At 36.2% G+C, this 288,358-nt stretch overlaps 7 protein-coding genes and 1 non-coding gene across 24 annotated transcripts; 3 read left to right on the forward strand and 5 right to left on the reverse strand.

Annotated features, from left to right (window-relative positions):
- Positions 1-8,292: 8,292 nt before the first annotated feature.
- Trnae-uuc (transfer RNA glutamic acid (anticodon UUC)) lies at positions 8,293-8,364 on the reverse strand. Its single transcript has one exon. It is a non-coding gene; the product is annotated as a tRNA-Glu (tRNA).
- Positions 8,365-21,344: 12,980 nt separating this feature from the next.
- LOC112057549 (uncharacterized) lies at positions 21,345-24,244 on the reverse strand. Of its 12 annotated transcripts, none has more exons than XR_008251213.1 (5): positions 24,031-24,244; positions 22,894-23,687; positions 22,306-22,441; positions 21,962-22,162; positions 21,345-21,882 (listed from the first exon to the last, which is right to left on the reverse strand). XR_008251213.1 is itself a non-coding variant. In XM_052884134.1 (3 exons), the coding sequence occupies exons 2-3, from the start codon at positions 22,039-22,041 to the stop codon at positions 21,633-21,635; spliced, it is 330 nt and encodes a 109-aa protein (XP_052740094.1). In that variant the 5' UTR covers positions 22,042-22,162; positions 22,894-24,014; the 3' UTR covers positions 21,345-21,632. The 12 variants fall into 12 exon arrangements, 1 of the variants encoding a protein (XP_052740094.1); XR_008251217.1 differs by having other exon boundaries at positions 22,894-23,066; positions 24,031-24,239; XR_008251216.1 differs by lacking the exon at positions 24,031-24,244 and adding an exon at positions 23,866-24,014 and having other exon boundaries at positions 22,894-23,066.
- An 8,405-nt stretch (positions 24,245-32,649) lies between these two features.
- Positions 32,650-35,333, forward strand: LOC112049058 (protein yellow-like). Its single transcript, XM_024086810.2, has one exon. It carries the CDS (start codon positions 32,723-32,725, stop codon positions 34,055-34,057), a length of 1,335 nt encoding a protein of 444 aa, XP_023942578.2. The 5' UTR covers positions 32,650-32,722; the 3' UTR covers positions 34,058-35,333.
- A 37,014-nt stretch (positions 35,334-72,347) lies between these two features.
- LOC112049067 (cytohesin-1) lies at positions 72,348-154,863 on the reverse strand. Of its 5 annotated transcripts, none has more exons than XM_052884345.1 (9): positions 154,697-154,863; positions 154,519-154,592; positions 102,487-102,619; positions 92,384-92,582; positions 90,158-90,419; positions 82,063-82,181; positions 81,757-81,868; positions 80,104-80,234; positions 72,348-79,242 (listed from the first exon to the last, which is right to left on the reverse strand). In XM_052884345.1, the coding sequence occupies exons 1-9, from the start codon at positions 154,773-154,775 to the stop codon at positions 79,107-79,109; spliced, it is 1,245 nt and encodes a 414-aa protein (XP_052740305.1). In that variant the 5' UTR covers positions 154,776-154,863; the 3' UTR covers positions 72,348-79,106. The 5 variants fall into 5 exon arrangements, with proteins under 5 accessions (XP_052740305.1, XP_052740302.1, XP_052740304.1 ...); XM_052884342.1 differs by lacking the exons at positions 154,519-154,592; positions 154,697-154,863 and adding exons at positions 147,921-148,195; positions 150,239-150,377; XM_052884344.1 differs by lacking the exons at positions 154,519-154,592; positions 154,697-154,863 and adding exons at positions 147,921-148,205; positions 150,239-150,347.
- LOC128198508 (uncharacterized) lies at positions 102,634-128,428 on the reverse strand. The gene is made up of 2 exons (XM_052884341.1): positions 127,955-128,428; positions 102,634-123,964 (listed from the first exon to the last, which is right to left on the reverse strand). The coding sequence occupies exons 1-2, from the start codon at positions 127,969-127,971 to the stop codon at positions 122,191-122,193; spliced, it is 1,791 nt and encodes a 596-aa protein (XP_052740301.1). The 5' UTR covers positions 127,972-128,428; the 3' UTR covers positions 102,634-122,190.
- Positions 154,864-156,694: 1,831 nt separating the features above from the next.
- Positions 156,695-179,222, forward strand: LOC112049061 (ubiquitin carboxyl-terminal hydrolase nonstop). Its single transcript, XM_024086814.2, has 9 exons — positions 156,695-156,765; positions 156,978-157,154; positions 158,276-158,511; positions 159,474-159,639; positions 166,337-166,447; positions 168,909-169,048; positions 171,128-171,314; positions 172,080-172,525; positions 173,683-179,222. Exons 2-9 carry the CDS (start codon positions 157,035-157,037, stop codon positions 173,735-173,737), a joined length of 1,461 nt encoding a protein of 486 aa, XP_023942582.1. The 5' UTR covers positions 156,695-156,765; positions 156,978-157,034; the 3' UTR covers positions 173,738-179,222.
- Positions 179,223-180,351: 1,129 nt separating this feature from the next.
- Positions 180,352-198,093, reverse strand: LOC112049057 (spermatogenesis-associated protein 20). Of its 2 annotated transcripts, none has more exons than XM_024086806.2 (6): positions 197,820-198,093; positions 194,134-195,750; positions 193,455-193,663; positions 192,727-192,947; positions 192,172-192,307; positions 180,352-191,101 (listed from the first exon to the last, which is right to left on the reverse strand). In XM_024086806.2, exons 1-6 carry the CDS (start codon positions 197,972-197,974, stop codon positions 190,959-190,961), a joined length of 2,481 nt encoding a protein of 826 aa, XP_023942574.2. In that variant the 5' UTR covers positions 197,975-198,093; the 3' UTR covers positions 180,352-190,958. The 2 variants fall into 2 exon arrangements, with proteins under 2 accessions (XP_023942574.2, XP_023942576.2); XM_024086808.2 differs by having other exon boundaries at positions 192,187-192,307; positions 197,820-198,092.
- Positions 198,094-199,139: 1,046 nt separating this feature from the next.
- Positions 199,140-205,301, forward strand: LOC112049068 (uncharacterized). Its single transcript, XM_052884441.1, has 6 exons — positions 199,140-199,470; positions 201,211-201,842; positions 202,094-202,117; positions 204,704-204,802; positions 204,882-204,947; positions 205,296-205,301. The coding sequence occupies exons 2-6, from the start codon at positions 201,594-201,596 to the stop codon at positions 205,299-205,301; spliced, it is 444 nt and encodes a 147-aa protein (XP_052740401.1). The 5' UTR covers positions 199,140-199,470; positions 201,211-201,593.
- The last annotated feature ends 83,057 nt before the right edge of the window (positions 205,302-288,358 follow it).

Consider the following 288,358-nt stretch of genomic DNA (forward strand, 5'->3'; position numbering starts at 1 on the left):
AAGCAAAAAATAACATCCTACCTATGTGCTACCTTCTGATCAGTTTGAAGGCGGTGCCAAGCCAGTGTCGTGTTTTAATTAAAGCTGTTTCTGGAATAACCACAGAAATTTTGTAGTTCAAACGTATTTAATTAAAAGATCACTGGCTTGGCACCGCCTTCAAACTGATCAGAAGGTAGCACATAGGTAGGATGTTATTTTTTGCTTTTTAGTTAAAGTTATTTTTTGAGTTGGAAGTCGGTTGAATTTTTTTTATTATCTCAAGATGTTTTCCTTTCCGAACAATGCGTGGAGAATTGTAATCAGCTAAGCTACGCATATAACTCAGTATGTGTCGTTCAGGTACTGAATACTTGAGAGGTAGGTTTACTTTAACCGCTAGGCTAAATAGCCGTTAACTGTATGTGCAACAATTTCATTTCATTTGACCTGCCCATGACCTAATTATTTAATTTATAATACGTTTTAACGTAAAATGAGCAATTGATGAACCCGCAACACAGAAGTACAGAACAATTTAATTAGTGCTCGAGTTTCCTCTCAGAATTAAGGGGTTAGGCCAATAGTCCACCACGCTGGCCCAATGCGGATTGGCAGACTTCACACACGCAGAAAATTAAGAAAATTCTCCAATGCAGGTCTCCACACGATCGTTTCCTTCACCGTTTGAGACACGTGGTACCTATTCAATTTCTTACAATGCACACAAGTGAAAAGTTGGAGTTGCATGCCCCAGACCGGATTCGAACCCACACCCTTCGGAATCCACCTTCGTAGTGTGGCTCTCCTAGCACATTCGTGGAGCGAACCATGGAGAGCGGTTGTCACTTAGTCATTCCAGCGGGAATGAGTCAAGCTTCGCTTTGACCCTGCCCCTACCCTACCCCTACCTTACCCTATACCCCTACACTAACGTCAATCAATTGTTTTGCTTTTCTAGAACTTTTCTACTACGTATTATTACGAATCCTTTGTATGGGAGTGTAGAAAAATATGTTAGGGTTGACAACTCTTATCACTTAGGGCTATAAAAAATTTCATAAGAATCGGTCAAGCCGTTTCGGAGGAGTATGGGAACGAACATTGTGATATGAGAATTTTATATAATATACTTACTATACAAATATATGTAAAAAAAATTGCTGGAATCTTATAATAACCCCTTTCCTCGCCAAATGAGTGCGCGTGAACCTGTAAAATTTGTGGAAATGGATACAGAAATAGCACAACGGGATGGAAATCAAAGCAATGAACTTTTCGCTTGGATTTATTTGATGATGCAAACAACACGTGGGTAACCTCTAAAAAGTTTCAACTCAGTATCAAAACAATTAATTCTTGACAATATTATTACCTTTTTTAGCTTCTCATAAAAGTCTATATTTGACGCCCCGATGTAAAAAGGAGGGGTATTATGATTGGACGTCGATGCGTCTGTCAATGGCATCGTAGAACTCAAACGGATGGGCCGATTTCGACGCGGTTTTTTTTAAATTGAAAGGCAATTTTCTGGCGGTGATTCTTATCTATGCTTTGTTAATATCGGTTCAGCAGTGTAATAGTATCTGGGCTCTATACCCAATCCACTTGGTAAAGTTACAAGAAAATCCGTTTCGGAAGTTATGGCAAGAACACCAAAAGTAATGTTTTGTAATGTTAAACTTTTTTTGAACCTTCGTGGTTTGTAAGCGACGAAACGTATCGAATGAATCTTAAACGGATTAATAATAAAAAAAGGTGATAAATCATTGTCTAATTATACCACCACCCAAATAATTAAGCAGTTCTAAGAAAAATGATTGTTCACACGAACTCTTTTAAAGGAAATAATATTTTATATTCTTTTCAACTTTCGGAAATTTGGAATAAAGGACATACTCGCAATACCACCAATAGCGTCTATATTTTTTACTTATTATAATAAAGGTACAGTGACCCTTAATTATTAACAATTTTACTAAAAATTACTAGTTTACACCCAGAAATTCTCACTCCAAATTGTAAAAGTAGTATTTTTTGTGAAGTGTCTTTCACAAAAAGAGGTTTAACACGAAAATTGTTGAAGAATTTTCATATTGCTTTTGCTGATTATCACAATGAAAATGATGATTGTTTCGGAAGACAGTCATCATGTTAACTGCCGTCTGCTGTCAATGTCAGGCGATAACGACCTAGCCATGTGGCACATTAATTCTCTTTCTAAAAATATCAAAAACAAAAAAAAATGTATGGGAATAAATTCAATAGATAACTTGGTCACGTGACCTGTCGATAACAAATATCATTCCCATAGGCAAGTGTTAGGTACGTATTTTTAAATAGGCGTGTGTTACGTGGATAGTCGGAATTATTTGAATTACTTTGTACGAAAACATAAAAAAAAAATATTTTTTATTAAAAAAATATTAGTTATGCAGTGCGACTCCTTTATGTGAACTCGTCAACACCTTGAAGTTATGGGAAATACTCCCGAGCACTCTGTATAGTTATGTTAGTAGTTATAAAATTTTAAAACACACTCATCATAACCAATATCGGTAAATTTTCAAAGTCCATTATTGGGCCAGGCCTTCTACCGCAGGCCAGACGTTATGGAACTTGGACTTGCCGCCCTTAGAGAAACGTTCCGCCCATCTCTTCTCGCTCACCCAAAACTCCCGGTGACGCGGCTGAGGTACCATAAGAGCCTACAGCACTTACACAATCCGAAAAAAGAAAAATACACTGCTTCAATGTGGGTCACTTGGTTATTACCAATACTTCAACTGCTTTACTTGCGCTCCGTGGCACGGGATCGTTTTAACGAAAACTACAGGCTACGAATTTTTACAGAGAATTTCTTGGAAAGAAGAAAAGCTCATTACTTCGCAGCCCGATCCAGGATTCGGCCCCAAGTTTGTAACCCGAACTACTAGACCAAAAAGGCTTAATGTCTTTAATAAAAGAAATTTGATCATCAAAATCCTTATTAAAATAGATTATCCATTTTCCTTATTCCATAATATTTCATTTTATCCAGGTTTGAACCTGTAGTTTATTGTGTTAGTAGAAAATTTATTGTACTTACCTATTGCTACGCCGGAATGAGTTGCTAGTTGGAAATAATTCTCCATCTTCACATAAAACTCATTCGAGAGTAGTGTAATTAATTTGTTATTCATTTAATAGGTAAAGGTACTCGTACCAGCCTGATGCAAGACGCCATTATAAACTAGGTCGTGATACTGCAATTTATATTTAATGCACTCGTGTTGGCTCCACGTGAATGCAATTTTCCGGGCTTGATATCAATAATAATCATTATTATTACCGATTCCATACGGATGACATATTAATGGATCGCTTGAAAGCGTTTACCTGTAAAAGATCGCCTTATTTAAAGAAATACAGTCTTGTAACAATATTAGCTAAGTAGTCGATCGGTCAGTGCGTCGTGCAATAATTATTGATATCACTGTTCCACATGACGATAATCTGGTTAAAGCCGAAAAGGAAAAAGTATCAAATTACTTGGACCTTGCTCACGAGATTACCGCCATGTTGTGGAGTCAACTATTATTGTTTCAGTCAATGGTTTTATAGCGAAAAGCTTCGACCAACACCTTAAGAAGCTTTCGCTTAACTGTTGGTCGGATACAAAAGGCAGTGATTCTTGAGACGGCGCGTATTGTGAGGAGGTTCCTCACTCTGGAGTCCTGACCACCGGTTGCTTGGGCACTCAAATGTCCCGCAGCGGAAGGGTTGATTTTTTTTATAAATACTTAATAGTGTTTTGTATTTTATATTTATATTTACATTGTTAAAATTTAAAAAAAAAGAACTAATAAATAAATGAGAGAATTAAGATAGCCAAGCAGTATTATAACGCGACATAGCAGCGACTATATACCATCACTTTGTGGTAGAGGAAACATCTCGAGCAGGTCCCAGGACTTGTGACTTGGGTGTAGGTTTAAAGGCACTTTTCAGAATGTATTAACACTCACCTACTGCCCTACCACAAAACATTAATTATCGCACGATTTCACTAACACGACAAATTCTCAGTTATATGCAGATTTCCTCAACATGTTTTCCCTTCACTGTTTGTGACACGTGATAGATTTCTTAAAATGCACATTACTGACAAGTTGGAGGTGCATGCCCCGGACCGAATTCGAATGTCCACTGACTGATAAATAAATAAATAATAAAAATAAAAAAATAAAAATAAAAAAGCCTTTTATTTCTTCTTATTTACAATTGATTAGGTAATAAGTATTTGAATTTTTTAATTGATAAAATTAAGTAATTTTACAATTTTAAAATGTTTATTTATTATATCTTCCCTTTTATTTAAAAGAAGAACCCTTGACGGTGAAGGCCTCCTCCAGGTGCTGCCATTTTGATCGGTCTTTTGCCTTCAGTAGCCAGTTTTTGCCGGTAAAATTCACGATGTCGTCGACCCACCGATAACGTGGTCTGCCTCTGCCTCGTGATCCTTTAGGTCCCGGCCATTTCGTTATTCTGACAGTCCAACGGTCATCTGTGAGTCGAGCGACATGTCCGGCCCATTTCCATTTGGCTTTAAGTGCGAAGGTTAGGGCGTCGATTATTTTTGTTTTCTGCCTGATGATGGAGTGACGGATTTTGTGAATTTTTTTGATATTAGTTATGCTTCGTTCCATAGCTCTTTGGCAAGTCCTAATCATTGTTTTAGCCTTCTTGGTAAATTTCCAAGTCTGGCAGCCGTAAGTTAAAGTAGGTAGGATGCAGGTGTTCATTATTTTACTTTTCAGCTTCAAAGGCATTTGGCTTTTCAATACGTCTTTCATACTCCAAAATTTGTTCCACGCAAATTTAATTCTCCTTTCTATTTCTTCTTCGTTCCTATCATTTTGAAAGGATATTTGTTTGCCTAAATATATATATTTATTTATGAATTCCAGTTGCGTGTTTTCTACTGTTATTGGAGTTTCTATATGGTTAGTCATTATTTTTGATTTACTAAAATTTATTTCTAATCCTGCTTTTTTGCTTGCTTCGTTCAGTGAATTCACCATGAGGTTCATTTGCGCACTACTTTCTGAGAAAATGGCTATATCGTCGGCAAATCTCAGATGGCTCAAGTACTTTCCTCGAATGTATATTCCAAGACTTTTCCATTGTAGAGTGCTTAGGGCTGACTCGAGCACGGCTATGAAAATTTTCGGAGATAGGGGGTCACCTTGTTTTACACCGCGTTTAATAGCAAATGGTGGACCTGTTGATTCTAGTTGGATCTTACTTGTGCTATTTTCGTAAAGATGTTTGAGTATTTTTATGTATTCTTGGTTTATATTTAAGTTTAGCAATGTTTTCCATATAGCCTGGTAAGTCAAGCTGTCGAACGCTTTTTTGTAATCAATAAAGCCTATGTAGAGCGGCTTCCGGTATTCTTGGAATTTTTCTATCAATATTTCGATTGCGTGTATGTTGTCTATTGTAAAAAATCCAGATCTAAAGCCTGCTTGCTCTATTGGCTGACTCGACTCTATTGTTCCTTTTATTCTTTTCTCTATGAGAGAGGCGAAGAGCTTATAAAGACATGGTAGTATGCTTATTGGACGGTAGTTGGAAATGTTGTGTGGGTTTCCCTTTTTGTATAGCAGTATTATTGTAGATTCTGTCCACTGTCTGGGGGCGACACCTTTCACTATAATTTCATTAAATAATTTTGTCAGGGGGCATGCTAGACATAAGCCCGCAGTTTTTATTGCTTCGTTTGATACTTTGTCAGAACCAGGACTTTTATCATTTTTCAGCTTTTTTATTTCGCTTAAAATTTCAGTTATATCGAAGGGAATATATTCAGTATGCGATGGCTCTTCATTATAGGCTATATCGTTCGTGTGCGTAACGTTTTCTACACGACTCTCGCTGTATAGTTTTTTATAGAAAGCTGTCGCTATTTTAAGTATATCTCTTCGATTATGGACCATATTAGTAGAGTCGTGTAAGCTCGTAATCCATGATTTGTGAGTTCTGAGTTCCTTGTAGGCCTTTTTTATGCTGCTATTACTTATTAGGTGTTTTTCTATTATATTTTTTCTATGTTCTTCATAGTCTGCTTTGAGATATTTGCTAGTAAGTTTGTAAAGAGCGCTTAACTCATTTTTCATACTTCTAGTTTTAGGTTTGATCTTCTGTAGTTCATACTTTCTTTTTAATAAATTCATAGTTCGGTCATTTATAATTTTGTTTTTTGATTGGTTCGCTGGATTATATGCCAGTTGTTGACTCGTGGTAATAGCGTGGATTAGTTACTGACTGATAGTCATCACAAATCCCACGGGAACCATGTATGTCATTATACACCTTTCTCTTCAATCACTCTATCTATTTAAAAAAACCGCAAAAATCAAAATCTGTTGCGTAGTTTTAAAGATTTAAGCATACATAGGGACAGAGAAAGAGACTTTGTTTTACACTATGTAGTGATTACTTACCTAACTAGGTACCAATGTTTGTATTTTTTTTTTTATTATAGTAGGAGGAAATCCTCATGAATGATATCCAGGTATCCAGGCGCCAAATCCTAGAGAGCGCCTAAATGATAATCCTCCTCAACCGTAAACGGTACTGCGCCTGATTTTCAATTGGTCATTCCAGAGTATGGTCGAGATCTCCGCGTTCCATTCTTACTTTACACTCATAATTTGGTATAGGTATCTCCATATTATTAGGAACAAACAGGAGAGGCGCCATAATTGAGTCTCGCTTCATTTTAAAATTTACCGGCACCGGCGCTGGTGCGTCCTTAAGGACTAAAACCTCCTACAATCGCCGATGCAAACATTACTTCGGGAAACTAATGTGTGTACTGCTGCAACAGAAATAACACAAGTCAAATATTTGTTATTAAAATTAAAACAAATGTTTCGTGTAAAAATAACACAGTCATAATTCATAACATTTGTTTAATAAATATAATAAAATACGTTTAAACTACAAAAATTCTGTGGTTATTCCAGCATTAAAGCTGTTTTAATTAAAACACGACACTGGCTTGGCACCGCCTTCAAACTGATCAGAAGGTAGCACATAGGTAGGATGTTATTTTTTGCTTTTTAGTTAAAGTTATTTTTTAAGTTGGAAGTCGGTTGAATTTTTTTTATTAAAATTTTTATTTTTTTATTTTTAGTGTTAGCATACCCACTGCGTGTGTACAGTCACAACCTATCTAAGTGGAAAGTTCTTATCAATACAAAATTATCAAGTCCAAACACAAGGTAGCTACTGTGAGCCGTCGAGGAGTTCTCTTCACTGTGCTTCGTCTTCATCACCAGACCCTTAATACAGTCGCAATCCATCTAGGTGGAAAGTTCTCATCAATACAAATTTATCAAGTCCAAACACAAGGTAGCTACTGTGAACCGTCGAGGAGTTCTCTTCACTGTCCCTCGTCTTCATCACCAGACCCTTAATACAGTCACAATCCTTCTAGGTGGAAAGTTCTCATCAATACAAATTTATCAAGTCCAAACACACGGTAGCTACTGTGAACCGTCGAGGAGTTCTTTTCACTGTCCCTCGTCTTCATCATCAGACCCTTAATACAGTCACAATCCATCTAGGTGGAAAGTACTCATCAATACAAATTAATCAAGCTCAAACAAAAGGTGACTGCTGTAAATCCTTGACGAGTTCCATCGTCTGTGTTTCGGCTCCATCATCAGACCAACTCCAAACCTTCATAAAGTTGTAGTGGTTTAAAATACCTTATGGAAACACTAACAAACGTACTAGCTGTCTCTACAACTTTCGAAAGTTCCCTTCAATTTCTCCAGGATGCCATCATCAGATCCTGACATGAAAAAAATGGGACCACCCTGGAAGTAAACCCTACAAAACAAAAAAAGAATTTTCAAAATCGGTCCATTATTGACGGAATTATCGCTGGACATACATAAAGAAGTCGGTTAAAAAAAAAAAAAAAAAAAAACATACATACAGCCGAACGTAGAACCTCCTCCTTTTTGGAAGTCGGTTAAAAATATAACGTGCTTACAACTGAACTCATTGTATTTTGAGAAATGTTGTATGATGGCTTTTCAAAATAACTTCAGATTAGAGCAGTATTTTATAACTAAGCTATTTTTTTACTATTTAGATTAGACGATTAATTAAATAGGTAACAACGATATTTTATTTGGGTTACAAAAATAGTTTCATATTATTGAAGCGCGTAAATAATTTAAAAATGTTATCAGTGTTGAATGATGAATTTTCTGGCAACAAAATTGACTGAAAGTTAAAATGAATAAAAAGAGTTTCCCGTACCGGGAATCGAACCCGAGCCTCCTGGGTGAAAGCCAGGTATCCTAGCCACTAGACCATACGGGAGATGGCAAAAGTGGTTAATTTATTAAATTTATCAATAGGTATATTACAATTCTAAAATTACGACCTGTAATAAATGAGAAACTAATAAAGGTTTTAGGAAAATGTATGAAAAAGAACACTCTGGAAAAAGTATTAGAACTTTTCCTTTTTTTGTCTCATAGACTATTACGAGTTTTACGTTCTGAAAAAAATGAATTACTGGTCGCAAAAAATATGTGAACTGAATGTGTACTATTAGATAAATATTCCCTACGCCCTAGCAACATGAATCTATTTCTGTAAATAATAACAATTGAAAAATATTTTATAATTTACAGCGCTGTCTAGTGAACAAGAAACACAGCACTAAGTATTTGTGCGCCTACGTAGTTTAGCTACTAACCAATAGATGGCAGTAGCAATTATTTAAAAGATTTTAAAATTTTAAAATACTCTTTTAACCATTATGATGTAATAAGAAGTATGAATTAATTTAAATAAATGTTTTTATAATTGTCATCATTTTGCAATACAAGTAGTAAAATTACTTTAATGGTATTTTGTCTAATCCCAACTCTATTTCTGTTTGGTAGCGTCTTGAAATGAACCTAACAGCACAAACGGCTAAAAAGATACCTAACAGTTTAAGCAGTTAAGTACAGATGGCGTACGCTGTTAAATTTTATCAAAAACGCACATGCCTTGACCGTGACCGGCAGACGTATTTGTGCCGCGTAAAATTCAAAGACGTAGTTATTTCCCGAGTAAAACTTTACTTATAACATACCTACTAATAATATTAAATAACAAGCAAGTCACTAGACCTACTGTCACTCCTAAATAAAGTTTAAGTCGGATGCAATCTTTACGACGTAGCTATAATATTTAACCTTTAGAGGAGCGTTAACTTACGTATAATATAATACCTGCGCGGTTTTTAATTTTTACACGCGCTCTACACACGCATCGCTAACACCGTGAACTGTGAATTCAAAGGCGTTTGCCGGTTTTACGGCTTTTCTTCCAAATCTTTGATAAATTCGTCAACGGCGTCGATTAATAAACGTCATTATCGTGAGAGAGTGGGAACCAAATTGTAAAATTTTGCGACTGTGGAGGAAAACGTTTTCGTGTAGAGACACCGCGCTCGCGCCTTGAATTTTCGCCGCAAGTATAAAGCGCGCCTTAGAATTTTAGGACCACACCACACCACCACGGCCCAGATGTGCGAGATTCTCCTTTACAGACAGTCTTAATATAATCGAATTGTGACGTATTTATAATTATTATAATATTAAATAATCTAACACTAGGTACTTAGTTACTTACCCATGTACATAGGTAACTTTGGTACTTATCTATTTACCTAACGACTTCCCGTATTGCGTGCTGAACTGCTGAAGTAAGGAAAGAAATCGCTTCCGAGTCAATATGTTCGGCTCATAATACCACGCATGGTTAAATCTGTTTTGTGTAACTATAGAGTTAGTATATCTACGAGTAACAATAGAATTTATTGTGGCGAAGGACATAGGTACTTAATAGCTTCTTTTATTGTACCAAAGCAGGACCTCCCTGCGTATAAATTAAAACTGTGTCGGGCGATCCACTTCGCACAGTATTGGATTCCGTAGATCATCTTATTCATCTCCTTTCCCTTACCCCACTTAAGAGTGTGCAATATGTAATTTGGTGGTTACAAATGGTTCTGGATCTCAGATTCTGGAAAAATTAGGAGCCGGATATTTGGGTAAATGATATTTCAAAGTGTTAGCTTCGTTATGACTATACAAAATACACAATTTGTAAAACTTTTCTCGATGGTTTATTTTTTTGAAAAATACATATTTTGCTCACATTTTGCTTTCAATCTCAGAAAAAACAAACTTATTTTCTTAAATTTTTGTTTTGTATAGAAAATTAGGTATATATATCTTGAACATGGCCATTTTGTTTTTCGTTATGTTGTTTAATTTACTTGCAATTAGGTAAAAATGGCTTTGGTGCTCACGTCATAAAATTTGCGTCGCGCGTCAATCGCTCCGTGCTTTTCACTCACGTGAAAGTCATAATTCGGCGTCTCGCTTGCGCTTCGAATTTTATCCATGTCGTACCGACGTGCTGCGCGCTCTTAATCCGAATAATATGTCATTCTTTTCCATTCGTCTTTATTACTCGTCATCTCATCCTCCACTCCCTTTACACACATGTCCTTTTTCACACAATTCAACCATCTCCTCTTTGGCCTTCCTCTCCGCTTATGTCCTTCCACTTGCACATTCAACGTTTTTCTAGTAGTATGACTTTCCTCCCTACGCATTACATTACATGTCCATACCAAGCTAGCATTTAAGCTAAAAAAATTCTAATATGTTTTATATCAAATCGAAGAAATCTTTTTTTTTATCCCTTAACTTTTTCTACTAGTATATGTATAAAACATCTTTTTATTACTTAAAATTCTATTAAAAGTATAAAATAAAATAATTGTTTACAAGTTTTTAATTCTGTCAAAAAGAACTAGAAAAAATCTTAACAGGGGCGCCCATTGAACTCTGCCGCCCCGGGCCCCCGAAGCCCGAAGTGCTTAGTCCGCCACTGCTTAGACTAGGTACACCTAATTATTGCATACATGTTGGCGGGCTTTAGGGTGACAATATTTGACTATGTCACGATTACTATTAGACGCTGACATGATAATGACTAACCGAGGCACGCCGCCAACTACACACAGGACTGCCAATGAGAATTTCTCGGAAGAAAGAAAAACTCAATATTTTATAACTCAACGCAATGATTATTTTATACTATTTTTACTGAAATATGGACCGCTAATTTTGATGATGGGTTCACAGATTAATCAATATTAGGCAGATAGAGCGTACGGCACACGAAGGTGTCGTAGCCGCTCCAAATACAAAATTCAAAAACTAATACATTCTCGTGTCAGTACGACACGAAGCGTCGCATATTTTCAATAAGAAAAAAGGCGTCGTTTTTAAATATTTTAAAAACTTTTCACAAAAACTAAAGAATCAATCAGATGAAGTATTTAGTTTTAGAATGGGAATTACACGGGTGAAATAGTGAGGTTCTGCTAGTTGACAATAAAGAAACTGATAGAAACGTATCAGTTTCAGTTAGGAGAACTGAACAAAGTCACTCGCTTAGCTAGACTCGAAGCTGAAGTGCCAATAGGTTCGAAGAACCGAAGGACGTTGGGGTCCCAAGGTGCTGGAATGTCGACCTCGCACCGGAAAGCGCAGTTTTGGTCGACCCTCCACTATATGATGATGATGATGAGGTAGGTAACCTGCCTAATCTAAATTGGAATTGGAAATAATATAATAAGAGATTTTGGTCTTTGTTACAAAAGACAATGAATACCTATTTAGAGGTGAGTAAGTAGATAGTTAGATGCATTTAATATTATCCAACAATCTCATTAATATTGAATCAGTAAAATCCAATCATAATAATCAACGTTATAAGGATAATGCAAAGTTAATAGTTAACACAAAGTGGTTATAAAAGCTAATGACAAACGGATCGCGTTTACGGAAGATCCTTTGGCGTCAGACATGGCGCGAATTGAATTTGAAATTACTGTTTTTACATTGAACATTCTTATCACAAGGCTTTAGAGGTCATTTTGCGGTGCAGCCGGTTTTATTTATGGTGAGGTGCAGCTTAATATATTGAGGTCGCATGCCTGCGTCTTACAACGTGAACAGCCTTCGAACAATACGAGACATTTTTAGCAGTTCGATTTGATGCGTGTTTATTTAGATAATTTTATTCCATGGAGTATAGTCACAGATTAAAGAATAATAGGCAGATAGAGCGTACGGAGCACGACGGTGTCATAGCCTTTACAAATACATTCTAGAGTCAGTACGACACGAAACGTATAAATAAGCGCATCAGTAATTTTCAATATTATTCGAGAAAAATGGCGTTTTATGTTTTTAAATATTTTAAAAACTGTTCAATAAGATGGAGTATTTTTTGTTATTGGTAATTATTGATTATTATATTAATTTACGTAATTGTTGTTAGTTAATTGGCCTAATATTGAATTTTTTTCAAGATTCAAAAAATTTTTTTCTTATGATTACACTGAAATTTTTACGACTTCGAAAGACGACTCGAATTAAAACTTACTAGACCCAAACCCATGAAACCACATGAATTAAAGTCACATAGGCTAACCATCAAAGGAATCCATTATGGACAACCAGCAAATCAGTTAAGTACCACTAAGTTGGTAGGTATCTATACAAGTACATAATACTCATAAATAAGTAGGTAAAGTTATTATGAACTAGGCAAGTAGGTAAAGAAGATATTAAAGCATATAATACATCTTTACTCTGACATAATTCTTTACTTTAGGTACTTATGTATGTCTTCTGATTTGTTATGGGAAGTACCGACCTCAAGGCGAACAATAAAGTCAGGTATAAATATGTAAAATGAAATACTTTAGTAAGAGAAGCAAAAAAATGGCTACAATCAACGACATTATATTGTACCTCTATTTACGTCGTTGGCTACAATAGGTAGATAGACTAAGAGCTTGCAATAGTCAGACATACCTCATTTTATGAATGTTGAAAGTTTTTCGGCTTATACTCCTAGAAAAGATAAGTATGTAGCCAATTGTGGACTTTGTAAGGTAGTAGCAGAGTAAAAAGAAAATTTAATACTATGGTAGTCAATGAGAATTTTATACTATAGATCGGTTACGTCCCTACAAAATCACCGCAAATAGTGATCCGAATAATAGGCTACAAAACTGAGCGCACACTCGCACAATTTTGTCTTTAATTCCATTATTATTTATGTATATGTATATCTTACACTTCTTGAACACACAACTCGACATTGTAGACGATATTTAGGTATTATTTGTTTAAATAACGTTCGTTGTTGACCACAACTAACATTGAGATGTGGAAATTTCCTCTTTTGAGCGCCTCATTTTTCATGATCTAGTAACACATCTAACAGTATTTAACATCATTGGTGGTAGTAGGTTTTAACCGTCCATGTATAAAGCGTACCTACCGATACTACAGTACTCAATGTGTACTGTTTACCAACAAACAAATTAAGAATGAGGGTATAAATCGCTAGTCATTAATACTAATTATAATTAACCTAACAAATAAATGAAAATAAATTCTATTAATGAACTTTTAGTTAATTTGAATAACATTTTATAAACAAACAATACATAATTTGAAACAAATAAATTATGAAATGGCATGCGTTTTCTACCTTCAATTCTAATTTGTTTGTTGGTACCTACACATCAAGTAGGGATATAGTATATTTTGTTTTTAATTTTCCTCGACTTGATAAATTTGACCTATCACAGTTTTAATTATATATGTATAAATGGTGGGAGAATAAATAAACAGAAAAACTTCATAAAATGAAGTGTGTCTGGCTACCACAGGCTCCAGCTCTAATATAATTACCTTCATTATATTGTCCGAAAAATGAATTATTTCCCACAATTATGCTGAACATTTATTATTATAAAATATTAGTTTTGCGTTTATTCCTTATTATAGGATTGTTTTTGTAGTCTAGTTTGTTAAGTATTTGATGTAGTTTCCATGTGATTGTGTAATCGACAACGTCAGTTTCAAAAATTTCTTTGTCGCGGCATAAGTGAGGGTTAGCGAAGGATTTGATATAAGGGTGAGTTCCCATTATGTCGGGACAGTAAAATTTACTTTATTTATTCGGAGCTTTATTCGGAGCCGTTTCATATATTGGGCTATTGTGGGGAGATCTAGGTCTCTATGTAATTCATTATTGCGCTTAAACCACGGAGCGTCCGTGGCCTGACGCATGAAAAGGTTCTGAAGGTCCTGAAGGGGTTTTAGAATCGCCTTTGCGATGGGCAAACACTACACTAGCGTAGGTCATTATTGGACGGATGCAGGCTTGTAGAGAGTGACCTTGGAGTGGAGGGATAATTTGCTTTTAGCACATATCATAGGGTAGAGACGACCCACCACATAAGCAGCACTTTTTCTAGCTTTCTGTATGTGAGTCGCGAAGCTCATACGGGTACCAAAGGTCACACCTAAGTATTTGGCAGTGCGTTGCCACGGAAAGGGTGCTCCGTGTAAGGAGACCTCTTTTAAATCGAAGGGTTTCGGTTTAAACTGTGTCGATTTACCATCTCTATTTAAAGTGACGATCTTTTACCGTTTTACGACTGTCGTGCTAGCCGTTCACATTACCACGATAATCTGTCTTCACAGTAAAAAAGGTATAGTGAACAACAGTTGGTCGCGCCGTCCTATATGTGAATACTTGACACCTCTATACAGGGTGCTCGGAAGTATTTCCCGTAACTCTATGGTTATATTCTTTATGGAAAATTAATAAAAATGTCTAAAGAACATGTGTTCTAAAATGTTATCGAAGTAAAAAAAAATCTTTTGTAAATAGATCTTAAATTGTGTCCCTTATATCGCATTCTTATTTTATGACCTAGCCAAACTTATTCATTGATAGATATCATGAAGTAGCTTACTAGTGAAGTGTGGAGTGCCAGTTTCAATATCTGGACGACATCGACAGTCTTACCACTACGATTACGTATTTTAAAATGCAAGGATAGCATCCGTGTGTTACATGAATAGTCGGAGTTATTTGAATTACTTTGTATGAAAACATAAAAAGTTTTTTTTTTAGTTAAAAAGTTATTTATGCAGTTCGGCTCCTTTAAGTGGACGTCTTGTCAACACCTTGAAGTTATGGAAAATACTCCGCAACTAACTAAATGTGAACGCAGCCTAAACTCTGAACTCTTATGAGTTTGAAAGACGTCCTCACCGAATAGTTAGTACGTTACAAGATGCGAATATAAACTATCCACTTTTCCAAATAAGGAGCACAGCTGTTATGAAAATAAGGTTTATTGCAGGAAAACTTTTCGCGTCCTACGTAATTTTAGAGATAACGAGATCTTATGTAAACTCATATGGGTGAAGAATAATAATAATTGAAGAAATATTATATGCAATAATAAAAAATCATTTTTAACCCCCTTTTTCGAATATAACAGGCTTATTAATGATATTAAAGACTGTAAAAGCCAAAAGGCAATGATAATTTTATACTATAGATCGGTTACGTCCCTACAAAATCACCGCAAAAAGTGATCCTAATAATAGGCTACAACACTGAACGCACACATGCACAATTTTGTGTTGAATTCTACAGTGGATGATTGTTAAAGTTTTCAAAAATTTTCAAAATTCATTGATTTCAATTAAGGATTATGACATAATTTACTTTAATCTAATGGCGGTAATAATAGTCGAAAACTTAAAATTAAAGTTACGAGGGTTCCAAACGCGCCTTGGTCCGAGAAGAGCTAAACCACAGAAAACATATGTACAAGGACAATGTACATAATTATGTTTTCTGTGGCCAAACCAAAGAGATGTTCCGTAAGCGTTAGCTTTTAGCGATGTTTGTTCTGTGTTTCGTACAGACACAGAAAAGATATTACAACCAGTAGTTGGACTTCATACTAGAGGTCGAAACGCGAGCTATACCTACGCTCCTTGAACATGGGGTGATCGTAGGGTGAAGACAGTCGCGACTGTGCCGCGGTGACGAACGAACGCACGGTGTATTAACAGAGTAAAGTGTATTAATAGTATTAGATTTTTTTAATTATGACCAGTAGGAAATACTGTGCCGTTTTTGGATGCATGAATTCAAAATTATCCCATCCAGAGATAACTTTTTTTAAGTTACCTGGAAACTCTGAAAGGTTAACTTTAAAATAAATTTACTTATTAGTAGATAGGTACATAATCTTGTATTTTTTAATGGATAAGGTATTTCCTTTTATCTCCAGAATAAAGGTAGGTATCTGGATTAGTAAATAAAGTGAATAGAGTAAAGGAAAGTGATTGACACGATTGAAATATGTAGCTATACGCGGTTCATGAATCACGATACAGTAGGTACGATAAGCTTGTATTAAAACCTCGACTGCTTGTACAATGTATTGTGTGACTGTGCTCGGATCATTTGTGTTTTGTTACCCGACTGCGGCGAAGCCCAAAGGAGGAGTATGTGTTTGAATGTTATGACTTGTTGTTGTATGCGGGCGACGAGAGGAAAGGACTGCGCGGGTGTGAAGTCGTACGCGCTGGGCATCGTTACCCCCCTCCTGGACCGCGCCGACCTTCGGGAGTGTTACGAACAAATTTGCCAAGCACACATACTGATAAATGATATGTCATTAGACTCGTCTAGATAGGCCGAGTGTCACTGGGTAACTTAGTTTTTAAAAAATCAAAATGGCGGATTTTATGCACTTTAATGTGCAAGCTCATAAAACTTTTGCTCAGCTTGGCATTGGTGACAAGAATTTTAACCGACTTCCAAAAAGAATCGTATCGTATTTACAGCGATATTTCCGTCATTTGTAAACCGTTTCTTTTTTGTTTGGATGAATATTCTTTCAGGTTAGTCCCATTTTTTTCATGTCAGGATCTGATAATGGCATCCTAGAGAAATCTAGGGGAACTATCGTATCGTAGGGACAATTAGTGCGTTTGTTCATTGTTTCATTATCTATTTTAAATCGCTACAATTTCATGAAGGTATTTATCTTTTTTTTTATTTGTTCACGTAGTGTGGAGGTAATACCTAGATGGCATCACCGAAATAAATATGTTTAAGAATACGACCAATCCTTCAAGATCATTGACGTAGTATCAGCCTTAATTAAATCAACCAATCAAAAAACACGCATTTTTATTTATCATTTCCCATTTTACTACAATTTACAAAGTATTTTATTTGTTTATATAAAAAAAGTTTATTTACAATCACAAAACTAGGTGGAAACACAAAGTTAGCAAATGTAATTAAATTGCTGCATGCGGGCAGCCCTATGACATGTTTACGTACCGCGCGGCTGTAGGTATTTATTTCAAAAATACGGCCGAGTTATTATACTGCTTGTAATATCTTTACTGTGGTACAGATGAGTCACCACTTGGAACTAGTATTTTCTCTGACTCATCACAACAATAGAACCATCATTGTATAGGTATTACTAATAAAAACACTTACAATACATTTTCGTGTAGCTCAAGTAGATTTAATTTGATACTAAATTAAAATTGAGTTTTCCTTTACAAAATAAATTAAGCGTGAAAATAAAGGTACTTATTTTGTATGTTAAAACATGAACGCGCGTAGTAATGGACTTTTTTATCGGAACATGCATGTCTTTATTTCAGTATGTGTGACAATAGCGCCTAACTACTGAGCCGATTTTGATAAATGATCAATCGATTCATATAAATTATCATTAATTGTTTTGTTGGCAAAGTTATCAGAATTGTACAAAATGAAACGTGATAAGCCACAACACACACTACTCAATGTTAGTTGTGGTCAACAACAACCGTTATTTAAACAAATAATACCTAAATATCGTCTACAATGTCGAGTTGTGTGTTCAAGAAGTGTAAAATCTATATATCTATACTTATAATAAATCTGTAGAGGTCAATTCTGTACATGAAATATATTTCCAAAATAACTATCAGGGGGTGATTAGTGGTCGATACTGATGCCAAAAATGCAATCAGTAAAATTTTTGTCTGTCTGTCTTTCTGTATGTTCTTTATAGAAACAAAAACTACTCGACGGATTTTAACGAAACTTGGTACAATTATTCTTCCTGGGCAGATTATAGTATACTTTTCATCACGCTACAATCAATAGGAGCAGAGCAGTGAAGGGAAATGTTGAGAAAACAGGAGAAATTACTCTATTTTTTAAGCTTCTGTCGCCGTCGCGTGGTAGGGTAAGTGTAGAGTAAGGGTAGGGTAGGGTTAGTGTTGGGGTAAGGGTAAAAGTAGGGTTTCACGCGCACGAAGTCGCGGGCGTCCGCTAGTACATAAATATACTTATAATGGCATTTAAGACAAAATTGTGCATGTGTGCGCTCAGTGTTGTAGCCCATTATTCGGATCACTTTTTGCGATGATCTTGTAGGGACGTAACCGATCTATAGTATAGAATTATCATTAATACTACATGATATCAATATGTCACACCTCGCGCCCGTCACCGGGACGAAAAGTATGCCCCATCAACCGATGTGTCAGCTTTTAAATCACTGTTATATTTCTATACTATAATATGTCATGTGTTTTGTATACATATAAACCTTCCTCTAGATCATCATCATCACACTAACTATTGCTGAAAATTTCATTAAAATTCGTTGAATAAGTAGTTTTTTTTTATTCTTTACAAGTTAGACCTTGACTACAATCTCACCTGCAGGCTGATTATGTATCTCGACGTATCACTTCTAACTGTGTAACGCAAAGCTAAATTGAACACTAGAGTGTTTTTGCAATTCCGATTATGTAAGACAAAAGACAGCCACAATGCCTAGTGATATCGTTCTAGGCGCAAAATTTTATCGACATTATGCGACTAAATAAAATACACCCTTTCCCGGTACTACTTACTACGGGTGCGGCATACTTTTGCACATATACGCATTATACTTGATTTTGCTGTTTGTCTGTGGTGAAGTGAAGTGCCATAGTTTCTTTGTTGGTAAACAAAGCCGTATTAAAATATTAATAAAAAAATTGGTTTCGTTGGATCAAAGTACTTGCTACTGCTAGTTTTTTGTTTTCAATAGAAGTAATTAATTAATCATTTTATCGTATACATTTTTATTAGTGTTAATAGTTAATTTATCAAAGTAAACGGCCACTTTTACATAAAACATTATCTACACGAAAGTTCTTCAAAGTTTTATCGTCTGCCTATGATTAATTTAATGGTCGTTGTGATAATATGTAAAGCATATTGTATAGTGTTTTGTTTATTAAAGTTCATCGCTTGCAACTAAAGATGTCCGGGAAACTCAATGATCGCCTTGGCTTGGATCAAACTTGGCGATGGGTTGTTTTGGAGGGCCTTTGGAAAGTCAGGCTACTAAATAAACCTTCCGTGTTCGCGTCTGCCAGTGGCGTTGTGTAAGTTATCACATATTTATATTCTATATTATTATTTTAAAGAGGATGAGAGGAAATTTTTGATATTGTAGGGGGTAATCTCTGGATCTACTAAACCGATTTCGAAAATTCTTTCACCAATAGAAACTCACATAACTTGCGAGTGTAATAGGCTATATTTTATCCCTGTAGTCCCAAGAGAGTGAGAACTATGCAGGTGGAACTGTCGAGCATCAGATAGTAATTATATTCAATTGAAATTCATGATTTTCTATTATAAGTTTAACATAATACTTGGTTTTGTGACTAGCATATTGCATTAACAAGCCTTTTTAAACCACAACTATACCTGCACCATGTAACCTTTAAGTTCTAAGCATTAAGTACAAGACAAATAATCAAAATCAAACTTTGTCTCATTATGCAGATGTATTAGAATTGTTTGTATTTGTAGGTGTTTGTTTTAGTTACATTAAGGCTAAATATAAAATCCTACCTTGATTAGTAATTTTTTTATGATGATTGAGGCTAGCCACTTAAAATAATTAGTTCAAATTTCAATTACAATATATAGTTAAGTTAAATCCTACAAGTATATGTATCTCCTACAAAACTGGATAAAATATAAGGCAAATCAAAAAACAAAAGAGCTCAGTTTAATCCCATAAAAGCCCAGTTGCTGCAGAGTATAGACTAGAGGGTTTGCCAGGGATATAGGTCCATAAGCACAGCAATAGCCCAGTGGATGTAACCTCTGCCTCAGATTCCAGAGGGTGTGGGTTTGTATCCAGTCCGGGGCATGCAGCTCCAACTTTTCAGTTGTGTACATTTTAAGATATTAAATATCACATGTATCAAATGGTGAAGGAAAACATCGTGAGGAAACCTACATACCAGATAATTCTCTTAATTCTCTGCTTATCTGAAGTCTGCTAATCCGCTTTGGGTCAGAGTGGTGGACTATTGGTCTAATCATGAATGAATGAATAGTATTACCTAATCCAGTGTATGTAATTCTTAATGATAATAATTGCTAATTCAAATAATAATTTGTACTTTATATTTTCTTTTATTATGTACATGTTCAGCTTAATAAATATTGCACATTTTGATTTGTTAAATATCATCATTTTGATTTGTTAAATATCACATATAATGAATATTGTTATCATTTACAATAATGTATTGTTTATGATAACAATATTCATTAACCTGAAACTAAAGGATCACATTCTTCGTCTGAAAAGAAGCTCAACATAAATACAACAAAGTATTATTTTTGTTATCACCATCTCACAGAAATATATTGTAGAACCAAGTAATATACCTGAGGTATAAATATATCAATTAACCCCCCCCTAGATTTGTCATTTATATAAACTCTTAATCAAGATGTAATACATAGGCCATTTCTTATCTCAATATTCCCACAGGAATGAGATCTACTTAAAGAAACCGGGGGCATATGTAGTTCATGTAATAAAAAAATATTTTCTACATTTCAGATCAACATGAAGATGTGGGCTCTAAACTTTGAGTGCCAGGGACTGACTATGGAAGTCTCCATGTTGCTGGTCACCATTGAGGTGCAAAACACCTTGAAAAAATTGGTGATTCTGAATCCTTCATCTCTATGAACGATTCATGAAGAAAGAATTAAACAAACATTTAATGAACAGATTTTTTATAAGATTATTATCAATAATGACATTGCATATGAGAGAAAATTGTCAAATATAATTTCATTTTAATTTAATATAGTTAATTATGACATCACTGTATATAAAGAATATGATTATAATCATTTGGTTAATTTCAGTATTATGTATATATTTAATCAAGAAACGACCCTACTTACACATATAGGTACCCCCTCTAACAAAAATAGACTGAAGTATAGGTAAATATTTAACAAAAATGTAAATTAAAAATTAATTATAGATTAATTAAAAACATGACTACAATTTGAATTATCAACTTTAATAATTTGCTTCAAAATAAAAACACATACGCGTGGCGCAGTAAGTAGTGCTCCTGCATCCACGGTCATGGGTTCGATTCCCACACCTGGAAAATATTTGTGTGAAGAGCATGGGTTTTTTCCAGTGTGTGTGTATTTATACATTATATAAGTATTTATAGGTAGTATATAAATGTAAATGAATATTATAATATCAACTATTTTAGTACCCACAACACAAGCTACTCTGTATGCCTACTTTGGGGCTAGATAGTGCTTTGTATGGTTTAAGTATAAATAATTATACAGAAGGCTTGGTCACGAAAAAATATATCCAGTCCTTTGTCTGCATAGCTTGAGGGTTCTAGCAACTTGTTATCATGGTTTTGAGTGAGGAATCCTTGGACAATACTGCCATCACAAGGATTACTGTTTTCTGTATCCAGCCCTTGATCTAACAGCCAAGTGAAAGCTTCTTTAGGTGTTGGTTGAAACATTGTTAAGCTCTTCACTTCTTCAAAATTATTAGTGATTCTCCTAGAAAAATAAATCATAATGTAGGTATACATGGTACTGCCCAACAAGTTCTTATAAAGTAGGTATATAATATACTGACCTGTGATAAGTCTCCTCCTTCGGCTGCATAGCTTGAGGGTTTAGGAAACCAGAGTTCATGGTTTTGGAGTGAGGAAACATTTTACAATATGCACCCAACTACAAGGCTCCACCGTATTTCTGACACAGCAATGTTGTGCATATCTTCATGGGATCTAGGAGCAGCTCCCAAGATGGGGGTCATCATGCAAACATTGGTCACCTGAAAGAATTGAAGTGTGTATTGCAATGTATTATGTATTTTGCCTACATAAAAGTAACAGTTATATATAATTTATAGTATATAATTTATATTTGGATCCTGTAGTTTCATTAACTGACAGTTATACCTAAGCAACAGCTTACCTAACAACCAACAGCGGTCCCTATTGGGCAGGTTTTCCTCAAGTGGTCTTATTGCACTGGTTCCATATGTACAAGTCATAAGATGCACCACCAAATTGAGCATCCACTATGTTATTATTAGATTGGCATCACATATCTGAAATATTAATTGACAATATATAAATAAGTTAATGTTTAAATAAAAGGAGGTACCATGCTTTTATTCAATTCTAATTGTTAGCCTCCTAGTAGCTCTTGGCTTGTAGGCCGAACTATTGTCACATGGGTGCAATCAATGCACCCTAATACCCGGGCAATCCAAATTTTTTCATAAATCTGTAAGTAGATGTTAATCTAGATTAAGCACCTGGGTATATGTCTATTTACAGTAACATCCTGTGATATGAATAAGCACTCTGTGTATTATTTATTAATCTCAATCAATAATCAATCTCATTTTGCAAATAAGTTTTTATGCAAAATCAACCTATGAAAGATTCAGTGTGGTAGTGAACACAAATTAGTTGAGTCTTAGAAAAAAAAAACTAAAAATATAATGAATAGGTTATGTTAGTTTCATACTGTGCTATAAGTTAGTTTCATACTTACTTATTTATAATGATTTTGTGTTTAATGCAAAGGGAACTTAACACATTTTTTTTAAACAGCTGGGGTATTCAGGAGCGTCAGCGACTTCATGTAGGCATTTGCTAAAAGATGCCTTAGCCATCACAAAGCCATTTGTATGATCCATTGGCATAAAAGTTTAAAGCTGCCAAGACCTGTAAATAATATTCAATGGTTTAATTTAGGTTCTTAGGATGACAGTGACCGATCTTTAGATAATATTATTTGTTTCTTACAATCTAACACAAATACTACTGGACTGATTATAAAAAATCTTTCACCATTGGTAAGCTACAGCACAGAGTAATATAGGCTATATAAAATATAGCCCGTATTACTCTGTGCTACCCCATATTCCCACAGGAACGGGAACTACACCGGTCAAACTATGGTGTGTCTGCTAGTACTGAATAAGCCTACTCCAAATCTTAAACCAACTTATCCTATGATGGAAGCTCACCATATAAAAATACCATATTCGGCTCACTGCTGAGCTCGAGTCTCCTCTCAGAATGAGAGGGGTTAGGCCCATAGTCCACGTCACTTGCTCAACGCAGAGAATGAAGAAAATTCCTTCATTCATTCATATAACTTACTTATCTCTAATTCATTGCGAACAGCAGTTGTTCGAAGACTTTGTATTTCTTCTAAAACCTGCTGGTATCGCGACACGAAAGTTTTGCAATGAACTCGACAAAGACATCTTTTTCGTTCCGTTTCCGCGTACAATACAAATGCTACATGCATTGTATTGTACATGGCAATGTCGGTAAACACTACAAAAATAACACAATTAATTAAATTCACTTCAACTAACTCTAAAACTGTAATTCTGCTTTATGAAATAAGTATGTAGGTAGGTACCTACTATATATTCTCAACTTTCGTCATATTTTACATGAAAAACTTTTCTAATTCTGATTTTATTGACTTACAAACTAATACCTTACTTACAAGGTATAGTACAAAATTCAAAAAAATCCTAAAAGTACTTTTATTTGTAATTATTGAATCACAGGCGTCAAGTAAACTTTATTAAAACACTGCTCGGTATTAGTTTCTATAGCGATTGACTTTGACAACTTCTGTGTCACCCAGTTGTATGATCATTATGCTTACATAATCGCTTAAACTGACTATCGATACGTAAAAACTGCGTTATAACTTGGATAAATCCCTACAAGTGACCGTGACAGAGAACGATCCAAGATGACGTCATTTCGGTGGGAGATGTGTGTTACATGATCGCAAAAACGAAAAATCGCTGTCATTTGTTGTCGTGACTGTGATTTTAAAGCGTTCACCGAGTTACATAATGACCCTGCTGATGGTAAGTGATGATGCAGTCTAAGATGGAAACGGGCTAACTTGTTAGGAAGACGATGAAAATCCACACTCCTTTCGGTTTCTATACGGCATCGTACCGGAACGCTAAATCGCTTGGCGGTACGTCTTTGCCGGTAGGGTGGTAACTAGCCACGGCCGAAGCCAGCCAAAAACATCTATGCGAACATACATCGGAAGCGACTTAATTTTACAAACTTGCTTTTATTATACTAGGTAGGTATGTAATGATAATATTGATCTTTGTGTCTGTTCACATCACGTTAAAAGCCTGCCTACAAAATAGTCAGTTTAACTATAGTAGATTGTTATACAAGGGGCTAAAAGGACCCATTATATACGAGGTATTTTTAGGGCCCGAGACGAAGGCGAGGGCCGCCTAAATAGAAACCGAGTTTATAATGGGTTTAGCCCCACGTGTTACACTCTGCTTTTCACTACGATTGCGAGAAAATAAAATAGTTTAGTACGATATTCAATGAGTTATTTTAATTGAAAATTAAATGTACAAAGTCTACAATTTTGGATATTAAGGGAGATGCTTTTACTCAGTAACATAATTTCCGACTATTGTGAAGATGAATAATGACTATGTAAGGTAAACGTGGGAGATAATAGTTTAAAAAACTCCTTTCGTAAGTGAATCCATTCGTTGTTGTTTTCTCCATTAATTAAATTTTTCGTAGGTAAGTATTTAAGTAAATGCGTCTCGACTTTGATGGTAACAGATTGAAAATTTCATCCATCTCCAAATTAGGATCACCATTCTCACTAGATGAAGACAACAATTACAATTATTGTTGAAAAATATGTAAGGTACGGTCACAAAGGGGAATGTCCATTCCCGGCCCAGACCTTTCGTCCCCGCCCCCCACTTTACATAAAACTAAAAAATACTTGATAATTTTTGTTTAATAATGAATAAATTACTTTATCCATAGCGGTTTGCTATAACTTTCCCCAAAAAATAAGTTTCACAACGATATTTGACAATATTATAGTTGTTGTATGACATTTTTGAAGACACGAACATGAACAGTGTTACCAGCTAAGTGATTTATTTGGTTTAATCAATATTTTAACCGAATAATAATAATCGATCTTTTTCTACAACAAAATCACCTGGAAAAGCAAAAGTTGTAATAGATTATAATGTTTTTGATTATAATATCTGCCTCACTCTTTAAAAACCATTGCATAGTCGACATTATAAAACGTTTCTTGATATCAAAGTACCTATTATATTTTCCGCAATAACCAACCACTAAGAACTCAACTGATTTTTTTAGTTTAATCGATATTTAAATGGATAATAATAATAATCGAGCATAACATTAAGAACATAGGATCACTGCGTCGAAACATTACAAACTACGCCATTTAAATACTATCTATACTAATATTATAAAGCTGGAGAGTTTGTTTGTTTGTTTTTGATTGAACGCGCTAATCTCAGGCACTACTGGTCCGATTTGAAAAATTCTTTCAGTGTTAGATAACCCATTTATCGAGGAAGGCTATAAGCTATATATTATCTCCGCATTCCTACGGGAACGGGAACCACGCGGATAAACCGCGCGGCGTCAGCTAGTATAATATATAATATAAGTAGTAGCGCAAGCCCGTAACTTCGGCGCGTGCAATGCGGTTTTTTTATACAATTTTTCCATACTCTATATAAGCTAGCTACACGATCGGCCAACGCGCAAGCTACAGCTATACTAAGCTGATATAAATAAGTGGTCAAAGTGGTCTTAATAGTTGATATTCAATCCCTTTCTTCCGACAACTTTTTCCTTTCATCCGATCTAACTAAATCAAATTCTATATATTTCTATGTATGTATAAATAGTATACATATTGTAGATAATATATTATGTTTACATAATACATTGACATAAAATTGCAGGCGTCCGCAATTTTGTCCGGGTGAAAACGCAATATTATGACAAACTACTTGTATAAACCTTCTTCTTGAATCACTTTATTTATTATTGAAAACCAATAAAAACCATTGCGTCGTGTAAAAGATGGTGAAAACAATGACGTGTTATTCTAGTAATAAAATTATTCAATTAGAAATCGATACGAAGTTATTCGATTTTTCGTGTTTCGTATGGCAACATCGATTTGACTTTTGGACAGATAATCTGTTGATGTCAATAATTGTCAATGTCATTCTCATTTTATTAATTAGATAATGTCATTGAATTAATTTACTGATTTTGTCTGTTTTCTGTTTACCTTCAGTATTTTTTGAACCGAATTATAATTTTTCAAACCACAGCTATAATATAAATAAAACTTGCACGAAGTTAAATGCGAAATTCGAATAATGTTGACCCTGAACCGGAAAAATTGCAAGTTTATTTCAGCTCTCAGATGTAAATACAAGAGGACATTTACGCTGCATTAATCAATGTTAATATCAATATTAAAATTATTATAGTTGGCATCAATTGTCAATAAAATGTCACGAAAATACGAATACATTCTGTTTGAAACATGCTCGTAAACAAGTACAAAGCAGGTGCAGGCAGCATAAATAATGTTTGATCCATTTTTAATGTGAAAAACGATTATTATTCATAAGAAATAATATGTATAACTTTAATAATTTTTGTCATGTTATTGTGTCAAGTCACAACAGAGTGTAGTTTCCCATATAAGTGTTGAAGTGTCGCTCAGTGTATTTTTATGACTAACCAATATTGCTGTATTAAAAAGTACATTTACTGTGTAATTACTGGCGTAGAAGGCATAACATGTAGTGAGATGTAGGACAGCACATAGGTTTTCTTGCATTGTTGATGGTTTGTTCAAGCAATATTTAGTGCATAGAAGTATTATAGTATATTTATCCTACTTTCCTGATTAATATTAAATGTGAACTGTGAGTTTGTATGTCAGTTTGCTACATTTTCACACCCTAAACCAATTTTAAAACAGTAATAATATGTGCATACTAGAGAATTATCTTAATTCTCTGCGTGTGTGAAGTCTGCCAATCCGCATTGGGCCAGTGTGGTGGACTATTGGCCTAACCCCTATCATTCTGAGAGGAGACTCGAGCTCAGTAGTGAGCCGAATATGGGTATGGATGACGACGAATAAATTGTGGAATAACATAACATTAAATCCACTAAGTAAACCAATTTTAAAACTCTGATTAAATTATTTGCTGGATTTTCATATTTTATTACTATTTCAGTTATCCAGAGTCATCCCAAGTTTGTCAAAATTGCTGGAAAACGACTGATAAAGCAGCATCTTGCTCAACTGAAGAACGGAAAATAATTATGTAATAGCGACAAACACTCCAAATCAATGTTGTTTTCCTCGCTGTAATACATTTGTAAATTCATTTATTTACAGTGCTTGTAAACTAAGCCTTGGTTTTGCAAACAAGCACTTTTGAAATAATAAGGTTGACTATTTGTCCATCTCCAGATAGACAGACAGACCTCATCACCAGATAGGAAGACAAGTTGTGCTGAGGAGAGTCAGCAAGAAACTCAACAGTCACTCTTTTTTAGAAAAGTAATACAATATTATAATTTACAATTGTTAACATCATTACAATAATTTCTTCTAGTAGAAGCTGATCCAATGGCCTCCAAGTAGTGGTGGGTGTGCACTTCATACATGCATTAAAGTACTGCATATCCTAAGAGTTGTCTTCATTAGTAAATACAGATTTTTCCACTTTGCTTAATTTTATTACTAGTGCATACCCTGATCGACAACCATATGCACGCCACTGCCTGGTTGGTTGGTTGTTTCATTTATTGATTTATTTGTTAAGCTTGTTGGTTACATAAAACAATAAATCTATTCATGTACAGCTTTAATGTTACTTCATCTCCGGTGTACTTTTGAGCAGTGAGAGTGATAAAATAAAATATTTTTTTTCTATATCTAGCAAACTTTTATTAAAAAAATTATTTAACCAAATCCTTATTTATACATCATATTATCATCTCCATATACTTTTATGGGGGGGCGTAACTGGGTTTCTTGGGCCAACGTTGTATGGGCTGGTGGACATTCCCCTTTACAATGAATTTCTGAAAAAAATCAAGTGTGTATTATTCACGCCAATTGGTTTTTAAATTCTCGTTTTTTAATTTTATTTTTTTCACGTGAGAAAAAGGCAATTACACCGTAAAGGATTTCCCATGTCTTCAAATCTCGCTCTATTTGTAACTCAATAAAAATTAAATAAAAAAATGAACGCATTCCACAGACAAGAACGCTGTATTTCATTCCAATTAAAGTTTTTTATTTATTTTTCAAAACAATCAGGGCCTTACCTATAATGATTCTATTTTCGAATAAAACCTCCTCCGTTTTATAGTAGACTAGTACTTAGCTAGTACTCGTAACAGACAAGAATTAAAAAACAAAATTACTTTAACCCCTAGAGGCTAAAATGCTTGTTTAGCCCCGCTGTGGAGTGGTAATATGACAGTGTTTTTGTGCAATAGTAGTGAAAATACAATTATAGCCTGGTTAAGATGTGCTATGTAGGGGAGAGCGGGGCTGAACGTGCCGATTTTGACAAATCCTCATATAATTCGAATACTACAAGTACTATGACTAAAAGTAGTGGTTCATCCTAAGCCAAATTTAGTCTCGAATACGAATTTACCGTCAGATATTCCACATTTTTAATATTTTTTGAAAAAAAGTGATTTTTGTATGCTGCGGCGGAAAGGCACTACCAACCCCACGTTGGGGCAAGTTGTGCCGTAGCCGAGGTCAGTTGTGCCGTTGATATGCTAGGTGTTTTACATGAATGAAAATTGATATAGAATTTAAAAGACATACATTTTTAATAATAGCATGTTTATTTGTTATACTTTATTCTATAAATCAACAGTCTTTAGGCTTAATTAAGCTTTTAACAAAATGAAACAAAATAGATCAAAGCTAGTTTTTCACTAGATCAGAATTATCAGAATAGTAATTAGGACATACAAATGGTAGGCTATCTTCATTTTCAGTGCATTGTAAATGGGCCCAATTCTTACATTCTTTGCATTCAATCCATTTTTCTCCAGAGGCAGAGTTAGAATAGGCATCACAACATATGATACTGTACCATTTTTTATTGTTATCAGAACTGTCGTCATCTTGCTCTTCTCTTAGCGGGGTTCTTAGTCGGTTTTTTTGTTCGTTTACCTTTTCTCTTTCCTTTACCGTTAACCTTCTTTGCAGTTCCACTTTCTCAATTCTTTTTTAGTCTGTTCTAAGGCCAAAGCATTTTTCTCTGGAGTGTCCGTAAGAACAGCTGTCTTTCTTTTACGTCCTTTGTTATGTCCATTTAATCGGGCAGGTGCTTTAGGCAGTGGTCTTATTAGCTCTGGTGAGAAAGTTGCCGTTTTTTTATCTCGTGTATTGTTATAAGCTGATTAAGGAAGCTGGAAGCTACAGCAAGGGATTTTTGATTTACTGATGTTTCACTTGTAATGTCAACGACTGCATCGCTTAGTCCAGGAACATGCTGTAGTATTGATGGACCAGTCTCAACATCAACATTGCTGCCCACATAATTTGACTCCGAAGTTTGATCAGGATATTCAGGAGTCCTTTCTCGATTTTTTGTAGCAACAGGCAAGTTATCTGTACCTTGTGTAGGTCGATTATCTGGCTCCGAGCGATCAGTGACCAAAGACGGGGCAAAATTTTCGTCCGTAAATATGTTTGAATCATACCAAATGCCAGTCTTTTTAAATGCGTTGTTTATATTGATAGGTTGCTGCCTACGTTGGTATTTCATAAATGCTCTTAGTCTTCCCGGGATTAGTTCTTAGCCAGTTATTTTGTGCTTTAGAGCAGTATGTTTTAAAAGGGCCATTGACACCAACATCCAGAGGTTGGAGACGATGGGTGCAGTGTGGTGGGAATGTTAATAATATAACAGAATTTCTATTGGCCTTTTCAATTACATCAATATTAATGTGAGATGAATGATTGTCGAGGAGTAAAAGCACTGGCATTTCAGGACTAGGCTTAGTGTGTTTTATAAAATGATCCATATAGACTGAGAACTCTGTGCTTGTCATCCAACCAGATTGATTGCCAGCTCCAATACTTTCAGGAGGACCATCGCGAATAAACATACATACACATTATATTTCAAACGTGGAAATACGAACATCGGTGGAATTGAGTTTCCTAGAGCACTTACCGCAAGCTCCACGGTGACTAGAGTTCCACGCTCTGCTGAAACAATAGCTCCTACTTGCTTTGTTCTTTTTTCAGCCAAAATGTTCTTCGGTTTCAGTACAGTTTGGACATAATGAAACAATAAAGGTAGCTTAGGGGTTGGTTGTGCCGCGGCACAAGCAGCCCCACAAATACGGAACATTTTACCCCATTTATGAGAGTGTGATATTTTGTCTCACATAGGAAAATCAATCTGCTAAAATCATAAACTAGAATAAATAACAAACATTTTACTAAAACTCTCATTTTAAAAGCACAAGAAATGCTAGCTTGTGACCAAAAAGTATCGAGACGAAAATATTTACTTACGTAGCGCTGGAGGACACTCACATGCACAGCCACTCACTCCGCGTCGCTGACGCAACTAAAATGGTAGCCGCATGTGCGCGGCTGTTAGCGATTACGCGACACAATACGATCGTATATCTATCTCTTTCTGTTTTCGAGATATTCGCGTCGGCACTATTTACCCCCGGCACTTTCAGCCCCGCTCTCCCCTAGTACAATTTTTTTTCCGTCTCTTATAAAAATGGTTGAGGTAATTCGATTCGGAATTAAATCAATACTTAGTGCTCGAAACTTTTTTTTTTTTTAGTTAATTATTTATAACTTTTGCAATTACTGCGAGCGGGCCTTCAATTTTTTCAAAAATTATCTACATTCAATTCCAAATCGAATGACACCTTAACCATTTTTATAGGAGACGGAGAAAAAAAATGTACTACAGAGCACATGTTAACCAGGCTTTTAGTATATTTCTTTTGTAGGTATATTGATGGTATAATCAAGATTATAGCTATATATAATATGAAGACGTGGATTTTTGAAGGAAGTAAAAAAGATGAGGCAGTCAGACCACCATTGTGTCAGATATTACTAATTTAATTACTTAATCATGTCAGAAATGTGGTTAATAAACTTTACTCACACGTAGGAAAATAACAAAACCCTTTTCCAACACTGACGTGTACACCAGTAGGTACATCAACGTTTTCCATTGATTTATAGATTTATGTGTGTACTAGCAAACGCCCGCGATTTCGTCCGCCCTTAGACCTCTTTAATCCAGCCCTTACAGTAGTATCGCTGTAAAAATGGACTAACTTCTCCCGTTTTCCCAACATTTCCCTTCACTGATCTGCTCCTATTGATCGTAGCGTGACGAAAGTATACTATAACCTGCCTAGGAGTATGAAGAATAATTGTACCAAGTTATGTTAAAATCCGTCGAGTACTTTTTGTTTCTATAACGAACATACAGACAGACAGACAGACAAAAATTTTACTGATTGCATTTTTGGCATCACTATAGATCACTAATCACCCCCTGATAGTTATTTTGGAAATATATTTCAAGTACAGATGATTCTCTACAGATTTATTATACCTACCTAAGTAGTTAGTAAGTAGCTAAATAAATGAAGTTTTAAAAGTATTTTCCTCTGATTTCGTATATAGGAATTTAGTTAATATTTCAATTTTATTTAAAATAAAGATGCCTACCTTTAAAAGTACCAGACGGAACTATTCTAAGAAAAAAATAAATCACTTGCAATCAGTCCAATAGATCAAGTAATTAAACAGTTAATTTAAATTTTCACGCTTCAGTAGCCAGCACATTAACACATTGAAGACTACAGTTTATTATTGCTTTAATTTTATACAACGATTTGCTTGCATCAGTGTACAAGCAATGCGTCGTTACATCATAACTCTAGAAATATTTTCCATAACCGCTAAATGAATATTAAACATAAATAAACTGCGCGTTAAAAGCTACGGATTAAAGCGAGGAACTTGTGACCCCAAGTTTTATTACACTGTAGGGTGTTTAAATCCAGCGTAACAAGAAATACTTATTATACCTTTGCATGTTTTGAAAAGCCAGGCTCAACGACCACTTCAATCGATTCCCCGTACGATTTATACATAAACGGCGAGACTGTCGGACCCTCCGTCTAGCTGGGGTGGCCCGCGTGACCTTCGCGCACCCTTTCCGGTATGTATCTATTCATTTGCACAAATTGCATCGCCGTCCATATCGAGCTGAGATAATTCTCGATTCAAGGTGAAAGAATCAATTAATGAATCGCCAATAACAATTACGTAGTGTGGTGACACGCGAGTGCAGGTAACTGAGGAGTACGCGACGCACGGCGAGCCGGCCGCGCCAGTCAGTCAGTCACACAGCCCGCGCCAGCCGCGCAACACGCAACCGAGACACTCCGAGCTAACTATGAAACTATTCGTGTTCATCGCGATCGTCGCAGTCGCGGCGGCCCAGGACAAGCAGCCGCGACCGCCGCAGCACCGCGAACAGTTCCGAGTTGTATACGAATGGCGGACTGTGGACTTCGAGTGGGAGTCGCCGGGAGATCGCGAGACCTCCCTAAACTCCAGCCGCTACATCCCCCAAAATGTGTTAATATCCGGCATCAACTTTTACAAAGACAATATATATTTGACGCTACCCCGGATGCTGGATGGCGTGCCGGCCACGCTCGCTTACATCCCGGCTAATCAAAACGACACCGCTCCGAAACTGAAGCCGTTCCCCAGCTGGAAGGATAACACTCTAGGCGATTGTTACGCTCTACAGTTCGTGCAGAACATCGAAATCGATCGCAATGGAATTATGTGGATCCTGGATAACGGTCGAGTCGGCACTTTGACTCAAAACCCGGACGCTAAGTGCCCGCCTTCCATAGTGTTAATTGATTTGAAAACTGGTGAGAACAAATTGGAACGTTACCCGCTGCCCGCAGACGTTGTAAACCCGAGCACGACGTACTTAAACGATCTGGTGGTTGACAATCGTGATGGTGATTTCGCGTACATTACCGATAATAGCGCGGTAGATCCCGGCATTATCGTGTTCCGATTAAGTGATAAAAAGTCGTGGAAGTTGCGTGACACGAAGTCAATGTCGTCGGTTCCGGAAGCTGCTTTGTTCCGTATAAACGGCACTACGGTGAACCTCCCCGTCAACGTCGACGGCATCGCTATGGGACCACAGTTCTTGACCGAAGATGAGACTGTAGACCGTACGGTTTACTACTGCCCACTGTCGAGCTATCATATTTACGCGATCAACGCATCGGTTCTACGAAATGAATCTCTTGGTCTCAAAGGCGAAGGCGCTATACGCCCTTACGTTGTCGATCTCGGCACCAAAGCTTCACAAACCGACGGCATGAAAATGGACTCAACGGGCACTCTCTTTTTCGGTTTGATCGGTAACTCCACGATAGCGGAGTGGAACACCACTGTCGATTTCCGCACGGGTCAACGTACGATCGCCCGCGATCCGAATTACATCCAGTGGGTGGACCGTTTCACTTTCGACGATCGCGGCAACTTGTACGTCGTCGTGAACAGATTGTTTAACTTCGTGAAGAACCAAGTGTCTGTCGAGGAAGTTAACTACAGGATTCTGAGGTCGTACACTGGTTTGAAGAGTTACGTTTTCGGCGAGGATTTGATGCCGACGAAGCCTCCGCACGCCGCTGCGACGGCTCCCACGCTCGCCGCGTCCTTGCTAGTGTTCGCTCTGGCACATCTGCTCGTCTAGGACGGTAGTCCTACACCTTGGAGTCAATATGCGTCCGGACTGATGCGTGTAACATTACCAAATATTAAAGTTACCTTGACCTCGTGGTCTTTTCAGTGATAATCGCGGTGTAGATAGCTTTGTATATTATTACTATAAGTGTATTATTACGGTGATACTGCGTACGACCTTTGTGATCGGAGTCGTGATGAAGACGCTCCGTGCATGTGGTACAAAAGGTCGGGGACGTGTTGTCAAATGCCGCGTTTCACCACTCAACATTCCATCTGTAACTTTAAATAAACAAAGGTGTATCTGAGGTGTATCTTTGTCACCGTTTGTACTTAGTTCGTACTTGGTTTGTTTATTTATTGTAATACTTGGAATGTTGGATTATACCTACGCATTTTTGTACTGAAAATGTTATCTATTATTCTAAGAAAATTTTCAGTGCAAGAGTTCGGTTTGTACTGTGGCATGTCCGCATATAAGTATCTATTCATTTCTTAATCACTAATATTAAGTCGATGGCCAATGAATTATTAATAGAGTTGTGGAGGTAATCTGCTCAGGTACATTAAGTTGGAAAGCTTATTTATTTTTATCATATCATTATAATAGTTATTTATGATACAAGTGTGTGAAGAATTTCAATCCCGAATTCCCGAACCATAGGCAGGAAGGTCGTTCACCTTTCGAATTTTACACACATGTATCACATTGTGTTTTTTAATACATTTGCAAGTAAAAACCATCTAAAATTGCAATACTATCAGTATACGACAGAATTTTTTTTTTATTTTAATTTTTTATTTATTTACAAGTTAATGGGCATCAGTAACTAAACGCATAAATTAAGGTTTTTTTAGATACCTAATGGTTTTTCCTCAAAGAACTTTGCCAAGTCATGTATATTTCTGCAAACTTAAATGTCTAAAGTCATCATGAAAATCTGATGCATTGCTTCGAATTAGACTGAGAGACAAATTAATAATTTCGAGTTTTGTACCTTTTGACTTTTTGTCAGTTTTGTTAAATTATAAGTACAGAAACCCGATTGGTTTTCTACTATTTTATGCATTTTATCCCACATTATTATTAATATTATTTAATTCAGTCAATAAATAGTCGTTTTACGAGCTAGTGTATTGAAAAGCGAGTGTATAGTGATAAGGGGTAATATAAAATGAATGTATGATAGACCTCATAAAATAAAATAACTGGATAATACGTGTTTTCTAACATACGGTTGTGAGGTTGCGTGTGACTTGAAATAAACGTGTTTATCATATTATAATGTTTGCAGTTTTTATTTGCTTTTGTTAGTGGCTCACCATAAAGTGCTAATGCCTTCAGTACTTATACTGCTCACTTAATTTTTTAACAAGGACGAGCTTGTACAATTCACTGGAGTATATCCAATGTAGAGTCGTGATAGCCCAGTGGATTGACCTCTGCCTTCGATTCAGAGGGTGTAGGTTCGATTTCAGTCAGTTGAACACTTTTCAAGTGCATCACTTGTCTCGAACGGTGAAGGAAAAACATCACAAGGAAACCTACATACCTGAGAATTTTCTTAATTCTCTACGTGTGTGAATTCTGCCAATACGCATTGGGTCAGCGTGGTGGACTATGAACCTAAGCCCTTTCATTCTGAGAGCAGACTCATGCTCAACAGCATTGGCGTATCTAGGATTATTTCCTAGGGTGGGCCTGACACCCGACATCAAGTCTATTATTAGTATCATAATAGAATTCCATATCGGTAGCCCAGAATCCTAGAGCACAGGTCTATTTCTAGGGTGGGTAGCAACCCCCCTCTATATACACCTATGTTCAACAGTGAGCCGAATATGAATTATTAATGATGATGATCCAATAACGTTGGATAACTTTAAATTTTAAAGTTATTACTTTATTCCAGGCCGTGGTGTTTAGAAGTCCATACAGACGCCTATGTCTAGCAGTGGACGTCTATCGGCTGATAATAAAAAGCCTTACTTTGTTATCAACTTAAACAATATTTAACAATTTATGTATACAGTATTTTTAACAACAATTGGGGCGTGACTTACGCTTGCAAAGCAAGTACAATGTGCAATTTGAAATATGATATTGCATTTTGGACTAAACTTGATAATATAAATGTGAAAGTGAACGTTTGGCTTTCCGTTAGATACACCATGAAAAACTGCTACACGGTTTCGTGGGAAATTTGGGAAAAGCTAGTAGCACGCGTTAGCACGCATAGTATTTATAGCAAAATTTTATATGACCTCAAAAACCCGGGTCCTAAAGCAGTTACTAGAGCGCCATGGAACCGATTACATTCGGTAGATTAAATGATAGGAAGAATAAAAGGTTATTTACTTTTTTTGCTTTTAGCTGTGGATAAAAAAATACAGATTTAAAAAGCATATTTTAATATTTAGGCTTATTGGAATTATCAGAAAATTTTAACGTTTAATGATGAGATTATTTCCTTCAAAATTCTCTTCTCCCATTTTCCCAACATTTCCCTTCACTGCTCTGCTCCTATTGATCGTAGCGTGATGAAAAGTATGTAACCGTACTATAACTTGCCCAGGAGTATGAAGAATAACTAAGTTAAGTTAACGTTGATAAGTTTTTGTTTCTTTAACGAACGAACATACAGACAGACAGACAAAAATTTTACTGATTGTGTAATTGGCATCAGTATCGATCACTAATCACCCTTGATAGTATTTTGGAAATATATTTCATGTACAGAATTTACCTTTCTGCAGATTTATTATAAGTATAGATAGTAGGTACACGATGTTATCAAAAACTGTTGGTCCGATTTGGATAGGGTTTTGTAGTTATATAGATAGGATCAAGCAAAGCTTGGAAATAAAACCGTTGGTGGTTTCAATTTTTAAATTAAAAGTCTGTCCGTGAACTTTTAAATTGTGTAAATGTAACATTTTAGTATGTCTAAAATTAAATATGGTTTCGTCAGTATTTCTAATACAAACCATTTTGAATGTTATCTCATTTATTTACTTATTTATTTAGTAATCAAATCTTAAGCTTTAAAAATAATTAGGTATAGAAGTAGGTAGAAAATGGTCCTCAGCTGTGAGTTACCTCATTAATTCACAAGTTTTTTAAGGATTTCCTTTGCAGAACTTTAAAATAAATGTTTTTTAACCCTTATTCAAAACGTAAGCTTTGAAAATAATTAGATATAGAAGTAGGTAGAAAATGGTCCTCAGTTAAACCTCATTAATCAAAAAGTTACCTCATTCATTCACAAGCTTTTTATGGATTTCCTTTGCAGAACTATAAAATGAATGATTTTTAACCCCGATGCAAAAAGAGGTATGTCATAAGTTTGACGTGTCTGTCTCTCTGTCTGGCTGTCAGTCTGTCTGTGGCACCATAGGTCCGGAACATCAAACATGTCATTCTTAGACATGTTTGATGAAAATCGGTTGAGACGTTTTAAAGTTGTGGGATGTGAAAGTGGGAAAGAATAACCGAATGCCTGCAAATATACTCGAGTGCGGTCTCAAATGAAAGTTAAGGAAACTTCAATTGGGGATCAAACTCAGGACCTCCGTCTTGTAAATCCACCGCGTACACCACTGCGTCATAGAGGTTGTCAAAACGAAACGAGGTATATCTGACTCTCGCAGGCTCTTATTTCAAACACAATTACAGCGATAATAACAAGCTCTATGTCGCAGTTCCGAGATGTTCAATGTCGTTCTGACACACTCAAACTTGTTATTAATCCTCAACTAGTTTTTGCACACCGATAATGTGACTGTTCTCGGTAACATTTTTTGTGAAGCCTCAAAATAGAACGTACTTAGAAAGTGGTCCTGACCGGCATCCGGTAACGAAAGTAACAACAATCCGCAAGTATTTTTTGCGCACATATCTATTTACTGGCTTAATTAGATTTATCGTTAGTAACAAATCATAACATACATATTAGGAATAGATAATTTCTCACTCAGATAAATATAACCAGTCGAAAAATTCATACAGTTCATCGGCTTTTGATAGTCCAAAAACTAGTTCCTTCTGACTGTTTTACTATAAAAGCATTTATTTTACAAGAATATTACGGTACATTCATTATGAGCATCAACATTAACAGCCGATGGACGTTCATTGTTGGTATGTCCAGCCTCTTGCACGGAATTCTAAACACCACGGTCTCAAGCCGCAACATCTAGCAACTCCCTGCAACTCGCTTGATGTCCTCGGTCCACCTAGTGGGGATCGACCAACACTGCACTTTCCGGTGCGGAGTCGCCATTCCAGCACCTTGGGACCCCCAACGTTCATCGGCCGGTTGCCTCTACAGTTTCACGACTCGCTGAGCTATGTCAGTAACTGTTTCTTCTGCGTAGGTATCTCCCCATTTCTGATTCAATCACGCAAAGAAAATTGGGTACATTAGGTACCAAATAGGTAGGCTGTGTGGAATACTGTCTATATTCTGTGGTATACAAAGTTATGTTCAAAAATGAATAATATGATTAACAGTAATTTCATGTTATTAACGCGCAACGCTCTCTTGCAACGATTTGCTTTCATTGTTAATCTTGACTAGGGAGTCTTGGAAGCCTTGGGTGAAAGGTATTTATTTTAGATATAATATTTCATCTGCTTTTTTCGAGAGGAGGCCAGTTGTTTTGCACTTCACCCATCTAATGTCCCTCTCAGCCGAAGTCAGAGGGTCACAACTTGTTACGTGTCTCTGACTTCTGACGATCGAGACGATCTTGGAGAGTCTGCCATGTCTTTAGCCTTTGGGTTTTCTTAAAGAGCAATGTCAGCCCAACACCTCAATGACACATCTTCGTTTTCCTTAGGACCATATAACAAACAACCAGAAAAGCGAAACTCAGTTCTGACGCTAGGGATCTGTTAACAGAAATTTATCATCACAGTCAGCAACGCTGTGTTGTGGTCACAGAACATTAAGGATCTGTTTTTTGTGACTGGACTACCTAACAATTACACAGACCTCTGCGTTGTGCGTTGTTTCTCATGGCCCAAGATGCGACGTTTAGTATGTTTGCATACTTACGTCATACTCGTACCATACATATTTTAAGATCTCAATAAATAATGTATCTCACGAACTATATCATTACAATTGTCCGTGAATAACACGTGATCTAATCATGGGAGCTATAACCGTTCATTAGTAAAGAATAATCTGGACGACTGTTTTTTAAATCGCAATTCTTATTCATATTTCGTTTTTAATAACAAGAAATACTACGAGTCATTTCTATTGCATTTCTATTCCAGGTTTGCGTTGTTCATTGTACATTTTATTGTATCACATGATACTATCATTACATTTGAGAAGACCAAGCTTGTAAGCTTGCTAGTTATAGACAAATGTACCTAGGTTGTAGGTAATCAACGGTTACATTGGTAAGTAAAGGTTGCATTGTCATGAAAGCACTTGTTCGTAACAACACGCGAGTTACCTGTAACAAAGAAATATATTATTCTATTCTTAGAACACCACGATACCAGAGACGATACCAGAGACGATACACTTTATAAACGTGGGTAATTCCTTATCGTTCCCATGCAATTCCATGCGACTATTTTAGTTAACCTTCATTTATTGCATGTTAAAAGTTCCTATTTTAAGGTCACCTTTTGGACACTAAACCTATATGTATATAATTATTGTATAAATGTATATGTATATATATTAGTCAGTCCATATTCTCGACACCATAGGGGGTAGGGTACTACAAAAGAATGGACCAGGGGACATCCTGGCAACATGCGAATCGTAATCTGCATGCTTTTCTGATTCCAAAACTGTAAACAGAGTACAGTCCTTGAATTTCGCATACTCACATCCTCACAGCGCCTTGTCTAAATATCAAAAATTAAAACTAAAATGAAGTTCTTATAAACAGGTAACGTGTCTCTCTTATCTGTTACTAAAACAGAGTCACAAATTCACCATAGATTGTATCAGAAAGATAACATTTATGCAAAGTTCCAAACGCACAATTGGCTTGTAAAGATGATTGCGGATACAACAGTGAAATCGACGTAGCCTTGAAAGCGTAAAGTTGTTTACAAACAAGAATTCGCTATTCTCAAACCTAGTGATGTCTCTCGAAGGTCGATTAACTCGTTGCGTTCTTTTATTAATGGTATTTCAGTTCATTTGACACACTTTCAACAACCGCCTTCTCTTCCACCCACATATGGGTGCCTTTAAAGCTTAAGATTGCTTCACCATTAAGAGATGATTCATAACTTTGTACATTTTTTGTGTGCTTTTTTATAATCAGTGTCGACTGATCTCTGCTATGTTTGAATTGGTATGTTAACCAATTAACACATATAATAGGTATTAGTTTGCAAGTATATTCTTTGTTGATGTAATAATCTCGGACGTGTATTCCAACTATGGTAGCCTCAGTGAGATTACTAGAGACAACAGTCTCGATCAGTCTCTATAAGCCAAAGTATCCTAATATCGCAGAAGTTACCATTATAGAGTAGTTTCCATACTACTATGTTCTTCTAGCATTCGTTGATTTAAGCAGAAGTTATGATAGAACTTCTGCACTCGCAAAATCTTTCCGGTGCAGAGTCAACAAGAAATACACTAAAAGAAAACTGTTACCAACCGGTGAGCAAGTTTTTAACGATCTTTCTGGCCTAGTTACTCGTAGTAATGCCAAAGTATTAAGAAAAGGAGAATCCTGGAAGCCCAGTGGACATGACCTCTTCCTCCGATTCCCGAGCTTGTAGGTTCGAATCCAAGCATGCACCTTTAATTTCTTAAAACTGCACATAACTTAAAAATTGGTTTTAAGTTATGTGCAGTTTTAAGAAATTAAATATCACGTGTCTCAAACGGTGAAGGAAGAACATCTTGAGGAAACCTGATGTATACCTGAAGTCTGCTAATACGCATTGGGCCAGCATGGTGGACTATTGGCCTAACCCCTGTCATTGACTGAGAGCAGACTTGTGCTCAGTATTGAGCCGAATATGGGTTGATAATGATGATGATGAATAAATAGAATGATAACCTGTAGTAATGCCTTGGAAATATTGAAATAAAAGATTATAAGGAAATAATAAAATATTGAATACCTATAGGTTAGTAATAAGTATTGAAATATTTTGTTTATTCTAAATTTTTGTCTCTGATCTGGTCTGGTTTTAGCTCATTACCATTTTCCAAGAATGATGTATGCCGCTCAACGATTTAGTTTTCCTGTACAATGTAGTGTCCAATTCAAAGCGTTACATTCATCGTTCCCTGGAGGCTAGTTAGGATTTATATTTATGCGTTCATGACACACATAACTTACACATAACTAATAAATTCCTACTAATATTTTAAACGCGAAAGTATGTATGTATAAGTATCCATACAACTTATACATATGTATGTATGTATAAGTTGTATGGATGATTGTTTGTTTGGATGTTTGTTACACTTTAACGCCGTTACTACTGAACCGATTTGGCTGAAATTTGGAATGGAAATAGATTTTACTCTGGGTGAACACATATGCTACTTTTTATCCCAAAAAACCATGCTTCCCGAGATTTGCGAAAGCCTGATGATTTTGATGGTATGAATGTTTGTTTCTGTTTCAGGCATTGGCTACTAAACCGAATTACCTGAAATTAAAAGTAGGGATAGATTATAGTCTGGATTAACACATAGGCTTTCCCAAGAGATTTGTGAAAGCCTGATGATCTTGATGGTATGAATGTTTGTTTCTCTTTCACGCATTGGCTACTAAACCGAATTACCTGAAATTCAAAGAAGGGATAGATTATAGTCTGGATTAACACATAGGCTTTCCCAAGAGATTTGTGAAAATCTAAATTCCACGCGGACGAAGTCGTGGGCGTCCGCTAGTTAATAATATTAACTTCTAATTAGAAAAAGTCTTATGTATAATTAGATTGCCTTAAGCAAATTCAGTCTATCTATTTACATACTAATTACGAGTACGAAGCGTAGGTGCATGCAAAGTAGACATTTCGTTGTTATTACATTGGCACATATCTTATTCGTAAGTGTTCTGTAAAACGTTTAGAAGAAATTATTCAAAATTATTCCACGGTAAATAACCAAATAATAAAAGTGATAGCCCAGTGGATCCGTGACAGCTCAGGGTATGATCTCTGCCTCCGATTCTGGAGGGTGTGGGTCGAATCCGATCCGGGGCATGCACCTCTAACTTTTCAGTTGTGTGCATTTTAAGAAATTAAATATTACGTGTCTCTAACGTTGAAGGAAAAGATCGTGAGGAAACCTGCATACCAGAGAATTTTCTTAATTCTCAGCGCGTGTGTAGTCTGCCAATCCGCATTGGGCCAGCGTGGTGGACTATTGGCCCCTCTTATTCTGAGAGGAGACTCGAGCTTAGCAGTGAGCCGTATATGGGTTGATAACGAAATAACCTAATCAACGTTATTCTAGCTGAAACATGTACTTACAAACATATTTATAAGAGGACTGAGAGGTAGAAGTAGAAAATTATATTCAACTACAAACCAACTTACCAAACATTTTTAAATGAGTGCTGTGTATGAAGTACTATGGGCCTCATAAGAAGGCTCAGAGTCACACAGCGGGCGATGGAACGAGCTGTGTTAGGAGTATCTCTGCGTGATCGAATCAGAAATGAGAAGATCCGCAGAAGAACCAAAGTCACCGACATAGCTCAACGAGTTGCGAAGCTGAAGTGGCAATGGGCGGGGCACATAGTTCGAAGAGCCGATGGACGTTGGGGTCCCAAAGTGCTGGAATGGCAACCCCGCACTAGTAAGCGCAGTGTTGGCCGACCCCCAACCAAGTGGACTGACATCAAGCGAGTCGCAGGGATTCGCTGGATGCAGGTGGCTCAGTATCGTGATGTTTGGAAGTCCCTACAAAAGGCCTATGTCCTGCAGTGGACGTTCATCGGCTGATATGATGATGATGATGATGAGGGGTAGAAGTAGAAAATGTTCAACTACAAACCAACTAACCAAACATTTCTAATAGAGTGCTGTGTATGAAGGAGCGCAAGGTTGCACTTTTCAGTGTGACGTCACATCGCCGTATTACTACAATATTAAAATCATCATCTTACGAGTACCTACTTATTATAAATCACGTCATAGAGTGGTTGTGCGAGCATAAATTCCTTTCCTTTTTTTATTTTTTACAAGTTAGCCCTTGACTACAATGTCACCTGATGGTAAGTGATGATGCAATCTTAGATGGAAGCGGGTAAAGGTTGTTGTAGGGGGTAATCTCTAGATCTACTGAACCGATTTTTAAAAATTCTTTTACCACTAGAAAACTCCGTTATTTGAGAGTGTTATAAGCTATTCTTTATCTCCGCATTCTACGCGTCGGCTAATTATTAATATCTAGACAAACATTTACACTCCCGCCAAACAACATTGAAGCAGTGTGATGGGTCTAAGCTCTAAATTATCACTCCTACGAGTACAAGCAGAGAGACCTGGCCCTGTCAGGCACTGGTACATTATAGTCTATAGACGTAATCTGATGATATTACTTATTGCATTTGCGACTTACATTATACGTAGGAATGTCGATATGTTAACAAGATGACCGTGATTATGTATGGATTAAAAAAATGTAAACTTCGCGGTTACAACACCATATACAACATAACCAGTTTAAGGCTTGAAGATCATAAGTACTTACATACTAGTAGCTTACATGTTAAGTACGTATCCACGTACTTAACTAATAAATAATACATATTGTGACGACCTCTTTGGCGCAATATGGAAGCTGAGAATTGAACGCAAAGCTTACGTGGTAGGGAAAACGAATCATCATCATTATCATTAACAAACTATATTCGGCTCACTGTTGTGCACGAGTCTCCTTTCAGAATGAGAGGGGTTTTTCCTTAGTCCAACACGCTGGCCTAATGGGCCACTTTAAAAAAACTTTAAATTGGAATGAAATGCAGCGTTCTTGTCTGTGGAATGCGTTTATTTTTTATTTAATTTTTATTGAGTTGCGAATAGAGCGAGATTTGAAGACATGGGACATCCTTTACGGTGTAATACCTTTGCTTTTTTCTCATGTGAAAAAAATAAAATTAAAAATCGAGAATTTAAAAAACAATTGGCGTGAATAGTACACACTTGATTTTGTGCACGAGTCTCCTTTCAGAATGAGAGGGGTTAGGCCTTAGTCCAACACGCTGGTCCAATGGGGATTAGCAGACTTCACACACGTAGAGAATTAAGAAAATTCTCAGGTATGCAGGTTTCCTCACGATGATTTTCCTTCACCGTTTGCGACTCGTGATATTTAATTTCTTAAAAAGCACATAACTGTAAAGTTGGAGGTGCATGACCTGGACCAGATTCGAACCTACGTCCTCCGAATCGAAGGCAGAGGACATATCCACTGGGTTATCACGTCTCATGCTGGAAGGGAATCCCATAATTTCGCGTCGCAGAACTAGGAACCGAAACGTTTTGTACGCATTAAAGTGATTTTAACTACGCAAGAAGCAAGGACTCATAATTCTGAAATACCTGGCGGTTCTATGGACGAAAAGGTTCTGGAACTGGAGGAACCACGGATATAAAAAGTAATAAATAAACGCTAATAGGCACTTTATCTAGTTGTTCTGTGGGAGGAGCTATATTGAAAATTGGACGGGTAGGAAAATTCTACCTTGTCAAGGACTACCTAAATGATGTAAGCGCGTTCAGCGAAGGCTGAAAAAATATAGACTGTATCTTCGCTTACTATCAGGTGTGGTTGCAACCAAGCCTATAGTATCTTGATAGTAATATTATTGACTAGCGGACGCCCGCGACTTCGTCTACGCGAAACCCTACTACTACTATCTACCACCATCCTACCCCTACCCTAACCCTACCCTACCCTTACCCTACCCCTACCCTAAAATGCGACGGCGACGGAAGCTTAAAACTTCTCCCGTTTTCCCAGCATTCTCGTTCACTGTTCTGCTCCTAATGATTGTAGCGCAGGAGTATGAAGTATAATTGTACCAATTTTCGTTAAAATCCGTCGAGTATTTTTTGTTTTTATAACGAACATACAGACAGACAGACAAAAATTTTACTGATTACAGAATTGACCTCTCTACAGACTTATTATAAGTAAAGATATCTGCAAAATGTTGGGGACATTACATAGGTATAGTATTTAATTCTGTTTAAGTATATACAATACTGATAACATTGTTTTCGAACTTTTATGTATTTACAGAACTGGAAATTCATATGAGAACCACAATAACTGAGATTAGGGCTAAATATATTGTAGAATGTGGTTTTGTAGACCAAAACATGTCGAACAATGCCCTTGATAAAACATGGCACCAATATGTAATGAGAGAAAATTCTGTTGATGTGTAGTGTCGTGACTAAAACATGGCAAAAAGAACAATAGGTGTACTAGGTTTAACTGGAATACTGACTAACAGTATGTGACTCAACAAATGCATTTAGGAAAATTACCCATTTGGAAAAGGGGAAACATTAGACTATGTATTGCACATTTGTTGCTCTTAGGTTTTTCCGAAGGGGTAGTTCTATAAAAGTACCTATTAATTGGATTAATCGGGCCTGTGGTTCATACATACTGTATGTTTGATGGTATGGTTATATTGAATGCGTGCTTCAAAAATTCCACCAACCTACATTTGAAAAAGTGAAGTCTATCGAAGACAATACGGGATTAGTGACAGACAAAGCGAGGAAACTCCATTTTCCAAACTCCTTGTGTGACGGAAGGCTTCGCTCAACAAAAGGCAAAGCTCTTATCTTTCTAGGACAGTTGTACATAATCATATAAGTGACGTTGAAAAATATAAATATTTTTATTATTTTTTTTTTATTCTTTACAAGTTAGCCCTTGATTACAATCTCACCTGATGGTTAGTGATGATGCAATCTAAGATGGAAGTGGGCTAACTTGTTAGGAGGAGGATGAAAATTCACACCTCTTTCGGTTTCTATACGACATCATACCGGAACGCTAAATCGCTTGGCGACTTTGTCGGTAGGGTGGTAACTAGCCATGGCCAAAGCCTCCCACCAGCCGTTAGATATATATAGCCATACTATTAGATATATTAGAATTGAAAAGTACATGAGAATTTCCAAAAAACAATACACGCTATCTAATAGATACTAACTGTTCAACTAATCGCGGAGTACTGGAAGGCAAGGCTTTTCTTAGGGCCAAATAAGCGCCAGCTCGTGTCATTCTGACCCATTGATATATGATATGAAAATACCTACTCGTTCACTTAGGGCATATTCTCTGAAAATTAATATCGCAAAAGAGCAATTTACTAGTAAAAATTGGTTGTCTGTAAAGTCGGTTTACAGAGGTTAGTTGAACGCGACCACGTCGAAATACTGATGGAATGGTCGCATTTTTTAAAAGAAAATGTTAAGAGCGCGCAGCGTTTCGGTACGATATGGATAAAATTCGAAGCGCAAACGAGACGCAGAATTATGACTTTCACGTGAGTGAAAAGCACGGAACGATTGACGCGCGACGCAAATTTTATGACGTGAGCGCCAAAACCATTTTTACCTAATTGCAAGTAAATTAAACAACATAACAAATAACAAAATGGCCATGTTCAAGATATATACCTAATTTCCTATACTAAACAAAAATTTAAGAAAAGCAGTTTGCTTTTCCTGAGATTGAAAGCAAAATGTGAGCAAAACATGTATTTTTAAAAAAAATAAACTATTGAGAAAAGTTTTACAAATTGTGTATTTTGTCATAACGAAGCTAACATTTTGACTCCTAACTTTGGCTCCTAACTTTTCCAGAATCTAAGATCCAGAACCATTTGTAACCACCAAATTACATATTACAAAACAATAAATAAAAAAACTTGAGAGGTGTCAAGGGACACCCGGATGGAACGAAGTTCCTTTCGATTAATTAGTAATGGAATTGTAATTTTTTTTTCAAGTGATAATGATTTTTTTGGCCGATTTGGAACAGGAGGATCCTGGCTTACAACTAATTATAGAAAAAGTGTCGTTACAACTTTTTGGCCTTAATTTTTTGCGTCTAGCTTCCTTTCGTATCAAGCGATAAGGAACTTTCGTCACAATAAAATACTCTTCATTTTCGTTTTCGTTCGAATATATTTTATTTCTTGTAAAAAAAGTTGGCAACCCTAGAGCGAGGTAACGTCGCCTGACGTCATCTTTTTTCGAGTTTGCATCTGGCTTCATCGAATTATAGACGTTGTCACGTCAACATAGTATCAATCAATCGGTTTGTGTCTGTATCAATTGGTCAGAATTTCTGTTCATCGGAAAAACGTATAATTACAAGGATATTTATCACGGAGAATTTATTACGGCAAGCGTAATATTAAAAAGTTGTTTGTATATTGAACCCGTTGTAATTGCTTCGTGATAAATAATTGTTTATAGTTGATCTATCTGTTTGTTTGTTGATGATCCGTAGCCGTACAATGCTCTCTCGTTAGCATGTTAATTGTTTTCATTACAATGTTTCTTTTTATTATGTCTGTTGTATAAAAATATTGAAAGTAGCAGCTATATATTTGTTGACTAGGATGTCCACGACTTCATCGTGGTTTTTTGGATAAATTGTTCCTTTTGTGATTTAGTGGAATCAATTGAAATCAAAAGTTACGTGTTTTTTGTATTCTTACGACAGTTAATTAGTTACATGAAAGGTGAAACAAATTACAACTATACCTTTAATTTCTTTATGACACCTTTTGCTAATCTAGGTATACTTATATAATAAAGAGGTAAAGTTTGTAAGTTTGTGAGGTTGTAGATGGTGATATGTGTGGATCTACAGAACCAATTTTGGCCATTTTCTTTTACCAACAGAAATCTACATTTTTAGCGATTAACACAGGCTATATTATATCCGTGTATAATGTATTCCATAGCTAAAGGACAGGAACTATGCGGATAAATGCGTCTGTCAGTTACATATAAATAGAAAGCACAGATAATGAAAATAAAATTATTATATTTCTGAAGGGTATGGCGTTTAGGCTTATCTTACAATTATCTAAAAATTGCCTAGAATTATCGAGCGCAAGGAATTGTATACCTACTATGCGTTGACAACTATTACTAACTTAACATAAAATTGAAAATTTTGAAATACCCCAGATGATCATGAAATTATTAATTACACTCACGATCAAGTCATCAATATTCTCTGTCAGTGCGCTTTCATTTAAGACCCTACTCGACTATATTTGCAGACATTGGATTATTCTTCCCCACTGGGAACTGGGGCTGAAACCCCTACAACTTTTAAACGGCTCAACCGATTTTCATCAAACATATCTAAAAGAACACTCGCACATAAGTCACCTTTATTACAAAAAAAAACTAAATTGAAATCGCTTTATCCGTTCAGGAGCTATGGTGCCAAAGACAGGCTGACAGACAGACAGACAGATACTTGAAATATATAACACCCCTTTGTTGTGTGACGGGATTTAAAAAAATAATGTTCGTCAGCTTTTGTAATCAAGTTCCTATGATCAGTTTTTCCCATATTCGGCTCACAGCTGAGCTCGATTCTCCTCTCAGAATGAGAGGGGCTAGTCCACCACGCTGGCCCAATGCGGATCGGCAGACTTTACACACGCAGAGAATTAAGAAAATTGTCTGGTATGCAGGTTTACTCACGATGCTATTCGGCTCACAGCTGAGCTCGATTCTCCTCTCAGAATGAGGGAGGCTAGTCCACCACGCTGGCCCAATGCGGATCGGCAGACTTTACACACGCAGAGAATTAAGAAAATTGTCTGGTATGCAGGTTTACTCACGATGCTATTCCTTCACCGTTTGAGACACCTGAAATATCACGTGTCCCAAACGGATTTAATTTCCTAAAATGCACACAACTAAAAAGTTGGAGGTGCATGCCCCGGACCGGATTTGAACCCACAGAATGGGAGGCAGAGGTCATATCCACTGCGCTATCACTATAAGCAATTCTTAAGTTAATTTAAATTACTGTAACTTGAACATCAAAACGTGAAGCACAAAATCAACACTCCGGCGTGCCACGTCACGCTAACTATCTCACGCATTCTGTGCTCTAGTTTCATGCAAAATGCAAGTTTACACGCAGTGGCGTGTACTTAATGGATGCACGTCTACCTTCTAGCCTCATTACGAAGTCGAGTAAGGAAGTTTCCGTTTTGAATAATGTGTGACTAACGCTTGCTCTAGTAAAAACCTTCTAAAATTTTATAAAATAGCATATGGCTTCTTAGATGTTATTTTTTTGACTAAGTCATGCAATCTAAGATGGAAGCGAGCTAACTTGTTAGGAGCAGGATGAAAATCCACACCCCTTTCGGTTTCTAAACGGTATGCTAAATCGCATGGCAGTACGTCTTTGCCGGTAGGGTAACTAGTCATGGCCGAAGCCTTCCACCAGCCGGAGCTGGACCAATTAAGAAAACCTCAATCAGCCCAGCCCAGGATCGATTCCAGGACCTCCGTCTTGTAAATCCACCGCACATACCACTGCGCCACGGAGGCCGTCAAAATTATATAGAAATGTTTTAAAAGGTGTTTTTTTTAATTGTTTACAAGATAGCCCTTGACTACAATATCACCTGATAGTAAGTGATGATGTAATCTAAGATGGTAGCAGGCTAACTTGTTAGGAGAGGGATGAAAATCCACATCCCTTTTCGGTTACTACACGACATCGTACCGGAACGCTAAATCGCTTGGCGGTACGTCATTGCCGGTAGGTTACTAGCCACGCCACAGCCGAAGTCTTCCACCAGCCAAAATTGTTTGTATGTCCACGATATTTTCAAAAACTACTCAGAATAGAATAGATAGAAAAGATTGTTAGGAGTGGATACATCATTAGTCTAATGGGAAGGGATCGAACCACGACCTCTCAGTAATACATATGGGTCGATAACGAAATCTCATTTTTAAAATATAATAAGTAAATAAAGTAAATAAAATAAAGTAAGTAATGCTTAGTTATCTAAATTCTAAATAAATAGTTATTTCTAAAGAAAATGGCTATTTATTTAGATAACTAAGCATTACTTACTTGCTTCTGATACATTGTAGAATTCATAGTACTTACACATACTCTTGTGTGTCAAAGTTAGGTTGTTAGGTTGTCTATTTTACTTACAACCCATTGTGTTATAGGTAAAGCTTATTACGTAAACAGGAAAACTTTCTTTAAAGTCCTTCGTGGGCCCTGCTTGCAATCTACTTGTAACCACGGTATGCATCTCAAATAAAAACTTTGACAAAGCCCTTCAAAGAAAAGCAATCTTAACTTTTCTCATCCTCTTCACATTTGATATACATACTTGTAACATACAAAGTATTCGAACTAAAAAGTAAACACATATTGCATACATAAATAACAGCATCATAAATGCATTTAAAATATTTATGATTTTGTCTCATCACGAAGTCATAATAACATGATCGAATAGATCTTCGTCTCGAATAGTCACTTCTAAGGTGCCCGTTAATTTGGCAACCTGAATTTTAGATCATCGTCATCATCATTAACCAACCCATATTTCGGCTCACTGATGAACACGAGTCTCCTCTCAGATTGAGAAAATTCTCTGGTATGTAGGTAGACCATTTGGAACATGTGATATTTAATTTCTTAAAATGCACATAACTGAAAAGTTGGAGGTGCTACGCCCTCCGAATCAAAGCCCAAAGGCTCATATGGGCTCATATAATCATATGGGCTGGGCTACCACTACAGTTTTCTATTATGGATGGCAAAAACTAGAAATTTTGCGTTGCAAGCGCGGTTAATGTGCGTGAAGTGACATTTTTGTTATCATCATAAGGTCCTTTACCTTTTTGCTACGTCATTGTTTGTTATACAGGTAGGTAAAGATTTTATTCTGAGATATGTAAAACGGTTGCGTGTCCCAAGGACTTTAGTGTAAGAAGCAAGTATATTTTAGTAGAAATGTCCGTTATGCTAACGCCTGAACATAGTTTTAAGGTAAAAGGTCAAATAAAAAGTAGTATGGTTGTGTGATTGTTCTAATAAATCATAATATTTTACACTGCGTGTTACATAATGATTGAAGCAATTAATATTTTAATTAACACGTAATAGCTCTAATAAAGCTTTATAGGATTTTTATTTTGTGATAGAAGAGACCGCTACTCAATGGTATTATAACAATACGTACTTGGTTACGTAATGAAAAACCTTCGTTAACAAATCAGTTTTATTATTGTCCATCACTTAAGTACCTATTTTGTTTGTCACAAAAAATAATCATAGTTATTGAATTATGAAAAAGAAACAGACGTCGAACAAAATTCTTACAAAAAATATCGTTTATTTCACCAACTATCATGTCTATCAACTATAAAATCAATGTCGCGAATGTTAGGTATAGAAGGCATTTTCTTTTTGTTTATTACTTTATAAGTTAAGGTCAATTTTCATTTAACAATATATCTACCTAATATCTTGGCTCGGAAAAATCATCAAAGTCTTTGTAGTGGCTTACATTAGATACTTATTAAATTATTTTTAACTTTTTAGTTATGTGCACTTTAAGAAATTAAGTATCACGCGTGTGAAGTCTGCCAATCCGTATTGGGCCAGCGTAGTAAACTATTAGCCTAACCTCCGTCAATCTGAAAAGAGACTTGTGCTCAGCAGTGAGCCGAATATAGGTTGATAATGATGACGATGACATTATTAACAATCCATATTCGGCTCACTGTTAAACTCGAGTCTCCTTTTGAATGAGAGGGGTTAGGCCTTACCACGCTGGCCAAAGGCGGATTGACAGAATTCACACACGTAGAGAATCAAGAAAATTCCCAGGTAATGCAGGTCTCCTCCTCACGATATACCAACTTAAGTAAAGTATAAACCAAACAAAAATAACAGAAAGCACTCTAATGATAACTTCTAAAAGTTAAAAACATTGCGGAAAATATTCAGTACATACGAATCGCAAATTTTTGGTACCGTTTGCGATCCTCGAAAAATGAGATTCTCACCACGCTGGCTGAGTGTCTGGACTGCTCAATCTATAAACATTGGCTTTCAGTGCACCAAGAGCCTAATAGAAAGTAGCAGAACATACGAATATGTATAGATAATACCTATACTAGTTAGACAATTAAATTAGTGTAATGTCAATTTTAATTACTATTTTTACTATTTTTGTATTGTTATTATTATTATGTTTGTTTTACACCGGGTTTTTACCTTTAAATAAACTATTATTATTATTATATAATCCGATATTACAACAATGACACGGTACCATACTGAACAGCGAGCTCATAAACTTAAGCAACTAACCGTATACGACTCGAAGTCGCACGGTCTACATTTTTGTGACAATAAAATTGCGATTTACAGCGAAACCTCGCAGTTTTAACCCTTGTTATTATTCGAGGTTAGAATAAAAAACCTTGTTGGTTGTTGTTTTGGCTGTGAAGTTAATAAAATCAAAGTTTCCTGCTGATGAAATGTATGGCCGTCGAACCGTAACCGACTACTTACGAGTGCTTATCCACAGATCAAAGAATAATAGGCAAATAGAACGGCCAGAACACGACGGTGTCGTAGCCGTTCCAAATATAGAATACAAAAGCTAATACATTCTCGAGTCCGTAATTTTCAATATTATTTAAGAAAAATGGCGTCTTATGTTTTTAATTAAATATTTTAAAAACTGTTCAAAAATACTTAATGTATTTTTTTATTGGTAATTACTGAGTTTAATATTAATTTACGTAATTCTTGGTACTGTTTAATTTTGAAATACAAATTATGGATTGTATTGACGGATGTCAAGGAGAGGCATGACGTTTGGTTTTTATGGGTTTACCGGTTTCACCACGCTGCTTGTAAATACTCATTCTGGACATTCTATATTCTGTGTACTTATCGTGTTCATTTTCAACTACCGACAGACTATACATTTAGTAATGCAGTTATCCTTAGATATTTATTGTTATTATTTTTATTAATAAAAAGGTTGACATAAATAGTTAGGGTCCCAAGGTGCTGGAATGGCGACCACGCACCGGAAACGCAGTGTTGATCGACCCCCAAATAGTTGGACTGAGGACATCAAGGAGGTTGCAGGGAGCCGCTGGATGCTATGGCGGCTCAAGACCGTGTTGTTTGGAAGTCCATGCAAGAGGCCTATGTCCAGCGGTGGACGTCCATCGGCTGTTAATGATGATAAAATAGTTAGGACGGAGATGGGTGAAGATACACAGTCCCTCATATGCTCGGGGTCCGCACTGTTACTATTGTTAGTAGCTATACACATGAGCCGTGAATCGTGATAGCCCAGTGGTTATGACCTCTGTCTTGTACATGTTTTCTGTGCCTTAGATTCGGAGGGCGTAGGTTCGAATCCGGTCCGAGGCATAAGCCTCTAACTTTTCAGTTACGTGCATTTTAAGAAATTAAATATCACTTGTCTCAAACGGTGAAGGAAAAACATCGTAAGGAAACCTGCACATCTAAGAATTTTCTGAGTGTGTTTTTATGCCACTGAACTATACAAACCGGCATTTTATGGAGCTCTATGACGAAAATGATTACAACAATGACACAGTTTTTATATACGCGTTAGATCGTTGATTACTTTACGTTACTTTGACAGAGGGGTAACGACTAGTGAGGGACGTCCATCTTAATATTACATTTACTATTTTTAACCCCCGACGCAAAAAGAGGGGTATTATAAGTTTGATCTGACTGTCTGTCTGTGGCACCATAGCTCCCAAACCTTTTACTCTTTTGTAAAAGGTGACATATGGGCGAGTGTTCTTGAATTGGTTGAGCCTTTTAAAAGTTCTGGGGGTTGAAAGTAGGAAAGAATAACCGAATATCTGCAAATATACTAGAGTGGGGTCTCAAATGAAAGCGCACTGAAAGAGAATATTGATGACTTGCTCGAGAGTGTAATTAATAATTTCACGACCTTAGGGGGTTATTCAAAATTTTCAATTTTAAGTAACTATAATAATCACTAAACATTATGATAATACAAAATAACGCCTGTTTCTATTCAACAGTAGCTACGTCATCAACCCATATTCGGCTCACTGCTGAGCTCGAGTCTCCTCTCAGAATGAGAGGGGTAAGGCCATTAGTCCACCACGCAGGCCCAATGCGGATTGGCAGACTTTACACACGCAGAGAATTAAGATAATTGTCTGATATGATAATCGCGAGGAAACCTTTCCTCGCGATGTTTTCCTTCACCGATTGAGACACGTGATATTTAATTTCTTAAAATGCACACAACTGAAAAGTTGGAGGTGCATGCCCCGGACCGGATTGGAACCCACACCCTACGGAATCGGTGGCAGAGATCATATCCACTGGGCTATCACGGCTCTCACAGTACTTACACGGTTAGGTATTCCGACACTGAGTTCACATAGCGTTGCGTGACTCTAAAATCGACTCGCAACATGAATACCCGCTTGTTAACAATTTACAACATTTTCTTCGTAAACAATTTGTTTAATTGGCAACTTCTTCTAGATATTTTATACGGATGTAACTGATACTGACGTAAATGCTATGTCAGTTATTGCCATTCTCAATAACCTATCTGAGACAAATGATGATCTGAGATATCAGTCAGTAAATTGTTTAATATCGCATTATTTTTTTAGTAGGTACCTTCTACTTTATACCTATGGCCAATGATTACTATAGATACGTTACGTGTCGACAAAATCACCGGAAAAAGTGATCTGAATTTAGCGACTTCACTGAGCGCACACATACACAATTTTTCGTGTTTACTTACATTAAATATGTTTGTATGAGTATATATAGTTTTTACACTTCCTAAACACACAACTCGACATTGTAGACAATATTTAGGTGTTATTCGTATGTGGGTGTAATTCCCTTATATTGAACCTGATATGCGTGTAGCGGAAGCTACGCTTTGCTACGAAATTACTTATGTGTAATTAGGGTGGGTACGATCAAAACCTACGAAATGAACTGCCTAGGATGAAAACTGAGCACCATCGCTAAGGCTCTTTGGAGACATTGACTAGTAATCTATGGACGTAATATATTGTATTCTGTGACGTAACCACAGAATTAAAAAGCGGTGCTTTGTGTGAACTTTCCCTAATGTAATATCGTAGCAAAGGTTGTGACGTCACAAAATACTTTTCATAATTGGATTTTCAATGACAGAAATTCTGGCTTTGGGTAATTTTAACCTTGTTTCACACCTTGAGGCTATATTAGTACGAATATAATATCTAGCGTAGGTAAGTATTATCAGGGATTCGTTATTTATAATAGTCTTAAAATACCAACTATTGTAGTAAAAATATATAATAACTATCGTACAGGTACAAGTAATTTAATTATACTATTTTTTATTGAATGTGCAAAGAAAGAATTTTTTAAACTAGGTTTAGGGCACGCTATTCAATTCATTCAAATTACGTGAAGTATGAAAAAATATGCGAAATCAATCAACTTTTTTAGTTTATTTTGCTATTACCAATTCTTATTATCGATTAAAGATTGATATTGGGAAAAAATCCATTTAAAATTACCTAAAAGTTATTTCGTAATTGATGGATACAATTGCAACAAAATATGAAAGTTAGCTAAAGAAGTACTTGCAGAAGTTAAAGTACTATTGCGTATTAAATGCATTATGATACCCTTTCACAAGCAGAAAAGCTAGCAATCAGGTTAAAAAAATCTAAATCAATAATTCCACTTCGTTTACAAATCTATACTAATATTATAAAGAGATAGAGTTTCTTTGCATGTGTGTTTATTCGTGAATCATATAACTAATCTCTGGAACTAGTAGTTTTATGAGGAGTGGCTTAATTACGTTTTATTTTAAAGGGAAAGGGAAATATGTGTAGGAGTATAAGGAGTTTCACATCAGAAGCGGTTGTCTGCAAAACACAATTATTGAATGAAAGTCTGTTAGGTCTAACAATTCCCACTAAGAATATTACCAATAAACCCCGAGTGGCAGAGAATGACCTTGAGTGGAGTCACGCACTTGTGAACGATGTGTGTAGGGTTAAAGGCGCCTTTGACAGATATCAAACACTCCCCTTTTCCACTCAAGTCACTCTCCCCGCCTATCCCAAATAACCCATAAAGAATTACACAACAAGAGATGTGGACGGCTCGAACACGAGGATACCACGAGCATACTGAAGCCGTCCGTATCGCAAGTCGTTGCAACGAGGCGATAACATTTGTGAGGAAACTTTATGACATTTTCCATTCGGACAAAGTCACGGGCATCTGTTTCTAATTATTAAATTAAAATCATTATTTTACTGGAACTTCTTTGCATGTTCTCATGGACGATGAAAGGTCGTATTCCAAATTAAAACAGCGATGCAATTGCAATTGTTTTTGCATTTGTTTACAAGCGTGCGAAGGTTAAAAGTTATGAGCTAACTAAATAACCTAAATGTATTTTGAAAGTCTGCAACTGAATTCCTTAATTACTTTAATAATACTAATATGCTAATTTAGTTATTTCGCGTTCTTTCTTTCTTGACCTACACCAAGTATTTATAATAAATACACCTTGGTTTATTCTAAACTGACTTTACCTATAGTTAAATACCATATAAAGTCGTTTTTGTATTGCCATAATATGTAAATGCAGTCCTTAAATAGCACTAACGCTGCCAAAATTTCATAGCGTTTATGTTAGATATATGTAATCGCTGTAGTAACCGACATGCATGAACAAAAAACATAGGGTATAATCAATTCCATGTGTTCTTTTCTATTCGTCGTTATCAACCCATATTCGGTTCACTGCTGAACTCGAGTCTCCTCTCACAATGAGAGGGGTTAGGCCAATAGTCCACCACGCTGCCCCAATGCGGATAGGCTGACTTTACACACGCAAAGAATTAAGATAATTCTCTGGTATGCAGGTTTCCTCACGATGTTTTCCTTCACCGTTTGAGACACGTGATATTTAATTTCTTAAAATGCACACAACTGAAAAGTTGGAGGTGCATGCCCCGGACCGGATTCGAACCCACACCCTCCGGAATCGGAGGCAGAGGTCATATCCACTGGGCTATCACGGCTAGATATGAGATAGATAGATATAGATATAGAGGCGGCGTTTATGTTAGAGATATGTAATCGCTGTAGTAATAGTAACCGACATGCATGAACAAAAAAACATAGGGTATAATCACTTCAATGTGTTCTTTTCTATTACGAATGTATTACGTAGGTCTTGACAAAGAACTGCTAAATGGAAACGAGGCACGCTCGGTCGATTTTGGTTATTGAATCACGGTGTTGCAGTGTTGAGTAATGGATAGATGACTTTGAAATTTAGGTATATTAACTGAAATTTTCTATTATAATATAATAATACCTAGTTGAAAGAACATGTGAACGAACAGAACTTAATGATGGCGCAACTCACAGAACAGAAAACGCTAAGAGCGAGCGCTTTTATGGAAAACCAAAGCAACATGTGCCTGTAATTACGCTAGGTTCAAAAGAAGAAGCCTATTTTTTTTTATTCTTTACAAGTTAGCCCTTGACTACAATCTCACCTGACGGTAAGTGATGATGCAGTCTAAGATAGAAGCAGGCTAACTTGTTAGGAGGAGGAGGAAAATCCACACCCCTTTCGGTTTCTACACGGCATCGTACCGGAACGCTAAATCGCTTTTCGGTACGTCTTTGCCGGTAAGGTGGTAACTAGCCACGGCCGAAGCCTCCCACCAGCCAGACCTGGACCGATTAAGAAAATCTCAATCTGCCCAGCCGGGGATCGAACCCAGTACCTCAGTTTTGTAAAGCCTATTCTAAGATCTAAACACATCAATACCTCTTGGCGCCAGAAATAATCATGGCTATACTTATTAAGTAGGTACTTGGTTTGCGTAAGTGCCATACTCAGCGGTATCACCGGGGGGATTGTTCCCGGAAGAGTTCACTCACACTCACAAGAGAAGATATGTTACATCAAAGAGCTATACTTGTATTTATGTTTGTAGTTCGACGACGTTCCGTGGTTTGACTCGCGTAGTTCCCGTTTTCGTGGGAATATGGAGATAAAATATAGCTATGACACTCGCAAAATACGTGGCTTTCTAAAAAAAATTCAGAATCACTTCAATAGATCTGGAGATTACCCGCTTACAACGTCACAAACTTCAACTCTTTAAAATATTTAGGCACCTATACTGAATATTTTAAAGAGTTAAATGAAAGATGAATTTAAAAAGTCGAATATGCCATATTTCTTGGTAGCTTTTCTTGGTGGTTTCGTTATTTATATTTCCCAGCGGTTCTAAATTTACACCTCTACAAACCCTTAAAAAAATATCAAACCTCATACACAGTTAGACACTGTATGAGGTTAGACATTTATTTATTAAAGAACTTGTAGAATAGTACTTACCTTGGTACTTGCTAGCTATTTATTAAAGGTTGAGTCGTCTTATTCGACGTTGGAATGTTAACACGATATGATGAGATCAAAAGGGCCAGGTTAATTGATCAAAGACACCACATCATTGACCTCTATGACGAGGACCGTAAGAAGTATTCGGTATTTTTTATATAAAGGAATATACTTAAATCGTTGTGGACTTCCATTGCTGGACTGGATTGCCTTCAAACTTAAAAACACCAGTGTCTTGCAATGCTTCTATCCAGTGGCTGACTGGTCACTGCAAGTCGTTTGTTGCCATCGTTTCATCTAATGTGGGTCGACCTACGTATTAGAAATGCTTAGTTGTAATAACCTAATTAAATGAAAATTCATGTGGTTGCTTTGAATTAAACGAACAACCTTTATTTTTTTAATAATTGATTAGCTGACGCCGCGCGGTTTTACCTGCGTGTTTCCCGTTCCCGTAGGAATACGGAGATAATATATAGCCTATAGCCTTCCTTGATAAATGGGCTATCTAACACTAAAAGATTTTTTCAAATCGGACCAGTACTTCCTGAGATTAGCGCGTTCAATCAAACAAACAAACAAACAAACTCTTCAGCTTTATAATATTAGTATAGATTGGAGGAACAAGCAAATGGCCTATCAAGTGGAAATGTAAGTAAGGTAATCTATCACCTATAAACAGAGCAACATCAAGTCAGCTAGAAGTAAAGTTATTTTTTCATGGATTGACTTAATACTCGTATTACTTCGTCACACAGCAACCTATGGAACGATATATGCTCGGAATATCTGTGCGTGATCGAATCAGAAAGGAGGACATCCCCAAAAGAACCAAAGTCCCCGAGACCCTGACATAGCTCAACGAGTCGCGAATCTGAAGTGTCATAGTGGGCTTATAGTTCGAAGAGTCGATGGACGTTGGAGTCTTAGCAAAACGCAGTGTTGGTTGACCCCACAAGGTGGACTGACGACATCAAGCGAGTCGCAGGGATTCGCTTGATGCAGGCGACTCAGGATCGTGATGTTTGGAAGTCCCTACAAAAGTCTATGTCCTGCAATTGACTGATATGACTGGCGTGGATACATAAGGAATATCTACGAAGAATGGTAATATATTTAACATAACATTATATGGTTAATTATTTTTAAATTGTTTTTATATTCAAATATTCGTCAGTGGCATAACTAATACGATGTTTTCAGATGCAAATAAGTTCGGTTAGTTATTGCCACAGATGTTACGTAGCCATTGTTTGTTGACGAGCACTGTGACAAGAGACAAACATATGGCCATTGATCGTCATTGCCATCTCATCAAGTTTATTTTGGTAACTTGTATTCATTAAATCTAGCCTCCATTAAATATAAACTCAATAGCTCTGTGATGAAGGAGCCGAACTCATCACTGAGGAGTGGTTCCCCGCCCCGCTGGACTATTGTAGTCCCCACGCCTAACACAGTCTTTTCCGACTAGTTGGAGGGAAACGGAAATATTGTTCATATTTAAAAGATATATCTAATATTATTTACAAAAAAAATGAAGCTATACATTTTCAAATAAAAATTCTTTAAGCGCTAATGAAATATCCATAATCATTTTATAAATGCGAGTCTGTCTGTTACCTTACTATGGCTAAATCGCTGAGCCGATTTCGATGAAATTTGGTATAGAAGTTCCTAATGAAATCGTAATGAAAAATGAACAGTGCAGTCAGTGTGTTTGCTTCTATGGAGTGCTCGCCACTGTACATAAGTTATGTTATACAAACTAGCGGACACCAGCGACTTCGTCCGCCTTTTGACCTCCTCAATCCAGCCCTATCGCAAAATTCGTTCTTGGCGGACGCCTACTAACTATAAGCTACCTCCCTGCCTAATTCCGTCTTTATACGTCAAGCGGTTTTCGAGATTTCGTAATGATTGACCATGATGCATGGAAAGTAGAATGAAAGTAGGCGTCAAGAGTCAAAGCCCTTTTGGTTAACAATATTTTTTGCTCATCAATCTGCTTAGATTAAAGATGAACGCACACTTATCCAAACCGAACGGGTCCAACAAAACGAATTTTAGAATTTCGTCGTTCATTTGGGTTAGCTAAGTGTGCGTCCAGCTTTAAAGAAGTTTAAAGATTTTTCCATACAATATAGTCATAGATTTATTTTAATCAGATTTTCCTTAACTATATTTTCCATCACCGTGGAAATTAATATATGTTGGTAATTGTTTTATTGCCCAAGGAATAGGTATCAACATTACCGTGTTAAGTTTCCGTTCCAATTAGATAATAAAAATTAAAGTCAATAAGTAACTAATTGTACTTGACTCAAAGTAAACTAAATGAAAATAATGTTTATATTAACTTGATAACTAAAGACTTGTAACTTCCGTTGGATCCATTTATTTTTAACCGACTAAAAGGAGGTTCTAAATTCGACGCGTATGCTTGTTTTTTATTTTTTAATGTTTGTGACGTCTCATAATTTCGTCATTAATTAATCAATTTTGAAAAATATTTATTTCTTTGAAAGAGTATACTTTCAGATTGGTCCCATTTAATTTTCATGAAAATCAGTGTAGTAATTCTGTGTAAAAATCAAAATAACTTAAATACGTTTTTGAAGTCGGTTCCATTTTTAGGGTTCCGTAGTCCACAAGGAAGAAAGGAGGAACTGCATCCAGCGAAATTCTGCGACTTGCTTGATGTCGTCAGTCCACCTGTTGGGAGGTCGACCCAGTGAAGACTGCGCTTTTTAGCCTGGGGTCCAACGTCCATCGGCTCTTCGAACCATGTGCCCCGCCCATTGCCACTTAAGCTTCGCGACTCGTTGAGTCGTTGACACATATTATTATTACGTTAAAATTCATTAATTGATTTTTTTTTCTTTTTTATTCTTTTTACAAGTTAGCCCTCGACTACAATCTCACCTGATGGTAAGTGATGATGCAGCCTAAGATGGAAGCGGGCTAACTTGTTAAGAGGAGGATGAAAATCCACACTCCTTTCGGTTTCTACACGGCATCGTACTGGAACACTAAATCACTTGGCGGTACGTCTTTGCCGGTAGGGTGGTAACTAGCCACGGCCGAAGCCTCCCACCAGCCAAATCACCAGATTATGAAACACGGCTAAAACTCACGTGATATACGAAGTATGCCCGACTAATGTCGAACCCATACGGGGCCCTTAGTCATGAGCTGGTTCTTGCAACGTGGCCCGATCCAAACTCAATTTTTAATTCTAAAAAAATTCATTAATTTCGAATTTTCTGAAATTTCATAACAATTCCATAAACATATTCAAAGAATTGTGACCTCTCCATCTAGCAGATTCACGCAATAAAACCGGCTTGTGAAACCTTACATGTCAATTGAAAACTTAATGATCAGACATACTTGCATACCTACTAGAATGGAAACAACTAGATATAAATTATTTTCTTTACGTCATCGATAATAAACACTTGTATCGTCACAGTATAGACAACGGCAACTGGTTATTAACCGACTTCGAAAAAAAAGTTATCAATTCAACACGTACCTATATTTTTGTTTGTTACCTCATATCCTGTGTCATAACTTAGTCAATGATGAATACTTTGAATCAATCAAAAACAAGTAAAACTTAATACGCGCCTATTTGGATTGGCACATATCTATAAACCAGTCTATAAATAGGACATAAAACGGTAGATACAAACCGTATTTTTTAAAGTTTCATAATATCTATTTAATATCTCTTGTGAAAACCAGCATCTCCCTGATTAGTTAGATAACATAGGCCTCTTGCATGGACCTCCAAGCACAACGGCCTTGAGCCGCCAGAATCTAGCGGCTCCCTGCAACCCGCTTGATATCATCGGTCCACCTAGTGGGGGGTCGACCAACATCCTCCTCCTTTTTTTGAATTCGGTTAAAAAATAATAAATTAGTCGATCCGTTTCAGGGATCGGCGTCCACAAATATTGCCAACGAAATTTTTATATCGAGTGTCGACACCCCAGGCCCATCCCAGGAAATAATCCTAGATACGCCAATCATAGCTACTCATCACTCAGACCAATTATAGAAGGACCTGTATCGCACTCATAGTCTAGAACAAAATTTTCTGTCATTTTCTGAAGAAAACGAACTTAGATTTGGTATACCTATATCTTATACTAAACAAGAAGTTTTTGCCCGGTTTTTACACAATTCAATTACACAAAAAGGTATTTTTACGGAGCTCTTTAACCGACGAACACGATTACACATATTTAACATCGATAGTATAGAGACAGTTTTTATAATCGTATTAGATCGTTGATCATATACTTTGACAGAAAAGTAACGTCTAGCGAGGCAGGTCCTATACAATAATTGGTCTGAGACTCATCATATAATAGTTTCTTACTGAAAATATTATAACTATAATAGAAAACAGTTGCATTGCAAAACGATATCAATGTCAATAGAGCATTGATCCGTGGTCCAAGACTCGATATCGCTAATGGCCTTTTACTTTTTAATGCACTGGCTAGGTTTGTTGAACTTCGTTTGTAGATAAACTAGTTTCTCCCATGGTCACCTTTACTTTACTGTATGTATATATGGCGTGCACAAGACCTTTAACTAGGGTAGGCATTACATGTATAAGTTATGGACTTAATTTTCATGCGTTAGTAATAGTATTTAATTCATTGGCAGTGGCATTTACAAATATGCCGCCACTAGGCTATTGAATTTTTGCAGCCCATGAATTCATAAATTCGAACCTTAAATTGTGTCAATAATATTTTAGTAGGACTGTACAGGACGTACGGGACTAAAATATTAAAATTATCATTTTCTTTATTTCTGTAGATTAGAAAGCTTTTTGGGTCAGATTTGCCGCCCCCTAAAATCTGCCTCCTACTTAGGCTACTGGTAAATCCACCACTGTTCATTGGCTAAGACATAGGATTCCGGATTGAACTAAAAACACAGAATAGAGAATCAACCTATTATCCATTAATCTGTTGGTAACAGTATTTAATTCAAATGTTAATAATAATGTCCGAGACCGGTTTATCGTGCTCCCCAAAGCACGGAGGTGTAATACTACCAACTTGCTAACTCCTGACTTGGTAATTGAAAATTTCAAGCTCCATTATAGCTCGACCCAAGACTGGAACCTAGGAATATGCCACATAGGCTTACCACTGGACCTACGAAGAAGTTACTATTTAACTGGATTTAGATAAGTTACTACCAGAAGCGATCGTTATTTATAGGCTTACAGTAATCCTATATAATATGGTATTATTTGGTGTCTAGCAGTGTAGGTGAGTATAAAGGTTCTATTTTATGATGACTATTGACTGTATAACTTTTGTTGTAGCTGTAAAGTAAAGTGTCCAACTTGGAAACAATTGTTGTGGCATTGTCTATGGCAAACGGCCACGAGGTAGATCTCCAATCGGTCGGATCTTCTCAAGGGAACAGATACCCAGGACCTTTTACAGTGCCGTGCAAATGTCCAGCGAGCGTACTCGATGAAAGAGCATTGTCTATCGATAGATGACACGACACTCAGTCATAAGGAACTGACTGAAGAGAGAGAATAGAGAGAAAAGTTTTTACGAAAACTAACAGAAAGTAAACTGTACAGCACTGGAAAGGTTTTTTATTCAGTCATAGATAAATAAGCAGATGATAATCTTAATTTGAATAAAGGAAAAGGAAATGGAAATGTATCAAAATACTTGGACCTTACTCACGAGATTAACGCCGTGTGGAATGTTGAGTCAACTATTCTTGTTTCGATAGAGTCATTTTATTGTATGGTCTTATAGCCAAAAGCTTCGAGCTTTCGCACAACTGCTGGATCAAGGGTCGGATACATAACGCGGCGTGTAGTGTGATGAGGTTCCTCCTGTCCCGCAGCGGGAGGGTTCCTTTTTTTTTAATTTTTAATGGTGTTTTGTTTTTTATTAATATTGTCAAAAATTTTAAAAAGGTCTTATTATAAATAAATGAAGTAAAAAAATCAACAATATTTTTATACAATTGTCATTGAGTTATAACATGAATTTTAATTATAGGTAATTTAAAGAGGAGGTTAAAGTAAACTTTATAAGTTACTAAAACAAATTACAGTTGGTAAGTACATGTACTAGGTAGGTAAGGTAGTAATGTACCTATTTATTTCAGTTTTGTTGTTAATTCGGCCTATTTCTTCTGTTAGGCGCTCGGTATAGGATAAGCTTATGCATTCGAAATATCTATGTACTGAGGACTTCGTTTCTAGAATCCGGGATTCAGGACCAAATTGCTGCAATCCGCCATCCAATTATTGTCAAGTACCAGCCCAGTGCTACCTAGTTACACTGTGCACAGGGAATCTGGCATCAGTGGCACAAGCCTCGATAAAGTACCTGAGAAGTAATACGTAAGTATAATAAATTATTATGTACGACCGGACCTGCCTAGAACGTTGATATACCATCATTATGCAATAATAAAGTTCTCAAGATATCATCACCCAAGTCAAGAAAATGTATGAGGAATTAGGAGTAGTATATTCGAGAGTGAGGGAAGAGAGAGTGCACCTGTGCTTGCGCATACACTTGTGCACTATAATATCTCCTGCGTACATGGTTAATCTCACCATGAGATTAGCCGCCGTGACCGAAAGGTCGGTCGGGAGCATATTATTATCATTTATACGGGGTTAGCTACGCCCCTGTACTAGCAGAAGTTAATAATTATGACTGGCACAGCCCACGTATAACGTGCTCTCCGAGTCACGTAGATTTAACATCAGCAACTTCAACCAATTCAACGGAACTGCTATTTAAAGCTTCTTGAAAGAAACAAAAACTACGTATTAGTCCAACCTACAGCTTGGCAACTTCGTTCGTAACACTCCCGATGTCGCCAGGAGGCTGGTAGCGATGAATGAAAAATCCACGACTGATGCACGTCACTTACCCGCACGCACGATTTCACACCCGTGCAATCTTTCCTCCTAGCGCCCGCATATCATGAGAGTATTATCAACGAACTTACCAGACTAAAGAACTTGAACTAGAAGTATATAATAACCTGCTTAGACTTGCCACTAGACTAACTATAAGGTTTCCTATTTACTATCACGTAGTAGGTAGCTGACTATTTTCATTAATATAACATACTAGCGGACGCCCGCGACTTCGTCCGCGTAAATTTCGATCTCAACTTTACTACTACCCTACGCCTACCCTACCACTACCCCAACCCTACCCAACCCCTACATCTACCCTACCCCCACCCTACCCCTACCCTACCCCAATCCTACTCCTACCCTACCCCTACCTTACCTAAACCCTACCCCCATCCTACCCCTACCCCATCCTACCCCTACCCTCCCCGAACCCTATCCCTTTCCTACCCCTATCCCACCCGTACCCCTATCTCACGCCTATCCTACCCCTACCCTACCACTTCCCTATCCTACCCGTACCTCTACCCTACCACTACCCTACCTCTACCCCTACCCTACCACTACCCTAAACCCGGCCCTAAGCCTACCCTACCCCTACACTACCCCTACGCTTCCCTACCCGTACCCTACCTTACCCTGTAACTTCTCTATCTTACTCCTACCCTTAGCAAAATCGGTCCAGTCCTTCGAGAGTAGTGGTATGACCAAGAGAAATAGAGACTTCTATGCTAATAATATAAAGAGGTAAAGTTCGTGTGGTTGTAGGAGGTAATCTCTGGATCTACTGGACCGATTTGGAAAATTGTTTTACCAATAGAAAGCTACGTTATTTGCGAGTGTCATAGGCTATGTTTGATCCCCATATTCACACGGGAATGGGAACTACGTAAATGAAAGCGCCGGGCGTCATATAGCGGAATTTCTGCGTCTTTTAGAAATTTTGTATTATCTCCGGAACTATTTAACTAATTAACATACTATAAAGGGCAAATCTTATCTCCATTATATCCTAGTGATTATTAAATAATTTATTTTAATAAGGATTAAAGTTTAGTTGTATAAATAATGACGTAAACCTAAGTATATAAAATTAATAATTTTTAAAACACAAAAGGTACTATATCTGATAATATATAGAAGATATATATATGGTGTCGCGGACTTTTTTGTAGAACTTTTAAAGATACATAAAGTCTTCATACATTAATTTCAATTTTACACAATAGTTAAGGCAGCGCATGCGAATAAGTCTGTTTAAGAGGATTTTCAGTCCGACCTGTATGACAAAAACTGTGATAACTCGGCTAATATATATGATACCAATATAAAATATAGCCTATAGCACTCCCCGATAATGTAACATTCTACTGGTGAAAGAATTTTTAAAATCGGACCAGTAGTTCCGAAGATTACCCCATTTAAAAAATGTGACAAACTTACAAACTTACAAACTTTACCTCTTTATAATATTAGTATAGATATAGATTAACTTACAATAGGTAAACCAGTGTTAATTAATTATAGTAAAGTAAACGGAAATGGAAACATTGCAAAACAACAATAAGTTATGTTTTCAATATGTAGGTAAATGAACGGCTGATCAATAGATCAATGTAATTACTTACTACGAGCAATTAATTTATATTATTAGGGGTATTTTTCATCCAATTTATGACCATTACTTATATTAAAGTAGATTGATTATTTTTTCATTACTTGCAATTAACAACAATGTAACAGAAAAAAAAATACCAAAGGGCAAAGGACACGGGACATTAAGAAACAAAGAATAACAAAATAGGAAAGATGTCTTACAATAATGGTCCCCATAGATTCTTTGCATATGAAGAGCATATAGCAGTAAGCAGGGTATTTAATATTCTTAAATAGTTGTGATGTGTGTTTATAAGTTTGTAAGTATGTTTGTTCCTCTTTTACGCTGCGGCTACTGAAGCGATTTAACTGAAATTTGGAATGGAAATAGATTTTACTTTTCATCCTGGAAATATCCACAGTTCCCGCGGGATTTGTGGAAACTGTATTCCACGCGGACGAAGTCGCGGGCGTTCGCTGGTGCAATAAAGATATTTTCTTTTATTCTTTCTTCTTTCAATAACTTTCCTGTATGTTCTGTTAGTTCGTCAAACCAGTGGGCTCTGGATATTGCAACGCTCCGAACTGCATCGCTAATACAGCTCGTGTGGATTAACTTGACACCGGGCTCGAATGATGTTTGTACTGTGTTTGTTTGGTTTTATTTGGTTGCCAGGAGTCAAGTTAATGCGCACGAGTTATAGCAATAATGTCATGAAAAGCGATAAAAACATCCTGTACCTTTCTAAGTATCTATACAATTACCAACCCCAATTATCTTTTTCCGCTCTATACCTATTCAGAGTTAACACAGTGGAATTTTCCTTTCCATAATTTATTACCGACCTTTTTAATATAATATCTACTGAACGCAGTGTTGGTCGACTTTTAGCAGACTCAGAAGTGTACTTCAATGTACAGAATGTACAAAATGTACAGAATTCGTATTATAAGTATAGATGGCGCTGGCGTCCGTTATGCCACGGTAACGTTTGGTGTTACAAATGGTATAAATAAAATCTCAAATTGCGAATAAATGTAAAGAAGCACCAGTTTTATAATAAGTATAGATTACAAAAAGTTTAAGGATCCAATGCTAGTTTGTTTCCATAAAAGACGACCATTAACATATTCAGACAACAATGGCGACTCATACTTTGAATTTAAGTAGTTGCATTAATATTATGCTCTAAAAGTAGGTAAGCGTGGCTTAAGATATTATGGGCGCTAAAGTTAGGTACTGGTGAATATTCGTAAATTATAATATAGAGGGTGTTCCGTAATTAATAGATAAAACGCAAATGGTAGATTACCTAAATACTTACCTGAAAGTAATTTGAATAGTTTCAAACACCTCGGGACATCCTGTATACAGATATAAACGCCCAGACTCTGGAAAAGCTCATGGCATCACACAAATAACATCCAATTTTGGAAATGTAGCCCAGAAACCGCGGGGCGTCGGCTCTACAGCCTTTCTTGATGAGTACTGTTTAGTGTTTACTACCAACAAACAAATTAAAAATGAGGATATAAATCACTAGTCATTTTGATTAATAAGCTTAGTACTATTAAATATGATTAATATATTATTTTATATACCATTTTATAAAGGAAACTTGCTTTTAAAATAAATAAGTTATGAAATGACGTGTTTTCTACTCATTTTTTAATTTCTAATTTCTTTGTTGGTAAATAATACTCATCAAGAAAGACTGTAATATAGGCATACAATTAATGTGATAACCAATCGCAATGACGACGTAACCGAGCTTTCTGAAGCACGAAAGTGTAGTTATCACTAACCAACTGCTGAGCTTAGAAGAGGAAATGGAGTTTACACGAACTACGTTGCTCCATCAGGTAAATACCTACCTACTTACGAGTCTAGACTAGTCTATGCTGATTTTAGAATCAAACTAACAATAATAAACTATTCCCGTTGGTTTTAAAGTCCGAAAGAAACTGAGTGTCCAAAAAACCCACCATGATAGCTCAGTCTGTTAACCAATAGACCAGGAATGCTCTCTGAAGCACCAGAAATACTCTACTTTGGACTGTTACTCAGAATTTATAGACGGAGAAACTCAATTAAACAACGCTGGTATTCTGTCAGACCTTTATGAGGGATGATCATAACACATACAATTAGTCAAACAAAAATAAATATATTACTAAAAAATAAATAAAATACAGTTATGTAGTGTAATCTCAGAAGGAAGAAAAAGCAAGTTAAGTCAGAAGGACAGTCACAAAAGAAAAAAATAATAATAAATAAATAAATAAAATAAAATCAATTGTTTATTATTAATTAATTATGGTATTGCCACACAGTCTGCTTTTTGGCAATGTAATAAATACAAGCGATACCATATTTTTTTAAAAGTACATTTAGATTTTACCTCCCGAATAGGTGGAGGAATGTTGTTCCAAAACTTTGTGGTAAGACATTTAGGTAAGTACCTACCTAATTTTATTGGCCCACCGGGTTTCATACCGCATCTCCATAGTCAGCCATTACCTAACAATGTATGTATAACTTTTTCAAATATTAGCAATTCTTTACGCAACGGCGTTTCACCTGCGCCGGAAAAGGAAGCCAAGTCGAACATCGCGGTCGAGTAGTTTTGTTAAAGTGTGTTTAGGGCATTGTGTTAATATGAATTCCATACTCATAACTTGATGGCTGGTTTATTAACCAACTAGCTGACGCCGCGCGGTTTCAGCCGCGTTGTTCCAGTTCCCGTAGGAATACGGGGATAATGTATAGCCTATAGCCTTCTTTTTTTTTGAATTTTTCAAATCGGACCAGTGGTTTTTGAGATTAGCGCGTTCAAGCAAGCAAACAATCAAACTCTTCAGTTTTATAATATATCTATAGAGTAAGCAGATCATTACTTACATGCACATTTATATTATAGAACTACAAAATAGTAGTACCTAGATTTTTTTATTACTATTCGATTTTACTTACGTGCACTTAGGTACCTACCCTACCCACCTACCTACCCTTTTTCCATATTTTCTCAACGTTCAAACCTTCCCTGGACCACGACAAATATTCCAAAGCCAAAATTAGGTTTAAAGGTGGGATAGATGCTTGCTCTGTCAAACAGACAGACCAAAAAAAGTTTATTTGCATTATACCTACATAAGTGTGTTTAGGGCATTGTGTTAATATGAATTCCATACTCATAACTTGATGGCTGGTTTATTAACCAACTAGCTGACGCCGCGCGGTTTCAGCCGCGTTGTTCCAGTTCCCGTAGGAATACGGGGATAATGTATAGCCTATAGCCTTCTTTTTTTTTGAATTTTTCAAATCGGACCAGTGGTTTTTGAGATTAGCGCGTTCAAGCAAGCAAACAATCAAACTCTTCAGTTTTATAATATATCTATAGAGTAAGCAGATCATTACTTACATGCACATTTATATTATAGAACTACAAAATAGTAGTACCTAGATTTTTTTATTACTATTCGATTTTACTTACGTGCACTTAGGTACCTACCCTACCCACCTACCTACCCTTTTTCCATATTTTCTCAACGTTCAAACCTTCCCTGGACCACGACAAATATTCCAAAGCCAAAATTAGGTTTAAAGGTGGGATAGATGCTTGCTCTGTCAAACAGACAGACCAAAAAAAGTTTATTTGCATTATACCTACATATAAACACTTGAGAAAACAATTATTATATAATACACAGACAGATACTTCAATTTCAATTATATGTTTTGATAATATGATACAGTAAAAATGTAGATACCTAAACAAGGACCATTTAAAGTTAAAATGTAATCATAAACATTAAGGTAGATAGCAATACCTACTGTTTGTGGTTATGAGGTAAATACAGTGGACACGAACACTATGTGCAATATGGAAATTTAGCACTATGAATAGGTACCTAACAAGTAGGTAAGGCTAAGGTATAAAGTTTTCTTGTTTATTACGAGTATATCTTCAATGATTGACTATTGTTTTCGTTATTGTATGGATAATGTGCTATAAAGAAAGAAATTAAGTATTAGATATATCTTTTTAAGTAGCAAAACGTGTAAAATATAAATATTATAGTCTAAGAGCCTGACATAGCCAGACCTTTTGACGGCCGCCGTGGCTTTATGGATTTACAAAACGGAGGTCCTAGGTTCGATCCACGACTGGGCCGATTGAGATTTTCTTAATTAGTCCAGGTCTGGCTGGTGGGAGGTAACGGCCGTGGCTAGTTACCACCCTACCGACAAAGACGTACCGCAATGCGATTTAGCGTTCCGGTGCGATGTCATGTAGAAACCGAAAGGTGTGTGGATTTTCATCCTCCTCCTAACGAGTTAGCTCGCTTCCATTTTAGATTGAATCGTCACTTACCACCAGGTGAGATTGTAGATAGGGCGAATTTGTAAAAAAATAAAAAAAAACCAGTGTCATAATCTATAACTATAGGTAAGTATGGTAGACACGTAGTAATTTGATCCATGGTCAATTTAGTCCTCCTTCAGTCGTGTCCCTTATATATTTTTTGACGGCCTCCGTGGCGCAGTGGATTTTCAGGACAGAGGTCCTCGGTTCGATACCCGGCTGGGTCGATTGAAGCTTTCTTAATTGGTCCAGGCCTGTCTGGTAGGAGGCTCTGTAACTACTGAGGGTAGGAAAGAATGCACATAAGTCAAAGTGAAGCTTGACCGAGTCCGCTAGTTCATTTATTAATATGTATACCTACGCTTTTATCTCTAAATTAAAAAACCTATAAAATATTGTGTAGATTTGTTTTATTTTATTTGGTTTTAAATATGGCAACGCAAAGAAACGTCAGATTTACAGCGTATTATACAACAGAAATTAGGAGATCCGCAGAAGAACTAAAGTCACCGACATAGCTCAACGAGTTGCGAAGCTGAAGTGGCAATGGGCGGGGCACATAGTTTGAAGAGCCGATGGACGTTGGGGTCCCAAAGTGCTGGAATGGCGACCTCGCACTGTTAAGCGCAGTGTTCGACGACCCCCCACCAGGTGGACTGACGACATCAAGCGAGTTGCAGGGATTCTCTGGATGCAAGTGGCTCAGTATCGTGATGTTTGGAAGTCCCTACAAAAGGCCTATGTCCTGCAGTGGATGTCCATCGGCTGATATTATGATGATGATGATATATCAGAATAATTCAATTGTATTGAGAAAAATACTTAAGCAAATACCTATGAGGTAACTTTTCTGAAAGGAGACTTAAAAATATATGATAAAAATAAAACAAAACGAATAAATAATGATAATAATGTAATTTTCTTTCATACAAAATTATTTACAACATCATTATTATGCACATATCCGTTGTCATATATAAATCATTACAATTGAGATAAATTAAACTCCCTACGCGAATTTACACAGCATCCCCAATTACATGTTAATTAATCTTACTTAACTTACTAGTTACAGATCATTAGGCACCTTTCCCTAATTATGTGTACAGTGCACGCCACGAAAACGTCTAAAACGAATTTAATGTGATGATCGATCAACCACTGCATTCACTAACTCGGTTGCTATCGGAAAATGAAAGCCACCGGTATCTTTGAATTACGTCAATATTTGACATTAGTATAGTGCGTCAAACATATCTGGCCCGGAGAAGGTGTCGCTATCGTCGCACTTTTAGTATAATGTTTTGCATAAAATAATGTTAACAAAAAATTGAACCGACTTCAATGATGCATTACTATGCCAAATAGACTCTAAAAGTTCATTTTGTTTTTTGACACCGCCACTGAGAACCTCTCTTTTTATGAAGTCGGTTAAAAATGACGATCGCCGTTCGTTCGTTCCAGCGATAGTTCCAGTTTTAACCACCGGGCCAGTAAAATTTGTGGCACTACACTTTATACATTGCAACTTCATTGAATGGGTCAAAAAAATATTTTTCAAAATTACGAGAAACAAATGAAATGTCAAACTCAGTGACTTTCATTTCCTGAAAGCGACCGAGTTAGCGAATGCAAGTGCTGCTCACTTGCGCAGTGACGTTGTTAATTTGCATTCTGCTTTCGTGGGACGTAAACTGTCGTAACCTAATAGACAACGATGACCGACACGACCGATTGATTGATGAGGTACTCAAATTATAAAGCAAGCAACTCATGGTGTGGAACATTCAAGGTTCTACATAACTTAAACGATGACGTCATCACATGACATCATCTCCGAGTTAACTAATTGTTCGCCTTTGAAATTGTATGTATAGTATGAGCCAAACTTCTAATCCGTACTGTACCGCTTAGATGTGTTATTGTACACTGTGCAGTCATACACATCGTGTTCAGAGCGGACTCTAAGTTTGGTGCACACTATACTATGAGAAGTAATAGTAATGTGTGAATTCACAGTTGCACTTTCTTGGTATTTGATTTGTTGTAATACTTTTTATTCAAGAAATGTTTCATGTTAATACGAACGAGTTATTAACATTAATTTATACAAAACTCAAATCAATCGATCGTAGAATCAGTCGTACGTTTATTGTATCCTTTAGGATCAAAGTCCCTTTTGGCAGACTTGTATGAACTAAATCGTAGTCAGAAAGAATCATTGAAATTGTCATGTAATTAACATAGAAACTCGCATCAGAGCGGTATGGTGGGCCTAAGCTCCATATCTTCTTCTTTCTAAAAGAGAAGTTTGTAGTGGGGGGACATTAAAATATGCTAATAATGATAAAATTGAAACGTCGGATCTGCCAAAAAGAACTTCGTTCAGACGGCCTAGTGGCAGTTTGGTACTGTTACTGTCGCGTTAACGTAAACGCGAATTTCTAAGGAATTGAAACGACACCATCAATTGGCACTACTACACAATTGTTTCAATTCCATATAAATTCGCGTTTACGTCAACGCGATAGTAACAGTATGAAAATATTGAAAACTCCCACTAGGCACACAGATTGTTTTGACGATGACATTCGTAGTCGCTTAACTCCTATCTGAATAACGATACAAAGTGACTCATTTACTTTTAAAATATTACTAACTATATACACATTCGCACTAAAAATTATAATGTTATGCAATAACGCGACTTCTAACATGTATTTAAATAAACAAATATATTAGAAACTCGAGTAGCTCCGATTTTAATGAAATATATATTTTTTGTGTTTTGCCGCTTAAATCCACTCCTGATGGTATAATTCAATAGTTGACAACTTTAGTAATAAAAATAATATAATCCAATGTACATCACTGACTGAGTCATTTAGTTATTGAATGGGTATCACAATCTATACTTATAATAAATCTGTACAGAGGTTAATTCTGTACATGAAATATATTTCCAAAATAACTAATATGCGGTGATTCGTGATACTGATGCCAAAAATCAGTAAAATTTTCGTCTGTCTGTATGTTCGTTATAGAAACAAAAACTACTCGACGGATTTTAACGAAACATGGTACAATTATTCCTCATACTCCTGGACAGGTTATAGTATACATTTCATCACGCTACGATCAATAGGAGTAGAGCAAAGAAAACGAAAGAAAACGGTATAAGTTACTCCATTTTTACAGCGATACTACTGTAAGGGCTGGATTAAAGAGGTCTAAGGGTGGACGAAGTCGCGGGCGTCCGCTAGTAATAAAATAGAAAACGTCAATAACTTCATTGAAAACTAAACTATCAAAACAGGAAATCCCATATTGATATTGCTCATGATTCGTCATTATTGCATACTTATAATTTTTTTATTCGATCAATTATTATACTCAATACAAGTCACATAAAATAACTGAACTGAACTTTGACTTTAGCAAAGCTTCTATTAAGTCATCGCTTAGCATACATTCCATACTATAGCTTGGCAATTCGTAACACTCCCGATGGTCCGCACTGGCCGGGGCGTGTAGCGATAAATGAAAAACCCACGACTGATGCCTCTAACTTATTTCACACCCGCGCAGTCTTTCCCCCCGTCGCCCGCATATCATGGGAATGTCATCAACGAACTTGCCAAGCTATACATACATAATACATGGTTGTAACACCCCTCATTTGTGCAACTATTGAATTATTGAATTATATTGAATTGAACTAATGAATCAAGATTCCAGCCCCCCTAGCCAAGTGGCACGTCGATTCTCTTTCTACGATCGCTAACGCTTCGAAAATTAGAAAGATGTATGGAAATGACATTTGATATCGACAGGTCACGTGATCAAAATCTGTCAGTCCCATACAATTTTTTAGTTTTCGAAGCGTTAGCGATCGTAGAAAGAGAATCGAAGTGCCACTTGGGTAGGGGGGCAGGGTCATCTCAGACATAAAACTACGACTATTCACTGATGAACAAAGTAAGCGCAATTTTGAACAATTTTGTTCATCAAATGATAAGTGTCATCTGGCGGCCTTGGAAACTTGCTCTATCTTTGTGTGACGTTTTAAAATGGTAGCAAACGAATACATTGACCCTTTAAAATTAAAAATATGACTACCAATTAAAAAAAAACCATTCATAAGATCTTAAAAAAAACATATAAAATCATAAGAATTCCCATCAAACGGTCCACTATTTCATAAATATATAAGAAAATTTGCAATACCATAACATTGAACATAAATAACACACCTATATCAAAATATTCATCTAACTACATCTAACCTCAAGCCATATATGTACATCTAACATGTTTACTATGTTACAAAATAATAAATCTAATTTCTATACTAAATATTTTTACATTACATAATACTTTCAATGAATACAAAATTCCGACTAAATGGATATAATATATTGTAAAATTGTTATATTCCTATGGTTAGACCGTTCGGTAAACCAATAACAAATTATTGTCAAAGCAACAAGAAGCAATCAATAAAATTTGTAAAACCCTACCTATAAATTTACCAAAAAAATTACTATTAAAACTTTTTTTTTTTCAAATAACAAAGTGCAAATTATTTCGAAACTAGGGCGGTAATTCATATCGTCCTTTATCGATAATATTATAAAATTATTAAAACTAAAATCAAGTATTTTGCATAAAATAAGAATTCATCAAGATGACTTTAAAAAATACATAGTGAGTTAAATTTATCGAAAAAAATATAGGTATATTCGTTAGGTTATTTTTTTTAATAAATTGGCTCGCGCCTGATCACTATATCTTCTGATAGTAAGTGTAGATGTAACCAAAGCTGAAATGCGTTTGCCTATTCACTACAATATGCAATGGCGTAGCTTGCATTGGAGAGGCCCAAAGTTAGTTGGATGGCCCAATAGGCAAGCAGCATATCCCAAAAAATTGTTTTTTTTTCTCAAGGAAGCACCAGACTAAATTTGACAAATTTTGATTTTGGAGCCTAAAAAAATACCTATGGGGCCCTTGTAGTCCGGGGGCCCCGTATCATTGATATGACTCCCCTATTTACGGCGGTAGCTACGCCCCTGGCTATATGCTATATAGACAAGTGTAAAACAAGAATAACTTTACAAAATCATCGATGACCGGACGACCATTACACACAATATGATTCAGTCTTGCTTCGTTATTTACATGGACAACAATGCTAACACCGACCGTCGACTATTATGTTCACGATGAATTAACGTATTGTATCGATACTAACGTTTCAATCACTATTTAGTATCATGGCTGTAAATATCACAATTTTCATGTAACGTGATGTTTGCCACAAATCAAATTCGTTGTTAAATTCACCTATTGTTTAACAAGCAAAAACAATTATTGTTTAATCTTGTTTTGTCTTTTCAGTCAATAACTTGGAAGACTACATGGATTTTACTAATTACACATGAAATTGAGTTTTTTCTGATGAACCCATCAATATCCGTACAGTTCGATGCAAACTTTATATTTTAAATATTATATAACTATACTTTAGCTTAAATTGTTGAACAAAGAATGCAAATGTTGATTTTCGCAAAGAACTTTGCGACAGATAGTTCTATGAGTATGTTGGGAACATCTTCAATTTTACAACGGATTTGATTTGTAACAAATAAACGATATACTACACAAATGGACGTCTACACCTTGAATAATTCGATGCCTGTAAGTTTTATACTTATCACCCACACCAAATAAATCAGTTATTCCATTATGCAATGAACAATCGGGTGAAAACATACAGTAAGTATGTATTTTTGAGTTCCCCATATATGCCGATTTAAAATTACGCAAAAGCTACATAATGACATTTTACAGTTGTATACACAAGTTCATGAATGAGTATAACAATTTGTATGGATTTTGTGAAGTAAAGCATAGCTCATTAAAGCCACATGGCAATGCCTCGCCTCATGTATGGCTTATTAATTGCGTCACCGGATCGCCTCGCTCAGTGGCGTAGCTAAGCGTGGTCGAAACGGGAGGCCGTTCACGACCTCGCGCTAAATGGGGCCTCGCGAGGTGATTTTGACTTATCTACCTTCAAGAAACGCTAACGTCTAGTTGATGTGATCAGTCATGAAAATTACGCAAATTAATTTTCTTGGTGACCAACAATTTCAGCGGAATTTTCATGAATGGGTTCAAAAACGGAAAAGAGGTTTATCATTATGTCAAAAACATTAGGGTGACTGTACCCTATTGTAACGATACTGGAAAAAGGATTACATCGCAAATGCGACTTCGCCCACGTCTAAATTAGTCCATGCTACGCCAGTGGCCTGCAAGCTGCCTGACGCTATAATGAGTTATGACCTTCATTCACCTTAACATGATTTTATAACAATATTCCCAAAACCTATAATCGCCATATTTACAGTTGTAGTTTGTCCGTTTTTGCCTGTTTTCACTTTCAATTAGAGAACAAACTTAGTCAGACCTAGAATTCTCCAAGCAATCAAATATTTCTTAACTATAACGATTCATTCATTAATATTGGTGTTTTGAATCTTAAAGCTTACTTATTTTTACATCTGTTTGATATATTAGGCTGTATAATAAGTTTTTAATAAATATTTACGACACTTTCAAATAGTACTAACACAGATTTAGTTAAAAAGATAGACAGGTATATTTTAATAAAATAATAATTGTATGCCTGATCACTAATTAATATGATGTATAAACACGTCATTTCAATTATTCCTTCCTCTATCGTCTATCCTAGTACCAGTTATTATAGCTTTCGAAAAGATAACTATGTAAAGCATGTTTCACGAACTTAGCTTACAAAAATCAGTAATACATAATGTACTCGTATTACTAAAATATGTTTTTAGTTTACTATTGGCTGTGATTGAGTATTCGATATCTATATTCAATTGACGTGAAAGTTTTCGTGAGCTAAAATGATTCGTACTAGGTGTACCTTTGCACGCAATATTTCTATATTTGAGCGAAAAGGAACATGTTTTATATTGTCAACTGTCACTGTGAAGAATACATAAAAGGTCTCCTGTAAGTTTGACAGATTCATCTTGTGGTTTTCGTCATATTAATTCCTGATTGAACATGATTTCTTAAAAAAAGTATACATGTATAATGTATGTCAATATTAAAAAATACTAAAGTTCCGTCTATCTTTTTACATACATCTGTGATAGTGGATCGATCCTACACTCGTCGTACGTAAACGTAAAAACTGGTTGACTATGTTTTACGTTTATGTATAGGATTGCATTCTTCCTGTGTTAGATAAGTGTTTTATGCGACTGTACCTTGTCACATGTGGCTGAGTATACCTCATACGAAGATTTACAGATTTGTTACTAATTGTACCTGTGTTAACAAGTATGTTTATTATTCCACATAGTATACGAATAAAGGTGTTATGGTCAACTGTACTTTACGAAAGTTTACAGATTTGTTGCCAAGTGTACTCGTGATAACATTTATGTATGGTAGCCCATTGTACATAGGCTTATACGTGTTATGTGGTCGACTGTACCTCATACAAAGATTTACAGATTTGTTGCTAAGAGTATTTATATAAACGTGTTATGGCTGACTGTACCTCACACGAACGTTCGCAGAAATGTAGCCGAGTGTACCCGCTTGTGTTAGTGCGCGGAGCTGTGATTGTGTTGCGCTTTCTTCTTGCGTTGTGCGAGCATGTCGTAGAACGGGTTGTGGCTGGTGGAGCGACGGAGGCATTCGATCCATTCGTCGCGCTCCTCCGCCGTAGATGCCGACATTCTGCAAGATGACAATTTTTTGTCAACATATTTACATTGTAAACAGGTGTCGCAGGGAGCCACTGGTTGTAGCGAATTGTCACGGAAACCCAGTTAAACTAGCTTAACATATATAAATACTGTGGAATGGAAAACTAGCGGTAACGGTAAAAAATCTTTTTTTTTTTCAATTAAAAAAAAATAGAATTAAGACAAATCAGGAGAACTCATGAAGCCAATTTTCAAATAAATCTATACTTGCCTAATCAGTTAAATTACTTGTTTCACGTTGCAATAAGAAAACATTGCATTATCAGTGCCAAACTGACATGCGGCAGTTTTAATAAGGATTTGACACATCAATCAATCAAATTAAGTTAATTATAAATATCTGACAATGAGATCTCATTCATTAATTGACTTTGACTTTGACAGCGCGCGTTTGCAAAGACAACTGACAATCAGTGAAAAACGCATCAAAGATGATACATAAATTACTACATCGGTGTGAAAATTATGTCATCAGATTATTTTCCCTGTTGGCGAATATTATTTCGGCTAAGATTCTAATGGAATCTATCTAATCTAGTAAAATAAAATATACAATATTTTTAGTACATTTTTTATTTCTTTACAATTCTGAAAAGTAGCCCTATAGCTTGGCAAGTTTGTTGATGACACTCCCATGATATGCGGGCGACGGGGGAAGGTAGTGCGCGGGTGTGAAGTCGTATACGCGTGCTTGGAGCTCCATGCAAGAGGCCTATGTCCAGCAGTGGACGTCTATCGGATGATAAGGTAAGGTAATATAAAAGTTCTACCAATGGCTGTGCAACCGGAAATAAGCCGCATATAATAAAGATAATATTAAAATCAAAGGTACCTGTATACGGTGTGCTTGCCCTCCACGACCTTCCCCTCCGAGTCGGTCTTGCACGCCTTGATGAGGTCCGCGCCGCCGCTCGCGTACAGCTCCAGGCAGTGTGGCCGCTGCCGGTCGCTCGCTGCGCGGACCTGCGACACATTCATCAATCGAATTTAATACTTATGTTATAGATATAAGGTACAAATCGCGTTAAACGTCGACTAAGCTCTGAACACGACTCCTTAGGTTATGGCTCATTGCAGAAAGGTCGAATTCGCCGCGATTCTTGCGTTGACTAGGTGCGTACCAACGCGCGAGCATTTTGGGAGGAATTCAGTACGAAACATGGAGTTCAACGCGCACTCGCTCTAGAGTTCGCGCGTTAACTGGACGCAACAAAGCGTCCCTAGTATCTCGTCTTACGCGCGTATATACGCGCGAATCAAGCGCATGTCGAGAGACTGGCGTAGTGCACGCGATTTACGCGCGTATTTTGAATTTGCACGATGCTTGTGAACGCGAAGTATTGATGTCTAGTACTTCGACAACGCGCGTATGAATTCGCGCGATACGATTCGCGACGAATTCGCCCCTCCTGGACAAGGACTAAGGGGTTATTAACCCCCGACGTAAAAAGAGGGATGTTATAAGTTTGACGTGTCTGTCTGTGTCACCATAACTTCGGATGAAGCGATTTCTATTTAGTTTTTTCTATTAAAGGTGACTTATGTGCGAGGTGTTCTTAGACATGTTTGATGTAGAGCCGTTTAAAAGTTGAGGGGGTGAAAGTGGGGAAGAATAACCGAATGTCTGTAAATATACTTGAGTGGAGTCTGAAATGAAAGCGCACGTAAAGAATATATTGATACCTTTTTTTTATTCTTTACAAGTTAGCCCTTGACGACAATCTCACCTGATGATAAGTGATGATGTAATCTAAGATGGAAGCAGACTAACTTGTTAGGAGGAGGATAAAAATCCACACTCCTTTCGGTTTCTACACGACAACGTACCGGAACGTTAAATCGCTTGGCGATACGTCTTTGTCGGTAGGGTAACTAGCCACGGCCGAAGCCACCCACCAGCTAGACCTGGACCAATTAAGAAAACCTCAATCGGCCCAGCCGGGGATCGAACCCAGGACCTCCGTCATTAAATCCACCGCGCATACCACTGTGCCACGGCGGTCGTCGAAATGGCCTTGATTGAGAGTGTAATTAATAAATTCATGACATTCGGTGGTTTTTCAAAATGTTCAAGTACAATTTGTACGTACAGTGCCTACCGTAGTTAATAATACAATATTCTGTTAATAATGTTACTTACTAAATGAGTGCTGGATAACTAAATGAGTGCGTGATAGCCCAGTGGATATGACCTCTGCCCCCGATTCCGGAGGGTGTGGGTTCTAATCCGGTCCGGGGCATGCACATCCAACTTTTCAGTTGTGTGCATTTTAAGAAATTAAATATCACGTGTCTCAATCGGTGAAGGAAAACACCGTGAAGAAACCTGCATACCAGAGAATTATCTTAATTATCTGCGTGTGTGAAGTCTGCCAATCCGCATTGGGCCAGCGTGGTGGACTAATAGCCTTACCCCTCTCATTCTGAGAGGAGACTCGAGCTCAGCAGTGAGCCAAATATGGGTTGATGACGTAATGTTACTTACGGAAATATTTTCTAATGGAATGATGCCCCGCGGCTCCTTGTCCGTCGTGTACTCGAAGTAGTAGAGGCAGTTGTCGTTCAGTATGAACCATCTTCTCTTCCACGACTTGTATCTGGAAACACATATTAATCAATTTAATGTCAGCCATACAATCTATACTAATATTATAAAGAGGTAAATGTAGTATTGTTGAAGTCGGGTCATTTTAACGAAAAAACAATAATCACACAAAGCATTATTATCGAATCTAAGAAATATACAAAATATTGTATATTTCTTAGATTGGATAATAGTTTAATATCTCACCTGCCGCCCTGTTTCCAAAGCCATCCCTCTTTGTCGGGGTTGAAGAAGGTATGCATGAGATCATTACCGTCGTCCTCGGGGATTTTGAACGGCTCCGTCTTTATCGACTCGTATAAAGACTGTAAAGGCGAAAAATATTACATTAGACACAATTAATATTAGAAATAAATATAAACTTCTTGCAATTTCTTAAGACTAAGTTAAAAAAAATAATCATTCTTTTAATTGAATACGTTTTTTTATAATAAACTGCCCCATTAAACCACAGGCATGGGTCTCAAGTTTTTATTAAATGCAAGCTTATAGAAAAGTCTTATTATATTGTATACTAGCAGACGCTGCGCGGTTTTACCCGCGTGGTACCCGTTCCCGTAGAAATAAGGGGATGAAAGGAGTGCCTATATTTTCTATGATTCATTCTCGGGGATTTTATATGATTTTTTACATCGGTACAACTATTCAATCCAAACAAACAATCAAACCTTTCATCTTTATAATATTAGTATAGATAAAAGATGAAAAAATCTTGGGAAAAAATGCACTAGATACATTAATGGGTACTTAGTTCTGGACAATATCGTAAAACGGTTTGGCGCGTTTGGAACCCTTATTTAACTTTAATTTCAAGTTTTCAAATTTACTTGCCACCTTAATAATATGACCTAATTTTTCAAAAGTGCTTGAAAATTAGCATACTTTAAATAAAATGATAGTTGCGCGCAGAGAGAAAGTGAACGTCTTTCAATAATCACAGAAAGTATTCCATTAAGTTAATAAAGTTCCATTCTCAAATCTCTTTAGGCAGTTTCTCTAAATTAAAAAAATATCTAGAGCTATTTCTATGTTAACACAACGCTCGACTCCCTTTGATGACGAATTCCAAATACAATACACCACAAAATTATATTAAAAATATAAAGTGTAATTTTATGAAATCCTATCGACACACTTTCTTATAACATTATGATTATTATTAAACAAAATCAAAAACTATACAGAGACATTTCTTGGAGACCACAATGTACGTCGCCCTTTGGGAAAACATAACAACAAAAACTTACAACAACCAAAACGAACAACCACTTCACAGAACAGAAGAACAACAAACAAAACAACACGTTATCAACCACTTGTGTCAAATGCCGTGCGACGACTAACTTAACTTGTCCAATTGAATGTCGTTATCAATGCGGTCTACTTACATATAAAATAATAATATAGAAAGTAGAACGTTTGTACATTATTGAAGAAAACAATATTATCAACTATAATATTTGCATGTTCTATATATTAACAAATTTTTGTTTGATGTATAAGTAAATACATATTTTATTGTAAAACAAAAAGTTGTTTAAGTGACCTTCTAATCTTACATTTTCCTTCCACACAACCCGACGGGAAATACAAGCGATGAATGACTAAAAATACGTAGCACCTATTTCCTTATAATTTGCTATACCAATCAGTGGCGAAGGATGGAACTTTGACGAAGGTAAGGGTTCATTTGCTGCCGACGACTGCAGTCGGCGAGGTCTTGGAGGCAGTCGTCGGTAACAGTTGCTGCTCGTGTAAAGGAACCCTTAGCCTTCCCAAAGAAAAGGAAATTCATACCGCTTGATACAAACTCCGGTTTCTCATACATCCATACATATAAATTCATTACAATAAAGAGAAGAATAACACAATTAAAATAAAGAAACGAATATGTATGCAAGGATTTTTAAAAGGTAACCCGGCGGGAATCGGCCTGTATTGACTCTTCGCCGCTGATACCCACGCTTATATTAATTTACCGACACGTGTGTGACAAAAATGCTATAAATTCGACCTAATTAAGCGCTGTAGTAAACAAACCACCGCATGAAAAATGCATTGCACAATCGTCCAATTCTAATGAAACTTTTGAATCTCATCCAAGAAATATGTGGAATGTCTTTACTTAACAAGTACCTACAATCTACATGCCATATTAACCGACTTCAAAAAAAGAAAGACGTTCTCAATTCGAGGCGTATATCTTTTTTTCTGTAACTATTTCTAATTAAGTTAAGGACTATTTTCGTCAAAAAACAAAGTAATTAAAAAGAATTATATTAACAAAGTATTTTAAAGTTTGAGACGTATTTCATTACTCAAAAAAGGTGGGTGTTTTTAAGGAGATGATGAGGACAATTTGTACCTATGGTGCATACCCTACTTAAAAAGATTTTTAAGTAGGGTATGCACCATAGGTACAAATTGTCCTCATCATCTCCTTTCCCTTATCCCAAAAATATGTCAATCTTTTGGTGGGGTCGCAAAAATATGCCAATATTTTGTTTTGACATATTTTTAATGGTTTTGGCTAATGATTTTATAGGCCACCAGCCTGTCAACCCTCCTTGGGAATTCTCACTTAGGTGGGTTTTTTTAACCGCAACCTTTCGGTTCAATGGTCACCTCAATGGCAGTGGGCTCTTTGTCGGATTGTGGGTAACTATTTCAGTGTAATGTGTTATATTGTTTTAAAAAATTGCAATTAGGTATGTTATATCGGCATATTTTTCTAGACGAGCTCTAAATCTAATCTCTTAGCACGCCTTATCATTCGCCATCGTTCGCGATCAACTCAAGCCCTATCGATAACAGATAGCGACTTCATACTATAATTTGCAGACGATACTGCGGGAAAATGTATAGCTTAGGCGCGATAAGAAGGTCGTTATGTTGACATAATACAATCTGTGGGTATATCGGCATGCGTCATTGGGGTTATTTGGCTTATCAAACAAACAAGGTAGAGGCGGAGCAATTAGTTTATTCTAAACTAGCGAACGAACGCGACTTCGTCCGCCCTTAGACCTCTTTAATCCGGCCGTCAAAATCCGTTCTTAGCAGACACCTACTAATTATAAACTACCTTCCTGCCAAATTTTATCTTTGTACGTTAAATGGTTTTAGAGATTTCGTGATGAATGACCTTTCGCATTTATATATTAAGATTGACTCCGCGGGATTTGTAAAAAACGCGAACGAAGTCGCTGGCGTCCGCTAGTGTAATCTAAATTATACGTTAATTATTTGTGTATATTTAATAAAATTGAGGAGATCCTAGAGAAGATATCCTCAAGTTAAGCCACTGGAGGCAGTTAAGGAATTTATATTTTTCAAATTGGCTCAGGTCTAGTCTGGTAAGTTTCAACCGTGGCTATATACCACCCTAACGATAAAAATCTACCTGTAATGGGTTGAATAAAATGGGTTACGTAATATCATCTCAGACTGCATCGCAAGCTACCGCAATGCCAAACACAATCGATTTTTAGAGTTGAAAGTGCAAATGACGTCATCAATCTGATTCAAATGAGAATTAAAACTACTCCTGTGAATTAGTATGGAAAGAGAAAACACTAATGGTTTTTTTTAAAGCGTCATATATATAACCACAAATCTAAATCAATAAACAAAATTTTAATAAAAAAATACAACCGACTTCAAAATCACAAAAATGTTTTTAAACTAAAAAGCGAAAAATAACATCGTACTATGTGCTACCTTCTGATCAGCTTGAAGGCGGCACCAAGTTAGTGTTGTGTAATTAAAGCCATATTTGAAAGAAATGTCCGAAAATCCAGTTAAAATCTTTATGATATAAACGGCTTGATATACACTCACAAATAACATGGCCTTCTAGAGGTAAAAGAATTTTCAAAATTAGTTCAGTATATCCAGAGATTACCCCGTACAATACCACAGACTTTACCCCTTTATAATATTAGTACAGATTAGTAGATATAGATAGTTTATACAGGAAGCGCCAGGGTACCACACAAATAGTTTCAGATAACAAAACCGGGAACAAAGTTTCGCTCTCCCCGGAGAGGAAACCGGACTTGAGTATAAAAGTTAGTTTCCCAAGCTCAAAAGTACAGGAACTAAAATCAGTCTCAGTTGTTTACAAAAGCGAGAATTTGCAACTCGGCGTTTACATTCTCATTTGTTGACTCGTTTTGTTCGAATTCGTTTATTTCAAGTATGCTTAATTTACTCGAACTATTGAAACGTCAAGTCTCTAGCGCTATTTTACAACGACGATTTTATAACTCGATTAACTCGACAGTGTGAGTTTTGAAGTCGTGTTTATAACTCTCTATCAATTTTTTTCTTTTTTTTTGTATTTTTTTTTTTTAATTTATTAGTTCTTTTTATTTAGTTTTATTCTGTAGTGTGGTGTCGAAAAAAGATAATTATTATACCAATTCGAGGCTCACAATGACCAGTTATAAAAACATCTTTACATCTGTTATATAGGACGCGATATGCATGACATCATGCCGATCGCGACCAACACACGATCAGTTTAATCGACTGTCAAGCCGTTAGCGCTGCAGGCATGTGAGCTTACTTGATCGTCAGTGGCTGACATAAGTCTTAAAGTACCGATATTTATTTAAAATATTTTAAATACTGCATTTATACAAGAATTCCTTCGTTCATAAGAATATTCTTACTCCTGTACCGTAGACTTAGTTCTACTATCAAATTAAAAATTTACAGTGTGCTTATCAGGCCTACGATAACATATGCGTGTCCTATTTGGAGTAGTACATGTCGCACAAATTATAAATTATTACAAATTATTCAAAACAAAGCCTTAAAAATAGCCTACAATACAAAATTTAAAACTAACTTAAAACATTTGCACAACGACATAAATTTTCCGTTCTTATTTGACTTTATAATAAAACTTACTAATAAATTTAACTTAATGAATAAAACTCATAAAAATCCATTAATAAATACACTAAACACATTATCATATCATAAACATTGTCAAAGTGCCATTTATAGATAGATACGGAATGCATTGCCGGTCACATCACTATTGCTCCGTCGCCGACGACTCGCGTATTTTCGTGCCTATTCGCTAGCGCTGTGAGGTTCGACGCTTTCGCCCGGCTTGATACATAAGCATCGTATGTTTCAATAATTATTGCTGTATACCTTCTTTTTTTCTATAATTTTTCTAGTAAAAAGCGGATATATCTCCAAATATACCGCAATAATGTTATTTCATTACGTATTAATTTTTATTACGTTTGTTAAATGTTAAAATTTAAATAGTTATAAGTACATAGACGTTAGCTAAAATAGGTGTAAGTTAGCCTTAGTTAGTACCTAATTCTAGTGTTATGTTAACTGTATGTTATTTGTATATAACATGCTTGTGAATAATATTTCTATATAATAAAGAATTTTGAAAAACAAAAACAAACAAAAAACAAACTCCTGTACCGTAACGGTATATCCAGTTTACATTTAATGAAATTACCGTAAAATTGTAACATTTTATGAATTGAAAATATGTTCATGAACATCAAATCCAGATAATAATAAGCATTAAGGGTATTTTGTTACACACTTAAAACGTAAACTGATAATAGAATGGACCCTATTTTGTGAATGTTTATTTTTATTATCGGTTGTGTGGTAAAGATAGTATAGTATTAAGGTTAGTATTTAAGTTGCTTTTCGTTTGCTGTTAATCTGTTGTATATTTTTATGTTATACTTTACGTGAACGACGTTCGCAACTTCGTCCTTGTGAAATTTAGTTTTTCACAAATCCCTGAAAAAATTTCGGAAAATCCATGCTTCGGTGTTAATCCACACTAAAATTTAGTTTCATTCCAAATTTCAGCCAAATCGGTTCAGTAGTTGCGGCGTTAAAGACAAACTTTTGCGTTTATAATATTAGTAGGAAAATAAATATTTCATTTATTTATTACCAGATTGTCTCGACCACTTAGCTAACACTTTTTTTTGTCAGTAGGAAAATCAGGGTGTCTTGTATTTAATGGATAAAACTCAAATGATAAATACAAAACCTAATTATCTATAACTAATTTGAATAGTTTTTTCACAAAGCGTCACAGTACCTACGGGCAATCTTGTTATTTTCATTTTAACACAAAATTAATGAACCGATTTTTTTCATGAAAATTAAATGAGATCTGGAAGTATATTCTTTCAAACAAAAAAAGAATTTTCAAAATTGGTTAAGAAATGACAAAGTTATGAGGTAACAAAAAAAAAAGAAAAATATACGGTTAATAAGCTTAATGTAACAATGCTAATTTCTCATACTTTTACTGAATTACTTTAATAAAACGTTGTCAGGATTTACTTAATCGTAAAGATTACGTAATCTGACAAAATGTAAATCTTCGTGTTTGTGTAGATTAATATTATTTATTATTAAAACCTTGAGTGCTTAGCCCTGGCCTTGTTAAATTACGTGTAAGATATATAATTACAATTGTGATCACGAACATATTATCGATTGCAACATTCAGCACAATATACTTAAAAGGTTATTTATTAATTCAAAGAGAAAAATCTCAAGATGGTTTATAAAATAAGCAGCAATAACTCTAACTTTTAAGTAGAATCTTAAAAAAAATAGAAAAATTATATATCGCAACACCACATAGCCGCATAGAAACTGTCTGGGATATAGAATAATTCTGTACCTTTCCCAAGATAGCCTGCTACCATCTTGACTGCATCGTCACTTACCATCAAGCGAGACTAACTTATTAGTCAAAGGCTAACTTATTAGTTATTTAGTTTAAGAAATTAAATATCACGTGTCTCTAACGGTGAAGGAAAACATCGTGAGGAAACCTGCATACCAGAGAATTTTCTTAATTCTCTGCGTGTGTGCAGTCTGCCAATCCGCATTGGGCCAGCGTGGTGGACTATTGACCTAACCGGTAACCCCTCTCATTCTCAGAGGAGACTAGAGCTCAGTAGTGAGCCGAATATGAGTTGATTAGTTATTACTAATTAAATAAAAAACAGTATAAAAACTATATACCGATTACGAAAAAAAAGAACGAAACAAGAAAATATTTAAGATCGAATTAGAGAAATGCATAGACTACAAAAATGGTCACGCTAGAGCCGTGGTCATCTGGTGGGATAGCAGTCAATTTGTCCATCCGCCGTAACGTCCACAAGATAATTACATGTTTAGACGCAATAAATATAAATTAGTTGACGCCATTAGAAGATAAATCCACCACACAATACAGAAAGCACGCTAATCTGTCAGATTTGTCGGCCAATTAGTTCTTAAATAAGAGGAATGTACATCGTACTGCATCGTCACATAAAGGTCCGTTTATATCTACAGACATATAGCGTAACAGACACGAATCGGCCTCGCACACGATAGGTTCCGCACCGTTCTTCAGATTCTCCATTTATTTCGATCAAAAAAGTCCTTAAGAATTATGTCTGTTTTAAGGGGGCTTTTAATCTGTATTTAAGTATTTGTTGGTATTAGTGACATCAGAAATGCATCATCTATGAAAATTTCAACTGTTTGATTATAACTTTTCATAGGATACAGTTTCGCAATTTGTTTTTTTTCAAAGATGAACAGGAAATTATTATGTTGAGGGTCTTTATTACTAGTTTCATCCCTTATCCTACTTCCTACTAATATTATAAACGCGAAAGTTTGTATGGATGTTTGGATGTATGTTTGGATGTTGGGATGTTTGTTACTCTTACTCTTTAACACCGCTACTACTAAAGCGATTTGGCTAAAATTTGTAAAATACTCTGGATTAACACATAGGCTACTTTTTATCCCGAAAAAATCTATGGTTTCCCGAGATTTGTGAAAACTGATGATTTTAATGATATGAATGTTTGTTACTCTTTCACGCCTCGACTACTTAACCGAATTAGTTAAAATTTGGTATTGAGATATATTATAGCATGGATTAACACATAGGCTACTTTTTATCCCGAAAAATCCATGGTTCGAGGGATTTGTGAAAAACTAAATTCACTATATTTTTTGTTTCTTTGCGACACAGGCTACAGCCTGGTGACAGACGCAGTCTTAATAATACGGACCCGTTTCACCTCTCAGGCACGGAACCCCAAAAACAACTCACCAACAGCAACTCCTGCGGTAGGTCGCCGCCATTGTTGCTCCGGCGAGGGCTTGTCCTTCACGCTGGGGTTGTGCAGCGACGTGTTGAGCATGATAATCGCGAAGCTGAGCACGTAGCACGTATCCGCGTTCGTGAATAACTCACCAAGAGCAACTCCTGCGGTAGGTCGCCGCCATTGTTGATGCCGCGGTTCATGGCGACGAACTGCTCCGGCGTGGGCTTGTCCTTCACGCTGGGGTTGTGCAGCGACGTATTGAGCATGATGATCGCGAAGCTGAGCACGTAGCACGTGTCCGCGTTCGTGAAGATGTCGGGGTTCAGCTGGCAGTAGCGCTGCGCGAAGCTCTCCATCATGCGGTCGATCTTCTGCGCCTCGCCGGGCAAGCGAAAGCTCCATAGGAATTGCCTGCAATTTTGTAAAAGTTTTATTTAAATTTCAGTGTTTAAATTTTGAAGTTCAATAGTTTAGACACGTTTGGATACTTTTATGAAGGGGAAAGATAAAAATAAAAATCCTTAAGACTATACCACAGCCTTTCTTGATGAATACTGTTTACCAACAAAGAAATTGAAAATGAAGGTAAAAAACGTATGTCATTTCATAACTTATTTATTTTAAATTATATATGGTTTGTTTATAAAATGTTATTCATAATTTATCAACCATAACTAACTGTTCTAAGCTTATTAATCAAGTTTATTTTCATTCATTTTAGAACAAATTTTTTAAAATTATTATTAGGTGTGAAATGACTAGTGATTTGTACCCTCATTTTTAATTTGTTTGTTGGTAAACAGTATTCATCAAGAACGGCTGTAGTATAGTTGGACAAATTTAGGACGGAGAAAGGTGACACTAAAACATCTTAAAATTCGTAAAACTTCTTTAGACACGTTGGGCAGATTAAAGATAAAGAAAGATTAATGTAAAAGTTCTTTAGACACGTTGTGCACTCTTAAGATGGGCAAACACAAAATAGAAACTTCTTTAGATACGTTGGACAGATTTAGGATGGGGAAATATGATTGTAAAACTTCTTTAGTCACTTTTAAGATGCGGAAAGATGTAGTTAAAAATTCTTTTAAAACGTGCAGTCCAGCGACTGGCATTTTTTAAGTAATATTAACAAAATAAACAGACGATCCACCTAGTTTCAAAACCATCTGCTATAACAGCAAAACTTCGCATGCAAGGAACGCGTCTATCAATAATAATGCCAATCAACAAGCAATACATAGAAGCATACATAGAGATCGACATCAAATTTTAATGAGGCTTAAATTTCATGAATACATTTGAAAAAAAATCAAGGAAAGAAATTCACAGAATAAATATTCTATTGAAATCTCGTACCTATATTGAAGAAAGTAAAATGTATAAAAGACAAGGTTAGACGTGTTTTCTTTAGGTCACTTTGATATGTGCAAAGTTATGAAGGCTATGGCGAAGGTTTTTGGATGTTAAAAAATTCATTGCGTCTTTTAATGTCTCCAAGGTGTTCACATATCATGTTCTACTTGTATTTGATATCTCTAAAAGGTTTGTTTCTATTTAAGTTTAAAAGCTGGTGGAACAATACATAATGTGCCGATTTATTTCACTGGGAAAACATAACAAATATCTGTAGGAAACGACACAAAACTTTTACAAATTACTCGGATACTTAGGTATGTGCAAAAAATACTGACATGTCACTGTTAAGTATATTTGTTAAGCCTCTTTAGCCTGTAATTACATGGGCAAACATACCCTTGAGATCGTTAAAACCATGCTGTTTGAAGACAAAATTAACTAAATCTTAGTAATCATCAGCGTAATATCTATCTACCATTACGTTATGATTCATGATAATCATTAACAGCCGATGGACGTCCACTGCTGGACATAGGCCTCTTGCATGGACAAACAATACGGTCTCGAGCCGTTAGCTACCAGCGGCTCCCTGCAACCCGCTTGATGTCCTCAGTCCACCTTGTGGGGGGTCAACCAAAATTGCGCTTTCCAGTTCGGAGCCTGAACATCCATCGGCTCTTCGAACGGTATGATTACTAAGATTTCAATTTACCTATATCACGTTTTGTATAGATACTTCTTTTTTTTATTATTTCAATTATTACTTCATTTAAAATATTTTATAATTTTTTTTAATTTTCATCGTAAAACGTATTGAAAGTCTAGGTAAAATACGACTGCTGCGCGCATTCTTAAGAAAAATTACCAACTATAGATATATGCACATCTATGAGAAGAAATGACCAACACTATTACGGTACGAAGTTCACCAGGTCAGCCAAGCAATAAAAGCGCAGTAAAGCCACAGCCCTAGAAGCTGACACGGTGACACAGTACACTATACACGACATGCTCACCTTAATGCCTGCACAAGTATCAAATCAGTGAAGTCGTGCAGTTCCACAAAGGCCCTAAGCACCGCCTCGTTGAACTCCGACCGCTCGCCGAGGTAATCCCCTATCGCCGTTTTACTCAACCCTTCGCCCTTGTGTAAAAACTGGGCCACGTCCTCGGGCGTCCTTTGTAATAGGCCGTTTTCATACAGGTATTCTATGCCTGGAACAAGATTAATTGTGATAATTTCTGTACAGTGTACTTATATTCTAAGACTACCACACGTAAGGGTTATACATATAATAACTTAGCTGAAGCTTACTTTGGCCAAAGCTTGGCTTACAAATTATTCTCTGGATCTACCGAACCGATTTTCAAAATTCTTTTACCACTAGAAAGCTTACGTTATTTGTGAGTGCCATATGTATATTTTATCCCTTATATCCCTTATATTCTTACGGAAACGGGAACTACGCGGGTGAAACCGCACTAAAAAAAGCCATATTTACCTAATAAGTACTTAACCAATACTAAATAAATATTTTTACAGTCAATTCAATTCAGTTTAGAGAGAGATTTGCGTGCAGACAGTACACTACTATGAAACAAAAAGCCCCATCAAAACCCCGTCTGTAATTACGAGTAAATTCATGTCTGCCAATCTGCGTCCGACCTACCAAAATACTTCTTTAAATCGAGCCTTATAATTGGTCGATTATGATTGGTCGGTCGACATAATGCGCAAACTTGTACGTCAGAGCGCAGGCTAGCTTGTGTGTTCATTGCTTTACAATTCTTGCCTTAGCATTTCACCAATAACTACGTCGGAAACCTGAGTATCATTAGCAGTGAAGCATTTCCTACTATCGAGAGGAATTCGATGGAGGACAAATTCCACTTGAGAAAGGCACGCCGAAAATATTGCCGCTGCTTTCGTGGTTGCTCTACTTGTTACGATAACAAAGGAAGTAGGTTATTAACAATATCGATATAATATTTCATTGCGGCAACAATATGAAAGCCTTTATTAATTACCAACAAAGCCTACATTGCTTAAAAGCTCTGTGTAAAGAGAACAGCCGGTGTGCCAAATATTGGACTACCCTGCGATACTGTGGAACATTTGTTATGCCTTGAGTTTTTTTTTTTATTCTTTCCAAGTTAGCCCTTTACTACAATTTCGATGGTAAGTGATGATGAAATCTAAGATGGTAGGGTGGTAACTAGCAACGACCGGAGCCTTCCACCAGCCAAAATAGCACCCCAGGATATATAAAAACCCTGATGGTTTTGCCTATAAAAATTCAATACCACTATTTATTTTGCATAAATACGAATATTTTGTCAATATTTTATATACCGCCATTTTATTGATATAAATAATAACTGGTAAAATGGCATCAATTTATGACACCAAAACCTTAAAATTTTAAAATTAATTGGAAAATGTATGAATTGAACAATCAACCTAATGTTCAATGTTTATTCTATAGTAACATTATGATGAATGAAAAAATATAACTAACTAGCGAACGCCCGCGACTTCGTTCGCCCTTAGACCTCTTTAATCCAGCCCTTAAAGTAGAATCGCTGTTAAAATGGAGTGTAACTTCTCCCATTTTCCTAACATTTCCCTTCACTGCTCTGCTCCTATTGATCGTAGCGCGATGAAAAGTATACTACAACCTGCCCAGGAGTATGAAAAATAATTGTAACAAGTTTCGTTAAAATCCGTCGAGTAGTTTTTGTTTCCATAACGACAGACAGACAGACAAAAATTTTACTAATTGCATTATTGGGAGTCAGGGAGTGATTAGTGATAGTTATTTTGGAAATATATTTCATGTACAGAATTGACCTCTCTACAGATTTATTATAAGTAAAGATGAGAAATGAACATCGATTGACCGATGAGTATCAAGAAACATGGTAAAAAACAATAAATACACAACAGGCATCTTTATCGTGAACAAGCGCTCTACCTAAGTTTGTGTGTAATATTCCACGCCTAAAATAGATTAAACGTTTGTAGCGATTAAGCCACAACCTTTATCTCTATGACGTCACGGGCCTCATAAATTAAACTCCTCTCTGACGCCACACGTCCCACTCAACTTCTCAACAGGGGATGGAAAGCGTGGGCCGTGCTATTTATGTGCTAACCCAAATCTGTTTTAACCATGTACGAGTATGTTAAGGATAACATAAGGATCCGCTTACTGTATGGCCTTACTAGAAATAATAAACAAGAAATACTATTTATATATTTTTTTAATCACAGCCCTTGACTGCATTCTCAGATGTTCAGTGACGATGCAGTTTAATATACAACTTGAAAGAGATATACTTAATACGAGGGCGGTATTGAATACTTCGGGAATCAAGGAAGTGACACAACATTACTATTTAAAAATGTATTTATTGCTTTCCGAAGTATTCTCCGCGAAATTTGACACATTTTTACATACGATAGAACCAATCATTGAAGCAACCATTCCATTCGGAAGTTGGGGTCTCCAAAATGGCCGTTTTGTAGGTGCCGTAGGTCTTCAGGTGATGAAAATCTCTGACCACGCAATTTATTTTTTATTTTAGGGGAAGTATAGAAATCATTAGGGCTTAGATCGGGGCTGTACGGCGGATTTTCCTTAACAACTGACATTGAATGTAACAGAGTAAAACGTTATGAGTCTAAGCCCGTCCCGTTGGAGTAGTTAAGTTTTTCAAAGCTCCAAAGCAGTCCAAAGTATCTTTCCAGCAAGAATGGAGATCTAGCCCCCTAATGCACAATTCAAAGACTGATAATGATTGAGTCAACAAAACCCACGACTCGACAATATGAAGAAGTCGGTTAAAAAGTGTAGATACACTTGAAATAAGTTTGTTTTATTATAAAAACAAACGAATAAAGCACGTATATCAGGAATAGTTTCGTAACCTTTGCGCAACAGTAAAAAGTCATTAATCTTACACGTTATGACACTAAAAAGTAATGCTTATACCCATTACGAGATAGTGTAATATTTACAATCTTAAAGCATGCAGAATTGGAGATGACAATGACAAATTATAAAGGATGATGGATAGATAAAAAAGACGTTCACTGCGGGACGCGTTTCAAATGTCGCTCATATAACCTAGTGCCATAAATAAACATCTTCTTATACAACTAAAGTGTCTCAAAGTACTATAGTGTCGCCGCACACGGGCCACACGAGACAGCCACAAACGCCGCTACAATAAGCAAGAAGGGGCCACAAAAGTAGCTGAAGCGCGCGACAGCCACTTGTGGCCGATGGTAGACACTTGTGGTAGATAGCAGCTTTTTTTAACCCATACATGCAGTATCATAATCACGCGAGTGGCGTGTTGCGGCGTTTTGTGTCTGCGTTTAGTGGCCGGTGCGGGCCACAAGAAGCGAGAAGTGGCCATATAAAATGTATGAAAACTACAGGAGATATGCCGTTAGCGGCTTTTTGCGGTTGTGGCCGGTGGCCCGTGTGTGAGAGCCCTTACATCGTCAATGCACAACACATTAAGGCCTTACGTTCTGTGGGTCAGTGTTATTTGCAGTTCTAACTTGCAAATCGCAGATTGTGAGATAACGATAATTACTTAGTGGATTTGATCTCCAACTAGATGTAACGTAAAATTTGCTACCAATAAAACACTCTATTACACTGAGCGTAGGTACACAGTCCAGGAATTACAAACTTTAGTACACTTACTAGTAGCGCTTACTGAACTTCTCCAGGGAAACAAAATTGCTTCTTTCCGTTTTGAAAGGTATTCTTGTCGGGTGAAATTACTGACACATGAGACTTATCACGTATGCATTCTTTAAAGTTACAGCGCTGTGACATCGTTGATTTCTATGGAAACCTCGTTGTTTGATGATATTTTATTTTGGCATCCGATTGATATAAAGTTCAAAATGTAATAAAACTTCTTAGACGAATATTTCATCGACGAGTATAAAATAGCGGAATCGCACCCCAGGTTGGCAAGACAACGTTTTATAGGACGTCTTCCGACTTCCTTGCATACCCTATATATTGCTTTATGTTTTTTTGATATAGGTGAACTATTGTAGAACTATAAAAATGTTTGTTATTAAAAACAATTAATTATTAGCATCTACCCAAATGGTATTGAACATTAAACTGTATAAAACGTAAACAACAATCTTGTTTGCAAAATGAACGTTTCTCTTCGTAAATTGAAACAACTCGGGTTACGAATCCTGCGCAGAGATTTTATTAACCTTCAGTTGTAATAATGATGATGATGATAAATGAATCAGTGGCAATATAGTACAATGTCCCGATTTTATTTATTAGCTTTATTATTGCTTATTGCCGTTTTATCTTTACAATGTTTTCAATTATTTGATTATGTGATGTTGAATTGGTATACCGTTTTGCTGGAATGAATGATGGAATCTGTGCCTCGACCTAATAATGCCACGTAGGCCCGCTGTTATTGAAAACGTGAAATTCCAGATTTAATATCTGAGTCAGGCAAAAAAATATTATGCACACAAATAAGGTATTAGGGAGTGATGCTTGTATTCACACTTGTGCATATTCTAGTACGGTACGGTCAAAATTTCATCGTTATCGACCCATATTCGGCTCACTGCTGAGCTCAAGTCTCCCCTCAGAATAAGACGGGTTAGGCCATTAGTCAACCTCGCTGGCCCAATGCGGATTGGCAGACATCACATACGCAGAGAATTAAGAAAATTCTCTGGTATGTAGTATTTCCTCACGATGTTTTTCCTTCACCGTTTGAGACACGTGATATTTAATTTTCCTAAAATGCACACAACTGAAAAGTTGGGGATGCATGACCCGGATCAGATTCGAACCTACACCCTCCAGAATCGGAGGCAGAGGTCCGGTCAAAATTTAGTTATTAATATTTATCAGTAGAGTTGGAAATCTTAAAACGGTTTTAATTTTTGGACCAGAAACACAGGCGGACGTTGAACAATTAACAAAAATGACTTTACATTCGAATAAACAGTTAGAAAACCAACAAAAATCATTAAATTTTACTTACATTAACAGAGATTGCAGAATTTAAAAATATTGAAATGAAATTTATAAGTATTATTTAGGAGTATTGACAAAAAAAAAGGAAGTGGTTCAGTATTTTTCATGAATTTATTAGTAAAAGGATAAAATGTGAAAAGAAAGCTTTACGCTTTCGCATATATGAGTACACGTAAAGGTATAGACTTTAATTGGATCTAAATGGCATACATCTGTCCTCAATTTCACTGCGAATAGCTCATTCATAGCATTGTAAAGTAAGAGTGCTAGCAGTCGAAGCATTTAGCAAGCTCAAGCGGGCTCGCAATGAATCCCAAGAGAAGCATTCACCAAAGCTTTTATACCTTTCGTAAGCCGCAAATGATGAAGTTGTTCAACCTTTTGCAACTATAAAGCCGAGAACAGAGCACTGTATATTCTTTGTATTAAAGGACTTATAAATGTAGATCAAGTATTGTGATAGTCAATGTGTAAGAATTCAAAGAGTTCTTTTTTTGTTTTTTTCCTAAAAGTATGAAACTATTTTAAATACACATATTTTAACGATATATTATTTAATTCCTAAATCTAGTTTTATTAATAATCGTACTTGTAAAATATGTTTATCAATTGAAACTGCTTCAATATAAAAATTTTCTTTATTTTCACAGAGCACTTCGGTACGATTTATTTGATTTGATAAAAGAATATTTTGCATAAAAATACAGATATTTTGTTATATCACCAGCCAAAATGTTCTTACAGATTTCTCAAAGCCTCAAATAATTTTGTTATAACTGCGAATAATCTTCGACACTATTAATTTCCTTACAAAGCTCTCTTGACACCAACGTCCTCACCCTTCTATCAAAAACCACTTATAGACAACGAGCGGAGATGACCCTCTAAGGGCCGAAGACGACGCTACTCACGGGACGGCACAAGATAGTTCTGACGTAACTCATTATACTTATACCATGTACAATATACATAGTAACTCAATGTTACTTTGCTATATTGTACATAGTATAGATTAGTATATGTTATTATCAACCTATTAAAATAAACATCAAATAAATTGACAAGATGTCATTTATCTACTGTGTGATATCCACCAGTAAGCACCGAATGACATTTTTAATTTTCGTAAATGTATTTCGTAATTTCGTATATGTATCGCCGATGGTGATTTGTCTGTTGATATAGCAATAAGGCGATGTACTAAACTGATATGTATATGTATTTCTTCACTGCTTTGATTATAATTGTATAAGGATATAAAATAGGTGTTGCGGATAAAATGGAATGATGGGCTCACAAATAAACCTAATATGAAACTGATATGAAATGTGAAAATGTAGATGGATCAGACCTTAAGTGGGCGAACGAAAGAGTTTGTCAAATATGTCAACTAGCACACGTCAAAGATAATGAATAAGCCTGTAGTATTATAAATGCGAAAATGATTACGTCGCCATTTCTAACCGTTATAAAGATGTTTACATTCCTCAGAAATAGTTCACAAAAACTTATTGTATAAACAAAGAACAATACAGTTGACATAGATTATCACGATTACGCAATAACGAAACCCTTCTCATTGCCTTTATATTAGAAATACCTACTCTCCATTTTAGAGACAATCGTATTTCAAAAGCCATGACATCAGACATGGAATGTCTGAACAAAGAGCATATTGCAGGTGTAAAAATGCTGGCACAGGTCGATTGACCGCTTATGTCAACAATGCAGACTATCCCATACACGTAGGGGTGCCAAAAGTCTCGCGAAACAAGATCTAAATTCATTCATCCACATTATATTGAAAAAAAAAAGGTGCTAATAACACAATACTTAACAGTACAAGTACCTATACAGCGGTAGAAATATTTTTAACAGTGAAAGAAAAAAAAAATTATTCTTGTTAATACTATCGTTGTTATTATTATTCTCAATTGTTATATCTTATGAAGAATTGCGATAAAATGTTATGTAAGATTCAAAATAAGATAATAATAAATAAAACTTCGACACTAAACCCCATTTTTCACAAATATTGAATTTTAGCTTTCTGCACGCCTTCTTTCTTAAACTTTAACTACGTTTTTCAGTCTTCCGTGCGTGAAATATTGTTAAAAAGTTATCCGATGTTTTCGCATCACTTATCGTTAGTTGTTATAAATAACAACTAAAAGCGTGACTTTTTTAATTTGATACACAGGTACACAGAACATAGACAACTTCAAAGCTTACGTTTTACATCAGTACTCAGTTACTACATTGATCCCAAGAAACCTAAGAAAAGATAAAACAACCAGATGGCCTTCGTGATCAGAATAAAAACATTACCTATAAATTAAGCAGCACCTTGCAGAGCTGCATCTATAATATGCAGTAGATCCATCCCGCAAAACAAAATAGAGGACACGGAATATATTAGAAATCTAAATATGCGCACGAATATAGTCAACAAGATAAAAGCCAATAAATACTTTTCAGACGCATTTTGTTTAGCTACTGTTTTATATCTAGAAAGTGTAAGTTAAGTTAAATAATACGATATAGTTTGTCTACTTACTAGGAATCCTATTTGGCTATGGACGTAACGGTGTGTCTATTATCTCTTAACAGTCAGTAGACAGTTGACAGAGAGAGCGTTGGTGTATAAAACTGAAGGTGTAGACAGAGCCTATACGCCTTATTAGCATCCGTTGGATTCTTTCCAAAAAAAAGAGAACAACTTATGCATGGACTCTGTACTGAAACGAGATAAAGCGATTAGATATTCGGTACTCTGACGCGTGGTATGTTGTGATTCGAAAATCACGTCAAATTCGAATATCTTTTGATGGTTAACGACACGCTAATAATAAGTGCTCCATTTCATGCTCCGTCAACAACTGAAGGAGCGTTCTTTAAATCGGGCTACAGAGCTTCAGTTTTAACTGCGCAGTTTTACCTAATTGAAATCTCAATTAAAATCATTAGAAAATACTGTACAGTTAAAACTGACGTCCACACGGCCGATTTAAATGAACTGTTCGTCTGTATACAGTTAAAACTGCAGGTCTGTAAGCCACATAACGAATCGAAACTTCAGTTTACGTACACGAACGCGGTAAGTTTTACAACATTTAAAACCAAACACACTATACAGTCAATCTAATCCCGGATAATATTGACTGTATAGTCTATCTAATTAATTATTTAAGTGTCTCGCATCTTATCGAATTTCTAGATACTAACTGACAACCCTAAACAACCTGATCCAACGTGGGAATGGCACACCTGCATGATGTAAACGCTATTGCAGTAAAACTTCTGTTACACATTATAGCCGTGTGATTATTTTATAGGTTGCAAACGTCATCTTTGCCTTCGCCCACAATGGAAAATCTTTGCCACGGCAATCGAATAACAATGACTTTAATGGCATGGAAATTAAGCAAAAATAACTGCAAGTTATTGCGTTATCTTTATATTCTCTTAACAATAACAAATATAAAAATAAATTTTCGATATAATAATTAGTAATTACAAACTATGATAATATTTACTAACTCGACATGATTTATTTTTAAGAGTCCGATTTTCCCGAAAATTTAACTCCTAAAAACAATCACATAATAAACAGAATGGGGATGATGACTAGGTTTGAATATATTGATTTTTATGATACATTCGGGTAAATAGGGTCAATGTTAACTAATTTATACATAAAAAGCAAAGATTGTCTGGATATTTGCAAAATAAATGAGATTATAAAATTTCAAAAACTACTAAAATTTTTTTATCGTAATTAGATGAAAATTCATACAGTTTTAGCTTCCTTACATTAAGTGTGACATTTTTTAATATATGAACTATAAAGATAAACGCACAAATAACAAAGATATTAGTAATTTTGTTTGAACGCGCATACAAATCTAACGATCATTACATTGCCTATGACGTCATTTTTTCGAGCCATTTTGTATGGGGCGTTTTTCAGGGATCCGCGGCAGCGCCGCAAATCTGACTCTTTAAATCCCTGTAGCTCCGAAAGTAATGATCGCAGATACCCTGTTCCTTTTACAAAATTGCTTTACTCTTAATTTATATACAATTTAAAAAACTGTCATCATCCCTATTGTTATATAAAACATATGCATAAACTTGCCACTCGTTACGACCGAGGTTACTTTTTACACTTTTTAAGAGTACCTAATAAAATATACTAATGCTAACAACGTCAAACATACTTAGGCTTTCCGCATAAGAAAAAACAAGATCCTGTCTTCCTTCCTTCACAGTTCCAGGATCTAGTCATATCAGTACGGGACGGAGATTCAACGGACAACGTCCGCTCTGCCATTATTCGTAATTCGTCGAGGGACTTTTTGTACGCGGTACTTCTAGCGTGCACTAGCATTACATGCAGTTTGTAGCGAGGCCACACCAATGCAATGCTTCATCCTACCATTTACAGGACACGCGGGTCATGGGGAAAATTTCATGATTTATGATCAACTTTGTTTGATTTATGACCACCTTTTGAGTGAATTTTATGATTACCCAACTTTATGATCATTTTTATCCTACATAGAATTGCAATCAACCATAATAATGTCTGCAGAAAAGCAAAATTAAGGTGGTTCGCACTTACCTATAAGATGCATATTTATTTTTGCTTTACAAGAGATATAGAAATTTACGGATGTCGCAAATATTTTGTGCGGTTAGACCGAATGTCAACAACGTTTACACTAATGGTTGGCCTAGTTCTTCTGTGGTTCTCTGTACCACAGAAGAACTACTAGATTGTAGACCTTTTCAGCAAATTATTAAAACTATCGCGATTATATAATGATAAATTTATTTTGCTATCATCCGCGAAAATTCGGCGAACCCATGCGACAACGTCACCCAGGTCCGACAAAATACTCTCTACGTACGTTTCACCCCGAAACCGGAGCATCCTCAGGAGATGTTGACTCTACAACGTGCAATTGCAAAGTATCCAATCTATCCAATATTTAAAACTATCGCATCTAAGAGTATGATATCAACATACGATTCTAGTTGTAAAAGTAAAACCCTACTACCCCTACCTTTCTTAGGGTCCATATTAAATTTCTTTCTTCCTATGCTCATCTGTTTGGCTTTGCTGTTCTGCTTGCATTCCTCCTGGCCGTCGAGGGCCTCCAGCTCGGCCACCACCTCACCGAGTTCATCTTTGAGTTGCTGCAAATAAAGAAAATCGAGTTCAATAAAATTCAATTCAATTCATTTATTTTGCTGAGAACACATACAATCTAATGTATTCAGCCATTTCTGGCATACAACAATTTATATTACAAATACTATTGACAAAATATAAAAAAATTAATTCAATAGCAGATGATTAATCAAAAAATAAAATTAGAAAAAGTTAAAAATTACAATCTGTGCAGGTACGAGTACTTATGTCAAATAATAATATTTAATAATATAATAATAATCTTTACAATGTCATAGGATAAACATAATTAATAAATATAAAATGTTAGTGAATGGCTCTTTGAGAATCGTTATTGCGTTTTACTGGACACAGACATGCAGATTCAAATGTTGAATTATGAGTTCACTTAATTAAATAAATAAACATCGTAATAGGTATAATTGTTTTGTGTTCAGCGCATCAACGACCTATTCTGTCGAATTGTAGCCAGTTTGATCATTTGTATGCAATGTGCTCAATATACTATGTTGCCTTTCTTGTTAATAGGTTATTATTAGGTAAATAATAATTTATGAATAGTGACGTACCAATACATAAATCGCAATAAGGTAAACCACAAATTGACTGCGAATGCCGTAAAAGGATAGCCAACAAAACTATCGATGAATCGCATTAGCGTAATCGAGGCTTAGTAACCGGGAAACGGTGCATACTACATACGCATTAATTAACTTAAAATACTATTTTTAAATTTACATCTAGTTTTTGAAGTTGTTTGTAATATCTGAATATACTGAACCGATTTCGATAACTCAAAATAACAATAACAACAAAAAACTACAATATCTTGAACTCAAATAGAAACAGAACATTAACTTCGCTAATGTTTGTATCACTGTCAACAGTGAATAACTTAACTTATATTAAAGCTTTTCATGGCTTATTTCTGAAAACTATACCGGCAATATACGCTAGTAAGTGTCATTATATCGTATTGGTAATGTTTTTCACATAGCTTAATCTGTGTGGTGTCGCGTCGTGGCATATTGCCAATGTAATCCCGATTTAAAACAATATTTTTTTTACCTATATAAAAACAGCGAATATATCAGATGCGCAAAAGACACATCGAATCACATTAACCCAGATAGATCAATGTGATTGTACAGTAATAACATTGTAACTGAAAATGTCTAACTGTCTGGATAATTAACAACACAGCGTTGTTATCGCAAGCTCCTCGATTTGAAATAGGATTGGGCAAAATTAAATTACACGCGAAATGTACTGGAATAATGACCGGTGATACACGTATTATCATGTCAAGTTTTGTAAATAACGTTGCATCTCTGTTTGCTACAATTATTATGATGAAATGATATATGATACACGGGTCATGTTAAACAATCCATTCTAATGATTTTTTTCTTTTGTTCATCGTAACCTCTTGCATTGTATTTTTCTCATTTCTCGTTTCCACTTTGTCCATGATAGCTGTTTTCTCATTTCCTTTTCTATTCTCTCACACGGCCTGTGTACGTTTTAATCAAGGATCAATTTGGATACAAACATTACAAATGGCTAGACAGTTTTTTCAACCGGTATTAAGTCTAAAAAAAATAATAAGCGTATTTTTATGCGTGTTTTTAAATAACAAACTCAAGTATAATTGACGAATATTGATCTCATTCTGATAAACTAACTTCAGTTAAAGAATCGATCAATTATGTTTATTATAATGCATTCAATCATTAATTCAGGTTCAAACAATTAATGAAAAAAATAATAATTTAAATGACATAAATGATCTATAATGGATATGGATTTAAAATTACATTTTACATATAAAAACATAGGTATATAGGTAGCGTACAATCAGCTTTTCATTCGAACGTCAGCCACAATGGAATATACAAAGGAAATCTACATTCAGTACCTAAAGCTACTACAAAAAGTAAGTTGCTGAAAATAATGGCGAGCACTGCCCGAGAAAAGCGAACCGGCGTGAACGAATAATTCATCCTTTGAAATTCCTGCCTTACGAAACCCCATTCATGAGAAACCACAAAAGGATAAAACCTTTTTGCATGTACTAGCATAAGAGGATAGATACGATTTAAATTTTCAAGATTCACCATTCCTGATTTTTCTTTAGTAGTTACGAGTATTATAAAGTAACATGGTATGTCAGATGCATACAATTCAACTAATACAATTCTAGCTTCCGCTTCATAAATGGAACAATTGTTTACACCGATTCCCTAAAATAACCTCTTGCTTGAGTCAACATTTATGTCATCAAGGTCACAATGGACATTCAGTAACCTTGAAAGTAAGTTGAGTAATTGAAAATCTCGATAGGATTATCCTCTGGTAATCTCCCGGAACACACGAATACTACACAACTGGAGCTCCTATGGTTTCCTATGAAATGGTGATGGCGAATTCAATTACACAACACATTTATGCCAAGAATTCCAATACGTGTACCAAGAATCCGCTCGTGCATTTCACTTAGCCAAGTGAAGTGCGCACCCATTTTAATGCTCATTTTTCATCACCCTGCGAGCTTTTAAATTACTTCGTGCATTTTAATTGTACATTTCCTTTGATTAAGGCGAGAGCGGGGGAGGTAGAGTGAAGATATTTATATAATTATCGCCGTCTATAATTACTGAACTCCAATGAGAAATGACAACCAATGATATAAATCGAAGGCAATTATATGTATTGGTCTCGTAGCGCATTTGAAAGTGGAGCACAGGCAAATAATAACGATAGAGACGAACTAAATCAAAAGGCACTCACCACTATGCATAATATTACTAACGAGAACTTCCTAGTATATTAGTCAATCAAAACTAGCGCTAAGGGCCGGTTTTACCAACTTTTGATAAGTGTTCGATAGCTTATTCACATGTTTTGTTGATGTCATTACATTCGATTCAAGTAAAAAAGTTACAAAACTCACATTTAAACTATCTGACACTTATTAGAAGGTGGTGAAATCGACCCTGAATGTATTTAAATAATTATCCCTTTATCTACTGATACAAATCAAAGCTATTTATAAGAAGACCCTACTCTACATTAGATTGAAATAACATCTAACAACTCCGACCCCAATGTTAGAAGTTAACTTTTGACCTCTACGGTCTAATAACTAAAAGTGGAATGGTCATTACTCCAAATAACTTCATCGACCTAGCAATAGTAGCATTTGTATCAATAAAATAAATAGAGTAACTAGGTAAAAGATATAGTACCTACCAATATAATATAGGTATGACAAAGTAAACAATTAGTACGATGACGAGATAGAAGAATGTAACACACAATGCACCGTACGTTACGGTCTAGCGACGTCTAACATAATTTGCGGTCGGCAACCCATTCCCCCAAGGGACACGATACCGGTCTTCCTCGTCTAGACTATGTAGATATTTATGACAAATGTATAATGTATTAATAGAGCAGGGTGTAGAATTTCGTAGAATTATGACAACAATTTGAGGGTATGAACCCCATTATGATTATACAAGTATTAAACGACCAAGAAATACATAATGTTTATCATTATTAAATGATTTTAAAATCTTTAGGATCCATTTTCTGTTTACTTGATACAACTGTTACTCATGACTCAGTTTCTTCAACAGCAAAAACTCGACTGTGTTAAATACTTGTATGTCTACTTGTAAAGGTAAACGATGAGAAACATTGAATACCTCAAATGAAAGTCTTTCATTAGTTTCTAGTTCTCAATGACATAAAGGTCGTTTCACCTTGACTTTCAGTGTCTTATTTTATAAACATTAATTATTTTTGCGGAATATCAAACAATTGACAAAATGAATAAAATCTTTGATGAACAAGATGAAGAAGAAAATTTTATGTTTAGGTCTATAGATTCAGAAAGTGATTTAAATTATAATTTACAACACCAGTAATAGCCATAGTTTGTGCTTAGAACATTTGATATATTCTAAGAATCTATTGAATGCCGCCATCAAAATTTGAAAGATCTAAAAAAGTTTGATTACGGAATATGGTCCAAGGAGCCCGACTTATAACAGCTACAAGCCTACAAATGAATTATAACAGCTTCATAATGGTAAACCGTTTCTATAGACGAAATTGTAAGCAATTATTAAATATAATTGATGCCATTGTACAATACGAAGTAGGTGGGGGTTGCCAACAATTACCAGATGCTGTGCGTCAGGTGCGGTACAGTACTGTGCCTACGGAGTGTTATATGTTTATTATGCCAGTCTAGACGAGTTTTTGCTGCGAGCAGGTGCCTGTATAAATGGATTCCTATACGAACTTGAAAATATGTCGCTTAGAAATCTCAATACTTGAAATGGAAGTCACAACACAACATAACTAGATACATAATTTTAACCTATTGAGGAGAAAATTTTTATAATTGTACAGATGTTTTAGAATGATTAATCACAATGTAGGTTTATAAAATCAATGTTGGTAAACTGTACGATGTTAATTTTAGAAACGAGTAACTACTTAATTTGGTTATGTATATCACAGCATACATGAACTAGTTCAACATTTAAATAACAAGAAAAATATTGTTAAATCAGACTCTTAATAGGTAATAAATGTATTAAGTAAGTTTAATAACTTCACATAACTCTTTTGAAAGTACAATCGCTTACATGTTCCGTCAAAAGACATAATCGGAAATGTGAACCTTTCACTAATATGAATATGTTGATGTAAAGAATCATACCTTCTAAAAAAATATTTTATTTCCATCCAATGTTCAATACGTCTTATCAATAAATATTGTACACAATTGAGCCATAACATAATTCTTTTTTAAATGTTGGTTACTATCAGATATACTCGGGACATCTTAAATATAAAATACTACTACGGACCCAGTCAAGCTTCGCTTTGACTTACGTGCACTTCTTCCCTATCCCTACTCTATATTACCCTACCCTTACCCCTACCCTACTCCTACCCCTACTTAAAACTCAAACGTTTATATGGGAAATAGAAAAGGGTTGATTTTATGGTTTTCCCAGCTATTATTCTAATTTTTCTCACCTTTTAAACCTTCCCTATACCTCCACGAACATTTCAAGACCAAGATGAGATAAATCCGTTCAGCCGTTCTCGAGGTTTAGCGAGACTAACGAACAGCAATTCATTTTTATATATATAGATATACTGACTGGCGTTCGGTCTAATTTGGTAGATACGCTGTCGCGTATCTCGATCCTGTTTAGTAAAATGCGTTCCATAATCAAAAGCTCTACGTGGATAAACTACGTGCCACGACTTGGGACGGACTTATTATTCAATCTCATATCTGTTACGCACATTGCGAAGCGATGTGGAGAAATTCTAGTTATAAACTTATTGACAAGTGTAGAAATGGGATAGCGCTTCGTACATCGATACCGTCGCGGATATTAATTTACAGACAGTCGTGCAATCAGAAGACCTAGACGTATTGAGTGTAGCGGATTTTCCGGCATCATTATTAGCAGAGTTTTTTTTTGTGATTGTTATTTTTTTCTTTATTGCATCTAACATACTACTTGCTACTTTTAATTGATAGCTTGACGTACAAATATGAAATTTGGCAGGAAGGTAGTTTATAGTTAGAAGACGTCCGCTAAGAATAGATATTGCTTAAGGGCCGAATTAAGGGTGTAAAAGCGGACGAAGTCACGGGAGTCTGCTAGTATGTCATAGGAGTTAAAGTCAACGTCGTTAAAACTTTTTATTTTTGTATAGTAGACCACACAACCGTTAACGTTTGTTACCGCAGACGTTTAGGAGACGTGAGCTCGAATCTGTGACTATTGCTTGCACTATAAATAGTCCAGAACGATGTGACAGATTATTATTTTACAATGTTATTTAAAAATGTCTCGTCCTCAAAGAAATCGTTGATAATAATAACTTATCACTCAGTAATGACATACGCCTTAAAAAAAGTGTTTAAATAGATTTGAGCATTTCAGCGGATTCATACTTGGTTATTAACGAACGAAAAAATGTCGATGTATACCAAAGTATGGATAAAAATTAATACTACGCTTTTGATAAATTTGTAGTCTCTGAAATAAAGTATCAACGTGTATAATAAATTGTGCCTAAAAAAGTAATACTCGTAAAGGATAAACCCCGAAGCGTAACATTGAAAACGATTTTTTTACTCTAGAGGATCGTAAACTTCTATCTTTAATAAAATATTATCTACATTGCCTAAAGACCCAAAGTCATATAATACCTATCGGTCAACAAACCCATGTCCAATGATACTGAAAAATACAATATACATACAACAATTCGGAAAAAATATCGGAGGTTTTTCTTTTAAAACAATTTAATCCATATTTTTATTAATCGCTGAACGGGCGGGGATCAAACCCATGATCTCGGTGTTGAGTCCGACCATTAACCGTAGAGCTATGAAGGCAATATGTATATTGTATACTCAAATCTAACGAAGAGCATAGTTATAACAAAAGCCAAAAGTTTAGCACTAAAATAATAAACAAACATACAAAAACAAGTACCTAAGAATATTGATGAATAATACAAAAGAATTTAACCACTAACATTCTACATAATTCCTAAAAATCGCCGTATAAAATTCAATCTAGCAACTTTAGATTTCACCTTAGACATTGAAGCCATAATCGTATATTTTTACTGCCTCATACAGCATTAACCCGTGAAAATTACATCACAGTCTTTCACAGTCACACTTTCATCAGTTTCAAAGCCGTTATCTGATGAACCATATCATTAACACGAGATTATTGCGTAAACGTTGCTTATGATGAAATACTCGTAACACACGCATATAACAAAATTAGTATAATTATTGTCTACAAGACAATTGAATTTCTCTAATGTAATAAAACGTTTCTACATTCTCCTAGTGTGAAAGCAATAATTGCCAACCACTTCCATTAGTGCACTTAACATTAAACATAAGCATTATCAGATCATTGAAAATGCACTGTCAGACTACAGAACGTAAAAATACGACATCATTTTAATTCACTATGAAGTAAAATGATGTCGCATTTTTGCGCATCTTACCAAACTTATTATATTAGACTTATTTAAAGAAAATGATGATAGTTCTGTTTTACCTCATTCGATGATTTTAAGCACGTAGAAAATATTATTTACAATGAGTTTGTGTATATTGGCCCTATACGTAAAACATTTAGAAAGTAAATGTCTAAATGTAAAAGAAAGTATTAAGACTTCCATCGCCATTTTCAAATTTGAAGTTATTTTCTCTTTGTCGACATTAGAGATTATCATTAAAATTTTTTTAACCGTACATACACACCCAGTAAATGATGATCATTCACCGGGTATAAAAGGTGAATTCTCGGGAAATCCTCTACGGTACACTAAACACATCCCAGCAACAAACTTGTATAAATATACAAACCCTCCGTTTCGACGTAACGGATCATAAATCTATATTAAGAGCAATCATGCAATGACAACGTCCAAGCATAGGACTATTTGCGAATTGATCTTCGAATTGGATCGTTTGTGCATTTATTGGTTAACAGCATTAGAGGTTGTTATTTAATTCAGGTCATGTTTTAGTACAATAAAAATAGCATCACCATCACTTATACTTTCTATAACTACTTCTCCTGGAACCTGGAAGTTGAGATGGAATGAGAAAATCTAAAATTGATACCAAATAACAGTTTTTATCAACTCTTAATGACGATGGCGATGACCAACTGATTTAAAACCAAATCACAGCCTAAAGTGGTCAAGTTTGCGAATCCTTCAAGACTTTCCCCTATTAATTCACTTTCCCTACTTTTGTAATAGTATAACGCCGGATGTGTGTGGGGTTGTCTTGTGATTTCAAAATCGATAATAGCTGACTGGAAACCATAATTTGCAACTGAACTGAACTTCTCTTTTTACTTCTAGTATAGCTTTATTATTTTGTCTAAAGCCTGTAAGTGTTTCATGCAACATGAAATTTAATTATGGTCCAAAATTTTATAAAATCTGTTTTTCATTCGTTCATTCAGGTTTCCAATATTCTTTATCTAAAGTAATTTCAGAAACATTAATAAGGTTAATGATATCGACCCTCTACACAAAATAACTTCATGTAAGATATTTTATTAACCTTTCCCGTGTAATACCCGGGGCTTGCTGTACATTAATCATGTAGATCTAAACACGAAAAAAAAACTATATTTAACCCAACTAAACTAACTATTTTTAGTTATTTTCTTAGGTCGAATTACAGAGACTCGTGTTTATAATATGAAGGTGTTTTGATGTAAAGATAACGATCTATTCTTACATACATCGTGGTTGAAAGAAACAGATTTACTTGGCAAATCTAATATAAAGTTCACCACTTTTTTCAATACCTGGGTCATTTGAATGTAAGCTTAATATTCTCAATGGTAATATTTATACCAAGATCTCAATGGTAATATTTATACTAAGATCTCAATGGTAATATTTATACCAAGATCTCTACGGTAATATTTGTATCAATTTGGAAAACAGACGAAACTCCTGACTAGAAGATATTAAGTCGTTAATTGATGCACCGCCTCTATTCGATATTATAACAAGCGGTATTCACGTGTACAAACATAACGCGGTCTGTGAGCACCAAGACGGATGTATACGTCTGCATAACATTAATACGGCGTCCTGGAAATAATGCCACTTTTTCCTTTACGATCGTAATAAAAATCTCATTATTATTTTCACGTATCAATTACGGACGAACGTGTTGCGTTATATCATTATCTTCATCCTATGCTAAAACGACTAAACCAAACAAAGTGGTAGAAGACGTAGTTCAAACAGCTCCAAATGCATATTGAGCTAAATTAAAAACAGTCAATGTGATAATAATTACTGTAGGTTTTCGTAAAAACGGATTATTTCTTGGTGACGGTTTTTCGGTTGGAGAAAGTCGTTGTATTTCAAATTAGCTGTCACTGAGTGACGTAGACGTTTTGTCATCACATACGTTCCGTATAGCCCTTCATTTAAACTCAGGTACATAATTGAACTTTATGAGTAACAAATTAATAATATTAATACGCATCGTTGACAATCACAATTATTCTAAATATTCTGAAACTTGTTCCCTATTCAATTTTAGCAACTATAAATTCCACTAATAACAATCACAAATTTGGTGGCGTGCGAATCAAGTCAGTCGGTGATTTGATTTAACAGTTGATTCAACATGTGTCACGTGGCTTAATATTAGGTGACATTAAATTAGCCGTGACGAAATTTTAAAGGGCTGCCGTGCCGCAAGATACTTAACACTTTCTTAAGTAAAACGAAGTTGTAGTAGTTCAGTTAAAGTACTCAGTTAAGTAAAAACGAAACACTGAAGAAGATTACCAATTTAAATTGGTGTACTTTTAACACGCCCAAAACTTTTTCTACGGTGATCGTCTACCTGCGACAAGTGGTCTGCATCTTCGACGGACAAAAAATGTAACAAAAACTTGACAAAGGCTAGTCTTACAGTAAAAACGAGCGTAGTTCACTTGTTATTGATAAGAATATAAGCTATGCAAACGTTGACTACTTGCAAAGATAAAAAGATAGTTTACGTAATCACACTGTTATTGTCAGTACAGTACATACAAACTTAGATTCATCGATATTATTGTTTACAAAAACTGTGTCAATTTATGAACGTATCAAATATCAGTAAATATAGTGATCGACCTAAACACAGCGAGTAGTACAAGCTGCTTTCTTCTCAAATAAAATTTGTAAATATAAAAACATTACGTGGTCGATGTGGTGTTAGTTTAAAGCCTCCGTTTTCGGGTATTTGTAAGCGGATCATAATAATTAATCTCGTCAAAATTATCATTAGGGTCGTGTTCCTCCTTTCATGTGCAGGATTCGATACAGCAATTCTTCTTAGATTCGAAACTAAAATTTTAATTCTGATCTTACAGTCTTTAGTTTGTCCTACTGATATTTGCAAATGGTCCAACGGTATTCTGCCCAACTGCCAAATCTTATTTTGGCCGACCATTTCTAGATGAACTATGATATTTACCAACAAATTCAAGACTTCCCAAATGTTTATCGATATGCATGGTCCAGAACAAAAGTAATAGAAATAAAACTTTTCATATCAAAAGAAATATAGCTAAGAAATTAGAGTATACCTTAATAGTTTATATTTAACAGAACGGATTACTCAATAGTTAGGCGAAAGTGATATCAATACAGCATATTATTATCTTCCATTCTTTGTTGATCATTCATATTCTTTGATGCAAATGTATTAAAAGTGTCTAACATTGAGGCCAAGAACAAGCACAATCGTTATGCAAGTTTGCACAGTGAAAGGAGATAAGCAAAAATTTCAAGTTTTAAAATCTCAAGCCTCTGAAATAACGGACAATGCATCTGAAATACGAGACAATGAAGCAAGTTGAATATACGATAATGAACTTTCTGTTGCAATCTAATCTACGGAAATTGCATCAATTTGGCAACAATACGGAGTTGGAAACAAAAACAGCGAAATTAACATCAAGCGATTGTTAAAATTATGCAATACACAAATATTAGTATATCATTATAAAAAATATCTTTAATATCATTATAGTAAATGTAAATAGTAAATGTGGGAGGATAAAAAAGTGATTCAATAAAACTCTGCATAGTATTCAAATAACAATTGGCATAAAATCTTTAGATTTAATGAACATTAAGATAAAATAAATTGATAAATAGACAGATGTCGCGTTAAAAAAAAATTAAGCTGGAGCAATGTTCAAACATGATGCGAGTTGTAAGAGTTCCTTATCCGATACGAAACCGTATAATTTCGGCAATTTACATTCAAGTCATTATAATTCAATGTAGAATTGGATACTTTAAAGTAACAGAGCTTTTAAAGTAAAATAAAAAAAGAAGAAAATAATATTCTCGCAGGAATACGGGGATAAAATATAGCCTTCCTCGATAAATGGGCTATCTAACACTGAGAGAAAGTAGTTCCTGAGATTAGCGCTTTCAACCAAACAAACAAACTCTTCAGCTGTATAATATTAGTGTAGATTCATTAAATGTTCGATAACAGAGGGTATAAACTCTATCCAGATTCGTAACTTCATAACATTAGCGCATAACAGAAAATAAACGAAATAATATTGTATTTTGAGTGCATAATTACACAATAGTGATAAATATTCAAAGCCTTCTCCTTCTTACGTGTGAAAATACAATGACGGACACGTTACAAGCACCTAACTACCGTACCTGCTACCTGTATAACCTGTCTAATAACATTGCCGACAAGGGTATGGATAAAAATATTTTTCACTAGAACTGTTTATTATTCCAAGCCACATTAGAGCGGGTTCAAGTATTTACAAAGACTACTGTCATTACAGCTCCAGTATGCCTAACATGAGACCCACGACATTATCTCGTGAAGACAAATCAACAAATAGCGCAGAACTGCTAGCCCGTCTGTTTACTAACTTTACTCTATTAACCTAATAATAATGGCGGCTCGAGACCGTTGTGCTTGGAGGTTCATACAAGAGGCCTATGTTCAGCCTATCGACTGATCATTTAAGGTAAAGTCTAATCTTTATTTTTTTTGATAAGAAGTATAGCATGGGTCAGATTTTGGACCTACATACTTTCAACACAATCAACTTGCAGATTTAAAAATATAATACAATATTGTAATGAAGAATACTTTTTTATTCGTAAATAACCCTGACAATAAAACAGAAACGTCTTTCGCTTACTGAGAAGACTTTTTTGATAACAATCAAACAAATTACGAAAACTCAAGATTATCAAAAGTTATTACGTTTTTACCGCCGAAAGTAATTATGTTTTAATTATAAATATCCAATTGTATCTACCGACATGAAAATCCGAGACATTGTTACCAGTAGTGGACGACAATTTTATCAGCTTAATCAAGAACTTCGCAAGAAGTTTCTCAATATTACAAGTACATCTGTAATAACTAATACAAACTTACTCTAACAAGTACACTTTACTCAAACAAGAATGACACATCCGGATATTCTAGGTAATGATGCTCTTAGATAATCAAAGAAATAATATAAGAAAAAAATTGCCGTTATGAAAATCCATTTGGACTGTAAATCCGTGACATTTAAATGTCGTCATCATCATTATCATAAACATCTAGTCAGTCATGTCTCGACCATTGAACTAGGTCCAGTTTCCTGTCACTTTTTTGTATAGTTGACTCTCTAGTACTAAAACAAGATACACAACTTGACTATTACAGTCTGCTAACTTAATCTAGACTAGGCCTATCAATACTGCACTTTTTGGGTAGCGTCAATTGAGTGTCATGATGTTTCAAAGTCGGTGGATATGTCAATTTTAGCTTCGCAATTCAATTATATATAAGTCGAAATTTCCAGTTCATCTAAAAACTAATGCAAGATGCAAGGCACAGATAGTTACTGTGAGTAATCAATTAATTTTCGACCTTACTTGAACGTCAGCAATGTGACCAAAAAAATTACAATCAGAAACGAGTTCACGTCTTATCGGACATTCGCCGGCGCCAAGAAATTCTGATTCGATCAGCTTAAATTATTCTAAACTCTCTTAGCTAACTACTGCCTAATTTAATCTTTTCTCAAGATCACATTTCGGACGAACAATAATATTCTCCTAATATAATAAAGAGTTGCAAACTATTAAAGTTTATAACACGAGGCATCACTAACATCTAAAGAAGTAATAAAAATATTTCCAAACAAATACGTGCCAATTCTTAAACAGCATAGTTAACAGATATTGATATTCTATATGATGAAGTAATGAAGCAAGAATTTGCTCATTCATATTAACTCGTCTTATGACAAACAATAATATGACCTTCGCGTGTAATTCCGAGAAAAACTACTCATTCAATAATAACAACGTCAGCAGTAAATTAGTTCTTCAACACCGAGAACGGAATGAATTTGGTTGATGTTTTTGAATCTATAGTAATTTATACAATTTTAAATAAATCAAAAGCCTATTTGAACGTGCTAGTAAAATTGGACCGGAATAGGTAGTCAGGACTTAATTTTCATTTTGCACTGTTATTGCAAAACGTATTAAACTATTTATGTATTATTTGAAAGGCACATTATGTTCATAGTTAAAAATAAAAACAATACAAAAAACACAACTCCTAAAGAACGCCTACATCTATTTTTAATATAAAAGGAATACTTGAATCTGGCATACATAAGAGCATCGGAACCAGTAGTTGGGATAAACGTCCAGCAACTTAAGGTATCGTTAGTTGTTTTTGTCCAGGCCGTTTCCTGCATGTTCTAAATAAGAAGATGATTCACTGACGAGTGATAGGGTCTTGGTAAAAAAGTTGATGGGACTAGAAATAAGCTATGTAGATATACATTAAACAGTAATCAAAGATTACAAAGCTAACTGGGAGATAATTTCACAATGCTTAAGTAAGAATATCACATTATTAAGTACATTAGCTTTGCAAATATATACAAACGAGATAATAAAGTCATCACATATCAACTTGTGTACTACATTAGGTTTTTTTAACAGTAATTATAGAATTTAAAGCTAACTGACAGAAATTTTTACAGTGATTAGGTAAGAATATAACATAATTACATTAGCTGTTTTACAAATATAAACAAAAAAGATAAGACAGTCACATCACCTATCAAGTTGTAGACTACATTAGCTAATGAATATGCACACATTTAAAACCATTTCTGTTAAAAATGATAACGCAAAGTGCAAAATGAAATAAAATATAACAATCAGATATGTAGATACGGAAAATTATAACGTGCGCACTTCTATTTTCAGGGGTGGTCCGTTAAAAATAAACCACTAATTGCATCTGAGAAAATATTGTTTATCTTATATCTGCAGATGTTGTTTGTAAAATGAATATTATTTTTTCTAAAACATCATGTAGAGAATATAAGGTGACCTAGAAAAGTAGAAAGCATCACACTGCTACAATAAATAGTAAATTGTATAATAAAATCATAAAAGATTTGCACTTTTATTATCTCAACGCACTATATGTTCTAGTATAATCATAAAAGCTTCCAAGCTTACAAGCAGAAATAAGCATAATTTAAACACTAATAAAATACGAAATTATAATTGTATTCTTGGAAGAAAAATATAATTGTTTTATTATGTAAGATTTGTTTACAATTATATTTAAATGAAAACTACTACATTTAAACTAATATCTCTACAAACAAAATGTCTATGGACACAATTATAAATATAGATAAAATGAATCTCTTGTACAAATTGACACAGAGATGCCTAGTTGTTTGCTAACAGCATTCCTATTCTCAGTATATTCTTTGCATTATAAATAATAATCTATTTAAACACTTCCTTGTCCTGAAATTACTGACATATATTTAATATTATTTAGAAATATTCTTAAGATAAACATCCTATTAAACTTAGTTTCACAGCTGTCTTAGTTTCAACAAACCATTTATATTTTAGAGTTCATAATAAAAGTTTTCGGATATTAATAGTTCTATGGAAATCCTTCCAACATCATGTGAAAGTCACGTTTAGTTGTTACTCGCTCCAACCACTTTGTCCCCGAAAGCTTTTAAAAGAAACCTATTTGTCATTGTAGTCAGAAATCCTCGCTTCTATATCACATTTAGTACCAAGCTCTCTCTTGCAATATGACGCAAGTCTGGCAGACTGTATTCTTTCGATATCTGTATTCCGTCACCGCATTTTACGCTTTCAGAATATTGTGGAGAATTATTGTACCATCAAATCAAATGCCGAAGAGATATTCCGCTGTACATTTCCTGTAGCAATTAAAACTTATGATCGATGGATTAGAACTGCTACACGACGACTAGCTATAGTTTATGCCGCATTGCAGATCTAGGGATCTGAAGGTACATTATCACTCTCGAAGATACAACGATATGACACCATAATTATATGGCATTAAAACTAAACCAACCTCAATTTAAATGGTTGAACAGTTTACTCCTTACAAAACAAACAATGGATAATAATTTTTGGGCGTAAAAAAGTTTCGTTTACAATTTCTGAAGTTAGATTTCTACTAAAAGCGTTCATCACTTAAAATGAAATAAAATAATTATTTTTTAAAAATACATTTATAAAACTATAAACACTCACACAAGTGCTGTTCTGACATATATTGCATCTATTGTGTTAATTAAACAGACGATTGAATCTGGCAATCGGTTCCTATCACCGCATTCTTGACCCCCGGCATTCTCATGGCACGCGATATTGTCACACATGTTATTGCAAGCTAAACATAACGTTATTTCTCAGCGTCATATATCCAATACTGCGAATCGAATAGGAATTCAAAGGCAAAAACCACTGTTCCCATTTATAAACTCTACCTTATTGTTGTCATGTTGCATACATACAATATTTCTAATTTGTTCTTTTACTATTGCAAAGTACAGGCCACTTGTTAAGGTAAAAGCCACTCTTTAAAGGATTAAAAATAAATTCTTATGCAAATACATTCGAGCAGTACAATGAGGGCGCCGAGTCGTTCTTAGAATTAGTGCATGGAAAATAAAGATATGTGCATATGAAATGACAGCAAATGCAACACGTTGAACGACAAAAACACCAACAACCAACAATGGGTGCACACTTCCGGTCCGCGGTCAATGAGCGAGGGCTGAGATATTTTCTCATCATACAACGGCTAAGTGTAAGTAAGTTCATATTGTAGAACTGGCTATCAGCCAACAGGAAGAACGTAACAGACCGCACTTAGTGTTTGATAATAATGAAGCAAATAGACTGACAGCGCTAATGTTTTGCGTACATCTTCAACACATCGGAATATACAATGACCTCAAACGAAGTTATTCTAAAATAACCTATATTTACATTGATCTAAAATCGAGGTAACCCAAATTTACTGTGGTATTACTATTACGACTCAGCCTGATAAATCCAGTTCAAGTTCATGACCAGGATATACGAAGTTAGCACGAATGTGCATACTGACATCGATAGTAATTAAAAATTTCTCCCACAAAAAACATCTTAATGAGCACCGGCGTCGTACTTTGAATTGGGTCATAGGAGAGCTCATTAAGAGTTATTTATGGACTTTGTGGAGTATTAAACATACAACGGGCAATTAACTAAAATAAATACCGTATTCCAACAATGGAGAAAAAGAACGTGGAAATAATATTGACAATGCTCATTATTAGATGTGACTATAGAATAATAATGATTTAAATTAATGACTCATACAACTACAAACTTCATTAATGCATAATGCAATAATGTAAATGGATAATATTGCAATCAAATATTTGCTTAGTAGACAATCTTCTGATAAATGGTCATGTTACAATGATACTAGTGGTAAGTTTACAGTCAATAAAAAGTAAGGACAACACAATTGTTCCGTACATAAAGTCCCGACGAGGGCTAAGCACTAAGCAGACGCAACAAGAGTAAAAATATTTGCGGAGGGAGCTAATGAGACAGTTGGTATGGGAGCGGTGGCGCGTGGTACACATGCACAGGCCTCGGCCATCGCCCCCACAAATTCAAACAACGCCATTGACTTTCAGCCGGTAATGTAATCCGCTGCTAATATTGTATACCGACGTGCTTTCGATGTATATGAACGTATTTCGATAAGTACCAACTCCATATTCCATTTCAAGTTCATAATGGAACGCAATATGGAAATGCCTCATGTCGTTTGATAGGTATGTAGAATTAAATTTTTAAGCATCAATCCACTTACTTACTGTAGGCATTTTGCTAAATTATTGTATGTATTATTCTATTTATCAAAATGTCATATTCTTTGTGGTTATATTCAAAATTATCATAAAGGTGCGACTGACCATGTTGATAAAAATTACAAGCCAGTTAATTTAAAAGATAGACTACCATTAGTGGCAGGTGTATCTAGTCATTAACTACATACTGAGAAACATAGAAAAGTAGACACAGTTCCGAATGCCAAACGACAGGTGAAAATTAAACAAGCTTCAAGTATACATAATCTAACCATTACCATAATCATTCAGTGGTGATATTAATTTGTATATTAATTGTGAATCATTAATAGGTTTTCAATTAAAAACTCGTTCTCCATGAAGAGTTAAACATAAACTTAATGAACTTAGTCTTTGTGTTTTATAATACAGAGACCTTTATGTAAAACTATGCACATCACATTGTTAATATTAATGAAAACTAAGCAAAAGAGAAAGAGATTATAAAAGATTTCAGTATTTTAAACGCAGACATAGTCGACGGTGTCTGTTGGAACTATGATAAAACTAAATTAACATTCTGTTTTAACTTTACGAAGCAAGAACCCGTTTATTTTATCGTGATATTTGTATAATTTCAAGTGGCTCTAGAGAGGCCATGTGGACCATGTGGTAAGGCAGATTTAAGTGCCGCTATCATTGACTTACGGCCGTGACCTTGAATTATCCCAGAATGTATCTGAAGAATGGACTACTGATTAGCAAAACTATAAGTAACTGTCCAGTTGGTCTAGTGGTTAGCTTATGTAGCTTTGAATGAGGACCTGTTTTCGAGTCCTTCGAAATCGCCAGGGCAGAAATATTGAGCTATTTATTCTGCCAAGATATTAGTTAAAATCTCAACCCGGATTTGGAAGTCGATGGTGTGTCAGTACGGTGTAAGAGTATTTTACAGTCGGCCCGGTCATTGATGATGATATTATTAAAATCTGGTAGTGATCGCTACAGAATCAAGCATACGCCAATCTGTGTTGGAGTAAGGGCGAAGGGCTCAGTGGGCCATTAAAATAGACTGATAATGGTGATGATCAGGATAATTAGAAATAATTAATGTATTACGCAAATGCCGTCAAAAATTAATAACTGGTGTCTTGATGAACTTGATGTCATTTAAATGGAATGTCGGTTCGTTTTCCGAGATCCTATTGATTAATACAAATAATAAAACGTCGCGACGATGACCCATTTGTGGCGGACATGTGTGCTCATTGCTGTCGTTGTCGAGGGCAGTTTTACTCTCACGACTTAATATCGTTCAATTATTTGGTAACAAAGTTCAATGGCGACGGACGGAAGCGGCTATTCACGTTATTAAATACATATTGTTAGCTTTTTTGTGAAGTGAACTTTTTCGTGAGAAGAGATGCCTGTAAAGGTCAAAATAAGTCACTAGATGAGTGGATCTGGATATGAAGAAACTTTTTAACATTTAAATACCGCGTGGGAGATTTAATTTGAGTTTAAGATTTCTCTGTCCTATACAATATTATCTTAATATAATTTCCCATTGCAAACAATTTAACTGATTAAAATTATTAGCATTACCAAGCGATAACAACACGAGAAGTGAGTCGGGTATGTTCGATTCGATATATTCAAATTTTAATTTATTAGAATTGTTAAATTTTGATTCATTTAAATTATTTAATTTTAATTTGTTTGAATTTGAATTGGCTATTTTTAATTTAATTTGCTTGTTTAATATTCGTTTTGTAATTTAAAATTTATTGTTGTAATTAATTATTTATTTGCTCCGTAAACGAATTGGGAAACTGTAATGTGTCTCTGGGTATATTTCATATAAATAAATAAATAAATAGTTTTTGGCCATCTGAACATAGCCTGATTATTACACTAAATAATTTGACAGAATAAATACTACCGTTACACTTAATCTTACTGATTCTTACATTTACGTCATTGGCATTGGCTTTATATGAGCGTTTATAATTATTGAAATCTTCAGAAGTCACGATTCAATTGCCTGAAGTAACTCGTGACTTATAGGTATAATGTAAAGAAAACACTTAAGCACTCAAAGTAACCCTATCCTTGTGCGTGCATTAGATGTACCAACAATGCTTATCTTCATGAATGTCCGCGAAAACAAAAGATAACCTAATATTCTTAACAAAACAATACAAAAATCTGCGTCTCTTTCACTAGAAATAACAAAGAGTTTGCAACAAAGCGCTGTGATGATCAAGGGATTAAACCACAATGAATACCTATCTTTTATCAAGATGATAGCTGGTAGGATGTTTTGAGTGATCTATACAATGTTTGTGGAACATAAGCCTTGCGATAACTAGATAAACCTCATTTCAGAATGAAAATTTAACTAAAAAAGTTCAATATTTAAAAAAAAAATATTTAGAGCAATTTAAATACTGGATAGGTAAACAAAATGATGAGAATGAATGAAAATGATGATCCCACGAAAGTTATAAACTATGTTGTAGTGGCCAAAACTCTCTCGGATGGAAACTCTTTTGTTTTTCTTTACGAGTTAGTCAAATTTGGAGGAGCGTGATGTTAATTAAAGAGCTTTCTTCTATAGAGGCTTTAATAAAAAATAGTGCTTCCACAATTGAAGCTTAATATTAACTTAGTACTAGACTTATTACTAGCGAGTCGATGTGTGGACTGGCCGCTCGGCTTGCGTTCCCACGCACGGTATGTGCAGGTGGCCTGTTCTGGGAACTCTACGCAGACTCAGCGATTCTGCATCCGTGAGTGAAGCTCACGGGTGCCAGACCTACTGCATGGGCAGGCGCCAGACCTGCCTGTTGTCCAGACATAACTCCTCCCTCCTTTAGTTCAAATTCAGCGGAATGCGGAATTTGACGAAAAAGACGTAAAGGGGGGAACTTATAAAGTAACATGATACATAAGCATATTGCTAAAATAACATACAAAAGGAGTGTTCCGACACTAATACTTTTTACGTTTATACCGCTATATGACGTTTCACTTTGGGCAAACACTTCACTGTCACTTTGTTCTAGACGGTAAGCTAATTGCTGGAGATGTTGAAGATTAACGCCATCCAGATTCATAAGTTTCCTTTTGGGTAGTTCATCTGCTTTAAGTATTGTAGGAAAGTGCATAGTTGGGATTCTTGAATAGTTCACCGGTCTGCCTACTGTTTCATGTCTTTTCAGTGTCAATCCATTTATTTTAAAACTGCAGTTTTCATCTATGGTAAGTATGTAGGTCCCTTTTATGCGTTCACGGGTTTCTTCCGTACTACAGATTTTCAGGAGAAGTGTTTCGAATTTGCTATATATAATCCATTGGTTATATTGAATTGATTCTACTTTTACTCCAGATGTCTCCACCAGGACTGGATCACACGAGCTGGTATTTTGTGAAAGTAACATCAGCTCTTCTAGGCAGGTATCTTTTATTACAGATTCCGTGTCTATATCGTGGCATAAGAATGCGAATTTCTCAATTTCTTTGCAGGGTTTGCTGAGCGGTACGGTTTTCGAACCTTTCACTAATAGGTAAGGAGCTTTGGGTATTATAAGAGAGGTTTGGTTAAATGGATTGGTGACAGGTAGAGGTATCATTCGAAAATAGTTAAATAAGTATTTTTTTACAAGAGGAATATCTAAAATAAACGTTACCTGATTGTTCTTTGAATATGCTTTTAGTTCAATAGATTGCTCAATTTTTAAGAGGTTCTCTAAATTTACAGGATATACAAGCTGGTCAGTTTTTGCAATATCAGATAACAAATTATATAATTCGTCTGTATTGATTACTGACTGGTGTAAGGTTTTCAACTTACTAAATGCTATAGCCGTTTCAATTTCGTCTATTTTAATATAGATCGTTTGAAAGTTATGCAAGAATAAGTGAAAAGTATGAATTAATCTAGTACTGCTTAAAACTCGTTTTGTATTATCAATCCATAGTTTAATGTCAGAAATTTCTTTATCTAGCTGAATTAAATTATTCTTTGAAATTCCCGTCATATTTACGAAGGACTCTACCATCTCAGAAACTATAGTCATTTTTCTTGATAACCTTTCCTGTCGCGTTTTAAAAGTAGTTATTAACTCATCATACCTCATAGCATCGCTATTATCTAAATTCCCAGTAATAATTTTGATTAGTGAACCTAATGGATTTAGAATGCCGCGTTTAGTTCTACTTATTGGAATTAGCTGTCTACATTTTTCTACAGTAATATTCAAAAAATGATCAGTTTGCGTTTTAACATTACTTATATCACTAAAGTGTGTTTCATTACCAAAGTATTTTAATAAATTTATATTCAAGTGCTCATACATCCTAACATTATAATCTAAATCTTCCTTCAGTAAACCTAAATCTAAAATCTTAATATATGTCCAATTGTCATATGTAATATACGCTTGACCTTCTTTTACAGGTAGAATACCGGGGTTATGCTCGATCCTCTGGATTAGGCCCTGGATCGTGATGGCTTGAATGAGCAGAAGGGCGAACCTGTGGAGGACGTTTTATGTCTTTAATTGGTACTTTAGAGTCACGATTTTTAATTCTAACGGGTACAGTGTTCCTAAAAATATCTCCGGTTACTTTTGCTTTCTGATACCGGGGTTTATCCTTACTACGTCGGACATTGACACCTTTTATGAATATTTCCTCGCCCTCATTCACATCAAATGATGACTCGCCACCGCGTTTTTCCCTAATCTCAGCTTTCTTTTTTATCATTCTATCCGTAAGGTGCTCGTAAAGGAAAGCTGTTCGCTTAACATGGTCTCTAACTAATTTTTGCATATATCGTTGGTTAAACTCTACGTTGAAAGGGCTGGACGAATCTGTATGTCCAAAAACTATTTCAAAGGGTGTAAGACCAGTAGTTGAATGTATTGTTTGATTGTATGACATTACCGCATAAGTCATAACAGAGGATGCGTCAGTTAGTTTGTGCTCGTACTTAGCCAAACGATATATTTCTAAAATAGTAGAGTGAAATCGCTCTATCAAACCCATGGAATTAGGGTTGTGCGGGGTACCTATGTGCAGTTCGATTTTATAAAAGCTTAACGTTTCCTTGAGTAGTGCATTGTTAAATTCTGTTCCGGGATCGCAATTTATTTTTTGTGGAATACCATAAAACGAGAAATACTTTATAAGAGCTCTAACGACTTCAGGAGTGGATCTGTTACTAAGTTCAAAAGCTTGTCCTATTTTGCTGAACGCATCAATCAGAGTCAAGAAGTATTTTCCTTCTATAGAGAATAAATCCATGAAAATTTCTTCGAATGGTTTGGTTTGTGTTTGAGTGAGCTGAAGCTTAGGCTTTATGGGATTACGATCGTACTTCATTTTTTTACAAGTTTCGCAGGCATTAATTACGGATGAAACCGTTTGGTCCATATTGTTCCAGTAATAGGTGCGTTTTATTTTCATAAGGGTTTCTTTAATTCCCCTATGGCAAGAAGGACCTTGATGGTATTTTATCACAATATATCTTTGCTCATTTTCGTCTAAAACGTAAGATACTCTTTTAGTACATTCGTAAATTTTGACAGAATCCTTTCTAAACAATTCTGTTACACATTTTATGAAATCTTTACGGAGAGTTTCGGTTTCAAAATAGATAAAGTGCCTAATTTTAGGGTTTATATACTGTTTCAGGAAATCTTTGATTAATTCTATATTTCCTTCAGGCATGTGTGCTTCGAAAACCTTTTGCTTATCGCGACTATAATCTTGAACTATTGTATGGTCCCTATTCCATACAAATATAAGAAATTGGTATGGTTTTGTATCGATAGCTTCGTCAAGTATGGGAATAACTTCACCGTCCATGTCTAATGCAGAAAGTGCAGTGTCAGTTCGTGAGCTACAGGTTATCGTACTTTCAGACGGAGAACGAATCGGGTATGCCATGTTAGAACCGTTAGATCCAGGAGTACGCTTTTTATCATCGTTGTCATTTCTATCTTCGGTACTGCTTGAGGATATTGTGTCGACATTTACTTGAAGAGAACTATCGTCTTCTAAAGCGTTTAATTTTATTCGCGAAAGTGCCTCGCAATTTTCACGAATAGTGTTAACTACACATGCATTATTTTCATATTTCGTCACACGGAATGGCCGACTAAAAATTAAAGTCATTATTTTATCTGAAACGTTCTGAATAACAGTTGTCGCGAATGAATTTACACAATTGACTAAAGCACTAGGCATACGCACACCTTGACCAAAGTCTACAAAATCTAGTATAGCTTCACCGTTATCTAAGCTAGTAGGTATTTTTACTCGAGTTTCAGTTCGCGGCTGTAGAGTTAATTCAACTGGGGGGTTATATACTATTGGTATATCTGTATCGCAAGTACGTAAAATTAGTTTTTTCATATCAACGGTAGCATCCAGCTGTTTTAATAGATCCGAACCTATTAATCCGTCATAACGTTTATCCACGTCATAGATGTAAAATTTATGACTTGTCATGCTTTTAAAGGTTTTAACTAAAGGTATGTGTATCACCTCCCCATGCTTGCTGCTAGCATGCGTACTTATAACTTCGAATGGTTCCGTATATTTGTACATGGAAAAGTATTGGTTTGCCTTTTCAGGACTTATGAAAGAGCGCGTGCTACCAGTATCAATCATGAACTTGGCCTGAATTTCAGGGAGTTCTATGTGTGGTAGTTTAAGTATACTATCACAGTTGAGGTGTATTATCTCTGGTCTGTTTTCCGAGGCTATCATGTGAAAATTTACATCGGCATCTATTTGTTGGGGATCACACAAGGTTTCAGATTCGTAGCCAGAATTTTGTACAGGGTAAGACTCCTGTGGGATTTGGTTATTTTCGTCGTAGTTATTTTCTGGATACGTTTCATAAAAGTCACCGCAATCATTATTTTCGCCTATTTCAAGATCGTTGTTATAAAATACATTTTCTTGAACCTCTGCCATATTTTGCCTTATCTGAGGGGCGGTACGCATGGATACATCAGTTGGCATATTATAATTATTGGTTTGCCTTGGGATACCAAATTTAAAGTTATTTTGATTTCCAAAGTTACCACTGAAATTACGATTATTATTATTATTGGACTGTGGAATTCGACCTGACTGGGGAATACCGAATTTAAAATTTTGTTGTTGGTTCGGTATACCAAATTTAAAATTATGTTGTTGAGTCGGGATTCCGTATCTAAAATTATTATTTTGTGAAGGAATCCCAAATTTTAAATTACTATTTTGTGAAGGAATCCCAAATTTAAAATTATTATTATTGGGTCTCCATTGCTGTTGGAAATTATTTTGAGGGTAAAAACCTCGATTAAACTGGTTTGGAATGAACTGATTTCGCTGCGGTTGCGTTACGCCATATATCGGACTTGCTGTTTGCGAATTATTTTTGTGAGGCATAGGAATAAATGGATTCTGATGAAACTTTTGTTGATTCTTATTTTTTGCTTTATACTGGAATTGAAAGTTTACTTCTTCCGTGACAATTTCTAAAGCGGTCTCTAAAGTCTTGGGGTCTTTTAATCGTACTATACGAATTAAATCCTCGGGTAAATTATATAAAAAGACGTTAAGTGATAAATTATTGTATATAATAATTTTGGAGCTTTTAAGGGGCGCATCCTGCCTATTTATTTTTGATAATAAAATGTTACGGACATTCTGAATTCTTTTACAAAAGTCGGAATATGATTCACCCATCTTGATTTTTAGCGACTCTAACTCTATAGCTACGCATTCTTCCGATCTAGCGTCACCGAAATGTTGGATAAATGCTGTTCTCAAATCCTGCCAAGTTACAATGTCTTCCCTTTCACTGATAAGAGAAGCAGCCCTACCAACGAGCCTACTCGTTATCACGTGAAAAAGGTATAAATCCTGAGAGATAGTGTCACTTTTCCTATAATTTAAAATGATGTATTCACATTTCCGGAGGAACAGGTTCAGAAGACTTGACTCTCCGTCAAATTTCGGTATTAATTCAACTAATTCTCGGGGCACGATTTCAACTTTTTCCATTTTTTTTTTTTTTTTTGAGATAGAGAAAAATAAAATAAAATAACACAAACCGATTTAAGCAGTAACACTCGTTTAGTAGTAGCAGTAACACTTAGCCTTAACTTTAACTTAACGTTACTAAACTAACTTAATAAAGAATCTCTTATTTTTTTTTATTTAATTTTAAAATATTTATCTTATTTATCAGTTAATCGATTTAACTTGATATAATAAGTAATTTTTAATTATTACAATAATTAAACTTTAATTAATAAAATTAATAATTAATTAGTTAATTTTTTAACTTGATTTTATTTAACTTGATTTCATTAATTGATCATTCATTAATCATTACAGTTTATATTTAATCTTTCAATTTAATCATAAAAAAATCTTTATCTTAATCTCTAACTTACTAAAATCCTAAAAACTCTACACAGGTAAGGGATGGGACACACACAGGAAGTGAAAAGTTCTACTCACCCCTTATACGCCGTCATCCTCCCCGTTAAGCAGGTTTCTAGTCTTCTCTCTTCTTTGACGTATTTTTTTTGGTTCGTCAGACTTTCGCCGGCCTCGCGCAAGCGTCGATTTTGGGACACTGCACGGCGTTTACGAAAATCTGCACCGGCTGCGCCAGTCAAATTTGGAGGAGCGTGATGTTAATTAAAGAGCTTTCTTCTATAGAGGCTTTAATAAAAAATAGTGCTTCCACAATTGAAGCTTAATATTAACTTAGTACTAGACTTATTACTAGCGAGTCGATGTGTGGACTGGCCGCTCGGCTTGCGTTCCCACGCACGGTATGTGCAGGTGGCCTGTTCTGGGAACTCTACGCAGACTCAGCGATTCTGCATCCGTGAGTGAAGCTCACGGGTGCCAGACCTACTGCATGGGCAGGCGCCAGACCTGCCTGTTGTCCAGACATAACTAGTTAGTTCTTGACTACAACCTCATCTGATGGTAAGTGACATTGAATTACATGTACATAGTAATTCAATGGTAAGTGATGATGCAATCTAAGATAGAAGCAGGTTAACTTGTTAGGAGGAGGATGAAAATCCACACCGCTTTCGGTTTCTACACGACATCGTACCGGATCGCTAAATCACTTGGCACGTCTTTCCCGGTAGGGTGGTAACTAGCCACGGCCGAAGCCTCCCACCACCCAAAGAGTCCAGATCCTGAATTGTAAAGTATGCTTGACTATAGTTGTACATTGTTCAGCCTTCAAATGAGGTATGTCTGGATAACACAGACTCTTGATACATTATGTAACATTATTCCAAATATGATACGATTTCGCCAACAAAGCAAAACTTCCCGAGCAAAGCAATTAATTACAACTACTTTGGAATATGTCTGAAACGAGAACTCGCAGTGAACCAATTTGGTAGTTACAGCACAAACAAAAAAGAAGCCTTTGCACGGCCAAAGATTGTTTGTACAAAAACAAGGCGAGGCAAAAACAAGTCTATTGACATAAAGCATATGCGAGAACACTTGTGTCACGGTTGGATATTCTACTTTCCACATACCAGAGTGTGTTTTGTGTTAAAAAGGACTGTTGAGTATAAAAATAATTTAAATAATGACAAAATGATATATGGGTGGGACACCGCTGCATCTTACGACGCTCGTGTAAAGAAAATGATGGGTAATTACGAGGTCTGACATATTCTCGTTCACGAATGTAGACATGTAGTACTCGTAACAAGACATAATTTAATATTTTGAAATACCCCCATTGTGTCATGAATATAGTTAGAAATAATGTACCAATTACACAAGGAGGGTAATGTTTTTCGAGCGTATGTTTGTGTGTATGTGGGTATGTGTGTATGTATGTCCATTTTTTTGGCACGCCCTACAGCCCAAACGGCTGGACGGATTTTGACTTATAATGTGTCATTGAGTTCGTCAGAATTGTGATAGGGCTATATAAATTTTCAAAATGGCACCCGTAAATAAAAAAAGGTGGGGGGTGGGTAAGTTTTTTACCTTATCCTAACACTAGCTGACGCCGCGCGGTTTCACCCGCGTGGTTCCCGTTCCCGTAGGAATATAGGAATAATATATACCCTATAGCCTTCCTCGATAAATGGGCTATCTAACACTGAAAGAATTTTTCAAATCGGACCAGTGGTTCCTGAGATTAGCGCGTTCAATCAAACAAACAAACAAACAAACTCTTCAGCTTTATAATATTAGTATAGATATTGTTAGCAACTCAGAGTCAGAACTTTATAGAGATATTGTGATACTTGTTTTTCTCTTTTCAATTCATTACGCCCGACTGCTTAAGTCGGGTTTTTTGTTTTTATAATAATATTTTTTTTGATAAATAATGTGACCGAATTTTATGTATTTTACAGTTTTATAATGTAAACATTTGTTGATGTGCAATTTTTAATTCTCTCAATGTCACCCCCTATGACATGATGCTCCGGTTTCGTAATGAAACGTACGTAGAGTATTTTGTCGGACCTGGGTGATGTTGTCGCATGGGTTCGTCGACTTTTCGCGGATGATAGCAAAATAAATAAATCATTATATAGTATCCAAATCGTTTAATACATTTTAAGTGTTACGATGCCACAAACAAAACGCAAAGACACACAGCGGTCGAACTTATAACACCACATTTTCGCGTCGAGGGTTAAAGAGGGTACTATAATGGCCTCAAAACAAACGCCTAGGGATGGATCGCATGAGGCAAACGATGTTACGTCTCTGGCTTTTAAAGTACCTATAACGAAGCCTTTGGGAGAACCGCAAAGGTCCACTTCACGCCGCTTGATCACCCATTTGAAATAAGCTGTGACATTTACTAAATTGCTCACTTAAAAATGTCAAACGGAACGTTTAAAATACTGCTTGCTTTCTTAGAAATCGGTAGTAAATTTTTCCGCATGGCAATCTTTTTACGTTCGAAAACAACATAGTGGAGTTTATTTATTGATCTTTGTAAAGGTAAACTATAGGAAGTTTTTCAATTATTTTCCATATTAAATCTCTTTCGATTACAAACCTATTGCATCAATACATATAAATAACATTGAAGAGACAATGTGATTTAAAATAACTGTGCTGTATGAATGCTTATAATTAATTATTTACACCGGGCCGGGCTAATCTTTGGAACTGTTAAACGGATTTAAATAGGACTTTCACTGGAAGATAGAGGAGACTGATGAGCGACGTACAGGTTTTTTATCCCGGATAACGTCACAGGCGTCCGCCAGTACAATATAAAATATTATAGTTTACTGTATGTAATATAGGTTAAGAGAACACCAGAGATTCTAATATTGTTCCCAAGATTTGATCCTCACAAACCAACAGGTCAAATATTAAATGAAGGTACCCCCGATGTCACCGCTGAGATCCCAGAGCCTAAAGATTCTAATAATGGCGGTGAATGACGTTCATATTAAAGTAAACAAAGGAGATCATTCATTTTGGGCCCTTTTTGAAAGTGCCGGCCAACGAAAAAAAACAGCACGAATCGTTAGAACTAGTCATTTGGAGTAATAGTTAATATGGCATGAAAGTTGTAGGAGGGCTCTGAACCAAGTTATACAGGTTCGACGATTCGTTATTTCCATACATTTTCTCAATTTTCAAAAGTGCCCGCCAAGAAAAAAAACTGGTACGTATCGTTAGAACTGTCCATTTGGAGCAATAGTTACTACGGCTCAAATGTTGTAGGACTGCACTGAACCAAGTTATACAGGTTCGATGACTCGTCACTTCTATACATTTTACTGAGTTTTTTAAGTGCCCGCAAACAAAATAAATCATACATATCGTTATAACTAGCCATTTGCAGCAATCTTTACTATGGCATAAACATTGTAGTATAGCTTTGTGTCGAGTTATACAGTTTCGACGATTCGTCCAATCCATTTATTTTATTGATTTTTTAAAGTACCGTTTAACAAAAATATGGTACTTATGGTTAAAACTGCCCATTTGGAGTAATAGTTAGTATGGCACAAATGTTGCAAGATTGTTCTGAACCAAGTTATACAGGTTCGATGTCTCGTCACTTCAATGTATTTGATGGAGTTTTGTAAGTTACAAAGTAAATGCTATTTATCGTTATAACTAGCCATTTTCAGTGATAGTTACTATGGCATAAACGTTGTAGTATAGAACCGAATCAAGTTGTACTGTTTAGATGATTCGTCAGATCCATATATTTTACTGATTTTTTAAAGTACCGTTCACCTAAAATATGTCATTATTAAATAGTCATTAAATAGTCATTAGGAGCAATAGTTATTAACACGTTGCACACGCTTCAAAAAAAATTCTAGTACTGAAACAAGTTATATAATTTTCATTCATTGATTTCAAGCAATAATATAAAACATAGAAATAGGTAATGATTCTAAGCATTTGCACAAATTCAACATTATGGTGCAAATGTAACTAAAAATTGTGTTATTGTGCATTGAGAGAAATAAAAAAGTTCTTCAAGTAATGGTAATTTCGGTTTAAAAGCTTGAATAACATAACAAATACACGCACAACGGCGAATCTATTATTTATCATTATTACCTATTTATTGTTCCCCATTATATTCAGATATCAACAAAAACATAAGTGACGAATCATCGAACGCAAATAACTTGGATCAGAGCAATCATACAATGTTTCTGTCATACCTACCAACTAACTGTATTGCTTAAATCGATAAAATGCATAGAAATTAAGAATCATTGAACTTGTATAACATGGCTCAGAGCAGGCCTACAACGGTTGTTGTACTATACTAACTATTACTCCCCATTCCTATTACAGCCAGTTCTAATGATACGTACCATTTTAATGGTTGGCACTTAAAAATGAAGAAAATGTATGGATATTACAAATAGTCACACCTGTATAACTTAGATCAGAGCATTTATACAACGTGTCTGCCATAGTAACTGTCAAAGTATGTCTAAATGATCAGTTAAAATGATACCTGTAAGAATTTTATTGGCAGGCACATTAAACCTGTATAACTTGGTTTAGAGCAACCCTACAACATTGGTGTTATACTAACTATTGCCACAAATGACCAGTTAAAACGATACCTATCATTAATATTGTCGGTGGGCACTTACAAAACTCAATAAAATGCATATAAGTGACGAGATATCGAACCTTTATAACTTGGTTCAGACCAAACCTACAGCATTCGTGACATACTAAATATTACTCCAAATGGGCAGTTCTAACGATAAGTGCAGTGATAAGTGCATATTTTTGTAAAACGGCACTTTGAAAATCAATAAAACATATGGATTTGACGAATCATCGAAACTGCATAACTGGACACAGAGCTATACTAAAATGTTTATGCCATAATAACTATTGCTGTAAATGCTAGTTACAACGATAAGTATTATTTATATTGTAGGTGGTCACTTACAAAACTCAAAAAATATGTATAGAAGTGACGAGTCATTGAACCTGTATAACTTGATTCAGAGCAATCTTACAACATCTGTGCCATACTAACTATTGTTCCAAATGGGCAGTTCTAACGATACGTATCAGTTTTTTTTCTTAGCGGGCACTTTTGAAAATTAACAAAATGTATGGAAATAACGAATCGTCGAACCTGTATAACTTGGTTCAGAACCACCTGACAACTTTTATGCCATATTAACTATTGCTCCAAATAGCTAATTCTAACGAGTCGTGCCATTTTGTTTTGTTGGCCGGCACTTTCAAAAAGAGCCCAAAAATGTATGGAGCGTGAATGATCTCCTTTAATAAAGCCTCTAAGGCACGGCTCACTGAAATGCAATGCAATCTAACTCGTTTGACGAGTCGCTGACCGTGCTCTACGTTCGCAAACCCCCTTTCCCCGACAAGGTCAAAGCACCCCTCAGACTCCGATATACACACTATACAGCCGGGTCCGGTATAAGCACTTGGCTAAGGCATCGGACACACTCGTCACGTTAACGCACGCGTTAGATCGTGCGTCCAACATGAAATCATTTTATATCTGGGAACCTCGAACAATTCACGTCTAGCATTCATCCTGAAATAACACACAGGCAGGTACAATCTGTTAGAGTTTAGACAGTTGAATTTGGTTTACATTGTATAAAGTGTACAGAAAATAAAGGAGTATCAATGCAGAAACATCAAACATCACACTTATATTATATAGGCGAAAGTTTGTGTGTATATATGATACGCCGCCGCTGCTGAATGTACTGCTGATGTGATGTGTGTAGGCTGTGGAATGGAGATAGAATATACCCTGGATTAAATACATAAGCGGAACATTACATTCCAGAAAAAACATGGCTTCTGCGGGATTTGTGAAAAACAGAATTTCACGACTCGCGGGCTTATTATATTATCATCTGTGAGAATTGTTGCTAAGAAAATTAAGTGTCTGTATTGCAAAGGAGGACGCAAACTAAAACGCAACCGTTAGCGCATTGATGTGTCCGAAGCTTTAAAATCGACGTAGACGAAGGAAAGCCGCAGACTTATATATACCTAGGTATCAAACCGTATATACACCGACGAAAAGTCCCCCAGTCATAACAAATTACTAAGGTTTCTGCTCAGTTATTTGTAAGTATCAACAGCTACCAACAAACTACGCGGAACTTTATACTGTACATATTTTAATATTGCATACCCGATAAGATATTTAAAACGGAACAGTTATCACAGCTTTGAATGACTCAGCATAGTGGGTAATTTCCGAGTATTTTAAATAGTTGTTTTTTTAACTTTTCACTGTTTCTGAGGACCGATATGCGGGTTTTTTCGACGAGCAATTTTATCGAACAATAACAAGTATTATATTATATTATATCATATTCCTAACTACTTACAAAATATACTCGTAAAAACAAAAACATATTTTATTTCCCTGTAGATAACCTACTAAATGAATTACTATTATAGATAGAATATTGTATATACTAAATGAATTATAATGTTTGGCTGCTTTAAGAAAAATACCTACCTAAAAACGTAAATATGTAGTCTTTTAGGCGACAGATTGTATGACCGTGACGTTGTCGTTGGCAACAATTTAGATCATAAAAATAAATCGCTTTTCGCATTGTATGAAACTGAGAGTTATGCTTCGAAAAAAAAGAGAAATGTTAACTCGATATACGGGCAAATGAACCTTGGCCATAAGCCCAAACGCACTCCATAAAAAGACTTGGCAAAGTTTCTTAAATATTATTGGCAAAAGTCCTAAACATACAAACGCAAAACTTTATGATAAATACAGGTACAGATGAAATTACCCTACAAATTGTTTATTATTAACTTTCGACCGCGTGGTATGAGCTCACTCGTCTGATAGGCGAAGTAAAGTCGTCTAGCTAACGATATCCACTGGACAGATTTTTAGAGATTTTCCTGGAGCTAGGAGATATGTTTACGAACCGATTATATACTACTACATAAAATTTACTAGCATATTCACTGTACTCGGGTAACGTCCACGAAGTGAAAGACAATAAATTAAATCTCGCGTGCATTCTGGACAAAACACAAAAACAATATGTAAATGTACCAAATAAAAATAATTTGCGCCTTTTAATCGCACAAGCAGAATTTAAATTTAGAGCATACAACAAAGTAGGAGAGGTATGTGTAAGTTAGAACTTCCTTCATTTAATTCCCAAAGCCACCACGGCCCGAACCCATCTTCCTACCGTGTGTTTAGGGTGACAAACTTTCAGCCAATAAATTGAGGAAGATCTGGTCATCACAGGCGCTTAGTCCACAAGCTCACAAACATGTTCACTTCCAATCGTTATCAGTTCTGACATCCGCGTGGCGCGACTGTTTCATACAACGTTCATAAACACTGTAAAACTTTTGTTTATAACGCCCGTCAAAACGCGCGACAAATCATTCGTCTCTCTTACGAATAGTTTGACAACAAATAACTTGACAATCTGCATCACTGGTTTTGTAGCCTTCCTTACAATAATATATTTGTTTTAGAAAGACAGAGGTGCAGAGAGAATTCGCCTAGACCTTGAGCTTCAATACGTCTCTTGGTTTTCGGATTGAAAATGATATATCAGTTTGAATTTTTAAGCCCGCGCAGATATTTTTCGAAAATAAGTACCTAAATAATATTTTTTTATAATACATTCTGTATTGAATTTTTAAATTGTAATTATGAGCACTATTTATATTTTAATTTTAATCGTAGTACCTAGTGTTTTATAGAAATAACAATGACTAAAATTCACATTCGTTTTAAACAATTATAAAATCCCACACACAATTTAAAAACAAAAGTGAACCAAAAAAATGTATGAATAACACAGCTTTAGGTACGCTTTTTTCGCTAGTCGCTTTCAGTTTTTCTCCTATTTCAAAACTCATGCAAAATTCCCACAGTTATAAAAGGCAAGGTAAATTAAAAAAGCGAAAACTTGTTAGCTTATTGGTTGTTGTTGGCATTTGGGGAAATTGAAATGCGTTGGTTTAACGTTAATTGAAACTTCATTTTTCATAAGCACTCTATTTCGTAGTATGTACTCGACGAATATTTTAATTTCGTCTAATAAAGCGCCCTACAAACGATCGAATATGTATGACAAATAAGCTTGTCAGACTTGACTTTTTCATGAAGGAATGTTTGATAAGCGCTTAAAGAAAGCCGCACATTATCAATGTTTGACAAACACGTTTGATATGACAAAATGTTTGAACGTTTCCAAGAAGTTTAAATCTCAATTGAAGCAGGCTTAAGGCTTACTTGGAAGTACTACATGACCTCAGACGGTTTTTACGCGGCATCGTATCGGAACGCAAAAGCGCTTGGCTATACGTCTTTGCCAGTAGGATAGTAACTCTCCCTATAACTTGCTTAAAGACCTTGGCCTCTCTAGAAGTGCAGCTAGTTCTATATTAGAACGAGTATCCAAAGCTGCTCTAATAGGATCTTACCAAATTTGGATAGGCAGGCAGAACAACACGAGCAGAGAAGGGGAGTGTTTATCGATCGTCAAAGAATTCCTTAACCCTACATCCAGTAGTCACAAGTCCTGGACATTGCTCGGTGTTTTTCTCTCTACCACGCGATGGACCCGGCAGCTGCACGGTGAATCCATGGAATGCTAAGATATTCGTCTCTCTAGCCACGGCCGATGCCGAACACCAGATCAGACATGAGTCAATTTAGAAAATATAAAATCCTAACTGACCCAAACTGGTAATCGAACCCAAGATCTGTGTTGAGAACCACAAACACTACCAGCTGCGTCAATAAACAAATAGTCACAAACTAAAGAAAATAAAACAGTTCGCAACATGACAAGTCTAAGTATTTGCTAAAATACTCTCTTGGTTGATGGCACATTAAGCTCAATATATTCCAGTGGTGTCTTCTTCAGTAAAGAGTTAAAAGATATAAAATCCTAACTGACCCAAACTGGGAATCGTACCCAAGATCTGTGTTGAGAACAACAAACACTACCAGCTGCGTCAGTAAGAACCGTACCATGAAAAAGGCTAGGCTAAAACGACAGTCACGTCTACAAATTAGCACGAACACCAATTAGGATACAACCTAAATAAATAGCAAAGGTAGTATTTGCACGGCGGTGATAAACACGCGTCAACCTTGCCTGCAAACATGCTAGCTACTATGTTGATTATTTGTATTAGAATTCACGTATTACGAGTACAAGTACGAGTAGGTACACTCGTGATACTCGTGCTGTATTAGAATTATTCAATACTAGCGGATGCCCGCGACTTCGTCTTCGTGAAACCCTACCCCTATACTTCCACCCAACACCTACCCTAGCATACGCCTACCATACTCCTATCCTACCTCTAACCTACTGCTATCCTATCCCTATCCTTCTCCTTACCTCTACACTACCCCTACCCGTATCGTACCGTCTCCTAGTTCTAATCTTCGGCAGAATGACTATTAAGAGAAGAAAGAATAGAGCAGAAGTTTGGCGCATATTTTATTATACAAATATTATTCGTCGAAATAACTACGAGTAATATGAGCCACTGAACACAAGATTTTCTCCAAGGTTACAAGGTTACAGGGCAGGTCGACTTGTCAGTAGGTAATCACCGCACTAAGGTATAACTACTATTCTGTGATGATGTTCATATTTTGAATTCACCTCTATCTCTCTCTATTTAAGGCGTTACTATAGATAGAGACGAATTCGAAGATTATACTGTCGAGTAATACTAGCCACCCACCATCCGATAAACTTGATAACGGCTTGACATCCGATAAAACTGATCGTATATTGGTCGCCATCAATTTTATCGGGAGTCAAGTAGTTACAGGCATGTAGGCTTATTGGATGGTAGGTGGCCAGCACAATAAAACATCGTTACAGAATAGTGCTACAGTACTTGCATCTGCAGTGCGTAAAGAATTCACAAACGTATACGCTAAAGAGACGTTATTAAAATGGTTAACTTTGAATTCTAAACGCCACATGTCCACACACATTTCCAAGTTAAGCTATATTTGTACAAAGAATTACTGGTAAATAAACATAACAAGTAGTCACAAACTAAAGAAAATAAAACAGTTCGCAACATGACAAGTCTAAGCCTTTTGTGTTTGCTAAAATACTCTCTTAGTTGATGGCACATTAAGCTCAGTATATTCCAGTGGTGTCTTATTCAGTAAAGAGTTTATTCTGAAAAACAGAATATAAAATGCGCCTTAAATGTTTATTATCCAACGTTTTAGCCAATGTGCCTTCAGTGCTAAGTGAATGAACCGCCCGTAAGGTTGAAACTTTGGCACCGTTACACAACACTTTCTATCAATAGCCTGAAAATTTTTCCCTTGCCAATCGCAATGCGGATACCGTAATTCTTTTTCTCGTTACAACAAGGCCGGCAGCTATGCTAATTCTGCGTAACTGTCGTATTAGGTTTTATGTTCAACGTGACAATAAAATGCAAATTAGCACAATACAGATAAATTGTGTAGTCTCTGAACCTTTTGTCTGCTTTGCCTTGATCCAGTGATTAGCCTTTGCGGCTACGGATCACAAAGTCACCAGGTTCAAGTTGTAGAAGCTTGGAGTTCGGAAGTTGATAGTGCTGCACCCAGTCATCGATCGATCGATCCCAGTCAATAGCATTAATAATAATTATTATATTTTGATAAAATATAATAATTATTATATTTTATCAAAATATAATAATTATTCTGGAAGAGATCGCTACTAAGCGATAAGGCCGCCTTTTGTATTCTACTTTTTCTTGTGTTTCTGTTTTGCTTGTTTTCTTTTATTTTTGTGGTGTACAAATAAAGTGTATTAAATAAATATTAAATAAAATAAATGTCGTTCGAACAGAAACCCTAACTAAGCACGCCAACCCGTATTATAGACTGGTGAGTATAAGCTCCAGGATCCCTCTCCTATAGAAAGAGCTATATTTTCGTCCTGCAGTGGGCTAATAAAAATTGGATCGATATCAAACATGATGTCTACCAAAATATGACGCATACTAGCAACATATTAAAAGCTGTTCACATTTATCTCAGAAAGTATTTCTCACTACAATCCGTGTACCTAATGGAAAATAAACGTATCTGCAAAATAATAATTTTATACGTATTGCATTTACAGTATGGAAGTAAAAATATAAACCATCTATGTGAATTACCAAAAAAAGTATAAGCGCGTCCATATCTATACTAAAGATAGAATTCAACCCCAAAAACAATTAAAAAACTGTAGACGGGAAAGAAACTATGTAATTTATTTCGAAATCAATCAGTCCAACATTGCCGCGAGACACAAATTACGTAAAAACACTGATACTATTCCATCTATTTTAGTAGTAAATTGAGTTTTACCAAAAAAACGAAACTCGACATTGACTACTAATATAACGTAAGCTCTACCAAAAATAAAATGCATCCAAAATTACACAACGAAACAGAACAAAAACTGCAGCACTGTAGGAATTCATTTAAACAGATCCTTGTGAACTCATCGAAAAGAGAGATTCGTTTTTCCCGTGCATAAAAAAGGCTGTTTGAACTGGAAGTTTTGCATCTCATTTCCAAATGAAAAAAGTCCATTTTGACTAGGGCTGGCATTTACAGAATTTAAATGACAGGTGTGATTTTTTTAATGGGGATGATGACTAGGTTTGAATATATTGATTGTTTATGATACATTCGGGTAAATAAGGTCAATGTTAACTAATTTATACATAAAAAGCAAAGTTTGACTGGATATTTATATGCAAAATAAGATTATAAAATTTCAAAATCTACTAAAAATATTTTTAATCGTAATTAGATGAAAATTCATACAGTTTTAGCTTCCTTACATTAAATGTGACATTTTTTAATATATGAACTATAAACATAAACGCAGAAATAACAAAGATATTATCAAATCTAAATCTAAGTTTGTACCATTTGGTATGGGGCGTTTTACAGGGATCCGCGGCAGCGCCGCAAATCTGGCCAAATATTAAATCAAATATTAAATCCCTGTACCTCCGAAAGTTATGATCGCAGATACCCTGTTACTTTTACAAAATTGCTTTACTATTAGCGTACTCTTAATTTGTATACAATTTACAAAACTGTTATCATCCCTATTTCTAGATATTGTTAATGTATTTTATAATGTATTTCCAATATCAACCAATGTACGAGATAATACATTAGATTTATGACTATGGTTTGAATTAATTGCAAATTTTTAAAAATACGAAAATATGCCCTAAATTATACGATACGTTAGTAATATTGATGGAATACATATAATACTAATACTGAAGTAAATATGCCCTAAATTACAACATAATATTATTTTTTTTTTTCAATCCATCAATTGATTGAAAAGTATCCACATTTTTAAATTGTAATTTAATTAATTTGCAGATCTACTGGTGGTCAAGCTGTTAGATACGTGCTACCAATCAACCATACTATAATAGATACAATAATATAATTCTTTGACCCTTGACGCAAAAAGAGGGGTGTTATAAGTTTGACGTGTCTGTCTGTCAGTCTGTCTGTTTCACTATAGCTGGTGAAGCAATATTTCAATTTAGTTTTTTTTTATTTTTATTAAAGGTGACTTATGTGCGAGTGTTCTTAGACATGTTTGATGAATATCGGTTGAGCCGTTTAATAAATGTGGGGGCTGAAAGTGAGGTAGAATAACCAAATGTCTGCAAATATATAATGTACGACAACTGACAACCCTATATATTTGTCACAACATACATGCTATATATCGGTCGGCAACACAAAGTAGACCACGTTTGAATTTTTGAAGCAAATTCAAAGCAAACTGCTACAAAGGGAAGTGACGTATAGCTAGGTCATGCATGAACGACTTGTTTATATGAAAGAGCGTTTTTCATTATAAATCGATATACAGTGTACCAAGCTTTTATGTATTGCATTGGGTGGACTTACATGCGTACTTGATTATATTTCTAACACAATAAAATGAAAAAGGATAAGTAAATATATCCACATTTTATTATGCATGTACATATAGCATAATGGCCACGGTATGTTTCTCTTGCATTACTTAGTTTAGAATAAATTAATTTTATAAGTAACTAGCTGACGTCCCGCGGTTTCACAAGCGTAGTTCCAGTTCCTGAAATACGGGGATAAGATCACAGAGACATTCACAAATAACGTGGCTTTTCTAGTGGGAAGAAAATTAAAAAAAAAAGTTTAATTATTGTTAGATCCAGAGATCTCTACAACACCACAAACTTCAGCTCTTTATGACGATAAAAACATGATAATAAAATTAATTTCAAATTTTGTTTATTTCCCTCATAATGAAAATTAGAAATTATTATCACAATAACAAAAAACCCCGATATCTTTGGTTTGACCTATCAGATTATCGGATAGTCAAAAAAAGAAGCTCACACACGTAAAATTTTTGTGTCGGGAGGTAAAAATGTTGTTCTGTATTTAACTTAAAAGCGGTTCGTTTTTATAGTAAACTTGTTGTACCTAACTAGATACCTACTAACTAAATTTCAACAGTGAGACCACTAAGGGTTCATTTACACGAGCAGCAACTGCTAGTCGACTGCCGTTGACTGCAGTCGAGACGTCGCCGACTGCAGTCATTGGTGGTTTTTGACGACTTCTGTGGCGCAGAGGTATGCGCGGTGGATTTACAAGACGGAGGTCCTGGGTTCGATTCCCGGCTGGGCCGATTGAGATTTTCTTAATTGGTCCAAGTCTGGATGGTGGGATGCTTCAGCCGTGGCTAGTTACCACCCTACCGGCAAAGACGTACCGCCAAGCTATTTAGCGTTCCGGTACGATGTCGTGTAGAAACCAATAAGGGGTGTGGATTATCATCCTCCTCCTAACAAGTTAGCCCGCTTCCATCTTAGACTGCATCATCACTTACCACCAGGTGAGATTGTAGTCAAGGGCTAACTTGTAAAGAATAAAAAAAAAATTGGTAGCAGTTGCTGCTCGTGTAAATGAACACTAATATGTCATTGACTAGAACAACGCAATAGGGAGTTTTTTAAATTGTATATAAATTAAGAGTATGCTAATAGTAAAGCAATTTTGTAAAAGGAACAGGAATCTGCGATCATTACTTTGGAAGCTACAGGGATTTAAAGGGTCAGATTTGCGGCGCTGCCGCGGATCCCTGAAAAACGCCCCATACAAAATGGCACGAACTAATGACGTCGTAGACAATGTAATGATCGTTAGATTTGTATGTGCGTTCAAACAAAATTAATAATATCTTTGTTATTTGTGCCTCCTGTATTAAAAAATGACACATTTAATGTAAGGAAGATAAAAAACTTAATAGATAAAAGACTTAATAGATTTTGAAATTTTATAATCTCATTTATTTTGCAAATATCCAGACAATCTTTGCTTTTTATGTATAAATTAGTTAACATTGACCTTATGTACCCGAATGTATTATAAAAATCAATATATTCAAACCTAGTCATCATACCCATTTGTGCCTCTTTCCAACGAACAAATAAATGTTACGAGTACGAGTATGTACCTAGGCATAATATTTCTTCACTAGAAATAAGTGTGAATAAAATTTTAAGGAGGTACGCTATGTAGGGAAAACCCGTTCGTTTCGATTTTCCCCTCCATCTACTAATGGTTTCTAAGTAAAATAAATAGTGCATTCAATATTATCAGGAGCTTTGACAATTAACTCATCTATAAATAAAATAATAAAGTGCTTAAAAAAGAAGTTTTTAATAGTGTTTTCTATATCTTAGTGTTTTGTATATTTTGTATGTAACATTGTTAAAATTTAAAAAAGGAGAAATAAATAAATAAGAGAAATAAAAAGTGCTGTTAAAAATATATAGTATGTATTTTAAAAGCCATAAACCACATAATTATACCACAGTTATTATAGGAACTACGGAGCCCCTTCCATTAATGAATAGTTTGAAAAATCTTTACAATTAAACTGTAAATTCCAACATTTTTTTTTAATTTAAAAAGCGTTCCATTTGAAAATAAATAATAAACACACACTACCTATACACACATTCATTAAATTGTTCATTTACAAAAGACGCGCGCTCATAATATTTTTACGGCCAACAAGGTAGCATAAAAACCCATGTAATAAAACCAACATTCCCCTAATTAAGGCACATAACAGACCAATAAACAAAATTTTCGTTTTTCGTGCGCGTATGTTTTAGGTACACAGAACATACAAAAAACCCTTACTCGTATCCTTGTTTCCCGTTATCTTTAATTTTGATCCTCATTAAACGATTAGAAATAATATGAGCCATAGATAAGTTTAATGTTATTAATTAAAATTCAAGTCCCCTTTTGTTTAATAAAAGAATATGGAAAAGGAAGTTAAAGTTATGCATCGTAGACGCCCTGCCCTGTCTTATCAATTAAAGGTTAAATTAAGGTTTAAAAAACTATATGTATACATATAGCAAAGTCAGCCGTATCAATGATACGAGGCCCCTGGACTATAGGGAAATACGTGGGAAAGCAAAAAATTTGTAAAATGTTGGTAATCCATAATTTCTCGTTTTTTCCCTGGTTTTCCCTAGTTAAGCGTGCGCCTATAAGTAAGAAATATCCTACATAGGTTAAGTCATTATTATATATATTTTAAGCGGGCATTTTTGTTTAATTTGTGAGAAATCTTTACCCTTCATTCGGGCCCCCAACATTTTTTTATAAAGGCCCTGCAAGGTAAGCTACGCATCTACAAAGTTATATTGTTATCATCAAAAACATTAGATAACCACAGATATTTATAGATTAGTTACCGCATGTAATTAATACAAAACAATTACGTTTAAACCATTAACGAAGTACGTTGTAAAACCGAATGACGCGTGAGTCACAATAACGTACTGTGACCGCGGTCATTGCTAATGCCTGATACTTTTTTTTTTTTATTCTTTACAAGTTAGCCCTTGAGACTACAATCTCACCTGATGGTAAGTGATGATGCAGTCTAAGATGGAAGCGGACTAACTTGTTAGGAGGAGGTTGAAAATCCACACCCCTTTTGGTTTCTACACGGCATCGTACCGGAACGCTAAATCGCCTGGCGGTACGTCTTTGCCGGTAGGGTGGTAACTAGCCACGGCCGAAGCCGTGCTTAATCTGCCCAGCCGGGGATCGAACCCAGGACCTCCGTTTTGTAAATCCACCGCGCATACCACTGCGCCACGGAGGCCGTCAAAAACTTTCCATGCCGAAGGTATGCAAGCGCCATCCGAACGGCAAACCGAAACAATACGTACCTGGTACATACCTAACGTTCCATTGTAACGTCTGTGTGCCATGCTACTGAAATACGTGACTCGCTCAAATAATGTGGCGAACTTGTTTTTACAATACTACCTTCGCATGACTAAACTTATATGCAGGGTTATGATAAAATCTGACTTTAAATCCACCACTTTCTATCATTCAGAACTTTAGACAAGTTATTGAATTGATGTGTTGGTCTATATTGATCCAATCAAACAAACAAGTCTAAGGCTCTCGTTTTTGAATAAAATAAGGAAATGTTTCAGCTTACGTATAAAATATTGCATATAACAGTGCGAAATTTTTTGCAAATAAATTGCTTTTTTTATTCTTCAAGAATTTACTAAAAAGCAGAATATTAAAGTACTTAATCAATAAATCAAGTTAATCTATAATCAAATGATTAAGGTGTCCATTACATTCGCACCTTCCCTTGGATGAAAACAATTGCCTATGAGAGGGTGACATCTGTCACAATTAGTCTTATTTACTCTTAAAGAATTTATTTAAGAAACAGCCAAGTAATCAACATAAAGTATAAAATACATTAAGCGCAAGATCGGACAAGACAACGATATCAGCAGTCATGTAAATAAATGTTATGGACCTCGTTTTAATGTTTGCTTTTAATCCTGAGACTGTTAATAATATCCAAACTGGTCTCTTAGCTTCCTTAAACTCAATTGCCAGTCATTCACACGAGGGTTTGATGTTCTATCCCTAACACGCCCGCTGCCAAAAGATTTTGATATCTATCATTAAGAAATTAAAACTCATTTTAATTATATGTTCTCCGTCGCATTGTTAGAACTCATCGTACATATGGATACAGAGGCGCGACGTATATTGTTTAAAGTTCCACCATGCGCACATTATTTAGGACAAGCTTACATTCTTCGAATAAACATTTCATATGTATAGAGCATAGGCTCTCAACATGTGCGATAACGACCCCTTGTGGGCGATTGAGATTTTCAGGAGGCAATAGACTCAGTAGGCCTAAGATGTGATATTTTGATAAAAGAGAAGGATACACATCGACTAATAGCAGCGTAATATAATAGATAAATAAATATCGCTTTCTCTTTTATTGCGTTTGCACGAACGATGGAGCGATATTTCACTTCGCCGATATTTGTCGACAAAGTCTTTCCCTCTTCACGATGTTTGTCGTTGACGAATGTTAGGTCTACAGGACAAAGTCGAGGGCACTAAGATGATACAGAAGAGAAATAGGCAGAATAGAATGTTATAGTCCAAAAAGAAAACTCCCAAAATATTTCTATTATGTGTGAAAATTCATTCATGACAAATTACACTAAATCTATATCTACATTAAATTGATGTGTTGGTCTATATTGATCCAATCAAACAAACAAGTCTAAGGCTCTCGTTTTTGAATAAAATAAGGAAATGTTTCAGCTTACGTATAAAATATTGCATATAACAGTGCGAAATTTTTTGCAAATAAATTGCTTTTTTTATTCTTCAAGAATTTACTAAAAAGCAGAATATTAAAGTACTTAATCAATAAATCAAGTTAATCTATAATCAAATGATTAAGGTGTCCATTACATTCGCACCTTCCCTTGGATGAAAACAATTGCCTATGAGAGGGTGACATCTGTCACAATTAGTCTTATTTACTCTTAAAGAATTTATTTAAGAAACAGCCAAGTAATCAACATAAAGTATAAAATACATTAAGCGCAAGATCGGACAAGACAACGATATCAGCAGTCATGTAAATAAATGTTATGGACCTCGTTTTAATGTTTGCTTTTAATCCTGAGACTGTTAATAATATCCAAACTGGTCTCTTAGCTTCCTTAAACTCAATTGCCAGTCATTCACACGAGGGTTTGATGTTCTATCCCTAACACGCCCGCTGCCAAAAGATTTTGATATCTATCATTAAGAAATTAAAACTCATTTTAATTATATGTTCTCCGTCGCATTGTTAGAACTCATCGTACATATGGATACAGAGGCGCGACGTATATTGTTTAAAGTTCCACCATGCGCACATTATTTAGGACAAGCTTACATTCTTCGAATAAACATTTCATATGTATAGAGCATAGGCTCTCAACATGTGCGATAACGACCCCTTGTGGGCGATTGAGATTTTCAGGAGGCAATAGACTCAGTAGGCCTAAGATGTGATATTTTGATAAAAGAGAAGGATACACATCGACTAATAGCAGCGTAATATAATAGATAAATAAATATCGCTTTCTCTTTTATTGCGTTTGCACGAACGATGGAGCGATATTTCACTTCGCCGATATTTGTCGACAAAGTCTTTCCCTCTTCACGATGTTTGTCGTTGACGAATGTTAGGTCTACAGGACAAAGTCGAGGGCACTAAGATGATACAGAAGAGAAATAGGCAGAATAGAATGTTATAGTCCAAAAAGAAAACTCCCAAAATATTTCTATTATGTGTGAAAATTCATTCATGACAAATTACACTAAATCTATATCTACATTAAATTGGATTATATTTATAAAAATTTAAATTTTTTAACAACATTTTTAATACCAAAGATAATGGGAGCTCAGAAGATGCAGAAACAATCTCGAAGGGTTGGACAAAAGAAAGTTGAGAACCTATGGTATAGATAGACTATAGATTATAGAATATAATGATGTCACACTTCGCCATGTTTTATAATATGTCTTTGTTCTAACATTCCATTATACACATAATCTCACAATAAAACAAACTCGGTACGACAATGACCGTGATTTGCATACAAACACAGGGCATTCTGATCTCACCTATGCTGTATAAATAAGTCCTGACGCACTCAAGTTCAACGTAAAACCCGATTCGTTTGACCTTGAAAATGAAAATAAGCAGTATAGAATAAAATCCTTTGGAATGTGAGTGAAAAGTGTTTAAAACAGAATTTGCGAATATAAAATTTGAGACAAATCATTTTGTATTATATTATTTTCCTGGAAATAGACGTTTCGAGATGTTTTGCAAAGTCACCTAGATGTATGGAAAGAATTATATCATTGTGATTTACTATCATGTTCTTATTTTAGAAAACATAGCAAGGTTTAAAGTATTTATTAGACACTATCAGATTGTATCGATGTTATCATATAGATAGCAGGTGTATAGTTGATGACTAATCTAGAAATAGATTCTAAATATAAAAGATAATATAGGTAACAAAAACATTCCTATCGCCCAATATTTTGTAAATTGACACAGTCATTAAGTAATTTGTTGAGATACACTAGATAGTACAAATATAAATTATACGAAGGTGTTAATTAAATAAGACCCTCCTATGGAGAGGAGCGTGTTATTACTAAACTTTATTTAAACAGAGTACCCTCATATAAATTTCACACAGCCCGCATGTTGTGAATGTAAATACGAAACAATCATATTGGCCGTGGACATTCAATAAGTTTCAATCAAAGCTAATTTATGACGTGACACTGTAATAAAGGTAAAGCTAAAAGTCGTCGAATCCTGTGTTTGTGTATAATAGCTACAGTTTCATACGCAGACTCAAAAAGCGTGATCGATCCAGCGCATTTGGACAACTGCCAAAAAAGTGTAGTCTCCAGTGGATTATGCATTCCCAAATGCCTTTCACTGGTAGATAGTGAGATTGTAATACAGACCAGTCTGGTGACGGTGGTGAGATCCCAGGCCGATCTGGTCTTGCCGCGCGACTGGGCGCCGTCCTTCCGTCTGCCCAACGAGCCGTAACCCGCCGGTACGGTGGCGGGCTCCTCGCGCTTACGCCGGCCGCCCCGTCTCAGAGACGAGAACCAATTAGACACGGAACCGCGGCGCTCCTCCTCGCTGGCCACAGGCACGGCCTTGATGAACATAACTACTAATACCGTCGCACCACGCACATCACAAACTCACACAATTCTCACCGAAAACACACCTGTAAGCCGCTAATATTGAGTAAGGCAATGCAAAACAAGTGAAAACTGAATGACTACTCGACAACAATTGATCAGTGATTGCAGACGCCTACGTCATACGTGGCCAAAATATAGGTGAAGCTATACTGGTTGGGCTGTGCAGAAAAAGCGGTCGGTAGCGGATGACACACCTGGTCGTAATCGTCGTCATAGGCGGCGCGGGCGCAGCGCATCAGCACCGGCCAGCACAGCGCGCCGCACAACAGCCGCACGTGCAAACACATCGCGCGCCATACACTTCCCACTAAGGAACGCACTCGACTGAAACTCGAAAGTGAAGAGGCGCGAACGCCACCGTTTGGCACCGCGTCAACTGTACGCTTATCTGTCTACGCGCTCGCGTTTGCGACAATCACCTCTTCCTACTTACTCGAGCTATTATCGCTGCCTGCTGTCAATTCGATTTTAGTAAAGTTTGTTTACATCGATAAAATTGTATCCGAAAATCGCGTAATAGATTCACGATGATATTTCACGGATTCTTATTGATATAAATAATGTAAGAAAATGTATTTATTCTATTTCAAACACGATTAAATTTTATCGTTTTTCAATAATAAGCGATTTATCACAAAAAAGTACTTTCAAAGTAGATTTAATTTTATTTGTAGTACAGAGGGTCTAAACTTCAAATTAGTATATTCTTATGAAAACAACCTTATTTAAAATATTTTAACGTTTAAAGGATTTATAGGATTTTACCCCTTATTAAACAACCAAACTTCATTAAACATTATAATTCAAGTCCTATGCGTCAATACAAGTATTCGTTAATGAATTTTACATCATCAATACATTTCGATCTACCTACAGTAATACATAAAATAATGTGAAGTTTCATTTTTATAAATCATCGTTTTGCATGGAAATTGGACATTGGCACTTGTTATCAAAACTGTGAGCAACGGTCCGGAAGTCACAGAGGATGTATGGTTGATAACGCCGACGTTTTGCGACCATTGTCCATTTAGTGCAACTCCACAGAATAACAATAAATCTGGGAAATCCACAAGTAAAATCAGGCACAAAATAAAAATAACATCCCATGAAAACCAAGCGTATGGAGATAAACGAAGTGACTCACATAAAGACATAAAGAGCTAATAATAAAATTATTATGAAATATTTAATATGTATAATGAATATTAAACATAATTTGAAGTCCACTAGTTAGATAAAGGGTATTGTCATAATGTCAACAATATCACAATTAAGTAAACAACGCTAATGAGTCATGGTAGTTTATTAGTAAAGCTATTAGCAAACCTAAAATGTCGCAATTCTTAAGTTCAAATTAATAATGATACGCGAACAGCGTATAATTGTCACGTATTATCACGCTTAATTAAAGACAAAACCCACTTCAGTTTAAAAATCCAGGAAAATGACAAAATTATACCTTGACTAATCAATTAAGTTTAATGAAGTAATTATGTAATTACTAACAACAATGAAATTGACAAAATATTGGTAGCAATTAGTTGTTGATGATAAATTAAAATTGTAGTAATCGAATTCTTAGAAATTCGAAACGGAAGAAAAGACCTCGTGCAATAAATCCCAAAGGCTAAAAGACTTGGCTACATCATAAGTAAACAACATTGCAGCCAAAGAACCTATTCCTAGATCAAACAATGTTTGTTACGCTGAAAGTGTACTACGTAGGCACGGCTATTCACGAAGGTTAACCGGTATCGAAAGCTACACAATTTATTTCAATTCCAATGAAACAACAAACGTTTTCAGTTAACTCAATAACATATACATGCGAAATGAGTCATGCAATGACAGAAGACATGAATAAGAATCGACGTGAACCACAAATTGAATTCTCAAACCTATAGCTCCACCTAAATTTAGCTTAAATCTTGGTACAAATTGAACTAAACGCAAATGACGAGATAGTCATAGCAATTCCCACTTATCGCGTCTTATCACTTGGCAAACTTTAAACAGATCGATCACAGAAAAACACAATTCTTAATTAATTAATTAAGCCTTACATTAAATTAAACACTTCACGTCGCAATTATATTTTCGTTTCGTTTAAATGCCGCGAGTTTTAGCTGATCGAATCCGACGAGGGACAAACACGACTCTCTCGTTCCGCGGTCAGACAGTTACTGGCTTGGCCTGAACCACATACCTCTCTTTCTATCGTAGTAAGCTAAAAGCATTGACGGCTTACGTCAGTGTGCACCGCAATCTTTGAATGAAAGGGCCCAAAGGATCTGCTGATTTACGACAATCCATAAAGGACTTTTCGTCCCTTTCAAGGGCGCTCGAGGTTATTGACTAGAATAACATACTTGTAAAGGGAAAATGTGGTTTACCGTGTTCTTAGAAACCGTTTCGAATCTAACTTTGTAAGTTATATTTTTTATATTCGCATTAGTATTAATATATACAACCCGTTATGTATTAACACCTCTGCGGATGATGTTTGATTTCTAATTTGATTGGCACGCTCAGTTTCCAATTTTCATTATTTAATTATGATTTTTTTAATAAGTTTGATGTGAAACCTGAAACCTGTTCCACTGTAGGCAATTTTAATTTAATAGTTTGTTGAATCTCTATTACTTAAAGATTAAACATTTTATTAAGATTAGATCTCTAAAATAATTGTTTTTTTCTATGGAATGAGTCAATTTATTACTATGGATGCCTTGCAAATCACCCGGTACCTAAATATTTCCCATAAGGCACACTCTGTGATTAGTAAAATGTTCATATGAATGCTACAGTAGAAGAAGAAAGATACTTAGATTCATCTTTTTTATTTAGATCCCGATACCGTAATAATATAGAGACAAATTATTGTTACTCCCTAAAACTGGCAACTATCTGCCAGTAAAAGTTCCATCAAAATTAGTCCTGTAATCAATGTTATTTCATTGATAAGACGGTTAAAATTAATGTAGGTAATAATCAATGTTATTTCATTGATTAGACGGTTAAAATTTAAAAACATTTAAATATATTTTGAAATAAGTGCGACAAGTGAGCTGTGATAGCTCTTTGGATATGACCTCTGCCTTTGATACCGGCGGGTGTAGGTTCGAATCCTATCAGGGGCATGCACCAACTTTTTAGTTGTGTGCATTTTAGGAAATTAAATATCACGCGTCTCAAACGGCAAAGAATAATATCGTGAGGAAACCGGCATAACAGATAATTTTCTTAATTCTCTGCGTGTGTGAAGTCGGCCAATCCGTATTGGGCCAGCGTGGTGGTATTGGCACATTCTGAGAAGGAGACTCGAGATCAGCAGTGAGCCGAATAAGGGTTGATAATGACTGACTGAATACTTTTTTACATGCATTCAGTAAAAAACAGTTTATTTAAAATTACAAACATGAAGGAATAAAAAGAGTATTAATATTATGGCTAGGCACACTAAAGCTAAAAAAAGGTCTTATAGCTTTGAGCAAACATACCTACAATCTTTGTACTACAATGCACTTGTTGGTGAGTCAGTGACATAATTAGAACCACATTTGAACATTAATTGCATTCATGTATGACCTTAAAGATACTGATTGATCACATTAAAAGAATGTTATGTCAACATCAGTGAAAAGTATGATCATAGATACAATATCTGCAGATTGAGTGTAAACGAATGGTTGGATTGTAATGAGAATTTATTTCTGAGAATTTTATTTACCTCAGATTCATCATCACAAATTAAGGCTTCTGTGACATACAAAGGAGATTACGGATGATGACAGTTTTTGCAATTCTATATATAAATTAGGAGTATGCTAATAGTAAAGCAATTTTGTAAAAGTAGCAGGATATCTTATTGTTATCGATCGTTACTTTTGGAGCTACAGGGATTTAAAGGGTGAGATTTGTGGCACTGCCACAGATCCCTGAAAAACGCCCCATACAAAATGATGACGTCGTGACAACAAACTTACAAATATCTTTGTTATTTGTGCATTTATGTTTATAAATCATAATATTATATAATTGGAAAATGACATGTAAGGAAACTAAAACTGTATGAATTTTCATCTGACTACGATAAAAAATTTAAATAGATTTTAAAATTTTATAACCTTGTTTATTTTGCAAACATCCAGACAATCTTTGCTTTTTACGTATAAATTACTTAACATTAGTTAGTTAAAATTAGTTAAAAAAAATTAATACATTCAAACCTAGTCATCATCCCCATTGAGATGGCCTTGGGTAAGTACCACTACATGTCTTAACTATACTCACAACAGCCAATCACAAGGCCAAGTGCAGAAACAGCCCAGAAGGAAGAAGAAGAATATGTTTTAACTATATGCATAAGACTTAGAGAGACAACATTTCACACAAGACAAAGATAATCACCATTAACTCATGGGGACACTCGTTTTTTTACATTTCATTTATAGAGGATTTTAAAAAATGCCCATAATAAAATGTGAAAATAATCCCATCAACTGCATTTCAGACTAACACAATCATCTATTCTTCTACCAAGTTCATAATCAAAAATAATGGTAATTCTACAATGCTCACAAGGAAAGCCGGGCAACATAACACAAGTTCAGGATTTGTAAGTAACAGAAAAAACAAGTGGATCAGGTCTTATTGGGTCTTAGTGAGTATTAGCTTCAAGCTTCAATCACTACTATAACTATACATGTACTTATTTCACAACTGTTGGTTCTACTGTAAGGTTGCTAATTGTAGGTGGTAATTGATGCATGGTATATCTCTGTAGGGTATAGTTATTTATTGGTTTTATTTTTAATAGCAATATGTCCAACACCATCAGTAGTGCTAACATGCCACGTGGAGAAATAGACGAAGTTGTCCCAACATAATGAAGAGAGCTCTTTCATACCGATACTGCTATCAGTATTGGTATGGTTGTCTCATCATTGGTTAAAATTTTCTCTGTATTTCTCATCTCAGGATCATCCTGTTGGTCACATGTTACCACTACTGAGGATGGTTTGTGCAGACTCTGTCTAGAGGCAGAGGAAACACCTATGCACATCTTTTGCAATTGCCCAGCTCTAATACATAAACACAACCTCCACTTAGGGCATTACACAGTACACAAGCTTGTTGACCTTTAACTATCCATTTTTAACACCAGACACAAAAACAAGGGGTGTTATAAGTTACACATCACCCTAACCCCACCTACCCACATTGGAGCAGTGTGGTGGGTCTACGCTCCATAACATCTCTCATATAAGACATGAACCTGTTTGTCTAATTCTGTATTGTTGTAGCATTTGAACAGCTGAACTGATTTTCATTTAGTTGCTTTACATTATGTTCTGCTGGTGGGCAAAGTCTCAACAGATTATCAGGATAATTTTTGCGGAAATCTCTTATTTAAGTTTATTGAGTTTTGATCATAATCTGTATGCCTAGCTTGCAACCAAACATATTTATAGTGAAGATGTGAAAATAGATAAAAAGTCAACCAATGGCAGCAGAGTAGTCCCATTCCATCTCTTTCAACCCAATGCAATGAAAGATATATATTTTTGGTTGTACTGCTATTGGTTGACTTTTGTCCATTTCTCTTAACTTATTATTGTTATCTACACGAAATATGTTGTTGTATGTTAGGTGTATAAATGTATGTTAGGTGCGTAAACATACGACTATTTAGAGCTCTTAGTTGGCCAAAGTACTCAGCAACATGCAGGGCGTCCTGCCCTAAGTTAATTTGCTGAGATCTTGTAAATCATAAAATCTGCTATTCGGCTCCCCTATTAAGAAAAACATCAAATGTATTTTAATATAATATTGTGGCATTTAATACACATTCACAGCTTTTGCAGTTGGTGAGTTCTACTGATATAATTTCATACAGACAGAGTTGGACTCAATCAGAGTTATTATAATGCAGACACGGTAATTTAATTAAATCATTAAAGATTGCTGGATGCAGGCAGCTCCGGAGAGAAAATTGTGTTGAGATTATTATATTCACTGGTTAAATATCAAGTAAAAAGTTCATATGCTTTCATGTACTGGTATCCTAAGTCGAATAACAACCCAGCCTCGAAACTGTCCCAAACTTATCACCTACAAGGTATTTACGCACCTAACAGTGTCTTAGTATCGTATACAGCTAATAAAATGAATAATTAATAACAAACTTAGCTAATTCATTACTCATCGAATCGAACGGATGGCTATTGCTAACGTTAGCATATCTTTTGAGTGACACACCTCTGATTTGCTGCTTGAAACTTCAAACTTGTTCTTGGCTTCACTCGAAAATCTCAAACTTACGTGTTTACGTTATACTAACCTGTATTTCTAGCAGTAGCTCTGTTTTCCTGCGTCGTATATCAATAAGAGTCTTTTGCTGCTCCGGTGTCAGCTCTGAAAACAACAGCACCGTGATAATACGGCCAAACACACTCCTTTGGCAACAGATTCATTGAGGTCAACAATGCCTTATTATAAACAAGAATTACTTAATTTACCCGTATGTGTGAATGGATCTCCATGATTACTCGCTGCATTATTTCCTCCAAGAGACAAATTTTCAAATTCACTTATCATTTCTTATAATTAATAAAAACTACATAAACAAAAGTTTACATCGTTAAAATTGACTATCGGCCATATTTATTTACTAAACTCAACTCAACTCAGTGTTACCAACTCTCGAAAATATTTATCCCTAAAGTTTGTTTCAAAAACCCCTAAAATCGCCTTAATTATTGAGTCGTCCCCCTAAAAATATAAATTCATAATAATTTAGAAATAATATGCTGTAATGTTTCAAAAGTCTATATTTAATACAGACCAAATATTACGTCTTTATCTGAAAATTCAGATTTTTTGAAATCATAGGTACATGTTGACAGTGAATAAATTTAACATTTTTTTTTATTCGATGAAAATTGCCGCCAGTTGCCTCAGAGTGGTTGTAGAATAACGTATTATATATCGTTATAAGTCGCTAGGTCAAGAAAGAAATATTAAAATTATCATCAATTTAAGAATATTAAAGAGTCAAAAAATCCCTGAAAATACCCCTAAAAATTTCAGACCCCTAAAAAAATCCCATTTCACTTATTTGCCCCCTAAATCTGGGGGTAAAACCCCTAAGTTGGGAACCCTGACTCAACTCAACTCTCAAACCCAATACCAAAAGTCAAGTTTGTTCCGTAATCCATTGTCTATGGCGGTCTTCTCTATCAAGCATACATAGAGGAATTAGATATGGATATAAATCGCCTCAAATTCTGTAACAAAATGGAGAATGTTACTAGGTATGCAACAGTATTAATTAGTTTATTTTTACATAAAACTCTTTACAGCAAACAGTAGTTCTATTTTAAAATTTATTCCGGCCATTAGATGGGAAGTACTTTTGTAAGAGTTTTTCTCTCAATACGGAGGGAAGCAGCATTTTCCACCCAATAATCAGATCAAAACAAGACCTACTTTCCGAATATGAGACACAAAAATTCACTTGAAACTTTGTTACATTAGAGCTTTTGTACATACAGACACACTAATTTTTGTTACATTTAAAAATGCCAAATAGTTGATGCAATGATTTTACATGCATTCAAACTTCAAATAAATATTGTATCCCGCTAACAGTCGCGATATTGTACGTGACGTCATCGTAAGACCTATTATTTTGCTCGGCTCGAAGATTTCGTACTTCTGTCTTACCTACTGGCAAACTAATGGTTAGAATTGAAAAAAATATTTTTGTATTGAAAATCCCATTTATAGAGGCAGGCTAAAAGCTATATAACATCACGACCAATAGGAGCCAAGCACCGATCAAAAATGTAGCGAAAACGGGGAAAAAATGTTTGGTCGTCGAGTCTGTACAGAAACTGTTTTTATAAACGCGTTAGATCACAGATCATTCTTGATCTTTGACAGAAGATATCTAATCTAGTGAGTCAGGTCCTTTTGTAATTGTTCTTAGCATATCTATGCCATCAACGGTCTATGATTTGTTAAAGTTCCTTAGAACAACTTTTACTTCTTACTTCTACCTTATGTATTCTATGCTTCTACTAAACTTTGACTATTTAGTTTTATTATTGGTCTCAAGCTCGAAACATTTAAAAATTGTCTATAAAGCTATTTCTTTTAAATTTCCCACTATAAAACGCATTAGACCAAAGTAAAGGTACCAGCGCTAATGGCGCCATCTGCAATTAGCTTCTACCGGCTAACCCTAGAAATTAAAACTCAGAGGAATTCTAGGTTTAAAATCACCAAATGTCATGTGTTTCCGTGCCCAAATGGGGGGTGCCATTATCTATGTATCTAAGGGGGTGCCCTTTTGATTTTAATACTCTTCTATTTATTCGTCCGTCCGTGATAGTTATTTAGACAGTTTGACAGTTGAAATTTTCACAGATGATGTATTTCTGAATAAATCCTTAATCTGAAATCTGTCAAATCAAATGTCAATGTCTCAAATATGTCAAATCTGTCATTATTAATCGGCGATCACAGCGTATAGTCGCGTCGTAGTGGTAGCAGCTGAGTCGCAACGTTTTGAGTGAGGGACGAGGTGAGAATGCCCGTCTCGTCTTTGTACTAAATTAATTTGCTGCGTTTTGATTTGTATGTGATAATATAACTCAACAATTCAACATGAGAAAGCGTATTACTAGTGGTTTGCTCATTTAGTGTTGTTTATGTGTTAATAATAATGAATAGGACGCTTTTGTTATTTGTAGTTCAAATCACTTTGTGTTGTAAAAATAATGTTTTGCATTTAAGATCGGGATTTATAAGGCGAAGTTTGCGTGGCCGGCGTCTGAACTCACAATTGAAATAATGAACGACGCTGGATGCCTACATTTGAGTAATTTTAAGGCTGCGAAAGGATCGAGTCCTTACAAAATAGTCCACGGATTTTTCGTAGCATCAACATCGTACGAAGCAAGGAGATACAAGGTAAATGAACTACTGTGTAGATGAGTTAACTATAATAGTAACCAGTTATCGATCTTGGTGGTGTTTATAGTTTCATTCATCTTCGCGTGAGGTATTTTATAGATTCAGTCTTGTCAGTAGCTAGCGTGAATAATCACCTGATTAGTTATCTTTGACCTCTCAACAGCTGATTTTGTTTGTATGTTTGATTGCGAAATTACCAGTAACAGTGACTTGTTTGACACTTTTTGTTGTGAATGTGCATTTTGTAATTAATTAAGGTACTTAGTGTGTTTATATATGAAATACTTCTTTATATTACTCTATTAAACTTCAGGAAATACCTATTTTTTATTTAATTTTTTAGTAGGCCTATTATAATTCTGTTTGTAGAATGAACAGAGTACCTGTAGTGCATTATATTTCCCTCAGTCCACTATCAAAAGAGAGTTGTATGCTTAAAAGCCATAACTTTTTGTATAAATCTCTTAACAGTTTAGTTTTATGTAAGGTTATAATTCTCTTCTTTTGTTGTAATATAAACTGAGTGCACTATATCCCAATGTGCACTATTTAAGTGTAGAAGTGCTCTTAGTCAAAGATTTGACTTAAAAGTTTAACATTTTAGCGGTAGGAACACCTAGCACAACCTTTTCAACAAACCTGCATGGTGATTATTAGGGATAATATGTATGTCAATCTAGAAATCGGAACACTGAAACTTAAAATACATGAACTGGATAAATCAAATAGTCCATGTTTTGGTATATCAAAATAATAATTACTATGTATGATTAAGGAATAATATTAATGATGATCAAAGATAACTAGCTAATATTGTGTAATACACAATATATGGTACAATTTCAAGAAAGAGTTGAACCACCAAATCCTACTTAGCTGGGCAGCATTCAGTAAACTTCACAATATCTTTGTTTAAAACTGGTCAGTGCCTGAAGACAAAAGTCTTTGAACAGCGTTTGTTGCCAGTGATGACCTATTTCTGAGACTTGGTTGCTAGCTATGGGCCTTATAAGTAGGCTCAACATCGCACAGTTTAGAGGCAGGATTAGTATGTGTGTGTGTGTGTTATAGTTTTAGTTAAAATGGGTAACATAGCTCACAATGATTGTGATTTCTAGGCGACATCATGCCTATGCTTTTCCTGTGGGCAGCCCGGCCCGAGGCTGCACTCCTGCCTGCATTGCATATATTTTGCATGCTACGGTGGCCACATTCAAGAGCACTCCAAGAATAAGAAACATTTCCTATATGTTGACCTGAGTTATGGTAATGTGTTTTGTGCACAATGCCAAGATTACATCTACGACAGAGAACTGACAGAAATATCCCAATCTAATCGGCTCCTTGAGGCTAAGTAAGTGTACCTTATGTTAATTTAAATTTACATGTATGTGGGTCAACGCTGTATGAATAACAGAAAAAGCTTTGAATAATGTATCTTTGAAACCCAGTTTGTTTTCAGTAGCATCTCATAATATGCTGTTTAATAAAAGTGGTTTTTCAGAACCTAGAGGAAGGAAAACAAATAATTGAAATCTTCAATAATATAAAAAAATAATATATAATTTATGTAATATAGTTGCTAAGTCAGTAAATACTTAATTGCTGAAAGTTTTATATTTTAGATATGAAAATTAATTTCTTTTCAATAGTCACAGTTACATTTTGAACAAACAATCATATTTACAACTTGTCTGAGTGGTATTGGTTGCAATTTAACTTTTGATTTTTATTTTCCAAGTTAATGAATTATCTATTTTACATCAATACAAACTTCAAATTTTCGGGATAAAAAGTAGCCTATGTGTTAATCCAGAGTAAAATCTATTTCCATTACAAATTTCAGCCAAATTGGTTCAGTAGTTGCGGCGTTAAAGAGTAAGAAACATCCGAACATATATCCAAACATCCAAACAAACTTTCGCGTTTATAAATTAATAGTATTTTATTTTGTTATTTTATGCAAAACATAATGAATTTAAGCAGCAATGTTACCTAAATCTGACATAACTTAACGTACTTTGCACTATAAGTTGAAAGTAGCATCTTTGTGGGATAAAGCCTCAATAGCTCAGTGGCAGGCGCCGGGCTCATTGCCGAGAGGTAGTGGATTGATCCCGGCCCGTAGGTATATTGTCTAACCCAGTCCTAAAAACTGTCTTTTCCCACCATTTGAAGAGAAATGGGAATGTTAGTCATATTTAAAAAATACATTGCAAATACTCTTGGAACAAAATTTTTGACAGCAATTGGACATATTTTTATTTGTTTTTCAATAGCAAAATAAATTTATTATTCAATGTATTTTCAATTTAGGTCATTAGGAATCAGCTTACCATTTACACCATGGTTGCCCAACAGCAATGAAGTGTTAGCACTGAAAAGGCTGAGGAAACGACGGCTCATCAGCCCACACACCACCATTGGACTACGGGGGCTACAGAACCTTGGCTCAACTTGCTTCATGAACTGCATTGTTCAGGTAAGGTCATTTTTCAATATGAGGTTTTAGATTTATTAAGCTTTGCAGCGTGCTAGGAAAATATTTCCCATAACTCTGGAATTACAATGTTCGAGGAACATGTGTTCTAAAATTAAAATTTTCGGGGTAAAATAAAATTTCTTTTGTAATTAGATCTTTTTGCTATATTTCTTTTTCCATACCTACAATATATTGAAATAAAAGTCTGTCTTTCTACCTGTAAAAAGCTTCGTAATAATAAAAAATGCTAATGACTAGCGAACCCGGTCAAACTTCGCTTTGACTTTTGTGCACTTCTTCACTACCTCTATCCTATTTCCACCCTACAGCTACCCTACCTCTACCCTACCTCTTCCCTACCCTATCCTAAAAAAACTGAAAACTTTCCGTAAGAACTATCCTCGTTCTTCAAGGAGTATTCTAAAAAAAAAATTAGCGACATCGGCTGAGCCGTTTTCGAGATTTAAAATCACTTAGGAAGATTTAAGATTAATTTTTATATTATAGACTAGCGAACGCCCGCGACTTCGTCCGCGTGAAACTCGATGTAAACTTTTAACTAAACTCTACCTGACCCTACCCTACCCCTACCCTACCCTGCCCTACCCTACCCTACCCGACCCTACCCTACCCTACCCTACCCTGCCCTACCCTACCCTACCCTACCCTACCCTACCCTTACTTTAAAAAATGGAGTAACTTCTCCCGTTTTCCCAACATTTCCCTTCATTGCTCTGCTCCTATTGATCGTAGCGTGATGAAAAGTATACTACAACCTGCCCCGGAGTATGAAGAATTATTGTACGAAGTTTCGTTAAAATCCGTCGTGTGGTTTTTGTTTCTATAACGAACATACAGACAGACGAAAATTTAACTGATTGCATTTTTGGCATCAGTATCGATCACTAATCGGCCCCTGATAGTTATTTTGGATATATATTTCATGTACAGAATTGACCTCTACAGATTTATTATAAGTATAGATTAGTACCTTTAAATTGGTGATATTGGTAGCATGCATTGTGGTGATAGATGTAGATATTCATCCAAGATATTACCTACTTAAACAGTGGGAGATACCAGATGCGTTGCTAACCTTAATTGGTGAAAGGCATAATGATCTCTGTCCAAATAAAGTCACACCAATACAATACTATGCTCTAAGCGTCTTACTTACCTACTACCTACCTACCTACCTACCTAAGGCAACCGTTTAAGCAAGTCTTTTAATTTGGTAAGGAAGAAAATTCTCGTTTTGCCTATTAATAAGTAAAGTTAAGCCGAAGCGCCGCGATATTACCTGTGTAGTTTTCGTCCCCGTAAGAATACGGGGATAAGTTAAAGCCCATGACTCTCACAAATAAAGTGGCTTTCTATTGGTAAAAGGGTTTTCTAAATCGGTTTAGTAGATCCAGAGAGTACCTTGAAACCTTAAAAAGTCTCACACTACCTCTTTTTGATGATAGGGTAAGGTATATTACAAAAGTATGAGAATCGGAAACTCCTACTATAGCTTGGCACGTTCGTTGATGACACTCCCATGATATGCGGGCGACGGGGAGAAAGACCGCGCGGGTGTGAAATCGTGCGTGCGGGGAAGTGAGACGCGTTTTTCATTCATCGCTACACGCCCCCTGGCCCGCGCGGTCCATTGGCAGTTGCAAACGAACTTGTCAAGCTGTAGAACATTCGTTTTACGAGTATTTTTGTACCGTCTTTAAATTGCATTACATTGTAATTTTGAACGTGGCTTAATGGCTCTAGAAACTGTATGGTTGTTATTATAACTGCTAAACTGTTGTGTAAACGTCATTGTTTCTGGAATGAATTTATTGCTGATTAGTAAATTCTTGGAAGGGCCGGTCTTATAAAAACATCTATTTAGAAATATCATAACGCAAACATTGATGGTTCGGGTACGCAGTAGAGCAATCTACATTGTATTCATCATCATCTTTAACAACCCATATTCGGCTCACTGTTGAGCAAGAGTCTCCTTACACAATGAGAGGGGTTAGGCTACATTGGCTTATGTTACTGGCCTACCTCCTTACTTGAAAAGGTATTATGGAACTTAGATCCAACACGCCGCTACAATGCGGGTTGGCGGGCTTAGGATGATAATGTTAAATTCTTTAAAGACTACAGTTACAAGTAGATGTTAATAATAGTAACTGGGGGTGTAACACCACCAATTTCCCAACACTGTACTAAAAAAAGCTCAGTATTACACAGCCTAACCCAAGATCCGAACCTGGGACCTCGTGATTCTTAGCCTCATATTGTGCTAACCGCTGGACCAATAAGTAGGCATTCAATCATAGGTTGTTTATGACTAGCTAAATTAGGATACCTGCAACTACGTTCGTGAAAATCTATGTAAAAGTTTCAACACCTATTTCACCCCCTTGAATTAATATTTTCGCATGATTTATATTAAAAAAAATTTTAATAAAAAAAAATACAACCGACTTCAAAACCTAAAAACGTACCCACTAAACTAAAAAGCGAAAAATAACATCATAATATGTTCTATCTGCTGATCAGTATGAAGGCGGTGCTAAGCCGGTGATGTATTAATTCAAGCCATGTGAGCATATCTTATAGATTTAGATTTTGCAGACAGTGTTGTTTCATGTGTTCCTGTCAGAAATGGCTTAAATTAAGACAACACCGGCTAAGCACCGACTTCATACTGATCAGCAGATAGAACATATTATGATGTTATTTTTCGCTTTTTAGTTTAGTGGGTACGTTTTTAGGTTTTGAAGTCGGTTGTATTTTTTTTTATTAAAATTTTTATTATTTTTCAATTTTTAGTGTAAAATTTCATCTCAAACGAATACATCAGACCCCTAATGACAGTCACAACCCATCTTGGTACAAAATTCTCAGCAATACAAATTAATCAAGCCCAAGCACAAGGTAGCTACCGTAAACCGTCAAGGGGTTCCCTTCATTGACCTTGGTCTTCATCATCAGACCCATAATAACAGACACAACTCATCTAGGTAGAAAGTTCTCAGCAATACGAATTAATCAAGGCCAAACACAAGGTAATTACTGTAAACTGTTAAGGAGTTCCCTTAATTGTCCTTGGTCTTCATCACCAAACCCCTAAATGACAGTCACAACCTATCTATGTGGAAAGTTCTCATTAATACAAATTAATCAAGCCCAAACACAAGGTAACTGCTGTAAATCGCCAAGGAGTTCCCTCGTCTGTTTTATGACTCCATCATCAGATTGATTTCAAACCTTCATAATTTTGTATTTATTAAAGGTACTATTAAAGGTAATGGAAAAGTTTACGAACACACTAGACACCCATATAATTTTCGAAAGTTCCCCTCAATTTCTCCAGGATTCCATCATCAGATCTTGACATGATGGCAATGGGACCAAATGGGGACTATACCGTTTCAAACAAAAAAAGAATTTTTGAAATCGGTCCAGGCGTCTTTGAGTAATCGGTGTACATACATAAAAAAAAAAAAAAAAAAAAAAATACCGACCGAATTGAGAACCTCCTCCTTTTTGAAGTCGGTTAAAAAATACTTTAGGGATACTTTTAGAAAAATCTTGAACTACATTATGTTTAGTATTTTTCTGGTAGTAGGTACACCTACCAATTGAGACAAATGTAAATTGAAACTTTCCATACAAACTTTCACTCCCTTCTGATTTTGTTTTCGCGACAAAAAGTATCCTATTACCTTCTTTGTACTATGGTCTTAAATTGTGCTAAGTTTCATTTGAATTCATTCAGTAGTTTCAGCGTGATACCCAGTCAACAACAAGCACGGACTTACAGATTGAAAAACAGACAAAATATATATTTTTGGGTTCAGTATATTATAATGTATAATGCCCTCCGAACACAATTTTTCAAAGTATATTCAATGACCAGAATTGGACCTAGTACAGTTTTACTAAAAGTGTAGATTTATTTTTCTGTTGAGCAAAAACTGTATCTATAAAGTACATAATTATTCCCAGAATTATTAAATCTAGTGTCTAAGTAGCCTGCCTTAAATTTTGCTAGAAAATGGATGATATAGAAAACAGACAGAAATGCATGATTAAAAGGTAATAAAGTAGGTAGGTAAAGGAGTCATTTAAAAGAAGACATTATTAATTTATACGCAACTCGGCTCCATCAAGGCTCTATACGAACTCCCACCTTTAAATGTCCCGACTTATTGATTGAATTGTTAACAAAGGAACGAGCTATCTATAACCGCTTACCTTGTTTACCTCCGTTCTCAATTTCCGATGTTTATTTGATACTTGTTTTTGAAATCCGCCTCTCCTTAGGGAACATCGGGTCATATTATTTCCACTCAATGTTATTTTATTGCTTGCGCTAGGACTTTTTTTTTTGATTAGGTTTTGACCTTTATTTGTTGTTCTACGCAATTCAATTATAGTTATTTTTTTTAGTCTTCTATAATTGGTTCATTGTTCTTGATTGATATTGCAAAGATAGAATGCCCATTTTCCCTATTTTATCCCATTACCAATTTATTTTACCTTAATTCCAAATGCGTTCCACCATAGACTGCATTATGCTAACCACTGATCATCCAATAAGCTCATGGGCTTGCAGCGCAAACAGCAGGACATCCGATAAAACTGATTGTGTGTTAGTCGCGATGATCATGCAGATTGCGACCAACACATGCTCAGTTTGATCGGATGTCCTGCTGTTAGCGCTGCAGGCTGGTCTATTGGATGGTGAGTGGCTAGCATTATCGCTTACCATCACGCGTTATTGCAGCCAAACACATGTAGCATATAGCGCGGCAAAAACCTGTATTTCACCTTTTAGGGTACCAAACGTATTTTTTATATAGCTGAAGCGATTTTGATAAATTATCATATACCTAGAGATAAATAATTGCACCTTGTAGTACAACGTTCGCGTTTGCGAAATTCGGTTTTTCTCCAAATTCCGTGGAAAGATTTTCACGGAATGAAAAGTATCCTAAACTGGACTATAATGATAATCTATCTATCATTGTGCAAATTTTCATCCAGTTCCGTTTAGGCGTGGCGCACCATTTTCTTAATTTATCGTTCCGTAAGAACTTTCTACAAAATATTAGAAAATATTATAAATAAAAAGTAATGAAGTATTAAAAAAGTAAGAATTATAAATAAAAGTAAAAAGTAATGAAGGGTTATAGAATACATCAAGTCGGAAAGGGGAACCGTATCGCCTTTTATTCGTGAGCTTGTCCCGAGGCAAGGCGGTTCGTTACGATCCCGATTAGTGTGCGTTACAGTAAGGAGTTTCGTAAAAAAAATTCTTTCTTTTTTATTCTTTAAAAGTTAGCCCTTGACTACAATCTAATGCATGTGATGATGCACTCTGAGATGGAAGCGGGCTAACTTGTTAGGAGGAGGATGAAAATTCACACCCCTTTCGGTTTCTACACGGCATCGTACCGGAACGCTAAATCGCTAGGCGGTACGTCTTTGCCGGTAGGGTGGTAACTAGCCACGGCCGAAGCCTCCCAGCAGCCAAATAATTATAAGATACAGTGACGATCCCTTTTTAAGTAGACATGTGTGCTATGACCCTAAGTCGTTCTCATGTTATGGCGTGACCGAGGAAAACAGGATTTTTTTTATACTATACGAGTATACGAGGAGTAATTCCGTATTGAGTTTGTTTATCTTGAAACTAGCTTAGCGAAATTTGATACAGGATATGGTATAGGTATATTGCACATACAAATATATCTGCTTGCGCTGACGAAACACTTTTTATATACCTACTTATTGTATGATGAACATGACTGTGTGCATATTATAAAACTACTAGCGGACTCGCTCAAGCTTCGCTTTGACTTATTATTTTATTTATTTGCACTTCTTCCCTATCCCTACCTTACACTACCATCCTCCTACCCCTACCCCTACCCCACCCCTACCCTACCTCTACTCTACCCCTACCCTACCCCTACCCTACCCCTACCCTACCCCTACCCTACCCCTACCCTACCCCTACCCTACCCTACCCCTACCCTACCCCTACCCTACCGCTACCCTACCCCTACCCTATCCCTATACCATACCCCTACCCTACCCTATCCTAGGATTTAGGGGTTTGAAAAATAGATGTTGGCCGATTCTCAGACCTACTGAATATGCACAAAAAATTTCATCAAAATCGGTCGAGCCGTTTCGGAGGAGTTCAAGTTCGAACACCGCGACACGAGAATTTTATATATTAGATGTAATACTTAAAAATCATGAACACGCTGATAATATTTAACCGAAACATTTTTCTCACTAAGTTCGTTGTGTTTTAGAGGGATCTACTGAATCGATTTTCAGAATTCTTTCATCACTATAAAGCCACATTATTTGTGTTTTAATGGGAACGGGAACTACTTGTGTATGTATAAATATACTGAACATATTTGTAAGCAGTTTAATTAGTTTTTCTCTCTTTACTTTGTATGATGTGTATTCTGAATAAACTTTTCTTTCTTTCATTTAAGGCTATCATTGGTGTAGCTAGGATTATTTCCTAGAGGGGCAAAGGCAAATAGCAAAGGATAGGAGGCCTCATATCGGTAGCCCAGAATCCTAGGGTGGTCCATTGTAGGTTGGACCCCCCCTCCCCATATGCGCCTATTCATCGCACATTTGTATTTTAAAAGTCATTAATTTTCATTTGTTACAGGCATTAATTCACACGCCCCTGTTAAGGGACTATTTCCTCGGCGAGAGGCACAAATGCAAAACGCAAGGATCGGGGAAATGCCTCGTGTGCGAAGTTTCCAAGCTGTTCCAGGTACTTGCGCTATTTATAGCTTGCACCTACGCGAATTATTGATTTTGCCTGGGCACTACAGAGCCTTGGGGCTGTGTACTGAAGTTGCAGTGATATACAACGTTTGTGCAGCGATATTGATTTCATATTGCGTTGTGTATTCCAGACTGACGTTCGCTACACGTGGGGTGTCCATGCGTCTCGATTAAGCCGGACACTTGTTAGTTGGGTTTGTAAATAGCGTGTCCGGTCTAAATAAACGGTGTCCGATTTGATCGGCTTTATACATTTCTAGAATTTCTCATTTACATCATCATCATTAACAGCCACGTTAGCTTTGCGACTTGCAATTTCTCAATTGAACGGTAAATGAGCCGTCCTCACCGACAGGTGGTGGTTCGATTCCCGCCCGCTGTACTATTGTTGTACCCAATCCTAACACAATTTTTTCAGTCTAGTTGGAGTGGAATGCGAATATTTAAACACATTAAAAAAAACATGGCAAATATTCTTTAAAATAAAATATTTTGCTGATGCCAATAATAAAGTAGACTGATTCGATTAGTCATTCGATTTCATTTATTTTTCATTAGAATTTAACAAGATTAATGGTAATAATCCAAAAGATTGAATTTACATACAAAAAATACTTTTAGCACCAATTGAGGATTTTGTGTCTCAATTGTAATAAGACATAAAATTCTCAATTAGAGTGTTCGGTTTTTATACTCAAACTAGCGGTCGCCCGCGACTTTGTCCGCGTGGAATTCAGTTTTTCACAAATCCCGCTGGAACCATGGCCATTTCTGGGATGAAAAGCCTATCCTATAGGCCTATCCTATAGAGTAGCCTATTGTTAATCCAGAGTAAAATCTATTTCCATTCCAAATTTCACTCAAATCGCTTCAGTAGTCGCTGCGTAAAGGAGGAAAAAACATACAAACAGACTTACACACAAACCGTCGCCTTTATAATATTATGGTCTGGTCTGGTCTGGCCTTTATAATACTGGTCTGTCCGGCTATATGGTTTGGCGACGTGGTAACCCTAACTACAAATTTAACTAACCACCCCATCTGGGCTAGGAGGCTGCGCGTTGTTCCTCGCGGCTTTACATATCTATAAAATATGTACTTATGTTTGTGACTTGTATTGGTTTATGTTTGTTTATGTCTCTTAATATAGTTGTTTGGAAAATATGGAGATTAATTTAGTTTGATAATATGAATCTAGAACATTCGTTTGAATTAATAATGAAAATGTCTAATATAATTTTATTCTTCACGCCCGCGACTTTGTCCGCCCTTAGAGCTCCTTTATTCGACACTGTCGCAAAATCCGTCCTTAGCGGATATCTACTAAGTATAAACTACTTCCAACAAGCGATTTTCGATATATCATTTTATTATACGATGTTCGATGAGTGACTTTTCGCTTTAAATCATCATTAACAACCTGTTTTCGCCTCACTGTTGAGCATGAGTCTCCTCTCAGAATGAGGGGGGTTAGGCCTTAGTCCACGTCGCTGGCTAAATGCGGACTGGCAGACTTCACACACGCAAATAATTAAGAAAATTCTCAGGAAAATGCTGGTTTCCTCACGATTATTATTGAGCACAATATATTGCTTATTATTAATTTATTGAATATGGTTATATATTTTGTTTATGTTACTGTCGCTTTTGCGCTGTATGCATATTTTCCTGGTAGGATATAGATATGTATATTTTGAAACGTGTAATTAGTTAAGATTTTGCAAAGCTGTCATGACAAAGCCAGTATTTATTACATCACGTGGATAGTATTTATTATACATTTAATTTTTAATATAATTAGTAATTAATATCTGGGGACAAACGTTTGTTTCGACTGTTACTGATTGACATTACTGGTAGGGGGTTTTATGACTTTACCTTTAAGATTTTCGGGAAAATTACTAGTCACGCTAATTTCGTACCGGGAACTGCATCGCTGTATTTAGATACATAACAGGCAATTGAGGATTAACATAATACATGCCTCATCATTTTTGACGTTGCACTGTTTGTTGTGGGATGTGTTCCTATGATCACGATTTAATTTACCTGAAATAGGTTTCCATGAGATGTAAGTGTATTTTCTTTTAACTGAAAAAATACAAACTTTACTATGGAAAGAATATTGCCCAGCAGTAGAATGATATAATTATTTATTTAATATCAAAATCATCATCATTCGATGGACGTCCACTGCTGGACATAGGCCTCTTGCATGGACTTCCAAACAAAACGGTATCGAGCAGCCAGCGTCCAGCGGCTCCCTGCAACCCGCTTGATGTAATCGGTCCACCTAGTGGGGGGTACACCAACACTGCGCGTTCCGGTGCGGGGTCGCCATTTGTGGTGCTGGACATAATAATTATTGATTACTATTAATTAGTTCGATGATATAAAGTTATGATGAACTACTACGTTTACATGGAACAATTGGTTTTCGCTTGCAGGAGTTCTATTCAGGTGCTAAAACACCTCTGACCCTGCACCGGCTGCTGCATCTGATCTGGACGCACGCGCGACACCTGGCCGGGTACGAGCAACAGGACGCGCACGAGTTCTTCATCGCCACCTTGGATGTACTGCATCGGTGTGTACTCTTACACTAACCACCTCTGACACTGCACCGGCTGCTGCATCTGATCTGGACGCACGCGCGACACCTGGCCGGGTACGAGCAACAGGACGCGCACGAGTTCTTCATCGCCACCTTGGATGTACTGCATCGGTGTGTACTCTTACACTAACCACCTCTGACACTGCACCGGCTGCTGCATCTGATCTGGACGCACGCGCGACACCTGGCCGGGTACGAGCAACAGGACGCGCACGAGTTCTTCATCGCCACCTTGGATGTACTGCATCGGTGTGTACTCTTACACTAACCACCTCTGACACTGCACCGGCTGCTGCATCTGATCTGGACGCACGCGCGACACCTGGCCGGGTACGAGCAACAGGACGCGCACGAGTTCTTCATCGCCACCTTGGATGTACTGCATCGGTGTGTACTCTTACACTAACCACCTCTGACACTGCACCGGCTGCTGCATCTGATCTGGACGCACGCGCGACACCTGGCCGGGTACGAGCAACAGGACGCGCACGAGTTCTTCATCGCCACCTTGGATGTACTGCATCGGTGTGTACTCTTACACTAACCACCTCTGACACTGCACCGGCTGCTGCATCTGATCTGGACGCACGCGCGACACCTGGCCGGGTACGAGCAACAGGACGCGCACGAGTTCTTCATCGCCACCTTGGATGTACTGCATCGGTGTGTACTCTTACACTAACCACCTCTGACACTGCACCGGCTGCTGCATCTGATCTGGACGCACGCGCGACACCTGGCCGGGCACGAGCAACAGGACGCGCACGACTTCTTCATCGCCACCTTGGATGTACTGCATCGGTGTGTACTCTTACACTAACCACCTCTGACACTGCACCGGCTGCTGCATCTGATCTGGACGCACGCGCGACACCTGGCCGGGTACGAGCAACAGGACGCGCACGAGTTCTTCATCGCCACCTTGGATGTACTGCATCGGTGTGTACTCTTACACTAACCACCTCTGACACTGCACCGGCTGCTGCATCTGATCTGGACGCACGCGCGACACCTGGCCGGGTACGAGCAACAGGACGCGCACGAGTTCTTCATCGCCACCTTGGATGTACTGCATCGGTGTGTACTCTTACACTAACCACCTCTGACACTGCACCGGCTGCTGCATCTGATCTGGACGCACGCGCGACACCTGGCCGGGTACGAGCAACAGGACGCGCACGAGTTCTTCATCGCCACCTTGGATGTACTGCATCGGTGTGTACTCTTACACTAACCACCTCTGACACTGCACCGGCTGCTGCATCTGATCTGGACGCACGCGCGACACCTGGCCGGGTACGAGCAACAGGACGCGCACGAGTTCTTCATCGCCACCTTGGATGTACTGCATCGGTGTGTACTCTTACACTAACCACCTCTGACACTGCACCGGCTGCTGCATCTGATCTGGACGCACGCGCGACACCTGGCCGGGTACGAGCAACAGGACGCGCACGAGTTCTTCATCGCCACCTTGGATGTACTGCATCGGTGTGTACTCTTACACTAACCACCTCTGACACTGCACCGGCTGCTGCATCTGACCTACGTAAAGATTTTAATGTAAATAATGCCAAGACGAACGCATAATATTTACTGCAATGTACAAGCTCCTAACATTCTCTATCTCTATCATGCATATAGTTTTCTCCGTAAATCGTAGTTTTCAGTTCTCTACATTTTAATAATTTTGACAATGAATGTCAACCATTTATGTGTATGTAGAAACACAAAAATATTTATTTACTTTATTATACTGGCTGTTTTTGGTGCATTTGTCTAAAAAAAACAAACGCTGGTGTGCGCACTTCGTTATCTGTGCAAAATTGACAAGTGTATTAAAATGTCATCAGAAGAAAACAGGCAAAGAATGTTTCCTCGCAAATGTGTTATAAAACGTCCTATGACATACGTGCGCTTTGATTATTACAGCCTCTGCTTCCTTACTATAGCTCTCGCCTTTGGCTGGAGCTGCAATATCTTAGTTAATAATTTTCAACTTACCGCACTTATATCATACTATGTACTATAATGTAATCATTCTGTTTACAGGCATTGCATGAACGGCGTAGACGAAACAGAAAAGAACGAAAAAGAAAGATGCAACTGCATAATAGACCAAATCTTCACCGGAGGTCTACAGAGCGACGTCGTATGCACCTCCTGTTCAGGAGTCTCCACCACCATTGACCCGTTTTGGGACATAAGCCTCGACGTCGCCGGCCCGGGATCATTACAGGCAATGATAATTTTATTCTATAGATCGTTTACGTCCCTATAAAATCACCACAAAAAGTAAGCAAAGGCGCAATGCCACACTGCAGCCTGCTGGTTGAGCAGATCAGTGTAATCGAGTTCTCTGAATGTATAGTCGTCTTCCATTTGTTAAATAGTAATGGTGCAATGTTAAAATAGTGATAGTGTTTCGGAATTTCAGTGAGTGAGTTATCTTTATAGTCCTACCATTGCATTGTTAGGTACTTGCTGGGAGCCAACTCGAGCGGGGATGGGAAGCGTTTACATGTAATTAAAGGGCCCTTTAACGCAACTTCGAGTGGTTGCCAGCACGTGATCTCGCTGGTGCTTGACTCTCTGCTCCATAATAGTTAATCCCGGTTTACATCTGATAGTATCAGCGCTGTACTTGATCAATATTGTAGTTAGAGGGTAGAACTGTAGTAGTAAGTTAAATGATCGATTCGGTGATGATTGATAGTGTTACTTTGTGTATCTGCCATCCTTGACACGTAAAGCTTTGAACCGGCTCTGAGACTACGGCTTCTCCGTTATCAGAAGTAGTATTTAGTCTGCTCCGCCGATAAATATATAGTTTTTACACTTCCTGAACACACAACTCGACATTGTACACGATATAATTTGCTTAAATAACGTTCGTTGTTGACCACAACTAACATTGAGTTGACTATAAATTTCCTCTTTTGACGGCCTCATTTTTTATGCGCTAGTGACACATCTAACAGTATTTAATTACCGTTGGTTACAGGCCTGTTTGGAAAGATTCACGAGAGCGGAACATTTGGGGTCTGCTGCCAAGATCAAGTGCTCAAACTGCAGAGCTTATAGAGAATCCACGAAGCAATTAACTCTCGAAACATTGCCAATAGTCGCCAGTTTCCATCTCAAACGTTTCGAACATTCCTCCCAAATTGACAGGAAGATATCTGCTTTCGTATCTTTCCCCGCCGAATTGGATATGACCCCTTTCATGTCCACTCACCGTAGAGCCGTGGATGCGGCGGACAATAACAACGATCCAGAAGGACTGTTCGAAGACAATCGGTATTCGTTGTTCGCGGTTGTGAACCACTTGGGGTCTCTCGACGCTGGTCACTACACGGCGTACGTGCGGCAGATGAAGGGCAGCTGGTTCAAGTGTGACGACCACATGATCACGAGGGCCTCGCTGAGGGACGTTCTGGACAGCGAAGGGTGAGTTATGACGTCATTACATATTATTATAGAAGAAAGAATAGACTTTTTGGATATAAAAGTATATAGTATAAAAGTAGCATATGTGATGCTCAATAACCTCTAATATCTGACTAGTGAAAGTCCCATTTAAATCGGTTCAGTCGTTCGAGAGATAGCCCGGACAACCACATAGAAAAGAAGACAAAATTGTTAGAAAAGATTGATTGTGTTTTAGAATCGTGTAAATCTTATAATTATTATAATTATACACACACATACACTTCATACTTCGAGCCGTGATAGCCCACTGGATATAACCTCTGCCTCCGATTCCGGAGGGTGTGGGTTTGAATCTGGTCCGGGGCATGCACCTCCAACTTTTCAATGATACACTTCATTAAACATACAGTATTTTGAAATCACAAACAGACTTCAGTTATGTTTACTATGTATTGATTAAAAACTCCTTGATAAATTATGCGCCAAACGTCTAGACCGCTCTGAAGTTGCAACGAACTGAACAACCGCTATTACCTCGTTTATATGTTTTACCTCGCTTGTACACTGCGCAGCTATATGACTCGTGTTCAGAGCGTACTCGACATTTGGTGCTTCATCGTTATCAGCCGATGGACGTTCTCTGCTGTACATTAGCCTCAGCATTAACTTCCAAACACAAACGGTCCCCTGCAACTCGCTTGATGTCCTGTTTTTTTTTAATTCTTTACAAGTTAGCCCTTGACTACATCTCATCTGGCGGTAAGTGATGATGCAGTCTAAGATGGAAGCGGGCTAACTTGTTAGGAGGAGGATGAAAATCTACAGACCTTTCGGTTTCTACACGACATCGCACCGGAACGCTAAATCACTTGGCATTACGTCTTTGTCGGTAGAGTGGTAACTAGCCACAGCCGAAGCCTCCCACCAGCCAGACCTGGACCAGTTAAGAAAATCTCAATTGGCCCAGCCGGGGATCGAACCCAGGACCTCCGTTTTGTAAATCTACCGCGCATACCACTGTCCGCATAGTAGAGAGTCGACCAACACTGCGATTTCCGATGCGAGGTCGCCATTCCAGCACCTTAGGGCCCTAACATCCATCTGCTCTTCGAACTATCTACAAATATATTATGAATCAAATATAAAAAGTAAAATCTCACAATATTTATTTTCAGGTATCTCCTCTTCTACCACAAAACAGTCTTGGAATATGAATGTGACGTCTCCTAAACTGACGTCAGAGAAAATTATACGTTTATTTGGTCTTCATTTAACCTTATCGTGAGTTTATCACGTGGAAAGCCATTAAATCTGTCGCTTCTTAGATTATTTACACGAATGTTTTAGTGCAAGATTGCGTATCTGTGAAGCTATAGGCAAGCCGTAATGAGTCCTCTCTCACGTGGTATAAATCTCCAATTTTAAAGTCCGCTCTGAACACGAGGCATATGTGTATAAATACCAGCAGGGCTTTTCCGAGTATACGTGCACAGTTGCGTGTTGCAACTTCAGAGCGGACTAGAAGTTTGACGCGGAGTATACAAGGATGCATGTCTTATTGGTTGAATGGTTTTTATTATGGCTTTGGATAACGATTTCCTGAATCGTGCTGTGAAATATTGAAAATTAAAATTGTTTGATTCTTTTCTTTCTTACAAGAAATTCTCAGGATTAAAATCTCAGTTCAGAGTTGTGGAATTGGTTGTGCTAAATGACTCTGAGATACTCGTAATATTAAGTCTCCGCCAACAAACATTGTAGCTGCGTGGTGGATTTAAGTTCCATAAATCCTGCTTTATGGGAGGTCTAGTCCTACAGTATCTGAAGACACAGTGTTCTTTCCCCGCACGCACGATTTCACACCCGCGCAGTCTTTCCCTCCGTTGCCCGCATATTATGTCATTAACTAACTTGCCAAGCTATAGCTGCTATTACTTCTAATTGGCACACATTTTAATTGACATGATTTTATTATTACCTATAATAATTTTTGTAAACTAAACAAAACGAGCGGCCCGCTGAAATAGGCACACCACTGTGTGAACACACACACATTGAAATAAATTTATGTTGCACCTCAACACATTAACACACTTTGTCTGTGTGTGTATACGTATATACGTGAAGTCGTAATGAAAATTACATCTCGCGTTATTAATACACTGGCACTACGTGAGAATGTGATTAGGTGCCAGCTAAAAATAATCGACGTATTTTTCATTATTTATTGTTTCATATGATTCGATTATCTAAATGTGTATTAACTAAAGTTTTAAATTGACTGAAACACCTCTCAAAGACAAATTAGTTTTGTAACAATCGCTTTATTGAGCAGAACTTAAACAAACCGTGTATTCGTATAATATACACGAACTTATAATGATTTTAATGAATTTAAATTGGTAAAAATTTTAATTCTATTTATTATAAAAAAAAAACTTCAATTGTGACTTCTGCAAAGATTGCAAAAGGACTTGTTTTACTTGGCTCAACATTTACGAAAATTGTGCTGACAATGAAAAAATTACGAGTATTGCTTTTTTTCATTGTCTATGAAAAAAAGCAATACGTCATTTTCAGTATGACGTCACGTCTTGCGCTTCGCAGACGTTTAATATTATTATGACTATTTAACCCAGGTAAAAATAATTTACATATATCCTAATGATACTTCTTTTTATTACGCGTCAGCATTGGTTGGCAATACTCAAGTGCGTTAGTTTTTGTTTCTTTCCGCAGTTTTACAAACTATAGTAAGCGTATTACGCCGACCACACACGATCAAGTTACCCTTGTAAAGAATCATGATATAATCATGATTCTTTACAAGCAATTCTTGAGTTTATTGCTGGCTCTGCAGTTTTAAGAGTGCTTGTAAACTAGGCTTACTTTTAATGAACGAATGTTAATATTGATTTTTTATTCTGTCAATTCTGCAGCGCGCTCAGTCCTGGATTAGCGTGCTATTTAAGCAATTGCTCAGGGCATCGCGTCTAGAGGGGCATCAGAGAAAACAAAACGCACAGTTTAAGAATTTTTTTTTTATTAACTACTCGGACGGTTTAACTCGGAGTTTTTCTCTCTACCACGCGATGAACCCGGCACGTGCACGGTGTATCCATGGAATGCTAAGATATTCGTCTCTTTAAGGATGGGGGCCTATAGGGGAAGACAGCTTAGGGCATCATATTTCCTTAATCCGGCACTGCGCGCTTAGAGATGTGAAAGTGAGTAGATCGGATTTTTTTTTTAATTTTCACGCCTCTGCAGACTTGACGTTAAACTTGTTCGTGTGTGGCTGGCTTAATCAAATGTATCCGTGAATCGACGTTCCATAGTTGTGGGCTTAACAATAAAATAAATGCATCGATAAGTATCTATCCATCCCCATTCTACCACAGAAAAGCGAGACAGTGTGTAAATTGGCAATCTTTTGTTGTCGATGTCTAGTCGACTCGCACAAAACGTAACGTAACGTTTCTAATAAGAACAGCGAAGATGTGGAATGCCCTTCCGGCTTCTGTGTTTCCTAACATTTATGATTTGTGCACCTTCAAGACGAGTGAATAGACATTTTCTAGGCAAGCGCGCTCCAACATTGCTTTCCACCAGGCATGATTGTAGCGCAAGTCTATTAAGAATAAAAAAAAAGAAATAAAGCAGTATAGATAAAAACTTAAGATTCATGTCACGCATTCCTTGCCCCATCAATCGCTATGCCTGTAGTCTTGCGTGTTTATAAATCATGTATGTGAAATTGCACGTTATATGTTATAGGGAATATGCATACGACCATGAGCGTAGCCAGGATTGTATCTAGGGGAGGGCAGTATACTTAAATTTGAGTAGCTCACATTACTAATTGATACTGTCCGACCAAACTATAGTTTTTCCGGCCGAAACCGTCACCGAATTTCAGCTTCAGCCTCGGTTTCGGCTTCGGCCGGTTTTCAGCCGAAACGATTCTTTCTTAAGTAACCAACCGCTCTGCTAGGGGGGGGGGGAGGCAGTTGTCGCTCCCTCTGCATGTACCTCGCTACGCCCATGAATACGGCCAGATATTTTAAGAGTTTGCAGAAGATAATGGTGAATAGTGAAATAACAGAATTGTACTTCTGTCAGAAATCGATTAAAAATGTAAAAGATATACGCATGCATATTACCTATTGATTGTAAGTATATCAAATACTTTGTAGGCATACTATTGATGTAATCGTATTTATAAGTCGTCAAAGTTAAATGTTGGATTACTATTATTATTCGATGTATAATAACAATATAATGTAAAAAAATTAAAAAAATACCTAATACCTTATGAAGTAGGTTTTAGGTACCGCAAAAAACCTACTAATATAAAAAAAAAAACTTTTTCAGATCCGACAAGCCCGCCATGTATAAGTGACTTTTTTATTATAAGGATATGGATTTTTTTTTGTTATAATTTTTAATGATTTTAATGTAGATCGTAAACCTGACTGAACTCGTTTTAGCTTAATGTGATATTTAATATTTATGAACCGTATACTGTTTACCTAAATGTAGTTAGTGTTTATGTTTTAATTCCTCATAGTACCTACAATTTAGTCCGCTTGGTTATGTAAAAGTTTTAGGTTTTACTTGTAAAATACTTTTTAATATTAAACTTTGACCTAAAAATCTCTTTGCTTAGGTTTCGTTACGTCGTGTTCAACTTGCCTATTTTTATTATTTCAAAAAATAGGTCCTCTTGATTACTTAGCAAATTGTTATAGTTTTTTTTTAATTGTACATATTATGTACTTTCAATAGTAATTTTGTAACCTACCTTGTGTACCTTTTGTATGTTTTTAAAATGTATTTTATTAATTTTCATTTTTATATTTTGCACTTGCTTAACGCGAGCTGATTTAAGGTGCGTAAAATATAAATAAAAAGCTAAATTTTCCATTTTATAAATGAAGAAATAATCCCGCTTACAAACGCAAGATTTTGTGTGTCTGACAATGTTAAGAACAACCATTAAAATGAAACCAATCACTTTTGTTGGGCATACACCAATAAAAATGCAACTAAAATGAAAAAAATATCTCTTGATTCTGAATCCACTCTCGATAACTTTAATGTAAAATTGATGTATTTTTTTTATCTTAATAAAAAATAACCTCTACTATTTATAATCAAAACTTTTTTTTTATAAAAAAAAAATAATGCAAAATCGCATTAAATTGTCTTAGTCAATTCTAAAAGCATGCAAGCATGCAAGAAAAGGCAAGTTTGGTGTTGACGCAATATTAACTAAAAATTTTAATTTTCAACATCAATGGGAATATTAATTAATTAAATCAGTATTAGACATCATAGTTTATTTTTCTGATTCCAATAGTAAGTATAAAAAACTCAAAATGTCAGTTCAAATTCATTTCAAATCCAATCAAATTCTTGCGTTTTCACAGTACACAATGAAGTGCGTGCCACAAACTATTCAGAGCGCCTAGTGAATTTCTAAGGAATTTTAACAGCGCCATCTAGTGGCACTACTGCACAACTGTTTCAATGCCTTACAAATTTGTGTTTACGTTTACGCGATCGTCACAGTATGAAAACATTGAAAACTCCCTCAAACACTATGACCAGCAGGCTAATTCACTATCTTTTACGTATGCTAGTTGACTTGTGCTTACTAGTGGATATCATACAGTAGGTAGATGCCATTTGTCAATTGATTTCTTGTTTATTTTAATAGGTTGATAATAAAGACCAAAATGGTGAATAGGCCAGCTGGTGGCCAAAACTGAAACTAACGCCAACGTAACGAAAAAAAGCGCTACAATAAAGATACCACCCTCACCGGGCCAGATACGTTTGTGGCACTATACTTTGCTTTGACAAACTAGCACATGTGACATATTTCATTATCTGTATTAATTAAATAATATATTGCATATAAAAGGTTCGCTCGCGAATTTTCTCTCACCTTTTTATAAGACTCTGTGCGTTTTACCTTTTAACTGAACAATATAAATGTATATTATAAAGACTGCTTTTTTAAACTTTGGAGCAATTTGCTAGTTTCAAGACACTTTGTTTTGCATTTATTAATATTTTAGTACTATAGATCCGAGACTATATCAGTGTTAGCTATAGTATCTGTATAAATGAATATCTTTATGTATTTTGTTATTGTAACAGGAATTTTGCTATCAAACTGTAGGTTTTATCCCAATTAAACATTATAAATTAAACTTATAAAGTAAAACGAACCTATTGTATTGATTCGTCAGTCCCTCGCAGATAATATAATAACCAATTATTCATTGTTTATAAATAACTAATGACTCCTGCTTTTTATTTAACGATCATATAATGTATGTGAAAAAAATAAAATATATCTACTCAAAATGTTTGATAACCGAGTTTGACTCGCACTTAGCCGGTGAAAGCTATTTGCATTTCAATATATAAAATATGTAATTGTTAGTGTAATTTCCTAAATAATAGATAAGCGTATATTTGAGCATGCATACAGGTATATCCATTTAAGTGTTTTCAATGTACCTAAACTATATGATATTATATTAACAAACAATGATTTCATGCTATTTACATATGCATGTATGAGTATTTTATTGTCATAATTCTTATAAATGTAGGTATCTGCGTTTTATGTATGAATGTAATACAATGTCATATAAATGTCTATGAATATGAACTCTAGAAATATAATCAATTTAAATGGTATCCTGTTTTATTTAATACCTGTTCAGGGAAAACATGTTTTACTTAAACTTATTTTATATTAGCGGACTCAGTCAAGCTTCGCTTTGACAGTTACGCAAGCAACCAATCGCAAGAAAACTATCGGCGACAATCAACAGTTGCTGGCCGTTAGTTATACAGGATGCTCGGCTCGGGAGTATTTCCCATAACTTCCAGTTGTTGACGAGTCCACTTATAGCAGCCGAACTGCATTACTAATATTTTTTAACTAAAAAATAAAAACTTCTTATGTTTTCATACTAAGTAATAAAAATAATTCATGTAACACGCGCCTTTATCTATCCTTGCATTTTAAAATACGTAATCGCAGTGGTATAAATGTCGATATCGACGAGATATTGCAACTGGCACACTGCACTTCGCTAGTAAGCTACTTCATGATATTTATCAATGAATAAGTTTGGCTAAGTCATAATATAAAGATGCGATCAAACGGACACAATTTAATATCTATTTACAAAAAAAAAATTGTTACTCCGAAAATATTCATTTTTGAGCACATTTTGTGAACACAGACATTATTATTTAAGTTTCCTTGGAGAATATAACCCTAGAGTTATAGAAAATACTCCCGAGCACTCTGTATATTAATTTACTCTTAGACCTTTACACAGGAAGTAACACTATAAGAAATTGTAATATTGGATTAATTAATTAATTTCTAAGGAATTATTCTGCACAACTGTTTCAATTCCTTAGAAATTCGCGTTTACGTTTACGCGATCGTCACAGTATTATAACATTAAAAACTCCCACTAGATACTCTGTACTCCGATTTTAAATCTAGTTCCAGTCATGGTACGTCATTAATTGTACCATTACAATATCTTATTATTTACAGTTGTCAAGGTCTGTTTCCTGTCATGATACGTCAATGTACCAACGTATCATGACATGGTATCGTGACACTTAATAAGACCAATATTTAAAATTGCTAACATAAGGTAACTGGTAAATAATCATCTTTTCATAACGTACTCGTTTTCAGATGAACTATTTTTTTAGAAGAACTTTTAAAGTAAACCAGAATAAAGTTTCATTTATCAGGTAGGTTATACTCTTAGTTAGTCACGAAAATGAAACAGTAATTTATTTCACAATAATTTATTAATAACATTTAGAACATAAATTGCTTCCAGCAATGGAGATTACATCACTAAAATATATGTTTGTTTACGCGTACAATAGTACTTAATAAAATTATACAATTTCAGTAACGAATAATTTTGCTGCGAAAAAGCATTAGAGATAGTTTGGCCTTTTATATCGGCTGAGATAATTTTGAGTGCAAATAAAATCTTAAAATTATACGGTAAGTACTGACTACTAATAAAAGCAAACTGCAGTCGCAATCGCAGTCGGCGATGTCTCGGCGGCAGCCAACGGCAGTCGACTCCCGTTGGCTGCCGCCGAGACGTCGCTGTCTGCAGTCGTCTGTATCAGCAGCCGCTCGTGTAAATGAATACTTACGCTAACTTCAAGTTGAAATGAGCCAAAGATTGGATGTTTCGGTGCAGAATTCAACTGCATGCAGTTGGCTTGTAGTTCAAAAGCAGTCCTCTATATTATTACTTATTTAATATTTATTATTACTCAAGCAACATCTATCACATTTAGATCAGACATCCAACATTTATTCCACTTTTAGTGGCAACATTTATTGATAAAATTCAGTATTAAACTATCAATTCAAATATAGAGAACAAAACAAAAATGAATTTATAAAATTTATGAAAATGATTAGAGTTAAAACACCACAAGTAAATAACTATTATTGCCTACTATATAAATACATGTAATTACTGCATGTGATTTATAAACTGATGACTAAAATATATTTAGAATATTTAGAAGTTAAAATTAAAAAGAATAATTATGACTTATTTTATCATGGCGTTTTAATTGAGAATTTCATAAATCTATTAAACAATTGTAAATAAGTACTTATCAAAGAACGTTGACTTTTGAGAATAGGTGTTATAAATAATTTTGCACCTAAAAGCATTGATATTATTTTAACCTTTTATATCGGCTAGATAAATTTCGAGTGCAATAAAACCTTAAAACTACACAATAAGTACAGACGAACTACTGCTAAAGACAACTGCAAAAAAAGTTCATTCAATAGGGTAGTTGACTCAAAAAAATATTAATATAATCAATATTAATTTCGTATTGTACATGGAATAAGGGTCTGACAAATATAGATATTATTTATATAAATTAAGGAAGGATTTCAAAGAAAACCTAATTTAAAAATTATGTATTTTATAATTTTTTCCAAATGTCAAAAACGCTGTCGTCCATTTTGTGACGTTACAATGTTACTTTATGTATTAAAGATATAAACGTCAAACTAATTAATTACAAATAATTTTAGCAAACACTAAACCGTGGGTTGGATTCCCAAAACTGGATTATATTTGTCATGAGCACGGCTGTTTTGCAGTGCCTGGGTATGATAGAGCCTCAATAGCTCAGCCATAAAATGGTTGGACTCATCACCGAGGGGTGGTAGTTCGATCACCGCCCCATTTGATTTTTGTCGTACCCACTCCTAATACAGTCGTTCCCGACTAGTTGGAGGGGGAAATGGGAATATTGATCATATTTAAGAGATAAGAGATCTTTTCTTTTCTATTGAAAAAAAAGTGCAGTTGACTTGTAGAATAGTCCCCCCATATATATACATATTCGAGTTACAAATTAGAACTATCACATTTAGATCAGACATTCACCATTTATTCCACTTTTAGTGGTAACATTTATTATTAAACTGACAGAACTGGTTGATACAAATACTATATAATTATTTATTATCCTAAACTAGCAATTTCAGAAAAAAAAAACACAAAAATATTCAAAGAATTTACAAATGAATTACATTAAAATTGGTTGTTTTACCGTTTACAATAGTACAACGTATTAGTGCAAGTGACTTAACATAAGTTAAAACTCAAATAATAACTAGTTTTATCATGGCGTGCCCTAAGAATCGATTATTTTTATTGTTATAATTTTTTTCAATTAAAATCAACAAGTACATATCAATGCAATGCTGACTTGTTTTGAGACTATATTTTGGAAAACAGTCTCCCTTCATCTCTATGCAAAAACACAAATGTTTTATTTTTACACTAGCAGACGCCACACAGTTTTATCCGCGTGGTTCTCGTTCCTCGATAAATGGGCTATCTAACACTAACTTTTTTCAAATCGGACCAGTAGTTAATGAGATTAGCGCGTTCAACCAAACAAACAAACTCTTTAGCTATATAATATTAGTATAGATCTTTTAAATTGGCTCAGTTGACCAGAGGCAGTTCCACTGGCCGTGGCTAGTCACCACTCTACCAAAAAGTTTCCATTTAGTGTTCCCAAAATCGTTGCTTAGCAACCAGCACAGATATGATAATTTATAAACATTTTTCTGCTATGCCTGCAGTTTCACACATAAACGCCTTTGCTTACATTTTAACTTTAAATATGATTTTCATTATTATTATACCATTTGATTAATAAGTTTCGATTTCAATAATATAAAAAACATTTTGAAAATTTAAAATGAAAAAATTGTTTTAAAGGAGAATACGCAATTTGAGTTTAAATATGAAACAAAAAATACCAAACTTCTCATCGGATGCGACTCGCACTTGTCCGGTTTATGCACATAGGGCAGCTATGTTCAAAGGACCTAGTGGCAGTTTGATACTGTTACTATCGCGTTAACGTAAACGCGAATTTCTAAGGAATTGAAACAGCGCCATCTAGTGGCACTATTGCACAGCAGTTTCAATCTTAATATATAAATGATAAAAGTCATTCATCGCGGAATCTCGAGTCCCGCTTAACGTACAAGCATGAAATTTGGCAGGAAAGTAGTTTATAATTAGTAGATATCCGCTAAGAATGGATTTTGCGACAGGGCCGTACTAAGGAGGTCTAAAGGCTCTCGCAAGTTTAAAACCAAGTCCTTCATCTTTCATGCTACAAATTTGAAATATGGCAGGAAGGTAGCTTATAATATGTAGGTAATTATATAATGATTTATTTATTTTGCTATCATCCGCGAAAATTCGGCGAACCCATGCGACAACGTCACCCAGGTCCGACAAAATACTCTCTACGTACGTTTCACCCCGAAACCGGAGCATCCTCAGGAGATGTTGACTCTACAACGTGCAATTGCAAAGTGTCGTTTTCGACCTTTGCTTCGTCTTTTATAGACCAAAAAGTAGGTGGGGCAAGAGGTGGGCGTTGCCAAGATACTAATAATATAAGCGATTTATCTCGCATCGCATTCAAACATTTTTATTAATGGTGACTTCGATAACTCTATTTGTTCATTTAATAAGGTAATTCCTGACTTATTATGTTTTATTATTTCTAATTGTTCCAAAACGCATAGTCGTAGGCCTTTATTGCAAGTGTGCAAAATGTCATACATATGATTATCTGCCAGCTTATGACCAGTATCTAGGAGATGCTTTGCAAAGTGCGACCTTTGTGGACGGTCATTTCGAACAGCGGATATGTGTTCCTTGTAACGTGTATCAAAATTCCGACCGGTTTGACCAATATATGTTGCATTACATTCAGAACATTGCAATTTATATACTCCCGATTTATGTTGCTTTTCTAGTTTATCTTTACCATTGCAAATATTTTTAAGAGAGTTATTTGTTCTGAAAGCCACATTTATATCATGCTTTCTAAGTGTTTTTGCAATACGTTCCGACACTGGACCAAAGTATGTTAGACTAGCTTTAAATTTTTTAGGTTTTTCTAATGGAATTCCATAAAGTTCTTTTCTAATCAACACCAATTGTTTCTTATTGATTATTCTATTCACAATATTCGGGTTGTATCCATTCGAAATGGCCATGCGATATATTATATTTAATTCCTTGTTATACTGATCCCTAGTTAGAGGAATGGACATCAGTCTATGAACATAACTATGGAAAGCTGCTAATTTATGTTGCCATGGATGACAAGATGAAGCTGGTATGGTTATATCTGTATAAGTTGGCTTACGATAAATCCCAAAGTGATGTCTATTATTAACTCTAGTGATTGTTACATCAAGGAAATTTAAAGAATTATTCTGTTCTATTTCTAATTTAAATTTAATTTTTGGGTGCAAATTGTTTAATTTATCTACAAAGACATCCAATTGTCTGTCCGTTCCAGTCCATAAAAGAACTTTATGGAATTCCATTAGAAAAACCTAAAAAATTTAAAGCTAGTCTAACATACTTTGGTCCAGTGTCGGAACGTATTGCAAAAACACTTAGAAAGCATGATATAAATGTGGCTTTCAGAACAAATAACTCTCTTAAAAATATTTGCAATGGTAAAGATAAACTAGAAAAGCAACATAAATCGGGAGTATATAAATTGCAATGTTCTGAATGTAATGCAACATATATTGGTCAAACCGGTCGGAATTTTGATACACGTTACAAGGAACACATATCCGCTGTTCGAAATGACCGTCCACAAAGGTCGCACTTTGCAAAGCATCTCCTAGATACTGGTCATAAGCTGGCAGATAATCATATGTATGACATTTTGCACACTTGCAATAAAGGCCTACGACTATGCGTTTTGGAACAATTAGAAATAATAAAACATAATAAGTCAGGAATTACCTTATTAAATGAACAAATAGAGTTATCGAAGTCACCATTAATAAAAATGTTTGAATGCGATGCGAGATAAATCGCTTATATTATTAGTATCTTGGCAACGCCCACCTCTTGCCCCACCTACTTTTTGGTCTATAAAAGACGAAGCAAAGGTCGAAAACGACACTTTGCAATTGCACGTTGTAGAGTCAACATCTCCTGAGGATGCTCCGGTTTCGGGGTGAAACGTACGTAGAGAGTATTTTGTCGGACCTGGGTGACGTTGTCGCATGGGTTCGCCGAATTTTCGCGGATGATAGCAAAATAAATAAATCATTATATAATCATGATGAACTTCCGCAAAGTAACGCCTGCTTCTATCCAATATTTAAAAGAGGTTAGCTTAACCACGCAGGCACGACTCTATATAAAATTAACCAAATTACATCGACTTGCAGTTCAAAATGTTTGGTTTAATCAACAATGTAAACAATTAAATTTAGTACCAAAATATATTAATATTTCAACTAATATGCATAGCCGATCAGCCGATATTGCTATTAAAAAAGCTCAAAAAATTTGGCTTAATGAAGAATCACGTAGTTGGTTCACAATTAGAGATAATTTGAAGCTACATTTAAAAATATTGTATTCTGAACTCACATACAAATTACATAACGTAGAATTTGATCTGTTAGATAGCAAAGCAAGGGATTTTGCCTCAATAGAGTGCCACAAAAAATACATTACTCAGCAAAAGAAATTACAATTCTTACAAACTAGTTCCTCTAGATCCCAACTAGTAATAGATGACAATGCAGTTACTGACAACACTGATCACGATTTCTATCCTCGTGTTAAAAATCTTACTGATACGGTTTTTTCAAAGCATGAGATGACACTTTTAGAGAAAGGTTTAAAATTCAATATCCCAACTGTAAACTCTAAAAAATCGCTTGAAACACTAGCAGTAGATACAGAATTAGCTATAACACTTCATAAGAAAGGGGACATTGTTAAAAATATTATAGCGCACGATATCAATAACACTCACACTCTCACAATACCTAATCAGGACATGAAAATATTGAAATCGTTACAGAGCACTATTGCACGAGATAATATTGTAATTTCTAAAGCTGATAAAGGTAATACAGTTATAATAATGAAACGGGACGAGTATGTGGATAAAGTAAAAGATATACTTCTTGGAGACGAATTCCATCAATTATCAACAGATCCAACTAAAAAGTTTGCTGCAATAGTTAGACTAGCTATAAATAAATCAGAATTTATATTCCCCAAATGTACATCTAAACAAAAGGCTATTGTAATGAACACTCATGCCCCACTTTTGTATGGCTTACCTAAAATTCACAAGGATAACATCCCAATGCGTCCAGTTGTCTCCTATATTGGAGCCCCAGCATATGAGCTAGCAAAGCAATTAAATAATATTATTAAACTAAAAACCTCTTTTCGGCCAGTATTTGCACTTAAAAACACTGTTGAACTAGTCACCAAAATCAAGGATATAGATTTACCTAACTGTTGTAAATTAATATCATTAGATGTCGATAGCTTATTTACTAATGTTCCAGTAAACGAAACACTGGACATTTTAAATAAATTGTTAGAAATAAATAAAACGCATCCTACTGAAATGGCAGAGTTGATTGAGTTAACACATATATGTATGGAACAAAATTATTTTAGATTTAATAATGATTACTACCAGCAAAATGAAGGGCTAGCTATGGGATCACCTTTGAGTCCCTTAATGGCTGAAATATTTATGGATGACTTTGAAAATAAAAATATTGTTAAAAATAATCACATTTTATATTACTATCGATATGTAGACGATATAATTATATGCTGGACTGGAACGGACAGACAATTGGATGTCTTTGTAGATAAATTAAACAATTTGCACCCAAAAATTAAATTTAAATTAGAAATAGAACAGAATAATTCTTTAAATTTCCTTGATGTAACAATCACTAGAGTTAATAATAGACATCACTTTGGGATTTATCGTAAGCCAACTTATACAGATATAACCATACCAGCTTCATCTTGTCATCCATGGCAACATAAATTAGCAGCTTTCCATAGTTATGTTCATAGACTGATGTCCATTCCTCTAACTAGGGATCAGTATAACAAGGAATTAAATATAATATACCGCATGGCCATTTCGAATGGATACAACCCGAATATTGTGAATAGAATAATCAATAAGAAACAATTGGTGTTGATTAGAAAAGAACTTTATGGAATTCCATTAGAAAAACCTAAAAAATTTAAAGCTAGTCTAACATACTTTGGTCCAGTGTCGGAACGTATTGCAAAAACACTTAGAAAGCATGATATAAATGTGGCTTTCAGAACAAATAACTCTCTTAAAAATATTTGCAATGGTAAAGATAAACTAGAAAAGCAACATAAATCGGGAGTATATAAATTGCAATGTTCTGAATGTAATGCAACATATATTGGTCAAACCGGTCGGAATTTTGATACACGTTACAAGGAACACATATCCGCTGTTCGAAATGACCGTCCACAAAGGTCGCACTTTGCAAAGCATCTCCTAGATACTGGTCATAAGCTGGCAGATAATCATATGTATGACATTTTGCACACTTGCAATAAAGGCCTACGACTATGCGTTTTGGAACAATTAGAAATAATAAAACATAATAAGTCAGGAATTACCTTATTAAATGAACAAATAGAGTTATCGAAGTCACCATTAATAAAAATGTTTGAATGCGATGCGAGATAAATCGCTTATATTATTAGTATCTTGGCAACGCCCACCTCTTGCCCCACCTACTTTTTGGTCTATAAAAGACGAAGCAAAGGTCGAAAACGACACTTTGCAATTGCACGTTGTAGAGTCAACATCTCCTGAGGATGCTCCGGTTTCGGGGTGAAACGTACGTAGAGAGTATTTTGTCGGACCTGGGTGACGTTGTCGCATGGGTTCGCCGAATTTTCGCGGATGATAGCAAAATAAATAAATCATTATATAATCATGATGAACTTCCGCAAAGTAACGCCTGCTTCTATCCAATATTTAAAAGAGGTTAGCTTAACCACGCAGGCACGACTCTATATAAAATTAACCAAATTACATCGACTTGCAGTTCAAAATGTTTGGTTTAATCAACAATGTAAACAATTAAATTTAGTACCAAAATATATTAATATTTCAACTAATATGCATAGCCGATCAGCCGATATTGCTATTAAAAAAGCTCAAAAAATTTGGCTTAATGAAGAATCACGTAGTTGGTTCACAATTAGAGATAATTTGAAGCTACATTTAAAAATATTGTATTCTGAACTCACATACAAATTACATAACGTAGAATTTGATCTGTTAGATAGCAAAGCAAGGGATTTTGCCTCAATAGAGTGCCACAAAAAATACATTACTCAGCAAAAGAAATTACAATTCTTACAAACTAGTTCCTCTAGATCCCAACTAGTAATAGATGACAATGCAGTTACTGACAACACTGATCACGATTTCTATCCTCGTGTTAAAAATCTTACTGATACGGTTTTTTCAAAACATGAGATGACACTTTTAGAGAAAGGTTTAAAATTCAATATCCCAACTGTAAACTCTAAAAAATCGCTTGAAACACTAGCAGTAGATACAGAATTAGCTATAACACTTCATAAGAAAGGGGACATTGTTAAAAATATTATAGCGCACGATATCAATAACACTCACACTCTCACAATACCTAATCAGGACATGAAAATATTGAAATCGTTACAGAGCACTATTGCACGAGATAATATTGTAATTTCTAAAGCTGATAAAGGTAATACAGTTATAATAATGAAACGGGACGAGTATGTGGATAAAGTAAAAGATATACTTCTTGGAGACGAATTCCATCAATTATCAACAGATCCAACTAAAAAGTTTGCTGCAATAGTTAGACTAGCTATAAATAAATCAGAATTTATATTCCCCAAATGTACATCTAAACAAAAGGCTATTGTAATGAACACTCATGCCCCACTTTTGTATGGCTTACCTAAAATTCACAAGGATAACATCCCAATGCGTCCAGTTGTCTCCTATATTGGAGCCCCAGCATATGAGCTAGCAAAGCAATTAAATAATATTATTAAACTAAAAACCTCTTTTCGGCCAGTATTTGCACTTAAAAACACTGTTGAACTAGTCACCAAAATCAAGGATATAGATTTACCTAACTGTTGTAAATTAATATCATTAGATGTCGATAGCTTATTTACTAATGTTCCAGTAAACGAAACACTGGACATTTTAAATAAATTGTTAGAAATAAATAAAACGCATCCTACTGAAATGGCAGAGTTGATTGAGTTAACACATATATGTATGGAACAAAATTATTTTAGATTTAATAATGATTACTACCAGCAAAATGAAGGGCTAGCTATGGGATCACCTTTGAGTCCCTTAATGGCTGAAATATTTATGGATGACTTTGAAAATAAAAATATTGTTAAAAATAATCACATTTTATATTACTATCGATATGTAGACGATATAATTATATGCTGGACTGGAACGGACAGACAATTGGATGTCTTTGTAGATAAATTAAACAATTTGCACCCAAAAATTAAATTTAAATTAGAAATAGAACAGAATAATTCTTTAAATTTCCTTGATGTAACAATCACTAGAGTTAATAATAGACATCACTTTGGGATTTATCGTAAGCCAACTTATACAGATATAACCATACCAGCTTCATCTTGTCATCCATGGCAACATAAATTAGCAGCTTTCCATAGTTATGTTCATAGACTGATGTCCATTCCTCTAACTAGGGATCAGTATAACAAGGAATTAAATATAATATATCGCATGGCCATTTCGAATGGATACAACCCGAATATTGTGAATAGAATAATCAATAAGAAACAATTGGTGTTGATTAGAAAAGAACTTTATGGAATTCCATTAGAAAAACCTAAAAAATTTAAAGCTAGTCTAACATACTTTGGTCCAGTGTCGGAACGTATTGCAAAAACACTTAGAAAGCATGATATAAATGTGGCTTTCAGAACAAATAACTCTCTTAAAAATATTTGCAATGGTAAAGATAAACTAGAAAAGCAACATAAATCGGGAGTATATAAATTGCAATGTTCTGAATGTAATGCAACATATATTGGTCAAACCGGTCGGAATTTTGATACACGTTACAAGGAACACATATCCGCTGTTCGAAATGACCGTCCACAAAGGTCGCACTTTGCAAAGCATCTCCTAGATACTGGTCATAAGCTGGCAGATAATCATATGTATGACATTTTGCACACTTGCAATAAAGGCCTACGACTATGCGTTTTGGAACAATTAGAAATAATAAAACATAATAAGTCAGGAATTACCTTATTAAATGAACAAATAGAGTTATCGAAGTCACCATTAATAAAAATGTTTGAATGCGATGCGAGATAAATCGCTTATATTATTAGTATCTTGGCAACGCCCACCTCTTGCCCCACCTACTTTTTGGTCTATAAAAGACGAAGCAAAGGTCGAAAACGACACTTTGCAATTGCACGTTGTAGAGTCAACATCTCCTGAGGATGCTCCGGTTTCGGGGTGAAACGTACGTAGAGAGTATTTTGTCGGACCTGGGTGACGTTGTCGCATGGGTTCGCCGAATTTTCGCGGATGATAGCAAAATAAATAAATCATTATATAATCATGATGAACTTCCGCAAAGTAACGCCTGCTTCTATTCAATATATGTAGGTAATGTTTTTTTACAAACAAATTTTGCGACAGAGCCAGATTAAGGAGGTCTTAAGGCTCTCGCAAGTTTGTATGAAAGTCCTTCATCTTACATGCTACAAACTTGAAAGAAAGGCAGTTTATAGTTAGTAGACGTACATTTCCGCGGGCGTCCCCTACTTCCATATAAATTCACGTTTACGTTAACGCGATAGTAACAGTATGAAAATATTGAAAACTCCCACTAGGCACACAGAGATGACTCAAGTTTGGCGCGCACTACCCTCACGGTCCAGCTCTAATTGTTCTGTGGTGCCGGCGACGCAGGCTCGTCGAGCAGCGTCTCCAGCTGCTTGACGTCGGTGACGGGCAGCGAGCACGCGTAGCGCCGACACACGTACGCGGCGGGCACGTCGCCCGCGCTACGGATGCGACTCAGCACTGCCAATACATATACATATCAATCAAATGTACAAGACTAAAGTGTGTGCTTTAGACCACACGACTGAAGTAAAACTTCTTACAAAAATAGAAAATAAAGCGCCATCTATGAGGCTCATGGATAACTGCATCGTAACAGATTTCTGAAGGATTCAGATATTACATCAGATACAGAATTCTGTTAAAAGGGGATTGTTTCAAAGTTCTCTAAGAACGCCATCTACTGGTAGTTTGAAATAACAAAATCTTTTTCACTATGCCTGTAGATGGCAGCACGCATTTTAAAAGCCTCACCCGATTACACTTTTCGTAACGCATTCACCAGCTTTTCAGGCGTTGGCAGGCGGCTTATGAAAGCTTTAGAAGCCTAGATATAGTAGTAGGCAGGTTTTCGCTTAATTCTCATAATTCAATAAACTTGTTAAAATTAAAGAAATCTCTAAGTCGTTCGTCGTTACAAATCAATTATAAGAGTGTGACAATGAGTCGTCATACCCGCGCGATAACGCCATGTTGGATGACCGGTCGCTGCGATCGTGTATAGATTTATACGGGTTAGGGGGAAATGGTTATAAAAAATGTAAGCAAACAAAGTCAAACATTTTGTCGATGATCTCACTACGCACACTACTGCATGAAAATGAAAAAATGAAAAAATCTTTATTCGTCAACTAAGTCTTACAAACAAGTAGCAAGGGCCCCTGTACTAGGTGGAAAACCCGTATTACTGGGTGCAAAAGTGCTGCTGGTGCTGTATCAGCAGATCGCACTCACGTATGTCGGACATACCAACGGGCGAGTCCGCGGCCGGGTCGGCCACGGCCAGCACGCGGCCGGGCAGCAGGCGCAAGCGCACCACGCGCAGCAGCTCCATGGCGATGACCTCACTACGCACACTACTGTATCAGCAGATCGCACTCACGTATGTCGGACATACCAACGGGCGAGTCCGCGGCCGGGTCGGCCACGGCCAGCACGCGGCCGGGCAGCAGGCGCGAGCGCACCACGCGCAGCAGCTCCAAGGCGATGACCTCACTACGCACACTACTGTATCAGCAGATCGCACTCACGTATGTCGGACATACCAACGGGCGAGTCTGCGGCCGGGTCGGCCACGGCCAGCACGCGGCCGGGCAGCAGGCGCGAGCGCACCACGCGCAGCAGCTCCAGCGTGCGCGGGTCGGAGCAGCCGCCAGCAATTAGCACCTGTAATACGTTGGAAGCTTAAAGTTAAACTTATTTACACATGTTCGACTTGGGGAGTCAGTGAACGTTACTAAAATTGAAATGGCTGCGTGCTGCCATCTACAGGCATAGTGTTTGTTATTTTAAATTAACAGTAGATGGCGTTCCTAGAGAACTTTGAAATAATACCTTTTTGTGCATTTCAAGAAACTTGTGTAAGTTATGCCTCAGGCTCATAGATGGAGCTTTGTTTTGTTATTTTAGAAAGAAGTTTTACTTCAGTAGTGTGCTCTAAAACACACGTTTTTTTTTAAATTATTTTTATTTAAAACTATCAAACTGCCTGGCATGGGTGTCATTTATTTTAATAATTTTTACACACAGCACAATTTTCAAGAAGGAGGAGCAGAAGGATCCTGTTATATACATGAAGTACATACCTGAGTAGGAGAGTCATTGTAGAACATAAGCGCAGACACCATTTCAGGCAGCGCAGTGGGGTGGTCCATCATTTTCTTGCTGAAAGCCAGCAGTACTTTCTTCGCCAGCTCCCGCTCGTGGTCGCCGCCTTCAGGCACTGCGCTCTTGTCCGCGTACGTTGCCAAGCGTTGTAGGTTGTGACACGACACGCTGTTACCAGAAGGCTCCGCCCCATCCTGATCTTTAAAAAGAAAATAGTGCAATTATTACTATTGGTCACAACAGGTACCAAAAAAGAAAAAACTTAGCTGTGAGCAGCGAGCACTGAGAAAAGCCCTCAACAAACGTAGCCAGTAGTTTGTTGTGGGCTTTTCTCAGACCCAACCGTATTTGGAACCCTTGTAAAAGTAAATTTCAAGTTTACAGCCACACTTATCACATTAACTTCTTACTCTGTTTATTCTCATAAAAATAAATCAATCTAATGACTGCAACTTGTTTCTCTTCTTCTTTTCTTTTCAAATTCAAGTGGTTTCCAAATGTGTGACACAATTTAAAGGTCTTAATAAAAAGAAGAAAAAGCCTATGAAGTAATCAGGTGAAAATGTCTATGTCAGGGTCACCCTGCCTTTTGTGCATTTTTAAGTGTCTGAATTAACACGAGAACGAGAACTACTTGGGTGGAAACGGATGGCGGATGCTCGTATTATTAGTAGTACTACTAATGATAGTAGTAGATTATGTTTACCTTCTTTCAACCTTAAAATAACGGAAGGATCGCATGTAGAAGTTGTGAAATAGCCTCCATTATCCATATCCCAAAAAAGTTCGTTTTGTTTGAGTTGCAGCTCTCGCGCCCAGTTCAGCCAGTTGAGGTCCAGAGAAGCTTCGTACAGGTCAAGTAGACCTTTGATCAAAAACGCGTAGTCATCTAAAAATCCTTCGATTGGTTGATTACTAAAACAAAAGAGTGCGTACATATTATACGTAACATTACTTAGTATACACTAGCGAACAGTATTTTTTCGTTTGTTGAATAATTAGTAGGATTATTAACCTGCCAATCCACATTGGTGGGTCTAAGTATAAATAGTTATTTATGCTACTGTATGACCCACATCATCCATGGCCAGGCCATTGCCAAAGAATTAACAAAACTTGGTAAATAATGTGTGTGTAAACCAAGTGGCCTCCTAAATTTGGTCTCTGCGTGGTTTTTTAGGTTTGTCTCTTATAAGAAAGCCTGAATTTTTGTAGCCAATGACATGGTACTATTTCAAAATTGAAAAAAAATCATTGTAGCACTATTTGTTTACCCGTGTAGTAATGAACATTACCAAACAATATGTAAGAATGCATAGCTTTGTGATATGGTTTGAGGTTTGAGTATATTACGAAATGGGAGTAGAAAAAGATGATTTACTTACGTTTGAGTGATATTTCCAACTTCATCTCTGTAGGAAGAATGAAACAGTGTTTTCGTATTTGGATCATACAGGTAGTCCTTGACAAATTGAGCTGTTTTCAGGGCGTCATCTACAAAACTCTTATCGCCTAATCCTTGACCAGCTTGGGCTAAGCCGGCTATCATGAGGCCATTCCAGGAACATAGCATTTTGGTATCCAAATGAGGACGGGGTCTTTTGGAGCGTGCTTCAAATAATATACCAATACATTCATTAATAACTTCATTGAATTGTTCCAATGTTATGCCAAATCTAGACATGGTTTCTTCTTTACTTCCATAGATAATAAGAACGTTTTTATCAGTCAGTTCGGAATGTGGGTCACTTTCCGGCGAAATGTTACCATTTTCTTGGACGCTAAAATAATCGCAAAATATTTCGAAATAGGAAAGAGATCCGAGCTGCTTTCCCTCTAATAGCGACTTCAGTTCTTTATATTCCCAAGTGCAGAAAGCCCCTTCTTTTTTATGTTCGGCACCGAAATATGGATAAGAATCAGCATCTTCTGCACTATAATAGCCTCCAGTTTCGTGCCTCAAGTCTCTGTTTATATACTTCACTATGTCCCTTACGACCTCTGCGAAGAATTCGTCTTTCGTTGCAAGATAAGCATCTGTATAGGCGACTAATAGTTGTGCTTGATCGTATAGCATTTTTTCGAAATGCGGTACGTGCCAGTCGTTATCCACGGAATACCTAGCAAAGCCACCAGACACGTGATCATGAATACCACCTTTAGCTATTTTAGTCAAAGTATGCAAGCACATCTCCAGACACGTTTTCCCTTCTTGATCCCGTTTGTCTCTGGCGTAGAAGTGGAAAAGAAAGTTGAATATGGAAGCTTGTGGAAATTTCGGTGCTGTCCCAAAACCACCAAAGTCTGGTTCAAACGTAGAGAGATAATGACGCACGCATTTAGTCCAGGTAGCCTCACCTGGTACTGCAGTTGTTGAATCCTGTATTCTTGATATGTTTCGTAAAGCGTCCAAAACATTGCTGCTAGCTTCCAAGAATTGTGCACTATTTTCTCGCCATTTATTTGCTAAAGAAAGCAAAATGGTTTTAAAACCTGGACGACCCCATCTGTCTTCAGGGGGGAAGTAAGTACCACCAGTTACAGGACACAATTCCGGTGTGAGAAAGATAGACATTGGCCAGCCTCCTCTGCCTGTGGTTGCTGTGATGAAAAGCATGTAAACGCGGTCAAGGTCAGGACGTTCTTCTCTGTCAATTTTAATGTTTACATAATGTTCATTCATGATTTTCGCAACAGCTTCATTCTCAAAACATTCCTTTTCCATTACATGACACCAGTGGCAAGTAGAGTATCCTATTGATAGAAATATAAGCTTATTCTCTTTTTTAGCTCTGTCAATTGCTTCTTGACACCATGGATACCAGTCTACAGGATTGTGAGCATGTTGCAACAAATAAGGTGACCTTTCTGTTACCAATCTATTAGAAAATTTATGTTTCTCTGCTTGATTTGTTTCTGGATTAGCTGTAGCCATCTTGATTATGTTGTCACTAAAGCTTCTTCTAATGAGTGTAGGTGGACTGAGATCATACGAAGAAAATCTAGAACACAAATGGATATATATTGAATACACTGTAATGTGGTCCTAAATTAAATTGGTAGTCCTGGGGGTTGTACTTATTTCTGCTACCAACTTGCCAAGTAGCATTGATGTGTTGCTATTGGGTATGGTTACCCATGTACCAAAAAAATTTTCTTGGAATAATACGGGAAAAATCATGTCCTTACTTGGGATACAAGCTTTGTGAAAACCAAGACAGGTATTTTTAACAGTGATTATTAATGTTTACTTTTATAATATAATTGTGTAGCACTCATGCTTATGAGTACTACACAGTTATAGAGTAGCTTTTAAGAGTTTTGAATAGTATGCAAGTATTTCTACACTCATTCCAAAATTACATGTTTCTTCCAAATTTACACAAATGTCAAACTGTGAAATACAAACATCCTTAAGGAACACACAATAGAAATTATTAACTACTGGACATGAATTGACTAAATGACTATGTGGTTGGTTTGAAGTTGGTGCACCCCAAAATCTATCTATAACCTATAATACAATGGGTAACCAAAGCTGTTCTAATAGGACTCCACAAAATTTGGCTTGCACAGAAGATCAACACAAGCGGTGGAGTGTTGACATGCATTGTCAAGGGTGGAACCATACATATCAGCACAGTGTTTTTCCCCTATAAGCCTAAAACCTACAAGCAGGTTGCAAGTCTGCTTGCCACTTTTTTTCTCTTCCATACACACAAGGTGAATCCATAGAATGCTTAGATAATAAATATACAAAATAGTTAGAGTTAAAATTGATTAGTTAAAGTAAGTATTTTTAAGAAACTCACTTTGAACGATTAGTGCAGTTGAAAAGTTCAGGGTATATCTTAAGACATGAATTAAAGCTTTACAAAACACATTAAAATTCAAACTTTAAATAGGTATTATATCAGCAGCAAGATTCACAAATGTCCAAAGATATCAAATCTAGAAAAATAATAATAATAGCTAAAAAAAATAATAGCCATTAATTTAAGAATTGGGGGTGTTAGGGTCCCAAGGTGCTGGAATGGCAACCCTCACTGGAAAGCACAGTGTTGTTGACCCTCCACTGAGTAAACTGAGGACATCAAGCGGGTTGCACAGAGCTACTGGATGCTAGTGGTTCAAAACTGTTTTGTTTGGAAGTCCAAGCAAGAGGCCTATGTCTAGCAGAGCAGTGGACATTGATTGGCTGCTAATTATGAATGATGATTTTAGAATTAGTCCTTGCTGTGTTCAGGCCCATAAGGCTTCTCACCTATGCCTTGGGATGATGGATGCATAGCTTAGTATGATGTTTTGCTAGTAAGTGTACACTGCAAGTGTTGCCCTGTGATATACAAGTTGTTGACAGCCTCATTGGTGCAGTGGTATATGCAGTGAATTTACAAGACCAATGTCCTGGATTCAATCCGCAGGTGGGCCGATAAAGGTTTTCTTAATCGGTCCAGGTTGTGTAGAAACAGAAAGGGGTGTGGATTTTCATCCTCCTCCTTAGCTTCCATCTAAGACTGCATCATCACTTGCCATCAGGTGAGATTGTAGTGAATGGAGTGAACTTGTAAAAAATATAAAAAATAATTAGATTATGGATATCCACTTAACATTAGAACTATGTGTATTTACTTTAAGTTAGGACCATCTAATTATTTCATCAATTTTAAAGTCTACATTTTGATATGTTAACAAAATGCAGTAGCCAGTTGGTTTGCTATCTCATATTTTTTACATGCAAATAGGTACTCATTATCATAAACAGAATATAGTATCCAGTTGAGAACAATTTTAAAGAATCTCTATCTTGCATAATCAGTTCAGATAAAATAGGCAATAGATTAATACTTATAACAGCTTGTTTACTAATAAAAACCTGTAATACGATTATATACCTGTTATATAGAAATGCAACGCATATTTAAGTCGCCGAAAACAAGGTCACATTGTACATACTAAAATATTGAATAATCTATTTATAAATATGTCATTACATTACAAAGTTTACTTAATTTGATTAACGATATTGTTAAATGACACAAATAATATAATATATTATGCAGAGACATACCTTTTACTAGCTCCTAAATCACGATGTATGCAAACCGGGAATGAAAACGCAGAGCTAGAATCCTTGGTGGAGTTCTGGTTTAAATTAATATTTTTTAATCTACTATCACCCGTCGAAAGACGTCTCAACAGAAGCACAGCGCGGCCTGTAGGCATAATAATTCGATGTACGACTAATAAATCAATACTTTACATGAATCTCTGTATTTCATTGCACTTCAATTTGAAAGCTTTCGAATTCGAATCCAAAAATATTTACGTAATTTCAATTTGACAGTGACAGCAAAACATCAACAATAACAATCCGCCATTTTTTTAATGTTAAGGCAAAGGTATTGTACTGAACAGCATGAGAATTATTAATTCCGTTTTAATTTTATTTCTAAAGCCGTCTCTTTTCTCCTCTACTGCAAATAGTAAGATTTTTTTAACTAGGTAGTTTAAGTAAAACATTACCTTTGTAAAGGTATAAGATTGCACATGCTATTCTTTGGCACTAAAAAGTAGTAGGTAGTTCAAATTATTTTATTGTGATTTTCGTCATTGTATTCTTTAAATACTAACAGTGTAAAGCTAATTGAAAATTAGTAAAACTATTGTATATTATAATTTAATAATTTAATAATTAACATAATATAATCGTTTAAAAACTTATAGGTATCCAAACTATATCGAGTTCTATACATTTATTGGCTTATTGAGATTTTACTTACTTAAACCATTTGTAACACTAAACGTTACCGTGACATAACGGACGCCAGCGCCATCTAGAAACTATACTTATAATACGAATTCTGTACATTTTGAACATTCTGTACATTGAAGATATTTTGAAACTTTTTGTTGGGGGGCATTATATAACCGATACTGAAGCTAAAAATATTTTTTTTTCGATTTTTTGCATGTCTGTCTGTATGTCCGAGTTTTTTGTTATTCGGGCATCACGCTGAAACTACTGAATGAACTCAAATGAAACTTGGCACGGTTTAAGACCATAATACGAAGAAGGTGATAGGATATTTGCGAAATTTATTGCAAAAATAAAATAAAAAGGGGTGGAATAGGGGTTGAAAGTTTGTATGGAAAGCCCTTCATTTTTAGAGTAACAATTTATAAATTTGTTTATAAATCAAAACAAATGAAAAAATACGAAATATAATGGGATTCAAAAATTTTTAAAATTAAAACTCTAAAGTGGTGAAATAGGGCTTGAAAGTTATGATTTCCACGCGGACGAAGTTCAAAATATAGTATTTCAACGTTAAGATTTATTGCTCATGATTTTGTGTAGGCGCTATTGTGAAAAACTACGGCTTAAAAGCACAGGATGAAGGCATTCACTAAGAGATATCACGGAACCGCAATTACGGTATTTTGTACGTGTATGCAGTGCGCCAAGATCCAACCTCATTAATTATTTCAATGCACTCATGAGACCCTTAGGGGATTTATACCACGCATGCGCCAGAATCTGGACGCCATTCTCACTTTCAATGCAACACGGCATGTTTTGACGTATAGCGTATTCTTTAATGCTCGCCGCAACCATAAACTTAATGAGTTCTTGACACGAAATGTCGTTTTACAAATTTTTGGAAATGCAGTACAGTGTGGATTTGCCCTTATGATAGTGATTCAACGAATAGATAACGGTAAGTGTTGAATTTATGTTATGGTTTTCTAAAATAGGTTAGGGTTGATTTTTAATATGTAAACAAATGCAAAAAATTGCATTAGATGTCTTGATACGTTCGTTATCTACATATATGATATTTATGATCTTAATTAAAAATATTAAAAAAATGCTTCCTAATTTCATTCATTATAGCCTATTTGTATGAACTTTTCCATTGGTTTCGTTTTGAACATGTTGTAAATTCGAATTATGTTTGTAGATTAAGATAGATAACTTCATCTAGCTAAATAAAAATCTCTTACGAATTTTGTCTAAGCTCAGATAGATTTATTTATTTCTTGTGATTCTCCGTGTAGTGTAAATTACATAATGTCAGGAAAACTACAATTGTTTTCTAAATTAAATACTATAAAAAAAAATTTTTTAGGGTTCTCTAGTAAAATTTAGTAGATAGTTACTCGTAGGTATTTGGAGATATTTTTTTTGTGAAATAAATGATCCAATAAACTTACCCAGTACTTCGATATAGGAGGAGAACGTGGTTTATCTACATTTTGCACGTGTTAAAAAAGGGGGCGATGTTGCACGGTGAATGAAACGACACGTTGCCATGGCAACGTCAAGAGGGTTCCAGCCCTCAGGGCCGATGCGCTTTCCTCTTTCCTTCCCCTAAACGATAAATTTGCTTGTTAGAGATTGGCTGATTTCCTGTTGTTTAGTCAAGTGCATAAAACTTTGCTACCTAAGAAATAATTAGCAATATTTTATCTCTGAACATGAAATATATTTCCAAAATAATCTTAGTGATCGATACTGATGTCAATAATGCAATCAGTAAAATTTTCATCTGTCTGTATGTTCGGTATAGAAACAAAAACTACTCGACGGATTTTAACGAAACTTGGTATTATTCTTCATACTCCTGGGCAGGTTGTAGTATACTTTTCATCACGCTACGATCAATAGGAGCAGTGAAGGGAAACGTTGGGAAAACGGGAGAAGTTACTTTATTTTTACAGCGATACTACTGTAAGGGCTGGATTAACGAGGTCTGAGGGGCGGATGAAGTCAAGGGCGTTCGCTAGTTCTTAAAGAAAATTAATGTTTTACATTCCTCCATTAAATTTATCCTTGGCGAAAGCGAAAGGCTGGTGACCCTTTTTAGGGTTCTGTAGTTCACAAGGAACCCTTATAGTACCCCACCACGTTAGTCCGTTTTTTTTCCGATTTATAAGTGCCGCAGATTCCGTCTGTCTGTCTGTCTGTCATTCTTACGTCTTTTCAAGAAACCCTATGGAAAGCTGTACCGTACCTACTGTAATTTAGCATAAGGATTAAAAATTAAAAATGTAAAAATAGTCGTAAAATAAGTCGTATCGTGAAAAAATATATCGTATTTTTTAGACATTTTCAACTATACTTTTTAATAGATAGGCACTGTCCGCCATGATGGTCTAGGTGGTCTAGGATACCTGTGCCATTACGTCAAAGAAGTTGTGTAGCTATAGATTTTTAAAAACCATGATTTTTAATATTTACCTATCTACACCGTTAGTGTAGTAGTCCACTGTGACCATCTTTGTATTTCATAATAAGTAGATCTTAAATGTTTAGTCTACCCTCTGAAACTTTTAAGTTACTTATAATTTTGTGTATGACTTGGGTAAGGCATTTTGCATACTGGCGTTTGGATGGTAATAACACCTCACGATAACTGAAAAAGTTAAATATTACCATTGAGTTTTTTTTGTTTCAGGCGCACCAGTCGCTAAGGAGAGCTTATTAGAACAACGTGCCTTATTATCATCTATAGTCTATAACCGTCTTTCGCCACTATCCATCGAAGTCAAAAAGTCCAAAAAAAAACTGTCCCACTCAGTAATTTTTCGGTCCAAATCTGTCCAAAACTTACCATTTCCATAATTTAAAAGTTTTTCGATAAATTTTACAATATACACGTGTATAATGGGGACTTGAGGGTGTTTGGAAATATGTTCCACATTTGAAAAAAAGACTTATTTTAAAATTTAAATATCGAACATCGAAGTGCTGTGTATATGTTTTTTTTTTTAATTTATTTAAAGCCCTAGATACCAGATCTTAAAGGCCTATGTATATGTGTGTGCCAGTGTTGTCATCATGTCGGTCTGGGTACAGGGCAGTGGCGACGGGGCCCGCGCGCCGTCCGTCACTGTCCTGTCCGCTAACACGTCAATGGAGTCCGGGATTGAGGCCGGGGTCCTCCCGACCGTCACGGGGTCTCTCGCCTCGGCCAGGGACTCGTTGGGCTCGCTGTCGAGAGCAGCGGAGCCCCTCTACGATACAGATCATACAGATCTCGGTTCAGAGTTGGACGAGGCGGAGATTCGGCGGGAGTTGATGCACGATGTAAGTTGAACACTTAAATTGTATAAAAAATAGCAGACCACCTGTGTGGCTGAGCCATGTAGTTCTACGGAGATAATATAAAGCCTCATTACTCGTCAGCGTGTACATTATCAGTAATGTAGCTTTCTGTTGGTGAAAGATTTTTTATAATCGGTCTAGTAGTTTCGCAAATGGTGTCTTATAATAAAGTAGGCTATAATTGTTAGAACTAAGAAAACTGTGAAAATTTATTTGTGTTTTTTGTTTTTCAGAAATGGCGCCTCCTATTTGATAGGGTAAGTTCATATGTATTTGTCTTATTTAAATGAAAGCAAACCTTTGTATTTTAAAACTTGTTTAAATACCTAATATTTATAGGGTATATGTTAAGATTTTGTATATAATCTTAACACATTCCCAATCAATAGACAAAATCCCAATGATCACCAATTCACCATGTCCACAGACCAATCATCCTACAGAACATTTCTCCCACCTACCACATAGTACCTTCTTCAACAGTATTCATAACTACTTATGGTAGACAGATATAAGTAGGTACAAAGTTTTTGATCACGTCACTCAATAACTACTTTATTATTTAAATCTACGTATAATCCATACGGCTATTAGTTTTATATTTGGATTTATCTATGTTAATACATAAAAGGATATTAAAAAGTTCATTCCTACCAATAGGTACATGTCAGTGTCCTAAAATAACCATGGAATCATAGGCCAAATACCTATGAACCATCGGTTTAATGTATTCACAATTGCCTAATAATATAAAACATCGAAATTTATTACATAATATTTTATATTGTTAATATACAATGATATTATACTATGACTCACAGGTTAGAAAAAATATAGGTAGGGCGTTTGTTAAAAAAATATATCGATTTTGGCTAAATAGAGAATGAAATTAAAAAGAAAATAAAGGCATAGGACGTCACGTAACTTACAGCATAAATGCAACTGCATAATACTCGTATAGACAGACCTATAATATTGAATTTATATTTCTATAAAGGTAAATATTTTTCTAGAGAATCAAAATCTCAAGATACAATAATACTAATTGATTATGAAACACGGCTAAAACTCACGTGATATTAGGTCGGAGTATGCCCGACTAGTTTCGAACCCATACGGGGCCCTTAGTCATGAGCTGGTTCTTGCATCGCGGCACGATCCAAACTGAACTGTTCGAAACTAGTCGGGCATACTCCGACCTAATATAACGTGAGTTTTAGCCGTATTTCATAATCAATTCATATGAATAACACTCACGATAGTTTAAATTCTAAAATACAATAATAAATAGTAAGATGACAAATCACCGTGCCTACAAAATCACCGCAAAAAGTGTTCCAAGCTTAGCTACTTCACTTAGCACCACTAAGCACTATTTATGTTTACTTACATTATACATATATTTATGTGTGCATATATATAGTTTTTACACTTCATGAACACACAACTCTAGATTGTAGAGGGAATATTTAGGCCTCAGTTTCGACGCGCTAGTGCCATGTCTAATACTGTAAAATATCGTTGTTTAAAACTAAGTAATCTATGATTGCATAATGTAGACACAAAATACCTATCCTTATCGTAGTTATTGTCATTTAACAATGTGGTTTTCGTATTCTCTCAATATTTTCTGGATGGGGATTGAACCTGGTACCTTTATGATTTCAGATCGTCAACCATTCGTATTAGTAATTAAGGTGATGGGTGCTCCGTAGAACAATACCAAGCTCTCGAAATGTGAATGTTTTAAACATGCAATTTGTGAATATTTCGTCGACACAAAAAACCGGGTCGTCCAAAATCAAATACACTTTCAGCATAAACATGAGCGTTGGATTGTTGAAGCACCGCATATTTCATAAAAGTGTCGTTTACGATGTCGAAACGAATTTCATAGAATACTTATTTTTTTGTTTTCGACTGATTAAAATGTACAGAAGCGGGATACAAAATGTTTAAAACAGAAGATAAAAAGTGGCGGTAGCGCCTTGGATCAAACGCTGTCTTGTCACGTAGGGGACATTGAGATAATACTTACTGTTGCGCTGATAGGGGCGCTTTTTTCGTTTTTTGTCCTCTAATTTTTGGAAATGGGCAAAGTTATTACAACAATACACATAAGACATAGGACGAGAGACGGTGACCACAAGTCAAACTTAAATTATCTCCTTAGCGACGGTGACCGCACTTAGATGTAGGGGCTAATTAGGTTCCCGATCGTGATCGCTTGATCATGGGATATTAATTAATATATTTGGGTGAAGAGGTCCAATGAAGGAATTTGATTCATTTATTTTGACATACCTAAATATTTATCTTGTTAAGTTAATTCTTAAATTGTTATTTTAACATTACCTTTAATAATTGTGTTACCGTCTCAGTGAAAAATATAGCTGTTTGTTGTACCTTAGGATAAATGTTTTGTTTAAGGACTAGGTATGTGGAGGTAAAAATGTAAAGTACATTAATATTAATAGTGGTTGATAGTAATGATTCTAATATCTCTTCTTTATCTTCTATTATTCTTTGCATGTACAACAAAGATCCTTAAAATAAAACAAAACATTCATTACGTGAAGTTTTTTTGTGATTTTGTAACACTAATTTAAGTTCTCGCCATAAAGTACTAATTGAAAAGCTAATTGAAAAATATTAACGTTTATAAATTATTTCCGAAATTCTTGTAAAATCTTACACCCAGCTCTTAGATTATCATATTAATGCGAAGAAGAATGGGCGGTTATTATGACAGTTCGGTTGCTCAGTTGAACACTTTGCCCTACGTGACCGTATAGTTTCCAGTAGGTGTGAATATTATATTAACGACTTCATCTTATCTGCAGTTCGATCCCGAAGGCTTTGGCGAGATTCCGTGGCCAGACTTCCTACAGACCCTGCAGCATCCAGATTTTATAGCACAGGTGCCACCACACAAACGTGAGGTAAATAAATAGTTGCTCATCTGTCAAAATTTTCGTTTTACCAATACGTCATTGCAATAATGTTTTTTTTTTGTTACAGATACTGTTAGATAAAGCTCGAAGTGCTACGAGTGCAGCTATTACCTTTCAAGAGTTTGTGAATGTGGTAAGTCTTTATTTTTCTTTGAGATAGAAATATTTTTAGGGTTACCGTGGTTTCAGGTGAGAGATTACTAGGGTTATGTACTCTTTCACTTAATAAAATCCTAAAGTGTTTTTGTTTTTTTTTTGTGCATCTTTTAGGATCTAACTAACATTTTACTTTCATAGAATGAATCAGTGTTTGATGTGTTCATTCAGCGTTTGTTCCTTAGACCTACAGAACCTTTTTTTTAATACACCTATACATAGATGATAGATGAGATGAGATGCGACGTACACATCTCAAAAAGTACGTAATATACACATCTATATACATATATTTTTTAAACTTGAATTTTTTGTCTATGTACAGATATAGGTATGGTTTCTTGAATATGGCTCATACTCAAGAAAGGACTCTATTATTTATGTAAAGTTTGCGTATATCATAACTCAATTATCATTTAAAAAAAGCGTGTTTTTGCCGAATTTGAAGTTAACGTAAATTATTATCTTAGATCAATAATTGTTGAAGATCTACAGTCACAATTCACAGCACAGTACCTACTGGGAGTACTTGTTACTTTATGTCTATACATATATGTTACGTTATCAAGTATTAAAATCCATAATTAATATACCTACCTACCAAGGCCTACCAATACATATATAACCTCGATTTGCATTATACAAAAAAAGCTCAAAAAAGGTAGTTCGTAATATCAGCTGTAACACTGACCCTTCCTAACTATACAAGACAACTAAATTAAGATCCGACGCCGATTAGATTACCCCTCACCCAGGCAGGTCCACGACTGAGGCTCGACTACAGCTCGATACTACGGATTTACTTTTGTTGTCTTGATAAAGGCCAAGGGTTCTGCCAAGGCCTAAACCAAAAAGTTACGTTAGGGTCTATCACAGACGATCGATTGCAGTTGGCTGGAAATGCAAATATAGTTAGACGACTTCGCTGAGAAAACAGTAATGTGTAAAGTAAAAAAAAATAGGGAAGTGTATTTATATTTAAAGAGCATTTTGGAAACATTAATAAGCGATTTTTATTTTGATTAACCAAATTTTAATATGAAGAAGGTTTATAGTAATTCTTTTAGGACGGATTTTTAACGATAACACTGACACGATCAAAACATTTAAAAAATAAAATCTGCCTCAGAAGTTTTAAATATTTCAAAAATAAAAATTCTGGCTCAGCTGTTTATTCGCTTAGATTCTATTCCCGTAGGAATGTCTAGAATAAGTTATGTAGTAAATATACCTGACCATGATCTTTTTGTGCCAATTTTCATTCGGATTTGTTTTATCTTTCCTGAATTGCAAAATAAGGTAACTAATGTTACTTAATTTTTAACAGATATTTAATCCTGTTTCGCCGACATTTTGTCTGACCGATTTTCATATCGATCGTGTGTACCAGGCCTAAAACGTGTCCAGGTTTAGATCGGAGTTCTTATCGGCGTTTTTACTGTCGCTTCGAAATACGATAAGGCCTGTACGATTTATATGGTGGACATTTATTTTTGTAGAGTAAAGATATATTATCTTAAATGCGTATTAACACTGAGCACAGTCATTTATTGTTTCTTTGATCGCTTTGTGTCTGTGACTGGATTGTTTATGTTTTTTCTTATTCTGGAGCTGATTCTTCAGGACTTATATAATAATACGTATCTTTATGTATTCAAGTTTTTTTTAACTTGAATACATAAAGATACGTATTATTAATATATGTATTTAAATAGCGAAAAATCGAAAATTACATGGGAAAATCGCGGACATAATATAGTATCGGGTTGAATTGAGGACGTACTTATTTAGATGTTGTTAAATATTATTTATTATAAGAAATGTATATACTGGATTTAGAAACACGCTGCGTTATATATGACATAAAATTTTAGCTTTGTTCGTTCATTTGTTATCAACCCATATTCGGCTCACTGCTGAGAGGGGTTAGGCCAATAGTCTACCACGCTGGCCCAATGCGGATTGGCAGACTTCACGCAAAGAATTTATAGCGTATACCTCTAAAATGAGGGAGATCTGGCCATGACAACTTAGTCCAACATGTTGTAAATATATACCCACTCTGTTGATCTTTATTTAATTAGCTAAACTAATAACCCATAATAATCGTTAAAGTAAACAAAAAATAATTTAAAGGCTCATAAAACGCAAGGTGTCACGATTATCAGATAAAAAGGTTCCAATTTAATTTAGGACCCGTTTTAAAATAATTAGACACCCTGATTAGTGCGCATACATCACATAACGCCATCAGTTGAGGTGCCTTCGATTAATTAAAACCCGGGTTTATATATATTTGCATAAAGGAATCTTAAGAAGCACTTAATTATGCCCAAAAGTGTCCCATAAATTATTGACTCGATCGTCCGCCTTTGAAATTAAGTTATTACTTTAAAAGGTTCGTGCTAACTATATTATCTCTGCAGGTAGGAGTATATCTGATCGGGACCTTGAAGATCTTAATTTAGATTCTAAAGATACTGACGCAAGCTCTTTAGTTAGGCAGATAAGTGTGCTTTTGTCAAAACTGAAATTCAATTCATTGAAAGAATGTAATTTTTGGAGTTTACTCCTTAAGAATCGATTTTTTATATATAAGGCGCCCGGTATGAGAAAAATCCTAGGGGTAAAACCAACTGAACTAACGAAAAAGTGTCACGTTTTTGGTGCGCACCTTTAGTGCGCAACTTTCTAATTTAGCTGTGAGTGTATTGAGACGTACATAGGGTATGCTGTATAGGCGACTATACCTATATACTATATGTTATTGGGCTTGTTTGTTTAATGATTATATCATTGTAAGAGTAAAATATATAATGTGAAGTATATTATAAAGTCTATTAGTTATTTTACAATTCTATACATTTAGTCTTCTTTAACATAAGTATTACTAAAGCCCTACTCGATGTGCACTGTTTACCAACAAAAAAAAGTGTGTATGTTAAAAAAAACAAAAAGTTAGCTCGAAGCACGTCTCAATACTCGCGCCTTATAAGTGAAAGGTGCGCAACCGAGGTGCAGCAGGCCGCGGCGTGCGCACCCGCCTACAGCGTGCACATGGGTGCGATGTGCAAGTTGTTGGCGGCACAGCGCACGGTGAAAGGTGCGCAGAATAGGTTGCGCACAAAAAACGTAACGCATGTCATTTCATAACTTATTGAAGTTTACTCCTTAACAATCGATTTTTCATTTATACCCCTCGGTACGTTTTTTGTGCGCAACCTATTCTGCGCACCTTTCACCGTACGTAGCCGCCATAGCGTGCACATGCCTAGCGTGCCTAGCTTCGAAGCGTTGCCACTTAGTTTAGTACCTGAAACTGGGCAAACCCACGAATTATAATACGTTTTGTACTTGGACCCAGACCCTGTGTCCAAGTAAACCTTGAAACCTGCTATCTCTCAAAGCCACCCGTTATAGTTGCCTATCGAAAAGATATCTTACGTACATTTGTGGTATGTTTCAGCTTATATACCACATATGTACCAAAGATATCTTTTTGGTATCTTTGCGGAAGGTCTGGCAATCAACACGTGACTATTTTTTTCGTATTCCTGACAGCAAACCCTTTCATTTGATATCCATATCGTGGGGGTGGATTTTAAACAGCCTATCCGCCATCTTGGGGAGACCGTCATATTGGATTGGAATGACGTTTCTTAGCTAGTCATGTATTGTCATCAGTACTTAGAGCGTGTGCAAAATTTCATCCTAATCCAAGATCGGGAAGTGGGTCTAATTAGGATTCCAAGATTTGATTTTCTTACATAGTTACAGGTGATTGGGGAGGTCGCCATATTGGATTTGTTTCTTAGCTAGTCATGTATTTGTCATCATACATAGTTACAAATGAATCTAATTAATATACAGCGTTTAAAAAATAATAATTTTGGCTATCGCGGATAAAATAAAGATTATGAAACATCGGGATAAGGTCGGGCAGTAATTTAGCCGCGGAGTTTGGGTGAGTCCGAACAAAAAGAGGAGGTGACAATATAAATAACAATTTAGCCCACCCCGTTCGTATGTGGATCTCAATGCGGATTAGCATAAGAATGCCGCATCTCGGTCGCCCACGGCACACTGTCCCCTTCTTGTCTCTTTATATCGAGTTAAATTTTGATTTATTTTATACACATACATATAGCTTTAAATACTGTCATTTATTTATACTCTTTGCCTTATACACTATTTTTGAGGGCCTCTGTGGCGCATATACGCGGTGGATATACAAGACGGAGGTCCTGGGTTCGATCCCCGGCTGGGCTGATTGAAATTTTCTTAATTGGTCCTGGTCCTGGTGCGGGGCTTCGACCGTGGCTAGTTACCGCCAAGCGTATAGCGTTCCGGTACGATACGTGTAGAAACCAAAAGTGGTGTGGATTTTCATCCGCCTCCTAACAAGTTAACCCGCTTCCATCTTAGATTGCATCTTCACTTACCATCAGCCGAGATTGTAGTCAAGGGCTTACTTGTAAATAATAAAAATCTGGGAAACACAAAGTTTACTTCACTTCTTACTTGTACTACTTGTGCAGAAAGTTTTGATAACTTGATGACCTTTTTTTTAAATCTGTGTGAAAGAGTTTCTTTAAAAAAAATAAGGTTTCAACGATTTTGTGCCACGTTTGTGTGCGTAATCCAACATTTTTGACGCTAAGAAATGATATCCAGAAGGCTAACAATGGATTGTCGTCAGCGAAGACCGCAATATTTTGACTTTATTTATTTCCAGCGCTTTAGCACCATAAAGGCTTCCCACGATAACATTTTTAAAACCGTTTTACGTCAATTTAACGATTTAATTCTGTTAATATAAAAACATGAACTCCGTTTAGTACTAAAAAACAACCCGAATGTTGCGATCGTTGAAAAATTCAATTTTTAAACATGGATGTATTTTTAATAAGCTAACGATGACGTCAATAATAACACATAGGTCTCGCATACCAGATTTCTCAACGGATTTATTTGAGAATGTTTTATATATTAACCATCTTATAATATGTTCAACAAATGTAATCATCACAGATCGTTTATTGAAATTTTACTTATTATTAAACAAACCACTTTATACAATAATCAATAAGTATCTGGGGGCACGGCAGTGCCCCCCGCAAGTCGAGCAAAAAAAAAAAGGGCACGGCCGTACTATACTTTTCTCGAAGCAATTCAAGCCATTCCACGCAAGAAGCGTGAATTTTGAGTACCCAAGCAGGCATTGTATAGACACGGTATATTTCAAATTTCATTAGATTTAAACAAGTAGTTTAAGAATTATAACTAGTTAAAGTTTCCTAATTTTGCTAATTTTGTCACTCACTGACTGACCGATCATCAAGGCAATCAAGGCACTTCCAGCAGACGTAGATACTTCAAATTTAGAATACAATTAGTTGCTAGTGTATAATCAAGGAAAAATTAAAAAAAAATGAAAATTCCGTCCAGTTTTCTGGATACATACATAAAATCATAAATGTGAGTACTCAATGCTTCAAGTTTGACAATCATGCTTACGCAAATGGTGAATAACGGTCTCACAGACCGAGTTAGCACCAACAAAACAAAACAAAACAAAACATTCGAACCTACGCCTATTTTGACTTTGCAGGGTGAGTGAATGATCGGTGAAGAGTGCAGCTACTCGAAATTACGACGTAAATCATAGCAGTAGCAAACGTTATTCGAATTTTTAAAATCATCCGGTCTCACAGACATATTATGCGTCACCGTTGGCGCATAAAATGCATTAAAAAATATTTTCTCGTAAATAGCTCCATTCTATATCGCTAATATTGTCATGTTGTCACTGAATCTAAATTGCCTACTAGAATTTAAATTATGTTTTTTACAGAGTGCCCGTTGTTCTAAATAGAAAACAAACTTCTTTATTTTCCATTATAAAAGCGAGCTTCCTGAAATGCTCTCCACGCAATTTCAACTATTTTTAATTTTGTCTATATCAGATACGGTTTACTGCATACCAATGTTAGAAATCTCAATAAATTAAAAGCGAAAGTATCTCGAAAACCGCATAACCTGCAAAGTTGAAATTTAGCAGAGACGTAGTTCATAGTTAGTAGACATCCGCTAAAAACGGATTTTGCGACAGGGTCGGATTAAGGAGGTCTAAGGGAGGAAGAAGCCCGCTATTTCTTTATATTTGTCTAAATTAAATTATCTAGATTATCTTTAAATCAAGATATAGGCAAATAAGATAAGCTTCTAGGCAAGCTTTGCGGTTAAGGGATCTAAATCAATAAGCTCTATTAAAATAATGCTAATGTAATTCTACTTCCACTATCGCTTACCATATCAGTACGCGTGGTAGCTTTCAACCTCCAGTCTAAGGTATAAAAAAGTCGTATAATCTACACGCATCAGTAAACAGTTGAATGTTTATTTAAAAATACTTGATTGAAGTCATAATGGTAACTTTCAAGCTCTCAGGGAAATTGTGTTCAGTCGTCAAGGAAAGCAATTTCCTCACAGGAAATTAGTTCACACCATTATAGCGATTTAGCAAAATGCTCCAAGTCATATTCTGACACATTGATATTTTAGGTAAGGTACATTCGCTATTTAATTTATTTAATAGGTAAATAAGGCGAAGCAGAAGCCGTGATAGCCCAGTGGATATGACCTCTGCCTCCGATTTCGGGGGGTGTGGGTTCGAATCCGGTCCGGGCATGCACCTCCAACTATTCAGTTATGTGCATTTTTAGAAATTAAATATTACACGTTTCAAACGGTGAAGGAAAACATCGTGAGGAAACCTGCATACCTGAGAATTTTTTCGTGTGTGTGAAGTCTGCCAATCAGCATTGGGCCAGCGTGGTGGACTATTGGCCTAACCCCTCTCATTCTGAGAGGAGACTCGAGCTCATCAATGAGCCGAATATGGGTTGATAATTAAATGAATGAAATAAGGCATTTTATACATCACCATTACTAGTATGTACACATTGCGTGCGTCCGCTATAACGCTCTGCATTCGTGTATACTTTTCACTTAAAATATATACATATAACAAACTTCACATTGTACTATGGATGAGTGTAAGTTATTTTTCATCATGGAAACATATTAAGGTCCTGCGGGAAAACACTACAACACGTTTCATTTTGAACAAACTAGTCGAAAGAATATTAAACTAGCGGACTTCCTCCACCCTAAGATCTTCTTAATCCGGCCCTGTCGCAAATACCGTTCTTAGCGGACGTCTACTAACTAATAACTATAACTATCATGAAGAGCTTTTAGAGATTTCGCCCTTTCGTTATTATATAATTTTATTTCGGTATAAACAAAATGTATATAGAAAATTATCATTAACAACCCATTATTCGCCGCACAGTTAAATGCGAGTCTCCTCTCAGAATTCTCATTCTGCAGTTGCCGAGTTTATTACCACGCAGGCCCAATGCAGATTGGCTTTGGCAGGCTTTACTAGTGTTACAGATATCAGAACTATATCATATTTCTACTATATAACTATATTATATAGGTTTTTTGTATTTTTTTTTTGGTGAATAAAGATTTTATTTATTTTTTATTTTTTATTTTTTCTTAGCAAAAAGTATATACTCGTATTTCATTCTTACTACTTTTTGAATAGCCTTCTTACTCGTATCTTAAATGTATAGATTTCGGTAGGTACGTATAAAATATATACATATATGTAATACACAAGTGTGTATGTAGGAATGCGCGGTCGACCCTGTGAAGCAGCTTAGTACCTGTCTCATAGCACAAAAAACTTTTGAGCGCCGCCGAGAGCCTCAATCAATTTATGGGGCGCTAACTGGGACATGGAAAATGTATTAAAGCTCGCTGCGCTGTGGGAACTAGCCTCACGCCAAACACTTTAGGATACTCATAATATTATATTAGTTCCTTTGACGAACCTTATCTACAGATAAGATCGATCTATACGATCTGATTAGGACGGTTACCGCGGGGAATGTAAAGGGCTTTTATTTGTTTATTATTAAGAAAATCAGAGGCAGAGGTCATATCCACTGGGCTATCACGGCTATCACGACTGGGCTATCCGGAGGGTGTGGGTTCGAATCCGGTCGGGGCATGCACCTCCAACTTTTCAGTTGTGTGCATTTTAAGAAATTAAATATCACGTGTCTCAATCGGTGAAGGAAAACATCGTGAGGAAACCTGCATACCAGAGAATTATCTTAATTCTCTGCGTGTGTGAAGTCTGTCAATCCGCATTGGGCCAGCGTGGTGGACTATTGGCCTAACCCCTCTCATTCTGAGAGGAGACTCGAGCTCAGCAGTGAGCCGAATATGGGTTGATGACGTATTAAGAAAATAAATTAGAGTTCGCACATAGAAAGTGTTTAGTTACAGCCAGTTTCTTCATGTAAAGCTAAAGTAACAGTAAAAGTAGTAAGTAGTAAAGAAGACTTTATTTTTCAGTGATTATGACCGTCACTTTTTATTTATGACGTTACTTTGACTGTTACTTGCGATGAAGAAACTGGCCGTTAGAGTTAGAGTTAGTTAACACATAGAGAGTTTTTACTCATCAATACATATAAAAAAGTGTTTGTTTGTGATTTCAAGATAACTGTGTTTTCTCAACTGCTTACAGTTATTTACATGATTCTAAAACACAATAAAGCTTTTGTAAGTTTTTGTCTATCTGTCTGTCTGCTTGACCGGGCTAATCTCTGGAACGGCTGAACTGATTATAACGAGACTTTCACTGGTAGATAGAGGAGGTTATTGAGTAGGCTACTTTATATCCCGGAAAAATCAATTCTTCCCTGCGGAATTTGTGAAAAACTGGCATTAGACATTTATTCATATGTATAAATTGAAAAAACTGGAAAATTCCTTCTCCGATATATCAAGTTCGTAATGAGTCCTCAAGGCAGGCAGTGTATTTTAATATAAATCAGTTAATAATATAAATTAGTAGCGAAGTTTGATACGTAACGAGATTGAATGAAAACACTTGGGCTTTTTAGGGTTCCGAACGTACGTAGTACAAAAACGGAACCCTTATTTAGCCTGATACCCCCAAACAAAGGAATAAAACCGCGAGGCAGAATAGTTACCATAATATTCATATCATAAAGAAGTTGAGTTTGTGGTTAATCTTTAGATCTACTGAACCGATTTTGAGAACTCTTTTACCAATACAAAGCCACGTTATTTGCGAGTGTCACACGCTACGTTATATCCCCGTATTCCCATGGGAACGGGAAATACGCGGGTGAAACCGCGGGTCTGCTTGTTACTAATAAAGAACAAACAAAATAACAATTAAAAATCATTAACATGCGTTACGCAGTACAATTTGTGTACATATTAGGAGTTCACGGTGCGTTTCGAATCCACATTGTGAACAAAAACTATTACTTAATAAAACACACCTCAATCAAAATTAATTGCTTTACGCATTAATCTCTTTATCTACCCTCTACAAAACAACGTGTCTGTTCTCCGGGGTAATGGAAGCAATCATTTCAGATAAGATACCTCTAATGTGAGAAAAGGTAGACGCTCGGCCCGGATCGTTAATTTAATTTGATATAATAAAAGTTGTATCCGTCATTTATCACTTTCGACAAATTTATTTGTGAATGCCAATTTTGAGGCCCTTCTTGGTGGGTAATGATTCTGTGGGGTCGGTGACGATGTGTACTCTTAGGTACACATGTATCATGTCACTATGGGAGCCCATAGTGACATGATAGCCTAGTGGATATGACATCTTCGATTCAGAAGGCGTATAGGTTCGAATCCGGTCCGGGGTATGCACCTCCAACTTTTCAGTTAAGTGCATTTTAAGAAATTAAATATAACGTTTATCAAACGGTGAAAGAAAACATCGTGAGGCAACCTGCATACCTGAGAATTTTCTTGATTCTCTGTGTGTGAAGTCTGGCAATCCGCATTGGGCTAGCGTCTAATCCGATCCGAGCAATATAACCCCTCTTATTCGAATATCTTTAATTTTTTTTTAAATGATGATGATGATGAGAACCCATGATTATAAAGATTAACTTGAGCGAATGATTTAAATATTGCTTATTTTCACATTTTACAGGGATAGTACGAGTAAGTAAGTAGCTATGGCCAAACCAGACAAAAGTTAATTTAGAAAATATGTATTATTAAATCTAAAAATGAGTCGAGCTTGGAATGGAAATTCTGTCCTTTGATGCTGACATCTCTGTGATAATGCCGGTGAATGTGAGAGTTAAGCAATAAAGAGTGATAAGTTTAAAATCATTAATAAAGATTACACCTGTGTTTGCGTGGAAACTTCTAAACTAGTCTAATATAAATATTACAAACTATCTTTTTAAAAACTCTGAGGATATTCACATCCAATGTGTATTTCCGCGAATTAGAAATTATTATGAAAAAAGTCTTTTAGCTTGTTAATCAAGTCTTTATTTATTAATACGGATCAACCCCCTCTGATGTGCCCGCTGCTAATGGACTGAATATACAACGTACCCAACGTCCATACCATAACCGTCTCGATTTAAGCCGAAGCTTATCTTATAAAAATCGTAAATTAAAAAATAAAATGAACGTAACGCCCAATTTGAAGTACCTAATTCGTTAGCGGGTCCTGTCCCGGGACACATTCCTCCGTCAAGTAGGTTTTCGTGTTCTTTCCGACTGTCCGTCCGTAACTCACGCGGTATCGGTGCCATCTAAATTGAGATTTTATTGACGATTAGTGTTCTATCTGCGGTATCGTTGCGATCTTGGCGCCCGGGCCATCGCCGTCGCGGGCCGATCCTTTATCGGTTTTAATGACATTTCAAAACAAATGTATCGAACGCTTTTACCGAATCCCCCTGAGGATGGATAGTGTTGACTCTACTGAAGGTACAGTAAAATTGAGGTAAAGTTAATTTACATTTTGTTTTTAAAACACTTGCCATTAAATAGAAGGCAAAAGTACAAGCAAATGACATGAACACTGTGCAAAATTTGCTTACATATTTTATTATTATTCATATGTTAGCAAATTATTATTTATGTAAGCAAATGAAACAACAACGTGAGCTGTGATAGCCCAGTGGAAATGACCTCAGCCTCCGACTCCGGAGGGTGTGGGTTTGAATCCGATCCGGGGCATGCACCTCCAACTTTTGAGTTGTGTGCATTTTAAGAAATTAAATGTCACGTGTTTTAAACGGTGAAGGAAAACATCTTGAGGAAACCTGCATACCTGAGAATTTCTTTATTCTCTGCTTGTGTGAAGTCTGTCAAACTTCTGACAAGATTCGAGAAAAATTTACACTGTGTGTAGTAGGTAGGTCACATATAGCTACAAATATAATTACAGTTACAAAGAAAAATCAAATCTCTATATCGCCTATTGTCTCGAATGGACAATGCACTTTAGGTATTCCAGTTAGCCAGACTTAGTAATTCAATCTTTTTTGATTAACTTAGTGATTGCCATCTCAAAAGATGATATAGATCTAGATTATCATACAAAAGCGATCATAAAGATATGACTGAGAATTTTTAAATTACCATACTTGTAACTTTTTGCTCCAAATATTCGCCCTTGGCATTTATAATGAGCGATTTTATTCGGCTTTCTTGTTTATGTTCTTCATTAATTCTAATCTTAGAATATCATAATAATTATTATATTATACGCCTACCTATTTATTCAGAGACACATAATTTCTTACAATATGGCAGTGAGATGTTAACTCATCATCTAGACATTCCATTAATATTTTACCAAAACCAAGTTTATGAATTGTATATAAATATACAATTCATGACTAATGGTAACAATAATGGTTTACTTTTTCTTAAACCATGATAAAATTAATCTCAGATCTTAACTTAGACGAAAATATATGAAGATTATTACGGATCAATAAAATTGTATTTTGGTAATAATCTAGTCAAATATGACTTTAAAGGTTACAATAATTCCCATAGAGCTAAAATTGGTATGAATGTTCAGAATACTATTATAAATGAATTGTGCAAAGTCCTCATCAATCCCCCTCGTGCAAAAATTATTGATGGTGAAAGTTTGCAAAAATAGGTTTTTCGCGTTTTTCAGCTAAACGGTGAGTTTTTCCCCAAAAATAGTTCCGATATAAATTGTATCATCTGATTTTCTTTAAAAAATGTTTTTACACTTTTTTCATAAGTATTTCCGTGATACAACGGTTGAAAGAATTGATAAAAATATTTTATTATATATAAATAATATATTAATTATTACAATGCATTTATAGTTAGAATGTTCTGTTTTTTTTAGATAGATAGATGAGGCAAACAAAACTTAACCCTTTCAAAGTTGCGGGGGGACAAAATGATGATAACTCCTGAGGTGACCGTAGCGAATCGCCGGGGGTTGATGATCGTGTAATCGTGACGATTTCTTCCAAAGACCACACCGGGGCAAATTTACACTAATTTCACGGGTGGTGCGTTCACACGCACCTGTACCCCCTTCGATATTTTTTATGACTGGGGGAAGCGAAATTTGTGTTGTGTTATTAGAAGTTTTATTTACTTTCAAGTGTTACTATGGAAATTTTACATTGTTTCATTATTTTTTGTAACTTTTTGCATGTTTTATATTTCAACACTGTGTTAGAAACCAGAAAAAACATTATTGATTAAGACAATTTTCTTCTTCGTCTTACTTTAATAACGTCTATCGAATCATTGAATTGTTATGGTAAAATATTTACCAACATTACGCTAATTACAATACGTTTTAGTTTCACTTTTAATTAACAATATTCGAAAATGTTTTGTGATTGCCGAATAAAATCAATTGGCACTTCGTGGTTTAATTTACATTCACATGTTCAATATCAATGGTTCTTGAATTTGGAACAATGATGAATGTCGATGTTAATTAGATAACATACCTATTTATTTATGGACCTTGACTTCGATAATAATGACGATGACCTAATGTGATATTCTTAGTTTGATTCGTGACGTAATATTAATCAGTATGTACTTACGAATAGTAAATTATAAGTTTTATAATTTACACTTATAAAATTATAATATAGAACATTGCCATACTTCATTACCTAACATTATATTATATATATAATATAATGTTATGTAACGCCTGAGAATAGTGTAGCTTCCCAACAAAAAATAACAAAAAAAGATTTTTTCAGATCGGTTCAGTAGTTTACTATTCAATGCCAACAAACATACAAACAGACAATCAAATCTTTTCTCTTTATTATATAAGATATATTAAAGCCGTTGGTAATTTTATTATTTAATAACTAAATTTTTATTTTACATTAAATTCAGGCTCATAAGAAGGCTTAGAGTCACACAGAGGGCGATGGAACGAGCTATGTTAGGAGTATCTCTGCGTGATCGAATCAGAAATGAGGAGATCCGCAGAAGAACCAAAGTCACCGACATAGCTCAACGAGTTGCGAAGCTGAAGTGGCAATGGGCGGGGCACATAGTTCGAAGAGCCGATGGACGTTGGGGTCCCAAAGTGCTGGAATGGCGACCCCGCACTAGTAAGCGCAGTGTTGGCCGACCCCCCACCAGGTGGACTGACGACATCAAGCGAGTCGCAGGGATTCGCTGGATGCAGGCGGCTCAGTATCGTGATGTTTGGAAGTCCCTACAAAAGGCCTATGTCCTGCAGTGGACGTCCATCGGCTGATATGATGATGATGATGATGATTAAATTCAGGGATTTGCTAGATGAACATGCCTCAGGATCGTGTTGTTTGGAAGTCCCTACAAAAGGCCTACGTCCTGCAGTGGACGTCCATCGGCTGATATGATGATGTAAATGTCCCTGTTAAACTAAACTACACCCATCTAAAGGTGTAGTTTAGTTTGACAGGGACAGAATATATAATACATTCTAAAAATAATAACATCTCACTGGCACATATATTTAAATTAAACATACAATAACATACATTTTAATTTTCTTAGAAAAACACCATTCTTTGGGAAAAAGTCTAATTAAAAATATTCACACAAAGCCAATTAAAAGGTTAATAGCTAGGGTACGAAGTGTTTGGCCAGGCGCGGAAGTTCGTTGGTTTGCTAAATAGATATATGCAAACATGACACGTTATTGTTGTCGGTGAATGAACCGTGCATGTGGAGGTGGTGCTCGTAAAGCCAAAACTGGCCCCATCGATGATGGCGGATGACATCACTCCGAATAAGCTAGCAGCCACTTGAGAAAACAAGTGACATTTAAATAAGATGCCGAATCGAAAATGCTAAACAATTGAACAGTTACGCAGCGGAACTTGGCATACCGTCTGTCTGTAGTCTAAGAGACGGTGATACCTAGATCTTCGTCATGTTATAAATGTCAATGATTGTCAGTCCATGCGTTTAATGTCGGTGAGTAAGCGTGGTTTTGTGGTTGTATTCAGTCTTTCTAACCGATAGTAGAGTCCTTAGTTATTACAAGCAATAATCTAATACGAATTTTGGATTTCAATTGGAAAAATCCAGATACTCAATCGTCTAAGTATATTTTTGGAATATGACAAACCATGTCCCTAGTGGGCAGTCACTAATCTTCGAGGTAAACGTTGGTAAATGTTTGACTGGTTTCACATAACCAAGTATTTGGCGACTGAGGATATGGTTTATTTTCTTTTCTTCTCGAATTCTTACGTTTTCCCGAAGAAAATTTTCACAAAATATGTATTATATATACTTGAACGATTGATGGTCTGGATTTTTCTGATCTGCTACCTCTTTCCAAACCACCCAAACGTCATAGTGGCCCGTCATACTTAATAACGACGGGACCACGAGCTGACAATTACTGCCCAATCGTACTTAAATACGAGTAGTAAGTAGGCTGACAAACTTTCAGCTTTTAGTAAATGACGGAAGTCCAGACACCACAGGCTCTTGAACTATTAGCGGCCCGTTCGCAATCGAAATGAATAATAACATAAGAAAACAGAAGTTAAGTGGCGCGTATAAATTGGCTGGTAATCACCTGGCATCACCTGTCGAGACCCACGCGTGTCTGAGACTGCGCCGATACTAGTAATTACCATAACTACCCGCAAGAAAACAATAGACAATTTACATTAAAATACAAATTGTGATCTTTCTCCAATATAAATCCATACTAATATACCTACTTGTACATATATTTTCTGTGTTAATATATGAAAATCTGTTTGTATGTTACCTTTCACGGCTGCAAACCGACAATACAATTTCGATGAATCTTGGTACAGTGATAAATGAGACCTCGAAAAAGAATAACCCTCCACTTTTTATCCCGCGTTAGTGCCTGGGAACTGAATTTTAGTGTAAAAGCAACCAAGGACACGACTTGAACGTATTAATGCAGACGAGTAAATATATGCCGTGTAAATCTCGTCTGCCTCCTATTAATGTGACAAACATGCTTCCAAATCTAATAAAAATAACGGACATTGTTCAAACTCGGAACGATTCGGTCAAAATGACAGATGTCCCATTGACAGATTTACAGTGTTCGTATTTCCGTAGGCGCACGCGCACAGGTAGATAATATAAATAAACAACACAAATTGTGTGTCTATGGAAGCTTTCAAGAAATCCTCTTTCGGGTGCCATTTTCTAATCACTATTTACGGACGCGTATCCTGTATAGCAGGGGAGCCGCAGAGGGGATTTAGGGATTCAATCGAGCACGCCAGGTGAACATAAGGAGGACTTTGCATGTTGTTGAGTACCTTCACCTGTATCCTTTATGTTGGTGGGTACATTTAGGGCGACCAAAAGAAAACATATTCAGGAATACTCTACCAGATCAGATTTAGGAAGAGTAGCTAAAAAGTACTTTTCGAAAATCTGACGATTTGAGCGTACCTAACCTAAAAGAGTGGGAAGGTTATAAAGTTGCATATTAAAGGTTTTATATTTGTATTCTCGACACACGACAACGGTTAATTTTTTAAAGAAATAATCGCAAAATTAGTAAAACATATTTAACATACATAACATATAATATAAATCAAATAACATCTACCGATTTTCACAAGACGAAGTCTAAATTGTCATTAAAATCATTCCACACCACTGAAAGGCGAAATGTTACATTTAGTTTTCTATCATTTAATCTACCAAATCTATTAGGTCCGCGTGACGTAGTCAATCCACATTTAGTATCATGGGCTCCTATACCAATAGATATCTGTGTGGAAAGCCCATGAAATCGTTTACAGCGATGAAGAGATAAGACAAGGGCATCGCCAGACGCGTTCAGGATTAAATATTTACAGAGTGCGAGGAAACATAAATAGTGTACGTCCGACGGCATTCGTTAGTGCAGTTAATTGCATTCGTCATACCGCCTCGAGGGTTTATTGATTGTCCTGGAATCGGATCTCGTTGTCAAAACATACCTAAAGCTCGCACTGATTCCGACTGAATTATTGCAGAGATTTACATTTTCGTTGTTTTTTTTTTGCGATCTCTATTTTTTTTTTATAGAGAAAGAATACAATAAGGAACTTACGCTAATTTATCGTAATAGCTATACAAATCATACCCACGTGGAATGGTGGCAAAAATACTGGCTGCATTTCCGCGCTGGACAGCCAGGCTGATCCTTTGCGCAAAAAATGAGCCAGCCCTTGTGTCATATTATTCCATATTTTCCAGATAAGGAAGCCTAAAACTTATACTAATAAATTAATATCACACCAATTACCTACGTTACGAAATCTTAAAATATATAGATTTCCTGGATTAACACATAGGGTAAAATTACTCCGGAAAAATCTATGGTTCTCACGGGATTTGGCAAGACAAATGGCACAAACTTAATGGCTATATCGTGTTTAGTTTATTCAGGAGTTCTTCCAATTCCATGATGAGACCAGCTCCAAGATGCTTACGTAAATTAAAAAACTATGCGTATACTTACTTCTTCAATATTTTAATTAACTAATAACAAGGTTCGACAATCCATGATGTAGATAATTAATGAAGAATCTCGTACTTTACAGAGAAAATAATTTAAGCGTCTATAATTTTTTCACATGCTTCGGTTCCGCGAGCAATTAAAAAGGTGAACATTATTTAAAAGTGTAGTGGGTCATTGTTTTGAAATATACGGGTTTAAATGGTATAATTTCATGGCGGGTGAACAACGCAATTAGTTAGCGGGGCGACGTGAGAGCACCGATAGCCATCTGCTGTTGCTGGGGAGTACGCTGGACTCGGGTTAACCTGAACAGTTCACACTCACGTGAGTTTGCGTTCTCACGGGCCGCGGCTGTAGACTTTCGGACAAGCGCCTGTAGTCATCGATATAAATCGTTAGATGGGCCCCTCCATACTAAAGAACGCACAATTTTATGTCATTACCCAAAGACGTGCACGCACATCTTATCTTAGTAGGTAACTAACGCATGCTGTGAGTGGACGTGGACTTTACTGTTTACTGTTTTCTGTTTTTTTTTATTTTAATCCCTTAATGATGCTTTCGTGTTCATTTTGGAAGTGTAAAAATAAAACCCACAACATGAATAAAGAGAAATGTGTTACGAGTGATGACATACTCAATGTGCGAAACCAATGATAATTCCGCGAAGCTTTGAGGCCCATCTAACGATCTACGAAAGCTGAAGAGTTTGTTTGATTGATTGAACGCGCTAATCTCTGGAACTACTGGTCCGATTTGAAAAATTCTTTCAGTGTTCGATAGCCCATTTATTGAGGAAGGCTATAGGCTATATATTATCCCTGTATTCCTACGGGAACGGGAACCACGCGGGTGAAACCGCGCGGCGTCAGCTAGTCTATGGTATAAACTTTTCCGTTGACGAGATTATCCTTCTGTTTGCTTTAAATTAGTTTAATAGTGTGCGCACACAGCGCTAACTGGTGCCGCGTGTTTGAGCGACGCATTAGCGGAGAGGTTGAGATGCATCTCGTCGCGTTCTCACGCCCACGTCACTCTCTTCATCCGAACTATGCTTTATTGTTCTCGGATGCCTAGTTCTTAATCATACATCTGATTTCTAAAGACTTTCCAATATGCGAAATGTTTAATAAATAACTGGCGTGGCTATGTTTATTTACATTGATTGGTGCTACAGGGTGCTCGGGAGTATTTCCTATAACTCTGGGGTTATAATCTTTACCGAAAATTGACGATCGTGATAGCCTAGTGGATATGACCTCTGCCTACGATTCCGGAGGGTGTGAGTTCGAATCCGATCCGGGGCATGCACCTCCAACTTTTCAGTTGTGTGCATTTTAAGAAATTAAATATCACGTGTCTTAAACGATGAAGGAAAACAGAAAGCTTTCTTAATTCTCTGCGTGTGTGAAGTCTGCCACGTCATTGGGCCAGCGTGGTGGACTATGGCCTAACTCCTCATGAGAGGGGTTAGTTAGGGATATCGTTCGTTATCAACCCATATTCGGCTCACTGCTCAGCTCGAGTCTCTTCTAAGAATGATCATAGAGGAAACTCGAGCTCAGCACTGAGCCGAATATGGGGTGATAACTAGCGATATCCGCATGGGCTACCTAAGGCTACTTAAGGTATACCAGATCTGAGTCAAATCAATCGCCAGAAAGCGGTTCTAATTTAGCTTCCAAAATAATATTCGAAAGAGTAATATAATTTTGCACATGCAATAAATTACGCTAACATGTCTAACTCTAATAGCTTTAGATTTTCAATACAATAAAAAAAGTTTGTATTGTACTTTCTACACCATAGTGAACGAATGTCACGTCTTATAATGCTTTAATGCAAAACGGAACTAAAGATTTATCCCGCGCCACACAGGTTGTGTGTTGTTCCTAATCCGCAGTTACCGGGAACCATCATAAATACACAAGCCGAGTACACCGGACACTGTATCAATTGTTCCACGCAGCTAATGCGATGTTTACCTTACATTAGTTGTACCATGGGTTGAGGGGCCTGTGATAGTCAGACGTACCTCTAGTTGGAAAGTTTGTCAGCTGCACAGTACTACGAGCTGTGTATAGGTGTGTATATGTTGGTCAATGAGTTGGGCCGTGGTTTTGGAAGGTTTTAAAGGTCCTTTGTACACACAATTGTATCTCTGTATATGTATGTACCTCTTTGTGAGAAATTACACCCCAATTCCAGTCGCTTAGCTACATGGCAACTCTTCGAAATCTTTTTTAAGAGAACTTTGAGAGTCTCTAGCTAAGGGTTGCCAAAAAAAGAATCTGACGACTGGAAACGTGATTTCTAATGATATCTCGCAGTAAACAGTATATATGAAAAAAATACATTTTATGCATACATACCATCACGTCTATTTCCCACAGGGGTAGGCAAAGACCACGTCCTTCTTTCCTTACACGATCCTTGCAATCATTTTATTTCAAATTTAACAATTTTATTCATTTAAAAAAAAAAAAAAATTATTTCATTTATTCATTGCAATCATTCTTGCATCTTCCATTTCTCTCTTAGAAGTTCGTTGATCTAGGGTACTTCTGAGCTATAATGAGAATGTCCTTGTTTTGTTCCAGGCGCGTCCTTATAAATTACTATTTTATTAATCTTCTTTCATTCATCCTCTCTACGTCCCAAATCATCTAACCACACCTTTGGTTACTTCATCTTATATTATACCATACCGTCCTTTTATTAAACTATGTCTTACTCTCTTATTCAGTAATACATCATACTCTTCAATGTTCTCACCTTCATATCACATCGCATTTTATACTAGGACAATTGCCAATCAGGACTGGACCTGGTGCTGGCTGCTGGTGGGAGGCTTCGGCCGTGGCTAGTTACCACCCTACCGACAAAGACGTACCGCCAAGCGATTTAGCGTTCCGGTACGATGTCGTGTAGAAACCGAAAGGAGTGTGGATTTCATCCTCCTCTTAACAAGTTAGCCATCAGGTGAGATTGTAGTCAAGGGCTAACTTGTAAAGAATATAAAAAAAAACTCCGTCATTGGCTACCTTACTTACCTATGGTGGTACCATTCCTTCCTTTATAAAATGAGGAATGTCTGACTGTCGCAGGCTCCCCTTTTATCAGAAAAGCACCAGAAATAGAAGTCTTTGTTCCATATTCGCAGACTGAATACATTTGATAAAGGATTTGTGCCCAGTCGGTGGCCCTTCGATGTCTTTAATCCCGCTAAGCCGTTTTGAGTCGCTCGTAACTATTATGGCTGGCGAATAATTTAAGATCGATACAATATAATGTTTTTACTACTTACTAGAAGATGCCTACGACTTTATCAGCATGAAATTAAAAGTGTTTCCAAATTTTTTTGGATTTGGAAGTATTTTCTGGCAAAAAAAGTAGCCTTTGAGAAAACACAGTTATTTATCATAGATACACTTGAGTTTTTGAATGGTTTTGTCCAACTCTGTTATTCACAAATTCCGCGGAAAACATGGATTTTCAGGGTTCCGAACGTACGTAGTACAACAACGGAACCCTTATAATCCCCCTCGCGCACATTTTAATGTCTGTCTGTTTTCCTAAATGTATCGTATTCGAAACCAAGGATAAACACACATACACATTACACACACACACACACACACTTACCCGAACTTGCCTTCATAACATTAGTGTTACGTAAGTATATTGCCCAGTGCTTAATAGAATTATAATTTGTACTTGTGTGTTTCTGTTGGTACATAAAATTACCTACTATGCTTTTTTCTATATATGACGATATATTTTTTATTATGTTAAAATTATATCGTCTATATTTTATAGCTACGAACTACATTTTGAGGCAATAAAGACATCGCCATAATTAAAAGTCTATCATCAGCTCGTAATTTGTATATTTTGGTATTATGATAAAGGACATAGAGATCGTTAATTAGATCGTTAGCTAGGTGAGATCACGCGTCTCCGAGTGGGCAGACAATAGACGGCGGTGGGCGGGCGCGGCCAAAACGCGAGCCTACGCGAGCGCTGCCACCGACCTCTGGCGCACGTGCTTTTTGACTAACTTTTGCACGAAATATGCGCAAACGATTTACATAGTCATCATTATTAACCCATATTCGGCTCACTGTTGACCACGAGCCTAACCTCTCTCAGAACAATAGTCCACCACGCTGGCCCAATGCGGATTGGTAGACTTCACACGTAGAGAATTAAGAAAATTCTCAGGTATGCAGGTTTCCTTACCCGTTTGAGACACATGATATTTAATTTCTGAAAAGTTGAAGGTGCATGCCCCGGACTGTATTCGAACCTACGCTCTCTGAATCGAAGGCAGAGGTCATATCCACTAGGCTATCACGCCTCTACATAGTAGAAAGCAATTTTATTAGACAGCAAAAACGGAGGTTAGCAAATAATAGGGACCGTATAAGCAATCTTGGAACGCTACGTTACATCACAGCAGCATATAATCCATACAAATAAATGGAATTTAAGTGTATTTTTGGTTATTTTATAAACTCACTAATTATGCATATATAAAAGTATAATAGGTTTAAGTACGTCTATTTATTTCTTACCTCTGAAATGGTTAGATAGACTGATTTTGGTAGAATTTTCACTGGCAGATAATTAATTATACATATAAAGTAATATACAAAATATTATAACAATGGGAATTCGAAGCTTCCCATATCGATCGATTGAGACACAAATCGATTGAGTAATCTCCTAAAAAGATAACAAATGAAATAAAAAACGTAAGCATCAATTGAGAAGCGACCACTGAATAAATAAAGACGTACTATTTATACTTGAACCAGAATCGTATCATAAATAATGAAATTAGGACGAGAAATGCACAAAAGGGACGGCATTATTAAATAGGCGTCCTTAACTAGCACTTGTCCTTTATTTATTAAAGTCCAGGGTGATATATCATCGGGCCACCAGCGCCGCTCGACGCGATCCCAGAGTCTTTATTGAGACGTGCGCTGGAGATATGTTTGTGTACGGGTGACAAATAAACACGCTTACATTATAAAAGTTAAAGACACCATACCGTTAGTTAGACGAATTTGTACGCTACGCTTTTAGTAAGAGAGTTGAATTTTATTTAACTTGATCAATTTGTACGGGCGTTCTTACATCTACATTTATAAAGTGTTACGCTTGTCTGACCGTACAGCTAATTTTTTTTTATAGAATATTAGCATGGTGTTTAGTTGACGAATATTTTCCTTTCCCCTCCCTAATTTCCAAGATCAGACAACATAACAGCTATACTAGAGTCAACAGTACAAATGCTAGTAAGTAAGTGGGTAACATGATATTTTGCAACATATCTTTCAGCAATTAGTTTTACTTTTTACATGTTACATTATTCCCAGTTTTTCTGCCAGTAAAATCTTCTGAACCGAAGTCACTAGGCACTATTCATTATCATTATCAACCCATTTACGGCTCATTGCTGAGCTCGAGTCTCCTCTCAGAATTCACCACGCTGGCCCAATGCGGATTGGTACACTTCATACACGCAGAAAATTAAGAAAATTCTCTAGCATGCAAGTTTCCTCACGATGTTTTTCCTTCACCGTTTGAGACACGTGATATTTAATTTCTTAAAATGCACACAACTGAAAAGTTGAAGGTGCATGCCCCGGGCCGGATTCGAACCCAGACCCTCCCGAATGGGAGACAGAGGTCATATCCACTGCTATCACGGCTCTATCACTATACTTACTAGGAATAAATGAATTTGATTTCATCCTCATTTGAACATATTCAAGGCGAGCCGAGTCACGGTGCTTTAGTAGTAGCGTGTAATTTTTCACGTAAGTGGGAGACGCTAACAGCGGGGGGGCGCCGACAAAGTGCGCAGGGCTCCACAGGGCTCCCCGGGCCACCGTTCCTCGCGTCGCACGCGGCATGCGGCGTGCCACTGTGATATTACTAATAACAATCACAAAATATATGATAAGTTTGGACACTAAGGCGAGTGAGTTATTGCCTTTGATTAGCGACACCTACACTACGAAGTTTGGACGCCAGACTGTTTGTGCTTTTCCAAACATACAATGAATTTTGTTTTTTATCGTTTTAGCCAGACAGACAGCCATCATCACTAAACTGTCTACCTGGGTTTTTATACCTGTTTGTCTTATACCGTATACCGTTTTATCTACTAGTATGTACTATGTATGTGGCGTAGTATGCTGACGCCGCGCGGTTTTACCCGCGTGGTTCCCGTTCCCGTAGGAATACAGGGAGAATATATAGCCTATAATCTTTCTCGATAAATGGACTATCTAACACTGAAAGAATTTTCCAAATCGGACCAGTAGTTCATGAGATTAGCGCGTTCAATCAAACAAACAAACTCTTCAGCTTTATAATATTAGTATAGATACTGATTAGGTATGTACCAATAGAAAAGTGAGTTTGTTGGTTTGATTGCTACCGTTTCGCTCTCTTAATTTACTACCAAACGTTCGTTATGAAATTAGTTATACAGAATACGACATACAGGGTGGTTTATTCCAGAAGAAAATTACTGTTTCCTGGGACAAAAATAGTAACACACAAGTAAAGTAATTAACATTTAAATAATCAGGTATATTATATATGTGTACTTATTCTAAGAAAAGGAAAATTTTTAACTTCAGCGAAAAGATTAAAAACAGCTCAGCCTTTCAAAATTACTTACTATTAAGTGTGCCAAGTGTTAAAATTAAAAGCTACACAGCAAATAGAGAATTACGCAAGTCCAAGTAGCACTTCAAAGCCAATCGGCAAATGAATTATGTTTTCAACCCAAAAAGTTGCAGGCAATTGTCAAGCTTCAATGGAAAGGAACGCACACAATCTGGAAGTTGTCGAAATTCCGATGAAGTCATCAACGATACGAAATCAATTCGTCATTGATCGAACTGTGATCTACCGTCGTGACAGGTGCCCGGGCCCGACACGCTCTAAATCTGTATCGATTCGATCGATTATTCACAAAGAACCGAATATTGAGAGTCTAACATCGCAAGTAGGCAGTGCCGGATTGAGTTAGCGCGGGGCCTGTAGCAAATTTAAACAAAGGGCCCCTTTAGGTTAAAAAATAAATAAATACTAATTTGTTTTTTCCTCCAAAAGTAACCTTCATATTTAAATAATTGAAGGTTCAAATTTTCCTGAACTGTACAAATAGGAAGCAAGGAAGAATTATATATATTTTTTTTTTATCAAAATTTTATGTTTATTACTGCGGAGATTCAAGTTTGAATAAAGTTTGAACAGTACGGGTATAAATCCTTGAATAACTATTCACCTTAAAATGATCTTCATAAGTAACTCTTTCATTCATTTCATGAATGACACTGCAGTTAGCAAAAAAATATATTTGTCAATATTGCCCACCAAAATTGACCTTCATATTTTTTTTCTCAGGCCCCCATCTACGGGGCCTATAGAAAATGCTACCTACCGCCCTATGGCTAATCCGGCGCTGAGTAGTGGTCACGTCGTTTACTAAAAAATCGATTGGTGAATCGTGCGGAATGATAGCAATTGTTTGTCTAGCGTGTGAACATTTCTTTAACAGTTTTTCCTTAAGAAAACTAAAGCTGCAAAACCTATAAGGATAAATGTAGCAAGTTCTAAGTCGAACTAACTTCTCACTAACTCTATTGTCTGTGATTTCAAAACAGCGGTGTTTTCTGAAGTGTTTGCAATTATAAGATACTAAAATACAAACGCGCTTTTTATAAATTTTTGGCTATATGTCTGTTTGTCCGGGCTAATCTCTGGGAAGGCTATACCGATTTAAATGATCTCTTTCGCTAAAAGATAGAGGAGGTTATTGAGCCACATACTACTTTTTTTTATGTCGGAAAAATAGTTTTTGAAAAACTACAAGTTTTTTTTTGCCACCATTTAAACAATAAAAGTCCAACAAAGAATTGGTGTCACGTCTGTTTAGTTAAACCTAGTTACGTTAACACTATGACGGAGCCTATAAATACTAATTAATAATACCAATTAGCTAAGTCAAAGTCAAATATGTCCGTGTTTTCTTGGGGCAGTTTATTATAAAAAAAATATAAAAAATCGACTTACTGACGATAGTTGAACGTGACAACGTCAGAAAATACTGATGGAATGGTTGCATTTTTCAAAAAAAACAGCGAGATGTACTTTATTTCTTGAAAAAAAAGTTGGCAACCCTAGAGCGAGAGAACGACGCATGACGTCATCTTTTTTCGAGTTTGAATCTGGCTTCATCGTATTATAAGACGTTGTCACGTCAAATAGTATGCTATAAAGAAATGGCCAACATCAAAAACAATCCATCCAAGCGCCGTTACGTAAATCGCCTTTCAGTACAGGGAGAGTATCGGCCGCTATTCCTGTCTTGTCCCGGTATAGCCGTTCCCGGAACGCAACGGAAGTGCCAGCCCCGAGCCGCCTCCTTATTAATGGCCTGTTTAGACGAGCTCCTTTGTTACTCGCTCACGTCTCGCCACTTCAATGTGCTAGTAAAATGCTGCATGCCGACTTTATATGATCTTTTGCGCTGCATGTAGCGTGCCACTCGTCGACTTTAAAATGTAAAGTATGCCAACTTTTTTTGTTGTTACTCGTGTGTGTATATTTAGATGAAAATCTTGGTGCGTTCAGTGGATGTATTGGAATAAGGCAAATTTGAGAACGTATAAACTATTTATTTATTTATTTATTTAATCAAACTACTCACAGTTACTAATAATAACATTTACAAAGCTTTTGGATTGATAGGAATATTTCGTTGGCAGTGCAATTAGAAAAAAATGTAGAGGTAAACATGATTCCAATCCAAATAAGAAAAATCATTGTAGGTTTTTAAATACAACAACTACTACTACTACTTACCTACTACTTTCTTATTTTTTTACAAAACTATTGGACTAAATAATCGAAATAAATCTGAAAGTAAATAATCAGTGAAAAGGCTAATGTAGGTTTATTCAGTGTATGCCTATATTCCGAGGAACGAGGAAAATCCGTAGAAGAACGAAATTAATCGACATATCCCAAAGGATTACCAAACTGAAGTGGCAGTGGGCGGGTCCTATATGTCGCAGAACAGATGGCCGCTGGGAGTGTTCTGCGTGTTCTGGAGTTGAGACCACACCACATACGTACAAGCGATTTAGCGTTCTGGTACGATGTCGTGTAGAAACCGAAAGGGGTGTGGATTTTCATCCTTCTCCTAACAAGTTAGCCCGCTTCTATCTAAGATTGCATCATCACATACCTAAGACGGTACTCAAGGGCAAACTTATAAAGAATAAAAAAATAAAGGTATTGGGAAATGGCTGGATGAGGAAGGCGGAGGATCGTGCGTGGTGGCGCGCTCTCCGAAAGGCCTATGCCCAGCAATAGACGGATACAGGCTGGTAAAGATAATATCTATATTGAGCATAATATATAGCTTGATCCAAATATTGAAACTATAAATGAAAGAGAAACTGTAACACATAAAAGCGAGTTTCTAAATAACACAGTCCATTTCCGTTGGCTAGTTAACGTTAAAAATATTGCATCCTACTGAAAAAAATGTCATCGTAAATGACGATATTAGTTAACATTGTCTTTGTTTTATCAATCCAATGCATCATTTAAATCGTAACATCCTGTGCGGCTATTCTGTAACGATGCTTGTATAACTCGTGAGTTTCGAATTCACCTCTAACAGCCAGTTTCTTCATGTAAAGCTAAAGTAACAGTAAAAGTAGTAAGTAGTAAAGAAGACTTTATCTTTCAGTGAATAAGACCGTCACTTTTGATTTATAACGTTACTTTGACTGTTACTTGCGATGAAGAATCTGGCCGTAACTCTCTAACATAGAGGTGAATTCTAAACTCGCACATGCGAGTTATAGGAAACATCGTTACAGAATAGTCCCCCTGTTGTTTCTCGCGTTAATCACACGCGGTAGTCGTGTCGTTTGATCTCGGCGCTTAACATTAAGTGATGGGGTCGGATTGAAAAGCCTATGGTTTCGATTTCCGCCGGCGGCATTCTATTTTCATTCTCCTATAAAATGAGGGATCGAGGGATTGCGGAGTTTGAACGAGATCGTTATGTTCATTGTATAAGTCAGATAAGTTCAGTAATTCTCTTCTAGCCAGTCAGTGTAAATTTTAATATACCCCCTTACTAGCTATTACTTGTTACCATAACTACTATATTAAATTCCATGTTAGCTATGTATAATACACATACACATGATGGATTCTGATATGGATTGTCTACTGTTTTTCAAGTGTTATGACTTTCAAAAATATATGTCATATCTCACTTAAACATTAAAAGATTGAAAGTTTATTTCAAATGTGATTAAGATCTGCACAGGTACACTCTTCTCTACCATCTCTTTGGTCGCATGTTAGGCCCCCTTATTTATTTAAATCTATACTAATATTATAAAGCTTAAGAGTTTGTTTGTTTGGTTGAACGCGCTAATCTCAGGAAATACTGGTCCGGTCCGAAAAATTCTTTCAGTGGTAGATAGCGCATTTATCGAGGAAGGCTATATGCTATATATTATCCCCTATTCATACGGGAATGGGAACCACGCAGGTGAAACCGCGCGGCGTCAGCTAGACCTGTCATAAATTTGCAACTTGGTATTATAAGCTGCGGTATTATTTAGCGTAGTGCCTATAATTATAAAGGGTATCTTAATCAAAACATTGAAGCATAAAGCTATTGATCGTAGCGTGAAGAAAAGTATACTTTAACCTGCCCAGGAGTATGAAGAATAATTACACCTAGATTAATTAAAATCCGTCAAGTAGTTTTGGTTTCTATAACGAACATACAGACAGACAGACGAAAATTTTACTGATTGCATTTTTGGCATCAGTATCGATCACTAATCACCCCTCTGATAGTTATTTTGGAAATGTATTTCATGTACAGAATTGACCTCTCTACAGATTTATTATAAGTGTAGATAGAAGATATTAAGCATAAAATGTTTACGCAAATGTTCATGGTTCTAGAGTACGTTAGAACGTAATGGACGTATTTCTTTCTACTTATTAGAACCTAGTAGTTTAAAGTTTTGTTAACTCATTTAAATATCACAAACTGAACCTACCCAATGAACGACGAACCTGCGTTAAGTTCAAACAACACGTCTCCTTAAAAATAAACAAATAGTAAATTTCATTTATTTTCATTTCGATGCATTGCTTACCGCAACGGGCTAGAGTAGATGATTGCTCAATTACCAGGACCTCCTTAGTAGAAACATGACAGCTCCCCCATTAACGCAATTTGGACTTTATGGCAGATGGAAATAAACTCTAATTCATGTCGTCTGTGTCATTATTTGCGTCGGCTTTACACAAAAGGTGGCTTGGAACCTGCGCCTTGTCATTAAGGTACAATCAAACGTTATGTTTAGGGATCGCCGACAGCTTAACCGGGGTTTTTCATCCATTTCATAATTTGTTGTTTCGGATTACCTATAGAGGCGTACGCTGCGCAACGACAAAGTAAACATTATAGTCAGGGATCCGTAGAACATTTTTTACAACTGATTACAATCAAGTTAATTTTTCGTAAGTCGCTTCATCTCGATTAGACGATCAATTATAAAAAAATATTTTTTATTTACGAAAGTTCTTGATTTTTTCGATTTAAAGTTGTTTTTTTTACTGTTACTTAATTAACAGTCACAATGTCCTACAAATTTCGTGATATATAGTCTCGTTCCGACACTCAAAATTATTTATTTCCTGGCAACTCAGTTAGCTACTAGAATCAAGAATTTTCGTAAATTAAAAAGTTGATCGTCTCATTGAGATAAAGCTAGTCACAAAAAATTAACTTCATAGTAATCAGTTGTCAAAAATGTTCTACGGATCCCGGACTATTACCCGGGCAGGGGCGGGGGAGAATGTATAACGATGAGCGATGATGCCTTCTGCATTTTTTGCACTTTGTTAGAACCTTACCTTTTTTTTTTTTGGTTGGTAATCTGCGGATTTTTTTGACAAGGTGTGTAATCAAATTTTAGTTGTAGATGCAGGAACTATTTGTTTTAAATTTGAATTTTGCTAGTCCTTGGATCGGTGTTTTGGGCTTTGTCTTTTGGTCCTTATTTGGTCGCTAGTCTATTGGATATATTAAGACAATTATTTCGCTAGTCTATTGCATATTTTAAGACATTTTTTTTTAATTTATTAACAAAAAATGCCATTAACGTTTTAATATGATCAAACTTCCCATTCCAATAAATAAAAAATACTTAGTTAAGTCCATCGGACGGAGACCTAACTTATGACTTTCAGTATTGAGTTTGATCTTTTTACCGTGGAACTATTTCTGGATTGAGGTTTGTAATTGCTAGACTTAATTACCTCAGTCTATCCAGTTGTTACAAGCATGTTTTTTTATGTTTAGAACTTTCCAAAGATCAGAAATCCAGTTTTAATTTTTCATTACACAATGATGGAGATGACAATATATTTCGATGTGAGCCGGTACACACATTACAAGCTAGATTGAAAAAGATCTATTTACAATCTAGATATTGCATAGCAATATTGAATTGAGTTTGAGAAGATCATAGAAAATCAGAAAAAAAAATCAATGCTAGACCAAGGGCGGCAAATTTTAATAAGTATTTTTAGGTATTAGTTTTAATTTTAATTTTATAGTTCTAGTTATAATGATTTTTCCTTATATTTTATTTTTATAATAAGTTTAGCCTATTTATGCTAGACTGAAATTAATAATTCCGTTTTTTTAGCTTAGTTTAGAAGCACTTTAGAAACGTCAAATTTGGCTACTGACTTCAGTACGAAAGAAGAATTTGGAAACTGTTCAGAAGGCAGATCCCTTGCGTATTTGTAGAGAATCTACCATCTTTGCGGAAGGTAGGACCGTACTACTGAGAGCCGGTTCAAACTCTACTAAGTGACAACAAATTACTAATGATTCATTGAGAGCGACTGTTAAACACGTCGGGCGCGTAGCCGTGTCTACAAGATACATCATGACATAAGAACAAATTGTGTCTGCGTCATACATACACTTTGAGCTTCGTCTATCATTAGGTATCCAAAAGATGAGCGTAGCGAGGTAAGGGCAGGGGGGGACGAATCAATGCATGGATGAAGGAAAAGAAGCTTGCTTTAACACCTGAGAAGACTGAGGCTATTGTTTTTAGCGGAAGGCGGAAACTAGACCCAATAAAGTTTGTAGTTGAGGATATGGCAGTTGCTCCTAAAGAGCACGTTAAATACCTCGGGGTGTGGCTCGATAAAAGCCTCAACTACAAAAAACACGTTGAAGAGGTCGCCAAAAAATCCCAAAACTTGGTCGAGGCACTGCACAAACTGATGCCAACAAGAGGGGGACCTAGAGCGAGCAAGAGGAGAGTACTGGCTTCGGTAGCTCACTCCGTTATTCTCTACGGAGCGCCGATTTACGAAAATGCCATGAGAGTCGAACTGTATCGGAAAAAATTAGAGGCAGTACAGAGGCGGATGGCAATAGGCATAACTGGAGCATATAGAACTATCTCCACAGACGCAGTACTTGTTTTAGCCGGTCTTGTCCCTGTAGACAAACTAATTAGAGAACGCGCGCAATCTTTTCTGGATAAAGAATCGAGTTCACATGAACTACGCGAAAAGACCCTGACGGAATGGGGAACAGAATGGTCCGCGGGCGGAAAAGGAACGTGGACGAGGGAGCTAATTAAAGATCTAAAAAGCTGGCATCAGAGGAATCATGGAGAGATGGACCGATGGGTCACGCAGGCTCTGAGCGGTCACGGAGTGGTCAACACCTACCTCTTCGCAATAGGGAAATCTCCCTCCGAAAATTGCTACTTCTGTGGAAAAGAGGACACTCCGCGACATGCCATATTCGAATGCCCTGCCTGTGACGATCTGAGAGGGGCGACACATGGGGTAGATGGCCACGTAGACTCCGGCAGCCTGATTTCGCGTATGCTGTCAAGCGAAGGCGAGTGGCAGAAATATGCACAAATGCTCCGAAAAATAATGATAAGAAAGGAAGAAAAGGAAAAAGAGGAGAAAAAGAAATGGGAAATACCCTAGAGGCAGTTAGCACGATGTAATGCCATGCAGTTCCGTGCTAACTCTGACGATAAAAAAAAAAAGGGGGGTACAATATATTCTAAAGTTGATTTTGATGGCCTAGGCGTTATACGGTACTATGTTGTGTAGAAACCGAAAGGGGTGTGAATTTTCATCCTCCTTCTAACAAGTTAGCCCGCTTCCATCTTAGATTGCATCATCACTTACCATCAGGTGTGATTGTAGTCAAGGGCTAACTTGTAAAGAATAAAAAAAAAATACATCTACTTAATCAATAAACGGGTAATTCAATTTGTTGACAAATCCAATCTTACATACAATACGTTTAGCCCCAGATGCTCCATATTCTGCGAGCTAGCGGGACCAACGAAATCTGCATGAATTGCGTAGTGCGTGAAACAGGCGAGCGGTTTACCGGTATACCGTAAATTACAGTAAATGCTAATACGATAGTTAGTTCCGCCACATGCCGCCGCGGCCGCTCGCTCGCTGCGGCCAGTTACGCTTGGTGACGCTCCGGTTATGTTACCATTATTCTATAACAGGTTGGTAAGGTATGTACCTATTTGTTTAGAGAGAACTCTTCCGCTTTCTTGACTCTATCACGCCATTTTGTTAGGTTAATTTTACTCTGAAATCCGTCAAATACGAGTTAACGCCGAATCCAACTAAAATGGGCAGCATTTGGGAAACTTTCCGATACGTTTCCGTCCAAAATGTCTCAGTGCCCGAAGTAATTAAACGAGTGCTTGGAGTTTCTCTGCGTGGTTAATTTAGAAATAAGGACATTTGCAGAAGAACAAAAATCACCGACATAGCTCAACAAGTTGCGAAGCAGAAGTGGTAATGAGCAAGGCACGTAGTTCAAAGAGCCGATGAACTTTGGGATTCGAAGGTGTTGGAATGGCAACGACGCACCGGATAGTGTTGGTTGAAATCCTAGAGAGCGCCTAAATGATAATCCTACTCAACCGTAGACGGTACTGCGCCTAATATTCTACCCCAGAATATGGTCGAGATCTTCGCGTTCCATTCTTACTTTACACTCATGATTTGGTATAGGTATCTACATATTATTAGGAACAAACAGGAGAGGCGCCATAATTGGTTCTCGATCCATTTTAAAATTTACTTCGGGCCGGTGCTGGGACTGACTGTAACAAGCAAGTCGCAGAGAGTAGGTGGATGCATTTTTTAAATATCACCTACTACCATGAAGTAATTTTTCACAAGCTTAAGCTTAGTATAAGTTACATGCTGATTGTAGTGAGTCTATCACCGATAACTGATAGGTACTTTAGAAGAAAAAAGTAGTCGTTTTTTGCAGTCGGTTAGGTTAGAGTAAATGTAATGTAAGTAATAAATGAAAACTTGAGGGAATTTAGTCTAACAGAACACAATAGCACTTACTATTCATTTGTACAGCAAAGCAAATATTGTCGTCTATCCGAGAACGCGTGTTGGGCATCAATTGGGTGAGCAACGCAGCTGATGCGTCCTGACAGTTATTGCTGCCCAAATTGCGAATTTGTAAACATAACAACAGGGGAACGGCAACACAAAGCCGAGACCCGGATCTAGGCTCTCTACCTGCGGCTTCCGAATCCGCGCAAAAAACATCAAATTGATTCAATGGGACGCTACAAAAAGCTTTGCGTCCCTTATAGTTAGCCGATCCGACAAATAAGGTTATATCGTTTGGAAAAAAAACGCTTGGATTATTGGTTTTAGAGCCCAGCGTTGCAATTGAAAGGAAAATGCGCCTATTGAACTTGTGCGGAAGATAACAATGCACGATCTAGTTCTCATTGTTAGATGATGCATTTTGATTGACTATCGACCTGATTATCGGCGCGTTCCGGGAATATAGGTCAGTGTTAGATCGTAGGAGTCGGATATTGTGAACAGGATGGTGGTAATAAGCGTTTGCAAGATGATCGCGGTGCACAATGACTCGCCTACGCCATCCCTAGACCATTCTTAAATAGCGTAATTTTGCTGTTGTTACTTTGTGGGTTTAATAGTCTTGATACATTAATAAATTTTGCTTTTTTTTATTTACTCTGATAACAATATTTTCATAAAGTAACAGGATCTTAGTCAAGTATATTTTAGCAAGAGTGCAATGGTCTTGCAAAAATCAACTGCTTTTATATGTACAAAAAAATATTAAAAGAAAACTGCCAGAACCCGAGGAATTTGATGATTAAATTGAAATCAAAGTAAAAATAATTAAAAAAAATCCTAAAAATATCGTTATATTACCGATTACATTAGGTTCAATAAAAACTATGAATCATACAAAGGCAAATTGTGCTCATAAGTAAAATAATAATAATCAAAACCTGTGCAAATGACAAAGAATCGTTATGGTTTCCGTTCAAAATACCATCGCTAAGTAAATATAACATCCCTTGCATTCCAACGTCAACGCAAAAAGAATAACAAATTGCGCGAGATGAAAATAGAATGGTATTAAAAAGCAAGCGTGGATTGACGCTCATGAATATTGCAAGTACCGCCACAAAAAGAAAGCAGAAACCTCGCAGCGGCATGGCGCGTGCGACAATGAGGAAATGCTTCGGATGACCAATGAATGACATATGTTTTGCGACATCAACATACCTACATCCATCTGTACTGCATCTACTGAGTGTAATGATAAGATCCGAGAGCTTTTCCACATTATTCGATCCGAATTCCGATTGAGTCAGGCCGATCGTTGTTTAGTTTTTTCTATCACGGCATTTTATCTATGTGTTACAACATGTCTTTGAATTTCTTGTGATTTTTAAAACGACTTCTAAATAGGACGTCCTGTATTAAATTACTTTTAAATTAATCGATTCTGTTTTGTGGAGATATCATACAAAAGCAGGTTTAGTTTTCAGTTAATTATTAAGTTCATAATTTTTCAAAAATTATCACTTCAAATCTTGTTGACACACCCTTTCGGCATAGAATTATTATATAAAGGCATACAAACACTTTTGTTAGAATAATAGATGTCATGATAAATGGTCTTGTTTTGTAAGGATAAATATAAAGTAGTTTTCCTTGCTTCTATGGTGTCTCATTTAATTTGATTGTTATTTTACCATAACTTGCGTAAATCACAAGTTCAACCATTTGCGGAATAGGTTTGTTTTTAGACGAGTGGGTGGGGTTATTTTTCCTATTTCTTATCATAATATAGTATAAAAAACTCGATTGCTTCTGTCTGCTTAGATTTCTAAATTATGCTATGAATTTGAATGTGGTTTCTATCATTAGGTCATACGTACAATTTAACATCGTATTTTTCGTCGACAAAGACGCAGATCTCCGCTAGTATTTCTTTATCTAATACTTTATCTTGTACTTAAATAAGTAGCAGGATTATTATCTGCCAAAGTCACTTTTAAATATTGGATAGAAGCAGGCGTTACTTTGCGGAAGTTCATCATGATTATATAATGATTTATTTATTTTGCTATCATCCGCGAAAATTCGGCGAACCCATGCGACAACGTCAACCAGGTCCGACAAAATACTCTCTACGTACGTTTCACCCCGAAACCGGAGCATCCTCAGGAGATGTTGACTCTACAACGTGCAATTGCAAAGTACATTGTAGAGTCAACATCTCCAACATATATAAAGTCACTTTGGTCCAAATTCCATTAGTGATAACTTCAGGTGTAAGAGCATAATCTGAGAAATGTTCAGTTTTTATAAGTAGACGAAGTTCTAGCAATCACAGACTCTAACTACACTATAAATGTACCTGTAGATGTACACATAATTAAATTAATAAAAAGGTCACAATATAGGAGCCGAGCACGGGTCGGGCGCCAGCGTCTATTGAATAATGATCATATCCCGTGGCTCACTGAATCAGATGAGTGATTGAATGATTGCCGTTGTCATACCAACGCAATTATTTACCCGTACTGAGTATTTGTGATTTTATATTGGAAAATAAAATAATCATATCCATTAGAATAATTGTATCTGCTTTAGAGAGCAGATTTAAAAGTACCAATAGAAGCTTATTTATTTTATTGGCGTTATCATGCGTGTATTGCATTGTACATATGTATTCTGTGATATTGCTTTAAAATTTTAAATTGTGTGGTACTAGATGCGATTACCAGCTTGGAAGTAATATATGAAAAATTGGCTAAAGTGGTGGCTTTACCTTGGTTAGTTGCCAAAAATTTTGTACCACTAAGTAATTCAGGATTCGAAATCACGTTAAAGTCATACAGACTAGTCTAATTGATATTTGTAGTACCTTTAATAGATTAATAATACCTATAAAGTTACCTTTCAGAGCACTTTTAGAGAGTGCCTCGTCACTTACCATCTGGTGATATAATCGCTCAACTTTATAGTCTTTTATAAGGAATACAGTGACAGTTATACTTTTATAAAATAAAACAAAGGAAAAATATATTTGCATAAAATATTAGATGATATTTTATCATCGTTTCTACTAGGTGCTATTATACTGAGAGAGTGAAGAGACAATTATAGTTGAGTGTCACCTGCAATTGTCATAAAAGTAATATAATGACGCTCTTCCTAAGCGCTTAACTTCACTAGAAACTCGTCATGTAAAGGAATCGTCGTCATCAACCCATATTCGGCTCACTGCTGAGCTCGAGTCTCCTCTCAGAATGAGAGGGGTTAGGCCAATAGTCCACCACGCTGGCCCAATGCGGATTGGCAGACTTCACACACGCAGAGAATGAAGATAATTTTCTGGTATGCAGGTTTCCTCACGATGTTTTCCTTCACCGATTGAGACACGTGATATTTAATTTCTTAAAATGCACACAACTGAAAAGTTGGAGGTGCATGCCCCGGACAGGATTCGAACCCACACCCTCCGGAATCGGAGGCAGAGGTCATATCCACTGGGCTATCACATAACTAAAAAGGACATGTAAAGGAATACAGTATTCTAATTTCACATCAAACAATAGTTTAATGTCTACAGCGGTTATTATCAGATTTGAATGATTAACTCTGTAACAAAATTAAATGCCGAAATCCTTCATATGAAAACGAGTTTGTAGAGAATAAATAATTCGTAATAGTTCGGCGGATCTGTCTTCGATTCGGGCATAGGTTCGAATCCGGTCCAGGGCATGCACCTCCGACTTTTCAGTTACGTGCATTTTAAGAAATAAACCAAAACGGTGGCGAAATCTGCAAACCTGAGAATTTTCTTGATTCTCTTCGTATGTGTAGTTTGCCAATCTGAATTGGGCCAGCGCCAGCGTGGTGCATTGTAAGCCTAACCCTCTCATTGTGAGAGGAGACTCGTGCTCAACAGTGAGCCGAATATGGGTTGTTACAGTTCGCGCGGCGAGAGTTTGGCTTTGACCTTCGGATGGAGGGGATTACTGCGCATGGGTACTGTCACGCACACAATACTTTTCCTTTTTTATGTACCAGGTTGGATATTTGAGTGGGTCAAAATTCATGTATAGTGATAATAATGCTAGAAAATAATACGAAGTAGATAAACTTCTTCATTTATTAAAACTATTGATAGTTATTTTACATATTTAAAATGTTTATACAGAGACAGCAATGAAAATTCTAAATAATTGTTTTTAATAAAATTATTTATTCCAAGATACATGTAAAATTGGTACATAAGAACAAAAGAAAACTTAAAATAATTATTAAATACAGTGTGTCCCTGGATAATCTGCAACACCAAAAGGGGGTGAAACTACACCAAAATGTAATGTTTTTTTTACGCATTTTTAAATCACTTTTTAATATTTAACAAAAAAACTTAAACAAACAAACTCAACAAATAATAACAATCGACAACAATTAACGAAAATAGCAATTCATTTGTGAACGTGATTGTACAACAGGAGTGCGCGGTACGTCGTTTCGGTGCGAGAGGCAGGTAACGACTGGAGCGCCAATCAGAGCACCGCGCACCCGCCCCGCACCCCGCTAATGCCCGTTGATACCCAATTTCTGATTTCTGCGCAATAACGGTCAAAGCCAAACTCTCGCCGCGCGAACAGTAATGATGATAATGATGAAATAATTTATTCTTCCACGGGCGCAGGATGGCACTCGCCAGCGGGCGCCAGTGCTTATTGGATAATGAGCAATCCCGCGGTGAGCTGATTCAATCAATTGACTGATTGAATGATTGCTCGCGTAATGCGAGCTTCCTCATGAGTTTCGGTAAACAAGATGTATTGTTACTAGGAATTAGCGCAGCTATAGTCGTTGTCCTGTTTGAACGTTGGCTTGAATTATTCGTAATTTATTTCATTAATTACAGCATTATACATTGGAATTCAGTTTTTTACGAATCCCGCGGGAACCATGGATTTTTCCGGGATGAAAAGTGGCCTATGTGTTAATCCAGAGAAAAATCTATTTTCATTCCAAATTTCAGCCAAATCGCTTCTTTTTTTTGATTTTATAATTTTAAAAATATATGGGTTTATTTGAAAGAGATTAGCAAAATACATAAGAGTTGTGTGTTTGTGTCATGCGTTCTAGAACCTTATATCGCATTATATTATTACGTAGCCAAACTCATTCATTCATAAATATCATGAAACTAGTTGACGCCGCACGGTTTCACCTGCTTGGTTCCCGTTCCCGTAGGAATATGGAGTTAATATATAGCCTATAGCCTTCCTCGATAAATGGGCTATCTAACACTGAAATAATTTTTCAATTCGTACCAGTTACTTACTGGTACGAATTAAAATATATTTCAGCAAGCAAACAAACAAACGAACAAACAAACTCATCCGCTTTATAATATTAGTATAGATAGCTTACTAGTGAAGTATGGAGTGCCAGTTGCATCTCGTCAATATCGACAGTCTTGCAACTACGTACTTTAAAATGCAGGATGCTTGTGTTACATTGATAGTCGGAAGTAATTCAAATATGAATCACTTTGTATGAAAACATGAATGTTTTTATATAAGTTATAAAAAACCTTGAAGTTATGGGAAATAACTCGCAACACCCTGTATATTGATTGTACCTGGAATTTTTAAGACACACAAGTTGAACGCGATAGCGAAAGCATAGTCTGGCCTTGATTTTACCCCAACTCCCATCTCATATCTCCAGGGGCGCAGCTACTGTCGTATCAGCCGTATCAATTATAAGTGGCCCCCGGACTAAAGGAGCCCCTTACTGTCACATTTACTTTAACACTTTCGTTGCGGCACTGATTTTTTTGTATTGTCCTCTGGAGCGGTACGAGGTTCATTGAACTCATACTAAAAATTCATGTAGTGTGGTACGAGGTCCATCGACCCCGTAACTCTTGAACACGCTTGACATACGAGGTCAATTGACCTCGTACCGCAGCAAACGTGTTAAGCAAGCATTTTTTGTTACAAAATCTTTATCCTTCATTTGGGCGCCCAACCCATTTTGATACAGGGCCCCTCTAAGGCACGCTACGCCACTGCATATCTCATAGGAGAACGGATCGCAGGACCTAGATCAACAGCGCCGGACGCTCTAATGCGAATTGGCGGCCAGTTATCTGATATCGTTACGCAAATTATAAAATAGATCAGTGTTACGACTGCAGGAACTTGGGGTCAAATGCTGGCATTTACTTGACCTTAGGTTTTTGATTACAGGTTCCAACGCTCGCTGACAACATCACCATAGTTGACCTACAATTAAATTTGTAAACCAATCCTACTTTAATTCTGTAAAGCAATCCAGAATAAGTTTAAGTTTTATTCTGATTTCTTCAAATTAAAATAAATAAATAACTACATCACTACTTAGCCCCAAAGTAAGCATACCTATAGCCTGTGTTATAGGTAGTAAGATAGCGGATTTTATTATATATAATTATATACTACATAGAAATCTTTATATAACGTATAACTACACCCAGTCACTGGGAATCGAACCCACGGCCGTGGATGCAAAAAGCAATGTCACTAACCACTGCGAAACATCAAAATAAAACTGTTTAATTAACTTACCATTTCTAAATACTTACTAAAACTATTACCTAATAATTATGGTGGTATGTATGTATTTAGATATTACGAAAGTTTTAAATTAATTTATTCTAACCCTTCCGTAACCTCTAAATACACGTATTTAGATACGTGTAACATTTAGATTTAACTTATATGTAGATAGATTGTAGATTCTACTCGCAGATATGCTTCAACTTAATCATATTTAGTACTTATAGTCCACATGCGGAACGTCACGGTGGGTGGTTACGTCATTACATATTAGAGGACTTCGTGTTTATCAATTGACATAATCACGAAATCGTTCTCGGAAATAATCTCACCGTTTCCCAGCAAATTACCTACATTAAGTAAGGGCTATACCTCGTTAATGCGTTGTGTCGTCGCCACGGGTCTACGCATTTTATGCCACACCTGCGTTGCGCTGACGACATCGCAGCGCAAGAAGACGACGCACACACCCCGTCAGTTTTTACAATGCATACAAGACAAATGAGCACTGTCCGTCGTACATTGACGTCGACCACGCATTGCTTTAATGTGGCAAATAATAAGACATCTCCTAGGTCCCCTTAGACTTCTCGCAAATTCCGGACTTAGCGGACACCTACTAACCATAACTACCTCCCATCCAAATTTCATCTTTGTTCATCAAGCGGTTTTCAAGATTTCTTGATGAATAACCTTTCTTATTAATAGTATGTATATTGAGATTAAGATATCGAAAACGACGTAGCATCGACACTGCGACGATGCAACGTAACGCAACTGCTAATGGGGCATCGCTCTTAGGTGAGAGCGTTTTCCGCGTTTTTTTTCTCATATTACTCCGTCCGCCACGCTCACTGCACCACGTGAACACAATTACTATACTTCTAATTGCTCCCTCAATTAATGGATTACGGGCGCTTGTGAATCAAAGCTGAAAGCTCATTACGACACTGTGACATGGACTGATGTCGTAGTGTTAACTGTAAGTGAGGTAAATGACACTGCTATTGTGTTAGTACTTGGTTAATACGCTTTGAGCTAGAGCTATTTGTTCAGGGAAATAGACGTTAATGAATTAGATTAGATTAGGTAGAGTTTTAGATTTAGATTGGAATAATTTATAATCTTTGAAATTTGCTACTGTTTCTATTAGGGTGTGCTAATGTAAATCTTAAATTTATAATAGGTTTTATATTCCTGCTTTATTTTTCGTTTAAGTGTAATGCGAATTTAAGGTAATTTTTAATTTGATGAGCAATTACTAGATAAAATTATACATGAAAATATACCTTGTAATTATAGTATGAAAAGTTGGGATATAATGAAATGTAAGTACATAAGGGCAGATCTCGCGCTGCGAAAACTACTTGACAAACGTAGATTTTGATTTATTTGTAAAGACACAATAACATAAAAAACAACACTTGTAAAATGTATAAATTCATCATCAAGTATAAAACATTTACTAGTTATAATTCTTAAACTACTTGTTCAAATTCAATGAAATTTGAAATATCGTGTCTATACAATGCCTGCTTGGGTACTCAAAATTCAGGCTTCTGATTTCACCCACAACGAAATTACAGGGGGTCGAAAACGGCTAATGGAAATGCTTCGAGAAAAGTGTGGCTTGCCCCTTTTTTTTTGTTTTGCTCGACTTAAAACATTTATGAAAACAAAACAAATTAATTAATTGTAGTAACTTATTTAAAGTACCTAATAGATGATGGAACAAGCAGCTAGCCCATCTAATATGAAGAAGAAAATTAATATCCCCTATAGTAGAAATTCATCTTGCAAAGCACTTTTGCTAAGTACACATCCTCCAAAATGCCAACCTGCCTGTAATTTCACCAGCAAGTATGTTTTTATTGAGTAGTACAAATAAGCATTTCTCATGTTATTAAAAAAAAAACAAATATAAAGCTAATTTACCGAACAACATGGCGGCAACCGATCATCGAACTCGAGGAGGCAAATACGAAAACACCCTGTTATGTTGTCCCTAGTAGATTCCCATAAAGTTTGAAAACTCGTATGTTTGCTGGGAGCGGCAAACTGTCAGGGCAAACAGCTTGTGGTCAAATCTCTTAAGTAGGCAGCGGGTCAATATTTTTGTTAATAATTTAGTGTAGTTTCCCACGATCCGTAATGGAGAAGGCTCGGTTACAGATCACACCCCAGGGTATGAGAGACCTCGTTTGTTTGGTCAGCAGACCTTCGCAGGCACATTGGACCCACAGTTGAATGTATTCTGGCGCTTGGTTGTATGAACTTAGGGGTTATATTTTGTGTGGAAACGCTTTCGCTTGATTGTTTGACTATTTCTTTTGGGTTTCTGTTACATGTTTGATCTGTTAAAGCTTTGTTATTATCAAATCTATGGCTATAATTTCAGACGTTAAGTAAGTCGATTACCAAAAGTTTGTAAGTGTGGGTACAAATTGAAATTGTTTTAAGTTTTCAAATGTGCACATAATTTTATATACCTAATTAAATATTTATTCATTTATTTAAAAAAAAAGAATATTTACCATATTTTCTAAAATATGACTAATATTCCCTTTCCCCTCCAACTAGTCGGGAAAGACTGTATTAGGAGTGGGTACGACAATAGACCAACGGGGCGGGGATGAACCACCACCCCTCGGTGATGAGTCTGACCGCTCTTACCGTTGAGCTGTTGAGGCTATTTAATATTATCTTATTGATATCTTAATCTGCTATGTTTTAATTACGTAATAGTAATTATTACTATATTATAATTATATTATAATTGAAATAGAGAAAAACACATTAAGCAGCACTCAACTGAACAAATGTACTCCAAAATATGATTTATGTACCTACATATTATGTGAATATGATTTTTTGTAACTTTTAAGCAATATTTTAAGTAAAATACCCAAGTTATATGCACTAAGTCAAAAGGTTTCACACTTCGCTACGTGAATGACAAATGAAAATTAGTTTTTCTGTTAATTAGTTATGAGTTGATAACGATGATGAAAAATTTAATTATCACCACAAAAAGTTGTTGAATGAACTAATTCACAATAGGAGACGAAAACAAAAGCTAATTAAAGCCGATTCAACACGCAACAAACAATGCAATAATGTTCTGCTGTCTTGCGAACAACTGCGAGTAGGTAGACATTGTGAAATTAATTTCACAAGCATATCTACAAGGTTTTATTTAATTCACTACGATTGACTGATAGAAATTCATATTATGTTTATCAGGTCCAGATATGCATATGAAATTATAAACATACTAGCGGACGCCCGCGACTTTCTCCGCGTGGTATTTTGTTTTTCACAAATCCCTTGGGAACCATGGATTTTCCGGGTTGAAAATCTATGGTTCCCAAGGGCAAGGGTTATTAATCCAGAGTAAAATCTATTTCCATTCCAAATTTCAGACAAATCGGTCAGTAGTTGCGGAGTTAAAGAGTAACAAACATCCAAACAAACTTTCGCGTGTATAGGTAATATTAGTAGGATATTTAGTGACTTGTCGCTTTTATATAGAGACTAGCTGACGCCGCGCGGTTTCACCCGCGTGGTTCCCGTTTCTGTAGGAATATGGGGATAATATATAGCATATAGCCTTCCTCGATAAATGGGCTATCTAACACTGAAAGAATTTTTCAAATCGGACCTGTAGTTCCTGAGATTAGCGCGTTCAATCAAACAGACGAACTTCTTCAGCTTTATAATATTAGTATAGATAGATATGTCGAAGAATTTTTAGTTTAGGACACTAACAACCAGTATTTTAATTAGGTACATAGCATCCTATGTCATACTTATAGACATACCTGTTTATGTCCTAATACTAACTTCGTATGAAGATAACAAACCACCAAGAATTATATCTATACTAATATTATAAAGCTGAAGAGTTTGTTTGCTTCAGCGCACTAATCTCGGGAACTACTACTCTGATTTTAAATATTCTTTCAGTGTTAGATAGCCCATTTATCGAGGAAGGCTGTCATCAACCCATATTCGGCTCACTGCTGAGCTCGAGTCTCCTCTCAGAATTAGAGGGGTTAGGCCAATAGTCTACCACGCTGGCCTAATGCGGATTGGTAGACTGCACACACGCAGAGAATTAAGATAATTCTCTGGTATGCAGGTTTCCTCACGATGTTTTCCTTCACCGATTGAGACACATGATATTTAATTTCTTAAAATGCACACAACTGAAAAGTTGGAGGTGCATGCCCCGGACCGGATTCGAACCCACACCCTCCAGAATCGGAGGCAGAGGTCATATCCACTGGGCTATCACGGCTCTATCTCGGCACACGGGTAAAACCGCGCGGTGTCAGCTAGTTCAAAATATGAGGCCAAAATTGAACTGAACTTACTTATTCACTGGCGTGGAATAAATTCAAATTGCCACGAACATAAAAAGGTGAAGCGTGAAGTAATAAAAAATCGCTTATTCCTTCAGTTCGTCAGAAGTAAGGCGCTAGTGTGAAGTGGCGCCGGCGGTCGTGGAGGTGCGAATTGCAAATACCCACGAATCTCATCAAATGTTCCCACGCCGGGCAACAATACAGCGCTTGTTCGGAACTTCTACTTAGTTTCTTCACAATTAAATGTAATTATGAAAGATATCAAGATTCCCCCGAGCATTAACTGTCTCTAAGCTGTAAAGATACTGTTTGTTAATGTCGATAAGATTTCACTGTCTGATGTGTTTTGTTAATTCCATTGACTTATTGTGAACAACAAAATATATGAATACTTTTACATGATATAGAATTTTTATGATAATTCTTTTAAAACGATTTTATCGTGTTGATATTCAGTAATTATTTCTTTTAAATATGATATCTGTTCTTCGTTAAAACTAATGATTTGACAACAAGTAAGGTAGAGATCGCTACTAAGCGATAAGGCCGCCTTTTTATATTCTACTTCTTGTCATGTTTTTGATGTATTCTAATTGTCGTTTACTAATAAAGAGTATTATTATATAAAAATTAATAAATAAACACGTCATCATCATCATCATCATCATCATCATCATCATCATCAAGTAGGTATTTATTAGATACAAATTCATGTGGTCATAAATGAATTTCCTAGGTTAATTTTATACATAAGTATATCTCTGTTTATCATTGTCTCATCATCATCATCATCATCTTTTAATTTAAAATATCTAATTTTAAATTTTCGAAATATTTTAATAGTAAAGTTTAAAGGTTAAAACTTATTAATATAGCTAAAGAGTAATATTATGGAGGTAGGTACATGAGTTGGGAGGTAGTTAGTTGTAATATTTTTTTTGTGTTATTACTGAATTCACATGTTTGAAAAAAAAAATGCTATAAAATTTCTTTGCGCCAACATAAATGCGGAGGGAACTAAGCGAACAGACTCTTTTGAACTTTTCTCTAGAAATGTAAAGAGCTTGAAGAGGCGCGTAAACAGACGCATCTCTCTGTTCGTATAAAAACATCCAGTGAGAATATCACCGTACTTTCTATATACAGATTTTCTATCTGCTTCTTCTATATTAGGAAGAGAATTTTATTTTCTGTTGTTACGTTAAAACTCATCGTTCAAAATTTGAACCAGTTCAAATCATTCTTTGCGGAGTGTTGGTCGAGCTCTCAATAGGTCGAGGACGTCAGGCGGATCGCAGGAAACCATTGGATGCTGGCAGCTCGAGATTGTTACGCTTGGAGGTCCATGCAAGAGGCCTATGTCTAGCAGTTGGACATCCATCGGCTGATAATGATGATGATGATGAAATCATTCTTTATTTTGCCAGAATATGTTTCATACATAGGTCACACATTTCCTGCCATAGTTGGCGAGCAAAATATAAACAATAAATTACAGTTAAAAAATAATAAAAACAAGTCAGAATGAATATTTACTGAAACAAATGTCAAAATAAACAAGAATTTTACTTTTTCCTTACTTGACCAACTTTTTTCTTTATTTATTCTGATGTCAATGAAGAAAAGCCTAAATCCTGCCCGTTTAACAAACTCGCGCATATTGTGCGAAAATCAGTCCATTTCTTTGTAAGTGATTTTTGTTAGGTTAAATTTAAACAAAACTAACTTTTAAAAAGTACAGTACACTGGAAGACATTTGAATTGATCTGATTATAGAAATATTTGTAGAGATTACTATTTTCACTTTCCGTTAACAGTGCATTACATAACACAATGTACCTAGATAGTTAAAACGGTGGAAAACTGTAAAACTGTACAGTACAACGTTGATGTAACGTTCAAACATAATTTGATACGAGTACAAGGCAACAGTTGTTTGAACATCGTAAGTAAAAACTGGAGCGTTGAGCTCTACTTACTCGCAACGCTTGTATTTATGAGTTTCAATTTCGAAAACACTATTTTTAGCGCCTCGCTTGGAAGTTACATCAAATGTATTAACTACAGAATACATATGTACAAGATTATACACAGAAAAAATGTTCTGGTGCAGATACTTTGCTTACCAGCTATGGAGCTATCCTTCTATGGTTAATATATTAGTCTATGGTTAATAAGAAGTATAAGTAATTCAAACTAAGACTTCAAGCGAGTCGCAGGGATTCACTGGATGCAGGCGGCTCAGTATCGTGATGTTTAAAAGTCTCTACAAAAGGCCTATGTCCTGCAGTGGACGTCCATCGGGTGATATGATGATGATGATAAGTCAAAGTTAAAATTAATTTAAATTAGGCTAAGTTTCAAGTAATTTTGAAACATTAGGTAGTGTTATTAGATAATGTTGATAATTAAAGTCGAAAACTTGAAATTAAAGTTCCACAACAAACTCATACGCAAAGGCAGAGGCAGAACAGTTAGATTATTTTCATAGTGATCGGAGATCGTGAGGTTAACGTTATCATCCTAAGCCTGTTAACCTACAATAGAACAGCGTGGTGAGTCCTTAGCACCATTATTCCCTCTCCTATAACGAATCCTAGTATTTAATAATATTGTAGGTAATGTTTACTTGTTTTTTTTTTTAATTTCCTCGTTGGTCCAGGGGTTACGCATCGGAAACATGTGGTTACAGATCGCGAAGCACGCTCGTGCCTTGAGGAGCACGCTAAGCCATCGGTCCTGGTCATTATCATTAACATCTCATAGCAGCGTATTTGTTGGCTCCATATCCCTTCTCCTATAATGAGTTGACCTGCCCCCCTAGCCAAGTGGCACGTTGATTCTCTTTCTACTTTCTAAGCGTTAGCAATAAGCTTCGAAAACTAGAAAGATTTATGGGAATGACATTTACTATCGACAGGTCACGTGGTCAAGATCTGTCAGTCACATAATTTTTTCTAGTTTTCGAAGCGTTAGCGATCGTAAAAAGAGAATCGGTGTGCCACTTGGCTAGGAAGGCTGGTTGTGTAGTAATGATAATGATGATCGCCGGCGAAGGCGAGGTCTCCGATATCTAAACGTCACCCGGACGAGAGTTTTTGAACGGATCTCACGATCTCGGAGGCACCCGGATTCTTTCTGGCCAAAACACCCTTCCCGGACGGCTGTCTAAGCCCAGGTCCAAGTTTCAGAGGAAACGCCCTTAGAGAGTCGTTCCGCCCATCTACTCTGCTTCTGCCTTTGGGCCCCATCAGGCGATGCTTCTGCGCACGCCCAAACCCCCCGGTAACGCCGCTGAGGACCCACTAAGGAGCCTACGGCACTTACACAATGAGAAAAAAAAGATAATGATGATTTTCACTGGACCTTTAAAAAAAAGCGTTTTCAATTGTCGTCCTATCCGCCATGAGTCAGGCAACCCATTCCCTTCCGCAGCGGATATCACACACCGTTCGTGGCCGCACATGACACTTCAAATGCTGTGAATGATACACAAAGGACGAAGCGAAACGAGAAATGCCGACGCGACGCGCGGCGCGTGCGCGGCGTACGTAAACCACAAATTGTTTTATAGTAGTGAGGTGCTGATTACCGTACGATAACATTGTAATTCTTTGTTTATTTACAGTACCTCCGTGGCGCAGTGGTATCCGCGGTGGATTTACATGACGGAGGTTCGATCTCCGGCTGATTTGAGATTTTCTTAATTGGTTCAGGTCTAGCTTGGGGGAGAGTTCGACCGTGGCTAGTCACCACCCTACTGGCAAGAGCATACCGCCAAGCGATTTACCGTTCCGGTACTATGCCGTATTGAAACCGAAAGGGGTGTGTATTTTCATCCTCCTCCTAATAAGTTAGCCCGCTTTCATCTTAGATTGCATCATCACTTACCATCAGGTGAGACTGTTGTCAAAGGCTATCTTGTAAAGAATAAAAAAACCACTAATTACGAAACAAAATAAAATAAAACACCAATTGCGAAACAAAATCTTAAAAACAATTAGAGTATTCAGTAGAAAAGTGCCTAAACATCGATTAAGATTAAAGTTGCTGTATTTGTACATCACTATATCTAACGCCACATCTTTATTAACAGCTCTATTAACATCGGAAGTACGACTGCCTTTAATATTAAACTTAATGAGTTTATTAATAGCGGCCATTGCCTTTGCGAGCGCAACACAACAATATTTAAGGATGTGTGTTCAATTATAATCAAAACTTAATGAATTTTTGAATACCTAGGCATACGCTGTTTGAAGCGGTTTATTGAGGAATCGAAATTATTCAGTATAACACTATTGTGTGTATGAAATTACGTATGTATTTTTTATAAAATATGTTCGTTTGTAAGTTTTATACTTAATATAGAATGTTCGGTGATAACTTGAAATTAGGTTAAATTATGCCTTATTACTTAATTTTGCCAATTAAGTTATGGTTAATCTGGGTACAATAAGGATGATGACAATTTTTTAAATTGTATATAAATAATAGTAAAGGAATTTTGTAAAAGCAACAGGGTATCTGCGATTATTACTTTCGGAGCTACAGGGATTTAAATAGTTAGTTTTGCGGCGCTACCGCGGATTCCTGAAAAACGCCCCATACAAAATGGTACGAACTAATGACGTAACGATATTCTTGTAACTCGACAGTGTGAGCTTCGAAATTATCTCTACCTTTCGACTATCTATTTCTAGTATAGTGTTAGATAGAGACGAATTCGAAACTCATACTGTCGAGTTATAAAACATCGATAAAGAATTGTTGCTACATATTTGTGTTGTTAAGGAAATTATGGAGTATATTGAAGCGCGGCAGGTAATGTAATTTTCGAATTATACCTGATGCATTTCGAGGAAAAATATCATTATCATAATTATGACTCAAAACCTGCTATTCGGAAAGCGTGGTCAGACTAGTCTCGAAAAATTTTCTTAATGAATCATTTTCAATGACTACCGACGCGGAGACGCATTCCACTCGTTTGTGGGGAATTTTTCTTATGAATTGAAGTGAAGCCAAGTGGAGTAGTGAACTGTGACGTCAGTAGTTCAAAGTCCGTGTTAGCGTAAATCATACTAATGACATGTCTGTTGTTTTATAAAAAGCTTATGAACTACGTTTGAAATGTATATTCAATTTTTTTTCGTTATTATTACGATCGTTTAAAGTTTACATGCAAACGCTTGCTAAACAATTGATAACGTGATGAATTTTCCATACAACGACCTCTCTCCTACTATGTACGTACTCCTTTTTAAATTTTCAACGTGACAACGTCTTATAATTCAATGGAGCCGGCTGCACACTCGAAAAAAGATAACGTCATGCGTCGTTCCCTCGCTCTAGGGTTGCCAACTTTTTATTACAAGAAATAAAGTATATTCTATGAAGATTATTAAACAGTATTTCAGAAAATCTTTCTTTTGAAAATTGCAACCATACCATCAGTATTTTCTTATAAGGTTTTCACGTTCAACTATCGTCAGTAAACCGACTTTACAGACAACCGATTGTTTAGCTATCATTTCGATAGCCGTAGATCATAGATATGAATCACCAAACAGTATCCTCTGATTTCGATATCATCTGTTTCTGAATTGTCTCCCATTGAAATTGCATGGTGAGTCCAAGCTCCAGATCTCTTCTATAAGAGACGTGGCTGCGACGGCTCATTAAAAATAGGCTGATGATGATGAAGTCTTATAGCAGTATTCATGATCAGTATCAGCCAATGGACGTCTACTGCTGGACATAGGCCTCTTGCAAGGACTTCTAAGCACCAGCAATAAGAAATTAAATATCACGTGTCTCAATCGATGAAGGAAAACATCGTGAGGAAACCTGTATACCAGAGAATTATCTTCATTCTCTGCGTGTGTGAAGTCTGCCAATCCGCATTGGGCCAGCGTGGTGGACTATTGGCCTAACCCCTCTCATTCTGAGAGGAGACTCGAGCTCAGCAGTGAGCCGAATATGGGTTGATGACAGTGGGGCGTCAAACACATGGCAGTATTACAGAGTCAAAATAAGTCGATAGTGTGATCAGACATTCATGGAATGTGAGGCATGTCCACCGTATCCTGCATTTGAGTCGTGTCGGAAATTCTAGCGGGCGACGGAAGGCCGGAGAATGGGCCGGACATGAATGACGTCGTGATTGTATCAGCCGCGGCCGCAAGTACTCGCCAGTACACCCGAACTGATCATAGACTAAGCAACGTACGCACAGTGCATTCCGATTTAATATACCTATCAAATTACCTACTAGCCGTTGCCTCGCGGTTTCACCTGCGTTCCCATTCCTGTGAGAATACATAGATAAAATATAGCTTATGACACTGACACAAGGCTTTCTTGTGGTAAAAGAATTTTCAAAATCGATTCAGTAGATCCAGAGAATTACCCCCTACAATACCACAAACTTTACATCTTTAGGATATTATAGTATAGATAACACTTATTTAATATATTTTTACATTAATTGTATACGTTTATTTGCTTGAGCTTATTCTACTATCACAAATTTCAAATGCTTCTAAAGTAGAGTAAATAAAGTTAATAAGAATTTAAATCGAACATGAGAACATTTCTGATTCTCACTTATCGTAACTACTTATACATATATATATACTTCCCTACTTAATATGTTGGTCACTGAGCCGCGCAAAACTTACTTAATTAAAAATTGATAGGTACACTGTTTATAACCTGAATCAACAATTGAACATACAAAGTACTCTTAATCGTACTAAGTATTTCTCTTCTTTCTTGTCTCTAAAACTACAAAACCGACAAATATATGTAAGATCCGCTTAAAATTATATGAGGCTTTTATTTGAGATAAGACTATTATTTTTTATCTGTAATAACCGCACACTAAGCGGAAGTTAGATGCTAACGAAGGCAATTTTTAATAATACCCACGTTCTATAAAATTAAGTTATAATTTCTCATCATTGTCAAATAAGTAAGATGAAAGTTTAGAATAACTTTTCAAGTTATGTACCTACTGGCGGAGTGACGCTTTTGCACTGTTATTTTATCTATGGTATCAATGGCACACGAGCGAATTGAAAAACCCCAACCGGTCGTTGCGAGTACGTGACGGGAGTATACGATGGCGATTCATTCATTCACAAACATCAATGCAATGCTAAGAATTCACGAATTCCTAGTGCCATTGATTCTAAACTGTTTCACTCAATGACTTTTGTTTACGTTTCACAAGCGTGAAATAGAACAATGGAGGCAGTAAACGAAACGTAACATCCCCGCTTAGTGTTTACAATAGATACGAAACGTGAGAATCTTGTTTAAGTGCTATCGCAGACGACCGACAGGTCTACAACATAAGACGTATGTCATTCAAAATTGTACCTATAACAAACGATTAACCAAACAAACAAAATAACCATCACACTAATATTGAGCCGTGATAGCCCAGTGGATGTGACCTCTGCCTCCGATTCCGGAGGGTGTGGGTTTGAATCCGGTCCGGGGCATGCACCTCCAACTTTTCAGTTGTGTGCATTTTAAGGAATTAAATATCACGTGTCTCAAACGGTGAAGGAAAACATCGTGAGGAAACCTGCACACCAGAGAATTTCTTAATTCTCTGCGTGAGTGAAGTCTGCCAATCCGCATTGGGCCAGCGTGGCGGACTATTGGCTTAACCCCTCTCATTCTGAGAGTAGACTCGAGCTCAGCAGTGAGCCGTATATGGGTTGATAACGAACGATAAAATTTTCAAATTTTTAAGGTTCAGCTTATTGAACTGAACCTTCTATTCTATACTCAGTCAGAAAGTAAATTCTTCTCTCAACACCTACTTATGGGAGGCGTCCACTTATCTGCATTATACGTATCGGACGCAATACATCAAACGGATTTTTAATTTTACGGCACATAAGATCCTTTCGATGCCACCCGTACGACACGGATCTGTAGACGCCTGCCATTATCCACATCTCATCATCTTTCATAAACATAACATAGAATATTTTGTCATCAAATATTTAAATGATCTCAGTCTCGCAAAATGTCGACCGTTTGTGATCAGCCTTAAGCGTACTTTATCCCAAAGGTGTCTACGTGCCCATTACAAAGACGGCACACGACAGACAGACCTTGCGCTTATTGTTTATTGTGTAGGCGGTGTGTGTTTGTCATAAAAAGAAAAAAAACACTATATTGCTTACACCTTAAGCTGCCAAACTAGCGCACGATCACGTAAAAGATTTAGGAAATGCAATTAAGAGTTAATTGTGTACCGTGAGAGAGAATTGTGGAATTTCGCCTCTTTTATTTCGACTTCCTGTTGGTCGGAAGGGGTCTGTAATTCGACAATTGTTGTGTTATTCTTAGTCATGGTCGCACAAAACCTACCTATTAATTATAGAGGTATACTTAAATGAGGCAAAAACCCGGATATGATTAAAATGAAGACAATATTAAAAAAAAAGAAATGGAAGTTTAACAACCCTTTTTTTTAATTTTACCGATTTTCCTTTAGACATTACAGAATTATAGTAATATTATATTCTATTCTCGAAGTATAGGTGGAATAGTTAGATGAGATCAGAAGGCCAGTCATCATCCTTAACAACCCATATACGAGTCTCCTGTCAAAATGAAAGGGCTAATAGTCAATCACGAAGGCCCAATGCGGATTGACACACATGTAGAGAATTAAGAAAAATATCAGGTACTTATGCAGTTTTCCTCACAATGACACCGTTTGAGACACATGATATTTAATTTCTTAAAATTCACATATCTGAAAAGTGAGAGGTATCTAATAAATCTCCCGGACCGAATTCGAACATACGCCCCCCGAATTGAAAACAGACGTTATTCACGGCACTCAGAAGGCCAATACTTTCAACAAATCTGTGTATATATTTTCAAATATTTATTTCGATTTCTTCATTACAACTATTCGAATCAAATCAAAGAATATAGTACGTAGAACACCCATGTGACTCAGCTAGTAAATTGTAAATTACCAATACGTGATAATACTTTAAACATTTGATATCAGCGCAGTGAAGCAGAGGTCATATCCATATCACGGCTCTTATGCTTTGATTATAACGAGACAATCAGCATGTATTAAGAGAACAAAATAATCTTAAGGTAGAGACCCTTAAGATTATTTTGTTCTGTTAATTCATGCTTATTGTCTCGTTACAACTATCCGAATCAAATCAAAGAATATTATACGTAGAACACCCATGAGACTCAGCTAGTAGGTAAATTGTAAATTACCAATACGTGATAATACTTCAAACATTCGATATCAGCGCAGTGATCGTGCCCGCCGGTGGGCCACATCCGGCGGACATGCGAGCTTCCGCGCCGGTATTGTGCTTCCCCTCGTTATCCCTACCCCATAGAACCGTAGCGCCATAGAACTATGGAACTAATCACATAAAACGTAATTACGGAATCAGCCAACTGCATATCCATAATAATATTATTGAATAGAAAGTGGGTTTTGTTGTTGTGATATAGACCAAACAGATGACCCACCTGATGGTATTACTAAACAGAAAAACATCGCACATTACAAGCACTTAAGGCTAGGTGTTATTATAATAAGCATGGTGTTAGTAGGTACCTACTTCCGAGCGGCTGAGTTCTGTCACAATTATCTATACTCTTTGACGTTAAAAACGATCATTGTGATTTTCAACCGACTTCCAAAAATGAGGAGGCCCTACGTTCGGCTGTATATATGTTTTTGTAAAAGGGATACAGACAAGTACATCCATTCTTTAAACTAGGAAAAGCGTACAGTCCCAAAAGATAGAAAAAGCTTTGGCACATAAAAAAATAACTCTTAATAACTCCAACCATGTACATATGTACTTTGCTTCGACTCCAATAGAAACGTTGAGTTTTTGTTCCAAAAAGTATTCCTTCCAGAAGTTCTTAAGTAGTAAGTTGTAGTGAGTGGCTTCGGCCGTGACTAACCACCAGCCTACCGGCAAAGGCGTACCGCCAAGCGAATTAGGGTTCAGGAACGATATCGTGTAGAAACCGAAAAGGGTGTGGATTCCATTCTTTTCTAAGTTAGCCCGCTTCCATCTTAGACTGCATCATCACTAACCATGGTGATATCGTAGTCAAGGGCTAACTTGTAAAGAATATAAAAAAATAGTTCTTAGTCTAGTCACTAGTATCTAGTAAGTATTTATTTATGACCAAAAACAATCAAAATGGATTCAGTAATTTCTTATTAACAAATAAACTAAGAAAATTACCTTATGTTGCGTTATGAATGTATACCTTTTGAGAACAAACACTCGTACTTATACAGAGATAAAGTACGTAAGTAAGCAATTATGCATACTTATAATGTAGTACGACACTCTTTTGCTATCAAAACAATTCTTTGACGTCGAGCAAAGGGGAGCCCTGTAAAAAACACGTAATTAGTGTTGAACAGTTTTTTAAACGCTGTTAAAACAAGTTAATTGGCAGCGGCGCGATTAAGTTAAACGATATCCGTCCAAATTAACTAAATGTTCACTTAAGCTTATTAGTCTTCAATTTGGGCCAGGTACTATGTTACATAAGTAACAATAGCGTTTGCATTGAGGCGTATCACCTACACTTTGATTGTACTAAATTATGAGAAAATCTGTTATTGTTATTTTATTATTCGTTTCTTTTATGATGACGTTGAGTTAACTCTCTGTCCCTCAATCTTACGAGAGGTTTTGGGAGGGTAGGGGTATATATTATAACTATTCTTTAAAATTCGAAGGGTAAGGGTTTTTACGTGGGCAAAGTCACGAACGTATATCAATAAAGGAGAAAATAGACGGAGAGCCAGCGCCAGCCAGACCTTCATCATTTTATAAAAGCTGAAAGTTTGTAAGCTTATGCTCACGCCATACGTAAGTACGGTAGCTTACTATGGATTTTGGACCGTGCTGTCTTTGGAAGTTAGCAGGTATATACAGGGTGATTCGGTCTTTAGTGCGGATATTTTTTTTCGTGGTTCTGTATCATTAATAGAATATAAATCTACAAACAGTTCGATACATTTTATGTAATTTTTTTTTTTTATTTATGTCTCTAAAATAACAAAATAATGTACATATTATTACTAAACAAGATATATTCAGCTTAAAAGTGATCTGGTGACGTCCTTTAGGTATCAAACGAAAATAAAATAAACGCACAATAGGGTGACCCTAAAATTCTGTTCAAAAGTAAATAACTTTAGCTAACGATAATTTTGTTATTTTTGAGTTAAAAAAAAAAAGAAAAAATACGTGATCATTAAATTTTGTTTATGTACAAAATATAAAAATATCCGCACTAAAAAAATTTTCTTCCTGTATATATATTGTAAAAAAATATATATATACTTAAACGTTTGAGGATTCTTGAAACCTGCTAACTTCCAAAGCCACCACGGCATAAACGCCATAATTGGCCACCGTACTTACCTATGGTAGGAGAATGAGCTGACGAACTTTCAGCTTTTATAAAACGACGAAGGTCTGGGGTTTACGGGCTTCAAGACTATAATGATTACCCTGTAAGTAATTTGTGATTGGTAAATTGTAACTTATGTGTTGGTTTATTAACCTGATAAGATACGTGAATACCAAATAGCCACGTTTCAGATTTTATCGTGGAGCCCTGAAGGCGTGGCGCAGTCAGCAGGTGTAAACGAGGGAATGCAAATCTAACGTTAGTATAGATTACCCGCAAACGTCCGCGGTTTCACTCGCGTAGTTCCCGTTCCAGTGGAAATACGGGGATAAATTGTAATGTGTTGACACTCACAAAATAACGTGGCTTTCTATTGCGTCCACATCTCTTGTTGTGTAATTCTTTATGGGTTACTTGGGATAGGCGGGGAGAGTGACTTGAGTGGAAAATGGAAAATCCCGTTTTCCACTCAAGTCACTCTCCCCGCCAACAGTTTGTTAACAGTCAAAGGATCCATTAACCCTACACACAACGTTCACAAGTGCGTGGCTTCACTTAAGGTCATTCTCTGCTATTCTGATGGGTCTTATTTTGGTAAAAGTTTGATTTGTTAATTAAGTTGTCCTGACAAATGTTGTGAATCATAACCTTTGTTCGACATAAGTTTTTTAATTTTTGTAATCACTTCTGAGTCTGCTAAAAATACATTCTTTAATTACGTATTAGCTTGGTGTACTAAATGTGTTTTAACACATTATTTAATCTTATGCACAGCCGCGTATCAGAGATATACCCTGGAGCCCTGGAGGCGTGTCGCAGTCGGCAGGTGCGAGCGCGCACGTGCGCCAAATGTGTGGATTAACCGAATATCGGTTTCTAATTTTAAATAAATCCTTGGAAATGGATAGCAGCTTGATACTAATAAGATACGTGTGATTACTATTACTTAAATATCGTAATTCTGGGGATGTAATGATGATCGAGCGATCGATCGATCGAGGGTGCGATGTTTATTGAGGGTTTTGTCGGATGTGAATAGCAGTGGCGTGCACAAGGTCCTTAACTAAGGTAGGCACAATATTTCAGCGTTATGCTACGATTGCTGACAGTTCAGTCTGCTCCGAGCCGCGTAAAAGAATTTTGTTTTGAAAACCGCATGGGGCAATATAAAGTTTTTAGTGAAATTTTTTATATTAGTTGATAATACGATAAATACTTGATTTTCACTTTTCAGTTTATAACGCTTTTTAGTTCTAAAAAGTGTTACAACTGTAAAATTGAGTTATGCTGATGTTTTAAAATAAAGTGTTTCCACTTGTGGGATAATGGATTGGCAGACTTCACACACGCAGAGAATTAAGAGATTTCTCTGGTGTGCAGGTTTCCTCACGATGTTTTCCTTCACCGTTTGAGACACGTGATATTTAATTTCTTAAAATGCACACAACTTAAAAGGTGGAAGCGTATCCTCCGTACCTGATTCGAACCCACACCCTCCGGAATAGGAAGGAGAGGTCATATCCACTGAGCTATCACGGCTCTCAGACAAACATATACACAGTCTTATTACCCAAACGTATTTCTTAGTAAGTAATAAAAACTTAACCGCCTACACACATATTAAATCAAAAGGTCATAGGTCTTCCATAAATCATTAGCATAGTTTTGATAATTTCCCACCTGCTAGCGAAGCATGATTTGTTTAACGCTCCGCTGGTAATGGCGACCGACTCGCTCCCTTTGTGCTCAATAAATTACAGTAATGGAGCACAAAAGTACTTGCTTTCTATTATCTACACTTATAAAATCGTTTGTTTATTCAAAATCATTTAATTCAAGTAGGAGCCGTGATAGCCCAGTGGATATGACCTCTGCCTTTAATTCTGAGAGTCCATGTTCGAATCCGGTCCGGTGCGTGCACCTCCAAGTTTTCATTGTAATGAGAAGTTCAATATTACGTGTCTCAAACGGTGAAGGAAAAGATCGTTAGGAAACCTGCATACCATAGAATTTTTTTCAATTCTCTTCGTGTGTGAAGTCTGCCAATCTGCATTGGGCCAGCGTGGTGGACTATTAGCCTAATCTACAGCCCAATTTAATAAACCCTCTAATTCTGAGAGGATACTCGAAGCCGAATATGGGTTGTTAATGATGATGATGATGATGTCAAGTAGGCTTAGTTTACATTTTGGAACGTCAAGTTTGTCTATATGGTTTTATCATCAGATTTGGACGGCAGGTTCTGCTGAGAAGAGCCGGTAAGAATTCTTCTCCAATGCAAATTGACGGGCTTATTTCACCAGCTAGGACTCGTATCCTGGACCACAGCATAGCTTAACCACTTAACGGCAGTTTGCTTAATAGAATAGATTTAAAATTTTATACAATACGCGAGTGGGCAAATTTTATCAATTACGAATTAGGCAATCAAACAGTAGGCAACCAAATTGTTACGTATCGAAGACCAAATACAACAAACCGGTTTTGATCAAGTCGCAAGTTTTAGACAAGTTACAAAACAATAGTGGGCGAGCAGTTGCCGTGGTAGTCAGTGAAGTAGCATGTTGTCACAGTGTTATATTGTATGTCGCCGGCACTAAATGCCTCACGCCTTCAGACCATACCGGTCTTTACAAAACAAGTAACTATATGGTGGTACAATTTGTTCGCACTAAAACCACCTTGTCTACGCCTTCGCTTGCTTGTTTGACCTACGCAATGTACTCGTATTTGTCTATCTTTGAAAGTTTGAAACAGTCGTTATTTGAGTCGAAATTTTGGGTACATGGGTGTATCTGTGTATGCTAAACTCGGAGTCTACTAATCTGAGTTTCATTTTCACAAGACGTACTTTTTAAGATTCATCATATCAGCTGATGGACGTTCACTGCAGGACATACCTTTTGTAGAGACTTCCAAACATCACGATACTGAGCCACCTGCATCCAGCGAATCCCTGCGACTCGCTTGATGTCGTCTCCCCCTCACCAGGTAGACTACCTTCTGAGGGGTCGATCAACACTGCGCTTACTAGTGCAAGGTTTTCAAGATTAACTTAGAACAATAATTTTCAAGATTAACTTAGAACAATAATTTGCAGGAATCAACTGTAGGATTTTTTATCAAAAAAATTCAGAACCTGAAATCCTCTCTGACAACTCCACTTTGCGTCAATAAAGATCTACAATACATAAAGCTTTAAAAAAAAACAAAATTATATAATCCAATTTATAAAAAATAAGGATTGGACTCTTATATTTTCTGAACCTAAATCGAAAGATTAACGCAAAATCCAATTAGGAGATTAATCACGTAATATTTTTCTAAATTTTTATCTTCAAGACGAGCTAAGAAAATTCTTCAAGGTTGATTTCAATATTTTAACGAAATTTTAATATAAATAAGGGGCTTACACCACAATAACGAAGAACGCGGCTCCACATAATAAGCAAAGCTTTTAGCCTTTATGTTCAGCGTCAATGAAACTACAACAATGGAAACATGACGTCCGCTGAAACTTTTGATTTACGACCAATATACATACACTTTACACATAATACCTTCATACAAAGCAAGGAACATTCCTGCATGACAAGGTTTCCCAAACTATAAGCGTGACTCGGTTTTATTCGTCATCCTGACTGTTTTTTTGTTGAGATGGAAATCTCTTTACTGGGAGACAAGACGGGCTACGTATGATTTACTACTAAACCACTAGAAGTTGGTGGTGTTACACTCACATACTTCAGAGATCACCCCTTCGATCCCAGTAATTATTATCATTAGCATCTGATATTGTCTGATAGTGGCCATTAATGAATTTAACATTATCAATCTAAGCTGTAAATTAAAGTAGCGTGGTGTGTCTAAACTACATATCCCCTCTCATTTATAGAGGGGCCCTGTAGTGGACCATCAAAATAAGTAGGTTGATAATGACTACTTGTTTTTGGTAATTAATCCATCTTTGAGAAGCGCTGGCATAGCACAGTCCCCGCTCATAGTCATTGGGGTAAACTTGTCAATGTTCGCCCCAAGTGAGGAGTAAGTTGAAGCACAATCGGGCGGAAGCGGAAGGCGCGTTTCGCGATCTCGATGAAGTTGGGCAGCTGCGCGCGCGTCAGCTGTTGCTGCATCTAATAGCTCGTTTCCGTTACGCGTGCTCGACTTGGCTAAGTATTGTGTTTTGGAGGTTTTAGTTCATAACTGTTGTGATGCCTTAATTGCGCGTCGGAAACAGCTGATTTATTATCGGTATTGCCAGACTGAGAGAGCCGTGATAGCCCAGTGGATGTGACCTCTGCCTAGAATCCGGTCTGGGGCCAACATCTCCAACTTTTCAGTTGTGTGCAAGAAATTAAATATCACGTGTCTCAAACGCTGAAGGAAAACATCGTGAGGAAACCTGCACACCAGAGAATTTTCTTAATTCGTTCGGGCCAACGTTGTGGACTATTAGCCTAACCCCTCTCATTCTGAGAGGAGACTCGAGTTCAACAGTAAGCCGAATATGTGTTGATAATGATGATTGCCAGACTTTAAAGCTCAGTAGCTTCACGATTAAGATGCTGGATTCAAAGTTATTCAAAGTGGATGCTGAAGACTGCCAATCCGCCATCGTGGTGGACTGGTAGTCTAACCCCTTTCATTCTGAGAGGAGACTCGTGCTCAACAGTGACCCGAATAAGTATTAGTTGTTAATGATGATTGTCCAACAATTGACGCTCAATAGCTCTATAGTGATAGGTTCGATCCTCGCTCATTAGACGCCGTTAGTTGACGTAGCCTCTTTTACTTTTACTTGGAGAGGAGGGAATATTGGTATATTTACCTAAATAATATGGCAAATGCATATTTTTTATATAAAAAAGTCAGACAGGTTTTTATTTATTCTCCTAATACATAATGCTGGGCTATGTACCGATGGCTATCATCCGCATAGTTCCAGCTAGTCATAAATGGGCTATCTAGCACTGAAAGAATTTTTCAAATCGGACCAATAGTTCCTGAGATTAGCGCGTTCAACCAAACAAACAAACAAACCAACTCTTCAGCTTTATAATGTGAGTAGAGATAATAATTCCGAGACAGGCGATGTAACATGCGTTTGATTCCACTTTCCGAACTCCGGACTACTTTTTTAGAAAATATTATTTCGAATCCAGGACTTTATGATCTGTAGTTGAACAGGTTAACCAATGGGCTCAGAAGGCAATTTTAAATATAGTACCAAGGAGTACGTAGGTATATTAAAAATCCCCAGATGGCACCGCTACGGAGTGTGCACAATAATTAATAACACGACTTCCAAACATTTTTTATCGCTCATCACGTGCATCTGTCACAGAGTATATTTAGCCCGAATTAAAATAGTTATGATATAAAAAACTAAGGAGTATTTTTAAACATGCGAGGGAGTTTATATATCAATATATTTTGTCGATTGGCGTATTTATATAAGTGTTATTTTTTATACATTAGGTCATGAGTTCTATTCCCAGTCGCAGGGCCTGTAGCCACGTGGCATGACGATTCTCTTTCTACAAACGCTAACGCTTCGAAAACTAACAGAATGTATGGGAATGACAGATCCGATCGACAACTTGATCACTTTACCTGTGTATAGCAAATTTATACATACACATTTAATTTTCGTAGAGTCAGCGTTTGTAGAAAGAGAATCGTCGCGCCACATAGCTACAGGCCCTGGTTTGTGTTAGTTAAAGAATTAATACTTCTAGACACAAAAATGCGCAATAGAAGTCTTTAAATGCTATGCCTTCTAGTTCATCTCCATCTCTAAAAAAGGTAACCCTTCTAATTTGCTTCATAGTTTATCAAAATTGGCTTAGCATTTTACATTAGGTAAGTGTAAACATATCAACAGAGGCGAATCGGAGACTTACACAGCATGTTTAGATACCTAATCACTTCCCACTTTCAAGTAACCCCTGATAAGTCACACATAAATACAAAAAACGTGCAATTTTTTCCAAGTAGAAGCAGGTAGTTTCAGAGATTAGCGTGTTTAATCAAACAAACAAAAAACTGTGCCACTTTATAATATTAGTACAGATTAGTTTGCATAATGACATGACAAGCGATATAATATCAAACATTTGTAACCGTACAGAAATTGTTTCCTCCGTTGACATACATTCATGTTGTTCAAACCAAGTTTATTAATCGCTCGTCTTCTAAACGACGGAAATTTAATAAAGCGAGAAATTAATGGAGTCTTGACACGCGCAGGAAACGCTGCTGTCAGCCGGTGGACTTTTATTACTTGGAATGTAAAGACCTAGTTCCTTTTATTGTCTTTGACAATTTTGTGACGTCACAGTGATGCTGTGTCTAAAATGAAGTTTTGAAGTTTGCTGTATAAGCCGTATCAATGATATAGGGCCCTCGGACTACAGGGTCCCTTACGTTTGAAAGCAAAATTTAGTAAAATGTAATCCACACACTCATATAATCTGGTGCTTCCCGAAAAAAATAAGCTGCTTAAAGAGTTTTCATTTCAGAAATTTATTTATTTATTTTATACACATATGTCATATATAAACATTACAGGCTTAACCTAATGTGTTTATATAAACTATCTATAATTACTGCATTACTGGCGAGGAGAAAAACAAATCTAAGCCCGGATCCCACTCCAATACCCCGCTTAGCAAAGCCAACGCGCGAACAAGAGGTGACTCGCGGGTTTGCACCAACCTACATGCTGGAATAGTAAATAGCTTCATGAATTCATTCAGCAAATGAATGAGTCCTTGCAGATATTTAAAGGCATCTCTGATCGAGAGATACATATTTGATCCTTTTGCCCTGGAGATTCTTGGGCCATAGAGTCGCAGTCAAAAACACCACCGTGGCCAGTTGCCTCGACTAGTGACAGGGGCGATGGCTCACTTTTTTGCGGAAAAGATCAGCCTGGGTGTCCTACACGTAAATGCATACAGTATTTTTTCCACCAATCCACGTAGGGATGATTTGTATTGTTATTAAGTAGCTATAAATAAAGAAACAACGAAATACCTCACAAATGCTTCCGTGCAACCAGGAGGCGTGAATAACAAATCATATCAATGTAATGTTTATTTTTAAGTGGTGGTAGGTCGTGGCACCCTTCCTACTGGTAACCAAACCATTGAGCGACCCCAATGAAAGCAGCCAGCAGTATGAAGTATAGCCAGGGGTCTTATGTATAAGATACATTAGTAATGTATAGAAAATACCTAAAACAGTTTCGCTTAATTACAGCTTATTAGCGGAAATCACACGAAAGGAACTGAAATAAAACTCGGAACATGTTTATTTAAATAAACCTTTGAAATGGCCTAGCGTTGTAACAATAGTTTTTACGGACCAGACACCTCATTCAAAATCACTGACCTATATTTCATGAACTGTTTGATATTGTTATAGAAACTTGTCACGGATTTTTTTTTGTTTGTTGACACACGCAAGTCGCGGGTAGCTCCCCATCTGTCGACGAAACCCTCCGATGTTTTATTTATGAAATGATAAAAAGATACGAAATACCCTCAAAAAACCATTTCCGCTGGCTCCTTGGTTACAGTTAAGCAGCCTGCCTTTTTAGCAAATGTCTGTTTAATTTTGGTGATCTCACCTGATGGTGTAATTGTGCTAAATGCCTATTGTTTCTGAAAGCAAAAATATTTTCCGAAAAAATTCAACACTCATCAAGACATCGAATGCTGGCAATCCTTACCAGCGTAAGCGAATTCATTCGACTTTTTTAGATTTCGAAAACCAGCTTGATATATGAAAAGATTAAAGAAGAAGAAGAAGCCATGTTTTATTTGGGTTAACATTAGCATTCATCTCTATGTTATTATTGTTGTACCCACTAATATCGTATAGGTGTACGGAATATTTATTTTTTATTTTTTTATTTTTTTGCATATAATATTAATGATTTTCCTTCGCTCCAATCTAATTTTACTTACTATAGATATGTGGATATATAGTAGTATATTATTTATCTATTTTAAATTTGGAACCAATAAACGACGCAACTCTCGCTCTCTCGATCAGTCAGTGAGCTCACCCTGGGGTCATGCCTAAAAATCAGCGCTACAGTTACTTAGCTGTAGCATAGAGCTGAGGCAGCGCCCCATTCAGCCGAAGCCTTAGTATTAAGGTAGTATTAATTTTCATGTTTTTTTTTTCTTATTTATGTTATGTTTTTTTGGCTGAATAAATGTTTTATACATTATTTAAATAGTCAACCAGAAAGAACCAGAGCCTTGATCCGGTAGAGTGTAGACGAAAAACCAAATACCAAATACTTCAGCATTTATTGTTTTGGCAATACACAGCCAGCCTCGCGCGGGCATAATATATATATTTTTTAATATATATGTGTTTTTTTCCGCCGAGAATATTCAACTAAATCAGTATTTCATTCTGAACTTTTGCAAAGTAACGCCAACTTCTACTCAGTTCTTAGTTAAAAAGTGTCAAAGAATCGTAATCAAATCATCAGTAGCGCCTAGCAATAGATAATCTTGTTACAAATCTTATTACACCATTGTCAATATCACGTGAAACGAGATTAGTTAGCAGCTTCGCTATGATCCATTGTTATGCCTTGTAATCCTCTTGTCCTACCACCAAACCAGTCTTCGCAAAATCTTATCTTCCGAATCATTTCTCGTTGCAATTGTTATTCAACAATCGGGATCGTCATGCTACTTGAGCTTAAAAGCTCTCGCTATTTGTATGTTTTTATAAAAGTCCCTTCATATTGTACAAATGTTGTTGGAATTAAGATGATTAAAAAGTTTTTAAGATTTGAGGCAAATATTAATGTGTGTGTTTCAAATTATATTATAATTTTATCATTATCTTAATCAGTAATTAAAATAAGTTGCCATTCCGATCCCGATTAGTAAATCACAATTGGCCAGCTGACACTATCAGAAACGAGAAAAGTAGATTATGTAATTCGATATGGCTATCTATTGAACTATTTATCTGTTGTGTTTTGTGCCATACACGACCGTATCTCGGGATGTTTATCACCATGTTTATCAGTAGGTATGTTCCTCCAATTGTTTATTGTTACCTGCATTATCTGGATGTTTTATTTATAATAGGACGATAAGGGTGGACGAATTGTTTTGATATGCAAGAATTTAGACCCGTTGCAAGAAATTAGACTTCGATAGCTCCACGGTTAAGGGGACTGAACACCGTAAAGTAATTGGTTTGATTCCCGCCTTGATTGCTTGATAACATTGATTGAAAATCTTTGGCTCCCGCGGTATTTGTGAAAAACTGAAATTTACAAATTTCTGTAATCTCTGAATCTACTGATCCGATTTTGAAAATTCTTCTACTAATAGAAAGCTTGAACGTTGGCCAATTGAGCTAAAGTGCTACAACATGAGTCGTTGTCCAATTTTCATAAGATTTTTTTTCTATTCTGCTAGGAGAAGGATGAAAATCCACACCCATTTCGGTTTCTACACGAAATCGTACCTACCTGAAAACTAAATCGCTTGGCGTCTTTGTCGGAAACGTCAAAAATTCAACATTTTATCAGTAAAATAATATAACGACCTTAAAACGACTGTCCAGTTTTATAGGGTTAAGTATTTTCCTCTCCTATTTTCCAAACACGTCTTAAGCATTTATTTATGAAAGTAATTCATGGCAGAGTATCCCGGGATACACGTAATTGTAATCCTAATACATTAAGTATGAATGTGTAACAAAAAATAAAAGATGCGATCTTGTTTATGAATTCCAAACAAGCGCACACACGGACAAAGCGCCTCTAATGCTATCCATTATCGTGTCAGAGTATGAATTGTGAATGTGCAACCACCATCAGTTGGCTGTGCGGCCCACTTAGATAACATCTGGTGCAAGGACGTTGAGGTGCCAAACGGAATTACTGGTACAGTATCGGGCTCATATTTGGCGACCTTGTTATGTACTCTGCTAAAATTAGATACAGACATTTCACGGTTTAGGTCCTGTTCGGATATTGTGGACATACTCGTAGACTTAACGAATTGACAGAGTTTTAGCGCGATAAATTTTCTACTGTATATTTATATGTATTGGTAATTGTATCGGGAACCGATAGAGATTATGTTTTGTTTATGAGAGCTACCAAGTGCTATAAAGGTTAGGTCTTAATTGTCTAATCAATCAATCAATTATTTCTATTTGATGAAAACATGTGGATTGATAATATGTTTATTTTAATAGTTATATCAATAAATGTACTAGTGTTAGTAGATTTTCTTAACGGCTTGGAAAAGTAGTGTTGAGTGAGGATGGGGAAGATGTCGAGAAGTTAAGGGTGAAAATATAAGACGACTTCGACAATTATAATAAACTAGCTGACGTCGCGCGGTTTCACCCGCGTGGTTTCCGTTCCCGTAAGAATACGGGGATAATATATAGCCTATAGCCTTCCTCGATAAATGGGCTGTCTAACACTGGAAGAATTTTTTAAATCGGACTAGTAGTTCCTGAGATTAGCGCGTTCAAACAAACTAACAATTCTTCAGCTTTATATATTAGTATAGATTGGAGGAATTTCTTCTTAGGGTAGGTAGGTATTTAAAAAATTTAAGCGCATCGTGAAGGTCTGCAATTTACTCATGCATTAAGTGCTCTGATAGTAAATTAGGTATTCTGTTGTTAATAAAGTGTTACCAATTTGTATGATGGTGTACTCTAAGATCCAAAACCGTAGGTCTTAATTTTATCAACCACACTTCAACTAAATCATAGTTTAGTTTGAGTTCTCTATAGAATGCCAAATTAGTGTATATAAGTAAGTAGGTGTGTGTATGATATAGCTACGGTACTATAAAATTTGTAAGTTTTGTCGATTGTTTTTTTTCGATCCACTATAATCCATCGATAATCTAGAAGGGATGTGTAACTATTAGCCGGTATTTTAGAAATTCAATTAATTTGCGTTACCCATAGATAAGTATCAAGTTGTTTCATCCGCCGCCAGCGAGCGTGCCGACGAGGGGTCGTGAGCCCAATCCGGGACATTAGCCGGGTGTTAATGCGTTTTTTCATAGACATGTGCTACTGCCAATTTACTCATACTGGCAAGGTGTTTGGTGCGGCGCCCGTGACGTGATTTGACATGTTTCATTTCGGAGAAGTGGAAAGATGTTGTAGCCACTAGCCAGGTCTGTAGGGTATCAATGGACCAAAGCGCGTTTGGTGCCCTCGTGACTATAATTTCAAGTTTTCGACTTTACTTAACACCATTAAATCTATACTAATATTATGAAGCTGAAGAGTTTGTTTGTTTGTTTGATTGAACGCGCTAATCTCAGGAATTACCAGTCCGATTTAATTCTTTCAGTGTTAGATAGCCCATTTATCGAGGAAGGCTATAGGCTATATATTATCCCCGTATTCCTACGGGAACGAGAACTACGCGAGTGAAACCGCGCGGCGTTAGCTAGTCATGACATAACTTGACGTTTCAAAAGTGCTTGTAAACTAAGACTACTTGAAATGAATGAATTTTGATTTCATTTGATTTGATAGGGCGTTTAATTTTTATCTACTGTAAAAAAGCTTCAAAACCGAGAGTTTTTTTAAATAACAGGAATAAATTCTTCGAGTTGCTATCATGTTTAGCTAAATTGACATAACTAAGTTAGGCAACAAAATCAATTAGTGTCAATAAATCTATGCGATTGCAGACTTGAGTATGTATATTTCAAGCCATTTAAATAATAGCTTGAAGTATACCTACTTATGAGTATGTTGAAAAACGTTTGAACCCGACAGGAGCTGTGATTGATGAGGGGAAGCGTATTTAAAAATACAACATAACAGTAATTACGTTGTTCCGTTGTTATAGTTTTCCAGTTCGAAAAAATAAACAATTTTCTACAAAGTATCGATGCTTCTGAACATATACGAGTACTAGATATGTGTTAACGTTATAGCAAAGATTTCATACTATATAGATATGCCACTAGCGCGTCGAAACTGAGGCGGCTAATTGTCTTGTCTTAATTTCATTTAGTCGCATACTCGTAGTAAACAACATAAGTTACTTAAACATATAAACCTAAATATTGTCTACAATCTCGAGTGTGTGTTCAGGAAGTGTAAAAACTATATATACATAAATAGGTATATAATTTAAGTAAACACAACTTTGTGCATGTTTGTGCGCAGTCGAGTAGCTAAATTCGGATCATTTTTGATAGTGATTTTATAGGCACATAACATATCTATAGTATAAAATGTCGTTGTTATAAATATTATGATGTTTGTTGGTAGTATAAGTAGATATTATTTATTGAATTGTAACAATTGATTGATTTAATATATGTAGTGGTTTTCTCCGTGAAAACTCATTATTGTGCAGCTAAGCCACCAGAAGGGAGACCTGACAAAAAACCTTGAACGTATATACCTACCTACTTTTTCAAGTAAGTAAAGTACAAGTTTGACTATTTGTAAAGACTCTACCTCCGATTCGGAGCAGGTTCTGCTGAAAAGAGCCGACAAGAAACTCCAAAACAATTGCTATTTTAAATCATATACGTTTTTTAGATTACCGATCGCGATTGACAAATCACGATTCCACCGCATTCCGCCCCCCACTGAAACCCCTCGACGCAGCGGTCATTAATAACAAAAGGGGAACATTTATCCTGCCATTTACCCTGGTTTATAGCAATTGCTTTGACATAGTTAAGCTCATTTAAACTTACCTATACATTCCGGTACGATGTCGCGTTTAAACCGTCGGATGTACTAGTAGTATAAAGTTATGCCTCTTTCAAGTAAGCCAGCTAACCGCTTCGACTGCATCGTCACTTAACATCAGGTGTGATTGCAGTCAAGGGCTAAGGGCTAACTTATCAAAGAATAAAAAAAATGTAGACAGTTCTATTCCAGCTTCTGACAGGGATGCGTAAACTTGTCAAAGATTAAAAAATGTAGACAGTTTTATTCTAGCTTCTGACAGGGATGCGTAAACTTGTCAGAGATTAAAAAATGTAGACAGTTTTATTCTAGCTTCTGACAGGGTTGCGTAAACTTGTCAAAGAATAAGAAAATGTAGACAGTTTTATTCTAGCTTCTGAGAGGGATGCGTAAACTTATCAAATAATAAAAAAATGTAGACGGTTTTATTCTAGCTTCTGACAGGGATGCGTAAACTTGTCAAAGATTAAAAAAATGTAGACAGTTTTATTCTAGCTTCTGACAGGGATGCATAAAAAAGAAGGAAGATAATTAAAGTAAACGTATTTACATTCTAGTATTGTAGAAGGATTAGGATTACTGTTATGTGTCCGTTATTACCGAGTTACATCAGTCGCTTTGTCCGACATTATGCTCACTGACTCTATTGTCAACGCAGTCCTATTACAACTAAATTATAATAATTATCTATTCTATTATAGCCGACCAATTGGTGTAAATCGTTTTGGTGTTCACTCGAGTGGAGCCTTTGAAATTACATCACAATACGTAAGCAAATATTTATTAGAGTTAATTGAATTGTTGTAAAGAAATGTTTGTGACAGTGTGACTGTATTGGAATTTTAAAAGACCGTATTATGAGATTATACACACAACTTCGGAGATATTGTGTATAAATTACCTATTTATTGTGTGATGTAGGATATAGTGATTTATGTTTTAAAACGTAGACCTAGATACATATTTACCATGAGGTCCGCATGTATGAATGTACGATTTTCGAAGTAATTTCTGTGGTAGGTTAACAAACATGTAAAAAATTAAGTCGCCAAACTGACAAGGAAGATTCCTTTGTAAGATTGATTATTCTTTGACCAATTAAATTCCCTTACTCCTATTAGTAGTAAATACTGTGTTAAAGTGGCAATAGTCCAACGAGTGGGAACCTCTTAGTGTTTATCCATGTAAAGAATAAAAAAAAAATCCATGGAGATTACGAGGTTTTAATTATTATATTAAAATAATTGAGGTTTGAATTTATAAAATTATTTTTGATATACAATACTAGCCGACGCCCGCGACTTCATTCGGCCATTGACCGCCTTAATCCACCCCTATCGCAAAATACGTTCTTAGCAGATAGCTACTAACTATAAGGTACCTTGGCAAATTTCATCTATATACGTCAAGCGGTTTTTGTGATTTTGTGATGGATGACTTTTCGCATTTTAAAATTAAATAATAATAAGGTTTGGTTAAGTCAATTTTCATACAAACATTGATGGCCGATAGTTGTGTATAATACGTTCGCCACAGTAATTTATGGGATATTTTTATAGGATCCATTTAGGGTTTTCTAGGCTAGAGCGACGGAACATCTGAGCAGACGGGCGCCAGAGATCCTCATGGGCTCCTATTGAATCACGTCTAGACATACGAGGATTGAAAATATGTTTATAATGATGACAATTATCTATATAATATTGTACTTACGGTATAATAATATGATATAATATTTTGTGTATTCGCTTTATCAATTTGCGTCTTTATCTACGAAATTTTCAATTTACAAGACCATTGACTGAACCTACGGTAATTAAATGATAACTACTGTCAACTCTTTACAAAAAATAAGTAATTACTTATGTATTTAACTATCATAATAATTATTTTCCTTTGCACAAATTGCATACGATATACGACCATCAAGCAACAAAATACACAATAGTACAAGTACGGTACTTTAGTTCTCTAATGATCCTTTATATCAGGGCATAAATAATCATCAATATTAATGGCAGTCTAGGACACAAGAGAAACGATAATAAGAATCTTCCATACCAAATGTTTCTCTGTCCCCTTTATACGAGATCTTAGGGTAGAAAAGTGCACTTCATAGCAAATTCTCTAGCCCTCTATAATAAATGAATTGTACCCCACAGGGCAAAGGGAGGTTATGTTATGATGGACAGAGAGCCTGCAAGAGCTAGACATACCTCATTGAAGGTTGGAAGTTTGTCAGTCTATACTAAGTTCCATAATAGTAACATATTTTATAACCTATTTTACTGTATGTAAAAGCCGAAAAAGCCGAGCCTAAGCCGAGGTCCGAGTGTCAGAGGAGACGCCCTTTGTTTTTCTACATCTTCAATCTTCGGGCCTCATCAGGCGATGCTTCTGTCATCGTCATCTTCAATATCAGCCGATGGAAGTCCACTGCCGGACATAGGCCTCTTGCGTGGACCTCCAAGCACAACAATCTCGAGCTGCCAGCATCCAGCGGTTCCCTGCAACCTTTCTTCGGTCCACCTTGTGTGGGGTCGACCAACACTGTGCTTTCCGGTGCGGAGTCGCCATTCCAGCACCTTGGAACCCCAACGTCCATCGTTTCTTCGAACTATATGGCCTGCCCATTGCCATTGCAGCTTTGCGACTCGCTGAGGTTCGTCTGTAAATCTCCTCATTCCTGATTCGATCACGCAGAGAAACTCCAAGCATAGCTCGCTCCATCGCCCGCTGAGTGACTTTGAGCCTTCTAATAAGGCCCGTAGACAGCGACCATGTCGTCGGCATTGGCAGCGGAATCTTGACACCCCTTGCCCCGCCGTTACCATAACCGCTACCAGAGCCGGGAATAGCGGGGCCACCGGGGACTAGAGGTTGTTAATGTTTGGCTTTGACCATATAGGTTGATCCCCAAAGATTGACTACGCTGGGCATGCGGATTGATCATTCGCAGGGCTAAATTTTTCCGCACCAGTGTCGCTGCTGCCCGACACCGGCCTGTGCCAATTATAAATATCCAGCCAGTTGAGAATGATTATAGCGCCATTACTCGGCCGCCAGAGCCTCGTCGGTCAATCTGCAGGGTGCACCACTAGCAGGTGAGGTTGGCGTTTGCAGAGGATGTTTGCCGAGTATAATATGGCAAATCAATGTCCCCAATCACCAGTTACTTAGCTTTACGGCAACCGTTCATAGGCAAGGCATAGGCTAACAAACTTTCTGCCTTCATACAATGAATGTCTGGCCGTCGCAGGCTTTCGTTGTATGAGTGAAGCCCGTCAAGAGCGGAAGACATTAGTCGCGACGTCCCGCCGGTTTCCCCCTCCGAATTTATCGCAATCCGATACCGATGGCTTGCGTATACCATGAACTTTGTTATATTTTTTTTTATATTTACGTCTGGTTGACGAAACTAGCAGATGGCGCTTCTGATATAGCGTAGGACAATTCTTAAGGCTAAAGACAAATGTCAACCAAGCGTTGCAAACTATCTCTCATTCGGTGCCTTGAGACGAAAGAGAGAATAATATTTAAAAACATCCGCTATTGGTCTACAATATGTCTTTTTCTTTTCACGAGATATGATGACGTTTGCTAGGCGTACATGTCACACATGTCTCGTAACATGTTGCTTTAATACGCTAGGGTGAAGCAGTTGTTAAACCTCGTGTAACTGCACTAGAAAATATTTATTGAAAAAGTTGGTTGCACTGCTAACTTCGCTTTGTGATGTTTGGCGCCTCAAATACCCTTACATGATCTCATGTACGTCATCATCATCATTAACAACCCATATTTGGCTCAATGTTGAGCACGAGTCTCCTCTCAGAATGAGAGGGGTTAGAATACACGTAGAAAATTAAGAAAATTCTCAGGTATGCAGGTTTCCTCACGATGTTTTTCCTTCGCCGTTTGAGACACGTGATATTTATTTTCTTAAAATGCACATAACTGAACCGGATTCGAGCATACGCCCTCCGAAGTCCGAATCGAAGGCATACGTCATATTCACTGGGCTATCACGTCTCATCAAGTAATAGGTACAGGCACAGAACATAGAACACTAAAGCATACGCCTTACTTACAAGTACCAAATCATGGCTTGTCATAAAGGTAGAATTTTTGTATTGCTCAGCATTATGCTGAGTTGACCAGATACTTGGGAACATACAGCAATGATTTTCATCAATCAGCATGTTTATCGAATCAAGAGAAGTTTTATTATGCCTTTGCCCGAAAATGGGGTGGGTTACTAAAAAAAAAATAACCAGTTTTTTTGTGTATTATACCTAATTAGTTTCGTTTGTTACTGAAATATAACACATTTAAATAAATATTTACTGTCGCGTTGCAGTTGTAGTTAACAATTGTGAATTATCCAAAGAGAACACGATTTTATTCCGCTGAAAACATGCCAAACAATATGCATATTATTATATACACGTACCTTATAGTGTCACGACCCTAAATAACCGTTCGCATGTTCAGAAACGGCTCTTTATAGCGGTCCATATTTTCATAGGAAATATGACGGGGAAATTATATGACTGTAGGCTCGCCACACGTATACTTTATGCCGGAAAATATCATTCTAACAAAGAACAATATTTCTTTATGCTTTAAAAAATATTTCAAGAAGATAAAAAAAATCAACCGACTTCCAATTCAAAAATTAACCTAAACTAAAAAGCAGGAAATAACTTCTTACCTATGTCCTACCTTCTGATCAGTTTAAAGTTGCCAATCCAGTGTCATGTTTTAATTAAAGCCGTTTCTGAAAGAATCACAGAAATTCTGTAATTTAAACGGCTTGATGATGGCATCCTGGAGAAATCGAGAAATCATCATCAGATCCTGACATTAAAAAAATGGGACCACCCTTCAAAAAGAAAAAAGAATTTTCAAAATCGGTCTATAAATGACGGAATTATCGCTGGACATACATAAAAAAACATACATACAGCCGAACGTAGAACCTCCTCATTTTTGGAAGTCGGTTAAAAATGGTGCTGTAAACTTGACAATAAAGCAGCCAAAAACTCGACGAAAAATCGAAGTTAACAATTATCATATGTTCGTCTACTGAAGGACTTTTGTATGGACTTCCAAATATCACGATCCTGAGCCGCCTGCATCCAGCGAATCCCTGTGACTCGCTTGATGTCGTCAGTCCACCTGGTGGGGAGTCGACCGTCACTGATCGCCATTCCAACACCTTCGGACTCTAACGTCCATCGGCTCTTCGAACTATGTGCCCCGTCCATTGCCACTTCGAGACTCATTGAGCTATGTCGATGACTTTGGTTCTTCTACGGATCTCCTCATTTCTGATTCGATCACGCAGATATACTCTTAACATAGCTCGTTCCGACACTGAGCTGTCTTATGAGGCTCATAGTTAGCGACCAAGTCTCGGAAACATAGTTATTGTATAAGCATTGCAATTTTTAGGGTTTCGCACGCACGTACGTATTAAGTCAGATCCAGATAATGTGGCTAGCTGTGATTACAAAGGTACAATATAATGTAGTTGTTTCCTTATAAACGGGGCATCCTAATTAAATGATATCCTCCCTTTTTATTTTTTAGTTTCCAATAATCCAGTATACCTCTATCCATTAATATCTTTATCTAAATTATTTCAGGTGCTAAGACACAATCACGGAACAAACAAAAAATCGGTTGTCTGTAAAGTCGGTTAAAAACGATAATTGAACGTGAAAACGTCATAAGAAAATACTGATGGAATGGTTGCATTTTTCAAAAGAAAATGTCCGTTTTTCTAAAATACTGTTAAAATAATCTTCATAGACCAGAATATACATTAATTCTTGTAAAAAAGTTGGCAACCCTAGAGCGAGAGAACGACGCATGACGTCATCTTTTTTCGAGTGTGCAGCGAGCTTCATCGAATTATAAGACGTTCTCACGTCAAAAAATATATTTCCAATCCCTAATACAAATAATATTATAGGCACGGATAGGCAAAAGTTAAAGGAAAATTCCATTAATATAGTTTCTCATGGCAACTGTAAGCGCGTGTGAAGGCGGGCGGTCAATGGTCGCCCAGCCTAGACGAAGTCGATAAAAAACATTAATTTATTATTAATATTTTCGCCTCTAAAGAGCTTTTATGAAATAATCGAGGTTACGGGTTAAGCATTTTATTCAAATAAAACAGTATCACGATCGATATAGTGATGACTATATTGTGTTCACGGATATGGGAAATAAAAAAATACGAGTATGTTAAGCGACAGAAGTACCAAAGTCACTGACAAACGAGTAGCTCAGTTAGTCGTGAAGCTGAAGTGGTAATGGGCAGGCCACATAGTTCGAAGTGCCGGACGTAGGGGTTAATTTTAAAAATTCTTTAATAGCGTTATATTTCTTTTTTTTTATGATTTATGAACAAAATTTTCAAATTGTAACTCTTAAGGACTTTTTATTCAAACTTTCAACCCCTATTTTAAACCCTCGGGGGTAGAATTCATCAATATTTCTTAGTGGATGCCTACGTCATAACATCTACCTGCATGCCAAATTTCAACCCGATCCGTCCAGTGGTTTGGGCTGTGCGTTGATCGATCACTAACAGCCAGTTTCTTCATGTAAAGCCAAAGTAACAGTAAAAGTAGTAAGTAGTAAAGAAGACTTTATTTTTCAGTGAATAAGACCGTCACTTTTGATTTATGACGTTACTTTGACTGTTACTTGCGATGAAGAAACTGGCCGTATCTCAGTCAGTGACTATATGCATTTGAATGAATGTATAAAGGTTAATTCCTAATTAATGCACTATTTTATCAAATGTAGTTAGATCTAATAAAAATTCAACCATATCGATTGGGTATCGATAAGGTAATCGGCTACATTCTAAAACAATGAACATAAAACCTGTATCACGCGTTTCTCTATTTACATTATATTTATCTATCTTTATTTTATCAAAAAAGCTTAAATGTAAAGCTAATGAATGTATCTAACGACATATTTATAGGTTAACAATACAAAGCTACAATGTTCCGCATCTCAATCAATGCCCGCATTTAATGTCAACATTATCGCAGTTTGTTCGTGTGTTATCCGAGATATTTATGTGGCCACCATTGTAATTTGTTATTGAAGAAACCTAGCCATCTACACACGGTTTTAGGAATTTAAAGTAGGTACTGGTTAAGTGGTTTATATCGATAGTGTCCTCGCTTAGAAAATGCCTATACACATGTAAAAAAATATTAACCCCCCCTCCCCCTTTTTATTTATTTTCGAAATAAAAAGTATCCTATAACCTTTAACGTATTATGGTCTTAAACCGTGCCAAGTTTCATTTGAATTTATTCAGTAGTTTCAGCGTGATTATAAGTATAGATTTTAGTTGGCGCTGGCGTCCATTATGCCACGGTAACGTTTGTTGTTACAAACGGTATAAGTAAAATCTCAAATTGCAAATAAATGTATAGAATTTGACCAGTTTTATTATAAGTAGATATATCGGGTAATCTCGAATTTTTTTCCAGAGGCACATACTCGTACGTCAACTTTGCGAATTTATGTAAGTATAAGTGAGTTTCAGCAATCTAACAAATCGATATATTTAGTTTCGATAAAACTTGGGCCAGCCGGCGAAAACTAGTTTATTTGATACAAATATTTTATACTGACTGTAAAGATTGTGTTACTATTTACTCTTACATCTAATATCATATTCGACTATCATCCTATTGAACTAGTATTTCAAAGCCTTTGCACAACCGATACTCAACAAACAGAGACATAATAAAAATAGGCACAGTTATATTATTTGTGCAATATGATACCCAATCGAATGTACAACAGAACGATTCCGTTATATCGCTTTTTTGCTATTATACATAGACGTTCCGTTGTTATCGAGCAGAGAAAGCCTCAATAAAGGAAATCGTGGGAGTTTGCTTACCAAAGAAAGTAAATATGAGACGCCAACATCATGCCAAACGATTATAATTATCGGGTTTCTAGTAATACACCGCTTTTTGGCATCGGCTTTTGTATGAATATTGGTTGTTTGCCGAGAGTGAAAAAGGAGGTTGTATTCCCAACTAAGGTAACCTACTAAGGCTTGACTACGACTCAATCGCCTTATTGTTCATTTTAAAAATCTTTTAGAACGTAATGGTTCAACACTGAAGTTGTGAATGCAAGAAAAAGATTATAGTACCTACCTACATTATGATACAAGTGTTGTAAGTTGAAAATTACAGTTCGTTATGAATTAAGTATTTCACTATAATACCTACAGGAAATCAGCTGGCTTTCTGTACGTAGTGCTTGCTCCTTGACGCATTTTATATCTGCATGAATTACGTTCATAAATGACTTCAAAAAACATTGTTCCTAAAATAATATCGAGAGCTTGTATTTTAAAACTATAGAAAGTACCAAAAGTGAAAAAAGGAAAATTATTTAGACAGAAGCCCCATAACATTGATCTTTACGTTGTAGGGCCTATCTATTTATATAATCTAAGTGTTTAAACAAAAACTTTATCCAATGCAGTAAAAACAACACATTAAATTTTAATGAAAGCAATTATTTTCGAGTTCGTTAAAAACAATAATGGAAAAAAAAAATTGTCCATTTCGAAACATCAATTTTCTTGTCCGCCACACCACTTTAATATTAATCGCAAACATTGTTAATTCCGCATTGCTCGGATATCGGGGCTCAAATCAATCTTAAATATGTCGATGCAGCAGGAAACGGGGGGAAAAAGCCGTAATACGCGCTCGGTGCGTTGAATATCAATGGACGGACGGACGGACGAGCCTCGCACGCTGGCCACCTGCGCTCGCATACAAGTGCAACCGAATGCCTCGCCAATCGACGCGTGCTAAGAAACCGATGCTACAATCAATACCGGTTTGTTTATAACACTAGTTTATCATTCTACTTCTCCTTCAAACGTCTTTTTTTTATTCTTTACAAGTTAGCCCTTGATTACAATCTCACCTGATGGTAAATGACCATGCAATCTAAGATAGGAGCGGGCTAACTTGATAGGAGGAGTATGAAAGTCCACACCCCTTTCGGTTTCTACACGACATCGTACCGGAACGCTAAATCGCTTGGCGGTATGGCTTTGTCGCTATGGTGGTAATTAGCCACGGCCAAAGCCAGCCAAAAAAGATTGTCCTTAAAGACGATTTATTGACGATAATTGAATGTGACAACGTCAGAAAATACTGATGGAATGGTTGCATTTTTCAAAAGAAAATTTTAATTAACACAATAAATAAATAAAATACTTCGTTTTTCTGGTGGTTGAAAAAGTTGGCAACCCTAGAGCGAGGGAACGACGCATGACGTCATCTTTTTCGAGTGTGCAGGCTCCATCGTATTATAAGACGTCACGTCAATATCCTTTACATTTACTACTACTGACATAATAAACTTATTCTTAAGTTAACACTGACTTAGAAATTGATTTAAACACTTGGAAATTCTTAATCCTTAATTAAAACACTGTCGCAAGTAAGTTAACTTAACACTATCTTGAATATTTAAAAACTGACACAGTACTTCCAAAAAGTTCGTTATAAAGATAACCTGTGTATAATAGGAGTGACAGCGTAGCTTATGTTTTTACTTATAACCTGAAATTGAAAAAAAAGCAGAAGATTAAGAATAGTTATTTAATTTCTTCTACAAAACACAGAAGGCTTAAAAGTGAAGGAGCTTCACAAGGGCTTTCCAGGCTTCTCCAGAATATGATTTATACTTGACTGTGTGTGTGAGTCGATTTATATCTAACAATTGTTTTTACGTTCATTTAAAAACTAACTTTGTATAAAGAACTCGATATCAAAATGTCAAACAAAAAATTATATAAAATCAAGAGTAATAAATCTTGTATGAGTTCGAAAGTATAAAATATTTTGTAGATCTTCGTTGTTTACATTATGGTTACAATTTTGAAATTGTTTCCATCATCGCTGACCATTTAAAGCTTCTTTATTAAAAGAAATACCCGAGCTTTTTATTACAATATAATATCGTAAAGATATACCGTTACTTTTTCACCGTCCCATATAAATTACAAAAAATATGTCACTTATTGAATGACGAAAATAATTCATGATCGCTCCATAAAAAAAGTTACAACACGTATGGCGCGAAAAATCAATGGTTGACATACAGACACCGAGTTTCCCAGTTTATTGTATATCAATGTATGGACACGAGTTTCATTATACTTTTATTACGACTGCGATGCTTCAGCAGAAAAACTTCATACATGAAAAGCTTTCGTCGGACCACACGGAGTCGTTTTTTACAGACAGCTTGGCTGCAACTTACCTACTATCGTATTTAATTCACGAATTATTGTGTATTATGTAAACATTTAAACATCTCTTAGGAATAAGAAATTCAATTACGAGTATAGGCACAAATGATAAAAATTTTGTATATATCAGTGGCCAAGACTTTAGATAAAGGTAAGCCTTAATTATATAATTATCGAAGGTAAGCCTTAATTAAATAATTTTCAATGGGGGGGGGGGGGGCATTGAAAAGTTATTCATACAGTGTGATACAAACTGTGGTATCTCATATAGCTAGATACAGTACAACAATGAATATGCATGGATTTTTAAAGGTAACCTGGCGGGAATATGCTTGCAGGAACTCTTCACCGCTGGCAGGTATATATGTATTTACTTAAAAAATACACAAGAAACATCGTAAGATACGGATACTGTAAATACAAGTATCTACATATAAATAAAGATTGTCGCTAGGATACCTATAGGATCTGTAAGTTTTATTTTGGAATAAGCCAGAATTGTAAGCTGGTCTAGCTAAAGACATACATTAGGAGAACTAACGACATTTTTATTATTTAAATTTTAGAATAATAATACGACATTATTAAACGTAAATAAAAACATCAAGATATTATCTCAATTTAAAAAAAAACGTTGCGTTGTGAATTTATTATTCTAAAGTAATTCAAGAAGAAAAATAGTAAATGTTTATAATATTATTTTCAATAAATTCGTTCTCTAATTATTATATGTAACTAACATAAAACAATAAAGTATGTATAAAAACACATAGTGTGTTCGATGCACATAAAAAGTTCAACTTTGTTTTAAACTGCATCTGAACCTGTTCAGATTTAACCTGTCATCTCTTTGCACAGATTTCAAGCCTTTTTATATGGCACCTGTTTGATAGGTACATGGCTTTTATAGTTTTTATAATTTATCGGTGTATAGCATCTATGATATTATGATTACGGAATATGATTATCTCGTATACAGTAAGAGCGGATAAAACCTCCTTTGTAATTGATAGCGTATCAATTTGCTATGTTGCAATGCAATCTAAGAAAGCAAATGATCAATTTTCTATATTACTAATATGCCCCGAGGTTTTACGCGCTCCAGTGGGAATATCGGTTTAACCATTCGCTGTCCGCGAGTATTATATCGAAAGGCCCGTCTGCGTTGAAGAAGCCTGACAGTCGTCGTCGTTGTGAGCCATTTAAAAAATCTTTATATTCCTCTTTCGCGCGGAGCATGATACTGTGCTCGCATATTGCCCTTAGTTAACTTTATATTTTTTTACATGTCACGTAACGGATACGATGGGCGACCGGTCGTCCGTTTAGGAGTCAAATGGATAAAAGCATATAACCTGTTAATGTAGATTATTCTAATCTCTATCAGCAGCGAGGAGTCTAAACAACTCGATTTCTAGCAGCTTGCCTTTAAAAATCCATACATACTCGTACATATTCATAATTATAATTTATTTTATACACTCGAAATAGGTATATAATATTACTACACTTCTACAATCTTTACAATAACCGCCTGCGCGCATGACAAAAAACACATGGTTACCTTACTAAATTTCAGCCTACTGATTTCTATATAAATATTCACCCTGATTCGGTTATCTTCAGCTGGCCTATTCACTATTTTGGTCTTTATATAGGTTGATAACCTATTAAAATAAACGTCAAATCAATTGACAAAATATCATTTACCTACTGTATGATATCCACTATTAAGCACCTGATGACTTTTATATATATATAGATGACTTTTGTTACATAGAATCTCAATTTCGTATATGTCAACTAACACACGTCAAAGTTATTGAATTAGCCAGCAGAAATTGAAAATGGTGTACGGTATATTTAATTTTACGATAAACAAAGTATGTTCTTATTCTGGCATTGCAAAAAAATCTAAAATGTCTTGTTGATGCTATGTTGGTAATGGTCGGTTCCTCCAGCGTTTAGCAGCCAGGTCAATTTAGGATTTTAAAGTTTACTAAACTGGTTCTAGCAGTTCTTTGGTTTGTGCACTTTTCTAATTACTTATTGATTTCGATGTAGAACATTCTCTACATCGAAACCATACGGTCTACTTATTCACAAATATCATCGCAATATTATAATGTGTTAAAGCTGCATAACGTACACTTCCCAAAGAGTTCATTGACCCTCGTGCTGCACAGTGAAATTGTATGGACATGAGGAAACGTATTCCCTAAAATATTTACATGAACAATTAACTCAGTAACGTCACGCTTTCTACACATTTTAACATACTTCTTTATCGTAAAACTTGTAATATTAATGAAGCCCAGATTTAATCGTTTTATATCTGGGCTTCATTAATATTACAAGTAACTATGCAAAGTAAAGTACTTGACGGCTATTTAAAATCGGAATGAGTAAAGAATCATGAGAGTCATCATAATCGTCATTAACCACCCATATTCTGCCTGACAGGGTCTCCTGTCAGAACGAATAGCCTTTTTGGCGGTACATCTTTGCCGGTAGGGAAATTTGCATGGAAAAAGCTTAGTCCATTTACTCGATAGTGAAGGTGGAAAAAGCTTAGTCCATTTACTCGATGGTGGGGTATAAAAAAATTGTACCAACAAACCGTCTTCATCCACTCACAAAATTTGATAGTAATATTTAATATTTTTCTATTTGTATTTATGTTTCATGATTTCCTTTTTTTGTGTTTTGCCAAATAAAATCTAAAATCTTCTTTCATCCATAATCGTACAATCTGCATGTTATTTTGAGTTGTGACATAAAACTGCGTACAGAATGGGGTTAATTGGGTGAATGGTGGTGGGGGAATATTACGCTACGCGCACTCAACTCCTCAGCGCATGGTCTAATAGAGATGATAACTAGGTTTGAATATATTGATTTTTATGATACATTCGGGTTAATAATGTCAATGTTAACTAATTTATACATAAAAAGCAAAGATTGACTGGCTATTTGCAAAATAAATAAGATTATAAAATTTCAAAATCGATTAAAATTCTTTTATCGTAATTAGATGAAAATTCATACAGTTTTAGCTTCCTTACATTAAATGTGACATTTTTCAATTAATGAACTATAAACATAAACGCACAAATAACAAAGATATTAGTAATTTGTTTTACCACCGCCCATACAAATCTAACGATCAATATGTACCTACGACGTCATTTAAATCGTACCATTTTTTATGGGGCGTTTTTCAGACCTTTTAAATCCCTGTATCTCCGAAAGTAATAATCGCAGATACCCTGTTACTTTTACAAAATTGCTTTACTATTAGCATACACCTAATTTATCTCTATTGACGCAATATTACTACGGGGACCTATAATAAAACATTGGCACATTCGGTTCGTCGGAAGCATTTGCATAGTTGGACATTACAAACGTACCAGTCTGTCATCGTGGGAGCAGTTTAGAGAGCTCGTGTGAACTACATTACAATAGAGCCGGCACACACATGATGCACTGATTTAGAAGTGACATTACGACTAACAATACACCGCATGTCGCAATCATATCATAATTACGCTGCGTAGGACGCATGGGAACGCGTATTTTCCTTTTACAAAATGTTATCCACAATAGCAGCGATCTATTAAGCTCATTATAATTGTGTAATGTTAATTACTTGTGTAGGGTTTGTTCTTGTGTTACGATTTCTATACGAATGGGAATTGAGATAAGAGAATGTCTAACTCAATTTAATTTATTGAAGTCACTAATATTATTAGTTCCCTTACTAATCATATTACTCTGAATTTACTTAAACGATTTTGAAAATTCTTTTACCACTAGAATGCCACGTTGTTTGTGAGTGTCATAGGCTGTTTTATCCCATTATTATCACGGTAACGGCAACTATGCGGGAAAACCACGAAGCGCTGGCTAATTACCAACCAATAATTAAAATACAGTAACAGAGTGTGCTCAAAAGCTTTTATCTTGATCTAGAAGAAAATGTATTGGCGAAAATCCACAATTAAACAATTATCTATAATCTTAATTTAATTGATAGTCTTTAGAACACAACAAAACGAGAAAACAAATTAAAGCCTAAACGTCTGATGACTTGATGAGACAATGTCGAGGCAATGTAATTGAATATTTTTGTCCCATTCGCTTACTATCTGTCAGAAACGTAAACTCTGACCGGCCGGACTTTATAATAACCGACAACTAAGAAAGAAGTGTCCCCTCATTCTGAGAGGAGACTCGAGCTCAGCAGTGAGCCGAATATGGGTTGATAACGAAATATGGCGCTTATCACTTCGTAACGACCTCTTCTAGGCAACCTTAAGTTTAGGAAAATATAAGATCAAGAGACTGCGTAATCAAGCAATGTAATGTATCGTATATTATATACGTGTATATACAATTTGTACACAATATATTCGTACATTATAGGAAAAACATAACAGTCGGGTAAACAATGCCCCGCAAAGCACCATCAATACATCAACTGTTTTTGTTCTTAAATATTGTATTATGTATTAATAACCAGTGCACAGTAAAACCAACTGTGGTTTGTGTTACACTATGGTTATTCTTAATTGAAATGTGTTTTTGTAGAATAATAAATAAATAAATAAATCACCCAGATATCAATACTTTAATGTATATTTTTACTCTAAGGTTTATATAGATAGTACTTAGTTTAAAGTCCGCTGTCGACTGAAAACAGGAATCCTTTCCCAGTTAAGAGACACAGCGTCCACAAAGCGGCGTGTTTACTGCGGCGTATAATTTAGACATCACGAGCCCTTTTATTGTCCACCATTAATGCGCCGCCTACTAAGACCCGATAAATTATCGTATAAACTCGATACCGATCTGTTATTTACCCGTCACAGAACCAAAATGGTTGTAAATATTTCAGTTTTTTAGTACTCGAGCACATGATAAATTAATAACATCGTCTTTCGAGAATAATATTGTGCTTTGGTGGTGTTTTTTTTTATTTTCAATAAGAATGTGCTGCTCGAAACTTTCCCAAACATTAGTTAAAGTAAAATTAAAGATGTCCTTTCATACACAAATGTTGGTATGATGTGTCGTAAGCATGTTGAACCAATCGTATTAACACCACCTATGAGAAATAGTTTCTAACTAATAGTACCAATTCTATTAAATTCATACTTTTATTTATCGTTATCAACCCATATTCGGCTCACTGCTGAGCTCGAGTCTCCTCTCAGAATTAGAGGGGTTAGGCCAATAGTCCACCACGCTGGCCCAATGCGGATTGGCAGACTTCACACACGCAGAGAATTAAGAAAATTCTCTGGTATGCAGGTTTCCTCACGATGTTTTCCTTCACCGATTGAGACACGTGATATTTAATTTCTTAAAATGCACACAACTTAAAAGTTGGAGGTGCATGCCCCGGACCAGATTCGAACCCACACCCTCCGGAATCGGAGGCAGAGGTCATATCCACTGGGC

This window comes from Bicyclus anynana, chromosome 11 (assembly GCF_947172395.1).
Source record: "Bicyclus anynana chromosome 11, ilBicAnyn1.1, whole genome shotgun sequence".
In the NCBI taxonomy this organism is placed as follows: domain Eukaryota; kingdom Metazoa; phylum Arthropoda; class Insecta; order Lepidoptera; family Nymphalidae; genus Bicyclus; species Bicyclus anynana.

Bases quoted from the DNA above. Each gene is read 5' to 3' on its own strand.
- LOC112057549 (XM_052884134.1), bottom strand. From the start codon at position 22,041: ATGTTTCCTCACTCCAAAACCATGAACTCTGGTTTCCTAAACCCTCAA. The intron at 21,883-21,961 runs GTCAGTATATTA...TTATTTTTCTAG, and splicing joins AAGGAGGAGACTTATCACAG to GAGAATCACTAATAATTTTG.
- LOC112049058 (XM_024086810.2), top strand. From the start codon at position 32,723: ATGAAACTATTCGTGTTCATCGCGATCGTCGCAGTCGCGGCGGCCCAG.
- LOC112049067 (XM_052884342.1), bottom strand. From the start codon at position 148,133: ATGTTCATCAAGGCCGTGCCTGTGGCCAGCGAGGAGGAGCGCCGCGGT. The intron at 82,182-90,157 runs GTGAGTTATTCA...TCGCCTTTACAG, and splicing joins TACCGCAGGAGTTGCTCTTG to TCTTTATACGAGTCGATAAA. The intron at 80,235-81,756 runs GTAAGTAACATT...AATGTGTCGCAG, and splicing joins TTCCATTAGAAAATATTTCC to GTCCGCGCAGCGAGCGACCG.
- LOC112049061 (XM_024086814.2), top strand. From the start codon at position 157,035: ATGAACGACGCTGGATGCCTACATTTGAGTAATTTTAAGGCTGCGAAA. The intron at 169,049-171,127 runs GTGTGTACTCTT...TTCTGTTTACAG, and splicing joins ACCTTGGATGTACTGCATCG to GCATTGCATGAACGGCGTAG. The intron at 171,315-172,079 runs GCAATGATAATT...CGTTGGTTACAG, and splicing joins CCGGCCCGGGATCATTACAG to GCCTGTTTGGAAAGATTCAC.
- LOC112049057 (XM_024086806.2), bottom strand. From the start codon at position 197,974: ATGCCTACAGGCCGCGCTGTGCTTCTGTTGAGACGTCTTTCGACGGGT. The intron at 193,664-194,133 runs GTAAGTAAATCA...CTTTTGTTTTAG, and splicing joins GTTGGAAATATCACTCAAAC to TAATCAACCAATCGAAGGAT. The intron at 192,308-192,726 runs GTATGTACTTCA...AACGTATTACAG, and splicing joins ACAATGACTCTCCTACTCAG to GTGCTAATTGCTGGCGGCTG.
- LOC112049068 (XM_052884441.1), top strand. From the start codon at position 201,594: ATGTCGGTCTGGGTACAGGGCAGTGGCGACGGGGCCCGCGCGCCGTCC. The intron at 201,843-202,093 runs GTAAGTTGAACA...TTTGTTTTTCAG, and splicing joins GGCGGGAGTTGATGCACGAT to AAATGGCGCCTCCTATTTGA. The intron at 202,118-204,703 runs GTAAGTTCATAT...TCTTATCTGCAG, and splicing joins GGCGCCTCCTATTTGATAGG to TTCGATCCCGAAGGCTTTGG.